The sequence below is a fragment of the Parus major genome, chromosome 3, assembly GCF_001522545.3.
Source record: "Parus major isolate Abel chromosome 3, Parus_major1.1, whole genome shotgun sequence".
NCBI classification, from domain to species: domain Eukaryota; kingdom Metazoa; phylum Chordata; class Aves; order Passeriformes; family Paridae; genus Parus; species Parus major.
The window spans coordinates 37,657,514-37,945,871 of NC_031770.1; the positions used below are offsets into that span (position 1 = coordinate 37,657,514).

Genomic DNA, 288,358 nt, shown 5'->3' on the forward strand with positions numbered 1-288,358 from the left:
CAAAGCTGGTCGATAGGGTGAGTAGCATGGAAATTGGAGTAGGCTGATACACTGCGAGGGGGGTGAGTGGAAGAAGGAATGATGGTTACGGAACCAGAGCTCTCCGTCTGATACAGCAGAAAACGGCAAGGCAGAAAGGTGTGCAAAAATGGTGTGATTATTTACATCAGAGCTCCAGGCTAGGAAGACGACAGCAGCTGTGTTTTGAGTTGACTTGAAAACAGAGCCATTTCTGTCAAGGAAACTAGAACTGAAAGGATTGGTGCCAAGATGGAAGACTCTAATGGGATTTATATGTTGCAACCATGTTGGCCAACAAGATGAAAACAGCACCATGTTTAGAAGCTTAGGGACAGTGAGATTGATTTTGTTTTCTCCCTTTTAAAATTGTATTTTCTACAATGTACCCACTCTTTTCTTTACTGACTGTGTGACCTTTAGAGGTTTTTACTCTTAATTATTTCCTTTCTTGTGGTTGCTTTTAATATGCAGTAGAATATTCAGTCAATGTAGTAAATCTATTTCCTTATGTGTTTAGAAACAATGCACATTATTTACTTTCCAAAGTACATAACAGTTTATGAGAATGAGGGCCTACTACTGTGATTGCTGCTTTTCCTGCTCCATTAACCCACAAAAAGCACAATTTCTAATGAAAACTAAATCCATTCCAAAGCCAATGAATATCTAATATTAATTCATTTTGTAACACTCTTAAATAAGATATGATATATAATCTTTGGTTAAGTATATGCATGATTTCTATGGAAGAGGACTGCAAAATCTTTCTGGGACATTATTGGGAGAGATTGTTTGTGGAATTTTTTTATTAACTAGCCCTAATCAGTTCCATTAATCTTCATCTGTAGGTGAACACTTTCATAAAATAATATGACTGGCTTATTTTTTACTGTTCAAATCATTTATGTTTTATTTCACTCTAGTCTTTTGTCAAATATTGTTTGGGTTTTTTAAATATATTTTGTTTCAAAATTCAGACATTTAACTTATGAATTAATCTTTTTGAAGAAGATGCACTCTCCTCTTGACAGTACTGCAGAGAAATAGGAACTCCTGGGCTAATGCTAACATGTGTCCTGAAACTGTTATTTGTTTAATGAGTATAGAGACTCACTAAACTCACTAAACAGACTTATCCTTTTATATTTTTGAATAAATCCTGGCTCAACCAATTTTCTGTTCTTCCATGCATAGCATTCCAATGTGAAGTTCATGAGACATTGTAGATATTGTGTGTGGAAAATTGCAAATAAGAACTTCTACACTAATACTTTTATTATCATTATTGTCTGTGGGCAATACAACATACGCATATTATTAATAGCTATCCTGTGCTCTCTTGGAAATATGATAAAGGTTTGAGTGGCATCAGCTTCAAAGGGTGCATGTTAAGTGACATACATAATAAAGTCCAAGCACAATTCCTTTTTTTTTCAAGTGAAAATTAAAATGGAAAGGGAAGTAATCTTAGAAGAACTTCTTTCTGACCTTATATCCACACTCTCTCTTAAGGTAAATTCATTCCTGAATTTACCACAAAAGATACAGGATCCAGACTGCTTCCTTCTTAAAAATAGTAAGATTCACTTTGGCCAAATCAGAGCTGATTTTTTTCTCTCTCAAAAGGGATGCAAAGCCAGTTGGTTAGTATAAGACAAGTTAGGCTTACAAATGCCAGTCATATGATGCTTTTTTTGCTTCCCCATCTGAAATTTCTACCACAGGGAATAAATGACTGACACATCACCCCCTGCCATCATAACAACTGTCACGCAGCACCATTATTTTTCAAACATTAGTGGCATCCCTCCAACTGGCCATAAGGTTGGAGACACATATTTTAATCATTACTTTGCCCATTGCAGGAAGCTAAAGTCACACCATTTAATGTGTGCTTATGATAAATTTCACTTTTTTTTATAATAAAATGGAAGTTAATGAAGCACAGCACAATTGCGGTGAATTAGACAGCAGTAGAACAAGTCAGGAGAATACCCGCTTATTGACATTATCAAAGCCATCTTAAATGCATTGACTTTTAAACCATCTCATATTCAATTATTAAAAAGGGACCATGGGAGCATACTGTTGGCTTAGTAAGAAAGAAGATTATAACAGTTCATTAGTTATTAATTGACAATCTCACTGCTTAATGTCTTTACATTTAATAAATACTTCTGTGTCTTACTTATATCCAATCTGGTTTTCATCAACATGTAGAATAGGACATTTTATTTCTTCTGTCCACACATTAAAGGGAGGGTCAGTTGGTCATGACTTATCAATTTGAATTGGGATATTTTGCAACATAAATTATTTATGGACTTAATAAATATTTTTTCTATATGAAGTCAGCCATAACAGTAACATACATCTCTGGTTTTTCACTATAGATTAAATTTAGGTGTTAATCCTGTTTTAAGCAAGCCACAGGTTTCCTGAATAGCAACTTGCGGGGAATTACTGGGGAAAATGGACCCCACAAGAAAAACAAGCGGCTGTGATGAAAGTGCCTGTAATAGAATTTGTTTGACAAGAATGATTCAGAGGCAAACCTGCTTATTCTTCCATAAATCATTGCTTTACTGTAATTTTTATTCACTGCAATTAGAAGTACATATTTTTGCTGCTGTTCCTATTCACAATCAGTATATTATTGCTCATATATTATCTTTAGAAAAGGAAGCATGAATAGCATGCATATTCAGGAATGTAATGCCTTGCTTTCATGCATCCATTTCATTACCTACTGATTTTTTTTAAGGCAGATTTTTTGGGAGGATGGGGAGGGTGCAAGAAAGACTACAGTCACTCCTATATGTGTGACCATCTAAACATCCTCAGGACAATGTGACACAGCACCAAGTATGACTGTAGACATACTTCTGCGTTTTTTACTAATAGATTTTTGTAAGATTTGCTAATACCATAGGCAGCTGTGAACAGAAGGCGGATTGTGCTGCACCAGGGTCTATATTCCTTAGTTTTCCTAGGTGGAGGTCCATCCTGGTGCCAGTATCTAGATGACTGAGAAGGAGGGAGAGAGGGAACAGCTGGAACCCAGAGCTACCAGTGATTCAGTACATACTATAAAATGGTACTTTGCTTTCAAAACCAAACAAATAGAAAACTCATTATGTTGATGACAGTAGGTGTCTCACAAAATTATTGTAATGTGCTTTCTGAATCATTGCTACCTTTATTCAGCACATAATTTGCCCTATGTATAAAAAATTAAACATGTTATATCAAAAGCTTATTCCAAAAAAGGTTTTCCTCATTATATTTTACTCCAGGTTATCTTACCAAAATTATATATGGGTGGTTAAAGAAAATATGGAGAACCTGGGAGGGTGTGGTGGAGCAACAATAAGTCTTCAGGGTCGGTAACTTTAGGTGGTAACTTCTTAAACAAAGTTACAGGGTCTGTTCCAGCAGCTGGAATAGTCTGACCACAGTCACAGAGTGACTATTGTATTTCCCACTGCTGGAAAAGGCAGTCACTTTCTCACCTTCCCTCCTGGCCAAAGTGCCCTGCTGCATCCTTTAGCTCACCCCTAATAGACCTGATTCAATTAAGTATTTTGTCTGAAAATTAATCTAGCAACAAAAAAAAGGATGGTTGGTATTTCTGCTGACTTTCTGAGCGGAATTTGCCTACAAACATGTGAGATGCATAAAAAAAATTACAGGAAGAAACATTTCCAGGACAGTGGGTAAAAAACTATCACATGTTCCTCCAAATCTAGGGCCCCAAAATATGAAATACAAACATACAAAAAATACTGGATTTTTTAACATTGCACATATACACACACACACACACACAAAAATAAATATAAAAATAATAATAAAAAATAAATAGAAGTTCTGCCTAATACAAAATTAAAATGCATCCAGAATAAGAGATAATTTAACAGGGAAAGGAGGAGAAAGGAGAATCAAAGAGTGTCAGAAGGTTAGCAGTTATGCTAAGGAGGGTTATTTCCATAGAATTACCCTCTACTCATTTGTGAGTAGAAAGTTTCTCTAGGAGTCAGTTCCAAGAATCTAATTTTAGGCACTTTGATTCACCTCAGGAGGAATCTGACCTCTTCCTCTGAAGAGTCTGAGACTAACCTTAGGCTAATGTTAGTCTTTGTGTTTGCCTTCCAGTGGCTTCAACAATGTGCAAATGAAATTCTAATGAGAAATACTAAGAAATAAACTCATTTGGCTAAAAATTCAGCTTTGATAATTTTAGGTCAATTCCAGATTTCAGAAAGTTATTCAGAAACCTAGTAATGTGGAAAATACTCATATGTGGTAGAAGAAACTTATATCCATTGGCATTGATTTCTTCCCCCCAGTATACAATAATACAAATAATTGTTTCCCTTGAGAACAATTTGGGAGTGGTTATAAGGAGGCAAAAAGATATCAGCAACTGGAGAACCAAAAGGGTAATTTCAGCCAGTAAACACAAATATGTCTAAAATTAGATCTTTTCTAGGGCTGTGACTTAAAACATCCTAAATTCTAGGAGGACTTTTTTTCCATTTTATATTCCAATTTCCTGAAATTTTACTGTTATTCTCACATGATATTATGTGGATCACTAATATAACTCCTGTACATTGATATAACCCATGTGTCTCTTTTTTCTTTACTGGCATTTTGCCTACATTTTGATACCTCAGGCCTTTGTGCTGTGATATGTCTCCTGATAATCCACTGAATATGTTTGTATAACAGTACAGCGTAATACAGTTTTATCAAAAATTGAACAGCTTGTGTACAAACTGTATAAAAAATGAATTCAGAATTGAGATATCAGCTCTCTCTGCACATTTTGAAAATTTGAAATAGTTCATGATAGAATTCTTGTCTGTGTGAGTTTTGAACATTCTTCCTCAAAAAGTGAGTATGCTGATATTTCTAGCTCAAAATAAATGTCATGCTTTATGATTTGTAACCTGTACACATCTCAAAGTTCAGAGCATCAGTATTAGTTTGATTACTAACTCTGATTTTAGGGTTTTTTATTTAGGAATCTTTACACAATTTGTAATTTACAATTGTATTTGGTAACCATGACTAGCTTTTTTGCCTAAATAGTATTCTTCTTGTACATAGGACAAGAGGAATGGCTGTAAACTGCAAGAGAGTGGGTTTAGATTGGATATTAGAAAGAAATTTTTTACTGTGGGGGTGGTAAAGCACTGGAACAAGTTGCCCAGAAAAGCTGGAATTGTTCAAGGCCAGGCTGGATGGGGTTTTGAGCAACTTGGCCTAGTGGAAATTGTCTCTGCCTATGACATGGAGGTTGGAACCAGGGTGTCTTTAAGTACCCTTCCAGCCCAAATAATTCTATGATTCTGACAAAAGCTATTTTGTAGTCAAAATTTTTAAACTTTATCTAGTTTGGCTTTTTTGGTTGGAAGAAAGTAATCAAAGATTGATTCTTTAACAGAAAACTCCTATATTTATGTTTATATTAAAAATTATGTCCTGAACTATCGATATTTTTGAATTTGTCATTCCATTTTTACTTAAATCTCAAAATATATAATTTATTTCTAAAAATCTATCTAGTTTTTTTTTTTATGTGAATATTTTCAGACGTAAGTAACTTTTCAGCCAAAATATTTTTTATCGTGTCTGAATATTTTATTCTTTCTTAATGAGAGCCAAAGCTTCTAATAATTGTTCTAATAATCAGCATTATTCCACTGTATCAGGTAAAGATCAAAAAATTTTATATGGTCTTGGGAAAAATGTCATTCCCACCGGTATGATTTAAAAGAAAAGAAAAATTACTTCAATAGCCTTTTAATTTTTTAGAAATCTTAGATTTTTAAGAAATCATAAAGTAAGAGAATAAGATAGTGGAGATTTTTTCTGGACTGTTGTAGAACAAGCCTCTCCTTACAATAATTCTTATGGAGAACTTCATACTGTAGCTTGTAGACCATAATTCTAAGCGCTTTTTATTTAGTATATTTAGTTTTCCTTGCATTTCCTTTCTTTACAAAGTGTCTTCTATAAATAGAAACCAACCTGTTTCCTTGGCTCAGTATCAGGAAAGTGATGAATCATTTCATATAGTGATGTTCTGAAGATGGTATGAATATTTAAAATCTAGATATACAGTCTAACTCTAAATAGAATATCTACGTCTGGAATTCCAAAAGTGGCTAGAGATTTGTGAGCTTTTACAAAAGTATAAGTGAAAATACATAAATTGTGAAAGAGCTAAATTCTTCCTGCCCCTTCCTGTACACTGATCCTTCTCGTTCTAACACAAGCTTTTGTCAAAACTTTGTTGTCAATTTTAAATCATAATTTATTTTTACTTGTCAGAAAAATATTAAAGTATAATAGTCTGTGAAAATGAATTCACACATCACTGTGTGTGAGTAAACTTCAATAACAAAAATTGTGCCACTTTCCAAATTTATGTTCACTTTTGTTTAAATTAATTTATATGATTTCATTTTGTTTGCCTTAGGTTAGAGCATTGCCTTGCACAAAATTAACACGTCTAATTGCATAAATATTTATTCCTGGATGATGTTCCATCTAATAATTCCATTCAATAGAATGGAATTGCTTATTTTGTGTTGTGGAGTCAATCTTGGGTCTCCTCAAAATAGAAAAATATAAATCTGATTAAAATATCTTAGAAGAAGCAAAATACATTCTAGACAGACAGAAGCACTAAAATGTCCATTTTCTTATTTTGTTTTATGTCTATAATATCGTTTCTCAATCCAAAAAAAACATTTTGAATGAAACTGCCAATGCAGAAATGTATTTCTAATTTCCCTGTGTACCTCTGAGCATGAGCAGTAGATGGGATCTGATTTTATCCCATTTCTATTTACAGCCAAGAATTGGAGACTGTTCAGATTTCCGTTTTCTTTGTTTAATTCAAAGATAAATCCAAAATTTGGAGTTACAACATACTCAAAGGTTTTGATCAAGTTAACATGGATCCTCTAGATAATACAAACAGGTTTGTTTTACCAAGAAAAGGGGAAAAACATGGGCCGTGCAGCATTTAGCACTTCCTTTTGTGTTTAGCAGAGTCATAGTTCATCCCAAAAAGTTCGTGACTAGTCAATTAGCCTTAGCAGTATCTCCTAGAAGATGCTTTAGTAGGAAGGATCACGTAACTTTGCTGTTACACGCTCTGTCAAGGCTGTGGGCCCGTGAGATTACATCCAGCTCAGTGAGGAATGTGGCAGTGCGGCATGAGAAGAATGTGGCACGTCACCCATGTGTGATAACCCAGCCCAGCACAGTCCCTGCCTGATGAACACATGGCTGGCCTGTTTACAAGATGAACCTAAATAAGCTACAGTGTCTTTGTTTACTTGGCAATTATTCACACCATTTCACTGTATTTCATATCATTCCCCACTTCAGACCACTGAGAATGAATATATTTAATTGTATATAACAGAATTGTGCCAAAGTTAGCAAATTATCCTGAATGAAAAGGAATATTTAAATCCTGTACACCTAGGTTTTGATCTGGTAATGTATTTCTGAGGTTTGGATAGAGGATCTTTCCAGCAGTGACTTGAAGAACTGTTTCTTGTGGTAATGAATTTAGGTAAACCTCACATAATAAGCATAATTATTGGGTCATAGTTAAGAATATAGTTAACTGTATTTCTTAACCTAGGATGTATTTAAGTATTTTAACTGATTTCCTGAAGTTGGAGACTAAGGTCTAAAATTAGGTTTGCTTTCTATTTTGACCCCTGGCCCTTAATTTGAGTGCAAATTTTAAGAAAGCATGACAATGCTATCTCTCATTTAGCACAAAATTACTCTCTTATCATTCCAATTGACTTCACACTGGAAAATTACAATGATGCCTCTTAGTGACAAATTGTTTAATATTTAATTGATCTAAGTGTTCCCTTAGCTTGTTATCAAACCTAGTGCTTAGATGCATTTTGTAGACTGAATTTTATAAACAGGAATGACCAGCACTTGCCTGGGTAGTCTGTGAACATTCAGAAGTTCAGAAGTTTTGTGTTACACTGGATATTTACCCAAAACCGAAGGTCAGTAAGTCTTTCTAGAATCAGAAATTGAACAGTAATTTTACAAAGTAGAAAGGAGTTCAAATCAATCTTCAGATAGTTTAGCAGCTTGGGAATGGATGGAAAAGTCCAGAGAGGAACCTTTCTGATGCTTGGCTGATTGTTCTGCAATAACTAAAGCCTATCAATTCCTACCTTTTCTTCTGGATGAAGTGGCAGAGATGAATACATGAGAAATGGAAAGATAAACTACTTGAGAGTATATTCCAGCAAGAAGATATGGGATTTTTGTTGTCCCTGGTAATTATTGGCTTAACTTGCTTACCTGCTTCTACATTTCTTCTTGTGGGAGGGTTCAGAGAGTACCTTTTTATAACTGTATATGTACCTTGTACAATTCATCCAGTGGACAGGATTCACTCTGGAAAGTGAGTCAGTGTTGTCAGAAACTAATGCATTAGAAATCTGCAATATCAGCCATCAGAAAGGCAGTTCATGTCTGCCCATATCAAGTTTATTTACATAAATGAGCCCCTTTGTTTCCTGAAAGAAATAAACTGAGAGTGAAGTTAGTAGTGGCAGAAGGCCGCTGCAAGAAACGAAAGAGATTTATCTACTGACATCATAATAATCATGTTAATTAACTGAAATGTATATCATTTGTGTTTAAATGAAATCTGATTTTTTATCCTCCTAAATGCACATAATCTTCATGCTTCCTGAAAACTTCCAGAAGACCTGTCACACAGCATTTCCTTCCAATCCTCTTTCTATTCTTTCATTTTACTGTTATTTGTGCGGAAGGAAAGACTATTTGTCCTTGTTACTTGCATTTCTTGTTTCATGTCTGATTTCTGTTCTTGGAAAGGGTAAATGCTGTTAACCATGGAAAGGAGATAAATGTAGAAGTATCATGCACCTTTACCTTTCTACAGGAGTGTTGGAACTTTCTCATTTTACAGCTTCCAGTATAGTTCTAGACTTTTTGAATACAGCTATAAATCACAATTAATTGGAGAAAAGTCCATGGTGATGTACTGTGGACAAATGGAACAGAAAACAATTGTACACTTTGACTTCCAACTCTTATGTGTTGGGGTGAAAATCCAGTTAATGTGTGTCAACTCAGCATGCTATCTATGTTTCTTCCCTTATCTTTATATTCATACCAATTTAAGTCTAAAACTTACCTGGTAATACTGTTGAAATATACTCTTTCTTCATCCAGAAGCCAATTTAACTTTTAGTGCAGGCCAATGATTTCATCATGTGGGTGACTATAGTTGTGAAATAAGCTTAGATGATCTTTGTCTTATATATTTTGGAAAACTTCAGGGTTAGTTAAGCAGTCATACTACTGACTCAATTTTATGTGTTTTATTAACCTCCAGAGCTTATGTGGAAAGAGAAAAATACTTAAAGATTATTTTTTCTCTGACTGAGTTTAGAGAAGATCCTGTGCCTTATTTGGCTTCTTGTTCGAAGGCTTTTTTCTACATCTTATTTATTTTTATTCTATTGCCAACAATCCTAGAGGCTTTATATATGTATGTAAAAGCCTGGTATTAATATCATCAAGACCTGTAAAAGTTATTATGTGTATCAGGATCTATAGCTCAACACATCAGTTTCTAAATAGCAAATCCAAAAATTTTTATAGATTACTGACTTGCAACATGTATTGTAGCCATGCTCACTTACCTTATATATTAATTAGTATTTTGTCATTTGAAATAATATTTCAAACTCTATTTCTGTGTAAGTGTAGCTCACTGAAAAACTTACATACATGCTAGTTAAGACATAAATAGGGACTAGCTACTAAATCGAGCTAGCAAGCCATAAAGTAAATGCCCACTGACATAAACATCCAAGTATATCAGCTACACACCTGAAAGACAGGAGAAATGAGAGGTTATTGTGGGCTCTTCTTTATAAATGAAGCCTGTGAGTGATAGTCAGGATATTCATCAGAAAAAGTCCCTGGTGGATTAGGGTTCTACTGAAGCCCGTGAGAGCCCATGTTAGAAATCAGGTAAGCAGCCATCATTCACTGACACCCAGGTTATGTTTTGATTTTCATCTCTTTGTATTTGATCAGTAGTTTGAAGCCAACAAAATACTTATTTGTTCAAATCCCTATTCTAATCAATCACGGGATTCAGAAATATAGAAGTTATGAAATAATATGTTAAAAATAAGACATAAAACATAAAGAAAATAAAACCAAACAAACAAAACCCCAAAACTTTCAACATCTTAGAGGACATGCTATAATGATGAAATTAGAAGAATTTACTGAGATGCAATGGTACAAAATCCAAACATTGCGTGGAAGTTATGCTCCACTTAATGCAACCTGTGATCTACACATTTAGAAGAAAATATGAGATTTCATTTCTACCATATGTGCTATATTCAGTGACATTTAACAAACATGCTGACAGTATGTTTTTCATTCATCATTCACAGAGAAACATGTATTGACCAGTTTAATTGTTCAACATGAAGCAGTGGTGTGTACCAAACTAAAAAAACCCAACCCAAACAATCCAGTTCTTCTGGACTATTTAAAATACATGCTGAAACTTATAACATTTTGTATGAAGTAGAATAATTTTAAGCGCTTTCTTCTGGTTCGTTATTTATAAGAAAATATCTCTCTGAAAAATAAAACATAGATTATTTGTTTCTTTTAATAAATAAATAAAGTGTAATGAACAAATGGTGTTAAAATTATGCAAAAGGATGGTCATAATGTATAACTGAAGTACATATGGTGATTCAAATAACTGCATTTTATATTTATATCCAAATTTGTAAACTCCACTAAGGTCAATTTGTTAAGTATTTAATATTATGTACATTCTACTACCGTTATTTCTGCTTAAAATTGCAGATGCCTTACCTTAGGTTCTGTTTGCAGATCTACTTGTACCTCAATTAAAACAGTATCTGTGTTCATGAAGGGAGTTTGACCTTACACAGTAGGAGTAGGAAATACCTCTTCTTTACTCATTTACTTCACCTTCACGGACAAAAGTGAATTAATTCTTTTGTTATTTATAGACATCTCTAATGACCATGGTCTTGCCATTTCCCCGTTTACATGAGCTGTGATGAAGTAGGTCTAATGTCAATATTGTAAGTAAAACAACTCCAAGGAATGATCTCCAGCACAGAAAGCTCATCATATCAAAAGGTGGGCTCTGCCACATGCTCCTCATTGACATCATGATCTAGAGGTCCAAGAACCTCATCTTTCACTCAGTCTATTACTCCTGTTCTCCTTTCTAAAACCAAACTCAATTCTCTGCACTAGCAGTTTTAAGATTTAAATAGCACTTGTTTCCTGCTAGGTCAATAAACCTGGAGTGAATATTGGACTTTAATGCAGACTTAAAAATTAGTTTTTATCATCATCCATGTTATATTTCCAAACATACCAAGTCTATTTTTCTAGGTGTTTTTAAGATGGTAAGATGATTTCTTGTGCTTGTTTCAGAAACTTATTAACTCATTTGTCTTTGGGAAAAACACTTCGTCTTTTGTAAATAAATGCAATTGGCCAGATCTTCAGCTCATATAAGTGCTTGTTACTCCAAAAAAGTAATCTAAGGGTAGTTGTATTTAAATTTTATGGGAAAGTAATCTAAAATTTTGTCCTAATGTTTTCTGTTCAGTTCAGAAGATGAAAACATCATGTGCATATCATGAGATAACGCCTGTTAGGGACAGATCAGTTGTGTTCATTACAGACACTGCCCTTCAACACACAGCTCCACACCCCTGGTGATACAGTTGAAGAGCAATTTCTTGATTTGCCACCAGAAGTGCACTAAAAGCAACAGTTCAATATACACCTTTACTTAATTTAAAGTTTTTTAATTGAATGTCAGTCAATTACACAGCTATAATCCATACCTTATTACAAAGTACCATACACATGCATTTTAAATAGCACATTTTCTTAACTTAAACCATTTTCCTTTCTAGAAACCATTGCAACTAAGGAATCAATTGTGATTATGGTAAAAGCCACAAAGTATTACTTAATGTGACTATTTCACTGCTAAGTAAAAAAAAAAAATAAAAAATCACCCTCCTATCTGATTTTCTATTTAGCCAACATTTCCCAACATCAAATGCTTTTCCAGGGTAAAGTATTTCTCACCTATCTTAATGTTACCTATCATATGATTTGAGTATTTTCCAAAAATTAATTAGGCTCACAACAGCTCAGCAATCTCATTTACTCTTAACCTCACTCTTTTCACCATGAGCCACGTTCTATTTTTTCTTCATAGCTGCTTTTTATAGTGAATATGAGGATATTAATTTGAAGTGAGTTTTCAGCTTTGTTCTGAAAGCTGAGAAAATTGTGGTCAATATAATGTCCTCTGACAGGGAATCTGAAATCTTTTATTTTGTTTATTGAATTAGCCTATCTTCTGCTCCCATGAGCTTTGTTTTTCAGATTGATAAATTCATGATTAATACAAAAGAGAACAACCGAGGATGGCAGTCTCCTCAAGTATAAATATATTCTGCAGCATGTGGGGAAATACATTTCCTACAGGACTTTCACAGATAGAGCCCACATCTTCAGCCTGACAATTTTAAAGGATAACAACAGCAAGTGTTTGTTGTACTTTCTGCTGAAATAATATAAATTCAGTAATTCATTCAGGCAGTTTTCAATGAAAAAGCCAGGACCTAACCATAAGACAACAGGCTCAGGTACAGCTTTGTAGTTAACTTCCAGTGGAAAAAGAGAGTTTTCAAAATTTTTTGACTATTCAGTCTTTCTATGATTGAATGCCAAGCTATTCAAATGAACTGCATTGGTGCTCTAGCTAGCATGAGACTCCATCAGTATAAGGTGATAGGCTGGAAGATGATATCTTTAGCAGAATTTAACTAAGTAGTCTCTTCTTGTCATTTTCTGTCTTGATAGAATGTGAATTTTTTACAACTTCTGTGATTTAAGACCTGATTCACATGTGTCCAGATCTGAAGAGACAGGTGTATGCTAAGGAAGGTAGGAGCTTCCCTTAAAATGGAAATATAAGCCCCTTCCCCCAAATTAGTATAATTTGAAATTAAGGGGTTTTCAGCAAAGATATGGGAATAGGAATAACAGTCCTTTACTAGGAAAATTAAAATGCAGTAGTACAAAAAAAAATCCACTGACAGAGTCAGAATACAACCTGACACCCTGTTGGTCTGAATAAATGGTGGCTGCAGTCCTCCTGCAGTGACAGATGTGGTTCTGTAGAAGCAGTGATCCTGTAGAAGAGTGTAGTTTTCCTCTGACGGTCCAGTGGTGATGTAGAACTGTCTGGTTTTCTTTGTGAATCCAGTGGAAAAAAGCTGGCCGTGGTATTTCAAGTCTCAGATCATATCCAGGTAGGAATGCTTGGCTCCTCCCCCTGGGTGGAGCATCTGACAATGGGATGATGGAATTTATCAGTCATGCAGTGAGACTCAATGGCCCATTAACAGAAAATATAACCCTGGAGTTATGAGGGATGGGATATGGAAGAGATAAAGAACACTGCCCCAGCTGCTTTTAACAGCTGGTAATAGAATACAAACTTCTGGTTACAGCTTGCATTGCAACCTAAGACAACATGAGACACTGGGACAGTTGAAAGCTGAGAACATTATTGAGATAAATAAACAACATGATGGAGCTTTTGACAAGTCAGAGATTTTGGAAAGTTACTTCCCAATGAAAATAAGCCTGCCTATAGAGGTATTTAAGTTAAAGATGTTTCTCAAAATAATTTTTGAGAAAATCCTCAGAACAGAACATTTTAAAAAGAAAGTAAAATATATATAAATATAGTATGTATTCCTTAGATTTTCCTTGTATCCATGTAAGAAGCAGGGCATTACAGTTCTCTTAGAAAATCAAATGAAAAATAAAATAAATAATAATAAATATTATAAAAACAAATAAATATATAAAAATAAATAAATTAATCTATTGATTTATTTTACTATCAGATAGGCATTATGAAGCATTAGGGAATTGATGTCCACATCACATTTTAAATCTGTTGTATAGAATATTTGAGATGTGTGCATGACATCCCTGTATTTGTTTGTAATAGCCAATTTAAACTATTTCAGGGAACATATGCATTATATATGAAATACTTAAAGCTCCAGCTGAATAAACAATCACATTTGCCATCAATTTCAAAGGTCTACAAGTAGACTTTGTGTACAATTTAAAATGAAAAATGTGTAGTACATACATCTGACCTTTTTCATTTAAAATGCTATTCTGCCTTATCTAAATTACATGTGGTTTGGATCTGTCTGTATTAAATAATTGTAGGTAGAAGGATGAAGCTTCACATGTAATATTTCTCCACAATATATATTTATTGGCATTCAAGCAGGTTTTATTGTCAATACTTATTGTACCAAGTGTGACATCATGTGTCAGGAACCCTGAAGTATTTCAGCACATATGGCTGGTAAAGCTGTGGTTAATGCCCATTAACACTTTTCAAGGAGAAGTGAAATAATATGATACATCAATGTTCTAGGGAAGAAATACAGAGTTTAATAGGTATTGGTTGGGGGTGGGGGTTTGGCTTGCAGTTTTCTGGGGTTTGTGGGGCCTTTTGGAGGAGGATTACTATTTTCAAGATAAAATCCAATTATATTCATTTAAAAAGAATTTTATTATCATGTTTTTATCAACTATGGCTCAAATGAGATCTTTAGTTGTTTAAATGGAAAACTTAAGCTGCTAAATGAAAGCACATTCACTTGCTACAAGTACTCATTTAGAAACAAAGCAGCGTGAATTAAAACTATGTAAGTAAGAAATTGTTGTCTGACATAGGAAGCTTTTAAATGTATTTCTGGAAGATATTGCTGATGATGCTGAAGTCAATAGAACGATTTTTTTCTTTTGTTAAAGCAGTGTGATTTCCTTCAAAATAAGCTGCATGGCAGTAATCCTTCTGAAAGTGGCAGATTTTAGAACTATACTCGCAAAGGGAAGAATGATTGCATTCTGATTTGCATTAATGTAAAAAAAAATCACTACACGAGGAAGAAGTTAATCCCACTCCTATTAACACATCACCCATGAAAATGAAATCATGACATTTGATCTTGCTCTCAGTGAATTCAGTGTATTGAGTTTAATAGAAAATCAACCTCATCACAGCTAAGTCCAGCACTGGCCCTGCTACTCTAATTAGACTTCAACAATATTAGTTTCTTTTTTCCCCTCATCTTTTTACTTCATTTCCCTTGACTGGAGTGCAATTTCACCAAAATGTAGTAGACTAATCATTAACTGGCAGCAGCACAGAGACTGAAACTTTAAATTGACAATCACAGCAGTAGAATACCAGAAATTTATAGAAGCATAACCATTTCTTCTGCTGGGTGTGTGATAATTGTTTTTCTACTCATTTACATCCAAAAGTAATTAAGCTCTACAACAATGTACTATAGTGTTGGTGCAAAGTCTGCTGTTCGGAGGTTATGCAGAGATTCCATGAAAATATCACAGTGGGAACTGTTGTTCATTTACATTGTCACTTCCTAAAAATTTGCAGAAACATACCCTTGAAAGAATTAGGTCACACGAAATGTGGCCTAAGGGCTTCTCCTTTCTGTTTTCTCCAGTGGAGTTCCGCAGCTGATGCGATAAAAACCATTCTACATCAATAATTTTTTTGAGTTTATGTTTCCTGAAAAATTTATTTGTCTTATGGAAATAAAACAACTTTATCATTCAGTGGGAAAATTTCCTTGTCTTTCCTTCCAGACCTGATTTCTTGATACAAATGCAGTGGTGTTACAGTGCATGTGAAGTTGTACAATGAAAGTTGGCAACTCTAATATCTTCTGAACCTTCTTCAAACAATTGTAGTTAAAACCATGCATTAAAAATTCATGTCATAGTAATATAAGAAAATGATTACAGGAAGCTTTGCTTTCCCTGCATAGTAAAACTTACATATAAACAAATACAACTTCAAAGTTGAGAGATTTTCTTTCTCATTATATTTTTTACCAAAGTCTCACAGTATTTCATGGTCACATGTGCCTTTTGCTTTTAGAGGGGTAATGGATAGCTGTTGTTTTCTGGTGCTATTGATAATGTGAAAAAAAGCTACAAGATAACAACATAGCTAGTACTTTTCTTATTGAAAGTAAGCAAATTAATCACTGTAGTGGGCAGAGAAAAGCTAACTCCCTCTCTCATTTACTTTTCTGAAACTCATTGATTTACATGGTGAGGCATGACTGTAGCTGGCAGCAGTATTGTACCCTTCATTTCTTAATACTTTATATATGCTTGTTTCTCTAGTTAGGAAATGCTTTGATATAAATAAACACACTTTAGTCCTGATTTTGCAATCACACATTTTCATGACAGTTTCCTGAGTCAGGTCCATATCTGCTTATGAAACAAAACCAGCATTTTATGTTCCATGAGCTTTATCTTATTGAGAAAATTTGCATGAATTTTATTACATTCCAATTTCCAAAGCTTCTCATACATGTACGTAAATACTTTCCTTTCTCTTCCTATATTTTCTCCTCTTTTTTTGATTTCATATATTTTGGGCATTGTTTATTTATGGCGACATCTCACAATAGTATTGATGATTCTAACATCTCATTTATGCTTGTTCATTTTGCCTTATGGTCATAGAAGTTTTTCCTTGAATATTCAGAGGGATCTCATGTAAGTACAACACCAAAAGTCCATCTTTATATAATTTGTATAAATTATGCAGTACAATAATATCTTTAACTGTTATTAAAATACAAATAAATAGACAAGGAATAGGCTTTGGATCATTTATTATGTCTGTAAAAACATAAACAGCCATAAATAAATGAAGATAGATTCAGAATAACCATCTGTTAGGAAGTTAGCTCAAGTCAAAACACTTAAAAATTGGCACTGTAGACTGTATTCATGTAAATATGTATTTAGACATTTAAATATCTGGCTTTGTGTACAGATGTTCTGATTCACTGCAGCCTTCATTTGGGAACTGCTAAGGGCTCAGGATCGACCCACTCAGGTAGCTGCTGAAAATTGGATTCAGGTGCTAAACTTTGTGTTTCTCTGAAATATTGGCACAAGTTCATAGTCTAACAATAGGTCTGTCTCCACAGCTGCTTCCTTGCCAAATCATAAGCATAGAGTGTTGCAGCAGAACTCTTGTTAGGGGGAAGAAATGAGCCAAGACACATTTAACAATGTGAAAAGGGTCCCAGTTTATTATTCTTTACAGCTGAGCCACCCTGACTGACTACAGCAAGCTCCTACTGTAGGGTCACCTGCAGCCTCTGACTGCTGGTTATTTCCTGCTGGCCTGTGACTGCAGGTATTGGTTTGCAGGCTCTGACCACAGGCTTTTACCTGGCTCAACCACGAGTGCAGGCTCCAACATCAGGCTCCAACTCCATCAGACCCAGACTGACCCCACAGCAGATCTTTTATAGCAGCAACTCTCTTCCTTGTTTTGTTCTTCTTAGCGTCTCTCTGGATCACTCCTTCTTCCTCAGGGCTCCTCTACTTCCCCAAGGTTCTCTTTCTCCAGCTCCCCTTCCTCAGGATTCCTTTCCTCCAGGTTTTTCCTGAGCAGCCAACCCATCCCTTCTATCACAGTTATCTTCATTAGTCATAGCTGCGACCCATTAAGGGCAAGGCTGTTGCTCTTCTTTGGTAATTAGTAGATCTGTGATTTACCAAGGGTGAGGTGGTTGATAATTCTACACCTACAGTAGAGGTCACAAGAGCCTTTCTCTGTGAGTAAGTGATTTGATAATTAGGTGAAATCTTCCTGGTCATGAAAGATGCAGATTTGAAAACACATAGGCTGGGCTTGTTTCCTGCTTCCTGGGAAGGTGCTTCATCACTAGGTTTTCAAACTATAAAAACTAAGACAGTCATTCCTGCCCCTGCTCATATCCTTTTTGCCTGCCTTCTTAAGAGCACCAGGCTTAATGGGCCATAAGGTTATTCTTTTCTGTAAATCTTTCCCACCCTTCAACTCACATAACTTTTAAACTCATTGTCCAAATTCAGTCAAACTGAAAACAGGGCTGAGCTTCTGGAAAAATAAGCATCTGGCTGGGAGGGAGGGATCCAAATTCATGCCCTGGTGAAAGAACTGTCAGTAGGGTATGCAAGAGATAAAAAGTTCAAAACATGCCTTAGCTCATACCCTCTATTAGTTGGTAGAACTTGTGGGAAACAAATTGTCATTGTAAAGAGGTGTAGTGCAAAATCAGCACACATCCATGGGAAACAGGCATCACTACAGTTTCGTGACACAACTTGCTTTTAAATTTAATCTCATCCAGAAGGAATGGCAATAGCTATCTACCATCAGAAAAGCTCCTGGGCTGTAGCTCCAGGCCAAATACAAATATTTAAGTCTCAAAGAAAAGCTCTTCTGCTCCCTGTTCCCCCACTGGCTACCTCTGTGAGACTCACTGATCAGCCCTTCACTCACTTCAACTGCTCTTGGGAATACAGCTCCTGCTATATGCTGAGGTAAATTTAATGCAGCCCTACTGGGTCGCCTGCAGAGCCCACAGATATTAAGTGTTGCAATTCCTAATGTTGTCTAAATTTCTGTTCTGACTGTAAAAGATTTATGCCACAGTGTTGTATCCTGCCCTGTGTCTCTAATTCTGCCTGTTTTCACAGTTGTCTTCTGTGGATGTGTGAAGTTAAGTTAGTCTGTTAGCTGAAAATTGTGAGTGCTATTATTGTTCCTCTCCTATAAAATCAAGTAATCTTCTTGTGCCATTTCCTCTATATAACTAGAACCATAACCCCAGTTAGAGCCATTCTGAGCTGCTAGATATAGATAAATTAAAAGGGCATGGATATGTAAATAAATATTAGCCTGACTTCTTCAATGTCTTCTCAGGATTCAGTGACAGTGGTTATAATCTCTGCCAGACAACTATCAGCAGTTTCAGGAACTGTTGAGGCAGATGGCTGAAGCACTAGATCTGATAACAAGCATGCCTGAACTTACTGACTTTTCTGCATTTTTTGATATTAGGTAGAGAGGAAAGCTTATGCCTCTGTAAAATGAGGATATTGCAAAACCAGCAAGAGATTTCTGGATTAGTTGTTTTGTTTTTTTTTTTTTCTTAATCCATACAATTAAAGGAAAAGAAGACAATAGAAGAGGAGAGGTCTCAAGCACTGGGAGACTGTTGGTACCTCTCTTCTCACAGACTAGCAACAGCTTCAGCTCAGCTCCTCCATCTTACAAAGTCAATTCTTTAGCTGATACACACGTTCCTGTAAGAGCCCTATGCTTGCATTAATACAGTTGACATTCCATTCTAATCATTTCCCAAGCAGACTTGGGAATAATTAAGTAGGTGAGATTTTTTACTCATAACTGTAAAGCAAAGATACTGGGTTCTAGCAACAGATGTGCTGATAAGCCTGTCTATGTTTTCACCGTGTTTTGCTACAGAATTACAGCAGAAAGTCAACAGGCCCAGATATAGCATGTGAATTGGCATCCAGTGGGATATTCTAAGTTACACTGTGGAATAGTTATGCTAAACCATAATGCATATATTCTTATAAGTTAGAACCTTTATGAAGCATACTTCAGAAAATTAACTAGCCAAAGGAATGTCCTTGGCTTCCCTTCCTCCACTTCCAGTCTTTGTTTTTCTTCTACTTCTCCCATGTCCACATTCTTCTCCCTGAGACAAGAAATGTCTATTTGACTTATCAGTCAAGCACCCAATAAACTTTGGCTGTGTTAGGACAAGTAATTCAGGAGGACCTTTCCAGATACCACACTATCCAGTGACGACATTTCTTGGTGACCCATGAATTTTCTTCACATGATTTTATTGAGATTAATGTATGTTATTATTTTCCCTTAAAATAACATCATCATTTCCTTCAAAATCATCATTCTGCTCTAGCTGCTGTTGTCCAAAAATGTGCAGGGATATTTTTCTGATGCAGAATTTTCTCTTAATCTTGAGGTAGTGCTTCCATGGTACCAGTTCAGCACTGAAGCTGCAGAGTTGGGTCAGACACCTGTAAACTCACTGCAGCCATTAGCATTAAACAACATAGGAGATGAAACAGCAGTCTGTGGTCTGTTGGAGAGAAGCGATAAAGGAATTCTGTGAGATGTTATTTCTTCCTTTCCTCTGGAGGCTGACCCTATCCACTGAGCAATAAGCATTCCAGGAAATCTTCAAGAGAATATTACTCTTGAAATATTTCCCACTTAGATATTAGTCACACTGACTTCCAAGTTATCTTTGCAAGGTGTCCCAAATTTATCTAAAAACCCCCGCATGACTTTCCTTTGTAGGAATGGACATTTCATTGTTATTAATGTAAAGCTGATTACAGTGTGTGCATGTACTCTCAGATCACTCAAGTGTGAGAAAGCATATTTAAGTTGCCAGGGAAGAAATTTCTTGACAGCTTTTTAGTTCTGCTCTTCATTATAATACATGAAAATGCAGACTTCAAACATTCAAACACGCTGCTGTGCTGTAGAACTGTTTTCTTGGTTGTTAAGAAGCTCTAGGCTGGCCCGAGCTGACCAAGAGCATTCAGCCATACCACTTGCCTCTTCTCTTGTCTCCTCCTGGCTGGCCTGACGTGCATGTGTATGTGTGTGTAAGAGCTGCTTTCCTGCGGGGGCTGAGCAGCTGTACGCTCGTCAGGCACCAGGGATGGAAGGATTGTAAGATGAGTGAATGATGAATAGGGAATTAAGATTGTGGCTGCAAAACGTAGCATGCTTTAGCAGCGTTGGAGGACAAAAATGGTCATATTTGCCAGGATTTGCTGGAGAATGATAAATGACAAAAATTCTACTCTCATGCTTTAAAGTGCTGGCATGGCAGCAAATCGGGATAGCAAAAACTCAAATGACCACTGCAGAGAAGATGAAATTACTGTGCCTGCTTCACTGCCATCAGCCCATGGAAACATGATATTTGCAGCAGTTTTAGACAAGCAACTACAAATTCACCTGAGGAGCAAAGATATATTCCTTTTTAAGCATGATTGTTCAGGTTCACTGCTTTTGTAATGAAGTAGAAGGATATTAAAAGAAGTACTACAAAGTGAACCAGGACTGCTGCATTGTTAGCAGTTGGAGGTTGTCTCTGTTATGACACCTGTATGATCAGTGCTAACCAGGTTCAGTGCTCAGCATGTCATGTGTCCCCTTTGCACACAGAAAAGCCATTTTTACTCCTGTGTGTAGCTCCAGAATAGATTTTTAATTGTCTTTTTTCCAACAGCCCTATGGCATTATATGCTTCTGGATGGTTGCAATTCTTCAGGTGTAAGCAATGCAAGTAAGAGTACCAGTTTATTCCTATATTCATACATGCCAGCAGTAAAATTGTGTCATGAACACTGAAAATCAGAAAAATATATTCTTCATTCATACTCCTATAGCTAGGACCTTTGATTGCATTTTATTTTTATCAGAAAAAAATGCTATCTGAAATGGGAAAAATAACCTTTCATTAATAATTTTTACTGGAATATTTCCGTTTTCTTAAAACAATGAAGAAAAAAGTGTAACAAATATATGGGATATATTAAAAATATTTTTCTTTTAAAATATTGTCATATATGTCAATGTATTATTGTATATAATTGTATATATACTAATTTTACCTTAAAAATCTGCTAATCTTTTCCTATCCTATTGTTTTTATACACACTCTTTGTATGCAATTACTTCCTTGTTACAAACAGCTGTCTTTAGGCCTCACTAAAATGCTTGTGTTTTAGTAACACTGTGATCCCTTTGTGAAAACATTAGGAGTGCATTTTAATAAACACAGCCCAGAGTCTGTGATATCTTTAGTGGCACAGTAAATAATGATTTCATATGAGATGGTAAAGAAAGTAATCTTATAAACATTGCATAAGTGGCAAAACAAAATGTTTTGCTATGTATTTGCAAGTGTGTGTCAGTCCACTAAATCTTAATAAGTGGTCTAAGGTTACTGACATGTAAATATCTTGTGTCACCTGGCACTGGTGTAATTTAGACAAGAAGAAGATTATGTGTTTTCCAGTTAAGAATTACTAATGAAATAGTTCTTATACCCTTATCTTTTTTCACATTTAATTCAGATTCTTAAAGCCCAAAAAAAAAAAAAAAAAAATCAGTCTGAATGTGGTGTATGTGTAGTTTCTACATTGCTTTGAAAAGCCTTCAACTTACCCAATTCAAAAGCTGTGAATCTGCAGAAATACCACACCTAAGGGACACAATTTCCTTTCTCTTTTTATCTGTTTTGCATTCCTGTAAGACTACACATTATAATACATTTTAGTTGTATAAAAACTGTCTTTTTTTGTGTTTGCTTGAAAAGTTGTTATGAATTCAAATCTATGCTTTTCCTAATGTAAAATGAATAGCTGTTAACTAGCTTTTGATAAGTATTTATTTTTATGTCCTTCATAAAAAGAAAGCAAATCCACATAAAGGGAAGGCTTTTTTTTTTAATCTATAATATTCATTAATTCAACTGCAAAAACAAAGGAACAGTAATCAGATTACCCAATTCATTTACATTTATATAAATATATTTATGTATAAAGACACACCAAAAGGAGATATCCTAATCCTTATAGTACTGATACCTGTGGAGCAGGGTGTTCCTTTACATCTGGCTTGAGGATAAGATAGCACATTCCAGTTTCAGTGCTAGCTGTCCCTTAAACTGCATAAATTCTGTCCTTGTCCAACCGCGATGAAAGAAATCTTGGCAAATCCACAGAGTCATTCATAGCTTTCATCTCCTTGTCCTTTCTCAAGTCACTGCTAAAACACCCTCTGTTGACTTCAGGCTCTTGCTTGTTTAGCTTAATTAGGGAACAGTGAAACTAGAAAACTGGCAGCTTTAGGCATATTCAGCAACCTATAGGCATATCTAACCTCTTGCTCCCATAATTTTGATGAGAAATTTTTAATGCATTGACCTATTTTTATATGGTTGTATTCCACAGAATCACAGAGTAGGTATGGTTGGAAAGGAGACCACATAATCCAACCCCACCTGCCAAGGCAGGGTCACCCAGAGCAGGTGACCCAGGAACGTGTCCAGGTGGGTTTGGGATGTCTCCAGACAGGGAGACTCTGTGGCCACCTGTGGCAGCCTCTGTTCCAGTGCTCTGCAACCCTCAAGGGAAAGGAGTTCTAATTTTTTCCTCATGTTGAGGTGAAACTTCCCTCAAAGGGTTCACCCTTCTGTCACAAAGTTAGGAAAGCAGTCATGGAAGCCATTTAGTTCTCCATGCAATTTTTGATGGGCAAGGGAGACCAAATAGACCCTTTAGATGGTAATGGCTTTGAACAGCAAAATTAGACACAACCAATTCCCTTAGTACATGGCAGATGTACAAACATAGCAGCAGTTATGAACACAAAGTATTGGATTACTGAGCTTCTTACTTGTGAAGAAAAACATAGGGTTCCCCCTTAAAAGCATTTTGGTTGCATTAATAAAAAACTTCCATTGGTGGAAGGAGGACGGATTGCTAAGCATCTTAGGTTTAAATATGTATGTAACTCAATGTCAAAAATTGGCTGGTTTAGGATTGTGTTTCATATTGAAATCAGTGATCTTTGAAGCACTTGAGGACTTTCAGGTTTGTCACTTTGAATTACATTAAAAAGTAGATAATGTTTATTCCACACACATGCAAAGATTTGTTTTTTTCATGGTTTTAATTCCTTTTGCATTAACGATGCTATATTTGGATGAGAAATTAATGGGATGAACAAACATATTTCACATCAGTCCAGCAAAGCTATGCAAATTTCGCACACACAAACATGATTTCCAACTAAAAAAATATTATTTACATTGTACTAGCTTATATACATCTAAAACAACTGGCAGAACATCAGATTCACATAAGTGGTGCAAGTCTTGTTGCATGTTAAGCATGATTTGTGACTAATATATTGTTTTGCAATAGTAAACGTTGTTCCAAGGCCAATTAGATGCCAGCCTCCAAATTCCATTCCCCTGTTGAGCATACTATTTATCTAAGATTATTTAGCTCTACTTTGTTTGATATTGATCTGTAGCACTAACATAGGCAAACTTCAAAGTCTAAATTAATTGGATAAGTTTAAGTACTTAAAAAAAGGAAAAATTATTCTCTTAATTTTTTACCACATTCATATGTTTGCTAATAAATTTTGTTACAAAACCTGTGATTTCTTTTTCCTTCTTCTATTACAAAAAAACAAACAGCAAAATACCCCAAAATCTGGGCTTAGAAAGGATTACATCTGATATTGATAACATTTCCTGGAAATGGAAAAACTGCGATAACAGCTGCTGTCTTGGCTCGTTTTCAGTTGGGTTTTTTGGTTTATTTGGTTTAGGTTTTTGTTGGTTTCGTTGTTTTGGGTTTTTTTAATTCAGCAGTTTGCAAGTAGTTGCAGCTATCTCTAGTAAGCTTACATCATTAGTAAAACCTCATTTCCATATTTCCTGTCCAATCAGAGCACTTCCTCTACTTGCTGACTTGTTGGCTTTCTGAATGGCATTTATAGTAACAGCACATAAATGCTTATTTGTGAAATAACTAAAGGTGGCTGCATATGGAAGATAACTATAGAAAGAATCTATATTTTATGCTAAAGCAAAATGCCTTCAATGAGAATTAAGAAAATCTTTTCTAAGACATGATGAGCTAAAATATCTCTATATTAGTATTCTTTTTAAATTCCAAGCATACATGCCTTGTTAGATTCAAATATTCTTCTGCAATCTCTGCAGTACTGTAGCATTGTAAAGTGATAAACACTCAGCACTAGTGATGAAAAATAGAAGAAAGAGCCAAGTAAAGCAAGAGACAAGGAACTCAAGTGTTGATAGTGTCAGGAAAAAACAGGTCTGTGCTTATTCAAGGATTTGGCCTTCTTAGATTATATTAATACTTTCAGCCTTAATGCTTTAAAGTGCTTTGGAATATATGTGTTAATTTGAGTTTTTAAAGTTATGTCTTATTATTTCAAATCAGAGTATTAATGAAATTTTATTAATTTTTCAGCCAAATTTGTGCCTCTTTCCTTGGAATAAGATTAAGCTTCCAAAAACAGTGTTATATACGTGGTAATCTGTTACTGCATCAAAAGTTTACATTTATTTTGTATCAAAACAGATAATAATTCTCCCTATGACATTTGTAACTCCAGCAAGTCTTCCTTCATGAAACACATGTTCATAATTAAGGAGTAGCACTCTTCTCCATCACATTTGAAATGGATGATAAAAATCTCTGCCAGCCCAAGGGGATCTCTGCACCCTTTCCCATTATGGGATTACTCTGTGGTGAGCAACTGCAGATATTCCACCCTGAGCAACCTGATCTAATTTAGGAAATGGAGCTGACTTAGGGCAAAGCATTTGGACCAGATGACTCCAGAGGTTCCTTCCAACATAAATTACTCCATGAGCTCTTCTTTCCAACACTCTAGCTTTGGGACCAGCCTACTTGAAGCCAGTTTGCACTTTGTGTTACATAATCTAGAAGATCCTGAAGAACATTTAATACTGATGCTCACATTGCTCTGAGTTTTTACAAAGGGAACACGGGGTTCTCTGTGTGTGTTAGTAACAACCAGAAGTCTTAAGCTCCTGGTGTCTCTTCCTTGCCCTGAGTGAAATGAACTGGAAATGTCCCACTGTTTCTTAGCAGACAGGAGGGGTTTAGACTCTCACCCTGTGACTTTTCACAGACTTTCAATTAAATGAACAGGGAGACTGCACTACCTCATCCTTCCTGGAGCTGACAAATTCAAAGCACAGTTCTGAGTCACAGCGATAGGAGTGGTGCAAAGGAGCCTTCCTCTCTCTCCCCATACTGACTCATCGGGGCTTTCATTTTCCACTCCAGTCAGGAAGCCAACACATTCTATGACAATTAAATTTTTCCTAACAAGAAGATTTTGAAAGCTTAATTAGGCTTTGAACTGTACCTGAGCAGTGAACTTCATGATGTGAACCCTGACATGGATGCTTGTCAGCCTGTAGCTGAAATCAGCTTCCATTTATTTCTTGGTATTGGTGATGACTCCTAGAAGGAAGGAATGCCCTGAATTTTTCTTCAAAATGTTTCAATGTTACCTTGTACTACCTAGCTTCGTTTTGTTATGTGCAGGCTCAATTGCATTTCCACTGGGATTTTTGTTTTGAAGTAACATTCAGGTTAACCTGTTGCATTCCTGCAGTCACTCTAATTGCTGAAAATACATGCTGGTTTGACTAGGGTGAACTGAGCCACTTAAACTGGATTTTTACCATAGTTATATTTTACCATAACTAGTACTTTCATTATCAACAATAAAAGTTGAGAATCAGGGTTTGTGACTGATACCATCCATGACTTGGAAGTTACTTTACTTTTCAGCAGTATCTTTGTTTTTCAGAACTCAAAAGGGAGGAATGATGCTTATCTTTCCAAGTAGTTTTATTGATTTGTGAAAAAAAAAAAAAGCCCACTCCAAACCATTATACCAGAGCTCTTTAACGAGTAGCACTTAAAAAAATTCAGCTAAGAATCATCTGTTCCAAGGCAAGCTGAAATACACAACAAAATATATGCACTTAAAATCAGTAAAGAAACACTTTCATCAGTAAAGTGAGTTACAATTTGAACTTTGAGTTACAATTTGATTAAAAATGTCTTCTAAACTGGGGACATAGGGCAGTCTTCACAGACACTTCAGAAATTTATTTGTTTTTCCAATACTAAGCACTCCTCAGATATTTATCATTTCTGGAAAATCTAATATCCCAAGATCTATGACATCTCCACATGAACAGGTGCATGAAAACCCTGACTTTAATTTGTGTAAAGCAGAACTTTTGGAACAATCACCATCAGGAGCAAGCTCTGGTATCTGTGAAATACTTGCAAGCAACATATTTAGGGGATTAAAAACCCTTTTTGACATTTGGCCTGCCTTGAAGTGAAATCTAATAAACTAAAAGAATGTCTGGGATACTTTCAGGTGCTAACAAATGTCTAGAGCTAAGAATAGATCTGAGTGAGTTTTAAGGGTTAGTTTACCTTTCTTGTCTTCTCCAGGATGTCAAAACTGCCATATCAGGCTTTTAGTGCATAGAGAGAAACTTGCTTGTCCTTCTTGAAAGCAATAATATTTTATATCTGTAGCACTACCCTAGTGAAATTTTAAAATTAAATGACATGGAATACAAATAACACCAGAATTTCTTTAATATCCTAAAGCATGAATAGAAGCATGTCTAGACTAAAATACAAACCACCTTTTATAGCAAAATTCAAATCCTCCTCTGTTCCCTGCCAAATGCTGAGTTCAGTCCCTGAGGGCCTGAGCTGAGTTTCCTTGGCTACAGCAGCTGGCATTGGCAGGGCAGGGAGTGCCGCTCCTGGCCTTGGTGTGCTGGGTGATTTCATCAGCTAACACAGGTCTTGACAGGTGCAAAGACTTCCACTTCACTTCAAGAACTGTAAAACCTTTGGTGCATGATTTGGGAGATTGGGAAGCTTTTTGATCCAGCTTTTTGATCCAGGAAGGGCTGGGATCAGGGATCCTGATTGTAATCCTCCAGGTCTGTCAGTAGTCTTTCAATGCATTTCTTCTAAACATAGAAATAACATTTTCTCTGAAATGAGTTCTTGGTGCATGCTGAATTTGCCAGACATTTCACTTTGAGGCAAAGATATGACAAATGTGCTTCCTAGCATTTTCATGTTGATTTATTCTTCCCCACAAAGGACAACTTCATAAAGAGTTTGAATCAGATCCATGTTCACACTTTACATATGCAACATTTTTGTGGCTGACAAAGCTGGCTTCCCAGGCAAACTAACTTGGAAATAAAGTCAAACCAGAGAAGGGTATGCTGAGACTGCTATACTTCAGTGGCTATTTTATTCCAACTAATCATCATTATTATTATGAGTAGATATTTACCCTTAGGTGCATTGGGCAGATCATTCTGACTCATCTATTTAATGGATGCTGTCCTCTTGGGTTAATGATTATCTTTTTTGTATGAAAGCTTTGTTAATCCCCATAACTACAGAGGATGGCTATTTTAGTACTTACCATGTGACATGGATGCTGACATAACCTTTCTAGTATTGTTGGTTGTAGCTTGTATCATGACACTAGTGTGAATTATGGCTGTCTTGAGGATACAAACCTTCTTATAGCACAGATGGTCTGTAGGAAAAAAAAATCCTGTAATGACGGTCTGCACATCACACATTCAGTCTTCCCTTGCAGACTCTTTCCTTTATCATTGCCTCATACTCCTAAGTACCTTTTAATCAAGCATCTAAGACATAATTTTTTGTTCTATAATAAAGATTGTAACATGCAATTCTGGAAAATACCTCTGCTACCAGCATTATCACGGCTTCTCATTGGCCTCCCCCAGATTTCCTTAGAAATGTATCACCATTACTCCCAGACAGCTGATTTTTTTTACTACTTCTTTGAAAGAACGATGAAAGCTGTGTAAGCTCATTAGCAGAGCATGTGTGTAGGCTTAAAATTACAGATAATAGACATATGGTTGGAAAATCAGTAATTCCTTTACGTATTTGCCAAGACTTAGGTCAAGGTTCAGGGTTTCCTTTGCTCAAACTGGTGAAATCAGAAATACCTCCAGGTGTTCTGGGGAGAGCTTTCAGAGCACATGCAAGACAGGTGATGGGGCACAGTTATCTCAGTTGCCTTCTGCAAGGGCAAGCCATGTTTACTCTAAATTACACACAATTGTGATGTGCTTTTTTTTGCCCTTTTTTTTTGTTTAAGCCAATTCTTTTTTTAATAGTTCTTGGTGTTTTCTATGCACTCCAATAATCCATTTTTTCTAACATTGCATTAAATTAATTGTAGTAAATTTTGATGTCACAACCCTGGCTTTTCATGTCAGTGAGATTAACAGTTAATGTATTGGAAAATATTTGTGTGCTTAAAAGTAATCATCATTTTAAAAAAAATTACCTCCTTCTCACTCAAGGACCACAGTCCTTGTATGTCACATCTGTATTTGTATAATGATTTCATAAAAAGTAAAGTGACATAAATATGTATAAGCAGTCAGATATTTTAGAGAAAAATTAATCAAAAGGATGATTTTTACCCAGGTTCACCAGCTGTTTCTTCATCATAATGGTTGTCTTGTTTTTGCTGGTAACAAAGCCACGAGCTTTAAATCCAGATCTTTTGGCTTAGATCTAAGAGAGGATGTGAGGATTGGTGCAGTTGTACATCTACATGGCATCAGCCTGGGGATCTGGATGCAATGGTGGGGGCAAAATCCACCCTTGCCTTTGTGTTTGCCCTGTTTCAAATGTGAAAGGCCAGCTCTGCTGGAGAAGTTGCATTGTCTTGACAAATGGGTCTTTCTCTGTCTGAGTGAGAGTAGCACTGATTGTTTGAGATGTTAACATGGGCACATTGTCACCACTGCCCAGAGTGAGGCCACTGGCTGCTTGCATGTGGACTACCCTAGAGCAGTGTTACAGCTCCCCACTACACCAAACCCGGTCTGAGTACATTTTGCTCCTTCCAAATTATTTTCTATACATGTCTTGGAATATATATTCAGATACTTTTAAAGATAATTTTCAGAATATTGGTTTAAAACAAAATGAAAAATATTTTCCCCCTTTAAATCTCTCAGCAACTTTGTAGGTGAAGTTATTTCTTATTGTTCTTATTTTGCTGCTGCAGTTATTCACACTGATTTTTAAAGAATTATGGTCTGTGTGTGTGAGCGTGTGTCAACCTCGCTAGTCCATGTTAGAGAAACCAAAAGTAAATGTTACTGTATCTGGGGACTGCAATGATTTGTCCTTTTGACATTGACTTAATTTTACACATTTTTCAGGAAGCCAAAATTGAATGAGCACCACGCTATACTCCAAAAATCTCTTTTAGCCAGGTTCTCTCTATCAGGAACAACAAAAGTGTGTGAATATCATGACTAACATGGAATAATCCCAAACTAATACCTGTATTAGATTTCAAACCATAACAAGTCTAGATTAAATCAATTTTTTTTAAAAAGTGCTTATGCATCTGGCAGTAGAATTTTGTCTTAAATAAGCAGTGTTAAAGATAAAAAAGTAATGGTTTTAGTGGTGAACTGTGAAAGAGAGAATCTATATTCATCTTATAAAAGAATGTGTTTATTTTCATTAGGATTTTTGCTTACATACAGAAGTAATGCATACATAAATTTTGAAAGCATATGAAGCTGGATTCTGATCAAAGCCTTAAAGAGATATCAAGCCTATCCTGTTTTCAGATTCAGCTCTGTTTCATGTCAGAGAACAAAGTTTCTAACAGAGGCTCAGTAACTGACCAGCAATTGCAATTTCTTATGTTATTGTTTCAAAGTGTAAGATGAAATTCAATATAATTGTTTTCTTCTTTTTTTTTTTTTTTTCTTTTATAAACCAGTTAATTTAGGTGATGGGATAGAATACAGCCAGCAGAAGCGTGAAAATATTGGAGTTCTCATTCAAGAGACACTGGAACTCTTTGAACGCTACGGTGGAGAAAATGCTTATATAAACATTAAATACATGATCCCCACTTATTTGTCATGCATGTAAACTGAATTATATTAAATGGAATGATTCCATCTATGCTCTAAAAAAACTGTATCTGACTCTGTATGGCATCTTGTTAGTCATGCTTTATCTTCTCTACAGCTGCTAAAATAGTGGCTTCTGGGGCATTGGAGTGTTAGCACTATTGTGAACAAGGCTTTCCAATACATAAATAGTGTCTGTTCCTTTGATTACAATGGTGTACTGTGCTTGTTTGTTCCCTGAAAGAATCCCTCCTTTATAACAGAGCTGACTCGAACAAGAATCTGAGTTAAACCTTCACTTGTGTAGACAATAAAACTATAATTTTCATACGCGATTCAGCAATCGCTGTTCTGTGTCCGCTTGCCCTGAGGGTGATGTCAGAGGCTGTAACAAGAAGAGTTTATGCTGACTGCTTAATAGGTGTTTGTCATGGAAGAGAAACACCAGTTCAGCAATGCCTCTCTAGCAGCTGTGCCGAATAATGTGCACAGACATACAATAAAACTGTTGAATGTATATACCAATTGCAGCAGGAAAATTTATATTTTCCATTATAAAGCACTGTCATTAAATTAATCCAGGCTTCTTACACACTCCTGTTCTCAGCTTCCAGGTGTTTACTCATGGAACTTGTGTTCCTCTTGGTGAACATAAGGCACAAGCACAGTTTTGAAGAAAAGAGGCCCAGAAAAAAACTTGAATAAACCAGATGGAAGATACGGCATACATAAAGTATCAGTCCCTAGCAACACTGTTAATCTGGATAAACACAGAATATATGCGTACATTTTTAAAGGGCACTTGGTATTTTTGTAACTGCAAGGTTGCTGTTGCTTTTCTGTTGTTATTTTTATGGTGTGTATGTGTGCAAAGAATGTAACTATTGTTGTAGGAATCCCTTACAATTTCCTACTCAGTTAGTTTCTCCCTGTGTACCCATAACACAGAACTGATATAATCATGGATTTAAGCAAAGCTTTTGAGATTGACTTTATTGCTTTTTAAGCATTTCTATGGAATAAACCTAAAAAAAATAAAATAAAATAAAATAAAACCAGTCTTACAATTCTCAAGGATAACCATTTAAAATTATTGAGTCAGCTCAAAACAAGCCAGAGATATGAACTTTTCCTGAAAACATGTGATTTTCAAAAGTACTTTAAAAGACTTTGGGCTCATCTGTCTTTTATTATGTTTTCTGGAGCTCTTCAAATGTATGCAAGTTGCACTTTCAAGAGTTTCACTGTAACTGTTAAGAGCCTGAAACGCACTCTTTGGTGTTAGACACATGAGACTTTTCCCAAGTGCTTATCTATACCCATATTCACACCTTACAAGGCTTGCCCAAGTGAAAGACACAGCCCTTACACTGCCCTGCTCTCTTGGATGCCTGCTGGAAGTGTGGGGAGCACCTTCCCACCTGCTGAAACTTTGTGCCATATCTATCATTAGATTGACATTAGAACTTGCCTTTTTCTGTTCTGTGGCACCTTCAGCCTGAGAATTTTCTTTTACTTTCTTCTCTTTCCTGTAAATGGGGAAAAAAAAAAAAAAAAAAAAAGGTTTTTAATCTTCTCACCTCTTTGAGGAGCTGTACCTTCAAGCGATGCCATCAGCCACAAGCACTCATCAGCCCCTGGTTTAGGCATGGCTGCTGGAGGTGTGCCTTTCCCCCAGGCCCCAAAGGCCTTCCTTTTGTGTGTGTTTTCTTTTGTTCTTCCTGAGTTTTGTTTTACCCAATTTTTCCAGGGCTACCCTCAAGTCCCTAGAGTTGAGACAAGGTCTGTCCTGTGTCCAGCATACAGCTGCGATGGATAAGTACATCAAAAACTCTGCCTCCTGTCGAGGGTATCAACAAATCTTTTACCTTTTGGGCAGAAATGGAGGTTAAACCTGGCTGTAGGCCCATATCTCTGGAAACTCAAGAGCTTTGTCTTCAAATCTTGCAGCACAGAGGCCAGCTGGATCATGCAGGGGGGCACAGGCCCTGTCCTCCCTTCCAAAAATGCTTTTCTACACAGCCACCCTGGCAGTATCCACACAGCCTTTGCTTACAGCTTCTCCCCATTTGCCTTGCATTGTCCCTGGCACCAATGAGCCATACTTTTTCATTTACTGACATCTATGGATTTGGTGTCTGTGGCACTGCAGGCTTCCCATGAGTACAGGCTGTGCTGGAAAACTGCAGCTCAGAGGGAGCTGAGTTATTCAGCTCAGAAACAAACCAAGCCCTTCATAAAAGGAGAATTCCCAGGCCACCTTTCACTCCTCAGCTATTTGTATTCTTTTCCTTAAGAGAAAGTCCAGTACTGCTCTTTGCCTGAGATCAAAAAGCTCCTCAATAGCTGGCTTCAGTTCCCCTGACGCTGGGCTCCAGCCACACAGCCACTCGCAGAAGGGACTGTGTAGGAAAGGGCTCTCAGCCCCGGGTTTTCCCCATCCCATCACCCTCTGCATTCCCAACAGCTCTGTCGAGGATGAGAAGTTTCAGGCTCCTCACCAGCCTTTGTAATTCTGTTCCCCAGCCCCTTCTTTTTGCATCCCCTCCCCTTCAGCTCAGCTAGGACAAGACTGCTGGCTGACAAAGAGACACCATGGAAAATGGGTACTTTGTGAAGCTGCAGACTTGCCTGGGCCCGATGCCCTCAGCCTTGTGCTCTTTCTTGAAGATTTCTTTCACAAGACATAGGTTCAACAAGGGGTGACCTTATGACAAACCATAAGGGCAATAGAGGTCATGCACATTCACATCAGGAAAAATAAGTTTTATAGAAAAGTGCTTTTATTTGCATGTTCAGGATGAGAACATTAGCCTCCATCAACACTATTCCTATGTCTGGTCCATTGATTTGAAAGTGAACATCCTCCCATTACTTTTTCATTTCTAGGAGCTGGACTGATAAAAAAGAAGCATGATAAAACCCATGGGTTGGTAATTTAGAAACACTGAGAATAAAACTATTTTAAGATGTCATTTTACTAAGTCAAACTGTAGGCCTTCCAACCTTGACAATGTCCCTTTGAGCATGATCAGCAGCATATTTATAGGCAATTACAGCACAGCTCAGAGCACTTTATAAAGCACAAGATCAAGGACTCAGGTGCTTAAGCATACAAGTAATACTATGTCATTCAATACACTGCTTAGCTATCTTACTATGCTGAAAAAAACCCCAGAATTATGGTTGAAAAATAATAACTGCCTCTCTTTTGACCAGATAACGTAATTGTGATCACAGATACTAGGGGCAAGCCAGTCAAACAATTTTTAATTGTAATCAATTAAAAGGTATTCTGGGTGGGTGTTTCAAGACGTATAAACCAAGTGTAGAGACACTAAGGCTAATTTGGCTTTACAGAAGTGGTGTGGTTTGTGCCTTACTCTGGGGTCTTCTGCTGCTTTCTAGCTGTCTGGTGATGGCAAGGTAAGGAGCATCAGTGAATGAATGTGTAGAAAGTTAGGTTTTAAGAGCTGGTTTTCTGAAACTACCTGTTTGAAACCTCTCCAGTTTATCTTAATAATTATGTTAGGTTGGCTGGCTATTGTTTAACATGAAGAAGAAAAAGAAAGTGATAACATTAGGGGGGGATAATGTATCTTTGGCTGCCTTTGTCATGCATGATCATGAGAACAAGCATAAAATATAGTATTTTTGATGATTCCTCTCCAAAGCTGTGCAAGGGAGCTCTGTAACAGGTGTCAGAGTTTAGGGAACTCTGGTACTTTGTGAATGCTGGCAGGTGCTGCAGGGCAGTCGCTGTGCAAGCTATTGATCCACTGAGCACTTGGAGCTGCCCACGTGCAGGTGAGCAGGGCAGGGGTGGCTGGGGCACTGCAGAGGGGCAGAGCCTGGCAGAGAGGACGGAGCAAGATGCTGCCAGCGCTGGTGGCAGGGAGTCGGAGCCAGGCTTCTCGCTGGTAGCTTTCCAGTGTTTCAAAGAGATGGAGCTGCCAAAAAAGTTTGAAAAGAGCCTCCCAGGAGTCAAACACAAAAGGGCTGTGGGAAGTTGTAAGTGGGAGGGAAGGTATGGGACCTTAGCTGGGAGGGTGTTTGTGCGTGGGGTGCAGGGAGGTGCAGCTGCAGCCAAGCAGGGCAAAAATAAAACATTAGAGCAGACACTATGTGCTTTCTTAATCCTGTCTGGAGACCCTCTGACTTCCAGAAGAGCATTCTCCAGTCTGAGGGGCTCTGCAGGCAGTGGGGCACATCACATTTTTCCACTCATCTGTAACATCCTGTGTTTTCTGCCTTAAATAAAAGCAGTGATGTTTGTGGGAACTCCATATAAAGCCTGTCTGCTTGCAACCTCTCAGAGCTGCTTTGTGCCTCCTGGAGACTGGGAGAGGAAGGTTTATGCCCTGGCAGGACAAGAAGTTCCCTGCACTGGCCCCATAATCCTTCCGGCATGTGAGGGGAGGGAAGGGGAGTGTGTGTGGTGGGGCATATCTTAGCTGTTCTTGTTCTTGCCTAGCAAATCCAGCCTGGGTATGTCTGTGGGGCTCCTTGCTGAGAGCTCTCCCCTCCTTGGACAGTGCCTGGTGGCTTCTGGTGAGGTGGGTGGAAGCCCGCTTGAGCAGAGACAGCAAACCACAGCCTCAGGGAGGAAAATGTATGTTTCTTGCAGAGTAGGGAGTCAGCTTTGTCCTTTATGTCCCATTTGTGATGCCACAAGTCAACAAATACTTTATTTTTTTTACTAATGTTACTCAGGAGTGATTTGAGCAGCCCTTATGAACTCGGTCTCACAACCCCCTGTGCTCTTGGTGTGGGCTGTGTGTGCAGCAGGACAGGGTCTGTGTGCTCAGAAGTGGGTGACTGCTCCCCTCTCTGGGCTTCCCTATTAGCAGCAGAAATACCTAATCTTGGCCACCCTGCTGAGGCACTTTCCAACCAGGAATGTGCCCTGAGTCCCCTTCCTCAAGGGGAAAGGAGAGGCTGCTCAGTTTTTTTTTTATTTTTTTTTTTTTTTGCCAACAGAGCCCCTCACATAGAGCAGAAGCCTTAAGCTACAGAAGAATGGGCACCTTCACGGAAGAGAAAGCTGAGGACACAAGCTGTTGCCAGGGGCAGTTTTGGGACCATGCCCTCTCTACTGCTGCTGTGGGTACCCATGCAAAGGAGCCCTCTGCATTTGCTATGATCTGGTGACCCTGTTTGCATGGGGTGAGAGGGGATGAAATGGGAACTAATCCTAGGGCTTTCCAAATACTGAAAGAAGTTAAATCCAAGCCTCCTTACTCTGCCTTGGTCAAGGTGGATTAATGCATTGAGGTAATAGGAAGAAAGGGAGCACCTAAACAGAGCACCATAGTGTCAGATCTTGTATGACATACCTTTAGTTTATCAAATGGTCTCAGCAGTCCAAACTTCCTCTGTTCATCTGCATAAGCATAATGCTTTAGGAAAAAAAAAATAATAAAATCAGAGGTTAAGGTTGTTGGAGGGCAGAATGGGATCAGCTATATACCAGTCTGCTGTTGTAGCTTGCTCTGCAGCAGTGGGAACATGCTGCTTGTGTTATGCTCTGCCTCTGTAGAGCTGTGATGCACAACTCGGCAGAAATTAATTTAGCCTGCCATACTTCATGTGACTGCAAATAAGTGCATGGATGCTTTTGGTAGCATACCCTCTCTGCAATGAGTGCTGCAGCCACTGCAGCTCTGTAGCTGCCACAGAGTCGTTCTGATCTTGCATGAAATCACATTGCTCTCTGATATGGGAATAGTGATCGAAGAAACCCTGTGTACAAACTCCTCAAAACACAAAAGATTAAAAGAAATCTCAAGGAGGTCTCCACATCACAAGTACAGCCTGTCAACAACATGTGTAGCAGCGTTGGATGATGAAGCCCACTGGGTATAGGCAGGAAAAATTAATGTCTGACATAAAGCACCTACCTCGTGTTGCACATTATTGCGTTAATCAGGGGCCTGGCTTTAAATGTGTGGTCCATCCAGTTTTGTATCAAATTTCAATTTCTGTTTTCTGGGTGTAATTCCTAAGCCCTTCCCTAAGGAGCAATTACCGAAAAGCAGCTTGGCTTACCCAATTCTCGCCCTAGAAGCAAGGAATGATATCCCCGCATCTGGCCATCTCCATCTCATGCATTAGTCTCATTACTTCATTTTCATGTGTTTTTGCTTCCCGCTTCTCCTGGGTCCCTGTGGTGCTGTGCCGAGCTGGAAGAGATGCTGAGGGATCTGTGTGGGTAGGGGGGAAGCTGATGAGAAGAGACCAGGAGTGAGAAGCTATTCCGGCAAAGGCTTTTCCTTGACGGTTTATGTTTTGGAAAATGTGAGTTTTGGGGAACTTGCGTCTCTTTCTCCCAGCACATTGCAGCATTATGAAGGAAGGGAATGGAGGAGGCCTTATTGCAGAGATGTTTTGCCTCAGCTACTGCCCAGACAGCAGCTCTGGGGTGGGAAACATTAGCTCTGCTGCAGGTGGGTGACAGGAACGAGAGCAAATGGTGGGAAGCTCTTGGCTTCCCACAATTTGCTGTCATTGTGAGCACTTAGAGGCTGCATATGTTGACCTTTTGGGGCCCCTGACGCTGCATATCACCATCCCCTGCCTCTCTGGGCCACCATTTGCTCCCCTGCTACAACCTGCGTTCCTCCTGTGACTGAGAGTTCTCTGGGTTTTCTTTGGCAGAGCCTTCCTAGGCTCTGCTCCTGAGGAATGCCACACTGCTCTGACAAGAGGCAGCCTGGGACTTCTCCCCTCACTTTCCATGAGACTTCCAAGGCCTACTTGGGTCTGCTGATGTTGTTGGGAGGGAAGCACACGTTCAACAGCCGTCTTCTCCTCCCAGCACTGCCCTCTCTGCCCCAGTGTGCTCATGGCAACATCCTGCCTTGATTGATGGGATGTTGTCGCCATCAAAGCTAGGGGGTATCACCAGGCATCATGGAGCTGAGCTTTGCTCCTCCTAGCCAGTGGCACAACCTGCTGAGCCTCTTTTCCCTTTTCCTGCATGGGCTGTTGGTGGTGTTTTCCCAGGCTGGAGCAAACCTCTTCTCCAGCACTTGCTGAGCAAGAGGCTCTGAGGTGGGTGGTCTGCAATTCCCCACCTCTTTGGAAAGCAGCTAAATTCTTCCAGGGGTAAGGAGTGGAGGGTGGGGGAAGAATAGAATCTATCAGAAATAGTACTTTAAACCACTACTGTAAACCCAAAGATAAGCCCCAGGTCTCTTTCAAAATGCTCTTAGTACAGGGAGAGGAAATACCTGGAAGCCCTTGTTCAGCCCCACATTTTACAGTGTGAATTATTCCTCAGCTATTAACTGGAAGAACTTCATGCCTGACACTCTTTTTTTACTAACACTGAATCATCTGTCTCTTACAAAGGAAGAAATTGCTACTGCACTGCCTCAAGAATCAAAGTAAAGGGAACATCTGCTCTAAACTTCTTGCATCTGATTATTGCTTGCAATGCATTATTACTTACAGTAGTAATGTGACTAAATTAAAGCTTTCTTCTCTTGTGTGTGCTTTTATGCATTGCTTTGCTATAAAATGTGTGGCTTGCTTCAAATCGACCTACAGCTAAAACTATGTCCACACAGAGCTGAGCCCACGTGTACTTAGATGCAATTAAGGGCACAATTGGAGCATTCTGAAAGATTGCCTTTAAAAGGCCTTTTGTTCACTCCCCCAGAGGGGCTGGGTGTTATAAGCACGTTAAAATGCAACTTTAAGGAGGGGGGGAAAACCCCTCTGTGAAGAGCTCTGTAGAGGCACAGCTATGTTTTCTGTAGCTTGGCAGCTGTCTGTATTCAAAGGCTGGGGAATGACTCGCGTTATGAGGGTGATGATAGTTTTGATAGGAATCCCCCGCATCACAAGAATGTTCCTAATGAAGGAGGAAAAGCCCACCAGAAACATTCCAGGGCTGTGAACCTGCAGGCAGCCAAAGCCAGCATCCGAGCTACTCTGCACAGACAACAGCAGCAAGTCCAGCTGCTTCTGCAGAAGGATGAGTTAGTGGTTATTTTTCTTTTCCTGCCTTTCTGAAGTGCATCCAGTCTTACCAATGAGCTTAATTGATTGAAAAAAGATATCTGGAAAATAAAGCTCTTGAACTTGCATGCCTAGAAACCTACCAGCGTCACGTGCACAGCAAAGGCCACGTATCTCACAAAATACCACAACATTTCACAAAGGAGGTTTAAGAGCTCCAGCTGAATAAAGCTTTCTCTGTGAAATATTGTTATGCATCTACAAAGCAGTTAAACCCTCCTCGGGAAAAAAAAAAGTGTACCTCTCTCACAGCGTAGTGGCAGCAGTGTAACTACCACTGAGGCCTCATTAATAAGGTTTTTCTTCTTTATCAGTAGAAGGGAAAAAAATAAATTCTCATCACAGAAAAGAAATTTAAGATAGCAAATTCTGACAGTTTGCTTTTAAATTCTACATACATGTGTCCATATATATGTGTATATATATATAAAAATCTACATAACAGCGCTGTGGCCTTAAGGGATGAATCCTCTTACTTAATTTCAGTAATGAAAATAAGAGGGCCTAAATTAACTTGATAAGACTGTTTTCTATTGATAATTTTGCTACTGACAGTGCAGAATTGATTTTTGTGGTCTGTGTTATAGCAGCTTTTAATTATAAGACAGCCTTGGTACCACATGAAGTAGGAAAAATGGGAAGTTGCAAACTCTACAGTGTTTTTTCATACATATTATCATGGTGTGTTTTTCTTTTCAAAGAAAAAAAATAATATTCCTCTGTTTTCAGTGCGGTTTTTTTAAACCTTTTACTCCTTGAGCATTTTTTGTCTCCTTGAGAAGATGGTTGCATTGCCTTTGTTCAACAGCTTCCCTTCAAACCCATGAATGTTTTCAGCTTTTTATTACTGTTATGTAGGATTGCATTGTATTTTCATGTCTCCCATATTGCTATAATTATGTTTGGGGAATGGAGATGGATGGTCTGCTGAGTGTATGGTTTCTCCACGGCCCTCACTCAGGGCTGTTTTCTATAATTTCTAATCAATAGAAGGCAGTTGTACAAAGAGAGTTTTTAATTTCCAATTTCTGTTTCAAGTTTCTCATGAAAACTTAGTTTTTTAATTTTTTTATTTTTTTTTTTTAATATACAAAGCAATTTCATTTGCTTTGCCTGAGACATTTTGTTGCAATTATTTCCCACTCCCTCCTGTGAAACCATGGCACTGACCCTCCTGGGCAGTGTGGTCCATGCAGACACATGTACCTGCCATCCTGAAGGCTTGGGGAAGCTACTCTTCCCTCATAAACATGCCAAAATAAACCTTGAAGGGCAGGTGCTGCCCCTGAGGTGCAGAAATGTCTGAAAACTTGGTTTTGTAGTAGGGTGAAACAAGCTGTGTGCTGGTCCCAACTTGGAGCTCGGCTTATGAACCAAGGATGGGAGATGACCTCAAAGCTGTGGCCTCCAAGGAGGTCAGTGAAAGGACCTTTCCCAGAGCCATAGGGTGTGTTTAGGGCCACCTTACCCAGCTGTGTGTGGCCCTGGTGCTGGTCAGGCACCTGTCAAGCCCAGCCCTGCAGCACCCACCAGCCTGCTCCTGGCAAAAGCAGATGCTTGCTGTGCCCAGTGTGCACCGAGCTGCCAAAGTCTGCACATCTGCTTCCTTCCTGCCACAACAGATGGTTCCTACAGCCAGGAAAAGCAGCTGGTAATTGGCATCAGCCAGGCCTGGTGGTTGGGAGGAGGAGGATGAAGCAGCAGCAGGGCAAGGGGTTGAACACAGTGATATTTTTTTACAAGGGAGATGCCTGTGCTGCTTCTTTGCACTAGCTTTGCTCCAGGCAAGAACAGGAATGATGTATGTGCTGCAAATATAGGGAGACCAGGAAAGAGCTGTGGCTGCTCACTTCTAATGCTCAGCAAAGGGCCACTCTCTCTGTTATTCCTCAGTGGATGTGGTGGAGCGTTATGGTGGGCAGGGCAGGCCACCACGAGCCCCCTTCGTAGGGGTTGGTGGCTCCCCAGGGTCAGCCAGCCGAAACCCAAAGTGCTGCCGTGCAGTCGAAAGTGCTGCTATTTCTGCTTTTAGCTGAGCAAACTGCAGTCACACAGAAAATGTGTGCTGGAGCAGAGGGTGAAACCCAGTCACTTGCTCTAACAACTGCTGATGCCCTGCTGGTGCCAGACCTCCTCCTTGCCTCGGTCTCAATGAGAGTGAAATGGGGAAGCAGGGCCGTGTGACTGCTCTGGTTTCAGTTCAGCACGGACAGAACTGGCTGTAGCTGCACAGAGCCACAATTGCTGCTAAATATTGCCCATTTTAGCCTTCAGATCTGCCTTAATAAAATCAAAGGGACTATTCACAGGAAAAAAGAAGAGCAAGGAGCTGGCAGGAGCTTACTTTAAACTCATGTTGTTGCTGTATGGTGGGTTGCATGGGGGTTTTCTCCGGCACGTATTTTTCTTCTCCCCCAAGCCGTGCTTTAGAAGGACCATATTTGCATGTAACCATATTTCCTATAGCTGTGGGGTCTTTTCAATTGTATTCTCTGTGTCGCTTTGGTTCATGCAATTTTAATCTGTTGTACTCATTAGTTCTTAACCTGCAATTTTCTGTTTAAATTGCATTCTACAGAAAATGTCAGGAATCTGGGGAGCTCTGTCTCTTACATGTTGTTGTGATTTGATAAAAAAGTAGTGTCCACATTTCTTTAAACACTGGCTAAGGTTAAAATCTGTGATTCTTATCTATTTGTTTAAGAACTCACACAAAACTGCTGCTATCAGACAATAATAAGAATCATGAAATTTCTATGAAAGGAATTTCTTTTTTATTGTGAACTTTACACCTCTTCACTTATTTCAGTAAATGCCCAATAAAAGTGCAATAAATCCAATACTGTAAATGCCCATATAGAGGGTTTGTACTTCAGGCTTTGCAGCTGCCTGGCTTTCCTGCTGCATGCAGTACCCAGCCTCCTGTCATGCCATGGGCTGCCTTTTGGGACCTTCCCAACACAGGCTTGGAAAAACCCACCTTGCCTGCAGCACGTGCTGCCCACCTGATGCCATGCTTGAGAGAGGGAGGAAAATACCCGAACCACAAAAACCAGTGGTGGCTGATGCCCAAAGCCATATGGGGTCTGCACCCCTGGGAAGGGAGAGAGGAGGAAGGGGGTGAGGGCTGTGCTGCCTTTCCTACAGGAAGTGGCCAAGAGCTTTGGTGGGTGGTACTCTGGTACCACAGGTAAATGTAGAATCTGTGAAAGAAATTAAATTGGAAGGGAAACAAGACCAAGCTCTGTGTCAACAGCTGCTTGTACTGAAATAGGTATTAGCCTTTAAGCTTGAATTTAACAGGGAAAAATTGAACTGGTTTTTTTTATGCCTTGTTCATTTTCCCCTATAAAACCCAATACAAATAGTAAAAATGGGAAGGAAAAAAAACCTCCAAACAAGACAACAGGTAAATAAAGGTTGAACCAAGCTGAAAATAACTCTCCTGTAAGACTGACTGCAACCCTGCATCTGTGATAACCCCATTAGTGAGGGGAAAGATGTAATTGTGCAGGCAGGGAAATGGTAGGAGCCACCACATCAGCCTCTGTTTCTGCAAGAGCAAATTTGTGTCAGTACTTTCCAACTGGCCCAACTGCTTGTGCCAAAATTTCCTGGGTACAGAGACAGTTTTCCCTCCAGTCCCAGCTGGAAGAGTAGACTCTCCTGAACAAGATTAATAGGTCAACCCCCAAATTTGAAATTTCATACTGGCACCCAAATGTGACTGCTTGCAGGCTTTGCTCTCTGAGCTGAGAGTGTGATGCAGAGTGGGATGCAATGGAGCAATGTCCTGTTTGGAGGTGGACATCCTGTGGCAAGCAAATGAGAGCTCAGCACACAGTGCCATAATATTTGCCTTTATAGCCAGAGACTGAGTCCCAGGCTGTTTTCTGAGATTTGTGTCCCTGGCTTCTCTTCCAGAAAAATGAAACCTACCCCTTAAGGTCAAAAGGGAGAGTCCTCTTCTCTTTCCCATCTTCTCTTGTGTTCTCCACTGCCTCACTCACCCTGATTTATAGCTGTGTAGTGGAGATCAAAATCAGCCTTCCTGGCTGGTAACATTATTTTTTAATTTTTTTTTTTTTTTTAGCTCAGTCCTATATTTGTTTGAATTTTGTTCATATTCTCCTTGAGCCCAACAATGACCTACTGCTGCTGGCTGAGTCAATAATTACACCAGCATTTTGGATACCAGAGAATCAGTAGTATGTGCTGCTGAAAAGGTGGCTGGTACATAGACCCCATATATTGGGCTTTGTCCCTCCACCTAATGGCCTGTTTGGACTCCAGGTGGAAAGTTCTCCTGTGGACAATTTCATGGTGCCAAAAAGAGAAATATACAGCTGTTGTTTCAAGGGATGGATCCAAGCTGACCTGCAGCTGGGCAAAAATGTCTCAACAAATTATGCCTCAATGAATGGTCTCCCTGCCAGGCCACTGAGAGGCAGCAGCAATAAACTGCTCTCCCAGCAAGTGTTTCCTTAGATCTGGCCACCTGTCCCAGCCTGTCTCTTCCTCTTCTCTCTGTGATTTTTAGCTCAGCACAGCAGCACATGCCCAGTAATCCCTCTGGGCAGGGACAGAGCCCTCTACAAGCAGGAGCAATTGAGCTGAGGTTCTCAGAAATTAAGGTTTGCAGGCAACATGAGCATAGGAAGAAGTGCTCAACATCAAAGGGCTGATGGAGTGAGAGGAGGAAGGTGAAAAAAAACTAATGAGAAAAGGAGAAAATGTTTTAGAGGACCTGTAGTGTATGGGAGGCAAGAGGCAGCAGAGGAAGAAGGTCAAGGCAGGGAAGACTGGTGGTGGGGAAAAAGAAGTAAAATAAGGAGTAAGATGCAAATTAACTAAAGAACAGAAAAAAATACATATCCCTGTAGTAGGTGGACATGAGTGACCGAGGAGGAGGAAAAATTTGTGTGCTTTCATTGCTCTAATGGGAGGGTGAGGCTGCTAGATCTGCTCAAACCATACTTGGGAGCTGCCCACATGCTTCTCCAGGAGGCACTGATCCTGAGTATGTGCTGTGGGACACCACAATGCTGAAAAGACACTAAGTGCTTCCAACTGTGATACAAGACAAATAGATACTTATTCCTGTGTAGTAAAGAGAATACTGCTTAAATATTTAATTGTGTTTCAGTTTACAGTAGTTTACTGGTGTTGAAGCATCCAAAACATGCTCACAAAATATCAGCATTTTAAAGCTATAAATTATTCTGGTTGATTTTCTTTTTCCCCCTCTAGACAAAAGCAATCATTTGACAACAGGCTCCCTCAAACAATGCAGCCTGTGATAGTCTCATTACAAACTAACATCTTCTCTCACAACATATTCTCTCACATGTTGAACCAAACTACTGAGAACGTAGTAATTGATCATTCATAGATGCAGACTGGTAGCTAATAGCATCCTCACTTAACTTCTAAACACTGAGCACATTTAAAATAAATTCAGGATGTATGCATGTGGAAAACTCAATTGCAGCCGCATCGGAGATGAACCAAAAATGGAAGCATTCAGAAGCACTAGTGAAAAATCCAAATAATGACCCATAGTAGATGCCAGCCTGAGAGGATAACACATGCCCAGTAGTTACCTTAAAGGGACTCTGTCTGTAAATACATGTAATTCTGTCCAAGTAGATGTACCATGCAGCTGGGTGCTGAAGCCAGTGTGGCCTCATGATCTGTGTGATGTTTCCTTTTCTAGACACATCTGGACTTCAGTCTCCACTGCGTTACTGGTAAAGCCAATGCAGCTACTGGATAGGATGAGTATGGAAAGACAGATGAAGGTGGATGTGACACTGTTTATCTCCTGAGGCTGTCGAGGCTTCCAGGGCCCACTTCAACAGAGGAATATTTTAAAAGTCCATGTTTTAAAAGTATTTAAATAATGAACAGGTAAAAAAGTCTATTTACACTTTGTGGATACCTTAGGGCATGCTGGATGCTTCAAGTCACTGACATTTTGGAAACTAGCCCTTTGAATTTGTAATGCTTGACCTGTGATTGCTGCTTTGCGTGGGACAGCAGCATGTACACGGTGCTGGTGTGTTACATGTTCACAGCCCCAGGTGGCCAGGCAAAACAGGAGAGCTATTACAAGCACTGCAGTGCATGGAAATGGCAATTTTATGGATAATACTATGTGGTGATTTATTAAAAGCTGTGATTCTCCAGCAGCTTTTATTGTATCGTCGTAAACCAGCACTCTTGCACAGTGCATTAAGCTGGGTAATTCTGTTGGTTCTTCACCAGGACTGACAAAACTATATGTAAGATTGCATAGGGTGGGCTGGCGAGCTGAAAGTGCCATCACTCTAAATGGATCACCAGGAGAGGAGAGAAAGCCACGTGGTCAGCACAGTGTGGGTGTTTTTCAGGGCAAGGACACCCACGGAACGGAAGGGTAAATCCCACTGTTTGCTCCATCAGTCAGTGCCGGTGACTTGCAGGCCTGGAGTGACTCTCCTTCAGCACCAGTGAAAATGGTGGCAGAACTTCCCTCTTGGGCTTTGCGGCAGGTAATTGGGGCTCATTGGCTCCTGCCCCTGCTACCTTGCTGCAGGGCATTTGGGTTGTAACTTGACCTCTTTATGCTCTGATTTTCCCTTCAATAGCAAGTGAATATTAGATGTTTTGTTGAGGTGCTGTGATGCTCTGTTAAATGAAGGAACATACATTAGACCCGGTGGGAATGGGGTGTGCAGCATTATTAGGATGTATACAACTCTGTGTTTTCAGAAACGTTTATATTCCACCTCTTAAATATCTTTTTCAAATGGAACTTGCAAAAAAGCAGGGCGAGCACTGCTAACACAGCTTTGCCACACACTGTCAAGTGCTTATAAACTCTATTTATAGCTACAGTTAAAGATTCAGACATGCAAGCACTCCATTAAAAGACCACATTAATGAGCCCTTAGAGAAAATATCTCACAAAGCCTTTTGAGCTTGTAACTGCTCAGTTGTTCAGGGCTTCTTGCTTGTTAACATTCATAAAATATAAATACCATATACTAAACACCAGCACTTTGTGGATCACAATGACTTATCTCCCCAGCAGCACGGCAAGGTGCGAAGGGAGAGGCAGGGGTGGCCGAGCTCGGCCGCGGGCTGCCGGGCTGCACATGCCGCTCGCCCTTCCACCGCCTTATCTGGGGTCTGTCCTCGCTCTGCAAAGCTGCCTGGCAGATTGACTCGCAGGTCAGCATCTGTGAGTATAATTTCAGAGGGAACAATCAAACCTATTAGCTGAGAGTGGCAGAGCTCCAGAGCGTAGCAAGTATTTGGAGCAAAATCTAATAGATAAAAATCACCGGAGATTTTTTTCCTTTTTCCTTCGACATAAGCTAGCTGATGAGAAGTGTCGTTTGAAAGAGAAAAAAGTAGCTGTATTTGATTTGTCATTATTTCCCCATTGTCCCTTCCTGCCTGTGATTACACAGTTCCCATTTTCTCTTCTTCACATCTCACAGAATTCCGTATTTTAGGTTTTGACAGATGCTCTTGCTTAAATGTTTTTGATATATGTTTTATCCGAAATTGTTTTATCAAGTCTGCATTGTGTAAACAAAAATCGCTGGAGCCCATTTAAGAATAATTGTCTGTAACCTTTAATATTGCATTTCCATCCATCCACAAGTGACAAAGCACTTGAGCAATAGAGAAGGCCATTTCTGTGTTTATATCTGGCTCTCAGCAAGCTGCAGAAGCTGAGGTAAGGCAAGATCGAGTAACTTCTTGGATGCTATTTTCTGGCACATGTTAGCAACCAATCTATGTCCTTGTCTTTGTGCTTTTGGTTCTGTAGCCGTTCAAACAGAAGGTGCTCTCCTGGAAGGAATAATTCTGTTCACAAAATGAAAAATAAGGACAGCAGGCTTTAAAAAGCTTCAGGGCAGTTCTTACTGCTCAAATGTGCCATTGATTTCAATAGTGCACTAGCAGGCTTGTTAACCAGGATCTTAAGTGCTTAGCTTTATTTTATAGTAGCGAGTACCTGATTGTTCAAAATATTTGCATCTTATTGTAACAGCAAACTGGCTCGTGCCATAAACTGCCCAATGTGGAGACTGCTGTGCCATTACTGAGTGCCTAATAAAACAGGGTCATTTGTAATCAATTGGTGATGTAGGAAGGCAGGGCTGTGACACTTCCTGCTGCTCTCCTCATTAATTTCCCTTTATGTGCCTCAGTCTGTCTGTTGACAGAGCATTGCTGTCTGTCCCGTGTCCTGTGCACAGGCTCCTGCTGAGTTCCTCCCCTTGAGCTGTTGTATTAATACTACTACTACTTCTACTACTTGTTGGTGTTGTTGCATTGCTTGATTACTTGTTGCTGTGGTATTTCAGTTTCTTCAGGGCTGTGCTCCTCTGGGATGCTTCTTCAAAGGGGAGTTTCTCTTATCTCAGTTCTGTTTCAGGAAGGATACTCTAAAAGGTTCATTAGCTTCTTGTTTCTCGTGTTTATTAATACAACCTACTATAGCATGGCTCAAGTTGGCTTTAATAGCACAAAATGGCCCTAAACTATGCAGTCTCTTTATACTTATTTTCACCCAATTAACGATAGACACAATATTATTTTTCTTAGTGACCTAATGACTCATCACTTGTGTGTTGCACTGACGTATTTTCTATCCAATCACTTACTATTACCCAAAACTTCTAAAAGAAGATAAAGAAGAAAGAAGAAGGAAAAGAGACAAGACCTTAAATCTTCTATCTTGTCTTTTGCTTTCCAAACTAGTTTAAACTCTAAACTTTAACTTTTTCACCCAGTGACTTAAGAAAACTCTCTAATCTACACACTCGCACTTCCAGTTTTTCTATTTAACAATTGTTTTCATGACATTATATGAAATTCAGTGTTTTCTTGGTTGTCAGAGCCTGGTGTCAGAGACAAGGGCACACACTCTGTGTCTCAGATTCTGACATGAGCCCCACTGCATTTCTGTCCATCTGTGCATGAGACTCACACTGGCTGTGCCAATAACCTGGGAGACGGCAAGAAAGATTCTGTAGCCCAAGGGGTGAATTGCTGTACTGGGAGATCTGGGCAGACCAACCAAGTCAGTACGACAGCAGCCACTCAGGTGGACATTTTCATGTCAGGCAAAACTTTTCTTTGACTCCACTGACCATGCTGACTGACCTGCACTAACTAAAAGGGGAGCATGATCAGATCCCCGGTTCCCATGGTCCTGCTCAAACATGTGACAAATCCTTGTGGTACGCAACAACTTTATCGGCAAGGTTCAAAATTCAGTCCAGAGCACCTGTCTCACGTGCTGTCCCATGTGTTGTTAGATATATCCTTCAGGGAGCTGTGGATAAGAAAGCCACTGGGAACAGGCTGTGCCCTGACTTCAGGGTTTTGGTCAGCGAGCATAGCCTGCAGCCCTGACCCTTATCACCTGCAGGCATAGCCAGGGTAGGCTTCTCCTTCCAGCTGTTTTGGCAGAGATAACATGCAGGGAGAAAGCAGGAGATCAAAGGCCGGGGAAAGGGTGGAGGGTTGTGGGGGACACTGGTTTTGTAACCCACCATCATTTTGTATCTGGCTGTGCAGAAGTGGTCCTGTGGGGTTTCAGCAGGGGAAGTATGAGGGTCTGCAGTTCTTATGGACTTCCAGGAGCAGCTGGCAATGGAGCTGGGGCCTGAGAACTTGGGCTTACAACACTGACTACCTCTCGCCTCCTCTGAGGACTGAGTGTTCAAGAGGTTCATCTCTTCATTTTTTTCACTGTGCAGGAAGCAAATTCCCACCACTGAGAAATTAAATACTTGAAACCACTACAAAGCAGATGGGTCATATCCGTGTTATCCATGCTCTCAGTGGGAAAACAAAGCAAGCTGAATAACCCTTGCTATCAGAGTCCAGAGGCTGCCTTGCGGGAAGTGATGTTGGCTGCAGGCTGGACTGGGCTTTAGATGTGTTAAGTACATATATGTTAAGCTTCTGTGTGAAAGCAAAAGGGAAAATGAGAAGAATTATGTGGGCAGGTGGAATGAACAAATCGGTGTTGGTGGAGGCAGGACTTGTGTGTGGGACAAAGGGGCTGGAAAATGTTAAAAATTTTCCTCTCAGCGGAAAGCAGCTGGGCTTCTGAGAACAGAAAAAAGTAATAACTTAAAGAATTAAGAAAATGTTTTTATTTTTAACTGAATTAGAGTAAAGCACTTAAGTTCATTCACAAATACAAATCTTAATTTCTGTACCCTCGTTTCCTTCTCCATAAAATATAAGTAATAGCACTTTTGTTACTCACAGGGTGGTGTGAAATCAAGTTCATTCATTTCTGAGGAGCATTTGTGCTATATGGGAAGTGTAGCAAAGACTATGAATATACAGCTAAAGCTGTGGGCTGGCATTGAGGCACTTGGCATCTCCCCAGACATGCCATGTATCATGCAAAAGAGCCAAAAGAAGAGGGTATGAAAAAAAAAACACAGGACAAACTTAATGAGTTCTGAAATCAGGAACATGTGACTCCCCAAAATTAGAAGTGCAAAAGCTTTGAACTCTTGGAAAACACTGAGAGTTCTCCACACTTCTCAGAACACTGAGAGGGGCATATGTTTCCTAAAAAAAAACCAGCAAAGGCAATGAAGAGGTAGGATGAAGTGGGGAAATACTCAAAGATACAGTCCATGGAAATCAAGAAATCTATATGCCATTGAGAAATAGTTCTACTTGGAGTAGGGATGACCACTGTAATTGACTGGGGGAAACGGAATGGGCAATAAAGAGAAAAGAATATGAGACTTATAAATCAGCAGGGTCAGTGTTGCAGGAACAGGTAAAAAAGCTGATTGTGAAAGAATGCAAGAAAATGATCCAAAAAGCTGAGACAGGAAAATAAGAAGGGAAAAGATGTGAACATGATAAAAGTTTTTATAAATCTGGTGTGTAAGAAGCTGCAGGTCAGCTGAGGATACAGCCATCATCTTCCTGAGCAACAGGGTGGCTACCTTGACTAAAAGGGGGATATTGCCTGGAAAGTGAATTACTACTTGTACCTAGGTCTTCACCAGGGAGAGATGTGAAGTCTGTCACAGTTTCTAGACATTTTCCAATGAGAGAAAAAAAAAAAAATCATTAACTCTAAAGGCTACCAGGGAATCAAACCATTGACTAAACCCGCCTAGATAAAGAACTATTGAAAAAGTGGGCTGCTTACACCACAGATTTATCCTAAAAAAATAAATGTTAAAGGAATTAAATCATCCAGAAGACATAAGCTGGCTATGGGAGGGGTATCAGAGGAGTTAAGAGGAGACATTGCTGCACCCCAGACTTTTAAAAGGAAATAATAGAGGAAGAAGTGACTGTCAGCTCCAGAAAGTACTTAAGACAGCTGATTATCATTACTAGACAGATAAAACTGGACACGAATTCTTTACTTCATTAAATAAAAGAAGAAAAACAGGGTAAAGAGGAATAAAAGATTTATTTTAGCATCCCCAGATTTCAAGAGTACAAGGATTCAGTGCTCTTTGGGACACTATGAGTAAAATGGGAGATATGGGATGGAGTTTCTTTATGCTGGGCTTGATTGCCTAATCCAGGTGATAAATATGGAGCAATTATTTAGGGTAGGGGTGGATAACTGAGTGACATGCTTATATATTGCACTCTGTTAGCACTGTACATCTGTCACTAGGGAGAAAGAGCACAAGGAAACAAAGACATCAAAGAAGCATCAGTGAGAGAAAAGAGGAAGGCTTTTGGAAGCAGAGAATGTTTGCACTGGTATATGGAATTTAACCTGAAAAAAATGTCAGGCTGGGAAAAGGAAACTCAAGGTAAAGGTGCCTTAAGGAGATAGCTGGGGCAAGTCAGCATAGGAAAAATGTCTGAGGATAGCAGCCAAGTTTCTGTTTGTGTTCCTTTTTAAGGTTCAGGGAATGAAAGAACTAGCTGTGAATGTTGCAACATCTAATTTTTATTGCTTTGATGGAGTTCATAACCTTAATGCTTGCATTTGCAGTGCATGAGGAGACAGAGCTACCCAGCAATGGGACCCAAAGCTTGTTTCATACTAAGCTGGTGATTGCCCTACAAGAAGTGCTGCAGATCCCCAGTGACACAGGGTGGTTCAGTGGCTCTTTCCATGCAGTGTTTGCTGTGGAACAGGAGCACAGCTGGAGCTGGGCTGCAGGCACACCTTTCAGCTGACTTGTTGCAACCTCCTGTCAAGAAGGTGATCAGAGCATGCGGCTGGGATGTGAGGACACTGAGTTCAAAGCTTGCCCTCCCTTCCTGGAGGTGTCTCAGCCCATAGGTCTCCTCTGTGACACCTTCTTGAATTAGGTCTTTTGGATTCCTCCTAAGGAAAGCTTTTCTAATTTTTGTGTTGCAATTGGTCCACAGAGAGAACAAGAGCTGGGCCCAGCAAGTCTGTCCTACATGGCCCAGGTTCCCTCCTGCTGATGTTCATATTTCAGCATGACGTGGAAAGTGTGTAAGATTGAACATGTTAATATTGAAGTTTTGGGTTCCAGCATTCATCTGCAGAAGGAGAGGGGCAGAAGGGCAGTAAGTAATGGAAAATGGGCAGCCTTCAGGGCATGTAGATCTCTAGAAGAAATTTTGAAGGGAATAATATTCAGATACATGGAGGTAGGAGAAATTGGAAGAAAATGCTAGATTTCAGCTTACCACAGTAGATTAAGCCAGATTGACTGATATCTTTCTTTGATTAAATTGAATTTTAGTCCTAGATAAAGGAAATGCTTAGTTCTCCTGCTTAGGAAATGTAGATGTCTGGTGAAACTGGATGACCTGAGAATGAAAAAGGGAACTCTGAGACAGAAAATTATTTGGCTGATGGGGAAATGACAGTGGGTAAGTTTCAGAGGGGAGTAATGGAGTGCAGTTAACAGAGGAGTTTCTGAAGAATCATCTTCAGGACCTTGGTACAAAAAGGAGGCAATGACATTTTCTGCACCCCCTTTATGAACAGAGAGGAAAGGCTGATACCCCTGAGCTGATCACAGAATGCTGCTGTGTTGATGGAGGCAATCCCAGTTAGACACTGCAGAGAGATGCTTATAGTGAGCTGCTGGGAATAGCTTGTTACTGTAAATGATATGTAGACCAGGGTACAAGGGAGACCATCAGCTGCCAACTGCATTCTCATGCCTGTTTTCATAAATCTAGCCCCCAAAACATTGGCAAAATCCATACTACCTCCCAACTGTGACAAAGCAAATAAGGGATCCTAACTTCTAACCTAACTGCTGTTGGCTTTTACCTATCTTCAAAGCAATTTTTTTTGTATTTCAGTGTGTAGGTAGTAAGAAATGAAGGAATACCAGAGCTGCTTTTCTGCAAAGCCTCTTTGAGCATTAAACTCTTCCACGCTGTCTAAACCTTCACAGTAACAACCTTATACTTTCATCAGAAGATGTGGGCTGCTCTTGTAGGAGATCTTTACCCCTAGTGAACTCGGGCAATAACACGCTGTGTGTCAACATGAGGCCAGTCCTACAATTAAGTATTGCACAAATCTCATTTTGAAATAAGGTTTACTCCTGATGGACTGACATGGACAAAACTGGACCAAATTTCTTAGTACTGAGGCAATTTTTACCTCTGAGGGGCTGGGCTTTGTTAAGACAGTCATGCATCTCCAAGTTATAGATCAAAATACATCATAAAGCACTGCTCCACACCATCTTCCTTTCTTCCCCTTCTTTTTTTCCTCTTTTCTCATTAATTTCAATCATGTGAAAAGAAAAGCCCAGTTATGCTAATTGGTATGACTTCTCCTCAAGGGTATTGTGAAGCATGAAATAATTCCATTCATTACTGACAATGCAGGGACATGAGTTTTCCCTGGAGGATCTGTTTCATCTTGTGATTTGGTGACCATACAGAACAGTGATTGGATTAGGGACATATTGTTTTAAAATTAATTGTTTGTCAGGGAGAAGCTGGAAGATGGTGGGGAAAGAGGAAGCTTAAAATTCCAGAGGTTGTTTGACTTAGAGGTTTTTGGAGGCTGATGCATCTAATGGGTATTTATCAGGCAAACCCAGCTGCTGAGCCATCATTTGCCCCAGCTCTAATTTTCTTTTTAAAAGGCAGCTGAGCTGGTGTTTGAAACATGCCACAGACCGGCAGAGAGCTAAATCAATGTAAAGCTGGTCAGATTCATTTCTCCTTTTTTATTTTTGGGAGTCAGAATTTCATTTCCTTAAAACACAGTAAGTGTTTGGGCATGAGCTCCCAAGCTCTCCAAAGATCATTTTGGAAACAGAGCCACCTTGTTGGGGCTTGTCCTCCCCTCTAACAGGTAGCCCATAGCCTGTCAAGCAAACACTGCAGTCCTAGAACACAAACACTGGTGATTCTAGCTGAGAAAAAAACAAAAAAAAACAACAAAACAACTATCTTTTCTTTTCTTCCTGTCTTTTTTTTTTTCTTTTTGCTGAGCTGACAAAAAAAGCATCTATTTGTACTTTTGCTGCATTTGCAGCATTTTCACTAGCAAAGGGCTGGGGTGTTTTTGGAAATCAGGCTGCTTTTGTGTGAGGAAGTGAACCTCCTGACACTATGTCATTTCCCTTGTTTCCAAACAGCTTCTTGTCTGAGCACACAGCCTCCACTTAACATCTGGCTGTAAAAGAGCAGGGAACTTTCTGCCAGCCATTCCTCTGCTCTTTCCCTTGCTGTTCTCAGATGCTGTTATCAAATCTTTACTGCAGCTTTAATTTTGTTGGACTAACGTGCATACTTTTGGTTATTGTTCCTTCCATGCCCTGGATAGATTTACTGGTTTGGCTACAGCCTTCCTTAGCACTGAAGAGTAGGTCCAAGGCAGCAGGCCCCGCGTTGCATGGGTGTGTTCATTAGCTAAGTGCAAAATACCAAAGAGCGTCAGACACGTATATTGTTCCATCTCTTAGGCAGCCTCTGCTGAGGATTACTCATGAAAAATAATCAGTAAAATACGTTGCAGACGAAGGCTATGACAGGAGAGATAACCCTGCCAATAAAGGACCCATAATGCAAGCATGTCTCCCTCACAGAAATGGAAACATGGATAAGGTCTTTTAACTGAGTCAATAGAGATCAATGCAAAGGCAATAACTCAAGAAATGGATGCATTAACCAGAGAGCAAGAACCGGGGTACTCCGAAGTTGAACCATGGCTCTGGAATTAGATGTACTGAGGGGATATACACACCAGGTTACTAAAAGCAATTGAAATCATAAACAAAACACTGAAACAAAAATAATTACAAGTTTTTATTTTAATCATGTTGTATGATAGAAACTGAGATTTGTGAGAGGCATGGGAGTAAATTAGCTTTATGATCAGGAGTGAATGACCTATTTTCTCTTTAGATTATCTACAAACCAGCCATCTGTAACAGAGGATGTGACTGACTTGATGGAAAAGGAGCAGCAACAACCAGGGATCATGTAGTCACCTTCTCCAGGCTACCCTGTGCTGAGAAGAGCACAGGCTTTCCTGTTGCACTTGAGTAAAGGCTGGGAATACATGTTTTGTACTTCTACCCACATGTTTTCAGAAAGAACAACCCCAAACCAAAACAAAAAATGACAAAACACTGTAACACTTGCAGGTTTGATCAGCATTTTGGAAAGGTTTGTGCAACTAGAAGAACATAATACCAAGCTAATGCATGTGGGAGAGCCAAAATCCCCACTGGAAAAACTGTGGAAAAAAAGCACAAAGGGAAGGGGAAATACCCATAAATATGGCATCTGACAAGTGTAGCTCCTGCCACTGTAGGTATCCTGTGCCTACAACAGAACTGCTAAAAATAGTGTTTGATACGAGTCTAGCCCAGGATTTGGAGTCAGATGCTGGTTCTATGCAGCTCCCACTTGCTGGTGTTTTCGTTTGAAACACAGGTGTCTGCTAAGGAAGGCAGGAGCTTCCCTTGAAATGGAAAATGTAAACCCCCTCCATCTGAATTATTATAATTTTGAAATTAAGGGGCTCTCAGGCAAAGATATGGGAGTAGGAATAACAGTTCTTTACTAGGAAAATAAAAATGCAGTACTACAAAAAAAAAAAAACCACTGACAGAGTCAGAATACAACCCGACACCCTGTTGGTCAGGCTGTTGGTAGCAGTCTGAATAAATGGTGGCTGCAGTGCTCCTGCAGTGACAGATGTGGTTCTGTGGAAGCAGTGATCCTGTAGAAGAGTGTAGTTTTCCTCTGAAGGTCCAGTGGTGATGTAGAACTGTCTGGTTTTCTTTTGGGAATCTAGTGGAAAAAAGATGGCCAAGGTGTTCCAAGTCTCAGATTATATCCAGGTAGGAATGCTTGGCTCCTCCCCCTGGGTGGAGCACCTGACAATGGGATGATGGAATTTATCAGTCATGCAATGAGACTCAGTGGCCCATTAACAGAAGATATCCCCCTGGAGTTTTGAGGGATGGGGTGTGGAAGAGATAAAGAACACTGCTGACTGAACCTGTTTTTAGCAGCTGGTAATGGAATACATACTTCTGATTACATCTTTCATTGTAACCTAAGACAGCTGGGAATGTCAGTGTTTAGCTATGCTGGAAAAACCCCCAGCAGGCTATAATCGTGTCAAAATACACTCAGTGCGTGATCTTTTTTTGGTTTTTTACCTTGTCAAAGAATAGACTGAAATCCAAACTTACCTGGAGTGTATGTTTGCATTCCTCAGCCTCATTATCACAGCCACGACAGCTCTTTCCATTGCACTGCACTTCCCCATTGTTTGGCAAGGTGGTGGTGAGCAGGGCAGTGGTGCCACTACGCACACTGCCCACCTGCTCCAGGGAACATGGGGCGCAGAAGGCTGGCAGATGCATGCTGCAAAAAGGAGGAGGATCCAAGACATTTCCCTAACTCTCCAGCTGGCTTCTGCTGTGCCTAAAAGCAAAGGCTGTGGAGTGTGTTTGTTCCACCTGTCTGCTGGCAGGAGTTGCTGTTCCTAGGGATTGATAGAGATCCCAGCTAGGCCCCTGGAGCAGCTAAACCCTAAGATGTACTTCCATCCCTGTAATTTTCCAGCCCACTGTTGGGGGTATCTGGGGTGTATGTTTGATCACTGGGAGACCCTGCAAGAAAACAGAAGGGGTAGAAATAAAAAACACTGAAATCAGATTCTAGAGATGCAACTACACCTTTGAATACTCACTTCACTGCCATAGAACAAGGAGGAAAGTCTTAGTAAGAGACACTTGAACTTCTTAAGAATCATCTCTTGGCAATAATGACCTCTCATGCATATTTATGTACAGCACTTAGCTTTATAATGGACACTTGAAAGACATTTAATCCATTTTTTTGCCTAGGAATGAAGCTATGTGAAGTGTAGCAAAAGTATTCCAAGGTCTAAGTATTAAAATACAGAAATGGTCCTGGTATTTCCTGCATGCCAGCCCAAAACTACATCCTGGGAATATACTGCCTAAGAATTCACGTACTTGATGAAATGTGTATGTGTTTGCAAGCATATATACATACCCCTAAGAGTTAGTAAGAGCAGGTAGTTGCTACAGGACTTCAATCACACTTTCCTGGAAGAATTTCAGACAGGTCCTAGGGCTTGGTTAGGTCTGTAAAACCTTTTTGTTGCACAGAACTTAATGTTATTCATTATGCACTGAAAGCAAAATCATATGACTACCATTTCCTAAGTAACATAATTATCTTATTGATTCTTATGGGGCAAAACACTACTTTTATTGTTAATTAATACTGCCAAATCTGGTTATGCAATTCTGGATATAGGAAGTTCAGTTTAATGTGTGTTTATGGGGAAAAGTCTAAAAATAAATACTTTAACTTTTTTTTTCCTTTCAGAATGTGAGTATAGATATTGCTTTGTGTGGTCCCTGTTCTTAACACTACAGGAAATACAACCTATTATCATTTTTCATCAGAGAAAAACAAACATAGGTAATGAAACAAAAAATACCCTGTGAAAACATATTTAATAAGTTTTAAGTAGCTGAACCAAAACGCACAAGGCAAAGAGATGTGATGCTGCTGTTACAGAACTAAAGCTATTTTATGGGAAATGAATACTTGTAGAATTTCAAGGGCTTATACTTTGATTCTTATTTAAGTGAAAATGTATCAGGAAATTCTTATGCAGGGGGCACACAAGTAGTATTTTGTCTGTCCCATGGAAAAGACGGAAAGAAAGATTCACTACACTCTAGGACATATAATGACTTCATGATTCTTTCAGTTCTCAGCCAGTGCTCTAATGAAATTCTAGCCTGCTACATCTGCCATACTACACTGTTAATTAGTTTTCTATTTATTTAGCAGATCTAGAAGTGGAAAGCAATCTATTGCCAGTGAATTGTTTGACTTCTATGCTAAGTAGGCTGCATTCCAATCCTCTGATGTTGAAACTAGCATGAATCCAACTTTCATCTCATTGCCATGTCAAATTAGCACCCAGCAGATTCTACATACAAAGACTTTTTTTTTTTTCCCTCATTCATTTGTAAAAGACCTTGGAAGATCTTGGAAGTCAAGAAACAGAAGCTGAGCAAATTTTCTCCAATCTCTCTCCATCCTCCTTACATGTTACAATGCATTAAACGTAGAAGCTATAGAGGCTGTGCTTTGTTTATATTGAAATAGGAACATTATTTTTAGCAGACCATGTTCATTATCTGAAACAAAAAAATACTGATGCATATTCTGCAACAGTTTAAGTAAAATACTGTCCAGCTTAGGAGAAACCCAGAGTGCCTTGGCAAAGTTATGAGATGACTTTTGCACATGCTTTGCCATTTTCTATTTCTGTCTGAATTCTGTAATATATTGCAGCATCCAAACACAACATTGTGTATGTGACTTACTCCTGTCTTGCAGTGTCAACAAAGTCACTGGATTGTGAAAGTATAAAATGAAGCCAGATGGAATTAGAAAATAAATTGGCTAGAAATGAAGCCATTAATCCTGTTGTATTGTATTGTAGGAGCTACAGTGTGCTGGGGGGAGTGTGAAAATACAGATGTACACCCTGACTTTGGAGGCTGCCTTGAACTTTAGGGTTTTCTAAAATCTAGATACAAACTCTGAATGTGCTTTTTTGGATCAAGCTGGTCCTAAATAAGCCATTATTTCACAATTGATAAGCAAAATGCTGTACCAAATTTTAGCAAAACATTGACAAAACTGATGTCCTGCAGCACTGTTATTTGAGGAGCATTCTTGAAAAAATTCTTATAATAGTCAAGGTGTTGGTTTTGAGTAATATACAATGTATATTAGAGAAATACAATATATAGCACAGGACAGCAACAGAAAATCTGGGTCCAAGACATACTGGTGGTAGTGTTCACCAAAAGAAGAGAATAACTCATAAGAGTATTGCTCTTATACTCTTATAAAAGAATAGCTCCTTTCAAGAGAGAGGAAATAAATCTCTTTTACTAGACCAAATGATATTTTTGGAAAAATGTTTTTGAATTTCAGGTCTGAAACAGAAATAGTGAACTTTAAGTGCTGGTTGAAAACCAGTCCATGTGAGTTTAACATCATTGTGTTGATTAGATGGCTTGAAATTCATATAAGAAAAACTTTCTAAAAAGAAAGATGGGATACTTAGAAAGTTTGAAGCCAGGACTAGGCTCAGACAAGAGTAGAAATGAGAAGATATCTGAAGTAGGCAGCATAGATGAGAAAGGGAAAAATGTGCCAAGTTTTGAACTGCAGGAATGTGCTCTCAGCTCAGGACATAAAATCAGAAAGTGTGAAGACAAGTGAATGCAGCTCTTTTACAGATTTAAATTAATGTCTGTCTGTCTGTCTTTCTGCTGTTTGGATTAGTGGGATTTAATTTTTTTTTCAGTGACAGATATTTTCTTGACTTTGCTATTATTTCTTTAGCATGCTCCTCCCTTCCACCTTTAGGGAAAGCAACCTAAAAGACTAGTGATTCTAAACCTGGGGGAAAAAAATAGCCCAACGTAGTTATATATTTAATGGTGGCAAGAATACCCTAGTGCTTCCTGGAAGCCTCCATTCCTACAGCCCAGTGTCTCATCACAGTAGGAAAAAAGGAAACAAACTGAATGAGTCAGAGTAATTTTCCTAAATTTTTTAAAGTTGTTTTCCTGTGTTTTTGGCATATTCAAAAGGACTGAACAGTTCTCCTTAACAAAGCATGCCATTAAGTAAATGTTGCATGTTCAATGGTTGGATTTGAACTTTTGATAGTCAGGAAAAGGAAAGAATATAAGCCAGGATTTATTCATCTTTTCCAGTGCTCACAGAGCTGAATGGACTGAAGCAAGTAGCTGAGGCTGAAGGCAGAAATCTGAGAGCTAAAACTCTGCTAATGAAGATCTGTGATGTATAAACATGTCTTCCAATGATTAGGAATAAATCCATGAGTTTCAGGAGCTTTAAATATACCTGGTCTGCAGTTTTTCCAAATGGGTAGATTATCTGCATAAACATACAAAACAGTTGCCAGAAAAACTTCTGCTTATTATGAACTGCTCATAATCTTCCTGTAAGTTGCCAGAGCTGAATCTCAGCCATAACTCCCCTTGTTTCTGCCCAGATGGGAAAATTTGGCTTTATCATATCTGTCCCTGATTTCTTGGTGTGCATGATATGGTACTTACTCTCTTACTAGTTGCTTCTGCCCCAGTTCAGAGGGGGGCAGAGAGCTCATCCTGCAAACAGCTGCTGCAGCATTTCTTTTTTGATCAAGTTGTGTTTCATTTTCCGGAGTAGTATAAGAAAAGGAGTTTGTCTAAACTCGCATATGCAACCAACAGATGCTTGTGAGCATGGATGTTGTATAATCAATGAATGATAACTTATAAAAACTTTAAACTTGCAGAAAGAATTCAGAATTTCAGCAAATTTCTGTCTTGTCTGGCTGCTCGTTTCGATTCGTTATGGGAAAAAAAAGCCAGTTGTGCATAAACTCCATCTGTTCTTATGGAGTAATATGTATGCGGTTGGGAGGGATACTGGAGCAATGCTGTTGGAAAACCAGAGAAACTGAATATGGGATTGGGATTCCATTTTATGCACATTTGATGCTGTAATAATAAGCAATTCAACTTTTTGCAAAAATATTGGCAGAAAAAATTGTTTAAGTGTAATGTATGCCTTGAAAGAAATGTTCTAAGTTATTTAAATTATGCCTTCATTTTGCACTGCTGTGTAATACGTTTATACAAACTACAGCTCTAATCCTTGCTTATGTAGATGCTGCACTGAATTCCTTCTCTCAGTATTCAGTAGAGCAAGACACAGACTTTCCTGAATAGTGGAATGGAAGACTGAGAGTGAAAGTGCCATTTCATAACATGACTGACAACCCAGTTTAATTGTTCTTCTGGTCTGTGATACAAAGACACAGAATTTTGTAACAAGATTTAGTTGAGAAACACCCAACATATGAGTCAAGACAGTAAAATGTAATTTTAATTGTAGGAAAGATCAAAAAGCATTTGTAGAAGGATAACATGAGGCATATATTCCCCCTAAATTGTACTCCTTACTTTTCCACTAACTGTACTCTGTAGTAGAGGTAGCTGGGGTAAGATAGGGACTTAAATTTTGGTGCACTACAGCACAGCAGCCAGCAGGATGTGTTACTGCAACAGGCAGAAACAGTCACCCCAAAAACCTCTACATTTCTTTGGGTCTGATGCAATTTTAGAGAGCTGCAAAACAACTCTGGTGAAACTGTGTTTATGCCTGGAGATCCAAATGGATCGGAGGGACAGCAGAGAGAAGATGGGGGAGGAGAGGAAGCACTGAGCTCTACTTTCCACAAAATAAGGCCTCTGGAAGTAAGATGGTGCCAAAATCTCTGCATTTGTGTTTAAAAGGTCCGTTCTAGGTTAGGCAAGAAAGATCCTTGTCCTGACAAGCTTACAGGCTAATTGAAACCTTCGTGTGTCTGCACAACACAACAAAATAGGCAATACTTTTTGATATTTTGATGCAAACAATGTTATCATTGTTTGCATCAAAATATACACTTTGGTTGTACCAGCCAGAGAAAAAGGTGGATATTAACACAGGATAAGGGGACATGTGGTGCATGGAAGCTGACTGAACCAATGGCTCAAGGAGAGCAGCTCCATAGGACAAGCCTGGGTAATTAGGCAGGAAAGAAATGATGCAGAAAGCTTAGAAAGTCAGAGCTTGTGAGACATATGGAAAGAACAGCAAACTGAGTAGATTTGCCTGTGTTACATGTTTGGAGTAGCAGGTGAAAGGAACAAGGAAGATGTTTAAGCCACACAAGAGGCTTTAAAGACATCACCTGGAACTTAAAGGCAGAAGGAAGGTGAACTGTGAAGAAGCAGTAAGTTCAAATTAAGAAAAGCTAAGGATATCCATTTTTGAAGTAAGCGTGGCAGTGGAAGATTAAAGTAAGGGGAAAAATGGAACTTGAGTATGAAAAGTGTATTGCGGGGACAGAAGAAGGAACAGAAGCAATGGAAAAGCAAGGAAATATTATCCCACTTTATAGGTGGGAGAATGCTAAGTCTAGTAATCAATGCAATATTATAAGCAAACCAGTAGCAGAGGATAGAGGGTTACCATTTCTCTTAGTGACCTACTTGAATCTATATGCAGTATCCAGTCTCAAGAACTTTATTTACAGATTTGCTAGTAATAGAAGCACAGGTGAAAAATATCATTTGGAAAGTTATAGAATTTTTCTAGTCAGCACAACAGTATTAAAACAGAGAGAAAGTTTCAGTATCTGAGCCCAACACAAAAACACAAAGTAACTTTTAAAGAAAAAGTGGGTTAACTTTTCAGGGAGGAGCAGTTCTCTGGCCCTCCAGACATTGTGTGCTTGTGTGCCTTGCACTCTATTCAGTGAATGAATGCATTCTTAAAATGTCTGCAGTTACAAACTTTATTTTCCACAGCACATGCCGTCATGCCTTTGGCACTCTGTTTATCACCTCCTTACTGTAGCTGCTCTGTCCCATCCAGGACAAGTGCCCTTTGCCACCACCCTCTGAATTCCTCTTGGGTTCATTTTGTTCTTTGCTTCAGTTCTTTGTGTTTTTCTACTCTCATGTTACATTTTTTCTGCTGCCGATGTTGAGAGGCACCAAAGCTATCTGCTAAGTCATTTCCTTCTCTCTATAGCTCCTGAATCCCACAGGCACTACTGAATGTTTCCCTCCTTGTTTTGGGAAAGGCTTTCTTCTGCAGGTGATCTGGCATACACAGCATTAGTTTGCTCTTTTCTTTCTGTTGCAGTTCACTCTATTTCCTTAAATGGATCACTAGATACCAATGAATACTTAGGTTTTTCTGGCAGTAAATGAAAAAAAAAATTTTTTTTTTTTGAGGTTTTCTCTGAGAAATGGTAAAGTCATTTCAGTGTTTTTTAAATTTTGGAAGACTCGACCTGTTTGGGGTGGTGGCAAGGGAAGATGCAGAAGAAAGCTTTGTACATTCTGGTCCTGGGGGATGTCTTCTCTGCATGTTCCTTTTTTTCATTTACCTTTGAGAAAACAAATGTTCCATCAACAGAGCCTTCTCCCTCCAATATTTATGAGGAATAGAGATCAGGAGTAAGTACCTGAGACAGAGCATCTTTCTCCCACTATCCTTCTTCATCATCAAAGACCCTCTTATGAATTGGCCACTTCAGCATTCTAGTGGATTGGAGGGAATTATGCACATAGTCCAGCACCATGTACAAATTATTTAAAAGAGTCTACCTGCTAGGACATTGTGTAGTATCCTGCCTCTTTCACTGAGCACACTGTGACAGCCTGGTGGGCACTTCCAGTGACTTACTGCAGCAAAAACCAGTGCTAAATTGCAGAGGGTTTTGATGTGCTATAATCAGTAATATAGCAGTATATATAAAAAAAAATTGATTATCTTCTTTGAGAATATGTTTGAATGCCCCAGTTCATATTTACATGTTTGTTAACTTTTTAAAAAGTGTTTTATATTTTTACATCTGTTTATAAAAGGTAGTCATATCATGAAAAAATACAAAATGCTGACTTTGAGACTCAGTTTACTTGCAATTAATGATATTGTGAAGATTTCTGGTGTTTTAAGATCTGTGGTTTCTGCTGTTGCTTATTCTGGGGTCTTTTATTTCATCATGTTTAAATAGCTGATGTAACAGAAACAGTAATACAGATGAAATCTTTCCTTTTGATGGTACATGTCAGACACTGTTTATAAGACAATTTTAAAACCTTCCAAATACAATCTTTGGAATGCAAAATATTTTCTACCTTTGTTTTTTTTGTTTTGTTTTGGTTTTTTTTTTTTTTTTGTTTTTTTTCTTAAGGAAAGCTCCTTTCAAGGGGATATTGTAACTTTAATCATTGTTTTGGAAAATCAGGGATGAAATCCTGGCATCACTGAATCAAGTTATTCATTGATGTCAGGTGGATCTTCTCTCTAGTGTAAAGAACAAAAATGTTACCTGGTTTCATGAACTCACTGCATTAAAAATCCACTACTGCATTGATGCTCAAATATTCTTACTTCTGAATTACAAGAGCCTGAACAAAGGTAATTATTTGCTTCACATCCCATGGCAGCAGAATAACTGAGCCCATTTGTTTTCACAGAGGAAAGCTGAGCCCACTGATACTTAGGAAATCATTCTGAGAAATTCGAGTAATATCAGTACAGTAAAGATGCAGGTGAACGTTCTCACAGGTTTCACCCATGTAGAAATACTCATTCCTCTCTTCCTTGCTGGCAAGAAAATAATTTTAGAGTAAGGAGATTTCCTTATTCTGCAGCCCTGGGCTTCTTCACAGAACAGCTGTGGTATGATGTGAGATTCAAAGTCTCTATTTCACACCTGTTACTGGCTCTGGACACAAAACTTCCCCCCAGCCCTGTCATGTGCTTGGAGACACGGTGGGTCCTCATTTCTTCCTGCAAGTCTATCTTTGTGAGAGATTTTCTTTCTGTCATCACCTCTGAAATACAACCAGCAAGCAGCATTCAACACAGATCAAACACTCTGTGTCTGAATTAGAGAAGAAACCTTTTGTGAGAAAGGATATTGGAGTATTGTTCTTGGAGTTTTAAGCAATTTGCACCACTTTTCCGTGGTGTAGATGGCCAAAAGGGAGTGCAAGTGCTTCTGTGAATTTGCTGTGCTTGAAAATGCTATAAACATATGTGCTGTGCATTTCTTGTTTCAAGGTTCCCTAAGGTATGAAACCCAAGTGAAAACTCACATGGTCAAGCTGAACATGGTGCTGTCACCAGGCAGCTGAAAAAGACAAGATCACATTTCTGACCTCTCAGTTTCTCTTTCATGCCAAAGGTAAGGAGAAACACACACAAAACCTCTCAAGGTGGGGAGATTGTCTTTACATTTATTTTCTAATTCACTGCTAAAACTTAAAGCACCCAATACATTTTGCTGCTAATGTAGCCTTCTGTGAATGAAGATACCAACATCCAGAAGCTGTTTCTCAAGTCTCAAAACAAATTATTCTAAAAACAAAGCCTTTATTGTGTTTGACTAAAGCTGAATAAACTTGAAATTCAGATTTATTTTGAAAAGAATGGTCTGCTAATTGGTGTTGAGTTTTAAATGTTTGAGCTTGTTTATTTCTCTCACTTCCTTGAATGATGTTTCAGAAACATTCCTGCTATTACAGTCTATTAAATCAGACTTATCAAAAAGGAAACATTTATTGATATCTTGAGAGATGCGAGTGTCTAATTAAGGTTGTGTTGCTGTGCATATTTTATATTAAATGTTTCCTGCAATTTGACTTTAATGAGGTCTGAAGGGCCTTAGTAAGTGTTTGGCTCCATCACTTATATTTTGCTCCTTTCCCTGGACCAAGGGAGGAGGTTCTGTATCAGTTTGCAAAGTCACATAATTTACCATCAGCTGAGGAAATTCTGCCACACTGTAATATCTATTTAATACATTTGTTCCTGGAAATGTTGACAGCTGGTACTAAATGCACACTCTTGATGGAGCTAGTAAATCCAAAAGAAGCCTGGAGTATTTGTAGATTGCCATTTTGATGTGTGATTAGACAGCTACTTTGCATATTTCATGGCTATTTCACCCAGTTTTACTTGGAACCGTGATTATTAAAATAAATGAAAACCACATTTTTAGGTTTCTGAATTCCTGGTTTCCAATTTACAAGGCTGGCTTTCTTTGTCTTGCAGTGTTGTGCAAGGTTCCTTTTTGTGCATGTACTCTTATCCTCTGCTGTTTCTTTAACTACCTTCTTGCTTCATGTGTAGCTACCAGCGTTAGAGGGAAATTCACTGCCAAGATGTAGCCAGTAAAACACCTGTCTCAGGCATGGGTTCTATTTTTCTTGTGCTATCCCTCATCTCTATTCCTAAACTTCACCCTTCATTAAGCAGGGTTTTTTGGTGCTATCACTTAAATGATATGGCATGTAATGATCTTGAAATATAATTTAAAATATTATCAGACAGTAGCTATCTTTGTTTCCTCTGTGAAATACTGTCAATTTTGAGTGAAATATCACATGATATGCCTATGCCCAGGTTTTTGGAGGAGCCATTCATAATGCAAGAATAAGCTTATGTAACTAGCTATAATGTATCTGTCAAAAACTGTGTAATAGATTGTTATCTTAATTCTGCTGGCAGAGAGACACAGTAATGCAGAACTCTTTTACACAGTATATTTAAAAATATATATACATGCATCTACTGTATGTTAGTATACTGACAGATTTACACTTACAGAAATTGATGTATATTTGTGTGGGGAGAAAGATTTTCTTTTATCAGACTTTTCTAAATTTCGGCAATCTCTTTGTTGCTACTCTAATTAATATACTATGTAATAACTTCAAATTAAAGTTGTGAGCTGCCTGTAATAGCTGGTTTACACATAATAGGGAGAGATTACTTTTTCCAGTGATATCATGGCCCAAGCAGATGTAGCAGATAAGGAGAGGAAGAAAGAAAAAAATAGTTATTCCCCACTAAAGGGGCACTTACTGATAGAACTGTCCCATGCTCTGATCAACTTCCTGGGAATTACAGGTGCACTGGGAAATTCAGAAGTGCCGGGGAGTGCATCCCAGTGGCACTGCTGTTCAGAAGAGCTCTGGGACAGTTTTCCCCCAAGGCTAAGTAACACTTTCCCAAAGACTTGCCAGGCACGGTTTGATAAGCTGCCACGGCTGTGTTGGATGAGATATCAACAGTGTAAACATGGCCAGCCCAGAGTGAGCAGCACTATGGTCACAGCTTGATCCTGATTCTGTTTATTAAACTTTTTAGATGAGAGGCAGAAAAAAATCCATATCAAAAGCTGACATTAAATTCAAATTGCTTTTGTCTCATTTCAGTGTCTTTCTAGATCATTACCCTTATTCAGATGACATTATTCTTAAAAATCACTCTAGTAAAGTGACTAAGGCAGTGTTTAAAGAACAAAACAAGCCCCTTTATCTTCCTCAGACAAATATCACAAAATGTTAATTGATTAGTTTGCAGCTATAACATGTTTTTTTTTGACAAATGAAAAAAGCTAAAGATAGCTGATTCAATTATAAACTTCTAGAATGCTCCCAAAATATATCATGCAATTAATACTCAATTTTTGAGCATTTATATTTGCAAACATGATAACAAATTCATTCCATACAGTTTAGGAACAGTAAATGATCTTTAGGAAGAAATTATGCTTGAGGTTTCTGTAAACTTCATTTATTTAATTCCTGATATTCGATAGTTTTTAAAAGAACAATTCTCACACTTTTACAAAGAAATCCTTGACAAATTAGCAATGGTTCTTGCTTTAAAAATGTCAGAAATGTAATGGAGGCAAATTATTATGATCTGAAATGGAATATTAATTATTAAAATAACAGTATAGGCTCTTCGGTTTACTCTGTTCTTCAAATAAGTCTGCAACTTTTGCCTGTATCATCTTTTGCCTTTCAAAAAATCCCTCTGTATCTATAAAGTGTGAAGATTTGGCTGGCAAAAGTAACAGGTTGGAAAGCAGCCTCTTCTTCTGCCCTTCCCCCTTTGCATGGAGAAATTCAAACAGGAGAAAGCAGGATAAGAACAATACTGTGCTTGGAGAATAAAACTCTCCCAAACCCACTTTCCTCTTTCCTAGATCAGCACTGTTGATATTGGAAGCTGTTTGCCTGAAGAGCAACCACCAACCTGTTGATGATTTGTGAAGCAAGCTGGAGTTGATTTGTGTAAGAGGAAGGAATTATGTTCTGTTTTATTCTACCAGCATCTCAAAGCCTTTCTGCTATGACACTTAAGCCCTACAGGAGTTCTGTGCCCAAGGTAGCAAATCTTTGTGTCTAGAGGTAGGCTCAGGCTCCCTCATCAATTAATTAATGAAGATTAAGTGTCTGAAGGATATTTCTGGAAAATAAATTGGCTGGGGAGTCCTAATAGAACTGTGCTTATGAATCTGAACTATGAATTTGAACACTGCTTCTGTATCTGAGAAGAATAAAGCATCACCCATAGCTTGAGAAAATTTGCAGACCTGTTTTGTTGGGGTTTTTGGTAGACCTGCCATTGAGAAACTTGTCTAAGGACATCTGCTAGATCTCAAAGCACTTTGGTAGTTGTGGCTTCAGCATTTGTACCTTTCTGTCTGCTATGAGCTTTAGGTCTAGCTCTCAGCAGAATTTCAGGCATCTGTGAGTACAGAGAGAGAATTTTTGTTTTTCACACTTAATTCAGTTGTTTAGGCAAGCTGTAATGAGAAGTATGTCTTCTATTACCATCTGTTAAAACCAGCTGGGGCAGTGTTTCTTATCTCTTCCATACCCCATCCCTCAAAACTCCAGGGGGATATCTTCTGTTAATGGGCCACTGAGTCTCATTGCATGACTGATAAATTCCATCATCCCACTGTCAGATGCTCCACCCAGGGGGAGGAGCCAAGCATTCCTACCTGGATATGATCTGAGACTTGGAACACCTTGGCCATCTTTTTTCCACTGGATTCCCAAAAGAAAACCAGACAGTTCTACATCACCACTGGACCTTCAGAGGAAAACTACACTCTTCTACAGGATCACTGCTTCAACAGAACCACATCTGTCACTGCAGGAGCACTGCAGCCACCATTTAATCAGAGTGCTACCAACAGCCTGACCAACAGGGTGTCAGGTTGTATTCTGACTCTGTCAGTGGATTTTTTTTTGTACTACTGTATTTTATTTTGATTTTCCTATTAAGCTTTTTTTTATTTATACATACTAATAAAGAACTGTTATTCCTACTTCCACATCTTTGCCTGAAAGCCCCTTAATTTCAAAATCATAATTCAGAAATTTTCCATTTCAAGAAAGGCTCCTGCCTTCCTTAGCAAAGACCTGTCTTTTCAAATCAAGACATATACTGTAATCCTGTACATCAAACTCACAAAAAAACAAACAAAAAAATGTTTCTCAGATTTCCTTTTCCTTCAGTGCCACCCATGGGGACACACCTCCCATCTGTGAGATGACTCTGTCACACTAGTATGGAGACAGCTAGACTTCTCTTAGCTTAGGCAGGTGGCAGACTCCATTTAGAATGCTATGATTTAGCAATTTATTTTTGGGAAGGAAAAAAAAAGGGAAATTTATGCAGGATGCCATTTGGAAAGATCTCAGCCTCAAGATTAGGTGAACCCATGAAAGAACTTTCTTGAAAACACATGGCTACACCCCACAGCCTTCAGATATGTGACAATGCTTCAGAATCAGCCTCAGGAAAAAGGAATATTGCTCATTTTTGGAGTTCACCACAAAAGTTGAGTATTAAAAGAACTTACCTACAATTTCCAGCAGTGTGTGTTGTGGATTTCTTAGTTTTTTTTCTTTTTTTTAATCCTTACCTATTTTGTGATTGTTGAATTTAAAGAAATTCAGAGGAAAAATAGTAAAGAATGTAGAGTGTACAAACAAATAAAAGGGAGCTTCTATTGTTGGAAATCTTAACCTATTTGGTAATCCTGATGATGCTGTAATTTGAGTCCTTATAACCAGTTCCATTACTTTTTTTTTTTTTTCCCTTCCATGAGTAGGGATTTTGCATTGGGACCAAAAGCCTGTATCTGTTGTGGGACTCTGATCAAGAAATTGAATTGAAGAATTGAGAAACGGCTGAAGCAAAAGGCACAATATCACTAGGTAGGCCTTTAAGAATGCACTGAAAGCATCAGTGTTGTATTTTCACAGCTGAATTTGTGTGTTTTCACTTTCTGGAAGCAGAGATTGCTCTAATAGGCTACAAATCTGTGGATGCAGATTGGTTTGAGACGAAGAAGCAAAGGTAATTTGTAATTACATATTACAAATATCACAGCATAGGTAACTAGTTTATATCCAATATTCTATTTAACGAATGAGCTAGCTAGTGCACAGGCCACAAGTCCCCTTGCTCTAGACTTTCTGGCTCCTCACATAAGCCCTTCACATGAGCCTCTGGGCCTGGAGAAGGCAGCTTGTCTTCACCATCAGCGTGCTGGCTGGAGGTGCAGCTGACAGGCACATATGGATGATGCCCAGCTCAAGCTTATGATCTTTGTCCATTCTTAAGATTTCCTGTTACATTTCCTTTTGGGAAAAGCAGAGATAGTTGCTTTCCTCAGCATTAACATGGCACTCCTGGGCACTACAACCTCTTTGGCTTTAGGGATTTTTCTTTTCTTTTCTTTGTGTATGTGTGTGTATTTAGTTGGTTTTGTAAATAAAGCCTTTTACAGGACTCTGATGTGCCTGCTGCCTGGATTAGGCCTATAGTTCATCCCAAAAAGGACCTTAGCTGTGCTAAGTAGCTAAAATAGTGCGCTATTTTTAAATTTTCTCTCTTTGGGAATGTTAATAGCCTAAAGGGAACCCCCAAAATCCTTGCTCAAGCCAAGGACTCTCTAAACTTTTGGGTTTTTTTGTTACAGTCCTCCATATAAAAACTTTTTGCTATGCCTGTCTCTACCCCTTCTCCTTCTTCAAAGTTTAGTCAAGTACGTCATCTCCCTGATGCTCTTTTCTTCCAACATTTTCCAGCTTGATGCATTTTTTTCCACTTGCCTATTAGTCCACTGTGTGCTGTACATAAAAGGAAGTCCTGCTTCCCCTTCCTGCAAATCCACCCCCAGAGAAAAAAAAGGCACATCGTTATACAGGTGTACAAGTACGTTTACCTAAGGTCATGTGTAAGTGCTTCAATTTGCCCAGGATTGAGAAATTCAGGTATATCTGAAATCTCACCAGTTGACAGACAAAACTGAGATTTATTTATTTTAAATTCACATTCAAGGAGTTTAAGTACTTCAGCAATATTTAATATTTTATCTGTGGTCACAACTAGCTATGTAGACTTAAGAGAAAAAAAAAGTAAGAGGCAAAAGATTTAGGCTAAGGGATAACCAATTAAACAGAAGTAATGTAATTTCAATTGTTAAATACTATTTTTTTATTAGGTCATATACAGCTTTACTGTTTTGGGATCCGCTAAACAAAGTTGTTTCACTTAACCCTTGGGTAACACAGGCAAAATCATTGAAAATAGCAAAATCAGTGTTTTAAGATAAAACCAGTAAGTTTAGAACTTTATTTGATTTAATTACATATGAAACTGAATACCTAGAACACAAAGTACCATAAAAAATAAACATATTTATTAGGCCAATGTTTTATGAACTTCAAATATACATATTGTTAATATGGAAAACTGAGTCTAGACAGAGAAATACTATTGCACTTGAAGAGCTACTATTTTGCAATTGCTTCGGTACATTTTTAAATGATAGCACAAAAGCACATTTTAAAATCTCTTGTTTTGCTTCCTGAATGCAGAAGAATTTACTGTCCCACTTGTGTGTGCTGTCTGGCACAGCCATGTGTGTACTGGAGAATAAAAAGGGGTGGATGGAAGGCAGAGCTAATTATAAGTTGAAGAGGCAACTCTTTTTGACAATGCAGTATTAAAATAATTAATATGCCCATATTTCAGTACTAGAATTTTAATGACATTTACTCTGCCATTTATGCAAAAAATGTTCTGTGTTAGTTTTGAACTAACCATTTGGAAAATAGATTAATATTCTAGTATATCTTGCTATAATCTCATTATATTCTGTTTATTAAAAAAAAAGTTCAGTTTTCATAAAAATCCTGTCTCATAAAAACTAAGTCTTCTGAATAAGTGTACTGAACTCAGCAAAATCATGGCAAAACCAATGTCATTTAATTATCTGACTTGGAAGTCTAATTAAAGTATACTTAATTGCACCTTGTATCATACTAAAAAATACCATGTTTATTACCACTGGTGTTAAAGGAAATTTGTACAGGACTGAAGCTCGGTCTTTTAGTACTGAAAACACAAATCTAGTTAAGACTTCAGACAAGCTCTCATTAACATGTTTTATTTCAATTTTATTCAGAGCTGAAACAAGAGTTTCATTTACAGCTGAGAAAAGCAAAGATGAAACTTTGTTCTTTCTTTTGTGCTCAGCCATACAATTTATTTTTCTCCTGGCAATGGATTTTAAATCTCTTTCCCTTTTTTTTTTTTAATGGGAACTGTTTTAGTAAGCACTGACATTAGAGCTGACAATGCTTTGTGTGTTTTTTTTCCTTTTGCCTGGTTTCTGTGTCTGTGTGTGCAGGCATGCATTCATTAACGTAATTCCTCAACGTTCAACAAGAGTGCATCATAAACCAGAGAAAAAAAGCCTCATAAATATTTAGATCCTCCACCTACCTTCCAAAACCAAAGTGAAAAAGAGTATTTAGCGTGGACTTGGTTTGAGTTAATCTGCATATGAACTGAAAGGGGGTACAAAAGGATGAAAAGGTGGTGGAAACGAGCAGACAAACCCCATAGTCTCCAGGGGGCCATTCATCTTGTTCTTGTCAATACAATCCCAGCCTCACTGCTTGGCTTTGCTCTGCGCATGACCCAGCCTGGCTTTGCAAAGGATGTGCAAGCTTTAGCCTGGTTTGCTTCTATCGGGTAATTTTGCCAGAGAAGAAAATACTTCACCTTTAGGAAGATGGAGATATTTTTTTACCTGTTTGTGGTACACACACTGACATACAAACTTAAATCATTTACATAAAAGGACAAATAGGTTAAATGAAAAGCAATTTTAGGCAATTTGACAATTAATGGGAGGTAATGACATCACAATGTAGCTTAAATCATGCAAGAAACCCATACAAGTTGGACCAAGGGTTGTATATATTTACATATAAAACTCCATTATTTCTAACAAATAACATTGTCAAAAATCGCAGATGAAAAACTAGACCACTGATAAAATTCAGGACTTAGTGTACTCTCACAATTGAGCAGTCACAGAATAGTTTAGGATTCTGTAAATTGCTTTTTTATAATTTTAATTTAATTTTAGTAATTAAAGTTTGATTTCTAAAAACGAGGGAATGTGTAATACATTATTTTTTATGACTTGCGATAAATTAATTTTGAGTGATTACATCATGCTATCTACATACAAGGACTTCTGATCTACAACTGCTGTTTTCAGGTATTCTTTTCTTGGTTTTTGTTACCAGACCTCCTCAAAACCCTGTCAGTGGCCACACCAATGTGATACCAGGTACAAGCAGGAGCATGCAAGCTGCTGTGACTTCCCCATTCATCAGCTGGTGGTGCCACTCTGACACGCAGGACTCCGCCTGCACAGACAAACTCCTAATGAAGCACCAGGATGTATCTGTAGCCAGAAGGATAATTGATTTTGCTATGAAGCTGTAAGACAGGTGCATACAAGCTTCAAAATGGGACAAAAGATCAATTATGCCTCTAGTAATGAATAGATGGATAGGTATAAATAGACTCCATGGAAGGAAAACCAAGATAGGGATGTGTATTTTAATTGACTTGCTAAAGGGAAGACCACCTTCTGGCCTGAAAATTGCCCATCTGATTGGCTAAGTCATGCCATCTTGAAACCAAGTGGAAAAATTCTAGAGATGTGGAAATGCTTTAGTTCAAGCAGTGCCTTCCTTCCACCTCTAGCAGAGAAATGGTTTGCCAGCCTCCCAAAACACAGGAACTTTACAGACCTTTCTACAGTGGGAAGAAGGGAGGCTCTCTAATTTGGGTTACTTTATACCCGTTTTCATGTTGAGCTTGTTCAATCAAAACATAACAACAAAAATTATCAGTACCTTTTTTTCCTGTATAGCTCCTGCCACAACCTGTTGCTCTTTGAGCATGTGGTCAGACCAAGTATTTACTTGTTAATACACATACAAACAGTATTGTCATGAAAACTGAACAGCAGGGTATACTCTCTGGGAAACTGATTTTTGCATTTCTCTGCTCTGCTGACAGGGTAACAGTTTTTTAGCCCTATCAGGATTTGAGATGTGTAGGGTATGCACATGATGAAACCAGACAGTTGTACCTGTTCTGTCAAAACAAAAACCTCCAATCAAAGAAGTGTAATCACCTTTCTTTAACAATTTAACAAGTTACTTAAATACCTAAAAGGTGAAGAGATGTCTATGAAACTTTCATATACTCATTTTTAATCAAATACAATACCGTAAGAAATAATGTTAGTATTTCAGTGAGCACCCTAATTTATGAACTGTACAATAACTTTCATAATAAAAAGTTACCTGTTAGAGAAGGGTCCTTAAATGCTTCTGCAAATTATAGGAAAAGTTCTAAAATATTCAAAACTTCTCATGTTCTAAACAAAAAGGAATATCTAGACTCACATGAATGGATCTGTACAGAAGTAATCTGAATCTACAAGAAATGCATTGTATTTCCTTTCCCTTTATTTCAGTCAATCTAAGACCAAGCACAAAACATTTCACACTAAGAATAGTAACAAAAAATTTTAAGAATTTGAGAATGGCCAGCGGTGTAAAGTGTAATTACCCGATACTGCAAATTTAGCTGCAGTAATTTTTGCATGTATTTTGTCTCTACACCACGGAGAACTTTTCAGCTTATTCCCCTGTGCCTCTACTCTGTGGTCTGGCCAAAACAATGGTTAGATGAATGTAAAATATTAATACACTTCTGAAAGTTAAAGCTAGGGAATGACTCCATTACCTTCAATAGACTCATTTTGTTCTTGTCAAAATCCTGAACCCAAGTTGTTCAAACTATGCCAAGAGTGTAAGTGGTTAGCAGAAAAAGTTTCTGTATGTTTACAGTGAGATGCAGCTGATGGCTCAACAGCTTGCAATGGCCACTCCAGACATCCAAAAGGCGTAGAACAGATCTGCACAGAGCAGGCAAATGCCATGCAAGGCCTATGAGACTAAAGTGAACTTCTGGAGATTCAAGTGGAACACCACAAGGCAAGCGAATCCTATCTTTTATTGTGCTTAAAAACTCATAACAGTGACTTACTAGGATCAAGCAATGAATTTGTTTTAAACAATAATCAGATCCAGCATTAGCTATATAGGATGATACCATCTTCTATAAAACGACTGCAGCTGAAAATGAGCCAGATCTCCTAGATAAGCAAACAACCTAGTAATGTCCACTTTTTGGCTCTGAGCCTAAGAGTCATGTTTTACTGATTGTTATGATTTGGCCTTTAAGCTCTGGTGACAGTCAGATAGGGACTTATGATGCACCAGCCTACAAATTCCAACAAAGATGGCATGAGAATTGGGATGCTTCCTGTTTCTGTGAGGAAATTCTGAATTTATCTGAGTGCTTAAGCAACAAACACTCTCTGCACTTTGATGTCTTTCATCCAAGCAAATTGAAGTATTTGACTACAAAGTGTTTCATAGCTTCTGAAGAGTAAAATACAGTGAAACAGGTTCCGGGGCATATGATAATTCAAATACATGTGGCTACTATATTCCAGGAAAAAATCTCCCACACTCAACAGAAAAACTGTGGGTAGGAGGAACAAATGGGAGACAATGAGTCATCCACAATCAAAACAAGTTTAAGCTTCCTAAAGTGAAAAAGGACCATTAGAAAATATTAAGAAACTGAACGCTGTTGTTTCTTTTTAGAGAAAAGGCACAAATAGCAATGAACAGACAAAAAAAAAAAGAGCCTCTGAGAATACTATACCATGGAAGCACAATAGTCTTTGTGTGGGTAATCAACAACCACTGTAGCACTGCTCTGTCCTTTGCTTTGGATGAACACTGCTGAGCAACTCTGTCTCATCTCCAGAAGCTTTCAACATTTGTACCACTTAGTCCCTTTCTTTTCTCACAGCTTTGTAGCTCCACATATTTCTCTTCACCATTAAAACAAGGATTCACATATATGAAAGGCTTGGAAAATATAAAGTATTTTGAGCAGGTAGAAAAAGAAGACTTCTAGTAAAAAATAAGTAAAAACTCTGGCCTTTTCAGACTGATTAATTACATTTTCTTACAAGGCCGAGCAATACAAATGTTTTTTGCTCATTACTGCAGTTTTAAAAAAGGCTGAGGTTTTCTTTTAATTTGTTTAGATGTTTTCTGTCCAGTTAAATATATGCTCCTTTTGTAAGAAGTGCTACTCTTTAAGTACTGAACATTAAGAACCATATGCAACACATCACTAGTAATCCCACAGTGTAAGTCAATATACATATGCATTCACATTTCACACATTAAAAGGAAAAGTTAAATTAATGCTTCAGCTGAATTTTAAATTCTATTTTGTTTTAGTCATAATTGAGAAGAATGGCTAATTTAAATGTATTTACAAAGATAGAAAACATTCATATTTCACAGTAACCAATACACTCTGGTATTTTACCAAAACATGGTGAATCTGAACAACAAAACTTACCTGTTTCTTTAGCTGTCAGCTCTTTGCCACTGTGATGGCCAAAATAAATGCAAATTTTCCAGATACAAACTATTATTTTTATTTTTTTAATCCTAAAGTTTAGGTGAAAACACTTCTCACTATTGTGAAAAGTAAAAATACTGGTTATGTATCTTACACATCTTTCAACATTGTATTTTTAGCTACATGTAGCAAACTTTAAAAAGCTGCTGAGGGTACTGCTGTAGTTGAGATAACTGCATCAATTATGATGCAGAATGTTATTCTGGATAGTTTTCAACTCAGACATCTAGTTCAAAACAAACAGAAGGTACAAAACCCCAAATACATCTGAAATAATGGCCAAGATCTCAATATTCTTAATTTCCAGATATGGTAATACTGTAGTGTTTTAAATTTGAATGTGCATTAGCTGTACTTCCACTGACAGGTATTATATTTAGCAATGGTCAGCTCAGTGCCACACACATCTGGGCAGCATTTACAGTAATACACACTCACTGCTATTTACACTTTGCAACATGGGGCACAGACTGGCTACCAAAAGGGACAGACCAGAAGCCATTTGCAATTCCTTCCTGCATGAGCACAGAGCTACACAGCTAAGGTAGTAATTTTGTGACTACACAAATGGAAAAGTGTCATATCCTAGCACACTGACTGAAGCCATGGGGCTAGAAACACTGCGAAAACTCTGCATGGTGTGTTTTCAAGAAATTAGTTGGCTTCTTTTATTGACCCAGGAAGAGGATCAATTACTGATAATCCACCTGTAAAATGCACTAAAACAATGCAAGTGTTTGTAAATTATAAGGTGTAAGAATGTTATGAACTTAGAGGCAAAACATACCTTCAAAATACAGGATTCAAATATGTTCTGTAAATAGTGTTTCCCCCCCTTTAAATTTAAATGCTATTATGAAGATGATAAAGTGGATAAAGTTTGTGTTTACAATGCAGTACGTCAGTTTAGTTTTCTCTCTGTAACTGCTAGCGTTTTTTCTTTTCTATGCCCTGTTAGATTGCTTTTCTATTCCTCCTTCTAACCATTTTCTGCCTTTCTCAACAAGGCTGAAATAAAACCGACATATCTGAGACTTCATCTCCTACTGGACAGCGAGAAATAAAAGTGATCTAAACTTTGTTTTTAACGTACAGAGATTTCTCAAGAGCAAAGCAGAAGCACCAACCTCTCTAGACAGACACACCTTTTCTTGTCGCTAGAAAGCTATCTTTTATAGAAAAAAGTCTGCCTAGCACTTAAAGAAACTGCATGTACAGCCATTGTAAACTCATAGAAATTATCTACTCAAACGTGCACTCTCAAAGGCAATTGTTCTATGATAATCTTTAACACAGCTGTAATACATTCTACTATACATTGATTTACATCTTTTGTGTGCATAACTCTCTGGCAGGTAGGTAAGGTGAAGCCCAATACAGAGATACCCCTGCCCTCCCTAACCACTTAAGAGTTACACAAAATGCTTAGTATTTTATCAAGCAGAATTCAGTCCCCTCCATCCTATCCATTTAACAGTGTTCTGTAACAGTGAATTAAGGTATATGAAATAAACACCTTATCAAGAAAGCTAACAGGTACAATATTTAGGTCAAAAGTGGAAAAATACTTTTTTTTGTTTTACTTAGCGTTGTCTTTTCTCCCCAGCTTAATGGTTGCATAATTAATATACAACCACAGGAACAATGAGAATGTAACTCTTCCTACTCTTGTGTAAGTGGATGAATCACGAAGGTATCTCTTCTTCTAGCTCCTTTGTTCTAGACTGAGGAAGAGCCAGTTCCACCAGAAGAGATACTGTAGGTTTCTACACCCTTCTTCACAGTTGTACAGCTCAAAGTAACTTAAGTATAAGAGATACAAATCTGAATCCTTCTGGACTAAGGTAGGTGCTTAAAACCTTCATCTTTCAGTTATTCAGGAATCACATAACATCCCTACTGTAAAAATATAGGCATTATCTCTTCCAGGATTATACAGAATACTCGGGCATGTCCCTGTTGAACACTACCTCATCTGCTTATTACTTTGAATGACACACTACTATAGTTTTTGCTTGAAAAGTTACCTGTCAGTTTGCCTTAATGTCAAGGGAAATATGTTTTTGTTGTCAAACACAACACAGAGTTTTCATGTAATTGGTCCCTGAGATTTTGGCTCTAGAGCTTATTCTGTAAAGGCATTCATCACTTTGCAGAGATAAATGTATTTCAGATGTTCATCTGTTTTTGGGCTTGTTTGATTACGGTAGCTATACTCTTGTACATCAAGAATGATTCTATACTGTATCACACACACACAATATATTTTTTTCAAGCAACTGTAATGGGTGAGTGAAGAATGGCTTCTTTCCCTAAAAGAGTGTAGTACAGCACATTGGTACCTTCCTGCTGCAGACAGCATCACAGAAGGCTGATGACATCCAACAGCCTATGCCTATGATTTGGTGCTCAACAGAGACACTGGAAGTGATAGCCAACACTTTTGAAAGAGCATGCTTCCCAGTAGTCATTAGCCTTTGCCTCTATTTCCAGAGGTGTTATCAGCTATGAACATTATAGCAGTAATTGAATTTGCTTTTTATGATCATCGCAGGCCTTTACTGTAATATACAGAGGCTGCTGCTGGCATTATCATAATTCTTCTAAGTTTGAGATTAGATTAATGCAATAAAACTTCACCTTAAAAGAGAAACTGTTGGAGAATACTACTGCTTCCATGATACCGGAAGGGCTACCTAGATAAAAACACAGCTGAAGATAAGGAATTCTGCTTGTGTCTAGATAGAACTTAAGACATTGGGTAATTACCTGAAGACCCTTACAAGACCACAGGACCTGGGTATCTTAAAACAGACTAAGCAACCTCTATATCTCTACCCCCTTCCCTGATATCAGCACCATACAACCTCTCCCCCATATCCACAGAAACTGTTTACCCAGCCCTGTGCCATGCTCTCCCTCCAGCCTTCTTCCCCCATAGGAAAGCTGTAAAATTAAGACAGTGCAAAATTATTTCTGCTGTCTTAATAGATCAGGCTGTAGCCATGTCAGTCTTGATGGGAGCTATGCCTTCTCACAGGTCTTTAATCTGAATTAATTCAACTTTATTCTCCAAGGAACTCTTAAAACACCCTGTTTTTACAATGTGGGAGTGTAGGAAGCTAAAGAGAAAGAGCAGAACATGAGGTATGCTGAGAGGGGCTTTCAGGTAGCTTTTTTGGTTTTTACTGCACACTTGCTAAAGAGAGGTACCATGCTGATTTGCCCGTTTGAAACCAATGATGAGCTTTTTGCATTTTACAAGGGCTTTTTTTCTAAAGACTTAAATTCAGAGTTTTGAAATATTTATGGAAAAAATCAAGGATGAGAACTCTTTCCTGTCATATGCCTTGTTAAATGGGCAGCTTCATCCCGTAGCTTTGCCTCAATTTCTGTACTATTCTGACTGAGAAAATAATTCAGATTAACAACTGAGCAAACTAGAGCTTGAATTTGGCATTGCACTAGCATGAGTGATTCCACAAGTGCTGGTTTGCACCATCTCATTCTCCACTAAATAAGCACAAAATACTTTAGGACAAACTATATTGTTCCTATTAGTAGGTTACTGGTGTTACTGCACAATAACCTGTGCTGGTATTCCTTACCTTGTATTGTCTGCTTATATTCGAGCACTGGAAACTCTGTATGTGCAGGAAACAATAATGTATTGGTATGGGAACAGCTGCACCATATCTGCTGAAAAAAAAGTCTCCACATGCTATTTTTACTGTGAGAATCATCAGTCCAGAACAATTATTCTAACATCATCTATGTTCATCTAATTTTAACAGGAAAGCTTGCTGTTCAGCAAATGCTCTTAATCAAATGGAAGGATTCAACAGCACAGTTTCTCAGGGTTAAAAAGAGACTTCACTCACCAGTTAAAAATTAGCAAGCAAAGGGCTACAAAAATGCATCATTGTCCAGAACTGCTCTACAAGAGGCAAAAGGATGGCAATTTTGTAAGCACGTAAAGTTGTACTTTAGCTTGTCACAATCTTAAAACAAGGTTGGAATAGAGCAAACACCATCATGTTACTAAATAGAAACTGCACTGTTTTGTCATCCATAACCATACTGCGGTGTGCTGTGGGCATGCTACTGATGAACCAGGAATCTATATTTAAAATAATGGTTTGTAACACTGCTATTCTTTGGTAACAAAGGTAATCTTTTCCTGCTGAATATACAGTTTTTTAAGGATCGAAGCAGTACGACTGACTTACCTTACATAATCCATTAATTTCTACTAATGTAAACAAAACCCTGAAATGAAATAAAAACTCCAGCATCCAAATAATGAGTTCCATCTACCTGTTTAAAGGGGGATTATACAATAAATTATACAATGACATATAATAATCCAAGGCATTTCTATTGTTATGAGAAGCACACGTTCTCTACATTTTTGTGAATGCACATCTTTCAGGAAAAGCAGAGTTAAGGCTGCTTGACAATACGCAATGACACCGTACACCTGTCAAGATGACGTGTCCCTGTTTCTTTTCAGTTTAGGAAGCATTGTTCTTTGCCATTAACCTAACATTGAAAGTATCTTCAAATACTGTGCGAATTTGAAATTTTTACAGAACTTCACTCACTAGCTAGACTTTATACCTAGTCCTATGAAATACGACTGTTTCCACCGAGCTACGTGGAGGATGCAGGGATTTTTATCCAGCTTTGTAACAAAAGCTTTCCCAAGCTACCGCGAACTGCCTCAAAGCTTCCCGACAGCCTCTTAAGTGCGAAACACCAAGTAAGAAGCACCGAGTAGCTGCGTGGGGAAGGAGCAATACGTACAAGCTACCGCGTCGCGCTGCTTTGCCTCTGCGGCTACAGTGGATGGAGCACATTAATTTTGGTTCTGGCTGCCGGACACCGCTGCTCCCGTCACGTCTCCCATCCAAACCCGTCAAGCAAGCCACGGCTGATGCCAAAACGCAGCGCTGCCCTAAAAGCAACAAGGGCGACGCGCGGCCTTGCCCGGGAGGCTCGGGCGGAAAGGAGCTCGGCGGGCCGGGATCCGGTCCGGGATGCCGGCAGTGACAGGCGCTGCGCAGCCGGAGGAAAGGGCCGGTCGTGCCCGCCCGGGGCAGCAGCGCCAGCGCGGACGGACCCCGACCCTCTCCGCGCTCCGCGGGGCCCACCCGCGGCCACCCGCCGCTCCTGGGGCCCCGCAGCCGGGGAGAGCGGCTCCCGGCAGCCCCGCTTCTCCCTCCTCGCCCCTCCCCCGCGGAGCCGGTCAGCGGCTGGCTGCCGGGACGCACCAGCTGCTTTCCCCGCTGTTCCGCGCTCCCCGCCCGGCCCCGGGACCGACCGGGAATCGCTCCTCGCGCCGCCCACCGCCGGCGCGCGCAAGCGCGGCCGCAGCCCCCGCGCACACCTGCCCCCTCCCCCCCCCGCCACCGCCACGCGACACCGGGGCCGCGCGGAGCGGCGGGAGCGCGCGCGCCCCGGCGGGGCTCTCCCCGCCCCCGGGGCCACAGCGCACGTGACGCGTCCCCGCCCCGGAGGTGCCGCGACGCGACTTTGTTTGGGAGAGTTCCGTGCGCGCGCGCGTGTTTCCGCACGGCGGGGCCGGGCGGGAGCCGCACGGGAAGCCGGCTGTCCCCCCGCCGCCGCCCCGGGCCCCCGGAGCGGAAGGGAGGGAAGGAGGGACGGACAGCTGTGGCTCCGCCAAGCGGCGCTGCCGCCGCCGCCGGGCAGCGGCCGCCCCGCCCCTGGTCCCGCCCCCGGCGTGTCCCACCCCCGCGGGCCCTGCCCCCTCCACTCCTGCCGCCGCCGCCGCTGCTGCCAGCGCAGCCTGAACTGAAGCGAACTCCGGAGCGAACTGAGGAGAAGTGAGGAGGCGGCGGCGGGGCTGAGACTCGGCAGCCACAGGCGGCGGCGGCGGCAGCAGCAGCGGCGGCGGGAGGGCGGGCGGGCGGGAGGCGGAGAGGAGGAGGAGGAGGACACACGCCAGGCGCAGCGCGGCGGCAACAACAGCAGCAGCGGCGGCAACAGCGGGGAGACACCGGCGGCGGCTCCTCGGAAGCGGCAGCCGCGCCAACAGCGCCCGCCCGCCCCGCGCGTCCCCTCCCTCCCTCCCCCGCCGCGGAGACAGGGGGCAGCGCCGAGAGGAGAACCGGGCTCAGCGTGTGTGTGCGCGGGAGGAGGAGGAGGAGGAGGGGGGGACACACCGAGGACTGCGCCGGCCGAGGGCGCACGGAGCAGGGAAGCGGCGGCGGCACCGAGAGGCGGCGGCGGGTCCTTGTGGCCGGAGAGGAGGGCGCAGCCCGCACGGGGGTTTCTACCGAGTTTCCTCTTTTTTTTTTTTTTTTTTTTTTTTTTTTCCTTCGGTCTCTGGGACTCAGCGGCGGGTCTGCGTTTGTCTCCGGATTTGAATCCTCCTCCTTCTCCTCCTTCCTCGGGGAAGCTCCCCTCCCCGCCCCCTCCCCTCCCCCACTGCCTCCCTGCCCGCCCGGATCCAGCCGGGCGCCCCGTGCCGCGGTCGCGTTGCTCGGCAGAGCTGCTGCGGGCGCTCGCCGTCTCTGCGCGGGCTTGGAATATGGTTGGGGAAATGGAAACCAGGGAGAAGCCGAAGCCGAGCCCCGATTACCTGATGCAGCTGATGAACGACAAGAAGCTGATGAGCAGCCTCCCCAACTTCTGCGGGATCTTCAACCACCTCGAGAGGCTGCTGGACGAAGGTAAAAGCGCTCTCCCGGCCGCCCCCTCCCCCGCTCCGCCGCCCTGCCCTGCCTCACCCGGCCCGGGGATCCCGCTCGGCCCCCCGGCCCGGCCGGGCGGCGGGGGCGGCCCGGGGCCTGTTCCGCTCTCCCCGCTGCTCCCCGCACGCTCCCGGCCCCGGCTGGGGAGCCGAAAACAAAGGGGAAGTGCGGGCTCTCCCCGCCCTGGCCGCCGTCGCGCGGTGCCGGGGGACTCGGGGAGCTAGTGGGAGGGGAGAGGCAGCCCTGGCCGCGCGGGTCCCCGTGCCCCCCGGAGGGTTTACCCCCTTATTTTTTCCTTTTTTTCTTTTTACTCTTTTCCGCACTATCTCCTTAAACCGGGGGAAGGGTAACTACAGCACGGAGGGGAGGGAGCGAGGAGAGGAGCTCAGGAATGCGCTCTGGGGGAAGGCAGGGAGGAGGGGAAAGGCTGGCTGGCGGCTGGCGCTCCCCTCCCTCCATCCCTCCCTCCCGCGGCGGCGGGGGACGCAGGGGTCCTGCCGGCGCCCCCGGAGCGCTCCGCCGCCCGGCCCCGGGGCCCCCGCCGGGGGGGGCGGGGGGTGTTTGGTTTCGAGATTTGCCTGTTCTGGAAGCTGCTTGGGCTTGAATGACTAAGGCAGAGGGGGGCTGAGCTCTTTCTTCAGCTCCAGATCCTACCCCACCCCGAACTAGCCACAAACTAATTACGATTTTCCTATATCGCAAGGGGAAGCGAGCAAATTCTTCTCTCAGCTCTTCTTACCTTTTAAAGAAACTGAACTTGAAGGACTCCTACGTGTGACTTTAGTGAAGGGGGAGAAGCAAAAAGGATTACGAAATTGCCTGGTCTGCTCCTGCCGAACGTCCACCCTAGCCCCGCACCCGCTCCTGGCACGGGGCGAGGTTCCCCCCGATATACCCCCAATTGTTCTCCTAGTAACTTTTTTTAAGGTTAAGACTTCAAAAATAAGTAATCACGCTTTAGAAATTGAAAAGAAAAAAGTGCGAGGTGGGAACTTCCTGTGTCCCAAACGCTTTCCCACTACAGTAACAGACCCGCTGGGTATCAAAAATTAGGCGAAACACTTGTTCTTGGTATTTTAAATTCGCCTTGTACCTGGGTTCACGGATTTGTTTTTCTTGTCAAAGGCATTTCCTTTCCTATAACTTAAAAGCTAGGCTTTCAGGAGAGTTAGACCAGTTTGTTTAATCGTAGTTGATAGCTTTGTAGAAATATGATATGACCATAAATTATTTATACAGTTGCAACTTGTTGGGATTCTTGGTATGCAGTACTGATTTTCGAGATTTTGAGTTAGGGTTTTTGTTTGCGGATGTATTCCTCCTCGCTGGAAGAAGTTTGGGAAGTTGTTGACCTCGGAAGATGAAAGAACTGGTTATATTTGGTAGAACAACTCCCCGCCCTCTGCCAAGACTGTAAAAATGAGATAGCGACTGTAGTACGACACAAAAATAGCGTGTCGAGAAAATGCTACCTTCTGAAATAAGTGATAGAGGAGTTTAAAAAAACCCAAACGTACTGAAGTATGGATTGTGGGAAGCATTATAATGGGAGAGTCTATTTTTATTTTCAAGAAACTTGGAGGAGTTTGAATTTATATTGGAGCAAATGTGGACGTGAGAAGCAAAACTATTTAGAACTTGTGCTCTTGGTCACCACAGTGAACACCCTCTTCAGAATAGTTAGATTTACATTAAACATCAAGGAGAAACTTCACCGAGAAGATTCCTTCATAGCACAAATGAGCCTTCCAGAAGCTTGATAACGGATTTTTAAATTCCTGAATCTCCTCAACTTTATGTATTCGGCCAGAGGAGGCCTGAAGCTGGCTTTTTATTTTCAGAGAACAAAAGGAAGAAAAACATTTTCCGATGCGAAAAGGACACTGAAAAAGGAATTCCCGAAATACTTATATCTTGTCATATATTTTGAAATATTCAAAACTCTGGAAGTCTGTTTTCGAAGTACTGGAGTTCCAAAACGAGGGCTCCCGAGACTTGCTGAGAAAGTTTATGGACTGTGTTGGAACTATTCTTCAGTCTCTTCTTCAAAATAAAAGCAAATAAAATGCAGTCTGTGTTCCTGAAGGGTCTCTAGAAGAAGCCTGCTATCCCTTTAAGCTTTTCTGCTTTTCCTGTTTACGTTGGCAATTGAGTGGAAGTATTGTGGAGGCAGAAAACTTTTTGGAATGTTGAAAAAAAAAGTTTCATGCAAATCTAGTAAATTGCTTCAAGACTTCAGAATTTGAACACTAAGGGGCGCCAGTTATTTTTTTTTCTGAGGCCTGAGTCCGCGAGCACCACTATTGACTCGGGTAGTAAAATTATCAAATCTGTTAGAAGACGCCAAAGAAGGACAAAATGCTTATGGATTTGTGCAGGTATCTGTATTTGCATGGGCCTCCACGTATTGTCTGCTTACAGGCAGTATTCCATAGGTGGAATAGGCAGTAGCAGTGAACAGCTGAGGAATTGTTCCAACTCTTTCCCTGTAAAACACCTACCCTGGTTACCGGTGGGGGGCTGTGTTAAATATCTTGAACTGTATGCTCCGCTGACATCCTCCAGCAGAAGGGTTTAGTAATAGCGAACTACAGGTTTGCTGGAAAGGTCTGCAGGATTTAATGTGCTTATTGAAAAGTGTATTATTTTGTGGTTTCATCAGTTGTTTCCTGGCACCCTTGAGAATACCGAGTATTTGGGACAAGTGCATGTATATATAGGCGTATATAGTCTAAAAATAAAGTTGCAGGGTTCACATTCCCTCTTTGTCCCCTCCACCCTGTAATTTGATTTGCTTCTTCTAGTTTGCTGTTGTGTGCTTTAGATAGGTGGGTTTTTGTTTTTTTTTTAAAGTTATAATACAACCATTTTCCTGAAGGCTTTGTTTATGCTTGAGAAGAATAATATTATGATCAGCCATTGTCTTTTATTTTGTGTGCCGATCAAAATGAAGAAATAAAGTCACAACCCTAAGAATTCAAACAAATAAAAGGTGGGATTGCTTTCCCTACTGGAATGCTAGGGTAGTTTTTTTTTTTTAATTATTATTTATTTATTGTTGCATTCCAGTATTTAAAAACAGAACTCAAATTCAAATTCAGTTCTGCTGTGGATACTTCTTGTAATTGTATGCAGTAAGAGATAGAAAGAGACCTGTGGGTTAAGGTGAACAGTACATCTAATCTGCTTAGGCTACTGAATATACACCTGTGCTTTTTTTGAGGTGGGCAGGGGGCATTTCTATGCTTTGTGTATTATTCAAAGCATGTTTTCCTTTCTGCACTCTATCCTACTTTTTGATCTTGGAAAATTTTAGTGCATAACTTACTAGATAGTCTCTGTCTTGCAGCATTTTGGTTTTAAAGATTAGCTTAAATGTAAGAAGTGTATTGAGGAAACCTTTTTTTTTTTTTTTTTAAGAACTACTTTCATAAAATGTGAAAGTTAAAGTTTTTTTAGCTTACAGTTACTTTTCCATATGTGTGCTTTAAACTTACGTGTAAATAAGGCTTCTGTGGATTAGCAAGGATGTTTAAAGAGCACATCATAATAACTAGGAAGCTGAATTGTTTTTATCAGACTGGTGCAAACCTGTGGGAAGAGAGGGCTTTTCCTGAATGTGGAATAGGCTGTATTTCCTGTAATTGTTTGCACCATCAAATGTGACCTGATTTTTTTTTTTTTTTGCTTAAGCTTTTGAGATACTAACTTTTATGATGTTAACCTAGATATTTTATTTTTTTTTTCCTGTCAACTTGTATATTTTAATGCTCCCCTTTGCGGACAGTGCATAGATTGTACCTGTTTTCTTGCACTGTTTTTAAAAAATGAATTGGACATTTCAAACTCCTCAGTAGCGTGCTGACAGATTGAAATTAATGAGGTACTTCAGTTGTATTCTTTCAGCAGACTATCAACAAAGGTGCCTGAACTATTAACTGAGATCTGAGTAGTCTAATTTTAAAATTTACATTTTGTTTTCTTGGGCCTGTAAGTGCTTAGACTCTTGCACCTGATCGGAATATACACAGATCAGACCTGTGATCTGAACTGTTTTCAAAATGATATTGAAGAGGGGCTTTATCGAGAATTCATTTTTCCTCTGTAACTTATACCTCAAAAACTTACATCTTCCCTTCAAAACTGTGTTGAAGGTGACTTAAAAGCATGTCTACCTTTAAATGTAAATTAAACCATGCATCTGGCTATTGGAGATAAATTTAATTTTGTGTCAGAAGCTGCTTCTTCCTGTCTACCAGGTATAACAAAGCTAGTGTAAAAACATCCAAGTAGACAGTGTGAGGATAATTTTTTGTGAATGTTGCTTTCATTGTTTAGTTGTCTCACTGAAAAAAGTGCATTTGTTGAGCTTAGTCTCCAAGAGTGCAGTTTTTGCGTCAGTCTAGTTGTATTAACCAAAACATCTGCGTGAAGCAGGGCTGAAGGACTGTGTCCTGGTGTTGTAAATGAGTTCTCCCTGGGAAGTTATCTAGTTACTTTTGTACATGACCTTATTGTTAGTGGTTATGTAAATGTCGCCTGTGCTTAGCTAGGCTTTTGCTGACTTGTCAGATTTGATGGAGGGGCACTGGGCACATTAGCATGTCAGTTTTTTCAGTTGTATAACGTCTTGCAATAGACCCCCATTAATTCATTAAAAATGTGCTTTTTAATGCAATGTTCAGGGATGAGTATTCTTTGGGATAAAGGCCTTACGAAAGGTGTTTGCCCGGAGAGGCTCAGACTAATTTTTCAACTCGGTGTATTAAAATTGTCAAAGCAGCATGCCACAAGAGAATTGAGTATTGTTTGTGTGCTGTTTATCATTAGTACTCTTTTGAATTTGATTCTTTAATTGTCTCTTAAAACTTAATGGTCTGAGGTGTTTTTCTGATTTATGAATGTGTTGTAATGCTTCTAGAACTTGTATTCAGAAACCTTGTAAGAGCCGTTTTGAGGTGTTTGGTTATTTTTTGGCAGTGGGGAGGGAGAGGCTTTAATACCTTGGCACAGCCTCTCATAACACCAAACCAAAAGCTCCACTGCACTTAAGAAACAGTGTGGCAGTTTTTTTGGCTTGTGGAAAACTATTTGAAACAGCAACAGTTCAGTTCTTTTTAAAATATGTTATTTTTGGAGCTGTATCTGCAGCATTTATAGGATTGCAGTCACCTGGCATATAACTGCAAAAAAAATAAATTGTATGAGTTAAAAAATACGCTAAGTTAATAAAACAGTTATTTTAAGCTCATGCTTTGAAAGTGCTTTGTTCCCTCTTGCTTACCATTAATTGATTATTAAAATATCTATCTTTGGATTTTATTTATTTTAAATAAGAGTAACCACAATAGACTTAGTTCTGTACAGGAGAGGCTGACTTGCTAAACTTGGAGAGGCTTGTTGGGATTTATTGTTCTTGTTTAGTGCAACTTGTTCACTTAGAATTGAGTTGCATTTTCATCTTCTGAAATTAAATGCAGACATTTCTAAAATAACTGTTGTCGCATAAAAAAATCCCTTGCTCTGGTTAGAAACAACTGACCAAGTGCAGATTAGATTGGGGAGTGGCATACAGCACTTTTGTGACGTACAAGGGGAAGAACTGGAGGTGTGTTGGTTAATACTGTAGTAAAATGGGAAAAAAAACCCCATAAAGCAGCAACCACCAACTGAGAAAAACTCTGTAAATTTTAAGAGAGCACTTAGAATGTCCTGATTATGAAAATGAAGTTTACACACATCAGCAGATAGAAGGAGGTTACTGATGTTCGATGAGTGCTGTGGGTGTGAAGAGAAGTCTAGTCATGAAATGGATAATCACTTTTGTGGGTTAGTAATGTGTTTGTCCAGGTTACCTGTTTCAGTCATTCTTAGATTAAAACTCTTTTACTTCTTGAGTACCCTGTACAATGCCAAGTGAGGAATGGGATGCTTATGATGATTTGAATTATGTATACTTTGTTAGGAGAGCAAGTATGTTTGAATTGCCATTAATTACTGAATGTAACCATAAAGTGTTCTCCATTTTTGAGACTGCACACTGATACAGTGATCTTACTAATTAGATGTATTATTAGATGCTGATCTGGTGTATTTCTGTGGCTGACAGGATAGACCTGTGTTAATGTTAATTACCAGACCGTCCTGACAGTTCAGGCTGATTGAAATACAGCAGGAGTCTGCCAGGGAAACTGATGGTTTATATTTGACTGCCTATATGGAATCTTGAGGGGGTGTCGGAGGGGCAGGTGGGCAAAATGCCTTGCCAGGAAAGCTGTGAACTAATGAAATTCCCTCATTCACTGACCCATGTCTTTATTGAAACATAACTCACAACTTAACATTTCAGCTGTGTGAAATTTTCTGTATTGATTTTAGAATGTGGACTATGAAAATCTTCTGTTGATTTTGACATTTCATTGAAATTTAATAACCCAGTGCTAAGAAAACTAGTAGAAACGGTAAACCTGCTAAGTGTTTTTACTCTCACTATGCAGTTGGTTAGGTCAGTGAAAGTACCATACAAGCTACATCTGGTGCTTGCTAGCAGGAGGATCTGTGTCTGTGAGGGACATTGAAATTACTATTTGAATCCTGAAACAGATAATAAGTGTAATGTTTACAGTCTGAATTATGTACCTTTGCTTTGCTAAGACAAAGAAGTGGGGTTGCTGGAAGGCAATGTTACATTTTTACTTTTGACTTCAGAAAATAACCCTGTATAACCCTGTACAATGCAGTTAAAGTAATGACTAGGTTTGTGTTTCTTTTAGTTGTTTTTCTTGGAAATGTTTAATAGAAGTGGAGTTATCTTTTTGATAGCAGAGCTTAAATTTTCTGAGACAATTTATGCATGAATGAACAGAACAGCTGTGACAACACGAAAGAGAAATCATACCTGCTTTCATTAGCAGGACTGCCCCTCCACTGTGTTATTCTTGCTTTGATTAGAAAGTGTCTTTTGCAGCTTCATGTCTGAGAACAGCAAGACAGTGCAAGTTGAAGTGGAGTTGTGTTACTTAAACCTCTGTTTTCTGAGTTTGGCACTGGAAGTTGCAGCGTTTTTCATCTCTGCAGTTACTTCAGCAGTGTTAGTGGTTGGAATGAGTGTGGTAATGCTAGCAGGGTTTTTATTTATTTTATTCTTGTGGTTTGAAATAGTGAGTAGAAATTGAAAGTACATTTTCAGTTACTTTTCATTTGAGAATTGATTTTTTTTTTTTTAATACTTGGTGTCAAATAGTAAATTTTGTTTTTCAGTTCAGTGCAAAAAATCGTTCTCTCGAAGGGAAATGGCAGTAGGTAGCTATTGATGTTTTAATGTTTTTGGTGGTGCATAGTTGAGTAGCACCCTGAAGTCAATTTCTTTAATTGCTTTTAGAAATACTTTTGACTGTTTTGCAGCTGCACTTGAATAGTTTTACTTTCCTCCCTCCTGTAGTTGGAGGGGTTTTCTGTGTTTCCAACACAGTCTGTACCAGGGCAAGGTTTTGATACTTTGTACTATAATTGCGGTGCGCCCGGAAGTGTCCATGCGGGAAGGTCCTCAGGATACCCTGTTTTAGAAGGGATAAAGCATGAAGCAATTTGGGTGGTAACTCACTGAAATCTGAGGGTATTAATAGTTGGAGCAGTTAACAGTTCGGTGGTGTATTACCTTACAAGTGTTGATGTTTCTTTAAGACTTGATTTCGAAAGTAAAAACATCCCGGCATGACAAACAATTAAAATCTTGTTACTTTGCTTTATTTCTAGGCAGTCTAGGGAGTAATGCATCAGAGTGGCTGCTGAGGTCAGAGCAGAGGCAGGGAAAGATAATACAGTATTTTATGCTCTTATCTGGTAGATCAGTTTCTGGCTTAAAAGGTCAGCTGATATTCTGTACCGGTCAGGGGTTTTTTGAGTTTGTTTTTGCGTGGTGCTGGCTTTCTTTTCAGATGGATCAGAGCTGTGATCTCACTCGCCGTGTGTGATCTCAGAGCAGCTGTGTTGGCACGGTGGCTGAGGTGGCTCGATACTGAAGATGTAGAGCAGTGCCTTGGGGAGGGAAGTGCATTTGCTTAAACATTTACTTAAAAGTCTGAAGCTCCTAATTGATGTCAACCGATTGTGCATCTGGTCCATTCAGAATTTTAAGAATGTGCTTATTTGCAGACTAGCTGACACTAGATGGAAGTCAGACTTTGCTGAATTCTTTAAACCCTTTAGCTGTTGAAATAATGAACCTTTATGGGTTTTTATCTAATTCTGATTAAAGAACTGAGCTAGAAATCTCTGTACCCATTAGTTGGTCAAAATGTCCTTTCCTAGCTATCATATATGTTTCATGCACGTGTAGGAGAAGGCAGGTGCCTGAAATTTTAAAAAATAAGCAACAGATCTGCTAGCACAAGTATTAATACAACCCTAATGTTCTGGTTCATAGGTTTAAATGGCAGCTGAACTAAAACATTCAGCTCATGTTGCATAATGCTTCCATTTATTTATCAGACTTCGAAGCAGTAGCAAATCAGTTAATATTCTTCTCGATGCAGTGTAATCTAATAACCTGCAAATAATTATATTAAAAGTTGATGTGCAAATGTAAATTTTTAGATTTAGAGCAGGCCAAATCCAGTTCTCTTTGCTGTGAATATCTTAGGTTTCTTTGCTGGAACAGGGAGAAACAAGAAAAAACAGAAGAAAAAAAAAAATTCTCTGACCTGATGCCGTTTGCTTTTGAGCAGTGTTGCTGATCATACTCCTTTTAGTTACTTTCTGTTTGTCTCAATTTGAAGGATCACGAGCTGCACCCCTCCAGCATAAAGCAACATGGACAATTTCTCAGAAAGTTGTCGCAGTCGTCAACCCCCGCCCAAACTTACAAAATAGCTTTGCTTAAATACTACATGTACAATCTGTTGTCAGGCGTGTTCCCGTAACAGTTGGTTTGTGTGTTAAAGTTGAAGGTTAAAATGCTGTAATAGGCCCAGCTGTCGTGTTTAAAGTGTGATGTTTTTGCTGTGAAGATTGGCTGTGCAGTGAGAACGTGGTGTGTGTTAGACACTGGTAGAGACAAGTTGTTGATAGTTCTCTAATTGCTTAAGTATCTTATCATCTATAAAGATAAGTATAGTCAGAGAGGCTCATATACAGTCAGTTTACGAGGGAATTACTGCTGCTTTAAATCACTTGAGGCTTTTATGGAAATCTGATACTGCCTCTGAATCAACCTGAAGCAAGACTTGTTATGCACGTTCTTTTGTTCCCACTTTCCATGTAGTTATGTCAACTTTGTGCGCAAATAGACTTGAACAGAATCTGAGCACAGATGATGTGGTAGGGATCAGAAATGAGTTCTAACGAAGATTCTGTCAGGAAGATTGATTATATGTGTATTAAAACATCTTCAGAGGAAGAGTGATACTTCAGTATCTCAGATATAAAATCAGTGACTGTAATTTGTGTTTAGAAGGGGAATTATATTTGGCTGTTCTAATAACATGTTTACAGAGATTTGAGTCGTATTTTGAAGTTTCTTGTAGCGATTCATCCTCTGGAAAAAATATATTTTTCTGACAAGACTAGTATAATCCTTTATGAAAAAACCCAAACCACCAGAAAAAAAACATTAGCTAAAGATCAAATGCATCTTAGAAGGGAGAAAAGGTATAACTTGCTTTCTTGAGAAAAGCTTATAAAAGTTATGAACTTAAAAAAAAATTTTTAAAGACCTGTGGCATTTAAGACATATACTGACATTTTGAGGGGGAGGAGGGGGAAAGCTTCTCTATATCATCTTAATTATAGGGTTAATTGAGGTTAAATTCTATATGGATCAAAGTATTTCCAACTTCTCCTAATTCGGGTGTAGCTTTCGGGCAGCAAGGGACTGTGTGGAAGCTTCGTCTATAGGTGATGGGGTGCATAAACTTAGTGCCTATTGATTTAGTAGCTGTATGTTATTCATAACTATTCATGAGGAATCACGATGGTTCCAAATGGGAGGTTTAATGCACACTGGGGGCACTTGGTAGTGCTGAGTTTTAATACTGTTAAGTGTCTTCAGCAAGGTATTCTTGCCTCAGCCTCGGATTAACATAGGATGAATAACAGAGCAATTCATCAGCTAGGCAGCTCTGAAGAGTGTCAGCAAGAAAGCTGACGATGATGAATTGGGGGGAGATGGATGCTGCAGTAGATGGCTGCTCCAGCCAGCGCTGGGGTGTTGAGGGATGGCAGCTGGTATTTAGGTGTACGCTGAGTAATTAAGTGAGGAGGGACCTCACGCTTGTGCTCGGCTGAATAGAAAAGAAATGCACCCCTTCTACAATCCAAAAATACTACCAAATTCAGCTGCTTAAAATGGCAGATGGACAACTGGATTTTCATGCACTGAAAAAGACATACATCAGTCTTTAGTACTGATAAATGTGAGTTATATTTTGAAGACAGACTTGTGGACTTACCTTGATCTTTGCAGTCTCAGCAACCTTATTTAGCTTCAAAAATTCAGATAAATTAACTTTTAGGCAGATTTAGTTTATTCTGGACTTAATTTTCTTTCAAGTTCTGTGTTAGCCTTTCCTAGATCTCACACCTTTCAGTTACTTTGTTACTTCAATTACTGATTACTTTCAGTTTTAATTTACAATTTTTTCCCCTCCAGGATAAAGAAAATAGTTGTGAATTTGAGGGGGGATTTTCTTCTATCAGCTTAATAGCATAACTAAGTGGTTTTTGTCATGTGCACAGGTCTTTCTAATCCCATTTAGTATGGTTTGTACTAGAATTGTTTTTGACTGCTTTTTTGTTATATCAAATTGTTGAACACTTGATACATGGAGAACAGTTTAAAGTAATAATATTCAATTTTTTTACTTTGTTGAGGCTCTTATTATGGAATTTTTTCTGCCTGCTGACGGACTGTAGATTACTGAATCTGTATGTACAGTCTTTCTGAGCCCTGAGCAGAATTCAGTACTGAAATCTGTATCAAACATTTTAGTATGTTGTATAGCAGTCAGTCATAACTAGTATGGTGTAATGGGATATTATAGCATAAATTGCTGCACAGATTAAACTACATTTCTAGTACATTTTTCTAGATGGAGCATCTGGGCTGCTGAAAGTTTTAAGCGGTCATTAATAACTAAAATGTGTTCGTAAATAATTGGAGGAGTAATGTCCCCTTCAAACTTTGTATGCACTTAGTCTTAAATTTCAGATAAAAGATGGGATATTAATAAAGCACTAATATTTAAGAAGCTTTTTTCTTAGTCTAGTCATGAGGTGAGTAGTTTCTCATAGGATATGATAGAGTTGAAACACAACTTATGCTGCTATAGACTTCCATCTTTTCCCACACCTTTCCCTGCCATGGGGCTTTTTTTCCTCTCCTTGGAAAGGAATAAATCTTGCTAGGAATGAAATCTGGGTAATTTCCAGGCTGTTGAGCTAATTAATGAAACTTTATGCCCCAGATATGGGTGCAATAGTATGCACCTATAAATATTGATACAATGAAAAAATGTATAGAAAGAATACAGTACGCTTTAAAAACATATTACTGTGTAAGTAACTGCAAGAATTCTATTACATGTTGGTTTTGAAACTGCTAAATTGAACAGCTCATTATAGGAAAGAAACAGAAAAATCATAATATATTTCCTTGAGCTCTGAGGTATCTTTTTGCTCAGAAAATGTTACCAATTAAAAAAAAACCCCACAATTTACTTAGCCTTCAAATATTACGAGATTATACATTACCCCTAAGAGAGATGGAGGTATTTATATTGAAGTTAATCTTTGAACAATCTAATCAAGATTTTTTCTGCATGTAGTGTTTTTCCAATGCAATCTGTGCTATTTTTTCTCATGCTTGTCACACTGAACCACTGTAGCCATTCCTTGCCCATACCTTTTCTGTCATAGCAAGGAAACTACCAAGCAGGCATATTTCATTTTGCAGCACCATCAGTGAAACTGTGCAGTCACTGGCACAAAAAGTAACATCAAAGAGATTTTTTTTTCCTAAACTGAAGGGGTTGTATTTGGAAATTGCATGAAAACAAAATAGTCTTTGACATGAGACCTTTGATACCACTTTCTCTCTAAAGTAGACAGCATCTTTTTTGTTAGCAAAGTTAATGGAGCTAAGTGAAAAGCAATATGAGTTACCAGAATTGTGTTTTTCAATCTACTGTTTGCAGACTCACTGAATATGTGGAGTTGCTGTTCATAACAAAGAAAAAGGAAATCTGTTATTGGGTAATTTAAATAGGCTACACTGAGCCTTCACATTTTTCTGGGAACCTTTTGTTATGTAAGTGAAGGAGGTTGAAGACCACTGATTTAAGGGCATTTGCATTATAGTAATTGTCCTTGGCAATAGGTTGAAGTAAAAATTTGAAACAAGAAACTTCAGTGAGATCACAAAATAAAATTGTGTTCATTATGTGAACTGAAACTTGTTTCACTTCTCTGCATTTATTCGTTTTTTGGGACTTCCTGATGTTATATATTTACTGAACTAGTGAGTATGATTGTTTTCCCCAGTAGAGATAGAGAATCTAATTCTAGTAATGCATAGAGTCCAGTAATGCATAGCTCCAGTTTGCAACACTGGAGCTCCAAAATGTTAAGATATTAATTACCAAAAGTAGGTGTGTTTTTAAGAGATGTAACCTACTAAATTCAAATTGGTATGCTATTATTATAGAATAATTTCAGTAGTAAACTGTCTTTAAGGCATCTGAACCTTTTAATTTAAATTCCTGTTAAATTACACTGTTGTTATTCGTGAACAAGGATATTAAAGCAAATTCCAGATACTCAAGTACCTTTAGCTGTAAATATGTCAAGAAATGTTACAGGTTGTTTCCTGTCCCCTCCCACCCTCCCACTTTTTCCCCACCATAGACAGCTTTATTAACTGATAGAAACCTGTTGTTCAGTGTTAGTGATAAATGAATTTGAGAAAAAAAGAACTTAAAAAAGAACTTTTAACATGTTTAATACATAGTAATCAAGTAATGTAGTGCTAATGTAGTAAGTCTGTTCTTTAAATCAATCCTGAATATAAACTCTTAATTTTTAAGAACTTTTCTGGTGGATTTAAGAGATAAATGGAACTAGTGTAAAGGAAATCTGTGCTGTGTTAGAAGCCTGCCAAATTCTGCTAAAAAGTTACTTGAGTTAAACTTGGCATTCAGTTCAAATATTGGATGTTTAGTTTCTATGGCGGGTTGCACTTTTTTTGACTTTTTTTTGACTTTGTTCCTGAAAGAGGCTATTCTTCAGTGAATTTGTTCGTCAGCTGAAGAGAGGATTGATGATCCTGTAGCTACTCCATAAAAAACTTATATTATCCTCAACATTTTAATTATGCAAGTAGCAGAGATCTTGGCTACCAGACTGTTAAAATAAATATTAGTTTTGTTTTAATATTCTCTGTCTGTTTCTACCATGTGTGTATATAGACATGAGTACACTCGATCTCCTGTGCTCTCTCCCTTCCCCCCCTCCCTTTTGTGGGGAATTGTACTTGTCAATACCTCTCACTTATAGTAGTAGGGAAGAGCTTAGTGAGTTATAAATGTTGTCTCTGTGGGCAAGATTTAATATTACTATAATTACTTATTTTTCTAATGGAATTAAAGGTTGTACACCAGGTTTCTGAAGTGTAAAGCCAGAGGGGTGGAGGAGAGAATCTACTGTACTTCAGTGAATTAAAATGTTCTCGTTATGAATGAAGAACATGTACATTAGAAACTACAGCATACAGGTTTATATATAAACCTTTACTTCTAAGTGTTTTTTTTTTAAAAAATAAAGCCATTTAATTGTAATTAGTAATGTAAATAGATTTTTATTTTCAACGGGAAGCAAAATTTGTATTTGCATTTCTTAAAATGCAACTTTGAAATTTGCTTATGGAACATGGTGCATGTAGTAATGCAAACTTGCATGTGGATTTTTTTTTTTTTTAATTTTTTTTTTCCTGCTGGTTGTTGCCCGTTGTCTGATTGGTGTCTTGCAGAGGCACCTTCCTTTACAATAAAACATGTTTTAGTTAATTGTACAGATTATGATAAAACAGTAATCATTTCATCATTGTTCCAGTTAAAAAAGCTCTAATCTCAACTTTTGCTGTAATGGCAAGAGGTAAACACTGATGCTGCATTATCTTATCTAGTTGATAATTTCATCTAATAGTCCCGGAACTTGCTGTGCCAACTGTTGAATGCACTGGGCTGTGAAATAATCAGAACATTAGCTTGCAAATACAAAGCTATTGTTTTCAGTAAGTTTGAGTTGAAATCTGCTTTCTATGGTGCACTGCAGTAGAAACTAATTAGTTACAGTGTGACAAGATACCATTTTTTTATTATCAGAAGAAAGCTTCTGAGGTATTATTTTGAAATGTGAAGAAATGTTTGCCAGTTTTTGTTGCAATTTAAGTTAATTTTGTAGACAAATAGGACTAAAGGGCCTTTGGTTGTTTAATTTTGAATTTTAGACTCTGTGTTCAACAAATTGCTTCTCAGGTGATTTCTCTAATTTAAGTGATGCTAATACCATGCAATATGTAATTTTTATTAGTCCCTGAAGTCTAGATGGCACTTTCTTTTGATTTTATGGGACCCATCTGGTACAGTGCAAAACATCTCAGTTGTGCCAGGTTTAATAATTTTTTGCATATTCTCATATTTTACTTAAGTTTTAAATTTCTGACAGCTAGGTATCAGAGATTTATGGTTTAACATATTTTTCTTGCATTTTCCAAGGGCATTGAAGAGTTGACTAGGAAAACATTCTTTCCTCATTAACATGGCCACATAAAGTGCAGCGACTTAAGAAGATAGATTGACTATTGAGATGCATCAGCTTTGTATGAAATACTGTTTGCTTCTGATACAAAGCAGTTTTGAAAACTGATGCACATGGTAAAAATTGCACCATTTGAAGTACACCATCACTTAAGATAACAGTTAAACGTAAATAAACGTGTGAAATTGTCATGCTGTGCATATAGATTGGTTACCTCTAACACAATTTGATTACCTTTCAGTGTGACCAATACAGCTGTTTCACATGCTAAAATTACATTATTTTGCCTCTTTTTTTGTTGAATACTAAAGGGTGATAGTTTTAATTGCGTATTGCAAAGTGTCTTTCATTGTTTAACTGTAAAATAAAGTCCTTTATTCAATGAAGTCCAAACCAATATGAATTTAACTCCCATGCTTTGTAAAGATTTGGCGTGTTGCTTTTACTTAGGTCTTACTCCTAATGGTAGCTATCACTTTGCTGTTCTGTCTAAGTAGTATATATTTTTTTTAAGGTACAAATTTTGTATTGCATCCCACTTAGCTCAGGTAGCATTTATAAAAAGGGAGGAAAGTGAAGAATGGGCCTTTCATTTTAATTATCAAAATTGAAATGTGTAGCATAGCAAGTGTTAAGTATTTTTTTATTATTTTCTGAGTATTTTTCTGGTTTGTCCAAAAACTTTTAAGAAAAAATGTATCATATGAAGGTGGGAAAAAGCAGTGGAGATTTCTGAAGAAAGTTTGTGGGAGAGAAAGGGACACTTACTATGAAAATAAAATCTATGTAACTAAAATTCATATAGAGTGCTTGCTCAAAAATGTGTTTTAGTAAGGAGTGCAAGGTGTATATAAAGGTGTAGTCAGTATGAGGACAGATTTTATTCTTAGAAATGTTTTGATTAATGCAAGTAGGCAAGTTTGTCGACACTTGTTTTTAAACTGCTGACTTCTAGAAGCATTTAGCACAGGAGGTGTAATGCTGGCTTTTACTGACAAAGTTGAACTAAAGGTACCACCTGTGAGGAAGTTAGTCTGAGATATACCTGCTGCTAGGGCTTTTCCAGGTGAGCGATAGGTCCTTGCATTACATTGGAGATGCTAATGTCTGAATGGATGTGATGGCTGCCTTGGAATGATGCTGCTGTTAGCAGTGAAAAATGTCTTCCTTACGATTCTTGTGCAGCAGGCCGTGGAGTGCAGCACATTTTTATAATAAAGGTGATGAATTTAATCGCAAACTGGCAGCCAAATGGAAATTGCAGACCTTGATACTGGGAGAAAATTGCCTATAAAGCAACTCCTGAGAGAGCAGCCTTTAAATTTATCCACCCATTTCGACATTGAGGAGAACACGGGAATTGTAGGGTATTTTGCTTGGGCTGTTTAGTTCAGATGGATGACACTTTAGTCTTCCTTTATTTAAGAACTACTAACAGTGTTGCATTGTTTTTTTAAAAATAATAAAAAAAATTGACCTTTCTGCTTAAAGTTTACACAGCAAGTATTTTGGAATATTCTGTTCCTTTATTTGCTTGATACTTGCTCCTATTAGAAAGTAGGACCTAATATGCGTAATTAATTGAAACTTAGCAGCTGCTTCACAGATTTCTCCTTATGCCAGATTTAACCCTAATGTGATAGATTTAAAAACCACATAGCCTTGTATTTGAAGACTGACTGCACTGAAGCAGTTCCATAAATAATTGAACTGGTCTTGAAGTCCCACTGGAAGTCTCCAGCAGTATGTTAACATAATTTCTGATAGCAGCACAGCATTTTTCAAACTTGTTGGTACTGATACATTTCAGCAGATCTTAACCCCTTATGTTTAGTAGTGCTAAATGATGATGCTCTTCCTGTATGATAACTAGGAGCTGAATGTACAAGTATCATTCCCGTGTATGGTGAGCACTATATTAAAAGGAGAAGACAAAAATGTTGTTTAAGAAGCATAGTAAAAAGCTGGCATGCTTATCATCTGTTCATAGAAAGAATTGCAGATAATTAATTCAGAGATGGATGAATTGGACTGAATGTCCTCACTACAACACTTTTGGACTACCCTTTTGAGTGCTCTGAGAGATGATCATTCAGCTGGGAGTAAGAATGAGCAGCATTGGATTTTGACACAGACTTCAATATGAAGAGAATAGGAACACTTCAGACCTCAAGTGTGGCAGCTGTTAAGGTTATTCCTTCACATGTTTCACTGGTCCAGTTTCTCCTCTTAAGTGACATCAGAAAGTCAGTGTTAGAATGACTCTCTGGGATATATGATCCCTAAGGTAAAATATGACCAAATTTCTTGGCTAACATGAAGAATTTTTATAGCAAGTATATGAAATAGGAGCTGCTAATTTCTTGTTTGTGATTTAATTTAGTTATGCCCTTTAGAAAATCACACCTGTTACCAATTTCTGATAGATTTTTCTTTACTTTTTAAATTATTTTTTTCTTTTGTAAAGTAAAGCTTCCTGAGAGGTAATACTCTTATTAACAGAAGACATAAGGCTTATTAAATCACTGTGATGGAAACAGTTGAGCCTTCCAGTTACTGCAAGTCTGTCCCACACTGTATCTGTAGTTAATGAGTAATTCATCCACATTTCTTTGCTGAAAGTGTAGATTTGTAACAAAATAAAATGAACGATTGCCAAATTCTTGACTGTCTGTTACCATATTGGATTATTTTTATATAGAAAATACAGAATAAAGTTCCTATAGAGTATATTTTCAGTATACATTTCTATATTTTTTGATCATGGAAAATTGTGGCCTAACTTGAGAAATGTGCAATAGCATTTATAATCTTTATATGTTAATGTTCTAAGACTGCAGTATATTCAAATGAACATATAAACAAGTTCAGGTACAGGCATCCAGAGTTAGCTGGTACAACTTTTACCCTGTTCCTTTGCTTTTTATTGCCTTCTGTCTGGAAGCATTCAGAGGCACCTATTGAACTAGGAAGGACTAAGTACAGGTGTAGAATAGAGATGAAAGTGGAATGTGTTTACTGAATTAATAGAAAAAGATAATGTCCAACTTGTTTACTGCAAGATAGCTTTAATACCTGTTTTTGTTTTAATTACTGGAATGACCTTGGAGAAAAGTTATGGAAGATAGTTTTGAAGTAGTTTAGCAGCTTGATGATGCAAAAACTAGATTCTTGTTGGAGGTGGTGTCCTTGTTTCTTTTTGCTAATTCTGTGAGTAATTAGTGGGTTCTTCAATGATCTGTTTCACCTTAGTAACCTGGAGGAAAGCTAATCAAGCAAACTAGAAAATGACTAAGAATAGTCTTTTGCTCAGTTAGTGAGCTGAATTGGCCTACAAAGACAGAGGTGGTGTGAGTGGTGTTAAGAAACTTCATTTTTCAGCAGCAGTGTGTTGTTGTGATTAGTAACACTTCTTACCCTTCAAAGGAAGGAGAATTGGTGTAACAAACCTGACTTTTGGTTTAGTGGTAAATAGTTTGGGATATGTAGTCTCCTTCTAGAGTAGTGAACTTATATTGTAATTTTTTCATCTATTTTTTACAACTTTCTCAAGATATGAATTCTTTTCTGGGATAAGTGATGTGTTGCCTTCTTAACTATGCAATTTTTTTTCCTTTTATAAAAAGAACAGTAATAATTTCATGCATCTCACTATTACTGTTCTTTGCATCTTCCATTTGGTTGTCATTAACCCTTTTTTTCCAATGTTCTTTCTTCCTGTTCGTTAAATGTCTGTGTACATGTAGGCATTCTGTAATGCCATTTACCTTTTTGAAGTTTCAGATTAAAATCAAACAAACATAAAACCTAAAAACCAAAATAATTCAGTATCCTCTTCAAAATGAGTTGTAATGTTGTTACAACTAAGGTAAAGTGTAACAAAACTACATTTAGTATTTTACTTTCAGTGCACTGTATGATTAATGCTCTGTTATCTTCAAACACTGGTGTAGATTGATTTTCCAGTTAATTTTTTCCTACTGTTTTTGTTTTGTTTTCTGCATGTATCAACATGGAGAAAATGTGTGTTCTAACTTTTTTCACTATTTCTGTCCGTGTGTGGTGCACTTATGCACCTCTTGGCCTATTTCTAATAACGGTGATTACATTGGTGTTTAGCCTCTGTCATTGCATAAAGTTGTGTTCGCAGTTTGGCTGTGTTGTGTATAGTATTTCAAAATGGGTTTCCTTTTGCAGCCTTCGTTTGATCCACTGTGATTTTCACCTTGAGTTTTAACAAGGGTTAAAACTTGGCTCTTGGGTTGCTTTCTTTATGCCATTTATCTGCTCTTGTCTTCTTTATCTTTTCACTAAACTGTTTTTTTTTTAGGTCTGTGCTTGTAACCAGATATACTGTGCTGTCTACTTCCACCTAATTTTTCTACTTCCACTTACTGATACCTACATTTCAAGCTTTCAGAAAGCTTTTCCTTGAGGTGGAGAAGGATATTCTCTCAGTGCACAGTACAAAAAGTCTTGATACTATCATAAACTGTGATGAAGACAGTCTGTCTTTTGACTTTCTTATTTATTTAAACTTGTGTGTTCCCTGCTGCTCACCTACTTAGTAATGATAACCACTGTTTTATTTTAAGCATACTCTGTTTCTTATTTTCAGTTCTGTTTCTTTAGGGGTCCTAATACTAATTGTTTCTTAAGTGTCTTTGTTATCTTAGTCAGAATGATGTGCACTTTAATTTGAATTGTTACTGTTGAACCTTAGCACTTTGTATAAGAGCACTTTTTTTTCCCCACTGATATTTACTTTTATGTAGCATTGGATTTAATCCGCTACATATTTTATTCCAGTCATTCTGTAGAGTCTCAATCTATACGAACATTTCATAGTTTTCATAAGTATTGTTTACTGCAGCCTTACTGTTCATAGTTAATTTCTCTTTTGCTTTGTTGACTGAATTTGTAAAGCTGTTTTTAGTTTGTTTCTAGTAAATAACATACCTTAACATTTGTGATTAACAAAGACTGTTAGGTAGTGCATCTAATCATTCCCAAGTGAAGGAATTGATCTGTGCATTTGATTGTGGGCTAAAATCAGTTAAAATGAGGGGTGAGGTCTTTTGAGAACTTAGTGAACATCTTGAGGTCTAGTTTTGTTCTTGTTCTTGGTATTTCATTGAGATTTTTTAAAAACAAAAACCAAAAATATCTTCTCCCCTGAACTTTTTACCTTTTATGTTCTTAACCAGATGTAGAATAGTGTTAGAAGCAGATTATTTAATAAAGATTGTCTACTTAGCACTGTTTGTTAAGGTCAGGGTGTGAATGTGTAAAATTAGAGTTGTCTTTTGATTACATTTTTTTGCAAGAATGGAAAAGGAATGGAAGGATGTAAGAAACTGAATTTACTTCCTAGTTTTACCAATTACTGCCACTTCTCTGAGAGAACAAAAGTCAATTCACTGACTTTTGGCATAAACAAAGTAAATTTTAGTAGGTTTCTCCAATGCAAACTGTCTAGTTTAAATTTTGAAATAATTCAGTGAAGTCATAGTAAATAAGAGAAGTAGGTTGCTTAAATACATTGGTCTCTTAATTTAATTGCAGAATGTTTTTCTATCATCTGAAATATTTAATTCAGGATTTCCTCCTGCTATAGGAAGTTGTGAGGAGGTGACGAGATGGTTCATCATGCAGTCAGCAGTATCTTCATATTTCACTTTAATTTCAGTACTGACCTACAGGAGAGATGTTGCAGGTGACCAAGATTATTCCCAAAAATGTTGTGGTGGTTTTATTTATGATTTTTTTTTAAAATTTTCTCCTTGAGGAGAAGTTGGGGGATCATGGGAGGCACCTTATTGGAGTGCAAAGCTCCCGGTGTTCAGTCTCCTTTTGAAGTGCACAGCTGTCATTTGAAGTTCAGTGTTAAACTATTTTTTTCAGAGTTTTTGGAGAAATCATGAGAGTTGATACCAAGGCTGCTGCTTCTCAAAGCTGGGAAAATGTACCAGCTAAGACGTTTCATTTGATACTGGCCACAGTAATCAGGAAAACTAATAGAATATTACTCATATGAACTTTGCCTGTCAAACTGAAATGTATCTAGCATGCATCCGGGCTGTTTTGAATAGTAATTATAACTAGTGTTACTGGTTGTATTTCTAGTTCTTCACTACATTGTATGTAGCTTTATAGACTTCCCCTAGGGTGGTTTTTGGTGCTTCCAAGAACACTTTATGGTGTGAGAGTGTGGTTCCATGCTCTGGAGGAAAATCACATTGAAATGAGTTCTGAAAGTGTCAGAGGACCCCAAAAAGTTCTTCTATGGGCTTTTTTTCCTGTGTTTTGGTTTCATTTTGTTTAGTTTTCTTTTTCTTCTTTTCCACAGTGCAGTGTAATTGAAAGCAGTCAAGCTCTTTACCAGATGTTCTGCCGGTCTAGTGGCAGAAGGGGATTGCCTATTTACCTTTTGCTTTTTTCATTATCCTTCAAAGATGATTTAAAAAAAAAAAAAAAAGTTTCCCCCTGAAGCCAGTATGTGGGAACAGGTGAAAGAGAAGAGTTAAAGAGACAGAAAGTAGAAGAAAATAGAAGCCTTAAAGGCTGTTTCAGGTTTTGGCTGCTTTTGTACTAAGAGCTTATAAAAACAAGTCTGGAATGTTAAATGCAGGGAAAAAATGGAACTTTTCTATTCCTGCTCAACACAGTATGTGTTAAAATTTTATTTCCCTTCTGGTAATGTAGCCTCAGCTATATGCCATTACTAGTCGTGCATGGCTGGGATTTAATGAGTGATGGCTCATCTGCTTGGGTGGAATACAGGTCTGGCAATTAATGTTGGAAGCAGTAGTATAAGCTGGTGTGTAGTTGAGGCCTCATCTCAGTTCCATTTTGATACCCTGTATTTAAAGCTGAAATACATCTTAGGATAGTGGGGGCATAGTTAGCAGGGGTGCAGAGAGAGGGGGAAGGGCAGGGAGGGATGTTTCTGTGGGATGTTTGGTGTTAGGAGGTGGTTGTCCTTAAGATATGTAAGATAAACCATGAAACAAAATTAAAATAGTTTCCTTATAGGCAGACTGGCAGAGGTGATGTAATCTTTCACTGTAGTATCTGGTACCACATGTAATGACACTGAAAAGGACACTATCATCATGGTACCAGAAATCCTTGTATTTCTAGTACATAAATTGAAATGCTTTTTCAGTCATTCAGAGTATGGGTGTGTTTCTGAAGAAACAGATGAATTATGTAAAGTAAAGCTGCAGATATGATCTCTGGAATGTGCTGTATTATCATTTATATTTTAAATAGCTCTGATACAACTTGTGATCAAGTTTGCATTATACATTCCGCTAAATGGCCTCTTCTGCTGTTTTAACTTTGCAGAACTACCTGAAGCTTCTCATGCCAAATGTGTGGTTTAGGCTTCAGTTAAAGTAGTGAAAAACTTTGCAAGAATGAACATGAGCAAAAAAGTACTAGTATTTTAAAACAAAATGCACTTAAGAATTTTTCTGTGAGAATTTGCTGAAGTAAGTACTTTTGTCATTTTGTCTGGAAGTCTGCCTGGATTTAAATGAGATAGATCATGTTTGGATTTGAGCACTTAAGTTTGAGCACAAAAAGGTTATCCTGCCTTATGTGCTCTCAGTAAAAGACTCCATGCAGTCTCCCTTACTGAGCTGTCTTACAGGACCGGAATGCTTTACTCCAACCTGAGAAAGCCATGTAATTGTTGTTGCAAATTTCTGTGGTTTGGGAAACGGACTTGGGAGAACAGACTGAGTTTCCTGTGTTGTAAGCAAATGCATGGCTTTCTTCTGAAATCTCAACTTGTATGAAATAATTGATTTTCAGACAGGAAGATATGGTGTTGGAGAACAATAGTCTGGTAGTGTAGCCATCCTTCATGGCATGTGGACTCTGAAAAAAGTGAGAGCGAGGTTGAGTGAAAACTGGGACTAACTGAAGAAATGAAGAATTGTATCTTCCCTAGGTGGAAAATGGGACTTAAGTATAGAAAAAAGACAGTTTGGGAGTAGGAGAAGGTTTGGAATGAGGAAATCAAAATGTATGTGTCTGCTAGAGGAAACTGCTTTCCAGAGTCTGGAGTAAACCCAAAGTTTTGGAGTCTTGCCATGTCTTTGCTGTCAGGAAATATTTGTGAAACCCAGAGGCAAATTGTCTCGTTCCTCCTATGCTGCGGGACATCATCTTCTTCTGCTGTCAGTTAATACCTTATTTCATGTGGCAGAGGTCTTTGGATGGAAAAATGCCAGCCTAGCTGACTGGCTGAATTTAACAAGTTACCAGATAGGAGCACAGTTGTTTTGTGGCAGTAAAAGTGATCCATAAGATGCACGCAGATGAGAACTTTCAGGCATGCTTGTTTTGGAAGAGTGATGTTTCTGATACTGGGGGAGTCTCAGGCAGCAGTTCTCTGAAACTTTTTGTTTGGACAGATCTTGAATATCGTGGGGAAAAGATGACATCTTTCATTTCTTTATACTATTCCATGAGATTATTCATAAAGTCTTCCTGGCAGAGTGCGATTCAGACTTTTTAGAAAATACCTCTTGGTGTTGAGCAAGTGAATGTTAACTTGGGCAGTAAGATATAAACCAAGACAGTGTATATTTATTTACATGAAAAGAGTCATGGGGCTCGTTGTTGAGGGTGATACTTTTATTGATGTGGTGTCACAAGGCAGGCCTAAATACGCAGTAATAGTAATAATAGTTACTGATTAGTAATAGTAATTGAGGATTAGAAGTCTGAAGAATTATTTCAGTTAATAATGGCATTCTTCACTATTTTGGAACCAAGAGTATATGGTAATATTGTCATAGTTCCCAGGATAATTGCATTGTGCAACTCTAAAAATATTTGTAGTAGTTTATCAGGAAGAGGTGACTACCTCTTCACATTCCTGAAGTGTGCAATCGTTGTGTTTTTGAGGAAAAGCTGTGGTTTTGTTTTATTAGATTTTAGTGGATTGCTATTGTGACAGTGTACCTAACCATGCCACTTGGAATCTCCTGTCAAACAGCCTAAGTCACCCATGTACCTTTACAAGGATATCTCTAAAGTAGTTTGGATTTGCACTGACTCAGATACTCTGAGGGCCATTTTGACTCTGGCTGCCTCACCTGTCAAGGTAGACCTGCCTAATGGGGGAGTGATGTCACATGCAAATCAAATTCTGTGTGTTACATGAAAAAGAAGGATATTTAGAAGTCTGTTTTTATTCTGTTTATTCTAGGAGTAGTACTTCTAGAGTAGTACCACTGACTTAATACTTCTGTTTACATAGTAGGCAGGCCAGCTATATTCTCATTATTGTGAGTGAAAGCTCTGTTATGGTTGAGGGGCTGAACTAGTTCTGTGTTGGTTGAAATGAGAATCCACCTAATAGAGCAGGTAGCACTGTAGTTTTTGAAAAGCAGGTATCTTTGTCATGTAAAAGAACAAAAAGAATGTGACTCTGCTTAGACCTTTGACAGACAGTGGGATTTTGTTATCGTATAAAAATACTCTTAAAGGTTTTTTTTTTGAAGAGTTTCGTTTTTTTTTGACAGAAACAAAACTTGGTAAGATGATCTAAGTTGGTTTTAACATACTCATAATAGTTTTTAACATACTTTAAGTTCAACATTCCATTCACTATGTGGAATAAAAAGAAATAAAACAGGACAAATAGCAGTTAATACCTTTCACTGCAGTAAAAGAAATGTAAGTAGGAATGCTCTTATTTCTCACTTTGTCAGAGGGTGATGGTGGTAGCTGTAGTTGATTCTCTAAGGTTTTGCTGGCTCTGCATGTTTTGAAAGTGTTAGTTGCCTTGCTGATTTCCTGCTGGTTGGTAATGTGTTGAGTCAGATGGCTGAACTAATGTGTAGCACAAAAGGATGGATAACAGTTAGATTAGTATACTAATATGTCACTTCATTTTAACTTATGTTCAAGTCTGAAAAAATACTCCGCTTTAGTGAAAATTACAATTGCCAGTAGCCTATTTTTTTAACCTTGAATTTAGGTCTCAGTCATGTGAGGTTTAGTTTGATTGTTGCCAGGTTTCACTTCCCCGTAGAACCATTATTACATAGGTGTATTTATATTTTAGAAGATTATTGAGGTGTAGGTATTTGCAGTGAATTCAAGCACACTGTTTTGTTTTGGTTTCTTTTCCTCTACGTTGATGAAAAATGGTCAATTTTTTAAAGCTGACTGGTTATCTTAATCACTTCAACATGATGTTGAAGTTGTTTAACAGTTGTAATAGTGGAACTCAGTGACAATATTTAAGTATTTTTTTTCTGTATGTGCCACCTAGCATAAATACAAGTAATTTTAAACTACTTTCAGTACCTTTTTAAAGTATTTATTGACATAGCTAAAATTTTTTACTAGTTATATTTCTCATATATAAATTTTTGTCACTGGTTGTGTTTATATAATAAATTACAATTTGCAGTAAGGTAAAAACTTTTCCTATTACCATATGTATTTTCTTGATAGATTTTTTAAATCATGCTTTGACAACCTCCTTTTACTCAGTTCTACTTTTGTCACTTTTTGTCACTTTTTTTAAACTTATACCTTGAAAAGCTTTTCTAGCATTACCCATTTCATAGAGTTGTAGAATGCTCTTTGGTTGGAGGGACCTTAAAGATGATCTAATTCCAACTTCCCTGCCATGTTTTAAACAAATTTCTTTAGTTAAATTTTATGCAGAATATTCCATGGGAACAGTTCTCTTTCTTGAGCGCTCTTATAATTATTGTGTTAGTCTAGTGCTGTCTGTGGTAAACTTGTCATATGTCTTACAGACTTTCATTCGGTTTTTTAAAAGTTCTTCAATGTGTTTGAAACATGGCATATTAATAAAAATGGGATTTATGTGTCTGGATGGAATGTTTACTGTAGAACTAAATTTTGGAGTGTTTTCCTGCATGAGTACATGTTCGGTCATTCTACGTCCAACTCAAGAGTTTTCAGATGTATTGGATGTGCATAATTTTCTAACACAGATGGGTAATGCTTAATTTAGGGTTGTAGTTTGGTTAGCTGTGTTGTCAAATTTCTTAAGCTATGGCAATGGTTATGTATTTGGTTAAGTAGAGATTGGGATTAAGTAGAGACCTTGTTTATGTATGACTCTGGGAAGTCTTCCAATACTTAAAATTTAATTTGAAGTTGCACAATTCATCTTCATAATGTAGTTTATATCAGAGGAGTGCAATAGTTAATGTATTTAATGTTGTGTCCGACTAACTTGTCAGTGCTGGTACTCGTCAACCAAAAATGGTTACTTTCTTAGTCTTGTGAATAAAATGCTGAAAGAGCTAGGTATGGCAGCATTTACAACAATTCTGTGTGATGGGGAGCAGTGTGTATAAAAGTGGGATTGTGTTACTGTTGTATGTGATCAGCTAAGAAAGAGTAGATTTGGAGTGAGAGGCACTAGTCAGTCCTATTCAGATGGATTAGGTTCCAGTTGAAGTGATGAAAGCCGTCAGGTTGGCCTCTTATGAAATTGTACTTCAGAAATACATAAAGATATTTTTTACAAGTACTGGGATAGCTTTGACATGCTAGCAGGTTAGAATTGGAAATGTTCACTTCATTAACTAGGTCAGTTATCTCTAGGTATGTTTGTTTCCTCACATTTTGGTGTTTCTTAGAGTTACTAGGTAAATTCTTCAGCTGATAACCAGCAATCAGTTTGTTTAGATGTCACAGATACAAAACCTATAGTGCCTAAATACAAGTTTTTATGATTATAAAGTATTTTCATCAGTGTCTCAGTAGCAATATAGTTTTTATATATTCTTTTAATAAAGAATGCATAATGTTAATGCTTCACAACTGATCAGGTAATAATGATTAATTTTTTTTCTCCCCTTGATCTCATGAAGCAGGCTGGGTATGGTCCAGACATCTAGTGGCTTTCAATGTATCAAGTGATCACTATGTGCATAAACTGTAGAAGATTCAGTTTTGTGATGCAGAAATACAAGACTGTGAAAAATGGACAGAACACAGTAGGATATGCATCTTCACTTCCCAACGTTTTCTGAAATACTTTATATAAGTGAACAAGTTTTGCATTTCTTCAGATTGCCTTGATATGTTAAAATGTATGAAATTTACTTTGGCATTAAAACAATTAGTAAAAGAGAGAAGGCTGACATAACATGACTATGTTAGTGAATAGATAATTACTTTTGAGTGGTCATGGAAGTAAAAAAAAAAAAAATCCCTCACTCTTGTCATACAAAAGAAGAGTACATTAACCAATGGAATGCTTTCTTGTAATTACTGACTGTGAAGGATCATTTTGGATGGTTCCCAAAGACTGAGAAAATAACTCTGCATGTGCTCTAGGTTGCTCTTTGAAATTGGTGAGTCTTAAGGTGCACCCTTAAATACAGGAAAGAAAATGGTGCTGCTGTTTAGTTTTCAAGTGGGTTTCTTAAAGTAGTTTTTACTCCTCAGTCCTAAGAATAAGCAATTCTAAAGTTTTAATTTTACAGTAGGCTTCAAAACTCAGTATTTAAAAGCGTCTATGCCACAAATTTGTTTAAATTAGTTTGTTTTGTTTTAAAGGTGGTGAAATAGTGTCTAGCCCTTTTATGCACTTGTTGCTCTTATTGGCAGAATAGCATAGTGTGGGATTTTGATGCTGATATCCAGGTGATTCTGATATTAATTAGGCTGTTCTGTTCCAAAGTGCTCAGGATACATTTTGAGAGAATGCCCTTTTGGCTTTACTGGAGAGCTTCCCATTATATAACTTCATAGTTGTTGTACGTAAATACACTTTATTTCATGTGCAGAAGATACCTGTGCAAAGTGGACAGCAGTTGATTATGGTGTGGAGGGAGAATGGAATTGTGTGTGGGTAGAGAAAGGTCCATTGCAGACCAGTCAATCTACATTGCTCACAGGGATCAATTTTTAAAAAAAGACAGTAAACTGAGGGGTATTTTTTGTAATAAAATACCCACCTGAGGAACTAAAACCATGGAAGTTCTGTCTGAGCTGACAGAAGTTCCATATCAATCTGATGTTTTTAAAGCATGCCAAACAGCATTGTTGTTTAAATCTCTCAGAATGGATGGCTCCTTGATTTAATCTTTCTGGTGAATAGGAGTTGACACAGGTATTACTGCAGATTCTCCCACATCTAAGATATTCAAGTTGTTTATACTTTTGGTTACCTGACAAACACTTGGATTATGCTGCTTAATGTGGAAGATAAAACAAACAGTCGAGAACTTTGAATAGCTCTGGAAGCTTAATGTACATTTGGCTGTGGTACTTGTAACTAAGGAAGAACTTGAGGAGCTGGAGCAAGTCCAGAGGGCAGCAGAGCCGGTGAAGGGTCTGGGGCAGAAGTCCTCCAGAGGAGGATCAGCTGAAGGAGCTAGGGGTGTTTAGCCTCAAGAAAAGGAGGCTCAGGCAGACCTTTTCACTCTATAGCTCCCCGAAAGCAGAGTGTAGCCAGGTGGGGCTTGGCCTCTTCTCCCAGGCAACCAGGGACAGGACAAAAGGACATAGTTTAAGGAAAGACTGGACAAGGCATTTAGTACTGTGGTCTAGTTGATATCTTGGTGTGTTTGGTCACAGATTGGACTGGATCTCAGAGGGCTTTTCCAACCTAATTGATTCTCTTATTCTCTAAGTATTTAGGGGAAACTTGCTGCTGAAGGGAACTAGAGTGGATTTTTGAGAGGGTGGTAGTTAAGCCTGATGCAGATATGAGACACCAAATCTGCTTCAGCAGTCGTGCTGTACTGACAGACTTTCATGTTACTGTTTTCTCTTTATCAGCTAATTACTCACCTCAAGAAGCTTTCCATTTTCCAGTCCTGCTCATTTGGGTGTGGATGGATAGTGTATGACAATTGCGGTATTATGTTAGTTGAATACGCCAAGTAGACTGCTGAGCAGTTCTTTAAAGTATCCTCTTGGGAACATATAAACTTATTTTTATGTTCAAGATATTTAGGTTTTTGGAGCACAGTGCTGGGGTATGATGAAACAAATACAAGAACTTCATCTCAAATATGCAGCTTTTGTAGCTTACCAAGAAAATGTGGAGACTACTTAATTTTCTTTGTATTATTTTTTTTAAACAAATGCAGATTGCCATTGGCAGCTGTAATGTAGGATTGATGGACTTGTTCAGACCTGACCTGACCTTTCTGACATATCATAATGTCAAATAACATATATGCAAGTTTTAATAAGTGGAAACAAATGCATGACTTAAATTTACCAGTTTATTGTCCGAGTTCAGTGTCTTGCTTTAGACCAAAATTGCTGATACTTGAAAATTTGTCACAGTTTTTATCTGTGTATCAGCTGTGCTTGATCCTAAGGTTGTTTTTTGTTTGTTTTTGTTTGTTTTTGGTTTTTTTTTTTTTTTTTTTTTTTTTTTTTTTTTTTTTTTTTTTTTTTTTTTTTTTTTTTTTTTTTTTGGTTTTTTTTTTACTGTGTTGGTTTCTGAAGGACAGATACTATGAATCTTGTTTGCCTGATGCGTAGGCATTTCATGGCTTTAATATCGGGGTGGGAAGTGTAAATGCTTGCCAGCATTTTAAGTCGTGTACTGATGATGCATGCAGGGTACAAGTCCATGTGGCACAATATTAAAAATTACTTGGTTTTTTGCTAGCATTGCTATTTCTGCTGCATCAGCAGTAGTAGCAAACAGCACTGGTGTTAACAGTGAAGACTGATAAAATTGTGATGAATAAAACCAGCTATTTCTTTGCCAAGTAAGCATACTAAAGCTGCTAGATTAGAAAACACATGAGTTGCAATGTTCCACCAATAATAAAGCACGTTAAAGCTTTCTGTTGACATTTATACAAAGCGAACAGATGAGTATGCTCTATTTGGTTTTGAAGTCAGTTTGATACAAAACTTAGAACTGCCCGAAAAAGGAGTTTGTAGGCTCTTCTTGCAAAAAGAAATGACTGAATTTTGACATCAAGAGTGCTGACAAATTGCTGAAAGCGCTGCCCACTTATCATTAGACTGACAGTTTAATCATCAAAAGTGTAACTGCTAGATTGGGCTCCGAGGAGCAAAAGAGAAGAACCTGTAGTTCTTCCAAAGCATTAGAAGATGAACTGAAATTTGAAATGCAAACACTTTTTTTTTTTTTTTTTGGTGATACTCATGAATGACTTGTGTGCCCTATTCTCAGTGGTGGCGCTGAGTACTTCCAGTACTTCCACATACTACTTCATTTCTTCTGAGAGGCTGTCTATTGATCTAGTGCATTAATGGTGTGATGCCACTTTGGATTTTCTTTTAATTCTTTTATAAGAAATGTTGTATTTAAATTTGGTACATGCTGTGTCAACAAGATTATTTTTGTGAAGGTGATGAGTTTGGCATGCTACTCATGTTGTTGTTTAAGTACATGCTCTGTGTTAGTCTTCAGAACCCATTCAAGAGAGATTATAATTCACTGGTCTTCAGAGATGAAAAGTAAGAGCAGAATATATCAATTTCCTACTTTTTGTGCTTTTTTCTCTCTATTATTGTATTTTCCATGTTTTTTGCAATATTATTGGATGCTGTTTGGCACACTGTTGTATTATATAAAATTAACTGGTATCTAGTTGCAGTTGTCTAATTAATGGGTAATGCTTTAATGGTACATGGAATTGGTTGCCTGCCTGTATAAATCGTGGACCCCTATTCAGTGTATTTGGATCCTACAAAGTGGTAATTTTATGTCTGTTATGTTAGTGCCTGTAAGTGTTAGTGACTCTATTAGTGTGTTCTTTTTATAGTTTAGGGACTTACCTGATTGCAGAAGAACTAGAAAAAATATTTTGTTGCTTAAAAGTAACTCTAAAATGCCTGAAGTGATGATCTAGCAGCAATTGTGTGCAACAAAAACACTTTGTAAAAATATTAACTTATTGCACACATTTTGTTGCAGTTAAAAAAATTGCTCTGCATAGGAGTGAAGAATGAGAAGGTACTTGATTCAGTTAGTTCCTCACTTGGCCCCTCAGTGCAATGCATGCTAATCGCATGCCTTCGAGTGGACTCGCTAAAGTGGTCTCTGATAGATAGTTGTTAGAATTTTTCACTTTTTGCAAAAAGCTATTGTAGAAATGCTGAAGGTGTTATTCATGCTTCAGTTTAGTGTCATAGTCTGTAAGAAAAAAATTATAAGACTTACTTTTGCCTGTCAAAATACGTAAAATTATGCTGCCTGTAAAAAATCTGGTGTCATTCATATTTTGGGCATAACTTGATTTCTCTGAGAAAGTAAAAAACTGAAACTGATGTTCTATGCATCAATGAGATCCAAGTACCATGTAGATTTTTAGCTATATGAACATAACAGTTTTTCTTACCATAACTCTTAAACGTTTAGCTTTAAACATTTGCTCCTAACTTAACTATTTTTTCATATGGAAACCAGCTTGTTCTTGAGAATCTTGGAAAGCCTGGTGCTCCACTTGGTTAAGGAAGCATGCCTGCTGGTGTTAGAAGATGATTAGTGTTTTGATGAATTGTGTGTCTCTTGATGATTTTGACTACTGGCTTGTTCCACCTCCACTTGCTGTGTATTGAAAAACAATGGATAAAGTTAAGGTGCTCTTCTGTTAGTTTCAAGAAAGGAATTCTGTTTGCATTGATGACTTAACATGGTCTTAGGAAAGCAACATAAGCTGAAAGTTGCATCAGTTTAACTCTGTTTAAAAGGATGTGGCTAAATTGAAGTATCAGAAGATTTGTTTCAGTTCTTCAAATTCTTAGTTCTAGTTTAAACAACAGTGAGGAATGTATCAATTTAAAAACAGTAAGTCTAATATCCTTCCAAAAGATAAAACTTCACAATTTAGAGGAAGCTTTTGTTGTGAGAAATAGTAAAGATGTGGCCACTGGTGATGAAAGTGGTTTGCAAAGTGGTGTGACAGGAAGGATTTGAATCTTTTTTCAGTGATTTCCTACTTTGAATATTCTTGCAGAATAGTTTATGTAAACCCATTTTACACTGCAACCCAGAAGTCTTAAACACATATGCAGAATCTTACTTCTTCTGAAGGAACAACTGACAACTGAAAATTAGTAACTTCTTGATGGTGTTATATGCGATGACAAACACTCACATGAACGTTGTTCTTTGTGTGTTCAAGGGGGAAGAATACTTTAATGAAGGAATCAAACCAGTACATATCTGTAGACAGATGGAAGCAGTATAAAGAGTATATCCTGCTTCAAAACATACCTTAGAAAGGAATTAGATTGAAAAATATGTTCTGTAGATAAAGGAAACAAAAGATTGTTACTTGTGTAGTTTTAGGGACAGAGGAAGAAAAATGTCCCCTGGACCAGAATGCATGTCATTGCTACCATGGCTAACTAGGTCATGCTGTGTTAAGGTGGAACAAGATAAAGATATTGAAACCAGTTTGTCTTTTCTTTTGAATTTATTTTTCCACTACCCTGCTGTAAGCAAGACACATTTGTCATTTACTTCTAAACTTACTACTTAGAATGGTATAGACCAGGGTATTGTTAAAGGTGAATATTTTAGATTTTGAAATTATTTATGAGTTTCTGCTTTTACCTACAGTAGAGATAGGTACTTATATCCTTTCAGAAACCTATTAATTCACTAGCAGAACTCACAGGTTTTAGAGATATGGGGAAGCTGCTGTATGCTTTTCTTTTTTTTTTTTTTCCAGTCATATCTACTATTATAATTAAGTATCTCTACTTACTAACACTCTTTTAAGTCCCTAGAGTGTTATACAACATAATTACCACTGCAGCATTAAGGTAGAGGTAAAGTACCTAGAATTGTACTTAGATGTTCACTTTGAAAATGAAGCTTTCCTTATTTTTGAATCAGTTGACTTTCTGTGAGAGGGAAGAATCTGTAACGAATTCTAAATGTGAAGGAGCTAAAGCTTTACAAATGAACTTGAAAAGTGGGATTTCATGAGAGACTTACCAAATAAGCTTTTAGGCAAGGGAAGACCTACTTGGTAGTGAGTAAGAAATGTGAAATAAATCTAAATAGAAGACTGTTTACTTGACTTTTTTTTTTTTTTTTTAAGATATGTGAATTCAATCCTAAGAAATAAAAAGGTGTGCTTGGAGGATTTAACTATCCTACTTGTGCACCGCTCCTCAGATTTTTAGGTATTTTAATGTATTTCAGAACAGAATAAAATGGTACTTGCTAGGGCTTGAGAGACCAGAACTTTTATCTCCTCTAACATGCTGCAGGTGATGTTTTCTGAAACCTTATTAACTCCTGGTAAACTTGAGGGAGGTGCTGAAAATACAGTACCACATAATTCTGTTGATACATGTAACTGCCTTAAGTGAGTGGCAAAGATGCAAGATACTCAATAGACTAGAATCTTGAATTGGGTGTGACGGAAAAGACCATAAAAGAAAAGGTGTTGCCATCAAAATTCAGTACTTTGTATGAAGTCTTGTTGAGGCACCAGAGGTGAGATTAAGCAAGAGGCAGGTATGTCAGAAAAGTGCTATTAATCATAAAATAAAAAAAGTAATCTTGCAGATGTGTAGAAGGATTCAGCAGAATCTGAAAAAAACTAGGAGGCATATCAAGCAGATAACTTCATGATTGTGCATTTGAGAGAATGCTTGTTGTCGGCTGCACTAATACCTTAGGATGGTTGTACTCCATCTAACTACATTTAGGAGTGAGAGACAACGGGTGAAATAGAGACTTGATCTAATAATTTTATAATTTAAGCTGTAGTCTTTCAGTTTTGTCAAGAAAAGTGGAAAGAGAGTATCATAATATGTTGAAGTGGAGTTTGGAGACTGGAACAGCAGCTAAAGACAGCGGGGAATACAAGTCTGTTATTCCATCTGTTGCTTCTGAATGTTTCTTCTGAGGTCTTGGAGAAAGTCTCTTTGACTAGAGAGAGGGTAAAATGCCAAGAAACAGAAGAAATGGTAGCACTTGAGGAGCGATTCTGCTGATAGCTATAGCTGTCTGTCCCTGTACTGATGCTTGTTACCGTTGCTGCTGGTTTGAATGTAGAGAGAGAAAATACAAACTTAGAAATGCAAAGAAAACTAGAGTTCAGGTGTCTTGTCCCATAGTGAAGTTTTCTACTCACTGAGTTGGTAGATGTCTTCATTCTCTATAAAGTTTGAGGTGCGATAGATAGCTTAGGTTTCACACAAGCTGAAGTTGAGGGGTAGTCCTGAAGAAGCTCTCATACTGTCTTTGTGTGTTCTGAGTGTTTGGTTTCCAAGTGTCATGAATGAGGCATAGGATTATTTGCAAAGAAAAGGTTAAAATAAGTGTTTGTTTTCTTCTGTGAAGACTATGATATCCAATGTTAGTGATTATATTCTGCATGAAAGATAGATTTTAAAAGGAGAATTTAGGTGTGGCTACTCTGTAGCTGCCAGCTATAAATAAAAATGACTCTGTTGCTGCTTAGGCTTCAATACTTCTGCAGACTGCCTAGCTTGTCTCAGTGTAGTGTAAATTAATGGAAAGTCTGAAGAGAATGAAAAGGAAACAAAGTGTGCCAAAAGATAGTAGTATTTGTTCAAAGAGATGTGCTAAAGAATTTCTTCATATACTGGAGCCAGTATAAATACTGCTTGAAGTTCCGAGGAATTTGTGCTCGTTGCCAAAATTGTGTGTAGAAGGAGATGAGTATTTTTTCCTTCAGCTGTGATTATATGGTGACAAAATTTGTGTTCCCCATTATAAACAGGTGTTTTTTACTAAATCATGGTACAGTACACATGACTGTGTCAGTTTCCAGCAGCGAAACAACTTGTTCCTGAATATGTGTTTCAGAGAGGTCTCCTGATGCCTTCCCCCACCCCACAGCTTTTCAGGTGGTGGAATCTCAGCTATTAATCATTTGCCAGAGAAGAAACTGATTATGAAACAGAGGTTACATTAATCTCTTGCCTGCTGCTATAGTTTCAAGTGATGACTTCTTTCTGTGGCTTCTTGTATTTAGATGAAAGCATAAGATTTCTGTTTTCAGTGTCATGTTTAATTCTGAAGGTTTTGAAAGCAGTTGTTGCAATTCTAAGTAAAAGACTGGAATTACTGATAACTGGCTTTGTTACAGCCCATGCTATTGTAAGTCTTTAATGCTTTGGGAACAGTCCTGTTGCAATGTTAGTTTTTGGTTTGAAACTTGGTTAATACATTCATTTTAAGTAATTCTTCAGTGATACTGAAATAATCTCATTGATTTAGTAGTTGATATGTTAGTTTAGTTAGTTATCAATCTAATTGATTGATAGTGATGCTAATGTAGATTTGAATAAAATTATCCATTTTTAACTACCTTGTTTATTACTTCTAAACTACATCTTCCAAGTAAATACTGCAAGATGTGAGTAACACAGGTGTAAATGGTAGAAACAGTACTTTGAAGTTCACCCTTGACATTCCCTGGTGTTGTTGAGGAGCTTTTCATTACTTTGATTTGAAGTAGTAGGGCTTCTGGGTGCACAGAGAGAGCTTGCCCAGGTCTCTAATACCACATTGCACTTTGTTTTTTTCATTATCTCTTTGGGGGTAGTCAGTAGAACAATATCTACCGGTTTGTTGTCATACCATGTGCTCATGAACTGTGCTATTAAGTTGTCCTATTTCCCATTGCTGAAAGATGCTCCATTTAATTTCCCAGTGCTGTAGTTAATCCCATAACTAGCAAAAGTACTGTATAGATGCATTTTTCTATTTTTTATGTTAGGTACAGATTTCTAATTTTTTTTTTCTTTCTAGCTGCTTTATTATTTAGAAAAACATTAAAGAACTGTTTTACACACCTTTAAAATGAAGTGAGCAATCTTGTAAGTGTTCTGAGAAGGTGCACATAATTTTTGCTTCAGTAGCTGAATTCCATAAACAGGATGAGTAGGTAGCAAATTTACAGACATGAGAGACATTTAAGGATGGGTGCTGCAATTTAAAAAAAAACCAACAAAACAAAACACACTGAAAACCCTCAAACAAAACAGAAGAAAAATAAACAAAACCAGAGTAGATCTTTCAGCTGCTATGATCTTCATGAGAAGAGGAAGAAAATGGCATTAAGATTTGGGAAATAGTAGAAAGAGAAAATTAACATGTTAGATTGTAATCTGTTACTGTATTTAACGCCTAATATACGTTTTTCCCCCACAGAAATTAGCAGAGTACGGAAAGACATGTATAACGACACATTAAATGGTAGTACGGAGAAGAGAAGTGCAGAATTACCAGATGCTGTGGGACCTATTGTACAGTTACAAGAGAAACTATATGTGCCTGTAAAAGAATATCCAGATGTAAGTATATCTTTTTAGTCCCTAAATTATTTTTTGATCTTTGTGATCGTCTTTAAATATAAATTTCATGTGATGCTACCCTTGGATCATGATGAGTTGCTTTGGATACTAGGGAATCAGTGTATGTTCCACTTAGCTTGATTTGCAGTGAGTGTGAGTGGAAGAAGGTTGTGTTAAATGTCAAACAAGCATGGATTGCTAAACCACAGATGTAAGATCCTAATTATCTCGTTCGTTCGGTATTGTCTGTCCTGAGACACTTGTGAAGTGAATTTGAGGAGGAAAGTAGTTCTTGGGATAGTGTTTTTTTTCCTCTTGGTGTGTCTCTAAAAGTCAGCTGCAGAATGCTTAGCAGCCCTTCAGAAACATTTTGGAGACTGAACTTAATCTCAATTACTGTTTGTCCCATACCTGTGTAACCAGTTCTGTTGCTTATAGAAGTGTCTTTATCTCAGGGTTGGTTGTTCTGTCATCTCCTCTTTCCTCACCCTGCTTAAGCAAAACTCTTTGCTTTCCTGTCAATATTGTGGTCTCCATGGGGTGTTCACTGTACACTTACCTTCTGAAGGAGAATGGTTTCATTTAACTGGAACTGTTTTGAATTCATCTGCTCTGAAGCGTTTCTAAAAACTACCTAGGAAAAACAGTCCTTTCAAAATCTATCCTGACTACCCCAACTGCTTTCATTGATCAGTGACAAAATAAGAAACTGTGTTACTCTTCCCTTACAGAATTTGCAGGTTCTGTTTCAGTAGAGGAGTGCAGGGTGCAATTAAGGGATTTGTACATTAAAGTGATATAAAGTGGAAGAAAGTACAGAACAGCAAAAATGGAAGTAACACTTGTGTATTTTTGTGGCTTTCCTTTGTATGCTTAATTTAATTAAGCTCTCCAAATGAGGTTTTATTATTTCAATGCTGCTTAGAACATACAGGCCTCTAAGTAAACCTCTCTGTGCCATGCTCCATTAAGAAACTTAAGTGCAAGTCCTTATTTTCAGAACAGAATACTTAGACAAATGCCTTCTCTCCCATTTCAACTTTTCAGGTTTTTTACTTTGGGATTAAAATATGTCTACTGGGAAAAGTGTTCAAGGAATTTGCACTGGCACTAAGGACATCTCTTTTCCCTTGTATTGCATTTTTCTTCCACATTAAACATATATGTGTCTGTATACATTTGTGTACATTCATACATGTCCCCACACCAAAAACAGTAATTCTTTTGAAACTCCTCAGAGTTACAGATTTTTTAGAGGAATTTTCCAATGCAGTTGTTACACAAAGCCATGGAAGTAGTTCTGGACTTAATACCTCCATATATCTTAGAATTATATTGCTTAGTGGCTTTTAAAAACGTTTCTTAGTTACTGAAATCTCAGTTTCATAACTTGACAATGTATTCTTTGTGAAGAGTTATTTCACTTCTTTGTGAAGTAGTTATTTTGTTGTAGTTTTTACAGAACTCGATGCTTGCTGTATAAGGATTGAGTAAGAAAAAATGTGTTGGAATTCCCTTAACTATTAAGCTGCCATTCTAGAAATCAGTGCTTTAGTAGCTTAGCTCTTCACTGCCAGTTAATTATCAAATATAATGTAAATAAGCAGGAGTTTCTCTCTAGTTACTGACAAAGTAATGATTTCACTAGCTACTGCCAGCTCTTTGCTTTGAGAAGAACCGCCTTGCAGTGGTCACTAATTTGTTTTAATAAACTCTTAGGCATTCAGAAGTTGGAGAAGCTTGTGATTTGTATACACGTGACCCATAATAAAAAGGCTGTTGGTTCTTGTGAGATGATGGATGTGAAGTGTGTGCCAGAAAATGTGATGCTTTTGCTGCTGTGGTGGGACCTGGCAGTTCAAGCTTCACTGGGGAGCCAAGCCCGGTGTTCTCAGTGTTCATTGCTGCTTGGAATGGGAGCTGCACAACCTCAATAACTGGTTAATCAACTAGAATATACCACTACATACAAATAAAAATATGTGATTTGGTGTGTGGGCCATTTCTAAAATCTTTCTGCAAGTTAGAAACTAAGTAATGTGCTTTGAATTCAGGCTAACACAGTGTTCAAAAGGTCTGGAGCACAATGATTCCAACCTGTTAAAAAAAAGAAGTAAGTAATACTTGTAAGTATTAATTTCACCCGTAAAGGTAAATTTGTGTGTAAGGATAGAAATTGTTACCTGTGAGAATTTTCACAACAGTATATGAAATTTCTTACTCATATTCAGCAGTTAATTTAGTTGTTACTAGATTTAGGAGAGACATGCTGTATAGACTATGAGAGTGAATTTCCCAGATAAATCTAGTTGATTCTTCTGTTGCCATAATTTTCTTCCAACTGACAGTCTTGTATACATTACAAAGATATAAAGTTGGATAAACCTGAAATTGCTCAGAGAAGAGTGACCAGAAACTGGCTTTCTGAATTATACTTAATAATATTTTTAGAAATTAAAAAATAATCAGCAAAATGTTAGGGTGTTTTAATAAACTTCTGTTATGGTAAATATTTTTGACTTAGAATTTTGAACATATTGGTTAGCTGATTGTAATAATACTGGATAGTATTACAGTGCTATTTTGTGCACAGTTACTCAGTTACTTGTGAGGCATAAAAATAGTGGTTTACCATAATTTTAAACAAACATGCTTTATATAGGTGTATATATAAACATACACAAAAGATGAAACAGTAAATTTTCGTAGGCCACATCACTTTGATATTGCTGTTTTACTATCCTTTGGTTAGCCACAGAAAGCGGAGTATATAAAGTTAAAGGCTAAAATAAATATATAAAATCCCCTGAAGGCTTCTCATTTGTTTTTCTAATACTTGTACATATTGAGTATTTTTAATCTAATATTTATTTGAAGGCCCTAGTTGATGTAAGGTTTAGCTTGCCAAAAAATTAATTGACCGAAACAGCCTGTAGTTTTTAAATGCTGACTGTGCAGAGTCTGAATTTCTACTTCTGTACTAGTAAGTAAGTGGAAGATATGCAAAAATCTTGCTAAGGAAGAATTAATTTTCTTTGGTGTGTTGTATTAATAAGGAGAAATTTTCTATTATGTAGTCACAGTCTGATAAATTGTGTTAACTTTGGGATGGTCTCCTTTGTGGCGCGCTTTTTTTATAGTAAGTTACTGTTTTGCAATTGGGTCTATTTGTATATGTATTTTTTCATATATTTGTCTATGTATTTTTTTTCTTCTAGCACCCTTGAAAAGGTGTTTAATCTTTATAGAAATTTTAGTATTAAAAGTGAGATTTGAGATACTTAACTTTTTGAGCCATGTGTATATGTGCCTGAAACTTGAGAGAGAACTTGTGCAAAAGGCAGCCAAGAAATGAAATTCCGTTAATTGTCTGTATTTGGCCCTTAAGTTAAAAGTGAGTTCTCTACAGTGTAATATTTATAATCTCATATAAGTCTTTACATTTGTCTATATGTTTTGAAGCCATTTCCAATTCATGGTGAAATAACTTGCATCTGAATTTTTAAAAGTAAGAAGGAAAGATGTCAGAAAAAATTGTTGATCTCCTCTTAAGAAGCAGAAGAATGGAGGATAAGCTGTTGTTTGTGAGTGAATAGTTAATAGTCTTTAGCACTTCTTATGCTTCAGATAAATGATTAATTTTCTCAAATTTCCCTAAAGAGCTGAGACTAATTTTTCTGCCTGATATCAATTTAAACAGTTTTTGGAATTAGTACCTATAAATGTTGAACTGAATAAATGTTTTTTCTATTATAATAATGGCTTTATTATTAATAAGTAGCCTGTTATCTCTGATTAATGTGAAATTCTCTGTTGGAGCTCTTCTGTGCCTCTTCAGTAAAAATGTAAGAACTCAGTAATTATCGCATCTAAAGTAGCATGTCCTTTGAGTATACTGAAGCTCAAAGGCCAGCAGTGATAAACAGCTTGTGCGTACTTTCTGACCATTTTAGTTAAAACTGTTTAATTAGTACAACACAATGATGAACACAGGGACTCATTTTACTATGGGGAACTTACTTACAAAGTGTTTAAATCCTTTTTCAATTTGTAATATCAGAGTTTAATAGCATCCCTAATATGGATTAGGAAAATGATAACATCTTCTTTTTATTGTTCTGATTCTTTTACTTAAGCTTTTCATTCCCTAATGGTAAACAGGGTAGGAGGCTAGAAGACTTAGCCTTGTTTACCTTTGCAGTTTGAAGGAAAGAGAGACTATAACTCGTCTCTGTACATAAGCTTGGGATAGAGAATGATGGCAGGGCTGCAGGAAGATTTGGAAAATGGTCAGCTACTGATGGAAGTACAAATGTATATGAAATAACGAAAGTAGTTTGATTACTAATTTTCAGTCTTAATGGGGTCATTGGAAAAGCATTCTAGTAGAAGTAACGGGAACAAAAAATTTAATTTTGATTTTGAACTCTGTATATATTCATAAGAGGCATTATGTGCTTTGGTTGCACATGGTAAGGGAATGGATTGAGAAAGGGCCCCTTTGTTTAGGTGCTGTTAAAATGGAGACTTACCCTAATATCTGTATGAAGATTTTTTTTTTACCCTTCTTATCTAATGTTTTATTAGATATTCTTCTACTACTGACCATCTGAATCACCTTTTGATTTTCTTATTTTTAGGGTTATTTTTAGGTTTTGGTTTTGTTTTTTGTTTGTTTTTTTTTTTGTTTGTTGGTGTTTTTGTTTTTGTGTGTTTTTTTTTTGTGGTTTTTTGGGTGAGTGTTTTGGTTTGGGGTTTTTTTTGGTGCAGTATGGCAGACTTTGTCATAATTTTATAAATAAGTTGGTTAAGCCTCCAGACCATGTTTGTACTTGGAGGCAAAAGGATGAAAGACAGTCTAGAATACACTGGAATTAAAAACCCTGTCCTTTAGTCCCTTACAGTAATCTTGCAGGCTGAGCATCATCTCAGCATTACCAATTAACTTGGTCCATATCTCAATTATTTTTTCTCTTTTAAACTCTTCAAGAATTTAGTGCAATTAAGTTAGGTGATTACCGTGTCATTTATCTGTTAATGATGTTCTTCCAATTTTATTCTTATTAATTTTGCTCTTTGCAGATCCTGTGGTCTTTCTGTGTGTGTAAATAAAAAGGAAGGTAGGGTGGAAATAAGACAAGTAAAGTAAGAGCTTAGTTAGTTGCATTTGCTTTGGCAATGTTCCCCTTCATATTTTTCAAAGTAAATTGGGAAATCTGGGAGAAGAAATGAGTTGCATCTGGTAGTACTAGGAAAGTTAAGCATATTTGTTAGGACATCATGTTTTTATGTTGATGCTTGGTACTTGATTAGTAACTTCTTCAAATTAGCATCATAATATTAAGCTCCTAGTTTTTAAGCATGTTTTGTATGCATGTTTACATGCCATGTCCAGCATGTATATGACACTCCATGCAGCAAGCAGTGGAATTTTTTTATTCTTTAATCAGAATACAAGTCCAGCTTGTAGGGGTAGGAATCCCTTAATCTGACATCAACAGCCAGTGCTAGACATTTGGGTGCCTCTCTTCACCATGCATTAAGAGGACTGTGCTCTATAATATAAAGTGCTAAAGAAGAATTGTAGTCTAGAAAATTAGTCTAAATAGTTAGTTTGAAGATACCTGTTACTTTTCTTTAGATGAAACAACTAAAATTATTCTAATACATTAATTTTATGAAAAATGTTTAACTGTGGGAATTACAAAATTTGAGGTTGGAAAGGAAGGGAAAGTTTTTTGGAATAGGTCTAGCATCATTGTTGAGTTCTGCAGCTCCGGGATCATGTCCAGGGAAGCTACAGTTACCAATGACTGACATGGAACACCAACGAGGTGGGCTTCTGTTCATGAAACCATTTATTCAGCACAGGAACAAACTCAGATCCAGAGACAGAGAGCCCCAACAGAGGCAGGGTGATGGGTTTAGAGGGACAGAACCAGGGTGGAGTTCAGGGTCAGGGACCACTAGGAACAGAGCAAGGGAGAAACTCCAGGGGCTCAAACCTGACCAGAAGACCCTGGGCTGCTGCCCCACCAGGGTCCGGGATGGGGTAACTCTTCCCAGGCTCACAGGGCCCATCCCCTGAGGCAGAGGGTGGAATTCCCTCTTGCCCACGCCTCTCCCTCTAACAATGCTTATCTGAAACTAAATCTTCCCCTCTCCAGGCGGGGGCACCTCACACATCGTGATTGGTTTTGCTCCTGTAGTGCCTTTCATTATGGCTCATCTCATTTTCTATGCAGAGTCAGGCTTTCAGTGGGCAATCTGATCAGAGCTGCTTCTTAGAACACTCTTCCATTTTGAATTCCGCACTTTATGTGCATGTTTCTTTCTTTCTTTCTTTCGTTACAGAAATATTTGGGTGCATGGTTTCAGTTGATTATGTACTACAACTCTCTGGTGTCAGCTTGTGCTTGCTCTTGCTGAACTGTTTTTCCTCAGAACTTTGTGTAGCAGCTCTTGCAAGACTTAAGTCTAGGAGAGCTGGGTGCAAATACAGGTAATGAAAGGTCAGCTGTGCGGCAGAGATTTGTGGCATACTGGTTTTGTTTTACACCGGTTTTTTTTTTTCAGTCTCTTCTTTGTAATGTTTATTTTGGGAAAGAAGGGTTTTATACAGAGACGAGGAACTGCTTCAGCATGATATTTTTACTTGCTTTTGTGAGGTCAGGTATGCTTGGGTACACCTGCTGAGCTTGTTGGTAGTTTTTTGTGAATTAATGTCTTGTACTTTAACTAGGATTGGGGTCTGCAGTAAACATAGAAACACATTGTGTAAATGCTGAGACAATACTTAACAGTAAGATAGAACTTACGTTTAAAACACATAGGTGAATTTGCAAATCACTCTTTAGACATCAGAATCCTTAATAGTTATACTTTATTACTCAAAATCAGGAACAGATCTTCCTTTTGCTTTAGAGAGTGGAAACAGACTCCTGAAGGATATGGGATTTGAAAAGCACAGTGTTTTAAGCAAGGAGGAAATACAGAGAGAAAAACCCTTTATTGAGGATTATGTTTTTTTTCCCCTCTGATTAGATGACAAAAGGAAACTATAGCACTAAACTGTAGTACTTTTCACAGAAACTTAACCTGGTAGCTATAATACCATGTCTTCACCCTCTCCCTCTGCAGTGGTCAGTCAGCTTTTGTCACATATATTAGATTTTTTTTCCTTTTTAGTAGCTCTGTAGTTTAGGTACTACTTATAGTCATATTTTTTATGGAGTTGCTCTTGCAAAAGTAATTTGATGCTTTCCAGTCAAAGAACAGCAGGAGTTTGGTAACTTCATAGGGGTAGATCAGTGAAATGCGAGTCTTAGGTAATTGCGCTTGCTCTGTGTTTTGCCAGGATAAAATGGCACCAAGACCCATCTAGAATTGCTATTTAATGTAGTTTTGAGTTCCAGTCAGAATATCAGCTTTTTTTGTATCTCTCCTAAATCATATGCTTAGGTAAAAATCAATTTACATGCCCTCAGTGGTAGAAGGTCTGTTGTTTGTTACTAGAGTAAGTCTGCCCACAAACCTTAAAGGTACATATTAATTAAAAAAAAAAAAAAAGAAGAAAAAAAGAAAAAGTTGCCTTTTAGCAACATAATTGAGTTTTTTGAAACAGGTGTGCTGTTTTGAGATTATGCTATTTTTGAAGTTACTAACACATTTTAAAATGTACATCACTTGTCAAGGAAAAGTTTTCAGTGTAATGCATAGCATTCGTTTGGGGTCTGAATTTTTTCCATATTTCAAAAGAACAGATTATTTTGCTCCTTGTACGTGTCTCATTGGTGTTGGTCAATTGGTTCTCTTATGTCTAAGTTTCCTTGAGAGGAAGATTGTACACAAATCCACCTTTGGGAATAAACTTTACTTTTAGGCATTTCCTTCCATTTTCCATTTTTTGTTTCACTACTTGAGAACTGTCATTTATGTATGTGTCCTGGTTTGGAATGTTGGATTTAAAAAGCACAAAATCTGTGTCAATAGGTATCTCTGCATAGGAGATTTTAGGTTTCTGTAGCTAATAGATAATTTCATCAATTGTAGTATGGATCTACTCGGTTTATGAAATTAGTCTCTGCTGTATTTTAATGCTAGTAGGTAAACTAGTTGGACCCTGTTGTTTAATTTCAGTCACTTTGGCAAAATATTAATTCATAGTTCTAAGCTTTTATGTTTCTTTTCTCTTTAAGAGCAGTGTGTAGTAGTGAAGACGCTGATTCCTTTTGAAATTTGCTGCACTACTTTGAGTGAATTCTTCTTTCCAATGCATTTAGTACTTTAAGAATAATAATTTTGCTTGATGAGCAGCCAGTTATTTTTTACACTTTATTTGTACTCTGTTGTCTCTTATTTTATAGTATAGCATTTCCCCTCTTCAGGAAGGCTCATGCACCTGTCTTAATCGTGTACATTCATCCACCCAACACTTCAGTTGCTGAGGTTGATTAATGCTTTTTCAGAAGGTTTCTGTCTCTTTAGAGTATTGATGTAAGCCTGATCAGTCTCTCTCAGCTGTGTGGTTTATAAACACTCAGAGCATACTGACCAAAAAATTCGAGTTTGTTCTAGTTGCAGATGTGATCTCTGGTGTCAGAGGATGCTGAAGGCTCTGCCCTGTGTTCAGTGGTACAGGGACTGCTTGTTTTGGGAAGATTATTAATTAAATTGTGATTTAAAGTTGTCTTAAATATGCAACAGTTTGCAGATTATTTTTTTTCTCTGTGAAGTACAGATTGTCTAAAGATGTGAATGGTGCATTAAATACATATCTCGGTACTGCTGTTCCATCTGGAAATGACCCATTGTTATATTGCTGATGTATTTAAGTACTGATGATAATGAATATATTATTCAAATCAACATCTTAATTGTCTGGGTCTCGCTATTTAACCTAGTTGTTTGAATTTTATAATTTGAACTTGTTAATTTGATCACCATTTTTTAAAAACTGAGTGTCACTTGCATTAAAAGTAGAGGAAAGTTGATGTCTTTCAACACAAATACTCAAATAGTGCCTCTTGGGCTTCAATCTCACTAGATTCTTTCAAATTATTCTAGCCACAATAATATTTTGCATATCTTTTTTTCTTCTGCAAGTGCAAATGTTGTCCTTAAGACTTGAGAAGTTGTAAACAGTGGCCTTTGAGTCTTTGTGAAGGACTCCACTTTTTTCTGTGAGTCAGCTGATGGACAAGCTAAAACAAGAGAGACCTGAAACTCTGGTTTTGTAACATAGATAGGGCTGGAACGTATATATCTCTAAATCTCAAGTCACTACAGACAGGTAGGCTGACACGTAAACCTGAAGTACATTTCAAAGCCTCATGTTATAACTTTCTTCTGCTGTTTCTCCTGTGATAAGTAAGAGGTAATTCCTCTTCTGTTGCAGTGTCTGCAGTGATGTTGGTCATCACAGAGCTGTAAGAAGTGGTAGTACCCCATCTCCTTACTTTCAAATCCCAGAGTAAAAGGCAAAAGTTAGTAGAAATGAAGCCTGACTGTAGCAGTTGTTGATAAGCTGCTCTTTCAGTAGTGTTGTAATTGTTGATATTCAGGATAATAGATTCAGTATGATTTGATACCCAAAGGTGCTACTATTACTGTATTACTGGGCTGTAATACTGCTGCTCTTAGTGCTTGATGCTGGCTGAAGCACATAACTCTGTAGTGCTTATGTTGTGGGGCATGTACCCTTAAATGCTCACAACAAGGTGAGCTTTTGAAGGTGTTTCAGGTGCTTTTCAGTTTTCACTCATTTGTCTTTTTATGTGTTGCCTTCTTACAGTTAGAACATAGACTTAAGGTTTGCTAAGAGGTTTCAGCAGAAGTCATTTACAGCAAACAAGGCAGATTAGACTGTAAAACACTAAAGGAAATATTAGGTACTACACTTAGACTGTCTTCTGTGTTTCTGACCTGTTCTGTGGATTTAGGTTTGAAATTTGCAAGTTTGCCTATTATGGAAGCTGTAAATACATAGAGAAATGTTCTTGTAACAATGTTTCCAGAAGGTGAATGGAATTACTAGTTTAATTTTTCATTTCATTATGGTCAACACTGAGAAATCTCTTTCTTTAGAAAAGAAATTTCTTTTTTTTTTTTTTTAAGAAAAAAATATTTGTACAACAGCAAATAGGCATTAAGAGTTTCTAATCTTACTTTCTTTTACATTTGAAGTATATCACTTAGTCTGTAGTAGAATGAGAAATTATACCAGTTAGATAATTCTACTGGGTTTTGTTCTAAATTTTGGAAGGGGAATTGCCTTTGTTTTGATGAAACAATTTAAAATTACTTTCTCTGATATGTCTCAGTATTTTCATGAAATTCTAGACCTGGTTTGGTAAATAAACCCCTAATGAATGTGAAGTAGGATAAACTGTGTACAAAGCTATGACTAAGCATGATGTTTATTTAGAAAGTGAGGTTTTTTAGTTCTGCGTGTGAAGTACTGCAAGTATTTTCAATATATTTAAGGATAGAAATAAGTACTTCAGAATTTGATGTGTCTTAGATGAGGTAAGAATTCTGATTCACCTTCCCCTAAGAATTCATAAAATTCAGTTCATTTTACTATAGAGCTCCTAGTCTATGAATGAAACTGCAGTTGTGTTACCAATTCTCAAGTGTGTGTTAAAGGAGCAAAGCAAAAATTATCTACATATTGGTTCTGATTAGAAGTTACAATTTAGTCAGCTAAATTAAGCAATTAAAATCAGCCACATGAATGAAAAGCAAGTTTGTTTAGGAATGGTGAACACCTTACTTTCTTACTCACTTCAGAAGCTTGATAAAATGCATTTTTTCCAAAAATACCTTGCTTGAATATGGAAACTTTCATCACAGCTGTAATTAGTAAGGCCTATCTTTATCCACAAAACAATACTATGCATCTTTATCGTGGGGTTTAGTTACTTGGTGAGATGTTTTACTTCTCTATTTTTAACTTTGCTTATGAAAGAGTGCTATTATGGAGGAAAAAATAGTAATTGCTATTTATATAGTACTGTGTTGAGGTCTTCTGATTTGGAAGTGTGCAATTTCTGTGTTTCCTCCCTTCCCATCTTTCAAGGTGGCAAATAAAAATATTTTGTAGCTTAGAATTATAAAAGGCTGAATAATTCAGCATAAAATCTGTTGCCTTAAAGGGATGAAGAACTTTGTCTAAAGTTCCAGTAACTAATAAAATAAAATTAAGTGGTTACTGAGAACCTCTTCTTTGCATAAACAAGTATAACCTCAAAGCCTGTTTCTACAAAGTCTGTTTTTCCTTTTGAGGACAGGAAAAGTGACTGCATTTATCTTGTAAATTAAAAAAAGAGAATAATGTCCCTTAAGTACAAGAATTCTATTTCTGCTTAGTATTTTTTACTATAGTATCGCTACTTGCAATGGTGTGCTCCAACTTAAATGTATCTTTCTCGCTTCTAATTACTGAGAAATGGAGGCAGTCTACAGCTAAATTGCCAACTTAAAGTGCCTTGGGTAATGTCATATGTAGTCACATCTAATTAAAAGGTATTATTATGGAAATTAGTTGTTGGACTGTATATCCTGAGGATCCTTTGTTGCTGGAATATGAGTTTAATGATGTAAACTGTGAGGCTTAGAGGGCACTGCTGGATCCTACAGTTAGGTTTTGGAGACCAATCTACACACAGCACAACTTGTTAATTCTCTAGATAAATGTGTCATGATTCCCAAATAGAGCATGGAATTGAACAATTTTTACTCATCTCCTGGTGTTATTGAAACTGATGTCTTGTCAGTGTTCTGAAAACCGCATCTTAGTGAATAGGATGAAACAGATTTTTCACTATCTCGCTTAAGCATGCCTACTATTAGATTGTTCGCAGGATCTGATTTCCTGAGAGAGTTTCTGTTAACAATCTTTCAATTACTGTTTAAAGGTTTTTATGACCACTTAAAGGAGGGAACTACCAAACGGTTCTGTGGGCCTTTAAATAATTGCAAATGGGAATCTAATGATAACAGAGATTCCCATTTTAAAACCATGAAATTGTTAATTTGTCTATCTTTACAGCTTTCTCACTTATGTTGATAATTCTAAGCAATTTAAAATCCAATTATTTCCAAAATACGACAGTAATTAGATTAGTGTTTTTACATGAACAGAACATGTAGCATAAAAAAAAATATTTTTGAGGGATATTATTTTAGTTATTTGAAGTGGAATTGAAACTACCCAATTAAGATTCTCTTTAAACTTGTGCAATGAGGAAAAGGGTTAATGTTAAAAACAATATTAGATGGAAAGAAAATGTGACTTTAGTTTATATTATAATGTGCAAAAAGTAATGAGGAAGCAGAGGTGAAGCAGATAGTGTACAAACAGGAGGGGATTTTTTTTTTCCTGTTAGAATAAACAGTGTTGCTAATTAAACATGCTAAAAGAACAAATTGGTTATTTCACTAAAGATCTAAACGTAATATTTATGCAAACAACTACACAATTTATAAACAGTAAAAATGAGTCCAGAAGTGGTGGGAGGGAAGCAAAACCCAAAATGCTTTTTGCTTGAGTGTGTATGACAAGGCATGGCTTCTGTCTCTGGTAAGTGATAAGGTCTCTGCTTTGTTCTTGTGTGTTCTTGTATCTTCTTGTCCGCTGATCCAGCCCGCAGTGTTGTCAGCTCTGTGAGGAATGTCAGGAGGCTGGAGCAAAAGGGACATTAGATGGTTGACACTGAGGGATGGCAGTAAATGAGATGGGAGCTAAATATATAGGTTTGTGACATTCTAGCAGCTGGCTAAAGTCCTGCTGTTTGTTGCTTGGGTATACTAGCCTTAAAAAGGAAGAGAATGCATTGTAGCGCGGAGAAGAAAAAAAACAGCTGGTGGCTTATCAGTCAGCGCTAGTGACAGAGAAGGTTAAAGAGTTTGAAAGGACAAATCTTGAAAGAGTGCTTTTATTAGTAACATTACATTTTTAATTTCGTTTGAGTAGTTTTATAAAAGTACTCCAGAACTTGGCTTGTTCAGCTTAAAAAAAAGACGTGAATCCTTTGTTTGTTGTCCAAATAAAATTACTTGAAAAATTTGCATATTTACTTTTGATTCAAGCCGTTTGTTAGGTGATTTTTACAGTAACTTACTTTTTGATGTTTTCTTGTTCCATAATGGGACTCTTGGAAACAGTTTGATTCTTAATAAAGTATCTTGGAGTTAATGCCTAGTTTAGGAGAAAAAAAGGCTTATTTTTCTAATAAATGAAAGCATTAATGCCCTCAAATGGTATAAACTTGATGTATCTTAATCCCCATCTTTATTAGAGATAGAAAAGTGCCATGTGATTTAAATATGATTTTATGTTTGATGCCCTTTCAAAGTGAAACTGAATGTTTAGAAGAATCTGTGTCTAATTGCTTAAAACCTTCATATTTGATGTGTAACTTACAACTCCATCTAGTTCTTGCAGTGAGGGCTGTTTGAATGTAGGCTTGAAATAAGTACAGCACCTTAGTTGAAAGGTTAGTCAGGTTTGATACTTTTTGCTGCTTCTTCATGTCTGAAATTTTCAGTTTCTTCTCAAGGATCTGTTCAGGTTCTTCAACCCAGACTTGATTGTTACCACAGTCTCATAGCTGACTCAAAGAGAAATGAAGAGCAGGACATCATCTATGGCTCCTCATCAAGTAAGGCAGTACTGAAGAAGCCTTTCTGTCGTCTTTTGTACGCACAGGGAGTGTCTGTGTTGGGGGTACTCTGATGCAGGCTTGACAAAGGTCCCTGAAAGAGGCCATGGGCTAAAGACGTGAAACTGTACAATTCAGCTTAAAGCCTTCAGTGGAGAGGACTTTCCCTTCTTGTTTTTAGTGTTCCTTGTGCTGTGGCATACTCTTGATAGGATGGGAAGAGATCAGGAAATTCCAGATCTCCTGCTCTTGGCAGGAATTGGTCTTCCAGTTGGTCCCCTTCCTTAGAGTTTGTTGGAGTGTTTGTGGAAGCGAGGTGTAACCCAGCAGCTTAGTGCCAGCTTTCACAAGACTGCAACAGTGATAGCTGGATCTTATTTGTTTTTCTGGTTTTCTTCCTATTATAGGAGCAGCTTCTGCTTGTGAGAGTGGTACTATAGTAGGTTTTTTATAATTTTGAGATGTCTTGCATTAATTTATATTTGTATATTTTTTTCTTTGCTATGGTATGCAAAAGTTCAGGTGGTTTGTACGTAGTGGGATGTACCAGATAAGGTTTTCAGGCCTTTTTTTCAAGTTTCAGTTGAATAAAAGAAATTAAAGAGATTTGAGCTGCTTTGCTCAGGGAGTTCCATGTATTGTGTTCAGGCAGATTGACTTTTTTTTAATGTACCTTTGTATAGAGATTTATGGCTGTGGAGCTGTATTTGAAAGTCTTCTCTTGTGTTTAGTACACGATGCCATTTCTGAAAAACTGGTTCCTTTTTTAATTAGCACAGCAACTCTTTGTGAATCTTCATTTTGAATTCTGTAACTTGTTTAGTCCAATGCCAATATTACCTACATTTTACATTATACAAAAATACCAGAATAAATATCAACAGAACTCAGCTAATCTAATAAACTTGCCTTTATTACTTCTGTGTACCTAATGCAGTTTATTTATAGTATTAGCTTTTTCCCAAGTGATTGTTTAATTCTGCACAGTAAAAAACAAAAACACACGGCTTTTGCAGCTTAATGTTAGAGGTCAGTGATTTGAGAGTTATTCTTAAATTCTCTCTACCTTTGTAGTCTGTTATCTGACTTCCGCTGCTTCTCTTGAAAGGAACTTGGGGAGTGCAACATCTTCAATGTTTTGAAATTCCTTGATTCTTTGACAATATAATTTAAGGTCTTATGGTTGCATTTGTTTTTACAAAAAACATCTCCCTTTAGATTTGGATTACTTTCTACCTTCCATCTGAAGGTTCTATTATCATAATGGCAGAACTATATGGTGGAGGTGTAATTTTTCTACAGGAAAATAGATTTATTACTCAATCCTAGGACAGTAAAGCTTCTTAGTATTCACTTAATTTTGAACGAAATGGTAAATCTCTTGGCATAAATGTTTATATCTTGGATTAGTTTTTAGAAAATGCAATTGGAAAGAATATTGATTAGAGGTGGTAATTTGCCAAATCAAGAAGATTAGGATATCTATTTTTTTGGTATGCTGTTAGATAGACTGATCTTCAAATTGGTCAAAGAATTGAAGAAATTACATTAGCTATTTAGCAATTAATCTGGGAAAACAATGCCTTTGATATTAAAGATGCTACTGTTGTGTTAACATAGAAATTGATTTTTTTATTTTTCCACATATGATACCCCATGTATATATGGTGTTTAAAAAATAAAGTGGAATCTTCTGCCCAGAGGAGCTGAAAATACATTTTCTGGGAAGACTGTGTTAGTGGTTCAGTGTTGTTCAATGGATGAAAAGTAAGTTGGCATCCTAGATAACATTTTGAAGATACTGAGTTTTGTATATACAGGAAGTACTACATCGTGAATTCTTACAACTGTATTTTGGTGATGAGTTCTGACAGATATGTATTTGAAACAGATGACAAAGGAAAACTGCAGGTTGGCTTCTCTGATTAGCTGTAATGCATTCAGCCAACTAGGTGTAGCTACTCAGATGTCACATTAATTAGAATTAGAATTTCAGTGCTAGAAATTAAGTTTATTTAGATAAATATCTAGCTACATTTCATTAAAAATTTTCAATACCTAACAGAAACAACACCAGATATTTAATTTTAATTTGCTCAGGTCCTCCTTTAAACTACAAGTTTAGAATTTGGAGAAAAAAGTTGTGTCCTTCAGTGTATTATTTTTTATTTGTTTTTATCTTTCAGTCTGTGCTTTGAGATTTCTTTGTTCTTTAATCAAGAAAGCTGTATTGCCAGTTATTAAAATGACCTGGAAAGCTAGCCTGATTTTTATTTTATTTCATTTTTTTTACAGATCTGGTCTAACGTATTTACATGAGGTTTGTAAAGCTGTTTGTCAGTTAAACATGCTCTCAAAGCCTTCAGCAGAGGTTATTAGAGGTGAACGATGTGGATTTAAAGGATTTTGTAATTCATTCTAAATCCCAGATATACTTTTAAATGCATTTTTTTTCTTTTTTTTTTTTTTTTAAGGAGCATTTTAAGCATTAGGATGTGGTCTGCTGGGTAAAAATGATAGTTTACTGACATCACATGGATAATCTGGTTTGTCTGTTTTACAGCTGCAGTGTTCAGAAAGATTCTGAGCTTTTTGAATGATCACTGTATCAGTGGCTGATACTCTGCTCAGTCAGGAGCAAATGCGAATAATCTGTAATAATCTGTAGTGGGCAAGTCACCTCTACCAACAAAACTAACATTGCAGAATTACGGCATGTAAATTGTAGCACCCTTACAGGACCTGAAGGGAACCTACAAGAGAGCTGGAGAGGGTCTTTTAGGATAGGTCAAGGGGGAGTGGATTTAAACTGAAAGAGGGTAAGAGGGTAGAATTAAATTAGATGTTAGGAAGAAATTCCTCACCCTTAGGGTGTTGAGACAGTGGAAGAGGTTTCCCAGAGAAGCTGTGGATGCTCCATCCCTGGAAGTGTTCAAGGCGAGGTTGGATGGATCTCTGAGCAACCTGGTCTGGTGGCAGGTGTCCCTGCCTCTGGCAGGAGTTTGGAATTATACTTCAAGTTCCCTTCCAACCCTAACTATTCTATAATATTATGAAATGCAATAAGTTGATATATTTATTTTAAGATGGTTGTGTTGCCATTGCATTGGGGCTTTAATTGTATGGTGGTGCTTCATAAAAACAATTTAATTTTTATTGTTGCAAGCAATATTTCTATTAAAATTAATCACCCAGTTAATGTAACCTCTGTTTTCTATCTGAAATTATATGGTGTGCTGTTTATTTTGGCACATTCCAGAACACAACTGAATGTAGTATTTCATTTGTTAAGTAATGTTACAGTGCCAGAATACAGGTACTAGCAAAGAGAACTTAATAGTGGAATAGGACTCAGGGTTGTCCTTTGAGAATTTAGTACTTGTGATTCTAGTAAAGACAGACATAGTTGAAGTGGCAAAATCTTAAATTGCAACAAATCATGATTTGTCATATTAAAAAATCCTAAAAGTTCTAATTTATTGTGCCACCTGTTTTAATGTTATTTAGAGAATATCACCAGTAAGAAATAATAGACGAGTAATTTTTAAGGTAGACCAAACTGCTTGTTACGGTAATCCATCCTTTAAACCACTAAATGCATATTGCTGACGTCTGAGAAGGGAAGGCAGCAGTTTTAATCCTATAGCGAGAACAAGCTGCTACTGTTCATCACTGATGGTTTACTGTCTTCTTAATAAAGTTTTACTGGAAAACATAGATAAATTTGTATCAGCATTTCTTATTAAAGATCATTAAGATTATTAAAGAGTAGTATGTAGGCAAGGTCTGTTTAGTGACTGCAACAAATGCTAAATACTATGCTCGGTTTTTGTGAGCCAACTGACTTGCAGCATGTGTGTGTTCATTCAGGAGATTTTATTTGGTTCTGAATATAATGTGAACAATTCAGTGTTTGAGTTGTGCTGATGGTGCCAGTGTTCTAGATGAGGTGAATTAGAGGTTAAACAACGTTGAGGTGGTCTGACTCATGCATGCCATGAAACATAAATACCCCAGTACTTAGAAGACAGACTTAAGTTGTTCTCTCCTGCTCCTCATAGTGCTAACTAATAAGTTTGATAAAGCTACTGGAGATCTTTCTCCTTTCTGGACATCCCATAGAATCTGTACTGTTCTAATTGACTTCAGAAGCTGTGCTTAAAAACCCAGCTGAATAGAATGTAATTTAAAGGAATTTAACATGTTACCAAAATTACTCCTACACTAACTGCATTATGCAATTCTTAAATGTAGTACTGGGAAAGAGTAATAGATACAGATATTTGTAGGCAGAGAACTCATTTCCTCTGTTACTAGCTGAATTTTTCATTGGAACCTCTGCAGTGAGTAATAGGCAAAACCTTTGCCCTAATGTGTTACTTTCCTCCAGATGTTGATATTTCTTGTCTAGTATATCAAACTTCAAAACACTGAATGTTAACATTCAGTTAAGAACACTTTGTTCTTCTGTTGCACAAATACTATGTTTTAGTAATGTATGACAGTTATGTTCATGTCCTTTGTTTTTGCATTAATACATGTTTTACTGGTGTTTTTGAACTAGACCAAGCTGGTTTTACTCCCACAATAATTATAAGCTCTTTCCCATAACAAGACAAGTTGTTATCTGGCTTTGATGTTGAAAAGCGATTATGGTAACTCAACTAAACTAAAAAAACCTAAAGAACTAAAAAAAAACCACCCCAAAATGCCCCCAACCCTATAATCTTTGTTAAAAATGTATGCAGTGTACTAAATAAAGATGGAACCAGTCTGAGTGCATTACATATGTACTGAAAATTATGCTTCAGCCATTTAATACACTAAGGAAAAGAAAAAAATCTTTTCATTATCTTCTTTTGAAGATGTTGTTATCCTCTTCGTGTCCACTCAAATTTTGGAGAATTACAACTACTTTAAATATTTCAGCTGTAGTGACCCTTTTATTGAATGTTGGGATTAAATTGCTTACACTTGAAGTAATCTCAGAGGTAGTTCAACAGATGTGCTAGAAGTTTTGATTTTGTTTATCTAGCACAAAAGTACCTAATTGAAAATATGACAGATCCTAATTTTCTGATGGTTGATGCTCTGTATTTTATTCTCCAGTACCTTAATCATTTTATTTTTGTGTTTAAGTGATGAAGAGATTATTTAATGATAATTTGTATGTATAAGTTGCTTACAGCACAGCATTTCTAATTTACTACTTCATCACTTAAATGCTTCAAAAATTCTAATTTAGGTTTGATTATAGTATTAGAATGGTATATATCAGATACACACAGTAATGTAAGTAAATGTATTTTACACACAGTAAATGTAAGTGGATATATTTGACATAAACAGATTATATGTGTCATGATGATATTTACTACATGTGTACTTTGGCCTTTACTTGGTTATTTTGCTTAGAAAACATGCCAAATTGAGGGATAGAGAGAATGTTTCTCATGCATTGTTGTCTGCAGGAGCTCTTCTGTTAGGTGGGTTTGGTAGAGACTTGGGAAAACAACTTCACGTGTTGTCACTAGCAGTCTTAACAACTACCTAAGGTTAGTTTGTATGCAAAAACTAACTTCTAAATGTGGTTACTATTGTCTGTGTACACTGTATTGACAATGATAATACCATCTGCTTTGTCAGCTTCTCCTCCCCTTAAAATCTCATCAGATAATTTGTTTTTCTTAACTATATTACAAACTTGCCAAATCCGCCACAGCACATTTAATCCTCAGACTACATGTTAATGCAGTTAATGAAAGATTTCACAATTTCATCATTACTACTGAAACATTATACTTTTCCCTCTTGATTTCTGAAATATATACAAGTGACTGTTTATGTAAATTTGGCCTTTGTTTTTAGTTAATCTATAATGTGGTCACTGAGTAAGTTGTGTATGGGAGGCACTTGTTTTTATTTGGTAGTAATTCATACTGCTTCAACAAAATCCATGTAGCCATTTTCTCTTGAGATAAGTGTGGTGTTGAATCTCTGAAAATACTTTAAAAGACATGAAATATATCTGAGGTTTTGGCTTCATGGAAAAAAAAACTTTCTGTTCTGTTAATCCCAACCTACCAAAAAATGTAGTGGTATCATCTTCTGTATGGGAGGAGATAGTGGCAATACTTTCAAATATTTAAAGAAAATACTTTGACTGAAAGAAGGTGGGGGCTGTAAATGTTAACTGGAAGGTTATGTATTTAATCCATAACTGCTACTTTACTGACAAATTACATGTGTACAGGTGTAAATGCTAGTTCCCTTAACAATATGTGCTTGTGTTTGTACATTTACATGTACAGAAATGCACATCACTACAGCTGTAGTGTTTTTGTGCTTGTAAAAAACCCAACTAACCAAACATCTCCCTCCCCACAAAAAAAAAAACCCAAAACAAGAAAAAAACCCAAAGCAACAACCAAAAGTCAATTTTTTTGACAAAGTTGTTATTGTGGAAATGGTTATATGGTCATGATATACTAATGGAATAAATACTGGAAAGTGTTACTGCTAGATAGGATAAGCAGTATCCTGTAGTAGGGTAAATTACCTATTTGCCATTTCTTTTTTCCTACAAAATGTTTGAGATGGCTTTCTCAGAAATTCATTCTTAAAGGTACCTATCTATAATTTTATGCTACAAGCTTTGTTTTCTTTATTAAACACTAAACTGCCTAACTGAAAGCATAAAATCTTAGGGTTTAATATGCAGTATTTTGTTTTCTAATACTTCAAGTGGTTTTATACTTGTTTCAAGTTAGAGGCTTTCAGAAAATCAAATCAACCATGCGTATCTGATTTTTTTTTAATGATTGTCTAAGACGTGGCTGAGAGCAGTGCAAGATTTTCTAAGAAATGCAAAAAAATAACTGCATTACCAGTGTCATAAAACAATATTTCTTTGAAAATAAGACAATGGGAAAAAAAAAACACCTAAATTTGCTAATTTTGATGGGCGAGTGAAATCTTCATTGGGTTCAGAGTCCATTCTTGTATTTTTGTGAGCATAGAGCTATTTTTTATCTTCTGCTTTAGTATTTCCAGTTTGCATATAAATATAATTGAATGGATTAGATGATTTTCTTTGTATAAAGCATGCTTGGAAATATATACTTGAATTTAATTGTATTTTTAAGAAATTTATTAATCCTTGGAGTAAATGTTGATCTTGCTCCCAAAGAGTACTCGCATTAAACAAACACCATTGTGCATGTCATAAAAATTCATCATGCTTTGTTTTGAATGCCTTCGTTGTCTTGCAGTTCCCTTGTATCTCTTCCATTTGTGTACTCCATTTCTGTGGTTGGCAATTTAGCCTGTGACTCTGTCAGATTAAGTTATCTCCTAAATGGTCTTGGAGTATGACTACTGCAGTCTGAAGACATAGAATGTTTGTTTTGAAGTGGCTAAACTGACTTGCTAGCCTTGCTGCTTAAGATAAAACGACCAGATGTTCTACATTGTAATATCCAGTTTTCAGTTGCTTTCTAACCATGACATATTTTAACCACCGAACTATGCAGAGTCCTGGTCTTCAGATGCTTTTTATTTGGTGTGGAAAATCATATGAAAGGGAAATGAGCAGGAAAAGCTACTCTCAATGTCTTCAAAAAGCAAACTAACCACCAGGACATTTTAAACAACATTTTTTGGATTCTTTAGTTTGTTTAATGTATCAGCATGCAGACTGAAAACTGATTTGACCAAGGAGAAGGCTGAATGTGAGATACAGTTTTCTCTTCTTATGAAAATCCACTTTCAGCTGGCAGTTATGTCTAACATAACTAGGCTGTAAGATAAAACTGGGGAAAATACAGACAAGGGAAGGAAAGGCTGCTCATGAATTGAGAAGTGAAGTTTTTGTCCCATTATGATTTAAAAAAAAGAAAAGGAATTATATGTAAAAGTGGTCTCAAAACGGAGAACTTGTTTTCACATATGAGATAACTATACTGAAGCTGCTTTGTACATGAGGTTAAGAATTGAATAAAATCATCAGGAGTGGACATTTATGGTTAGAAGTACTCAGCTGTAATTACAGTGAAAGTTTTTGTAAAGGAAATAATAGAATTTGTTATTTTTCTAAGCTGGGGATCAGAAGGTGAAAACAAATGCTGGATTACCAGAAACATAGATACATTGCAAAGCATTTGTTATGAATCATTAGGAAAGAAAGCTCTCCTTTATTGTGTGTTCATAATATTTTTATGAATTTGGCTGCTTATTTTATCTAAAAATTATGCTTAAGGTCAGCATGAAGGGTAGAGCATCTTTTGGTTTTTTATAACTTCTGATCTTTTCTTGAGACTTTCTTTAAAATAATATTTAGGCTGTTTATGAAAAATACTCAAATACACATTGTACCTAAGGAAAAGCGTTTTAAAAAACTTCTAAAAACTTTTTTTTGGTTTCTTAAAGTTGAAATAGACTTGAGGAATAGCTTGGAATAGCTAAATAGTTTTGGCTTTTTTCCAGTGATAAGTAACTGACTCTGCAAAATCAATGTTTAGTAAGTCACTGGAACATTTGCTAATAAGATGGTAGAATAAATGAGTTTTTAATTGAGTTAAATAATTGTTTGATCAAATGCATGTGTTTATGTTCTTTCTTCCTAGATTTGGATATTTTAATCAAATTGGATTTTTTCAAATTCATTTCCCTTAATGAAGTAAAGAATATTTTTTGTAAGTTAAATTAGTTCTTGCCACATCTTATTTTCATATTTCAAAGGAAAACACAAAATACAAAAGTTACAATAGTAGTATGAAATTTAGTAGTACTTTGCTGCCTGAAGTTCTTCAGATTTTAACATGCATGAAAAGATCCTTAAACACTGCATTTCCCATACTGTAAAAGCCAGACACACTTCTTTGTAGTCTCTTATTAATCAGAAGCTCTGAGTCATGGCCTGGTTCATTCTTACTTTTCTTTACTGCTTTTGTTCTGGGTGTGGGGACTGGTGAGAACTATAAAAGCACCTGTTCTGCTTAGGAAATAGTTGTTCTGGGAATACAAGGTGTTTTTATCAGGGGGTTTCTTATGCAGCAGACTTGTTAGGAAGGTCACCACATGGAAATTTTGCTGACTCTTGGGAGTGTCAATTGCTACAGAATTATCATTAATATCCCAGAGTAAGTGGAAACATTTAAGATTTGGAGAGCTTCTTTTTCCCAGTACTTTTGTTTCCGCTTAAACACTTTGAGTCTTGGGTTGAAAAGACAGGTGTCTGCTAAGGAAGGCATAAGCCTCTCTTGAAATAAAAAACATAAACCCTCTCCCTCTGAATTATTAATTTTGAAATTAAAGGGCTCACAGGTAAAGACATGGGGGTAGGAATAACAATTCTTTACTAGTATGTATAAATAATAAAAAAAAAACCTTACAACTTAATAGAAATGTTAAAATACAGTAGTGCAAAAAACATTGACAGAGTCAGAATACAACCTCACCCTGTTGGTCAGGCTGTTGGTAGCAGTCTGATTAAATGGTGGCTGCAGTGCTCCTGCAGATGTGGTTACAGATGTGGTTCTGTTGAAGCAGTGATCCTGTAGAAGGGTGTAGTTTTCCTCTGGAGGTCCGATTGTTGCGTAGATGGCTTCGGTCTTTTCTCTGGGAATCCCGTGGAGAAAGGCTGACTGTGGTGTTCCAAGTCTCAGATCCTATCCAGGTAGGAATGCTTGGCTCCTCCCCCTGGGTGGAACATCTGACAATGGGATGATGGAATTTATCAGTCATGCAGTGAGACTCAATGGCCCATTTACAGAAGGTATCGCCCTGGAGGGAGGATGGGTCCTGGAAGAGATAAAGAACACTGCCCCAGCTGGTTTTAACAGCTGGTAATAGAATACATACTTCTGGTTACAGCTTGCATTGCAACCCAAGACAGTAACAAAGATCCTCATGTGAAGTCTCCTGAGACAGGTGGTTTGTCTCTTTTCTTTAAGGGTGTGTGTTTTTGACATCTTCTCAAAAAAAGGCAACAACTATCTTACAGGCAAGATCCAGTAGTGTTTCGTACATGCTGAAAACTTCAAACAAAAAGTTAGCAAACTAAGGGAACGGGAGGGTGATTGATGCAGAGAAAGAGGGAGAACAACAAGGGTGTAACTGGTTGGAATGTCAGCACCTGGCTTCCACTAAACATTTGTAATTCTTGACTTTTAGGATGCTCTTGGGTTTCTGTGTCACCTTCTTCTGGAGGCTGTTTCTTTAGTTCTGATTTTGAGTTGAGGAAAATTTGATCACATGAAAATAAAACTCAGGAAAACAGTTGTGAAATACCACCAGTGAAATTTTTACATGCATAAAATACATTGAGTGTAGAGAGATATTAATTGTTGTGGAAGGAGAGACTGACTTCATTGGATAGCTTTTTCTGTGTTGTTAATGCAAAAGCAGTTAATCGTAGCCTGAGACACTTCTGCTTAATTTTTAAAATAATCTCACTTTTCAATGTGTGTGAGGTTAGGTATATTCAAAGTAGTGCAGCCTTAAATTGATCGAATTGATTTCTGAGCCTCTGCTGTTTCTATACCAGCAATTCTCCGGGGGTGAGGTGAATCCTACAAATGCCAAGCGAGAAACACTTCCAGAAATTAAAGGCAAATATTCTTAGCTTTGTCTCTGTCCAAATGTTAGAATAAACAGTATTCCTGAATACAGGTGTATTATTTATAGAGAAACACAATGCAGTGATGATTGGGTGACAACATGAGACAAAGAGCACGAGAAATAGAGTTAAATGTTAAGAATGGTCTTCTGAATTTGTCGGATGTCTCGTTCTGATAGTTCTGTTTGATAGTCTAGCTGGCCTGACAGGTATGACAAGCACTAGGTGCAGATACGTGTTAATACAGACGTTTTGGAAAGAAAAGGCAGGGTCGAGCTGCCTTGGAACAGTTTATGAAGGCTCATTATAAGGAGCATTTCCTGAGCGTAACTGGTAGTGGAACTGGTTTAACATTTGACAGATTGTGTTGCAGTTTTAAGTCTGATTTCTCAACTAGAAACTCTAAATAATATTCAGACAACATGAATAAATTTGCAAACTTGAGGGTAATACAGATTCCTCCCTTTGTTTTCTTCTTATCCTGTATAGTTCTATTTAATTTATTTTTTATCCAAAGTATGTTATTATTGGCTTATTCTTCTACTCATGATCCAAATTAACAAAACTTTAGAGACTGCTGTTTTCCTTGGAAGATAAAGAATATAACAATAGTCATCTTGTGTGTTGGTTAAAATCCTGATTTAAAGTCAGCTTCTCAATATTATTTTAGCATTATTGGTGGAATGGCATAGATATCTAAAGTTTTAGTGTGCAGAAGTGTGTTTGTGGAGAAAAGCAAGTAAGATACTGTTCCTGTAAGACAGTGGTACAATTTTGGTATTTAAACATGAAATGTGTGACATGTAAGGTTTTATTCACAGCTTGTACTACTACTTGTAACTAGTTCATTGCTTTTTCAAGGCTTAGTGAATGTTTCTTTAATTTCTTTTGATTCACAGTTTTCTGTGTGTGTTCACAAGTTCCTTTTGTCTTTACTCCACACCCCCTCACCTCCCTGTAGTTAATTCAGACTTCATAATATGTTTTTGTTTTCTAAGCTTGCAGTACAAAATAACTTTGGGAGTATATATTCCCAGAATAGTTTAGCTGCTATGAAACACTGTTAATTTTCTTAAAGAACTTTAATTTGCTGGCATTCATAATTTTTGCTTACTCTTAAATCATTTCTGGTCTTTGCAGTTTCATAAGGATTTCAAATACGTTGAGTTTTAGTACTCAAGCCCAATTTTAATTAGCTGAGGAAATGAAAGCCAACAACTGCTTCACAATTCCATTGAATAACTTTGTTTACCGGGATCTAAAATATCCAGAGCAGAGTGCTACAGCAAGTTTCTGTTCTTTTAATTTCTTCTTAGAATTTAATGTTCAGTGTGAAATTTCTTAGTTTATCTGTCGTTTAAACTGGTGCTTCATCTTTGTGCTGCAGTTGTCACAGAGTACTGTTCTGTGTTCTCAGTGCTACCATCACTTAGTGCCTTTTTAATTTATGTCTTGCTTTTCAGAATGCGTGGTTGAAATTAATGAAAGGGAAAAAGCTCATGAAAATAACTGAAATAATGTTATGTATGGTTAAATGGTGGTATTACTGTGTTGAGTGTATGTGGGGGTCTGTCTGCTGAAGTCAGCCAGTTAAACATGGAATGCTTGCTTTATTTGTTTGTACAACTGAGTAAATGATACAGCTTACAAAAAAAAGTGATGTGCTTTTGTTGTGTCTGCATATACACATAAAGTTTTATATATGCAAATATTTTATATATATGTGTATGTTTGACAATTTTTAAAGAAATGTTGCCTAAGAAGCCTAAATAAACGTGTAAGAGCCCTCATTTGTTTTTTCTGAAGGGAATGACATGGCATGAGTAGATAGAGAGGAGTTATTTTCCCTGTCCTTCCCAGATTGAGCCCAGCAGAACTACATGGGCTGAGGAAGGAGAATGCTGTCTCCAGGCTCCTTAGCAGGGAGCAGCTGAGCAGTGAGCGTGGTGGCCTTTCCCGAAGGTCCCGTGCCGTTGTGGGACCGGAGCATTCCCACCACATGGAATCTGTGTGCATGTCTGGTCATGCACCCAGCCCCTGTGGGTTTCCTTGCCATGGCAGGTGCACCGTGTTGGCCTGCATGGCTGGACACGTTTGTGGTGAGGGAAAGCAGCTCAGAGTTTCTCTAAGAGCTTGTACAATTTCATGAGGAGGAATAAGGACTGCAGCTGATGTGGACTACCTGATGTTGCATCTGAAAGACATAGTTTCACCTGAAATTTGTATCCCCAAAGGTGGGGTCACGTGGGTCCTTAATGTATGAAAACAGCACCTAACTTCTTCAGCCTCAGGCATTTAGTGTGGTGTCCTAAGCCATTAAACACTGGATATTTTTAGACCTAGAAATACATCTTGTGAAATTTTAAATTAATTTTCTTTACTCGATTTTATAGAAATTTTTTTTTTTCTTTCAGTTTAACTTTGTTGGAAGAATCCTTGGGCCCAGAGGACTAACAGCTAAACAGCTTGAGGCAGAAACAGGATGCAAGATAATGGTCCGAGGGAAGGGCTCAATGAGGGACAAAAAGAAGGTAAGGTCTTGAAGGGCAGTGTAGTTTCAGATGCGTAATTTTGTTTTCTAATAGGAGATAAAATCATGTCTCTCATTCTTACTTGTTGTGTTCTTACTGTTACGCTTTATTTTTATCTAGTGTCTTACACAGACTTAGTAAATAATGCAGGCTGTCCTGAAGAAGTAAAATGTACCATAATTCTGCAACTGGGAGTCTAACTAGCAATTAATTATAAAGTATTTTTAATACTTTATAAGTAATTAAGTAACTTTAAATTGTGTCACATTTTACAAGGTAAAGGTAAAAATGGAAGTTAAACATATTTTTCTAGGAAAGACTTGTTAACCTCAAAGGTCTTACTAATAGCTTTCTTATATTGAATTGCCGAAGTAATGATTTGTGCATGGAGTGTGGACTGGGGTGGAGGGAGGGGGGAAATAAAATTAAATGTATTTCTGGCAGTCACTTCTATCTGAGTGAACCAAAAAGCACAGTGTTTCTGGTTTTGTTTAGTGTTTAGGTGGAGTTGCAAAGTAATTAGGGCTGTTCTTGCCTTGTCTTGTAATATGCATGCTCTGCCCATATGAGTAGGGAAACTGCATGATAGAGCCTTCCTGAATGTCAGGTTGCTCTCATGGTAACTCTGTTTTTCTAGGTTTATTTTCTAGCTATTTCCCTCTACCTCTGCCTACTGCTGCTGTAGTTACACCAATATCTCCATGGTAGTTTTGAATGTTTCCTCTTCATTCCCAGAAATATAGTTCCTTCTCTTTTGGGATAACTCTTTTCTTTACATGATCAGCCACATAATGCATTCTATTGATACATATGTAGTACATAACAATTATAATAGAAAGTTAATGTCTACCCAGTTAAACATCTTTTCCCTCGCAGAGCTTATAAATGTGTTACTTCCAAATTTCATTTAATGTCTCTTGTTTTCATAATCTGCTGTAATACTGTCACTGTCCTTTGCCTTATTGCTGTAGGTTTTGGAGTTTGTAAAATGTCTGTTTGAGAATCGGAGTGGTGGAGGTTCACTCCTCAGGCAGAGTTACCGTGTCCATCTTTCCTAGGACCATGTCCAGGTGGCTGCTAGGTGTAGTGTCCTCCTACCACCATGCTTCAAAACCTGTCCTGTCCTGTGGGGAGTCATTTCTCTAGACAGCTTGGGCAGGTTTATTCTGGGGATATATTTTTGGATTGATTTCCCCTCTTCTCCATGCCTTATTTTTTTTTTTTTTTAATTTTTTTTTTCTAATATATTTTTTGACGATTCACATAAGAATAGGCAGTGGGAGTTACTGGAGTTTTGTATTTAAGAAAAAGATTAGAAGGACTGAGATCACCTGAGTGAGTCACCTGTTTTTTTGAGTTTAGTAAGAAAAGAAAACTACCTTCAACAAGGACAAGTATGGCAGATCAGATAAAGCCTCGTGCACATTAAAAAGTAGAAATCGATCCAGTCAGCACTTAAATGCCCATCACAACTTCGAAGTTGGTTCTCTCATAATTTTTAAACATAAAGTACTTGACCATTGAGAATTTAATGGGATAATACTGCAGTTAGTGTGAAATGTATTTGAATGTTATCGTATTATAATGTATTTGTGTACGAAACAATATGATAGAGGTTGTAAACCAGTGTTGAGTGACAAGTAATTTTCTACAGAAAAATAATTTTCATGCCATCCATTCTTAATATTTTCACCTCAGTTGCTTTCCTGCGGTGATTTGTATTGGTCATTAGTTTAAATTTTTCAGACTTTGGTGTTAACCACTGTTGATGAAGTAGGAATAATTTCATAATCCTTGATTATGATGCACACCAATAAGATCTTTCTTGTAAAAATAATGATTTGGAAGCTGGTTGAAGGCATGGCGATTGCAGACAAAAGAAGGAATGAATGAGATCCGTTAGTCTGGGGCACAAGTACGCTTCTTGCTGTTGACTGTTGCCTCTTTTTCCTGATGAATTATACTTACAGATGAACTCCCTAGTCTTGCAGTGCATTTAATGATAACCACCTTTTTTCATTTTCTCAAATGGCTTCTCTCTTTGCAGGTTGTACTTCAAAATGCTAATGAACATGAAAGTATAAAATACAGAACTAATACTATTTTTTTCACGGCAGGTTAGGATACGCTAATTCTTTTTTGAAAACCCTTTCCTTTCTCTAGAGTCAGTGTTGTTTAGAAAAGTCAATATTTGAGATTTTTTTTCACAAAATTTGGAGGAGATAAGAGATGCAGGTTAATTTTTTATGTGTATTTTGTGAGCATAATTTGTACCTGCGAACTTGATTTACCCATGCTAATTATCAAAGAAAGCTTATTGGTTGTGGGAAGGAAAAATTACTAAAGCAGTGTCAATCTTGCATGAAAGCTGCATGGTACTAAATACTTGAATAAACTGTCCATGTATTTTTCCTGCCTCTCTAGTGGTTGCAGAATCAGAGAGAAAATAGAAACACTGACATGCTGGAAAATAAACCATCCAGATATACTCTGCAGAGAATTTTGCTTTGCTGTGTTATCCTGTGAAAGAAGTAATGAATTTGGAATCCTTGTCATGTGGCCAAAACACTTGAACTGGCATCACATCTTACAACTTGCTGACAGATTCCCCTCAGAAACCAGGGGAAATCCTCAAATCATTTGTATTTTAGGCTCAGCTGGTAATCAGAACATCTCTCTAGGCAGCTTTCAACAAATTTAAAATCAAAACCTTAATTACTGAGAATACTGTGATTAGAGCCTAGGGGTACTTGAAGGAGATTATTGGGGAGGGGAAAGGGGTTGCAGGCATTCATCAAAAGCTAATGAATGTGTAACTTTATTAAGACCAAGGCATTTTTTTGCTTAGTCTGAATACACCTTTCATTAGGTAGAGAAAAAACTACTAACTTGCACACCAGTTAAAAGAAGGCTTATAGTGATGGTTGTCCAATGATGGATAAGCAAAACATTTTTTTACATTTCCCTTGTCTGAAATTAATTCCATAAAATAGGCATTGATGTGCCCATAGGGAGTCAGCCCTGTGCTCTTTAACACACTGCCATTATCTCATTTTGGAGAGGGGTATGAAGCCCAACAGCATCAGACTGCTGACTTGTGGCAGCCTTGGTCAGCTCTGTTGATTTTTTTTTTCCATTTCCTTCTACTTTTAGACAAGAATCTCCCCTAGAACAGTGTGATGAGAGAGCATCATTTGTTTTTACTTCATGGGGAAGCCATCTCATTATGATGCACAGAATTTTTTTCTTACAATTGGTAGTTTCAAATAGAGCAAGCAGCTATGCAGTTCTAAATTTGAAGAACTCTGTGCCTTCATCCTCTGTACCAGCTTTAAGTCTGTTGCACTTCACTCTGCATTAGATGATTTGAACTGATTTATGGTTTCTGACCTACTTGTTCCAGCTTACTTGTTCCTAGAATCCTGTTCACCTTGCAAGCAGAAACATAAGGTTTCATGAAAGACATGCTTTCAGTTAGTACCAGTCTTGACCTTTGACTTGTGCAGAGTTGTTACAATAAATAGATAATTCCATTTCTTCAACTCTCAATTTTTCGGTTTTTATAGTATAGCTATAAAGGAATTAGAAAAACCCTGTTCTTGGTTCCTGCACAAAGTTTGAGGAAAATATCAGATGGGAAAAAATTTGTCTTGTGATCAGGATATTTTTTTAAATTTACATGCTGTATAATATTACATATTTGTAATTTTTTTTTACCTTTTAGGCTTTGAAATATTGTCTGATAAGCTTTGTTTTCCAATAGAAAAGCTTAAATGTTCTGTTTCACTAATAAAGTGATGTTAATGACATTGGATAATACACTGTACTGTCTTGTTGAGTAAGCCCTGTTATTATTGCCACCTTAATTATAAGATGCTTAACTTTTATATTCTATTAAAAGCACTGTGTTGAACAAATGTAAAGTTCTGGTGCTGACACGCATGTTGAAATGGAATGTATTTAGCATATGTGAGGAAATGAAGTTGCTCTGCCTTTCAAAATAGAAGGCTGACCAGCCATCTTTGTTTTTGTATTCTGGGAGTAAATTCCTTGGCTGAGTCCTGTTTCCTCTAAAACGTGCCTCTACACAAAAACATGCCAGTGGTGTTTGATGATCACATCTGTCTGTGCTGGCAAACAGTGGTTTGGAATCGCAGCTGTAAAAAAAATTTGTTACAGTACCTGTAGGAATATTAGGGGAAAAAATACTTTAAATGGCTGGGGACAGAGACATGTGAAAGTGAAAACAGTTCCATATTCATAATACATGACTAGAATGACTGTTCTTTTATTTTTTTTAAAAAAAACAACGCTTTTTGACAATGCTGGTGAAGTTTCTGGAGGTAAGTCAGATGCTTACTTTTACACTTAGAACTATAACTAGCAAAATCCCTTGTCAATGTCCATCCTTAAGGATACTGTTTATTAAAACTGACCTCTAGTTACTGAAAACTGAGACAGTCGGAGCAGCAGGTCAGAATGTTTGAGATGCTGAGTTCTGCTTTGTTAGTTTCTGTTGCAAATCAAAGTTGTGTTTGACTGTTACATTCATTTGAATTGCCACCAACTTCTGTGACTATCCATTAAATGCCATTGTATGGGCAGGCTCCTTAGTGTGTCCTGAATCTACTGCATTCAGGTTATAAACTCAGAATAGAAAATCTAAGCATTCAGAATTAAATGTTTAGGATTCTACCCTGAGAACAATAAACTTCAGTGTCTTCTATAGTGACATTTCCTCTGGACATTCTTTTTCATAAGCATGTATGTCTTAATTAGGTTTGATTTATCAAACTGATCAGGCTTGGGAGACTCTTTTCATTCAGATTCAATTTTTGGCTACTACAATTACTGGCCTTTTATTTTTAAACTAACTCTAAAAAAAAAGAAGTATTCATGTAAACTTACATATTCGCTGTATCACAACTGCTGTTTTAATACAGATGTTTAAGAATATACTTGGTGGTTGATACTGCTTTGTCTCCCTAGAGGTTCATTGCAAAACGTAAGGTATACTGAAAAGATTTTTGGTTGCTTGTAAGCTAATATTTTATTTTTTTTTTCAGTAGTGAGTACTTCAGAAAACAGACTTTTCTGTTCTAATTTCAAAATGTTCATATCATTTGTAACTAACTATTTTGAATACAGGGGGAATTGTAAAGCTGGGTTTTATTATTTTTATTAAAGAATTGTTAAAGCACGGCCTTTTTTCCTTTTCGCAGACAAAACAGAGGTCTCTCAAGTTACATCTCTGGTAATATTTGAGCCAGTGACCCTTTCAGGAGTTTACACTTTCAGCTGATAGCATAAACAAAAAAGAAGTCCTCTTATCAAGCTACTGATTGAATTATATAATTCAGTGCTAAAGATTAGTGAATTTTTAATTCTTTTAAATAGAGATTTTACTAGACAGTGATGAAAGTAATAGATGTTATTTCTCACTGACAGCAGACTCCTTTTAAGCCTGTTCATGGGAGTTCTGTACTCCAGAGTTTCTAGAGTATTATCTTTGGAATCTTACCCTCATACATCTTTTCTTTAAGTAATAAATGTTCAGTTTGTGATGACAGTAGTGAAGAACTGGCACAACTAGCATAGTTATGTATGGGAATGCAAATTTTACAAGAAGAGAACATTTTCCTGAAGTTTTATATAAGGTTTGACAAATGCTTTTTATTTGAAGTAATTTATTTCAAGAGTATTTTCATAGAAGCCAGGGGAACACTCTTACTTTCAACGGTTTTATTTTGAAGGGAAAAAAATTAGGTGCCTGAGGACCTTAAAAATTATTAGAAGGCAATATTTAGTCTTTCAGAAAAAATTACTGGCACATATCTGATGTAATGCATCTGTTAGATGGTTTATTTCATACATATTTTTGCCCTTTATTGGCTTCATACTGAATATATCCAGTGTATATTGGATATATTTCTACATGAGCTCAATACAAAGTTGCAGCTTCGAGCAGATTTTAACACTAAGACATGGGTTTTCCTATGTAATGTGGAAAGTAGCTGAAGCCTTTGGCTATGATTAACTTTGCTACCAAAAATTCATTATATGTAATTTTGTTCTGAGAGCAGTTAAATTGGTTATTGAGCTAATTAAATATGAAAATAACTTAGTTTAACCAAATACTTCTTTTTAATACCTCTGAGTACACTGGAAAGTGTAGACTGTGTAATCAAAGCCCTGCTAGTTGAAATCAGCTTATATTACGCTTTTTTTACATTTGTTTTTCTGTCAGCTCCCTGTGAAGAAGAAAAACGTTATGAGCAAGCAGTGAGAGAATCTAGATTATTTTGAAATTGGAGAAAAGTAGCATAAAGTGTAGTGGAAGAAAGTATATCAAGGGAAGCCTGAATCATTGCCTGAACATCTGTGTGTAAACAAGTCTGGTTTATAAATTAAAATGCTCTGTCTATTGAGCGGGAATTGACTCATCCTGTAGCATGGCAGAAGCTCTCTTTCTGCAGAATTACTCCTAAGCTTTTGTGAGGTGGGAAGCACAGGGAGTGTTAATTGTGTTCTAAAAGGTTGACCAGGTTTCAGCTCCCAGCAGTTTGTATCTGGCATTTGAATAGAAGTTTTGAAAGGCTTGGGAGACTCTGCATACAGAATTGATTTGAGATTCTGACGAAATTGTCTGCAAACATCTATCTGCATTTTACTTCGCCTAGCAAAGTAGTGAAGCAAGGTTTAAATAATGAAAATCTACTGTAACCTGAAACTTTTTTCATGCTAACATTTCTAACTTTCTTGAGAATTAATGCTGTGATAATATTGCTTGCCAGAAGCAATTTGTATTCAGGTTTGCTTTTTCAGTGTGTTTGTTCAGTACTAATCAACTGTGCTTGCAATTCTGTGTGGGAAAGGCCGTACTGATTTGGAGGCTTGTGGGAATTCTCTTGTGCCTGCATGAAGATTGAGCCTGCTTAAATGTGGGAATGGAGTTAGAGCTTGTTGTTCCAGGGGGGAAGGCAAGCATGCCTGTGTGATTCCTGAGGAGCTGGCAGTACCTGGCAGTTATTGGTTTGCCTGATTTTTTAGGTGGCTTCTGCCAGGCAGAATACAGGCAGGTTGTTACTTACCATAGTGGATATGGCTCCTCTGGGTCTTATGTAGCAATTTTATTGAGACTGATGGGGGAAGGCTCTTTAGCATGGGGTAAAAGAGTAAGCCCAAAATAGGATACCACTATTGCTGAAACCAAATACTTAAATTACTAATTGAATATTTAGAAGTTGGAGATATTTGACTTCGTGGTATTTTATTGTTTTCCAAATAGAGACAAGTAATCTGTTTCATTGCAGCAAGACACTGGATTCCTTGCCAACAGTATGACAACAATCACAAAGTGTAATTCCTAAAATGAGTAATCAGTTTGCCATTTAAATGTGTTTATAGATGGTGACTTTCCTTAGGTTTTCTGGCTTAGTATTAGACTTTGTCATGCCTAGACTTGGATTGAAATGGATATTGTTAATCACAGGCTACACTTCCACTGTGAGCATCCTACAGTACCGTACATTAAGCATATGAATGAAATTCAGGTAGCTGTGTAGATAATAAGGATGTGACAATATCATCATTTTAGAGTTTATCCAGCTATTGCAATATTATATCTAGAATGAAATATTATTAATATAATAATATCTACTTTTAAGGTAGAGGGAGGCATTTATTGACAGATGGTTTTGACATTTTTTGTTAACCTTTCATGACAGAACGTAGCAGCTTCTGTCTTCTAATTTTTATATTTTTTCACATCTTTTTGGGCAGTAAATGAGGAATGTTTTCATAAATACAGGACTCACTGAAGAGCATGCACACTGAATATATCTTAAAAAATTTGCTTTCTATTCAAAACAGTTCTGTTTAAAGTGTGTGTTAAGTATATGCATGAAAGGATGAAAGCTTATTTAAATGTTTAGTAAAGCCAAATACACAAATCTGTTCTTCTGTTAGAGAGAACTTGTTACTCTCACTGTAGAACACTCCAAGCAATGCTTGGAGACTGTTTAACTTAGTAGAATCTGATATTCTGTTTAAATTATGATTTAAGTACCACAGTCTTACTGTGGAACAAACACAAAACACGGAATTCGTGCTTTCTTGATGCATTTGTTGATGTTAGTGATTCCTGAATGTAATTTGATTCATAAATCAATTCAGCACTATATTCCTACATGACAAAAAAAATCTTGCCCTAACCTTAATAGCTTGAAATGAAGAAAACATTAGGCTGGTTTTGGGTGTTGAAAGATCTGCTAAACAGTAATTGCCTTCAGACAGCAGCTTTCATGGGCCTTGACAGAATGGTTTAATTGGCAGCTGAAGTAACAGGAAAAATCTGGGTGTAGGAAAAAATGGAAATTCCAGATTATTGATTGGTTTCATAAGAAGATGTTACAGAATTATGTACAAAATTTGATAAGAATGGATGGAATCAGTACAGGGAGAGATGTCTAGTCAGTGTAAAAATGTCAAGAGTTTGACACAGTTGCTGGGAAACACCAGGATGTTTTGATGTGTGAAAAACTGGAGTTTGTGGGAAGTGAATGTATGTATAGTACTGTGGAAAGTAACCCAAAATAATTCACAGACCAGTTACATTTTCACAGCGAAAGCTACGGGAATTTTTTTTCTTATTGAGTCTTACATAGAATCATGGAATCTACTGAATTGTAAGGGACCTTTCAGGATCATTGAGTCCAACTCCTGGCCCTGCACAGGACACCCCAAGAGTCACACCTTGTGCCCAGGAGTATTGTCCAAACACTTGCTGAACTCTGTCAGGCTTGATGCTGTGGCCACTTCCCTGGGGAGCCTGAGTATCCCTATTTTCCTTTCTTCCTCCTCTTAATGTTTCTGATACTTTGAACCTAGATCAACTTTGCTGGGTTTTTTTTCCTTCCCTCTTTCATTAATTTTTCCCTTTTTTCATAAATTATATTAATTTTCCTTGATTTGACATAAGGCTCCTCTCAGTTCTCTCTAGAAATCTTCTCTGGCTATCTTTTTCCATCTTGGTCCTCGACTACCTCCTTCTCATTGGTCATGTGCTTTATAAATTATTGTAATAAAAGGAAGGTTAATTTCTATGATGCTTCATTTATTTTCTGAAAATACAATTAGATGACACAAAAGTGCATGAAACTGACTTTTGGTTTCTAGCAACTCTTTATATAGTTTCATGATGGTAGCAAATGATATAAACACTGGTGTTTAAAAACGAGAGTTGTAACTGGGGAATCTGAGTAATGCAGGCAGGAAAGATTACACAAGGCAAAAGGAAATAATGACACACGCTACTAATTAGCAGTTTAAATTATTTAGCATGCATAAGACTATCTGAATGAGAAGAAAAAAATCCAACAGCAAAAATACTGAAGAAAATTATTTCCTGAGAGTCAGGGTGATAATGCTAATTCATCAGTTTGCTTGCGTTGAAGTTACTGGAATGTGAACTCTGAATGCAGTAGCTTTTGAAGACATGTGGAGAGTAGATAGTGAAGTTGCTCTCACACTTTTGGCTAGAGGTCTCTGTAGGTAAGTTGTAGGTGTCACATGAGGAATGAGTAGAAATAAAAGGTTAAGATTAATTAGTATCTCAACAGGAATTCCTGAAACCTTTTTGATTCCTGACACAACTAAAAATAGATGGGGTAATTACGAGCCAAACTGTCCTTTCATTTATGCATCCTTTTACAAGCATCCTAGTGATATTTTTGTATGCACAAATGGAAGGGATTTTTCTTCAAGAGCAAAGAACAGCCTGTTAATTGAGTGCCTTTATCTGGCGTGTGGGCAGTGAGTGGATGTAACTTATTGGATTGGATTGTAACATTGGTTTGGGTGTAAATACTTATGTAAATTGTTATACCTTTTTTTTTTATTTTTTTTTTTCTGTCTGGTTAATCTGATGTAGGTGTTACTTTCTTCTGATATTTCTGTTGTGTTCTATGATCATATGCTGTGGCACAAGATTGATATGATTGTTTCTAGTGAGGTCAGTGTGGAATTGGATGTTCTGATATGTGGTTGTTTAACTATCTGGAGGGGTTTTTTAAAATTAGTTTCTTTGATATTGATTTGATATTGGTATTGTGGTGATTTCTTTGTTGGATTTTTTTTAACACTATGATAGGTAAGCAGTGACAGCACTGGGTCCATTCTGTGGTAAAGTTGCTGTGAACTTCAGCAACTGCGTGTTTCTCTTGAATAAGAAAAAAATAGTTTTCTGGAAGATGGAACCCATAATATAATTAATAACAGCTCTGCCACTGCTTTGGGCTCTTTGGAGTATTTTTATAAATGTTTATCTGGACTGTTCAGACCTGCAGCCACACAGAAACAATTAATGCTTTTGTGGCAATCAGGGTATAAATACGATAAAGAATGAAAACCATGTTTAGCTGACTGAATTCACCTGAAGTACCTGACTGTTTTAATTGATCCACTTCACTGAATTATTTTGGAGCCACTTAAGATTGTGAGCTATTGTTTTCAAATATTCCCATATTTACAACCATATGTATTCAAGGGAATTTAATTTTTGGCTATTGGGGGTCTGAGAAGATATTTTAACTGGCTTGCTTAACTTGTGAAATATACTATTACTAATACATAGTTTGAAGAACTAAAAAGCTAGTAGTTGACAAATTTTGGATTTAAAATTAAATTTTATAGAGGGAAACGGAGGGGTTTTTTTGTGTTGGTAAAGTGTGTTGTAGTCATCTTTCATCTAGTAAGTGGTCAATAAATGACCAAGCAGTCTTTGAGGTGGCTGAGATACTCCTATGTTTCAAGTTGACAATGCTGAAATTGAATGTTCGCTTAAATTTTGACTGACAAAAAGACCTAGAACTTAAATGTATTAGCTCACATTGATTCACAACAGCATGAATCAGAAAAGATCTTAAGATAGTCTGTATTACAAACCAAAATAAGCAATAAATTTTAAAGTTACCAGATAGAATAAGGTGCAATGATTTTAAGTAAGTCATACTTGGCATATTACATGTGTTCCTGTTAAACTCACTTGTAACTGGCTGTTTCTGGAAGTCAGAGTATTAAGTATTGCAAATTTGACTGGAAAGTGCTGTATCACCAATCTTGCCAGATACAGAAATTGGCGGGAATGTGGCATTTTGAGTATGCTTTTTACATCCTGGTGTTTCACAGTACTAGATACAGGATTTTCTCAGTGTCTTCTTGGAGAACTATGTAATAGATGAGGGAGTGTTTGCAGGGACACCGCTGGGAAGGAATTATTCAGGTTCCCCCGTCAGCTGTATAATTTTTTACGTTAGGCTGTAGTGGGTAGGAGTTCAAATTACACAGGTTATGTTTGCTGCTCTAACAGTTGTTTATAGTGACCCTTAGAGAAGAAGCAACAGAAGGAATATAAACATTGCATGGGCAACAACAGCAAGCTGACAGGCAATGAGTTTTACCTCACTGACTGGTTAAATTAGGCTCCTATATTGCAAGGGGAGGGAGGGAAGGAAAATCACATTGAGTATTTAAAGGCAGGAAAGAAAAAAATTTGAAGACCCTCAGAATGTCAAAGAATTTGTCACATACATATTAATATGTTCACTCTTAAATGTCAGTTCTTGTAAAAAGTTTTTCCACCTTTCTCTTGGATCTGACTTTGCAGAACGTTTTGGGGCCTACAGCTGGGCTGCAGAGCTAAACTGATTTTTTTCAGGTTTTTAAACAGACTTCTGAATCAGGCATCTCTTGTAATTTTTGCTGCTCTCCTGACTTTGAAAAAGGATCTGTGCTCCTGTGAGAGACGTCTTGAGGCGTGGTTGGTGATCATGGAATCAGCTAGGAAAATATATATTTTTTTACTTCAGTTACATAGCTTGAAAGCTCAGCCTGAGGAAACAACTGTTTCAGCTTCTGCTGTTAAGTGTACATTTCTGCACAGCTGAGTCACTGGACACATCTTTTTTCCCTCTCCTGTTAGCTTGGAGGTGATTTTGTGATATTTTAGAGAAATAACTAACCAACCCCTGCCCCCATCCCATTGTATTCTTTTGTTTTAGAGTTTTGCCAAGAGCAAGTTTTCAAACTGTCGGTGGTTGTCCATAGCTGTGGGTAAGAATATCTTATAGACCACTCCATGTACTTTAGCAGTAGTTGCTCTTTCCTGATCTCTTCAGAGATGTTGCCAAACATCCTTTCCCACCTTTTAAACAAGCATCAGTGGATATCAAGCTGTGGTCTGCTTCCAAGTGGAATGTGTCACAAAGAACTAAGACCCTGTATGTGGTCTACATGCATGGGAAGTTCTAAGTATGTGCTTGTAATAGAAAAAGTATCTGTGGGCCTTTAGGGGAGAAAAAAGACAGGTGTCAGAATGGCTGTTCCTGCCAAGACCATACTAACCACATCATTTCATAGTGACTTCCTTTATATGAGTGTATTTGTAAGATAGAATGAAAAAATAATTGATGATAATTCAGATTCGATTTTCTATGTAGGATGAAAAAATATTGATATTAACAATTCAGTGATTTTAGCTGTAACATTCATTACTAACACATTTGTCATTAAATATATAAACAAATGAGTTTTGGTTAATTTGATGATGCAGTGAGTTTCGCTATTGATAACAACATATCATCTATATATACATATGATAAATGGTGGGGAAAATGCCCAAAGAAGACGGTACTTAGTTTCAACTTAGTTAACCACTATCATGAATATATTAAAGTAATTGTAAGATCCATTTCGCTCCCTGATGAGCGGTGTTCTGCGTAATGTGTACTCCCCTTGCTTCTAAAACACTGATAAATGAAATCTCTTGGAATGTTTTTAAGACAATAGCTATTTAATGAATAGCTTGTGTGTACAGGAGAAAAGAATAAGCTTGATTGCTTACAATCTGACATTTGAAAAAGCATTTTTTTAGATCTCTTGTATTTGCATATCTAATTGCTATGTAATCAAAACTAAGTGAACTGTAGCTGCTTGAAACTAAAAAATGAAAGGCAATCATCTTTAAAGGAGGAGATATCCCACTCATATGCAAGCCTGTCTGAATATTAGAATTATATTCTTCTTGTGTTTAATTATAGGTGTCTGACTGAGCAGTAAATTTATGCCTGTGTATTAAAGGAGTGAATGTGACCCTGAAACATCAACTTTCCTTTGTTGAAGCAAAGCATTCGCATTGAGAGAACTTAACAGTGTTGTGTATTTTGGTGATAAGGGATTGTGCCAGAGTAGCTGTTAATTACCTGCTTTGTTTGATATGGAAAGTAGTGGTTCCACACTTTCCTTCCCACCAGTGACAGTACTCAATTAAAACTTGTATTAAACAGTGATAATGCCCTCGTTTATCTGGTGGAGAAGATGTGAGGTGAAGAAAATTAACAGGGTATTTTCATCTGTTTGGAGACAGCTTTGTTTTTTTCATAAACCTAGTGACGAGTTTTGTCTTTTTTGGTGTAGTAGTGTATGGTGAGCTTTGGTTATTTTATTTATTTTTTAAATCTTTGTGACTCTTGAATCCTGCTGTTTAATAACAGTGGCTGCAGTAGAAGCAGAAAAAAAGAAACCTCAACTGCAGTGTTAGAATTGTAAATTTGAAAGATGCTTGTTTTATCTTATTCCTTCTCGTTCCTCTGTGTGAAGCATCTGGTACCATTGGTCAGTATTTTAGTTGTTTTTGAAAATCTGTTGTATCATAACATGGTATCTTACATTGCAGATTTTTTTTTTGTAGTTAAAGTTTTTGACTGAGTTTTTCTATTCCAAGTATCTGAAGCATGTTTCCTAATGCAGTCTGAGATGGACTTCTCTAAGTAGCAGCTCTTCTTTGTATATCTGAACAGAAGTAACAAGGAGGAGTAAAGCAAAGAAGTTAACATGGAAGATTTGGTGTCTTTGTTTATTTCAGATACCAATGCTGAAGAATATTCTAATAGTGAAATATACAAACAGTATCAGTAGGCAGTAGGAAAGGGTATAAAATGGTTATAGTAACACTTAAATGTTTTGTATTTCATTCTTCCAAAGAAATTAAGGAATGGGTTGGTTGCTTTCCTTGTGAAATTTGGAAGGTCTGTGTTCAGCAAGCTTGAACAGCTTTATTCTGGAGTGAAAACTGAATGTTTGATGCTAGACTAATTTGGCCAAAAATGTGAAACAGTAAGTGAAAAGGAGTAATTACTGTAGCAGCTTTAATGCGTGTACCCAAAATTCTTTTGAGGAGCTCAGTGGATGTGGCAGTGCATGGTAACTCAAGTAGAACTTCAGAGCTTCAGCTGTTAGGTAAATAGAGGTCACATGCAGAGTAAGGGTGGTTGCCTGCAGTAATTAGGCACAATTAGTAAAGTTTGCTCAGAAGGCATATTGCACATACTGAATGGTTAGCAGTAATGACTGGTCTTAGAGATAACCATACACAAACAAAAAAATCATTACAGATAAAACAGTTTGTTAAAAAAAAAAAGGTGTGGAAACTTGAAAGATTTTCTTGTTTTGTTGAAAACCTAAGCAGTCATTGTTAAAAAGAAGAAAGCTAGCTTTTATTTTGTAGTGGGACATTCTAATCTCACAGGATGCAAGCAAAGTGTGTGAAAAATCAGGCTTAGGGAAAAAAAGTTGTAATAGTGTGAATTGATCATGGTATACAGAAAGAATACTAGATCATAACTAGGATGTTTTTTAAGTAGTCTGCTTTTCTTTTAAAGTAAATGTTCTTCTGGGCATATTAAAAAAAATTTCATTAAATTATTCTATTTAATGATGAATTGCTACATGATGATTGGTTATGTTTTATGTAGGTAATTCATAAAGTCAATAAATGTAGATTCATTCCTACTTGCTACACAATTGCCCTTTCATGCCAAGTAAACAGTGATAAGCATTAAATAAGAGCTTGATAAGGTGTTTTATGATCTGGCATTTTGAAGTGCAATTATCTCTGTTTCTTTAACAGTTTTTTCCTAGTTCTCTTTTTTCTGCACTGTAAAAATAACCCATGGAAGGCGAGTTTGATGTGCATTCAGATGAGCAGACCTACCTCATGGCACAGCAGTGCTGCAGCATAACAAGTATAACTGTGTTAGCTCATCCATTTAGGATTAGGTTCTGCGGTGATTAGATGGCTTCCTCTGCTCAAACATTGAATAGTCATTTCACTTTGTAGGTGAGTACTGCAGCCCACACTGTCTAGCCACAGATGGTTTTTGTAATACCAAAGACACTCTGTTAAGGTTTCCTCAGACTATCATGCATTCAGTATAAATTCCCAGCCTCAAATAAAGTCGAGGACTGTTCTTCCAGAATGGTGTTAAATGGACATACCATACTTTTTATTCCCTGTAAAGAAAATGCAACAAGGCTGTCATATTTTTCTGCTTATGTTGTTCTGATTATGATTCATTAACTTTGCTCATGTGAAAAATACTTGTCAGAATTTTTTGAGTATTTTCTTTATGTAGTTCAGTTAAAACTTTGAGGAACTCTTTCTTGTATTCACTTTCAGAGAATTTTCTGTCCATATACAAAATTTTGAAATAACGTAATATCCAATTTTGAATAGATACTAATTTGCTATGTTTTCACATAGTCTCTATATGCAGATCTTCTTGAAGAGAGGAAAATTTCTGTATTGAAATTATATGCTGTGTCAAGATGTGTTAAAGAACAGAACTTTGCAATTCCTTTTTCTGTAACTTTTTTGCCACAAGGATGCTTTCCCTTAATGTCCTTTACTATTTTTATAGGACTTGCAGTCCCTTTTGGGAGGAATTGCTGTATGTCTGATTGTGGTCCAGAGTGAGTTTCCTAAGTCTAAGACTGAATGGGAATTCTCTTTTCCAGTCTAAGGTTTTGGGGAGTTTTTCCCTTCAGGGATATGCCATCTACATTGCACAAATGTGGTAATTTTCTGCGCTCACCCCATGGACAATTTTCACAAATTTCATTAAAAAGTTGGACAGAAATGCTTATGTTAAGTTATTCGCTTGGTCAAATAGGAGAAGCTCACTGTCTTGGTAACTCTGAAAAAAAAGGTAAACTTTTTTCTATCACTAAGCTTTAGGACATGAAAAAGCTAGAAGCTGAGAGCTTGCAGCTCTCCAAATAGTCATCCAGAAGAACACTGCTAAGCATCCTTTTGACAAGGTTTATGTACCACTGTGGAAAATTCAGACCCTCTGTCTCCCTCTATAATCTGAGTTGATGGTACTTGTCATTTGAAATATATATACACCTGCTAAACATGCTTTTTTTCTTTCTGATGAAAACAGTCCTGCTGAAAGCATGTCATAAAACTTGGTTTTATTGCAGAGGTACACAATGAATCATAATTTCCTGCAGGCTCAGATCCTGCCTATGTAGGATCAACAACTAAAAAACTGAAAATGTGAATGATATTTTATTTATGGTTAGGACTTATAGAGTATGTCTCGCATTTGTACTTCCAGTTTTTGGCTGCTTAACAATGTACTTGGTGCATCTGGTGTTTGAAATATTCTCTCTAGCGAGGTCACTTTGAGCACAACTACCTAAGATTTTTTTAAAGTAGATAGCAATGATATTGATGTTCTTTATCCCTTCTGTCCATTTTTTTTTAGCCATTTGGGCAGCTGAGAATGAGGTTAAGGTGTAAAATTTGGAAATTTACTGTGAAAGAAAGTAAGGAGAATTTACCAGTTAGCCCTTGGTATATCTGTGCCTCAAAGCTAAGAATTTTTGTTAAATCAGATTTTGAGTGATAGAGATTTCTCTTAGAGAAAATGTGAAGAATCCATCTAGAAACAAACTTTAATTCCATGTATTAGCGGAGTCAAGTTATGATGACCTTGGATACACTCTAAACCAATTTTTAATGATTACTGTCAGAGCAGTTCTTTTTCTATTGAAAAGTAATGGCCTATGATATATTGAAGACCAGATTAAATCATCCTGACTATTCCTTCTGGTCAAAATCTCTAAAACTGTGAAAAAATTACTTGGAGTTAAGCTGAAGTATAAAAAGAGGCATAATGGATAAGATGTATAGAATAAAATTTCAGTGTAGTATAATGTACCATCTAATTTATCAAAATCTTACACAGATCACAAAAACATTTTGATACCTGTACACATGTATATACAGTGTGTTTGTGTGTGTGTCTGTGATGCTGAATAGATCACAATTCTGTAATTAAGTTGCATTTTATGTGTTTAGGGTCTTTTTCACTCTATGTGCATCACAGACTTTGTACATTCCTATATGCTAAAATGAAAATGGGTTATTGGTAAAGATCAAGTTAAAATTTTGGTACTCCAATATGGTTTGCTTACATCTAATCTCAGAGAACTAAAATCTTAATCATGTAGAATTTTTGAGCAACATTCAGCAACAAATTTTAATGATTAGAGTTTTTTAATGATTAGACACTTTTGTTGTGTGTCTTGTTACTGGCCTTAAATCAGAAAAACTAATAAGCTAAACTCACTTCAGACAGGGAGGGGTTTTGGAGATTTTTTTGCTTGTTTCAAGAAATGAAGTAAAGGATGCTCACCTGTGTGACCAATTTGAAACTATTCAAGAGGGGTTATTGAAAAGGAAGTGAGGCAACACAGCCAACAGGAAATGCACCAAGTTTCAGGAGGGATCAAGAGGAAACTCAGAATAAGGTGTTAAGTCTCCACAAAATTGTGACAATAGTCGCAAAAGGGTTTTTTTTTTCCCCTAATGCTTTTTTTTTTTCCTAATGTGATTTTTGCAAGTACATTTTCTGAGATGATAAACAGTTTCATACTTTCTGCAGCTGAGATTTTTCATATGTATCAAACTAGATGTTTGAATTCTAGTCTGTTAGTTCAGTTCTTCATGCTAGCATTAAAAGTGGTTAATAGTGTTAAGGGCCACGTAATTACTTGGAGGATGGGGTGAACATTGGAACAGACAGAACTTTCAGAATGCATGTAATTCAATGTCCTGGGACTGTGTGTGGTTGGTGACATACCACAAAAAAACCCCCAAGCTTATTCCCATATGTAAGGGAAATATTTGAAATGTACAAAGTGAAAAGCTCAGTGTAGAGCTTTCTGCTAATAATTTCTGTACCTGGAGTTTCCGGTGTTGCATGCTTATTTAGAGGTAATTTAGCTCTTCTTCAGACTCTGGGTGAACATATACAGTGCAAACTTTCTCTTTGGTGTAATTCTTAATTTTCTTAGTGCCTTTTCTTATATAGGTATATTAAAAAAAACTGTTGCATGTCTGTGTTTTTGAATATTTGTGTTCTGTTTCATCATCAGATTTGAGAGGTTATTTGTTGGTATCTTCAGAGTAATGAAGAATGAGACTGTAATCTCTTGCCTAATATGGGCCAGTGTTTTAAAGCTCCAAAAGCTATGTTATCCTGCATGTTGTATCATGTTAGAGTAAGCTATTAAAACAATTTATATGTATTTAAGTGCCCAAATAAAACCATCCCATCTTGCTTTGAGACACCTCATGTTTTTTTTGAAGTTCTTTCTTTTCATCCATTGATTTGTCTGTGTATTTCATGCTGTTTGTCTCCTTTAACATTTTTATAGATGATGAGCTGTGCCTACTTTTTACTTTGCATACACTGCAGCTGCAAAGTACACCTTCCTTGCCTTGTGAAGCTTGAGAGAGTGTTGGTGTGCTAAATAGTTGTGTGTTAGGTACTAAGTCAGGCAATAAAGTTTTAGTGCAGGTGGTTTCCAGCTTTTTGTCCCCATCACAAGAATGTGACATCTCACAAAAGTGGAAAAAATCATGATAACTCTGCATGCAGGGGTAAGGGTTGGGGACAGAACAGGGAAGATAAGATATGGAGGTTACACTGTGTATGCTTAGCTGAGCATGACTTGTTTTGGAAACTTCAGTTTTGTTGAATATTAGAGTAGTTTGTTGAATAATTAAAAAGTGCTTCACTATCAGAGGGAAAAAATCCTATCAACAAGTTCCACTGATGATTTTTCTGACTTAGGCAAGCACTTTTTTGTGAAGGTGTTTTTCCCTGTGAGACCGTGTGGTTTTGCAGCAAGAAGTTTGAGTATATAGTCTAAGCATTGTTTGTAAATTACAGCAGAACATTAATTTCTTTCAAATTCCTGTGGAGAATAACATTGAAACTGATAGTTGAGGTACTTACTTGATTACTTAGATATTCCCCCTGCCCCCCCACTCCCCTAAGTCAGTCAGGCACTTGAGTTTCGTAACATTTAAATGGGATTTAATACTTCGTATGAAGTAATTGCATAGGCAGGAGGGGCATTAAGGTAAATGGTTGCATATGTACTACGTGTTGCATAGCAAAAAGGGTATTAAAAGCATAATTTTTTAAAAAAAAGTAATATGTTTGTATCATTCATATGCTTGGTAATCTTAAAGTGATTTTTTTGCTATATAAATACACTTAAAAAGGTGATATAATGGATATTGAAGTAACCACAGATATCCTTAAATTAGAACTTAATTCAAAGCGTCTTTACTTAAATTTGCATCAAATTACGTAGGATTGAGGAGGCTCACACACTCTTAAGCGGAGTAATGCCTGAGCTCTAATCATATTAGTAGTCCTCAGAGGACAAAAATCTTCTCTCTATTGCAAGTTATTGAAGGTTTTCTGTGAGTGGTATGGCACTATGTTTGGATTGATCTGATGCTTGGCTCCCTTGACTCACTTGAGTTTGTGAGTTTCCTAAATTGGCCCCTGCACCATTGTCTAAGCAGCAGGGGCAGCTCAATGGAAGTAACAGAGCCAGGGCTGCTATTTTCAGTGACAGCTGGTTGTTAAATAGACTCAACCTGCAAAGTTAAACTTCACATTCCATGATATGAGATACACGAGTGTCTTCATTAAAATATTTTTGCTTTAACTTCTAGCTTGCTATGTCACCATATAGTTCACCCCGAAAAGTAGGGGTGAAAGTAATTCTTGTTCAACAGAAGGGAGAAAAAAACCCTATAATTTTGTTATTTTTTTCCATAGCTTTCAAAGAGTTTTTTGTGTGATCTTGAAATCTGATTCTTTATAAGCCTCTAAGTCACTTCTAAATGAAACATTATTTTCTTAATTGTGGTCCATTTTTAAAGACTTCTTCTCAATATTTTAAAGAAACATGATATTTGTTGCCTTTTTTTCTGGTTTTATTTAGTTCCATTCTCTGTTTCTAATAATATGTGTGGGGAAAAGAAACCCCTACCAAACATGCCCCCTCCACCAATCAAAAAAACCACAAAAGCAAAATACACAAAAAAAAAACCCCCAACGCAAACCAACAGAACCCACAAACCAAAATAACCCCTTTTTGAATTATGCCACTGGAGCATTTAATTAAGTGCCAGTATTGTTTGAGTTGGTGCCTTTTGCATGTTGCAACTGGAGAAGTAATGTCAGTTATAATTGTTGATAGTAGAGAGCTGAGTTGAGTAACAGGCCTGTGGTAAAGGTGCTCAGGTCTTTGGCCTAACGGTGGTTTAGCATTTCAGGACGATCACATTCCATGTGTAATGATGAGAACCTTCAGCCACTTCACTGATTTGGCTTAAATAGTGACTGCAACCCTGTACTGGTTGAGTGTAGTTTTTCAATGATATATAATTTAGGAGAATCTGTTGTCTTAACAGTTTTCTAAGGATGTACTTTTCCTTATTTTTAGGCATTGTGCTTTCATTTTTCTTGATGATTGCATGTTTTTCACAAGCAGCATTTCAAATTTACCTTTTTTAAAAAAAATAATTGAATTAGCCTTTCCTTTTTCATGTATGGTAATTACATAGTTGAAGTGTGGGTGGAAGGAATAGGAAGGGGTTTTGAACAATTTTTTTGAATGGAAACATATGGTGCCATCCCATCTCACTTAATACTAATGAGCTATTCTAGTTGCCCCAGCAGTAATGGACATTAATTAAAATAAACTATACTCTTTGCTCATTTGCATCTAGTATAAATTTTATTCCCAATTTATTTTACTAGTGCTGTAAGATGAAATACTCTAAGTTTTAGAAAATGCATTGCATTGCTGTTCTGATAACTGGATCACTACGGCATACACAGGAAGTGTCTCACAGGCTGTATTAGTAGTGGAAGAGAAACTCATGTTTGTCTCCCTTTTATAGCCAGCTAGTTTGTGGATTTTTCACTCTTTTCCATTTGCAGAGAACTCTAACAATTATTTTTCCACTTATTTTCTTATTTTGAACCATAAAGAGTCCCTGAAAAGTGGGCTTTTAAGTGTGCTTTCCCCAACTGTTTTTCATCTTAAAATTTTAAAATACAACCTCAGTCAAATTTCTGGGGTTTTTCTCCATTTTTTTTTCTTTAGCATGCACAATGTTAAAACATAAATTTGTGTGCAAATCACAAATACTGATAGTGCAAGAATGCTTAACTCTGGAAAAGGTTTTTGTGTTACTCATCACTCAGATGGAGGAGAACTTGAAGAAGTAGGGGTGAGGGGGAAAGAAAAGAAGTTTGTTCTTTCTTCTGTGACTAAGCTTCTGTTGATTATTGGGCTGTTTTTCCTTCACTAGGTTGTCTTGCATTATGGCTTCTTGAAATCTCAGTCTCAAGTGTAAACAAGAAGTAATAATTTATGTCCATCACAGGGTAAAAAATGAAGCCATAATTCCAACTCTCTAACGCCTCTCAAACATCTAAAGAAACAAAATAGGGCACAAGCCCAATGGTTTTTTTGCTATTCAGTTATGCTTTAAGAACACTGACAGCCATGATGCAGCAATTTTGGAGGTACAGGCAAGTAAATGTTTTACTTCTTGTAAACATTCCAGTGGTTTTTTTTAAATCACCTATTATTTGAGGAGATTCTGGTTGAAAAAGAACCTCAGCCTCTCTCCCTTTCCTAAATCTGCCTTGTATGATTCTGTGTGAGGAAGAATATATTTAAGCTTTTTTTGATAATTATTGACGGGTTTCACATCAGGTACACACTTTTGCAGTACCCAGTTGGTGTAAAAATATGTAGCTCTAATATTAGGAAAGTTTTTGTGATAACAGTTTTTGAAGTTTTTTCTTTTGAACTGATCTACAAAATGAAAATTTGTTGGGTGGGTCATAAGTGATTTTCTTCTTAGAAAAATTAAAAAAGTGTTGATTGTTTCTTACCTTCAGCTGCTGATGTTCAGATCAGTTCTTTGGCATTCTCACTGTGGACAGTTGATCAACCTTTAATGCATTGGCATGAAACCTGTAACTATTTCTGTGCTAGGGACATTCCTGAAAGCTCTCGTTCAGTTTCTCCTGATGGCATCACATCATCTTGAAGGCTGTATTAGAGGAACAGCAAAGAACTATCCATCTGTTCTGCTGAAGTTTTTTGGACCTGACTAATCCTTAATGTGAACAAAACCAACAGTTTTGGTTTATTGTTGCATGAGAATACAGGATTACAAGTTTGGGAAAGTTTTGCTTAACTTCTGTTTTGGGAGGTGGGAACAAGTTAGAGGGTTACAATGGGAACAGCAAAGAAGCTAGATTTTGGTCAGGACATAAAAAGAAAATTAAATTGCTAGTTAATAAGCTGTATTGATCCAAAGTAATACCTGTGCCAGTTTGAGAAGGGAGAGGATGGAAAAAAGGAGGTGGGAGGTCAGGACCTGTCAGTGGGCTTGTAAATTCTTGTCATCTCTTGGAAATGCGTTTTGGAAAAAACTGTCATGCTTATGCTTTTCTGAAGAAGAGGAAATGTTTAGGATGAAGAAATTGGCCTTCCTTCTACCTATCTCTCCAGGATGTGAACAAAGCGTACAATTATTTTTGTCCTCAATTCATGTACAATGCTGTCTTATTTTCTAAAGTGGATTAAACCACTGTAAAATGTAAGAAAAGCTTCCACACAATGACCTTTTCTACCTGGTCTTACCTCCTTCAACTTTTGTAATTCAGAAGTGTATTAAGTTAAACTGTATAGCTTTCATTTGATTTTTTGTGGGGGCAGATAAGCTTGCAGTCTGAAAATGTGTATAATGGATATTTTAATGAAAGAAGTTCGGAGCTTGTCTTTTGAAGAGCAGAAACAGTTTTTTTAATAACTTTTTGCATGTTTCTGATATCATACTGGAATTTGTTTAAAAATAGCTTATTTTAAAGTAGTGACTTGGATAGCACATCCAAGGATTTACTTTGCACTTCTGTAGCTTCGTACTGTAATGACATTGTTTGCCTCTTAATCTGTCCTGTATTTATTAATGATATTCCTCTCTGCATTAATATCTTTGGTAGCTGAGGGGGAATGTGTTGAAGAAAACAGAACTTGAAATTTTTCGTAATAAGCCTTAATTTTGCATATTACAGTGACTTGCAGTGGAGCTTTGATAATTTAGTTAGTTACAGATCTTAGTTTGCACACTCTGTTTTACTCAAAATGATGCAAGTGAAGATGTCAGCAAATTCATTATTTATTGAGTTTTTTAAAAAATTACGTTTCTTTGCTGAATGTTTTGTACATTTTACCAGAATTTGTGGGATTCAGAAAGTTCTCATGAAACCAGGTGTCTTTTTGTAAGGATGATGAGGTCTCCTAAACCGCTAACTGAATGGGATCTTGAAGGATGTACATCTACACATTCTCTCCTGAAACCAGTATACATGTAAATATTGTGATATTTATCTTCAAATCAAAATTATGACCAGCTTTCACTTTCTTTTGTGCTTATGTAATGAGCAAGTTTATTAAACACTGTTTTCCAATTTAAAAAGTGGGCATAATTTTCATAATTACTCCTTTACAGAAATTATTAATTTCATTAATTTCACAAGAATTATTTTGGATGTGTTGCACAGATGCTATATAGAGTTGATGCTAGTGTACAGTATTGTAAATGAACTAAAAGCTTGGTGCTTTTCAGCTTATTAAGTGTAGGAAGTGTGAATAAAGACTTCCAAACCCAGACATATAGGACAGATTCATTGAAGGACTAGGGAACTCTCTGAAAACCATCAGAGAGAGTATGAGGAGTTGCAATGTTAAAGTCATATTTGTATGTGCTGCTTTTTTTTTTTTTTCTTCTTCTTTTGGTGGTCCTTGTTTGTTGGAGGGGTCTATTTAATTTTTGAGGTTTTTGTTTGTTTTATTTTGGTGGTTGTGTTGGGCTCGTTTGTTTGTTTTAAAATCACTGTATTGACGCTATGTGAGCAGTGAAGGGGGATCCTGATCATCCGTCTTTTCTGAGCTGTAGCAAAGGTTTGCCTAATATATTATCAGTGGTATCCTCAAAAGCCATTTAATATTAGTGCTAAGCTGGCACTCAGCTATACAGTCTTTAACTGGCATCATGACTATTGTTTTAATATGTTTATTTTGTGTTTTAATCCAGCCCTGAGAACATGTGGCACGTGAAGGAATGTTCCTCATTCTGTAGTCATTATAATCAGTAGAGTAGTTGCATGAAATTGGTTGTAAAGAAGGTCTGGAACAGTGGTCATACTTTGAGTTATCTAGCTGGTAGCTTGGTTGTGTCAAATCCCATGTAATTGTAGCAAGGATTTGAGGCAACTGCAGCAATAAATCTGTAATTACAGAGTGTATGCAAGGTTTCATGCTTAAATACAGGGAAAACTTGTGTGCTGAAATTATTTGAGGCAGGAGTTCTGAATGCTTTCAAGGACTCAACTTCAGTTTGTTAGCCAGTGTTTACTGTGAGTTCTGTACTCAGTGGAAAATTTCGATTTTTCTGTATTTTTGTAACAGAATTTATTTAAAAAAAACCAATTTAGTTTATTTAATTTGAATTAATATATCCTGTGAAATTACACGTTTTTAAGAAGATTCAAAACCTTTATGTCTAAGTGAATTTATTTTAGAGGTAATCCCTGTGCTGTGAATGACAAGGTTTTTTTTCTTTGACACACCCTTGCTTAAATACATGGGACATAGTGTGCTAGTTTCTCAGGTAAGCAACTGAGATGCAGAATTTGAAGTGGAAGGAAGCTGATTGCTCTGCAGGCGTAACTTGGAGTGGAAACAGTTTTCAGAATACTTAAGTTTTAATAGTAATTTATGTATTGAGGTAAGATTACATTTGACGTACGTGGCACTTAGGAATGCCAGCATGTCCCCTGGGCAGCGAGAGCGAGGGGCTCCCCACCCTCAGCACCTTTTGGGGAGCGGCTGGGCTGCTGTGTGTCCTGCCAGAGGTGTGACTGACAGCTGGCAGCTTCCTGCAGAGGGAGATGTGCCTGTGCCCTCCTCTGTGCTCAGCCTGCTGCTTGTGGGATGTGTCACTGAGCCAGTTCAGCTTGCTAAACAGGCAAAACCCAGTCTGACAGCGGCACTTTGCTGCTGTGTTAACTGGCTCTGGAAGGCCACAGCAAGAGCTGCTGCTGGTACCAAGAAGCGGGAAGGAGAAAGGGATGGATCCACTTGTCTTGTGGGAGTGAGCAGTTAGCCCTGCAGCTGTGTTAAACTGAAGTCTGTGCAGGGAAGCCTTCTGTACAAGAAAACTCAGAATGGTTCTGTTTTGGGATTCGGTTTCTTTCTCTGAAGTGACTGTGCCAGATTAGTGTTCTAATTGTAAGCACAGACATTGTGTCTAAAGTTGTCAATATTCGTTTAAGCAACTACTTATGGAAAAGTTTGGTTTATTTTTAGGATTCTGCTTTCTTGTTGGCATAAGAGGTGTTCTTAATCCAAATGCACTGGGTAGCATTTAGCCGCCTAGACACTTGAGTCTTGTTATCTTAGCACACCTAGAGGAAGCAGGAGTACATCTTTGAGGAAATCTCCAATGAAGATTCATCCCCAGAATTGAAACAAGAAAGGGGAAATAAGAGGAAAAAAATACTAGGTGTTATCATGTAAGCACTTGATACACTGTTTTTTGCTAAGGCCAGGATTCCACAAAGCACTTCAGTTTATGTAAGCGAGCTGTTGTAACATTGATTACACCCCTCCCCCTTGCCCTGTTTTTGCCAGTCTGATTCTGCCTGCTCGTGTCAAAACTTGGTTATTGTTTATTTACACATCCAAATCACAAAGAGCCATTCTCAAGAATTGCAAGATACAGATTTTGAGCTATAACTCTAGTATTTGCAACCATGTCAGCCTGGTCCTAGTAATAAAAACAGCTTTGCTTTCCTGCATGTGGCCTCTTTCTTGTATTTGGCTGAATTCTTGTAGCTCACAAGTAAAGTTCTATATGCAAAGTGTCACAGGTTAAAGTATTAAAGTTATATACTGTAGCCTTTCCCTTCCCCAACCTGTCTCTGAACCATTCTGAAAAAAAATCCGTGCTGTTGAATGTTTATTTCAGCTCTTTTAATTTTTTTTCTGTTTCACTGAGCAAAATAGTTTCTTTATGGCTTGGGAAGCTATTTGAGTTTTTTTGAAGTTACTTAAGTACTACCTAGGTATGTTTGGTTTGAGTCATGAGTCTTTTTTTTAATTGCTTTGACAAACAGTAAAAACCTAAAGATCACAATGTCCTAAAATAAAGCTAACAACATATTACTATAACAATAATTTCATTTTACAAGTCTCATTTGAGTTTATAGAAACAGTAGTAACTTCAGGTTTTTAAACTGAGGTCACATTTTTGTACATACAAAAAGTAAAACATTTAAACTTGTTACTTATTTCATTTTTTGGGGGAAGGGGAGGAAATAGGGAAGAATTTTCAGTTTTATTTTCTCAAATTGTCTTCTGTGCATAGTTTTATAAGGTATCTGAAACTTGTCTATTGTGGCTAAGAGGGTGGTGCTTTTTAATTTTCATGGAACACTGAGGTTATGTTAATGTGTTCAGTCGAAGTTTCTGTTAAAAATATTCTGTAGTTAACATCTTTGTATACTTCCATGCGGAGCTTTGAGTTAGTGAAATTTCGCTTTACTTTTCTAAATGCTAAGCAGTCTCAGGCAAGATATCAATGTTAGTAATGGTGTATTATAAATGTTAGCTTGGGAAAATGGGGAAGAAAAATTATCTCCTAAAAAGTTTACAGTTACTTTGTAACAAAAAAAGCGAAGGCTTGGCAGGAATATATTGCAATTTTGCAAAGTTATCTTCAATATACTCGCTTAAAACCTTCACTAAGATTTATGCAGAGGAACCCCTTTTGATATATCTTGTATTTTTTATCTATATGAGAGGCATGTGCAGCTTCTCCTTGAGGAAATTCTAACAGCAGAATGTTTGGATTTTCAAGCAAAGGCTGAGTCACGGGACTCTGGAAGCAATAGGCAAATTGAGAGGAAGGAAGTAGAAGTATGGATGTGTTGGCATTAAAATGCAAAGTATTAGCAGCTGTTTATTCTGATACTTCCAAAAGGTCACTTAGATGTTACATTTTTTTCTCCTCTTGGTATTTCTTTCTGCTCCTTTTCTTTAAGAGGTTTGTAAATTCAGTTCAGAAAAATACCCCAGTCACTTATTCCAAATCACAAAAAAAAAAAAAAAAAAAAAATCAATTCTAGAATTGTTTTCTATTACATAACTAAATATATATAAATTTAACATCCTCTTAATTAATTTCAAAATAAAAGTCACAAAATGTTTGAAGTAAATTGAATAATTTACTATGTGTGCATGGTACATAGGTGCTGTTTGATAATAAGGGATGTAAAATAGCACTTACTTTTGTCATCCTTTCTCCAGCTAAAGCTGACTAGTGGAATCAGCTTTATATTGCTTAATAATGCTCATAAACTCAGTGGCAAATAGGTTTATGCAGAAGTGATTTTAGAACAGTTGCAGGTTATCTGGAAGTTAATTTCATTAGTGACTGCTGGTGAATGGACTTGAGTCATGAGTTAAAATACACTTACTGCCTGTATTTCCTGATTAGAGAATGCTCTGAGGAATGTGTCCACTCTCACAGATAAGGTTTTGTTGGTCGAAGCCTGCACTTAAAAATGTCTTTTGTACCTTGCAATTCAAAATATGGAGGTATTTCCCTTCAAAAAGCCGTCTAAAGCTAACTCTGATCCCAGACTTGCATTCAGGATTTATTGGTATTTCATTTTCTTTCAAAGGAATTTGATGTTTGTTCAGTGGGGGGGGGTTAGTGTGTAAAAAGAATCACAATATTGTGAAATGTTTCATACTGCTTTTTCCCTTTTATTTAGGGGAATAAAACCATTCTTGGATATCAGTGTAACTGTATCCATATAAAATTTACTATGCCAGGAATTCCGATAAAGCGTTTAAACTCTCACCTGTAGTCCCAAATCAGAGAAATAATCTCACTCCTCTGCCTCTGGGTAAAGTTTGTAACTTCATAGTAATTTTAAGTATCAATGTTAAAAAGAGCATTCATCTCTAATGACTATATCCAGATACTGAGTTTACGCTGTGCATTTCATGTGCTAAATTCTCATTTATTTCCCTGTGGATACCGATGCATGCAAAACTTTTTTACTTTTATCCCACAACAGTGAAATACTCCGTCTTAACAGATTCCTGGGCTTTGACAGCCCTGGACAACCCAGCTCGTTCCACAGCCCTTCTATTTCCCACGGGCACAACTTGAGGGAAACATGCGAGGAGAAAGACGTGTGGGTGGAGCTGCGGTCCCGTTGCCATTTCCCGGGCAGTTCCCGTTTCGGGCCGGGCCCTGCGCGGGGAGCGGCCCGAGCGCTCCGGCCGGGCTGGGCCAGCGGCTCCGGCACTGTCCGCAGCCCCCAGGGCTCCCCGCACCCCTGCTGGAAACAGCGGCTCCAGAAACTCCAGGGAACGCTCGGAGCCTTCGGGATCCATTTTGACTGCAGGGCGGATCCCAGCTTGGGGCGGTGCCTGGTTTGAAGTGTCCGGGGCACAGTCTGTGTTGAGGCTTTGAGACAGAGAGCAGAGTCCTCTTGTGTCATTTAGGTTGTTTCATGCCGCCAGTTTTTTTTTTTTTTTTTTTGAACGGTTTTTAAGAGATTGTCCTTTGACAATGTTTGACAGTTCAGTGTGTGCTGAAAGACACCCACTTTCTCAATCCAAAATCGTCTCGGTGTGGGGGCTTGGTATACAACAATAATTTATAATTAAACACTCGATAAGCAGCACTAACTTGTTGGACAGTCAAAACAACAAGTATGTGACTGTTAATTTAAGCAATTGGTCAGTTGTTACTGTAGGTGAAAACTTTGATCCTGTAGAAATTCTGAATGTGGAGTAAGCTGCCATGTTCTCCCGTCAGGGAACAGGTGCTGTTCCCTCAGCATAGTTTTGTAACCTTAGTTTTTTTTTACCAGCTTTCTGCTTGTGAGCTGCTGCCATTAGAAACTCAGTAGGAGCAAAAGTCTCTGTTAATTTGCCTGACTGTAACTGCACAATTAAAGCAGTTTATCAGCAGGGGTTAGGACAATCAGTGTGTTCTGATGCTTCATGTTATAAAATTGCTTCTGTTGTTCAAACAGATACTGTAATTAGTGCATCATTTTAAACTGGTTTTCTGTAGGGCTGGCTTGGAGTTTCATCTGATCAAAAAACCCTCTATTTTTGATACCTACCTAAGCATTTATTTTGTTTTCAGGCCTCATTTGGATTAACAACTTATATTGAAATGTTAATATCAGGACTGTATTGTTCAAATATAGGTTTGGGGATGAATTGGCTGTTTTTCAGGATTTTTTTTCTTTGCTTTTTACCAGTCAGTCCTGTCAAGACCTAAGATTCAGTCACAAAAATGGAAGGAGGAAGCCCTAGTTTGCAGTTGTTACTGTCACACTAGCATTTAATACACAAATGAGCAGGGTGTTTCATACCAGGTAATAAAGACGACTGTGTTCTGCCTCTGGCACGTGCATAATTAGATTTCACTTAGGATAGTTTCATGAGGCATGGCAAGACAGTCTTTTAGGGGGCTGTTACGTGTTAAAATATGATCCCTCACCTTCTCCTTTTCCCCAGCTACAGAACTGACCTTGTTTTGGCACTCTGTAGCCCTTTATGGTTGTAAACTCCCTTGTCCAGCAGAAAATGAGGTGGGGAGGCATCTGCTGCATCAGCATGTGGTCTGAAAGGCTGGTGTGGTGCTTGGGGCCAGTGCCAGTGGGAGCAGTAAGGGCTGCCTGGCAGGGCAGTGAACCTTAGGGAGTTGTTACACTGCTCAGGAAAGAATGCAGTAATACAACAGTAAGAGATTATCCAACTGGTTTTTTGCTTCACAATGTCTCGACTTCTCATGAATACGGGTTAGCTGATGTGGAATTACTTGTAGACGGAGTGGTTTATTCCTTGCACAACGTTACAGAAATCTTCTGGATGTTTGTTTTGAACTATCTGCAGCAGAGAAGCCAAAAGCTTTAAAATACAATTTAAAATACAATTCTGTAGCCCAGGTTGGCAGAACAGTTGCAAGAATGGAAGTTTCATTAAATGACACAAGACAGACAACTCTTGAAAGGTTGGCAGTATATGACTTTAGGGCAAAGTGCATTCTTCTAAAATTCCTCTGACTTGGTTTTACCAGTTCAGCTGTGTCAACAAAAGGTTGTAAAGTAAGATGTAAGCTGTATTGAATAGCTGAATGATGTTTTTCCTGGCCTTAGTAATTCAGATATTGTTGCGTGGCTGCAACACATACCATGTCTTACTTAAAAATAGTAAAATTAGAGCAGGACTGCAATTTATGTATAATGACCTTATTTGTGACTTTTTATTTAAATTTACCTACTGTTTCAAAAGTCTTTAAAATCAACATGTTAGCTTTAATTTTTTAAATTCACATAGCTTCTTTTAAATTGCTCTTTTAATTATTTTTGAAACTTTAATATGTGTGTGTGAATGTTTTCATTATGGAAAAGACATATTCACCTAGAGCTACTGTTAATTTCAATGTAGCTGTAGCACAATTTATTAGACAAAATATATTGTGAGATTTTTACTAAATAGCTGAATTTTTTCTCTCCACATCTTACCTCCTCCATTTGACTGTGAGAAGTGGCGGTGAGTGATTATACTGGTTTTTATATCTTAGGATAATTTTAATTAAAGTTCTTAGAGTGTACTTGAATTAAACCTTTGTATGGCTTGAAGGACTAAAGCTATTCTAATGCCTTTTAATTTTAGTGTTCAATTTGACATTATATGAAAACATTCTTCCATTTTGCTCTGTCTTTTCTGTGGTTTTTGTCATTCAGCAGGGAGACCAGCTTGTTTAATAGGTTGGTGAAAACAGAATTAATAGCCTATCACTTCCAAGATGAGTGAGAATGCTGAGGTTAATTTTCAACACTTGCTTGAGCTGGTGACTTTAATTCTTTAAAAGATCCCTGCTGTTGGTACTGTGCTGGTTTTGTATCTTTTTAGTGGCCTACATTACAGGAAATTGTATGAGATGGAGTGGAAAAAAGTGCATAGAATGGAAGCTGCACTTTTTTTATTACTACAGAATAGTCCACAGCTTTCTGAAAAAAGTGCTGTGTCAGAAAGTTGCTTCCACTAACCACATTGCATTCATTCTTTCACTCTTTCTTATTGTCTAACTAATATTTCTCTGGCTGCCTATAAACAGCGTAGCATTTTCTCAGTGTTTGTTTCATTTTTCTTTAATGGTATTCTGACATTTGGAGGTGATTGGATCCTACTTCACCAGTTTTTAATTTGTCAAGTTATTTTTCATGAGTTGGCCATACTGGGGAGGTCTTTGGGGTGAGAAATAAGGTTTGAGGTTTTTTTTTTTTTAGGTTGATGATGAAATATTTTTGACAGCTTTCTTAGTGTTGATATTTTCCTTTTTTTAACATTTGAATAATTTTAACAATTTCAGTCAACCTTGACACTTATCTGGGTTTGAGGTTCTTTGAAACATACTGGCTAGATAGAGAAGAGACCTAACTTCATACTCTATTCTAGAGGAGTTTTCAGTCATCTGCTTTGTTTATCTTGCAAAAAATTAGGTAAGCTGCTGTCTCATTCTTGTTCAGTCAGAGATTGAGGAATTAAGAAGAAAGCTTTGGCATGGGATATGAAGATACAAACAGGAATGGCCATTTAGGCCCAAGATGAAGGAGGTGCAGGACCACAACTTGAAGTTACTGTGGTGTATGGTAGGATGTGTGGAAAATATGAGATGCAGTTCTACAGTAAGCTGTACTACTGTTGTTCCCCTCATGGAACAACCTTTGTAATATTTAAGTTTGATTTTGTGGATTCAATTCAGTTGCACCTTTTACCTGCTTTTCTGCTTCCCCCTAAATCCCTCCTCAAGAAAATTCCTGTAGCTGCACCACTTTTTTTTGTGCAGCTAAATTTTGAGGACTTGAAGCAATATTTTTTTTTAACTACCTAATACATTGACCCTAATAGCAAGATAAATATTGAGTAGTCCATTATTGTGCACAGGTACTTTGAGGATTAATGAGTGTATATGCACAGGCAACAGAATGAAAGCAAATCTGTCTGCAGAATTAGGCTATATTTAAGGATACTGAAATTTCTGCCAAACAAGGAACACAGTGAAATTTCATCTGCCATTTATGTTGTCCTTAATGTTCTTTAATTTAGCAGACAAGATAGTTTGCTTATAATTAAGCTTTTCTAATACTGTTGTTCCCCAAGGTTGTGGCATAAATCACTTTACTTTGTGGTTTTCTACATCTTCAGTCTCCATTTTTCATGTATAATTCTTCCATAAACAATCTCCGGGATGCAGCAAGACTTCATGCTGCCAATTGCTTCTTGTGTATGTAATATGATTTTGAATATATGCAGTTGAATTTCCTTTTCCCCAATCTTAGGTTTTCTGATTTTCCTGGTGCTGTTTCTTCCTTCACTGTGCATGCCCTTCCTGCTGTGTTAGCAAATGTTTCTTTCCCAAAATAATTCTCATGGCAATTTCTATTACTACTGACTGCTTTTTCAATAGGTAGACCTAGCAACTAGGCTGAATGGTTCAACAGTTGCTACTGAAGGACAAGGGGCAGTGGGCACACTGAAAGAAAAGGAATAATTTTTAAACCTAAGAAAAAGGTGTTTTTTTGTTGTTGACTGAACAGTGGTTGAACACTGAGCAGGTGTCTTGGGGGAGGGGATGAAGTCTCCGTCCTTGGAGATGTTTAAAACCTGCCTGTAGCAACATACTTGAGTTGACCCTGCCCTGAGCAGGGGGTTTGGATTGGATGATGTTCAGGGTTCCTTCCCAGCCCAGACATTTTTTGAATCTATGAAGTGAACTGGTTTGTCTTATCTGCAGTTCACTTCAAGACAGCCACATCTTGTAGGTTTTTTGTACCAACTTACGCAGTGAGGCAAGTTGCAGTAATTCTCTCCTGCCCATCTTTTCACTGTTTTCTCCCCTGGAAAATTGAAAAGAAAACTCTAATCAACCTTTAAAATCTTGGACCATATTTCATGAGTCTTCAGAAGGATACTTTCCTACTTGTGTTTAAGATATAGTCAACTTTGCTGTTCACTATACTATAGCAGAACATGTTTGAGAAAAGATGTATTCAAGACTTGTTGCACAGAGGATTAGTTTAATACAAATAAAGATTTTACTTGGGGGAAAATATGTTTCTCCAAACCATCCTTTTAGGGTTTAAAAGGAAAATGAGGTAGCAAAAAAAAGGTAGCTCTTAAGCACAAGAGGTTTGCAGATTACCTCTCTTTTGTGAGTGTAAATTCTGTGTTTTGCAGCTGACTTTCTGTTGGAATGAATGAGCTAGTAAAGACCTGAATTTGCCATTTTGGGTAAAACCAAACACGTAAATAATCAAATATATATACTGATATAACATTCAACTAGCATTTCAATCAATTAGGAAACTGTTAACCCACTATGAAAGCCATCTTGTGAGACAGAATGGGAGCACTGGATGAAATCATAACTCCAGTGTATTGAGACAGAACATAAATTGGAAGCCAATTCCAAACTCTGTTTTTTCTCTTTTATTTTTTAAACGGTGTGAAATTTTGTTCTTCTTAGCTTTTCTTTCAGTTTTACCATTTGACTTAATAAATAGCACTCTCAACAACGCTTTTATTACTGTATTTTATGGCCATAGAAGAGCTTATCATAGTCATACACTACTTCATTTATCTTACTGATAAGTAGTTTGTATGATTTCTTGTGCTGTAAGGTCTCACCCTAATAATACCTGTGATTATAAACCTTACACACATGTTCCACTTCAAAGTAAGTAGTAAGGGGATAAAAAGATCTTCAGTATCATTTGTTTGTCCTATATGCAGCTTTTTGTTCTCTTTTAAACTGAACAAAAAATTCTTACGCTGCAACAGAGTATTTTGGAGTACAGTGCCAGTACTTGATGTAGCATTAATCTGAAGCAAGTTTTGGAGACTTTGCACCATATTATTTTCATTATGAGAGAAAAGGATACAACACCATAAAGCCCCTTTATGTTTGCCCACACTGTGTATAAACGTGATGCATGGTGTTTAATGGCGTGGTGGCTAATAATTCATTTAGTCATTCCTTGTCTTTCAGGAACAGAACTTGATGCTTTACTTGGGGACACCTTTCCTTGTCATTTGTTCCTCTTTGCCTTATTAAATACGTTATATTTGTTTTGCCTCCTGTGCTACTATAGTTGTGCAGATTTCTTGCATCTGGTGTAGCAAGGGACGTTTCCCATTCCAACATGGTGTTAATGCAAGAACAGGTAGTTGCACATTTCTTCCTCTGCCCTCTGCTGGTTTAGGAACCTTCTCTCATTCTTCATACCTGTAATGTATTATTTTGTACGTTACCTCATATTAGTGTAACTTGTAACCATCTTAAAAGAAAACAGCTCACTTGTGCTTTGGATTAAAAAAAAAAGAAAGGAATAGTTTAAAAAGTCATAGTGGAGTTTTGATCATGATTGAATAAATAGGTTGCAAATACCTTGCCATAGACAGTTCTTTCAAGGATTATATTTCAACAGAGAGCATGTTATAACTTGGCTGTACTTTGCGTCACATTCTGTATTATATCATACGCAAGAGTTATTTTTCACTTTTGTTTCCAGCTTCTAAAATTGCCAGACCTATTTTCACAGCCCCCTTTGTTAAAAAGGTTGGGGAAGATAACATTAAAAACAGCAAAACACACCAGTATCTGATAGTATGGAGTAATGGATATGTGGATATTACATACAAAGTGAAAAGTAGTTTCAAAGCACAGATTCTTTTACATACGTATTTTATACATCTCTTATGGTTCAGTTTTTTCCCCCTTGTTTTTGTCTTTGTCTATTCCACAAAGCATTTCAGACTTATCTGAATTAAAAATAAAACACTACTGCAAGCATTGGTTGGTATTAAATCTTAGAACATTTCCTCAATGTGTCTTATTTCGTAGACAAATTTTTCTTGAAATCTGGGGGAAAAGATACATTTGGAATAATAAAAATAAAAATGAAGTTAGTGTGAATTGTGTTTAAGCCACAAGGGTTTATCTTACAAATAGGAAGCTCTTCTATTATACCCAGATTTTTAAGTTTTAAATAAGTAGGGTTTGTCTATGTAGGCCTTTGTATAAATTCAGAGTTGTAATAAACTTTTTTTTGAGGCTCTGTTTGGTTTTTTTAACTTGTTATATTTAAAATATTGTCAAATTTAAATGAGGTTTCATAAAAAAAATTAGCTAGGTTTATTCACTGTCTAATAAAAAAGGCATTGGGAAGTTTCTTTTGTGCTGTGTTTCATTATCTTTTTTTTTTTTTTGGAAGACTGGATAATTGAATGTGTTACTTTGTTGTTTTCTGTCGTTTAAAATTGAAATGTTTTATTTAGCATGCTTTCCCTTTCTGAAAAGTTTATTTTATCTTTGGGATTACTAATACCATGGATGTGATGAGTAGCTATGTAATGGTGACCATCTTGTCACTTGTCCTTCTGTAACTTGAGTATTAAAGCCTTGTCATCTCCTCCTCTCTTTTCTTCATCCACTACATGCAGTTCTCCTTTGAAAATGGCAACTTCTCTTCCTTTTGTTGTGTTTGATTCTTTGAATCTTGTCTTCATGAGTATTTGAAAGTGATTCTTAACACTGGAGAATTGCTTTCCTGTTCTCTGTAGTGATTCAGATGGAGTTTCTATGTCTGGTGTCTGTTTCACTTTTCTTCAAAAGATTGGTTGCTTAACCAGTAGTATGTCTTATCTGTTTAACTCTTGAAAGGCTCTAAATAGTACTGAAAGTAATACTGTGTTTGTATTCTTATTTTTGTTCCTTTATTCAGCTGGGGAAGGTACTCTTCAGAAACAGCATATGTGCTGTAAACAAATATGTACTGTAATCTTTAAAAAAGTATAATATAGAGTAGGAGGTTCCAAAACACAAACAAAACCCCAAAAATTATATTTTGAAGGCTGAGTTCATATGATAAGAAAGTCTCCAAAGTATGAAGAAACATTGCTGAAAATAAAATTCATGCTATTTACAGAATTGATTTTGTCTCCTGTTGCGATTGTTTTATACAGAATGTGCTTCATAGCTTCCATGTTTTAATTTTTTTTAGGAAGAACAGAATCGAGGCAAGGCCAACTGGGAACACCTGAATGAAGATTTACATGTACTTATCACTGTGGAGGATGCCCAAAACAGAGCAGAAATAAAGCTGAAGAGGGCTGTTGAAGAAGTAAGAAAGTTACTGATACCTGCAGTAAGTATTTATATGCAACCCTTTGATTTCCGTTTTCAGAAGGTACTTTTGAAATACAGCTAACTTACTACAGGTGTAAGAGTAAGCCTGCAGAGTGGCATCGTAAAATAAAGATACAACTTTGTAATACTCTAGTGATCTTTAAACTGCTTCATCTGAGACTGAATTATTCCTTGGAAGAGAATAGTATTTTAAAGAGACTATTTTTTGTCCAAGACACAGATACAGGAAATAGTTACCACCTTCAAAAGGTAATGCTGAACTGTTGCAAACACTAGTTTTCTCTCTTTCCTTCAGTATTAGTATTCTTCCCTTTAAGGCTGGGGAAGTATTAACAGGCTTTTTTGTTTCACTGTGAGATGATTCTGATACTTAAGAAATGAAGACATGTTTTTTTTTAGATGATCACCTTAAACATTTTGCAAAAAGAACAAAACCCTTTAGTATCAAAAAACTTTGCTGTCAGTATATGGGGGAGAAACAAAATTAGTGAAACTGGAAAATGATAATTTCTCATTTCCTGATAGTATAAACTGGCTTCTGCACAGCTAGATGACTTAAATCCTTTTTCAGAGACCAGAATTACCCTCTGAGAGCCCTTCTCTTAGATCTTCAATGTATTCTCACTCAAATCAGTGTGACTGTATAGTGCATCCCATGCTATTAACTTGTATCTTGTGCTCATCTTTGCCACCACTTTTGTGTCCCTGTAAAATGACAAGAATAAATTAGATCTTTCTCAGTGGTGGAAAAATTTTCAGTCTTATAAGGAAAATTGAGACTATCTTGTGCAAGTAAGTAGTAGGGGGTATTAAAATGACCTTCTAATTTTGGGTACTTAGTGAATTCTAGTAGATGCTGGCTGTGAGGAAACTTGTGGTGACACATGCTGTCTCTATAAGCAGATTTATTCAGAAGACATTTTTAGAAATTACTAAAGATAGGGAGAAAGTCTTAAATTCTGAATTTCCAAAAAATGGTAGAATATTAAGCAAGAGGTATGAAAACTAATTTAGACCTCTTGACATTGTGCATTGGCAATTTCTGAAAGCAGAAGACAGCTAGAGAAAGTAGAGCTGCAGAATTTACTTGGTTATTAAAGAGACCTTGAGCACATTAGGATTGAGTTCATAGCCAGGATTTTTATACAGGCAAAGTTTTGAAATGCTTATGTTCATTCTTAACCTACTACAGAGCAAAACAGTTTAAAAACCAAACTTCCTTGTGAATTAATTTTGTCAGATGTCTGTTCATTCTTCTGCCTCCCCCTGAATGCTGAACAGTATGACTGAAGGGTCAACTTCAGGATGAAAGGTTACAAAACCCCCAGTATGTGTGAAGTACTGATGTGTGTACTCCGTGTTATGTTTGTGTTATGCTTGTTTCGTGGAGCTGTTGGATGGGTGTGTTCTGGGCCTCAAAAAGAGTGTAATACATTCGTAAGTAGTTCTTTCATTGTGAAGGTGACAACCAGCTCTTTGTCTTGAAAGCACTCTGCCTCCTGTAGTAGCTTTAATCAATTGGGGAAGTGCTGTAATCCTGATTGTAGGAATAATTGTTTTTCCCCTTTAATGAAAAGGAACAACACAGGGCTAACTATTGTTTGAATAGAAAATAACTTGAAATACGCTTTGTCAGTTCACTTCATTATCATCTTTATATATTATGCATAGGCATAAGAGATTTGGGTGGTACATATTACTTGCACAAGAGTTAAAGGTCTGTTGGCTGTAATTTCTCAAAATTATGCCTTGCTGAAACAAGTATGTGTAGTACATACTAATGGATTAGTGTATGGGTGAACTTGGGTTTTACTACCTATTGTATCTGTTCAATTAGTATAAAAAAATGAAATTGTGGCTTCAGGCAGTTTGAGAGCTGAAAAAATTCAGTTTAGCATTAAAAGATAGGAATTGAAAACCTCTATGAGGGAAGTCCTAAACCTTCAAATAATCAGGATAAGCATAAGGAAAGAAGGGAAATCCTAGTGAATTACAACAATGTGAGTGAAACTGTGGATGTTGGAAGACGCCAAAGATAGGCTAAAATGTAAGAATGGAAAAAATAAAATTCCCTTTCATGTGGTAGAATACCTGCAGCTATTAATGTTTTTCAGATAAATGTCAAAGGATTAAAATGGAAAAAAAGATTATGTATGTCTGTTCTGTCACTGTCCAACTTGATTAAAATTTGAGGCTGTGTAGGAGAGAAGACTCATTTTCATTCTTGCCATACAGTGTGACAATGGTTTGGGTTTATGAAATAAATTTTAGAAATGTGTTAAGTGTTATAGTGTTCAGAGATGGAAATTAGTTCCTAATGTTTTGGAATGATCAGTTATTTTTGTACTCAAGATGTTAAAAATCCTAATTACATTTTCTAGCATCAGTGCAGAAATAGGCATATTTCTTAAAGTGGATTTCTATTTGAATGTACTTGGGTGAACAGAGACTATTTCAGTACTAAAGTGTGTTTCTTACATTTCTGAATCTGGATCATTAGTGATTTTTTTTTTTCTCCATTCTGGATGTGAATTAATATTTTCTCTTTTCACTTGCTCTTGCATTTTACCAAGATAGTGATACAGTCAAGTAGTTTATCTTTAGAAATGAAAAGCACAACTTGAGGAAGACTGGCTGAATAAGCCATTTTTTTTCTCCTTGAGGAGAAAGGCCAACTTTTTTTTTTTTTTTCTTTTTTTTTTTTCATTATTATTCATTTGTATTTAATTTACATTTCTTTAGTATGAAGCAATTTTTAGAAATTTTTGGCTGTACTTCAAGTTCCATAGGATTAATTCTTTTCCTCTTCCCATAGTTCTGTGAGATACTGGTCTTTTATCTACACCTGCAAAATCATACAGTATTACTTCCTTCATGTTTTTCTCAAAAAAAAGCAGAATTAATAAAGCAGTCTGCAGATTTTTGGGATCACATCAAGTTGTCCTCTCCTTATGCCTCTTTCTGGAGTGAATCCTCCAGACCATTGGTCTCTGTTGTGAGAGCTTTGAGAGTTGTTTGTTATTTGCATGAGTTAAGTGAGGATGGGTGGTTCTCTTGCAAAGGAGAGGCAAAAGGTGCTCTGGTTTGATAACTGCAGAATAGAAGAAAAAAATCAGAACCTGGTTGGGGGCATACATAGTAATGAAATACAGCACCAAACCAGAGCATCATTAAAGGTTTGAAGTTGTTCTTGGAGCTCCTGGGCTGTAGGGCTGAACTCCTCTGCCAGAAATGTTTGGCCTTCTGTGTATTTTAAGAAGCGTTAAATAAATGTTTCTACCTGAATGAGTTTATCTAGATATTCCTTATATTTTACAGATGACCAAGTCTCATTTAATTACTAATTCACCTTTACTAGCTGCCTTTATAAAGGATGAGGCACACATGATACAATTCAAATTAGAGACAGATGATTTTTACTGCTTTCTTCTTTAGATTCCATGTTGCCTTTCCAAGGAAAAGATTGTATTTCTGGTTTCCACTTAGCTATTCTAAATCGGTCTGGAATCAGTGATTTTTTTTTCCAGTTTTTTTAATTGATTTCTAATGTTGGGGCAGCTGTAATTTTACTTGGTTGCTGCTGTTCCATCTTCTTGGAAGACCAGCTACAACACAGAATTATTCAGGGATGCTCCGTGACAAACTTTGTATATAATTTGCCACTATTATGCAGAATTTTACAGTTGTCATGATAGGAGATAACGTTTCAGTAGAAGCTTTTTTGATTTTGCTCCTACATTTGGATCTTGCCTGTAATAGTGATTTTAGACTTTTCAGTTTTGAATATCTTCAAATTTAGCTGTATGGGAAAGTAAATGTGCTGTATACGGCATAATTTTTACAAATTGGAGCATTTTTTATAGTGGTGCTTGGTATGTAGTCATTCACTAATTGTCCTCCTTCTGTTAAGGCCCAGTTACTAGAGAAGTTGTTTTGATGGTATTTCTGTTTTTACTCACACTTACATACAACACTTTTTCTTTTATATAACCGGAGAGAATATTATGAAGGAGTGATAGTATTGGTAGAGTGGTTTATTTTTCACTTGAATAAGCTAAAAGCATTTCTTTCTAAAAGACTGCTTTCAGTATGTGTGATGAGGTGGGGCTTGTTTATTAATTAAAGTGAATTTCTAATACTTTCTTTATAAGCGTGGTTGTAAATTTTCCTTATGGTTTATTTTCAGCTACTTAGAGTAAACTGAAGGATGTCTTAATTTTTACCCTGGGAACTTGGTGTGCTGTGAATTCCATCTCAGAATACAGAGAGAAAAAATTAATTTAAGACTGTTTAAACGTGCTTTAGTTAAGAAAAAGAATGTAGTTATTATAGTAATGCTATAATAACTGTACATAATTTGTTGCTCTGTAATTAAGACTAGCAAAAGCTTGACATTTAGAAGATATTAACAGAAGATTTCATTTTTTTTATTAGCTATCTAAAAAGTCACAATAAATTCTGCATGCAAGTTAGACTTCCTTGAATAGCTCTTTCTAATTCATTCCTGCATGGTGTGTTGATTTTACATTTTTGCTTTCACAAGTGAGAATATAGTGCTGTCTTGTATAGTTTCCCCGTTGAACTGTTGGTCATGCTGTGCAATCCATTGTTTGCTGCTTACTCAGTTCAAGTCATGAAATTAGTAAGTGATACAGTAGCAGGAAAAGGATACTGCTGTCCTTAAGAGCATTTTAGGAAATTCCTACGTTTTGTCTGATTTGTCAGTTCCGATACAAGTCTCTCAGGGCGGGTGATCAGACAGGAAGCTCTGTACGAAGGGCAGCGAGACAGCCAAACGCCTTGGCAGTGACTGCTGGATAACGTGTGGTAAACTTTTTGATGTGGGGGAGAGGTGACAGTGCGTTATTTTTAGTAGTGTGAAGCGGGCTTAATGTTTCCATGGCTGTATGGACTGAGGGCTGCTGCAGTCCTGCCATTCCTTCATGATTTGCTGTTCCTGCTTCCTGTTTTGCATTGGAAAGCCCTGGCATTCATCGGGCGAGTCCATTTGGTGGAGAGCTGAACCTCATGGAATGATTTGTTGAGGAGTCAGGCCTGGTCAGGTTTAGGCCTGACAGAATTGATGGCATGAGAACAGGCAGACAGGGAAAAACGGTACTGCAGCAGACCACCCTTAAATAAACATACATTTCTGTAGAACTGCAAGTGAATATGTTCACGTGCAAATAGCATGAGAGTAAAATACCCTGCTACAGTGAATTTCTGATTAGGACAGTGAAAAACAAAGGAGGACTGTAAGTGTTCATCTTTGTGTTCCACTGTCTAGTATGTCTAATACTGGTAATTTCAGTTTTATTCACAAATTGAGTAAAGAATTGTGAGGGTTTTGTTGAGCAGTCCTTAAGTAAATTCTGTTATTAATTTTAACAGTCTGACTTCCCCGAAAATACTTACTGTCATGCAAGTCTAAGTTTTAAAAATGAGAGCAAGAATTTCTTACACCAGTTCACAAAGGAAACGTTTGCATATTGCACTTGATACGTGACTGCAGTGTTAAATTTTTGTGTTTACATTAGTATTAACAAAATTATTTTGGGCCAGCTGCAAGTGAGAAGTAACTCTCTCTATCATTGTGTCCTGTGGTGGAAACTCTAGACCAGTGGTTCATTACCACCAAAATAATATCTGTTGAATGCAGATGTTTATTAGAGACCATACTTACTACAGTATGTCTTGATGATTTTTAGCTAGATTGAGGTAAATCTAGTTTAAATTTTGTTACATTTGTCAGCTCTCCTGAAGCGATCATCTTAGTACAAAGGAGAAAATTAGAATTGTTCATCAGAATATTGTTCAGTGATAGAGCACTGGAACAGGCTGGCCAGAGAGGTTGTAGAGTCTCCTTCTCTGGAGGTATCTAAAACCCACCTGGAACCTACTCTGGGTGAGGATTCGATGGTCTCCTGAGGTCCCTTCCAATCCAGATAATTCTGTGATTCCGTGACGAAAATGTTGAAGAGATACAAAATGTGCTATTTATATTACGGTTATAAATATGTTTTCAGCTTCCATTTTCAGAAAGTTGACAAATAATTAAATGGCAAGTACAAATTTATGATGAGCTTTGCCTTCACATATTTCAGTTGATTGTTTTACAAATTCGGATGTATAGTCAAGATCAAATATAACTATATAAATATGTCTAGTTTTATTAGCTTACAACTTAGTTAGCAGTTAGTGGGGATTCTTATTTCATCTAGGTTTTTCTTATTGTTATTCAATTTCATATATTGATGGGGAAAAGAAGTTTCTCTAGCAGTTATTTCTAAGCACCTTAATCCAGGTGTTTACTCTGAATTTTCTGGACATCTTTGCTGGCTTCTAGAACCCAAGGAAATTAGTTGTGCCTAATTACAGTTGCCATTGAATACCCTCTCTTTTCCCCTTTTTCTTCTTCTCCACCATCCTCTATATTTGTTTATTTAAGGTGTTACAAATGTATAACTTGAGAAAGGAGATCTAGTTTTTGGAAAAGAACTTGGGAAATTTAGAAAATAGTCTCTTCTCCAAGAGAAGCAAAGACACTCTGTTGCCTGAAACTCAGTAGGGACGTGCCCTTCCAAAACAGGATTACGCATTGATTAGGAGCTCTGATTAGGTTCTGCATGGGTTTTGTCTCTCTTCCAGAAATGTGCCTAATCTGTTTGGTTTTTTGGTAGACATACTTGTGGGAGAAAAAATGTATAGATCTATACCATTTTTTGGGGTTTTTTTTTGTTTTTTTGTTTTGTGGTACGTGTAATTTTTTAAGTTTTCATCTCATTTTTATAATTTGCTTCTTTAGTCTTGGCTATCTTCCCAGTGCTTCCTCTAGTCGTTTGTTCTTCTTTCTATTTCATCTTCCATACTTTTGGTTTTTTTTCTGTTGATGGTCCTGGAAGAGAACATGTAAGTTGGGATCTTTATGTGAAATCTTGTTAAAGCATTTCTCCACTTATTCAAAAAGCAGATGATTAAGCTACAGTTCTTCTTGTCTGACCATGTTAATGAAGATGATGACAAAACTGCAATGAATTACCCATGTGTTATTTATCTTATCCTTCATTTCTAGTTACATTTGGGTTTTGGTTGGTTGATTTTCTTTTTTGAAATCTCAGCTTTATACTTGAGTGACAGAAAAATGGTAATTGTAGAATTGTGATTCCTAGGGAGATGTAGTATAAAGAGTAGGAATTTGTTACCCTGCACTTTTAACACATTTTAATGCTTAACACTAACCACATTATATTAAGGAGGTGAGCTCAGATCACTTGATGTATGAGTCGACTTGGAATGGTTTCTAGAAGGATCTTGGCAATTTCAAAGATTTTTTTGTGTGAAACAATAGTAAAGTAACTAGTAAACATTTCCCTTTTCCAGGCAGTTGAAGCATTCTTTATTGCCAATGTTAGTTTTGAAATCTAGATTTCTAATTATACAAAAGTAAAGTTTGTCATACAGACATCTGTAGTTTAACACTGACTGATGATTTACAGCCATCTTGTTGTTCTACATTGTGCTATTTTGACATCAGACAGAAAATTCTAACCTGTGGAAAAGTGCCAAGGGTTTTTCACCTACTGTTCAATAGAAAACTTAAGTGCTTCTATTTTAACACAGTACAGAAATACCTGGGCTTTCAGTGGAGGAATAATTTGGTTTCTTTTTCTTTCATAAATTGTTTATAGGCTAAGACTTTAATACAGGAATGTTATGGATACTGTTAGCAGGATAAACATAGGTGGGCATGATCATGTTAAATAAGAGATTGGAGCTGATCATGTTAAATAGCTTATATGATTTTGGACTAGGCTATTTGTAACATACTTTATATTAAATTGGAGAGTGGTAAAACATCCTGGAAAGTGATTAGATGAGATCTTACTGGAAAGTTGTATTGCTTGGAAAACAGTTAATAAGGAAAAACATTTAAGATTCCATCAAATAGTATGTTATATTTCTCATGTGTTGTTGGAAATGGTATAGGTTTTTATAATTCTTCCATATTTCAATAAGTATTTTAAAAGCTTTGCCTTATTTTCAGACTTACTTTATTCATAGGGATAGCTTAATAAAAACAGCACTGCCTTCTACATTTTCAGTGTTAGCACTGTTAGCTAATTTTTAATGTTTTCACAACATCTATGTATGTAGTAAATTATGTTCATCAGTTTCAACTTCCATTGTAAAGTGAAACGTGTTTTATGTTCCAAATCACTTGGAAATACAGGATAGAAGGAAATTTCAACACCAGCAAATCTAATGAAGTCAGAAGTCTCTAGCATTATATCCAGTTCTTTGATATTGCAGCTTTTTATAAATGGATTGGAAGATGTGAATTTTTTTTATTTGGCCAAACACAGCTGTAGATACTTAGAATTTCAGCTGCTTTATTTATAAATAAATAATTCCAGCCTTTGATATATACTTTGCTACAGCCTCCAAAATCCTACATTACACTACAAATCCTTTTTCATGAGACTAAAAAAACCAAAGCCCCAAAACAACTTCGAGTTAGCTGTCTTAGAATCATTTGAAGCAGATTTCATGAAGACAAAATTTTCAGTCATGTAATTGCATGCATTGCTATGCCCTCATCTTAGAACCTTTATGATTCCTTCATTCTCTAGCTTGTGTCCTAGTTTGAAAACAGAACTTTAACTTAGGCTACCTGACTTTCTTGGTGGCTGTACTAACTGTATTGATACAGTTTGCTAAAGCAAGCAAATGATACAGCAGGTGTAATGGAACTAGAATAGGTGGAGTTTGGGATTTGTCAGGTGTACACACGGGTACTTGAGTGCTGTAGTGAAGGAAGGGGATAATTCCATTTCCTTGGTCAGCCTTTTGGCTATGTTTGGTGGCCTTATTTTTCTGTCTGTTAGTCTGAGGTTTGAGTTTTTAATGAGCAGGCCTGTAGCTTCAAGGGTCTTAATGAAAAGTTTCAAAGTTTTAAAATAGTTGGCTTACTTAGATTGTTAGAATTAACAGCCAAAATCATTACAGTCAACAGATATCAGGTGTTTTGAATAATAAAATCTTCACGTATTGTGCAGAAAAGCTGTTTGCAGGAGTATAATCACTTGTTTTATCTTGGAAGATAAGTTCTGAAAGACCAGGGGAGCTAAGAGGTGTGTTTGGATTTCTCCTTGCTTAAACCTACTGTGGTATATATGGTAATACTTGTGCTAATCTGATTTGCCAGTTAATGGTATCCTGGCATTTGGAACAGATAGACTATTGATACAGTGTTGGGAAGAATGCTGTTTGTTCTTAATGCCTGCAAGAGCAAAGCCTGTATTTGCCTTTCTGTAATCATTTCTGAAATTATTGGTTCATTTCCAATGAGGGTGGTTGGGCTGTGGAGGGGTACTCCCTTAGTGATCCTTGCAATAACAGTTCCTCACCTTGTGGATGGCAGAGAACTCTTCAGAGATACTTTATTACTCAGTGAGCTGCCAGGACAGCTTCAGGGAAATCTTACTTTTAAAGATCCAAAGGTCAATCAGGTTCAAGAAAGATAAACAGAAAAATATCAGGCTTTTAAACTACATCAGATCATAGAAACACTTGTTTCTTCCTTTGATAGCAAGAATACTTTAAATAAACTTAACTTTTTCAGCTGTAAAATGTGATTGAGAGCACCTTACTTTTTTTTTAAATACGCTGAGAGGTAAGTGTTCACTTAATAAATATGTGAGAGGTCATTCCTGGAATACACTTTCTTTTGTAGCAATCTGTAGTTTTACAGGTGATTCTTGGAGACAGAAGGATGAGCAAAGTTTTTATTATCCTATTATGTAGGACTGGAGGTTGCAGGGGAGAGTCTGAAGGTTCTTAGTGTTCCAAAAAATTGTGCTAGTAAGTGGTTTCATTGATTTCAGTTTAGAATTAATTAAAAATAATTTTTTGTGTGTGTTGCATAAGCCTAAATCCTGTGTATTGCCAAAATATTTTTATGGTGGCAGTTTTTAACATTTATATATATATATATATTTGTATCTTCAGGTATGTTGCCTTTGTGCTACAGGTAAATTGGGCATTAAATTATATGTTTTGTCTTCCTTACAAAGTAAATGGGAAGATTAGCAGTTGTGCAGAATCAAATAGGAGTCCTGCTCAGCTGGACAGCCTTAAAGGAACTCTACCAGTGTCATATGAGAAGATGTCATCCCTGTTTCCATGTAAATCATTCTGCAGTGCTTGGAAAATATAGTGAAGCATGTAAGACACTAAAGCTGACAAATACCACAATTTATTCTTACTATGTTATGCTTTATATTTGATACATTTTACAGTGTTTAAAAGTAATCTGTTCGTAGCAGTTTCAACATACACAGTTAATAGTTTATAAATAATACTTTCTCTCACTACTGGCTATAGGATTTTTTTGAAAGATCCTATGTGGCTTCAGTAACAAGATCTCATTAAAATTAATAGGATTTCATACATCTGAATTGTACAGACTCTTCTAAGAATCTTGCTCTGGGTTACTTCTAAGAACTTGAAAGATGCACAGTTCTGTGAATCAGTGGTTTATGTTTGAATTGATTTTTACTAAAAGTCTCAAATTGGCTTGGAAACTTTAGAAATCTTTGCTAAGACAACTTACATGATGATGTAGTTGGGACATAATCCCCAACTTACTTGAGGGGTTGGTTTTATTTATTTCAGTTTAGTCAATGCTCTCAAATGTCAGTCACACATAGGCTTTCAGATGAATACTTAGGTTCAGGAGAACTTAGGAAACTAGATTTATGATTCCATATTAGTTAATGTAAAGCGCCTGTAATGTAAGGCATGGCTTCTCTTTCTAGATTCAGCAAACTCTTTCTCTGATGGAAGTGTGTGTAGTAGAATCATGAGGAAGAAAAGGAAAACAATTAAAAAAAACTTTTGGTGTTTTCATATCAATCACTTCGGTTGTTTTGGTTTTTTTTTTAACAAGCTTTGCTTTTTACTTTAATTTCTTTCACAGAAATGTCCAAGTTGAATCCTGTTTAATTAAAACAATTCATTAGCAGGGAACCTTAACTGGCATAAGAACAGTAAACTTGTGATGTTTTGGCTTCTCCAAACAGCTTGTATTTCTAGGCAAGCTTATGTAAAGAGTAGAAAAATTTAGTTTTTTCTGTAGAGTATCAGCCTGTTATTTATGATTAAAAAAAAAAAGTAATTTCAGGAAAAATTAATTTGATACTTGTATTTATAGAAATTAAACATGTCCATAATGTTCTAAAAGATTAGTATTAATAGCATATGTTACCAGTCTAGAAAAGTAAATATTACAGTTACCAATCCAAACAAGTAAATATTGCAGTTAAAAGCATAGAAATAAGGGTTTAGTGTGGATATTTGGGGGAAAAAAGTTAGGTTTTTTTTGTTTTTTTTTTAAATTTTCTTTTCAGTGCTTCTCTGTACAGTTACCTTCTCGGTTTACTGTTGTGGCATCCTTTAGATGTCTGATGAATCAGACCAGTTCTTTTTCTGGATTTGACCTCAGCCTTGTGGCTATACTCCCTTAACTTTATCAGGATTATTTTTGTGTTTCTGGTGATTAAAGTTTCTTTTTCTCAAAAGCATGTGGATGTGTTGCATTTATGGCAGAGAACAGTATCTGTCCTATCTGCCACATAACCCAGATTTAAGAGAGACAAAAAGAGGCAACATCTAAAAAGCGGGGTTTAAAAGTTTTTCCACGTAGTTTCTTGGAAAAGGGAGGTTTTTACATGTGTCTGTGCCTTCACTTGTGTCAGTGTTTGTTGATTCAGAAGTATAAATAGATCTGATGATGATTTAAGTCTCAGTTCTGCTTCTTATGAGAAGTACTTGGAACAGTGCAAAGCTCTTCTCTCGATACCCGAAGTGCAGCATCTTAGGGGTGCTAGTCAGAGCAGGGTTCTCCTGTCCTTTTTTTTGAGTTCTGAAAAAGGGAGAAAAACATATTAAACCCAGAGTGTCATCCTGCTTGGAGAGACTCTTGAAATTCTGAAGGATCTGCTGCAAGTGAAATTGCTTCTTATCTCAGTAGTGATGACCTTAATCTGGAGCAGTTCTCTGCTTCATTAATCTATCCACACCTGCTTTCAGAAGTATAGGAAGCTACCTCCAAAACTGCTTCTGTAAACTCTCCACCACCTTCCAGAATGTTTGTTCTGTGTTGCCTGGTTTAAAATACATTGCTTTCAGCAAAATGTAGTAACTGGTATTTCTGAATCCTTGCTGAGTCCTGCAGCCTCATCCAAAAGATGTTTTGGCAAAAGAATTCATAAAATCCCACACAAACCAGTCTGTCACTTAGGCCTCTGTAGTTAACATACAGACCTCACTCAACTGTTTTATGTGCTGACTTGGCACAAAACCTTCTGCTGTGCTATTTACAGGTTATCTTGAGGTAAACTAGTTGGGTTTTCTTACTTTTTGAGACACCCCTTCCTCTTCCCAGTAAGACTGAAAGTATGTTGTGTCTGAGATGGTTGTAATAAGAGATTCCAACAGGCTTAAAACTGGGCGTACAGTTGATAATAAGGGTGACTTGAACCTTTTTACTGAATAATTTCATAATCAAAACCAAAGAAAAAACAATTTTTTTGTTGTTTTCTAGTGGCTCATGGGGTAGTAAAAAAGCAAAAGAGCGAACTTTCTGCAGTCCAAAATGTGAAGCCATACAGAGATTTCAGACGCTCTCCAGCTGGGCTGATGAACTGTTTTCAAATGGCAAAGCAAGGAAAAAAGTGTGGGTGGTAGTCTATGTTTTTACCATCATAGTAAGGCCAAGGAGCTTATTTCTATTTGTAAACTGCCAAGTACAAGTGTATAGTATGGTCTTAAACCTGAAAAAATTAGCAGAAACCCCAAAACAAAAATTGTATTTTATCCTTATTTAAGTATTAATAATAGCACCAGGCACTAATTCTTATTTAAGTGAAGATGAGTGATATTTCTGTAGTTGAAATTTGATGATGAAATTCGGGGTAGGATAGGAGTGGCACTGATTTTTCTGTAGAATTTGTATGGAGTATTTGGGACCATACTTCATTTAATGTGTGTTGGTGGTGATGAACATGTAATACACTAATATATTTGCACTGTATGTGCAGTGTAAGATGCTGCAGTGTAGGTATGCCTTGAATGTTCTACAGGCATATGAAGAGCTCATCTAGAACACCAATAGGCACTTAATTAAAAAAATTAATAGAATTGGCAAGTATAATATATGGGTAGGCATAATTAATGCATCAGTATGGTTTTAGCTCAAATGCTCCTGACATCTCAGATTAAAGTACATTGTTAGATTGTTTGTACCTGTTGTTTGGTCCTGACTTCACCAGCATCCTTATAAACCTTATAAAGGGGATTTTTGGATTGTTTTGTTTGAGGGTGGGGGTTTTTTTGGGTTGTTTGGGTGTGGGTTTTTTTTGTTTTGTTTTGTTTGTTTTTGGTTTTTGGGTTTTTTTTTGGTGCTGGTGGTGTTGGTTGTTTGGATGTTGTTTTGCAGTGGGGCTTTTTGTTTGGGTTTTTTTAGGTTGGTTTTTTTTTTGACTTTTGTGTTGGTAGAAGTTGTAGACTGCTTCACTAATTGGGCCAGATGGATCTAACTGCTTTGTTAGATGAGTCAGCCTACACGTTAATGATGTTATTAACAGTATGACTACATTTCATTAGAAATGTTTCATGATAAAATTGTCTTCGGATTTCTTGTTTGCCATTGCATATTGGATTTTAGAACTAAATCTGTTCTTAAATATGCAGTTGGTTTAGAATATCTCATCTAATTTTTTAAGTGAAAGCTTAACTTTCTCAAATGTTAAGAATCTATCTAATGCACAATTTAAAGTCATACTTTGAAAAAACAAGTATGAGATGTTACCTTGAATTCACTTTAGACTAAAAAGATATCAGATGATGTGTTTTGAAATTAAATGCATTACTTGATCTCTAACATTTTAAGAGTTGACTTACTTCCCTTTAAAGTAACTTTCTAAGAATGTGTCTTTTGCACATTTAGTGTTTTACTAGTTTTGGTAAGTTTTCGTGTGGAGAAAGGGAGAAAAGATGTTGTAATGTTACAATGGGTGTTCTTGCTCCAAAAAAAAGTGGTGGTATGACCAAAACAGGCTAAAATTAACTTTCGGGGAGGACAGACCACCATCTTCATTTGCTGTAGAAGAATGGGTCAAGACAGGGTTTAGGCTTTCCCAATTCACTAGGAGTTAGTCCAGAGACAGCAAAATTTTTATTCTCTTCAGCACTGAGCTGCAGTTTACATTTCAATGACAGAGGGAACAGCTAGGGCAAAAGAGCAAGGGTGCAGTCATTAATTTCCTTCACGTTTTCTCAGTTAAAAATGACCGGGGGTGGGGGGGGCGGGGAAGCTTTACTACAAAATCCGAATGTCCCCTTCTCAAATAATGCTCTAAAAGGGCCTGGGTAGCTTTTTAAAAATTGAGGCATTCTCATGATGGGCAGGCAGTGGGCTCTTGCACAATATAATATAATGACACAATACTCAGTAGCATTTTATGTAGTTCCTTGATCTGTAATTTAGACTATTACATGCGGTATATAAGCGCAATAAGAAGATTAATTAATTCATTCGAGAGGTGACTAGGTATCTTCAGTAGTCAACACACTGAAGTTAGTGGTTCGGTCGTCTCCTTCGCTGTCATTCCGCTGGCATTTTGCCTCCCTCAGTGTTTGTTCTGCATGACTTAGTGGATAGGAGATGCTTTGTCTTTGCAGCCTTGGAGCCTCTGGTAATGTGAGAGTACATCCCTTCCTGTGCACGAAGGTGTTGCCGCTGTTCTCTGCCGTGCACTGCCATTTTAACCTGAATGGGGAATCTGTCTGGGGACCCGAGTGCGGTAATTAGCAGTCTCTTCAGAGTGTCAGAGCAGAATTGCCATTGTAATGGTTTAGCAGGAGGATAAAAGGATTGAATTTGGGTCTGCCTTCCTGCCAAACTAAATGAGTTGCCATGGGAATTTTCAAATATAAGAGGCGTTTACTTTAAGCAATTTGGCGAGTTTGAATAAACTCATAAATTACGGGGTTTAGAGGAGAGATCCCTGCTTTCTCTGGCATGGGCTGAACAGCAAAGAAGGCTGTTAGAAAGCTGCTTACATTCTTAATGAGAATAAGTTGATCCATGCTCCCTTGCAGACTATCAGCTTATTAAGGCTAAACTGTTTCTGCTAAATACAGTACAGTAAGCACATTTTGAGAGACATAGTTTGCAACAAATCCCCGGAGTAAAAAGCAACATCTGATTGCTCTAAACATAAATTGAATTTCCTTTGCTAGATTAGATCTGTTTTCAAGTAATGCTATTAAAAATGGTTCGCTGTATTGTTTCAATAAACATTAACCTGCTATTGATTTCAACTCTCCTCTGTGCATATAATATTTATTACAACACTTGTCAGATCTGCTTCTGAAAGGTGAGGGAGGGCATTGAGGTTTTTTTTTTGAAAACAAATAAGGTCCTGTGGCCCTTAAAACTGTTTTTTTCCCTCGGGTCACATGTAAATGTTTTCCCAGCTCAGGCCTGCCTGCCTTCTCTCTAAAGGGAGTTGGGCTTTGACCTGCTGACTTCTTTGTCAGCACCGATGCTATTGAAATGTGAGAAGATGGACTTGGTGCTTTCACAAGTGCCTCAAGTGATGAACATCACTTATGCTTGTTTAACCTTCAGTTGTGCTCAAGAAGTCAGCTGTAGTAGGCTGTGGAAGAACTGATGGCCGGCGTTGGAAGCATGTGTTAGTGTTCTCCCAGCCACTTTGATCGGGTAACTTAAAGAAATAGGAAAGATTACGCGTGCTTGAATACTTTGATGCTAGCTTTAAAAGTGTATATTCAACGACGTGTCATACTTGAAACAGTATGCAGTATTTCCCCCCAAAATAGTTTATGTCGGTTATATAGCTTAAGGCTTAAATGTTGCCTTGTGAGCCTTTCTAGTACGTATCTAGAATCTTTCCTCATCATAAGTATTAGGATATGGAGGTGGAACTAATTAAAAAGAGAGCAGTACTGCCATAATGGCAGTAATTTTAACTTTAGCTTAAAGCCATAAAAATATAGTTAGAACTCCTTGATATAATCTTACATCACTAGCAGGAATCCTGTAAATTACCAAAGGAAAATAGTAAATTTGTGCTGGTGATTCAGTGGTTGAACAGCTGCTCATTTCTAACAGATTCCTGAACAGTTACTAATGATGCAGCTGAAGCTGTTTGGTGGCCTCAGGGTAGTGTTTCTGTGAAACTTTAGAAATATCTCCAAAGAAATTAGAAGACAACAAGAGAAGCATTTATTCTTACTAATACTCAAAATTTTAACTGTTCATTTAAAGTTACTTTGAGAAGTGTTGTCAGGGAATTGATTCCATCTAACTTGATCCTCACCCCTATGCTTTCTTATTCATTGAGTTATGAGTTTATTGAATTAGGAGTTAGTGAGTTACTAGAAGGCAAAATTTTATAATAAAATATTTATAAATAAATATTTAAAATAAAAATATTATCTAAGTGTGTTAATATTATCTAAGTGTCGAGAAATTGAAACTAGGAAAACTTCTACACTTATTATAAGAGGGCTGCTAAATGATTAGAGGACATTATCAACATTAAAAAATATGTAGAAAAGGCAATGCTACTGAGGACTTACTGGGATGCTGGTTTGAACTGAGTTCATCACTTAGGTCCTTAGTTCCAATACCTTACAGCACCTGTGCAAATTGATGCTATTTACAGAAATCAGGCAGTAAAAAAATCTGAAAAAATAAAAAGCTATTTATTGGTATTACAGGTTTCAGATTTCACACTCTGGGATTTTTTTCTGCTTTTCAGAATTTTAGCTCCACAGGTTGTGGGGCTTGATTGGGACCTATATTGTATCACATCTTGTGTGTTCTTTCTCTTCTGTCTGCTTGACTTGCAAAACTGAGGTGAAAATAAGTGGCAATAGGAGTGCAGGAAAAGCTTAAACTGGTGGGATTTTTTGGCAAGGTCAGATGTTGAGATAGGGATATTTAAAAAATACTGGTAACTGAATCTGGGCTACACAGTATGAATTTAGTTTTGCAGTACCTGTGAAAGAGGAAGGTGGGAATTGTTGCCTAGTATTTCACTTAATTATTTTTTTAATGCAGGATTTTCATAATCTAAAACATATTGCTTGGTCACATCAGAAACATCCTTCTCCAGAGTACATGAAAACATCTAGCAGGCAAGTTACCTGATAAAAGACAGTTATTTCATCTGAGGGATATTCTGTCCATTACCTCATGAGCAGTGTCAGAGAAACCTTATCCTTTTACCATCCAAAAGTATGGCATACAGAAAAAAAGTCTGGTTTCAGGTAAAATTGAGATGGGCCTGCTTAGATCTGAATCTGATTCCAGTTTAAGTATGTTCTCATGAGTTGTGATAAGCCTGTTGTTCCGTATTGAAAGCAAAAGTCCCCTTTCTGCTTCACTCCCGAATGAAGCCACAGGCTGATTAATTTGTGGTGGATATAATAAAATACCACCTACCAGATTTTCTGTGAGCTGATTTTATTTTCTAAGTGCTAGAAAAGTAACTCACAGATATTCTGGGGGTTTTGGGAGAGGTAAATCACCTTCTTGAATGTCTCACCCAGCAGAGAGCATAGAGGAAGTTTCAGGGATATGCACAGAGAAAAGGTGGGAATACCATAATGAGGAAGAAGTGGGAAGCTATGCAGAGTGCTTGTTCTCTTGCTTAATTTGTTATATTTTGAGGGTTCTTGGCTCCTGCTGGTCCAGGAATCCAGAGAATCAAAGAAATGTGCATGCTGCTAGACCAGTAGGGATAGCAGCTGTTTCTTCTCTGGGCACTCCCTCTTTTCTAATAACCTCTCTTGCAAGTATTTTTATCCAGGCTCCATTTAATTCTGCTTCTGCTGGAGCATTGTTACTTTTGCCTTTGATCTTTAGATTCCAACAATCTGTTTTCTTCTCTAATTTTTTCACTTACTAAATTGTAAAACTTTTGAGAGCAGGTTGTTTGCATGTGTATTGCAGGTATCTGAACTCCAGGTCAGAAGTGTTTATATACTGTTATGGTAAATTTAACATTGTATGCAGATACATGAAAACAAAATACATAATCTAAGTCATACAATTCTTGGCTAAAGAAAATCTGCATCTCTCACTTGGGGTAGTTCTGTAGAAGATTGTAATGCACAAAAAGGAAAAAAAAATATCAATAAGGAATTTTTTTAGAGTAGTCACACTATCAAACCAAGCATTATTTTCAGTTTCTTAACATGGAGCTTTATAAGTTCTGGATGCACTATTTAACTGCTACTGATTTCAGGTTGCTGGTATGAGGTATAAGAATTGCAAATTTAGGATGATGATGTTTTTAGAGGTTTGAAATTGGGTTTTTTCAGTGCTTTTAGAACATGTAGTGCAAGTACCAAAGGGTTTCAAAGATCTCTGCAAAATATTAATGTGTGTACTTAGAATAGTGGTAAATAGTTAAGACTGTAGCTATTGCTCCTGATGAGCAAATCTATAAATGGAGGAATTCACTTCTTACAGTTGAAGGTAACCTAGAGGAGTGTGATGAGTACAGTTGGTTAAGAGAAGCTGTAAGAGTATTTCTCCACTGGAGGTTGGTACCAAGAGAGAAAAAGAAAGAAAGGAGAATGATTGTAAGTAAAGAAACAGGCAAAAAAAACATTAAAAAAAGAATTGTAAGAGAATGCAGAATAAGAAAAACTAAATGGAATATTTTAATATGAAAAAACCCCAAAATTTCATTGTCAGGTGGTGGTTTCCAGTTAGAAAAGAAGATTAAACTGCTGGGCTTCAGAATTAGCAAGACTAAGACTCCTGATTCCACATGGAACTGAGACAGTTGGCACACTGAAGTGTCAGATCCTGTCAGTCTCTCCTCCCTCACTGGTGAATCTGCAGCGAGCTCTTTGAGTTTTGTAATCTGGCAGAAAAATATACAGGTTTAAAAAAAAAAAAATAAAGTGTTGCCAGATGAGCAGGTTGGCATGATTCAGTCCTGGATGCAGTGGTAGATACAGGAGAGCAGCAGTGAGGAAAGAGTAGGACTGTGACCACCACTAGCTAAATTGGCTTAAAGTACCACAGGAGTGCCAGTTGAGAGGCTTTTTACATCTTGAAAAATAATTTTTGACTCCTTTGACAGCAATGTAAAACCTCAGCCTAATCATCCTGAACTAATTTGTAGCCTGGGAAAAAGTCTTAAGGATGGCATTTTAATTTTTTAACATTCTGGAGTTGACTGTTGTATTTGCTAGGTAAACTTGTCTGAACTTGTTTCCTCTGAAATTATTCTCCCTAAGTTTTCTGTCTGATTGATTCCCATTCCATCCTCTGTTTTTCAAACTCTTAGTTTTCTGAACTCAATCATGCACAGATGCACAGCAACTTACTTTTACACATTCTGGAAACAAATTTCCATTAATTTATCCGTTCATTTGAATCGCTTCAGAGTTACATGCCTTGCTTTTCACACCTTTTGTACCTTTGTTATCCTTATTTCCCTTGGCTTAAGGAAAAGAACTTTATTTGCCTCTTCCCATTAATGCTGAGTAAATAAATATTCTTCAGTTACTCCGAGTGTCCAAAAATTTGTATCAATTTTTAGGTCTACTTCTTAATTTTTCAGCCTGTAACTGAATGCTTAAAATACACTTTTTCTGGTTTTGGATAATTTTTTTTTTGCTATGTATTAATTTCTACACACATTAAGGGTGGTTTTTACTGCAAAGTGCTATGTATAAGAATATAGTCCATAAAATTAGAGACTGTGTGAATTTAGGTATTATTTTGAAATATTCATGAGATTCTGAGGCTCAGGAGATTAAGAGGCACTAAGGTGATTTGTCTTGTAGTAGAAAATGTATTTTAAGCTGCTTTTGCTTATGGTTGTGCACCTTGTCTACTACAATACAAAAGTATAATTCTACAGTCTCTGAAAGACAATTCTACATATTTCTAACATCTAAGTTTAAATTTGTTTTTCCTAAAAATTGGATTAGAAGAATAAATGTTTAGAGAACCCAGAGTGTCTTAACAATATTCAAACAGAAAGATGTGAAGAATCGAGTCAGAAATCTAGAAATGGGACAGTGTTAGTTGTTTAACAGGACTCCAGGATAATTCAGAAAACAGGTGGAAATCTCATATCAATACAATACCGAGAGCGAAGAGCCAGGCACTGCTAGGGAACATGTAGGAAGAAATTAAGTTTTCACTGGAACAGTTTGGTGTTATTAGGTTGGATTAATATTTTTAATGCCAACATTGCTTGTTCTCTGCAAAGGTCCTTACAGCATGCATCTGGCATTTAAGGTTAATTAGAAGCTACAGGGGAGATGCTACATAATAGAAATATTGCAGGACTGTTCTCTCAGGAATGGTTTCCTGAGCATGACATGGCAGCATTGATCTAGGATGGCTCAGTGGCTGCAGTTTGTTTCAGCCACAGTTCAGGTACCCAGCTACTTAGAAAATGGAAAAGGAAAACCATTAAATGAAGTTTTGGTGCAATATCTGATCTGGAGTCTGTAGCAAGCTGTTCAGATGGAATACTATAAAACATGTAGTGATCAGCAACAAAGAGAAGCACAGAGTCTTTAATATTTCTGTCCCAATATACCCTTTAACTTACAGTGAAATTTGATCAAATTTATATACTGTGAGTCCTGCTAAGTGGTTACTTTAGTGTCTGTGTCTGCTGAGAAGGCAGATTTTTAAATTAGTGTGTAGAACAGCAGGGAAGAAGGTTCAAATTAATTATTTAAGATTGGCCTGATGCATACTTCTCTCATTCTAGGACAGAAGATTACACTTAAAGAACTTAATAGATAAGATTACAGTTAACTTATCATATAGGCTCAATTCTTATATAGAAAACAAATTATAATTACTTGATTCTAGTACTGTAGGATTTTAGGAAAAAAAAGAGATGAAAAAATTCTGGTCAGTAATTTCTACGGGGATTTTTCAGACAGGCTAAACAGTCCTTTATTTTGGCAAGTCTCTAGTCAGGTACCTCATGATCCCAGTACCTTCTGGACAGAAGATATTTGCTATACCATGGTCTTATTTCTATATGTGAGCTGTCATAACCTATACTTGCTTGCGAGAGAGTTCTCAAACATGGCCCACATACAAAACTGGTAGAGTTTGTTATTTATGCATAGGATCTGAATAGTCTTGGGGGCAGGGGGGAAAAAATGTGTAGGTTTCACTGCAGATTCCAGAAAACACTTTTTATAAAAACAGTTGTTTTATTTGGTGGGGAAGGGAAGAGAAGCAGGAGGAGGGTGTTGGTTTGGTGTGGTTGTTATTCTTTGGGGTTTTTCATTTGGTTGTTTTGTCTTTTTTAAGTAAGAAGTTTTAGGAAAGTTCTCTAACTATGTTACAAAAATAGATTGTTGAAATACAAATTCCTTCTGCAAACTGGTGGATAACAGAAAGGTATTTTAATTGCAGTTTGGTACTTTTTTTTCAGAATGTAAGGGGCATTTTTTTAAAGCACTAGGAACACTTTCAAAGTTAAATTTTTATTACTGCTGGTGTCCTCTGTTTTCAGTAATAAGTATTTGTAACCTGGTCTTAAAAACTAGCAGAACAAAATCTCATATACAAAGTAGAATATAATAAGAAACTGACTTCATATTAATACATTATGAAAAATAGGTGGTTCTTATTTGTCAAAATCTGGATGGGAAATACTGATCTTAAGGTACGTGATGAATTCCCAAAGCCCAAAAGGTGAATATCATCAAACGTGGAGTTGGTTTAATTTTCTTTGACACCTACTTCAGCTTCAGGTTCCATTTTTTTTTTCCCTCCCCCCGAGAACTATGATGAATAATTAAAATAGGACTTGTGTATGTTTGAATTATTCTGGGTGATTACACTGGAAAATTACGTGACTACATTTAAAAAAAAAGTCAAATTATCATCACTTCTGTTATTCTGGAGTGGGTACAAGAAACTGAAGTACGTTGCACGATTTTTATGATTTACTGAGAATCTACTGATCTTTTGTAACTGAAGTTGCTAAGATTGCTAAGATTAAAGGAATGGATGAAAAAATTTAAATCTGTTGCATGTGTATTTTTACATAATATTTGCAGATGTCAGAGGTATTTTGGTGAATTGAGACTATCTTAAGCTTTCAAAAATGTTTTCAATGCTAAATTTGTTATGTAGAAACAAAATAATGATACAAACATATAGGCGGAACTTCCATGCATTCCCTGAGCTCCTAAGTGACAGCACGAATAAATTTTGCGGGCTGTCAGGAGTCAAAAAGCTGCCTTTTGTCAGTTTGTGATCAAGCCTGTGCTTTGGTGCCGGATGCTCTAAAGTGAGGGACACCTCCCAGCACATCACAGCACGCACACCTGTGGCTGCCGTGCGTGGCTCAGGCTCCTTGGGCAGCCTGCAGCAGCCAGAATGGCTCTGCCTTCTCTCCTGGAAGCAGGGAAGGTCGCTCGCCATCCAGCCACCTCGGTAGCCACAGGTCAGGACAGTGTCTGAAGGAGGGGAGGGAACGCGGTGAGTGGGTCTGGTGTGGCTCCCTGGGGAAGAGGTGCTCCTCAAAGGGCCTTTGTGCCCGTCCCTGCCAGGCAGCGCCGGTTCCTGCTCCTGTCTGTGGAAAACAAGGGTTGGCTGGTCTCTGAAAGCTGAAAAGAAGGCTCAGTAAATAGCAGAGAAAGCCCTTTCCCTAGCAACACGCTGCCTCGAGCAGCCCGAGCCTTCGAACGGAAGGTCGTATGATTGACATATTTGTCCCCTAAAGAGAATGCACACAATTAGTTTTTTCACTTCTCTCTATTTTTAAGCTGTGTGAAAGTGGGTTTTAGCAGCCATGCAAGAGGAGACTGGCCAGTTGGAATACTGTCACCCCCTTCTTCTGGACTTCATCAGCTCTGAGAGTTCAAGAGCTGGAGAGGCATCTGTGGTGTTTATGGAAGAGCTCATTTTGATTTTTAAACAGCATTTAAGCATTGGTATTAGAGTACCAGTAAAGTGCACATGAGACACACATGTGGTGTTAGATTCAACACAGCTAGGGGCTGCTTGTAGACAAGTAAGCAGTTGGAAGTAATCCCGACCTTTTAGTACTCATTTACTTTTTATCAGTTGTTGAAAATTACTGCAAGTCTGTGCCGAGTGTGTATCTCCTTTTAAACTTCCAATTTTCTGTTTCGTTAGTTGGATTAGAAATGTAAAACTTAAATTGGTTGAATTTTTTGGCATCTTAGGTTTAATACAATACTGTTTCTCTAGATGGTAGCTTTATATAAAGTTCTGAACGAAACAGTCTTTACTTGCCTCGACCTTAGAGATTGTGTGTGTGCAGAAAACAGTAATTTTGAAACTAAAACCATTTATGCAAGTATTTTACAAAAGGACATGTAGGTGAAATGCAGAAACAAATTTTAATACCACATTTAGCTGTCATGATTTCTCGTGAAAATACAGGTAGAGCAGTAAGTGTGAGAGTTGAAGAAGCTATTGGAAGGCCACTGCTCTCTGAATACTATCATTTTAAAACTGGAAAAGCCTAAACATTCGTGGGTTTAGTCCACATTGTAATAAAGTAGTTCATTTTAATTAGGCAGTATTACATTTTCGGGACATCTCATGCTGAATATAAAAATGTCTTAGAAGTTGCTGCTGCAGCTTGAATTCCCATGTGGAAGTGTGCAGCCCTGAACCCTGTGTTTAATGAAACACATGAGAGAAGATACACTTGAAAGACATGCACTAATTCACAGCAGCAGTCTTTGTGCTCTCTGTCACCAGCAGTTAGTTTTCTTCTGTTTCTCTGAGAGAGACTCCTCACGTTCTTTCTTGGTTACTAAATTTGATATGAAATGTTGTTTTTCATGCCTTTTTTTTTTTTCCTTAATTATTTCTGGGAGGGAACAGATTCAAAACATACTGGACATGTTTTCCATATGAAAACATGCAGTCATATCTCAGTGCCATTTTGAAAATGAAAGACTTTGTTTATGTATTAAACCATTATCATAGCTGGAAAGAAAACTATGTAGCATTGGGATCTCTTGAGTTTTCAACAAAAGACCGGTTTTGAAACCCTTAAATGGGGTTCTCCAAGTCTCCAGTCCCATCTTGTCCCCCATGTCCCCACCCACTCCCAATATTTTGAGTTAGGTGAATTTCCAGTTTGGGGGAATTTACAGCTATTTGGAGTGTATAAACTCAAACTTTGAATAGAGACCACCTAGGATGACAGAGGGAAAATAAACGTTGCAGGTCAGGCCTCACTTAACTGTAAATATTTTAATTAATCATTCCGTAGTTATATTTCTAACAACTGTGTCTAATTTGTACCTGTTAGGACAGCCACCTTGATCACAGGTCATTTTGTAGCATATGTTAGTTAAATTGTTTTTATTATTTACTTAAAACTCAGGATGGGTTAATGAATTTGTCCTGAGAAAAGTGGAATGTGTCAACACTGAGTGTTCTGGCACTGTTCAGTCTGTTCCAAAGGCTACAGCTGGAATAAAGACCTGCATAATATAGGTTGTGTTTGCATTCTGCTCTCTTCAGATTCCTAGGATGCTCCTGGAGCTCAGGATGTGGCTGGTAGAGCCATATGTGGGAAATTTGTACGAGGGGCTTGCCTGATACACTATCTCATTCAGTGTGCTTGTAGTTTAACTGCTGTTTTCAGAACTGAACTAGCCAGTGAGGAGGAATTTTGGATATCCAGCATTCCAAAACTAGAAATACCAAAAGTAAAGTGTTCGGCTCTGAAAGTTTTTAAGCTGGGTTTGCACATTGCTAAAAATAAGTCTAACGCTGTAGATTGCATAGATGGCTTTAGATTGATAGGTATTTCGTTTGAATCTTAACACAAATATCAGCAGATGTCTATTCTAGCAAATAAATCTGAATGCATCTCAGTATTATTTTTCCTTTTAAAAACATTTTAGAATGTACTGTGATTTTTATTTGCCTTTAGAATTTTTTGGGGTTTAGTGTGTATACGTGTGTCATAAAAGATACATTCCTGCTATGGAGCTTTATGTATTGCTGAAGTTGTCCAGTGTGGTGTATAGAGATTCTTGTCACTGATTTTATTAAAAACATTAAAACAGACATACAAGGAAAATAGAAATGATAATTTAAAAAAAAAAAAAAGAAAAAAGCAAAGCAAAAAGCAAGTTATGAAATTAAGTATTGTTCAGAGTCTGATTTAACCTATCCAGGTAACTTCTTTTTTTTTAATCTTCAAACCCCAAAACCCTGTGATTTAAATATGAGCCTATCACATCTGTCCTAAAGAAATGTTGACCTGTTCAGGTCAAGCAAAATTCTCCCACCCCAGTGTGCTACCAGTTAGCATCTAGTGAGTGTATAGGGTGAAACAAACTTGTAAGTTCCACTGGTGCTGTATTTCATTCTGGCTTGTAAAATACGCTGTGTGCCGATTTCCTGTACCTTATCTGTATTTTTTTTGTGCACAAATGGAAAGTGGAGGAGGGAGGGCATCAGGACTCTCAGAAGTATTGCTGGTAAGCCAAGTATCATGATTAAACAGGGATGTGTCAGATAAGGTGATGGGAAGTGTAAAAAGATAGGCTGCCTTTTCCCCCTAGTGTATCTTTAACATTATGACCAATGAATTTGTCAAGTGAAACAGCACAAGTCTTCTTTGCATATCATTTGAACTGAGAGCTTGCTTTGAAGAAGATAAGCAGACTGTGTTGCCCAGAAAAAATAATGATGCTAATTTATCTTTGCCTGTCCTCATAGCCATAGCAGTGTGTGTCAGTGTTGTAAAGGAAATAGAGAAATAACTGAGCTATAGTTTTACCACCTGTTCAGTGCCACAGGATTGTTGATGACATACAGGACTCTGAGAAATATAGCTGGTCTGGAAATGTTTGTCATAAAAGTATTTGGGAAAGTTTCTTTCCTCTAATATAAGAATAGCTGCAAAACTGTGACAGAAAAGACCTCTTTGACCAATTCTTCTCAGAACAAACAAAGCTATGGTGTAGGATTTCTGCTCCATCACCCTCAGAAGTGTATAATCAAGGATGAGAAAGTCTGTTACATTTGTTTACTAGCAACTTCTAACTATCAATATTTACATTCTGGGCATGGGAAACTTGAAGGTCTCTGCCAGATTTTTTGAGGGAAAGGGAGGATGAGATGTTTTCTTTAATACTGAATAATGGAGTAATTTACCAGAACTAAAAGCCTTTACAGAAGCAAAATCTAATCTCTTGCAGGAGGTAATTGTTTAGTAGTTGAGGTACTCCCATTCAGAGTCTTATAAAAAAGCTCTTTTCTTTGTCTTTTACATCTAGTTACCTGTCATCTTGTCTAGGATTTTGTTGCTATAGATACATCACTTTCAACAACTTAGATATGAAAAAAAAAAGACCTTCCAAACATGGATTTTAAGCGTATATACTTCGGCATCAAAATTCCAATGTAGTAGTATATTTTAGTAGTAGTAGTATATTTGTAAAATATACTTTGTAGTATATTTTACAATATATTAATGCCTGAGATACGGGTTTTTGTGGTGTGTTTTTGTTTTGTTTTTTTTTTTTTTTTAATACATGAAGGTCTAGGAATTTGTAGTATGTCTGTAAAGTTTTTTTTGTTTATAAATTATGAATGGAAGGTTTTTGTTCCTGAATGGAGACATTCATGTGTAAAGGCTGTTTGACTGGTGCATGGTATGTTAGGAATACTTACTGATCTACAAGTGAATTGCAATGGAAGATTTTTCTTTGTCAGGGAGATAAAAGCATTCTAGAGCCCGAGAGTCCAGCCAGTGTCACAGTGCAAGCCTCCAAGCTGCAGCTGTTGGGCTGTGGAGCAGCTGGGGACTGCAAGAAGGCAGGGTGACAGACCCCTGAGGCACTGCCTCCTGGATGAGTAGGATAAGATCAATGACAGTAAAATATTTCAGTGGTGATACTACGTTTTACCAAAACTGCTATTAAATTAGTAAATAGTAGATGGCTTATACTGTGCAGCTAGGCAGTCTAAAGAATAATTAAGGTCTTCATATTTAATGTGTTAATTTCCAGGTGGTAGAAAAGTTATGCTTATTTTATGTGGCAATTTTAAATTACTTTCCTATTTGAGGAAGAGTGTTAAGTATTTATTCTTGTTCGTTAGTAGAGTGTTTTTCCATAACTGCCAATTCCTCTGTCCTTCTCCTTGGAGTAATGTAAAATTTATTGCTTTACCTGCATTCTGAAAAATATGGTGTGTTCTTAGAAGAATTCTCTACTTGAAACAAATGTGTAGAAGGGTGCATGGAGTTGGACAAAATGTTAGGTAGCTGTAAGAGTTCTCTCCAAGGGTGGCAGGAGAGCTGCTGCTGAGAGCTGCTGTTGAACCAGCAGTGCTGTGGAGCAGGCAGGGAGGCAGCTCTGCAGGAGAGGTTGCTGAGGTGCTTGGGAGGCAAGTGCTCTTTGGTGCTGTCACACTGCTGAGGCCCCTGGTCATTTTTTCCATGAGCCTGGTGGGACAGGCCTGTTGCAGTTGGCAGGGGAAGCTGGTTTTTGGCCTTTGTGTTCCTGGCTGACGCGTCCGTCGTTTTGCTTCACCATTTTCTGAGGCTCTGAGCCTGAAAGGACAGCCCTGGAACAGCTTATAAAGAGCTGGTCCCCAACGCCAGACTTTGTTGTATTTTGTGCAAAATAATAAAAACTGTCTGCTGCCTTTCCTAGGTCTGGGCTCACTTCAGTTCATGAGAATTCAGCTGAAGTACAGGGATGTAACAGGATTGCAAAAATGTCATCCAAAATGCATGACATTTGGAAGCTGGACTGTCAGTGAAACTGACTAACATCACCTAAATAAGAGGATCTATTTGTTATGAATGTAGGGAGAAAAAAAAAAGTGTATCTGTTATATTTTCTAAAGCAGTTACTTTAAAAGAAAATGGAGCATTGTATGGGGAAAGCACCTATGTTTGTAGAGATATGCTGAAAGCCTTCCCTTCCAGCCCTAGTAATAATGAAAATCAGAGAACATTTTGAGACTCATGTAAGGCTCAAGAAGCTCTGTCAGATAAGGAATCCTAGCTATGACACAAGTGAGTGGGATTGTTTGGTTTCTGTATTACCTGAGCTGCAGTGATGTTCCTTTTGGGCCTGGCAGCAGTATGGCAGGGGAGCATGGCCACTGGCTGTCTCCACAGGTCTAGCTTACGGATATCTGCTCTACCCTAAACACTGCTACATGATCCTGCTTTTAAATAGTTCTTTCTTTCCTTCTCTGCCGTAATTTGTTACAGGCTTCTCAGAGCTGACAGAATCTAACAGTCCACCTTTCACCTCTGAAAACTGTTGTCATCTGCTGAAGTCCTTCATTGACAGTGCACAATGAAGGCATTTACCTTTAAAGTCTGCATGCCTGTCTGTCTTCCACCTGGATAACAAATGTATCTAGTGTATGTATGTTTTGTGTATAAATAAGAAGATAAACTGTATGATACTCCTCAGGGTACACTGTGTGCACATGAGAATCAGAGGCATTTCAGTGCAATAAAGGATTTTCTGATGATTTTGGAATATCTGAGATTGAAGTATAGCTTGGCAATTGATAATGAAAAGAATTCATTGAAGTGTTTCATCTAATCTCCCCATTTCATGACATGAAACAAGCTCTTACTAATAGTACTTATCTAATAAACTGCACTCTTTTTCTGTGAAACTCTGTATTGTCCAAAGTAGGGGAGACAGTTGTGGTTTTAACTGGGCATCTGTATGGTCAGCACTGTTTGTGTAGTTTGAAATTGTGTGTTTTTTTAGGAAGTGTTTCCCAGAGACTTCATGTGGGTGGCACTTGTTGTGTTTTGAGCCTTGCATCTATTAATCATACACTGATAAAGACTAGAAAGCAAGTTATTTAAAATGATAGTCCTCACTGGCATTTGGTCTCCTTTAGGTCTATTTATTGCTAGCTCGGGTAGAGTTGAGCTACTGTGAGGAGTTGAAGGCTGTGTGTTCACAGAAGAGCACAGAGTGGTGTCTGTGCAGAGTTGGCTTTGTTAGGATTTACTGCTTCTATCTCTTCTGTATTTGTATTCATTGAGCATTTGCAAGTAGTTGCTTACATTTAAAGAATTACATTTCAAGATACCATTTAAGGCTTTTTTTTTTTTTTTTTTTAATCTGCACACTATATTGTACATGATAAATACAAGGAAAGCACTGGAGATTTAAGAGGATGATAGGTTTGAGTCAATCACTTGAGCTTCAACTTAGTAATGCAAATCTGGTTTTAAGTGACCTTATTGATGTTTGCTCAAAGTAGCTTCCTTTTGGTACAAATGACTGAGCTTTGTTGCAGCGATTGTACAGGTAATGTACTGTCCCTTTAGGGATTGCCTTTGTATCCCTGATGCAACCTCTTTTTGCTTTAACAGAGAGCGCCTGCAGGAATGCCTAGAGCTAAGATAGATCTCCTGTGCCTCATTTGATCATCTGTCAGCAAAGAAGCCAGAGGATAGGGCAGGGAAAAACGTGTGCCCCTTGCTCTGACGCAGCCCATGGAAACTTGAAGGGTTGGCTCTTGGTGAAGGGTGTTCAAGTGGAGAGCTTGGTACCAGAGAGTGAGGGACACCACAGTGTGTCCCAAAGGTGACTTCACCATGAGGAGAGGTGGCTGTGCCAAGTGTAGGGTGCGAGGGGCGGGCATTGTGCAACAAACAGTGCCATCTCCTGGGAGGAGCCGGAAAGATGACCTTGTGGTCAGCGCTAAGACACCTGGTTTTTAAAGTGGTGGGGTTGGTTTTCCCTTGGGGCTGGGTGGGGGTTTTTGTATCTAATCAATGCTTTAAAAATTAAAGCACCAGAAGTCGAAAGTCAGTGTTAATGTCTGGAAATGCAAGTTCACATCTTGCGTCTCTGATTTTTTTTTGCTAATACAGTTTTTAATGGAAAAAATTAAGCTGTATTTTAGGTTTTGTTTAAAAGAAGAAAAGTTTATCAACTACTAGAGAGTAGTCTAGAGAAGTAAATCTTAAAAATAAGAGTTAAGGACTTGGTCTTCTTTGTTTGATTAAGTCCACTGTTATTTCCATAAACATACTTCATAAAGCCAAGTAATTGCAACATCTTTTCTAATAGAAAGCAGTAGTGAGCTATAGGAAAATGTTAAAGTAAGAATGATTACTTGGACTCGTATCTCCTTTTCTTGACCATGTCATAAGAGTAAAAATATTTTCCATCTTAAAATTATTATCCTATAAATAGTTATATTGGGAAATATTCACTGTGGTGCAAAATCTGGGATTAGGGTTACTAAAATTATCCTAGCAAGTGGAGTGTAATATTCAGCATTTACTGAAAGTCATTAATGGTGCAGATCAATCACCTGACAGTTTTATTTGGAGGAACTGAGCAATTTTAGTAACATTAATGGAACTATATGGGAGATGCAGCTGACATTGTGAGGTTTTCTTGTTACACACTTCCAAATAAATACATGAATGCAAACAAAAAGCAAATAACAAAGTACAACTTACAAGGCGGGGGAAGAGACTAATCAATGTGCTAAAAAAAATCTTTATTGCTAAAATAATTTTGATGAGGTATATCCAGAATGGTGAGAATTTGTGAGCTCCGGATAGAGAAATAGATTTGGAATTGGTTTTATTGTGTCATGATTGCTTAGGTAATTTACCGGCAAAGATGCAATTTAAAAATAGTTTATTAAAAAAAGATGATAAAATTATTTTGCATGTAAATTATAAATCTGTTCTGTGTCATGTTAAGATTGCTTGAATTGGCACATTTTGTATTCCAAAGGGTCTATGGGACTGTGGTGTCTGACATTTCTGGATGGTACAGTACTTAACTGTACAATGAATTTCTAGTTAGGATGGTAATTGAATGTGTATTTCCTTTTTCAGTATTAGTGCCAGCTTTCCCTGTCATACAGTATTTAACATATAATGAAAAGGTCTAACTTTCAGTATATTCTGAATGTTTACCGTGTGATAATCTTGGTGTTTATGCAAGTCCTCAGTATTACAGTTGTGACTTTCAATTTCTGACATTTGAAAGGAATTCAGTGTTGACTCATCTGACTATGTTGATTTTGAGTTGCTGATAAAAATCAGCTGGTAAAGGTTCCCTTTGCAAGGGGCCATGACCCTTGAGCATACCACACAATAAGTACTGTATTTGCTTAGATGAAATTTGTAAACTATTTTTGTCTTGGACTTTAGTAAATTACTAAAGTTTTAATTACATAGTTTGGGAGTAAAGTATGTATAACAAGCTCATTAACTTGGAAAATACTGTTCCAAATACCTGGAAAATACTGTGTGATTAGATAAGTAAAAATGTAAGAAATCCAGTTTAGCAGAGGAAGAATGCATTGCGCTCACAGAAAAGCTGCCCTTCTATGCATCTGACTTAGGAATCTCAGCAGTGGCATTCCATACAGGAGGCAAGGAGGTAACCTAACATTAAAGCAGACCATCCCTCTTGGATTTCCTATATTATAATCCCGTTTTCTGCTTGATAGAGTATACACTAAACAAATGGTAGTATTTTTGGAAAGACAGACGAGAAAATCTCTGGTCTTAAAAATGAAATTATATTGTTAGAAATGTTTTCATTATTAACTGAAAAAGTGAGCATTTTTCTACTGAACACTATTTAATATTTATGCAACCTGAATGATACCAATGGAGTAGGTAACTTCAGGGGGAAGTAGTTTTTATTGAAGCAAAACCAAGAGTAATATATGCTGTGTAAATAGTAGTTATATCCTCATCAGAATACATCTAAGTATGCCAGAATTAGGAATTCAGCCTCAGGGCAGTTGTCAATATCCTGTCTGGAAAGCAAAGATTGTTGTTTATTTTTTTGTTTGCCTCACCCCCCCAGTCGTCAGTATCGACTACAGTGGAGCAAATTACAATAAATTGCAGTGCTTAGTATTTGTGATGTCTAATCTTCCTCTGGCCCAATAATTTCTCCCAAACACAACTTACATTTCAGCCTTAATTTTTATAATTTACTTAATGAACCTTTTCCAAAACTCTTCTAAGATATTTGTCAACGAGACTTAATGATAGTCAACAGGCAATTTCCACTTAATTTTATGGAAAAATTGACAAAGCTCGCTGCTTTTGTGACAAATGGTAAGCAGGTACTTTGCTTGGTTAGAACTTGAAAATTTTATTCTAGGTCACTTAGATCTTGTGCACTAGTGAGTTCATAATCCTGACTTCCTTCCCATTTTTTCATATGCAGGCAGAAGGAGAAGACAGCCTTAAAAAGATGCAGCTGATGGAGCTTGCAATTCTGAATGGCACCTACAGAGATGCCAACATCAAATCACGTAAGCATGTCATGAGCTCAAGGGTCAATGCCATAGAAGTGTGTGCAGGTTTTGAATCTTAAAGCTACCTTTGGAAAATGTACAGTGGCAATTTATTTGGAGAATGGAAGGCAGTAAGAGCCCAACAAAACTGTAGGTAGCTGTCGCAAAAGATTTTGGGGGATAAGTTATGTCATTTTGCGGGGTTTCTTAATCTTGTTTCTTGTCCCCGTTACTTTTTTAACAGTATTTATGGGTTGGAATATTTACAAATATCTATTATAAAAAACCTCAACCCTCTAGCCAGATTTTTCTATTTTAAGTTCCTTTTTTCCTTAAAGCATATAAAGGACAGTAGACTCCTTTTCATTTTTTAGAGATGTAATTTTAAAATGTTACAGATGCTCAGGATACTGTGAATACATTTTTCTGTATTATATTCCTTCCTTTCATCTTGCTTGCATGTGTACCCCCAATGTTGTGTTTTACCAACAATTCATCAACTGATTTCACAGCTGAGTTCACACGGATCAGTGATGTAATGAGCCGTTTTTACAATTACTTCCATTACATTTGTGTGAAAATGCTTTTGCAAACGCATGTGTGCACAAGTTTACACTTGAAAATTAATTATATGCACCTACTAATGAAAGCATATACCTATTATGTGTGATACAAATTATTTTCTTCAGTTGAAAACCTAATTTCTCCTCCTGAAAATACAGTTGCTGATGCTGTTCAAAAGTACATTTTTTGCTGTAGCTGTGATACAGATGTCAAATGTAAGCACAGATAAATCAGTCTTTTCACCAAGGACCTACTGATATTTGCAAATTTGTTTCTCCACACAGTCCCCATTTCAATGTTGAATATGTTTAAAGGTTGAAATGCAGTTAGGTCAAATTGAGAGTGCTTACACCAGTGTAATTATTCTGATTTGAAAAGAGACATAAGCAAGGGCTTTTACCACTACAATGGTAATAGTAAATCTTTAAGCCCTAATGAACACTATGATATTTAAAGCTAGATGAGTTTTAACTATATGGTAGTCTCTAAATTATTGCAAATTTATGAGTAAAATAGCTTTCAGAATAGCTTAAATTGATGGAAACTTTTGCACAGGAATTTTTTTTATTAATTTGAGGAATTTCTTTGTCTGGTCTGTTCCCATTGGTGTGGTTATCAGTGTAAGTGGGAAGATGGAAATCTTTATTCATTTTCTGACTAGAGATTGCCACGCTGATATGTATTATTTGATAACACAATTTCAGTCTTTGTTTTTTGATTTTCCTGGAAATTGGAAGATGTAGAAGCTGTACTGGTTTATTTCTCTTTAGGAAAGGAAGTAAAAATATTTGTTTAAAAAACTAAAAATAATTTTTAAAATGTTCCAATTCTGAAATTGAATCAAATCTGAAAAACTTCAATCCATTTATCTTCCCAGGTGACCTGAAAGTAAATTATATCAATGTAGATTTCAGCAGTACATAGAAATACATAAATTATAACCCTTTAAGATTGACTGTTACCAGCAGATGTGCTAGTGTTTAAGTTGTTCATCTGGTGTGCCAACTGGCTTCAAATAACACTAATGAAATATGCTAGCACCACTTCAGAAAACAAACAAAACCACCACAAACAAACAAAAAACCAAACCAAAACAGAAAAACCACCTATTTTCTTTAACTTAACCAAGGCCATGGTGAACTTCTAATACGAAGGAAGTACGTTATTTGGTGAAATTTTATATGGAAATAAAATTTGAGCCTGTTTTATTCGTGTTAGGGTAGGACAGGACCGATTCATGTTTCTACATCATCTTCAACTTCACTGATCCTGGAAATGGGAGTTGTGTATATGTTTAAATACAATTTTAAGATACAGAAAAACTCTAGACTCATACAGCAGCTCTGCATAACTGAGTGTCTGTGGACTCTATAGATGCACTAAATTTTGTACTCTGTATTTGATTGTGACAGTATTTTCCTCGTATTTCCTGCATGCATCTCAGTCTCATGCAGTCTTGATAGCGTAAATGAAGAAATATGGTCTAAATTGAGCTTTTGTGCTGTGTAACCTGTTTGAGAAATCTACCTCACTGTTTTACAATGGCTTTTTTTATTTTGCATGTTCATACTTAATCACACTGGAAAATGGAAAGCTGTTTGCATTTGAATGGTGTGCTTGGGCACTGTGTGATCAGCGCATGTACTAATGATTTCCTTTTATTTTTCTTCTTTCCTACTTTTTCCCTTTTTTCCCATTCTTTCCACGTTTTGTACTGCTATCTCCATACTTTCCTCTGAATTTCTTTGCTTACTGTAGCAGCCCTTGCCTTTTCTCTTGCAGCAACAGCCCAGGCTCCAAGGATTATTACTGGGCCTGCGCCTGTTCTCCCACCAGCTGCCCTGCGTACTCCTACGCCAGCTGGCCCTACCATAATGCCTTTGATCAGACAAATACAAACCGCTGTCATGCCAAACGGAACTCCTCATCCCACCGCTGCAATAGTTCCACCCGGACCCGAGGCCGGTTTAATTTACACACCATATGAATACCCCTACACGCTGGCACCAGCTACATCAATCCTTGAGTACCCTATTGAACCTAGTGGTGTATTAGGTAAGACCTTTGTACGTGGATGACTGGGGAATGTATTGCTTGTGCTTCTGTTGTGTTTGCAAGGTAGAGGTTCTTGGAGCTCAAAGAAAGAGGTCTGAAGCAACAAACTTACTTCAGGAATATCAAAACTGCCTAGGAGATCTGCTCAAATGGTTCAGCTCCTAGACATTTCAAGTGTATTTGGTGTTCTTGAATGTGTGTGCTTAGGTTATAGTAATAAATTTACCAAAAAGATAAAGTCTTCATGTTTGTATGATACTAGATGGTACATACATAGGCAAGGGAAAAAAATAAATACAAGTTGACATCCTATTACATGTCATCTGGGCTCCTGTGAATAACAGATTAGTTTGTATCCTCTTTAACATAAATTAACATCCAGCAATTTTTGGAAGAGAGGGAGTGGAAAAGCCTTTGTACAGTTGGAGTTTTATTTAGTATGCAACTGATAGATCTCTACTCATTGTCAGAAAGCTCTGAGTTATATTGTGAGCAGTAAATTATTTCAGTGAATGAATATAAAGCAAGCCAAGTTCCAACCAAAGGATGATAAAATTAGCAACTTTACCGATGGCTTTTTTAATATACGGTACACTGAAATGTCCATCATTCCTAATATTTCAGACCACTGACTTAGTGTTTGAAGGCAAGAATGATAAAGCAGCCGTGACAATTCAGTTAACTGGCCAATATGGAACAAGCAGCTCCAATAGTTTCTTCCTTCCCTATCCTCTACAGAATCTAAATAATCTTTTCTCTTCAGTTTGTTCTGAATTGCATATGACCTTGGTGCTGCATAATGTTGATTTTATAGGACTTTGGTCTCAGTTTGTTCAGTGGCAGTTATTGATTTACACAAATTCTAAACATCGCTAATGAACACTGGACAATAAGGTTCAAAGTCAATATTTTGTCGAAAGTATTGCAAAAAATCAGTGTTTCACGTGAAAAATACTTGGTGAGTTATCTGTATTTGTGCATGTTTCCATATTATGTACAGTAAAAAAGAAAATGTATTTCAGACTTCTGTCTTACAGGATTAGTCAATCAGTAACAAAAATTCTAGTAGGACAAAAGTATGCAGTATGTCTGTCAGCTTATGGCTGTTATCAGTTAGCCCATAGCCAAAATTCTGTGAGCATATGATGACGTTATCATTTAATAATTTCCCACAAATAATGTAAATATTCTCCCTAGCTCCTCTCTACCCCCAGTCTGTGAATCCAGTTGTGGTACATCCTGGGCTAAAGTCACAGTTAGAGAGTTCATCAAAGTAGCCGTTAGTGGTTAGTGGCAAGCCCCTCTCCTGAATTCAGTTAATAGCAAGTAAAGAAGTACAGCATTCCAGAGTAAAGTTTATTACAAGTCAGGGAACTTGGATTTCTCACAGGATTTTCTGTAAAGAGATAGGAGGGAAAAATTAAAATTACTTCTGAAATGGCATCTGAAACCGTTGTACGCTCTTGGGCTTAACTGTGTGAGGTGTATTGCCCAAAGCAGACCTCATCAAAAAAATGTTATTTAAAGTAGGAACGGGGAGCGGGGAAAAAACCCCACACTCCTGCTTTAGCTGCCTAGAATCAATGACTCTTAATACTTTTGCTCTATTATCTGAGCAATTGTATGGAGTTAATGGCATTAATCTGTGTTTCATTGAGTTTTATTTTGTTCTGTGCTCATTCGCATTAATAGTACTTTGTCCATTTTTGTGGTGGACCTTTAAGATACTTCAAAATAATTCTGTTAAAAATGGCAGAGAAATGCATCCCTATCAGTATTTTTGGGGATGTTGGTGTTGAGATCCAATTTTAGTTGGTGACTAACTTTCAATTCCCTTCCTTTTATCTTCAGGTATGGCTTTCCCAACGAAAGGCTAAGAATTCAAGAACGGTCTTAACTGATCCTTCATCAGATCTGAATTTTAACAAATGCTTAGTTTTCAGCAGCCTTGAAAAAAGCTTGGCCTAGCAGTCAGTGACTTACTTGCACTTTTTTGCACATAGATTTAAAATAAAATAGTGCTATTAATTTGGATTAGGTCCTGTTATTACAGAGTAGCTGTAATTTATGAGTGTATAGTAGTATACTGACTGCTAAGTGTTCTATATAGTGTTTGCTTTACTAATCACCTAATTCATTGCAGTTCATACTTATTGACTTAAAGTTTAAAATCACAATCTGTAGGCTTGAAGAATTGCTTTAAAACTTTTTTTTTTGTGGTAGAACTGGAAGTGATCTTACGGTTAGCAAATAATTGTCAGTATTAAAGATGGCATTATTTAAAATAGTCCTGCTGCAAGAAAGGCACTTCAGTGAATATGTGACTAGTAAAGCTTAAATGTGCTTGGGTCTAATAGATTTCATGAAATACTGTAATTTTGGGATTGTAAATGAATGGATTAAACAGGTTAAGGCCAGGATGTTTAAAATAAATGCAATATTAATCTGCACAGATAAACTTCTTTTTAAGATTAAGATTTGAAACTACTGTGCCTTAACTTGTTGCTTTTCTTAAAATGAACTTTTGTAGTTAATGATCATTTAAATCCATTTTGATAAACCTGCTGTTAATGTTTTCTGTGAATGTTTTCTAACTTTGTCTTGGTAATTGCAATTTGACTAGGTGCGGTGGCTACTAAAGTTCGAAGGCACGATATGCGTGTCCATCCTTACCAAAGGATTGTGACCGCAGACCGAGGTTAGTTTAGTTCTGCAGTTCTTGTTTGTAAGAAGTGCTTTGAGTGTACATGGGATTTGCAACACCACAGCTGGTTAACCAAATACCCTGTCTTGACCCATTCATGATTTTTATAAAAAATCTGGACAGCTTTGGGAATGCTTGCAGTTTTAAAAAAAAAAATTCTAAACTTGGCTTTCCCAGCTCAATTAAATATATATACTTTGATATATTTAACAGAAATTCTATAACTGATTCAGTTTTAAAAATGAAACATCTCTCTGTATCAGGAAACGCTATGAAATCAGTGCTGCAATAATTAATTTGGTCGTGTTCCCCTCTTTCCCCCCGGTTCATTCTTTTAATTGGTGTGGAAGTATCAGATTGGTGTTGCAAAATAAAATGAATGGATGGTTGCTTAATGAGAAAGAAGTAAAGGAATAAATGCCTCCTGTCTGTGTTTGGAGAAATCTGAAGATTTAGATTCCTTTTTTTCCAATAAACTTTAGAGCCACTGTACTATATATTATGAGGAGGATGCACGTTCTCAGATACCTAACTGAATTCAGAAAGGTAAGGGCTGTGAAGATAACTTCAGAAGTTGTTTGAGTTTGGATTAGTATGGGTAGGGGAAGGGAGGGTGTTTTTGTTTTTTGTTTGGTTTTGGTTTTTTTTCCAAAATCCATTTCTTGATATTTGCCTTTTGCTGCTAAAATGTGTAACCTGAAGGAGAAACAACTTTTTTAAGACCTGTTGGTGAGATGACATCCAATATTTGGGCATCTCTTTTTAACCCTTGAATGGAAAGTAAATCTTCATTTTTCTCCTGTTCCTCAAGTGTCATGCCTTTGGACCCCTGAATGAAGTGTTTAAGCTTATTGAAAAAACTGTTATTTTCAGTTTATTGACATCAGCTAGGAAGCAGTGTGGGGGATGAATTCTTTTCCCTTCTCTGCTGCTGACTCACTGTGGTTTTCAGCAAGTCATTTAATCTCTCTGTGTATGGTTTCCCATTGGTCAAATAAGGATAATAATACTTCCCTACCTCACAGGGGTGTTGTGGGGGTTCTTGTTTTGTACAGGGCTTTGAGGATGCAAAGCATTATGTGCCAAGTATTATTATTCTGCTCTCATCCAAATCAATGTTGTGCAGGTTTCCATGATATTGTAATATTCAAAAGCCAAATTCCAGTGGCAGATCTGACATCTCCTAACATTGACTACACTTCTCACAACCTTCCATAAATTAACTACAAGAGAGAATACAGATTCTGTCCCATACAGTAAAACGGGCCCTCCTGGATATTTGGTATATTTATGTAACATTTTAATCTTTGATATGATCTTAGGCTTTACAGAAAGTGTAAGGCTGATACAGGACACTACTTGAGTTTTCTGTAAGATTGTTTTATATCACTGCACACTATTTGCAGCCCATTAGCTCATTCTCATTTCGTGAGAACTCTTCAGTGGGGCAATAGGATATAATCAGTTGAAGGTCATAGTCCATGTCTACAAAGAAAAAAAAAAAGAGAGCAAAAAGGAAATTTGTTTTATTTTTTTTTTTTTTAAACCTCAGTCAAGAGAAATTGGTGATAAGGATTTGGTTGTCCTTGAAAATTTGACCTGATGTTGCAAAAATCAGTTTTTTGCTAATGGTCCTCCATGATCTGCAGTGATAGTTTCAGGTGACAGATGTGGCTACCTTTTTGTGTAATTAGATATTTACCTGAGACAACTAGTAAACACACTGATAATGTGGGGATAGGGGTGTTTTCATGGAGAAAATACCATTTTGTAGCTTATCATTGTAAAGCTTGCTCAACATAGATTTTAAATATTTTTGAAGGGCCTAGATGTTTCAACTGGGTCACTTAAAAGTAAATTAAATTAATTATTGGCATAATTTCACCTTCTTTTAAAATACATTTTCTGATAAAACAACATTCATCTCTAGCAGTATTGGAAACCCACTTCTTAAGTAGATAAATAAATAAATACACTTATTCCTGTGGAATAAGTTATGCATACCTCTCTCAGGAAAACCATGCTGATATTTCAGGAGAACATTAAAGTCTTATTCAAATAATCCCCGTTTGTATTAAGAAACTTACACAAAGTTAGTTTGACAACTGAACTTCATTGTATTTCAAATTTTAAATCGTAGGTTATCACTGCACATATCTAAAAGTTTCACACAAAAGGTTTTGGAAACAACTTTGTTCAGCAATAAAATTTCTTTTAATGTACTGAAATTATATTGTAGAGTTGAAACACCATCAGTATTTGCCATATTCACCTACTTGGTTATTCTGTCACCAGGAAACTTCCATAGCTATGGTCATAAAAAGCAGTGTCAACAAACGGATACTTCTTTTTTCAAAGCAGAAAATTTTTTTTTTGACATAGTTAAGTGTCACTAAATCTGTCTTTGCATTCATTGGGTCTAAATTAGGTTGGTGGAGCTTTCTTGGGTTTTTTTGTTTGTTTGTTTTGTTTAGTTTTTTGGTTTTTTTAGATTTTAAATTGACTCACAGATGACTTTGTAGTACTACTGCATTCACTTTCTAAGTAATTTTTATTCTTTGCATAGTTTTGTTTTTTTGTCGCAGTTTGGGTTTTTTCCCTGAGATAAGCACTGCATTTAAAGCAAGAATCCCCAAATGTGTAAATGTTTTACAACTAAGCATGTAGAATTGGTGAAGGGTTGGAAAATATAGCTCATTTTAACTCAGAATAAACCCCCAGTTTATAAATAATACAAAATCAAATTTGATTTATATAACAGAGAGACTGACTGATTTAATTGTAATGAACTGTATATGGTGTTGCACAGTTGACAAACCTGTGTGTACTGTAGAAGGCCAGAGACTTGGCAGAGGATGTATCACAGGTGTACTGGTATCTTTTAAAGGTAGCTTGCTTTGATTTTAAACTCCACAAGAAATATTAATGCTGAGAATTTTCTCAAATGTTTTATCCAAGCCAATTTTCACATAATTTATATATAAATTTTAATACCTTTTAATCAAAATTGTAATGCGTATCAAAATGCTTTAAAAGTCTGTTTCTAGTATACCTGTAAAGTGGTAAGATTGTGCCACATAAAATATTTATTTTTTTTCTTCTTTTTGAAACAGCTGTTGTAATTTAAACAAATCCCACTTAACATTATTCTGAAAAAAAAAATTCAGGGAGCGTTTGGTCTCTTTTATGTTACAGTAGTAATTTTTTGTAGTGTTATGAACTGTATCCTAAATTATAGGCCACTTTTATTATGTGAAAGTAAATGAACCCACAAGAAAGATTGTTAAATCGATGGTATCTGTGAATATTACACCTACTGGACTTCATTTTATGTAATGGCACAAATCTGACTTTGCACTGAATACCTTTCTCATTTTCATCTCCTCTGCCTTAGTCAAAATGGCAACAGTACAGAAACTTTTATCAACCTCAGAATATATTAGCTCTAATTAAGCTGTTGAATGAGTCTTAAAAAAAAAATAAAAAAATCATACTACTGTTAAGTGGACCAAGTTTGGTGAAGGAGAATGTGAGAGAATGATTAAAGAAGGAATAGCTCAAGAACTTTGGGAATGATAACTTTCCACTTGAGAACTTTTTTATGTTTTACTGTAATTTGTTTGTGGTTTTGGGTTTTATTTCTTTTTTTTTTGTTTGTTTGGTTTGTTTTGTTTCATTGTTTTTTCTTTTTTCCTTTTATTGCAAAAGAAAATAGTATTTACAGGTGGCTTCTTTTAAAATATAAAAATATAAAGCAGGAATGTATATGAAATGTCAGATTTTATTGTATTTGCAGAGTATTAGCTTTGAAAATGAATAAAGAGAGCTGTTTGTAGTTTTAAAATGCCTTATTAGTATCAATTAGATATTTTCTCTATTTTTTCATGTACTTAGAGCTTTTTAAGTATAGACTTTAAAATGGCAGGACTTTTACAGTGTTTACATGCAAGTGCATTTTATAAGTGTCCTACATGTGTAAAATAGTATTTCGAATGGGAAAATGCTGGCTATAGTAGCAGGCTGAGCGTTTTCCTGGTTTCCACGATGATGCCTACGTTGCTAGACTACAGTTTAGTACTGCTTTGTATCATGAGGCCAAGAAATTCCATGTTGTTTGTAAATAGAATAAATGAAAGGCAATAAAAAATTTATTGAACAAAAACCCTTTGTTTGGCCCATAGTTTGTTGAACCAAATTGTTTCTCTGGGTCCAGAATTCCTTAGATGACTCCATTCTTTTAACAACCAGTTATTAATAATCACATCCATCATTAATAGTTGCTTTAATGCTTGCACCTGGGGAGGTACTAATGCTTAATAGCAGTCAGATACTGATGCTGTGCACTGACTGTTGTTCCAGAAATCTTCTACCCAGTTCAGAAAACTGTTCATTGTTTTTTGTTTTCCAATTTCTTTCATCGACTGCTACTAACCATTAGTCGTTAGTCATATTTTATCTCTATTTCTCCTGTTAACCGGTTTTGTGGGAGTGGGCTTCTCCTTCACGTGTCCAAATCATGATGGAGGGCTGTCATGATTTTATTGCATTCTGTAGATGGTGTCGATCAGTATGTCAGAAATAAACATGCTTGTTTTTTTTATTAGTTGTGATTAGTTTTCATGTTGTCATTAAGCCGTCACTAGCTGGAACTAATCTCTTCTCTATCTTTTCTTTCTTTTTTTTTTTTTTATTTTTTTTTGTTTTGTTTTGTTTTTTTTGTTTTTTTATTTTATTTTTTTTTTGTTTCTAACCACCCAGCCGCCACCGGCAACTAACCTATGACCTTCTGACCTCTGAACTCTTCACCCAATGATGACCTGACCATGCCTGCCTGCTGATCAGTTAACTGGTAAACGCCTTTGCTTGCCTGTCTTCAGTGCAGCGAGCTGGGGCACTTGTCCGTTCGTCTTACCATCTAACAAAACAGACAAAGAAATTGTTGTCCTCCAACTCCGCTTTTTGTTGTTCTCCTGTTTGGGTGAAAGTGGTTCTAGAACCTGCACTGAATAGTAGTAAAGCAATAAGGTCCAACTCATCCCTCCGCACTGATCATCCTCTAGTGTCCTGCCCCAAGCGAACGGTAAGGAGGCCTCGCACGAGATGGAGACAGATGTCCCTTAACTACCCGATGACAGAGGCAGTTACTGTGAGAGACTTCTAGGAATATTTTTCTTCTCAGAAAAAAAAAAAAAAGAAAAAAAAAGAAAAAAAAAAAAAGTCAAAGCTCTCTCTGAATGTACTGTGTGATGATGCATCATGCATGAACCTTTGGTCAGGGATGTCATTGGGGAAGGGATTCCAAAAAGTATTCAAAATTTGATACGCTGTTTAGTCACTACCAGAGCCCTCAAAGGGCAGATGTTGCAGCCTTTTTTCTATTGCCTGCCAAATTGGACGTTTTAAAGGAAGTGTGCCGTGAAATGCAGATTACGATGACTTTTCAGAACTACATTAATGCAGAGAACAAAACAGAAACACTATTAAAGTGAAATACAAGTTTAAATTGTTTTAATCATATTTTAATCTCCTTGGAAGATTACATGAGAACAAGGTACATGCATTATGTGTCACATTACTGGGCAAACTGTTCAAATATTTTTTTTAAACCTCCCTGTATAGAAAAATTTCATTAAGGATGTAAAAGCCATGCTTGCCTATTTGCTGTATACATGTAATGAAAATGTAGATAAAGTGTAGTGCATTGAAACAAAATGAACAAAAAAGTAGATACTTTTACTATACAAGGGTGCTGGTGCAGAAAAAAAAAATATATTTTTGGAAATGTAGCATTTTATACTTTCAAGTGTTATAAAAAAAGAAAAAAAGAACAAAGAAACCCTTTATTTCATTAAATGATTTTTTCTGGTGGTTGTCAAGAAACAAAAGACCAAAAGAGCCTTTTAGTCTTTCTTTTTTATTTTCTAAGTATTGGAATAAGTCTAAAGAAAAGGAAGTGCCTTATTTTCTTCATGGTCATTTAGTCAAATGTCTCGTATAATCAGCTTCTCCCTCAGACAAGTTACTGCATGCCACTCAGTCGCCCAGTATGTGAAAGAAGCTGTGAGGGAAGACAAATGATGAGTTGACCATATTAATTACCTGATTTTTGCCATACTAGTGTGATGTGACTTTGCCAAAATCTCATTAAGTGAAGTATTTGCTAAGTTTTCATCAAACCAGCCCATTATTATTTCAACCACTCTACTTTTTAAATCATAGCAAATGCCGTACTTGTGCAACGTAAACCAAAGGGTTCTGTGATACAGACTGTCTCATGCTAAAGGAGATTATTAGCTGACAAATGTTTGTAGAGCTGGAAGGTATGTCATTTTTGTTCAGGGATGGAGAGGAGTTTTCTTGATCTCGCTTGAAATAAATATTACATCAGCTGTAGTAGGCTTCGGCATCACCCAGAAAATGGATGCTCTGCGGATAATGAAACTGAAAGTGCTTAGCGAGTTTTCAGTCAGTGACTGAGCACGTCCCCAGTTTCCAGGAACAGCTCCTGCAGTGGAAAAAAGCATGGAAGCTACTTACTTTTCAGCTCGTCTTTGATTATTGTTAGGTCTGGCCCATTGGCTTTTCTTCAAAAGATAAGCAGGAGAGGGACTTCAGCCATTTGAAGTCCAGCTATACCTTATTTTTAACCCTTGTTTCCACATGAGGTTCAAATAGCTGGGCAATTGCAAGAGCTGAAGCTGTGGAACGCACAGTATTTAATTCTGAAAACATTAAGTATTACTTTGTGGGGCTCAGTACTAAACTTGGCAAATATCAGGTGATAATTTTATTCCCCTCTTGTCAACTTATTCTCCTCCTGCAAATCTTCACAGCTTCCAAATGAAAGGTCAATAGTAAGCTAAGAGGGCTTACATTTTTAAGCACCTGCATGGTGACCTCATCTAACATCTTGTCTCACCTGGAAATAATTATCAGTTTATTTACTATGCAATAGACATTCATCCTTTCGTATTCAGCTAGAATTTTGTTTATTGTGCCACCGGCTTTGTCTTCCTGTTACACATACAGTTGTGTTGATTTTATTTACAGTATATGCTGTGCCATTTTGATTTTATTTTGGTTGGTTGGTTGAATAAACTTGCGACACTCGAACATTTGAAGAGAGATTTGCTAAAACAATACCAGTATTTGATCCAGTTTCATCTCAACTATGATAAAACCTGGACATTTTAGACATTTATCAAAGGTCTTTTACTGGGGGGGAGGGGAAGTGTATGGAATAGATGTGTGACATGTGAAAGTAATGTTTGCTCTGAACAAACTTCTGAAAACTTAGTTGACAAAATTTTGGATCAACTTAAAAAAAAAGCATGACTTTTGAAATCTCTGAATGCCTTGGTTCTCAGTATTATCATTCTTTAATGACTTTTTCTTTATTAAAATAAGTAGTTTTAAGACTTCTTTCTGACAGTATTATGTAATTTTTTTAGAGTGGGTAGATGGGAGTGTCGCTTGTATGTAACCGTACAGATGACATGTATTTGTCTATTCTTTATTATCTTAGTAGTTTCATGCTATGTATGTACCATAACCAACCTATTGCCTATGAGAAACATGTAAGATAATGTATTTACAGCCATTGTTACAAGTTTATAATGTATTTTTCTATCTTGTTTTATATGTATGTTATATAACATTCAAAAGAATTTTTTTCCTGATTGAGAAAAAAGGATACAAAATGCAAAACCCACAATTTTGATAACTGAAAAATTGCCAATTGTTTTGCAGTACTTTATTATATTGGGAGTGTTGTCTTTCTTGGGCTTTTAGTTAGCTACTGGATGAATACATTAGACATATTTGGGTTTTAGTTGGGTTTTTACATAGCTTGCATTTTAATTCTTTGGTTCTTTGCTGTTTCTATTAACCCATAGCATTATTTTAATAAATGTTATAATACCAACCTACTAACTCTGGACTATGTCTGTTTATTAACCATTACATGTTTAATTAAAATAAACAAATAAAGACGGAAGAATGTAAAGTCTTGAGTTACTGGACTAACCCTGAAGAACGTGACCACAGATAACACAACGTGACTTGTTTTTATGTTGTTTGTCAGCTGACATTCTGCACACTACTGTTAAGTTGGCTTTGGTCATTCTGGCCTTTTACCTTGGCGAATGGGTGCCAGTAGAAATGGGAACAAAGTAGCATTTTTTGAGGCATTCTTCTTGTAGAGTCTTGCCACTTGCCTTTCAGCATCTGCATTACTAATTCCACACTTTCTTTTTCTTTCTCTAAAATAATTACTGTTGGCTCACAGCAAAAGAGCAAAAGATGCCAGTGTATTGGTAAATTGTGACGGTGTACAGAAACCAGTTTGATTCTTTGTTGAACCATTCAGAGGTTGCAGTTAATGGCACGGTAATTTGTGATTTGTTGGTTTTGGCACCTGATTCACTGTTGCATCATGTGACATTTCTAAGCACAGAATATTTCTGGATAGAATTGCTGTATATTGAAACACAAAACCTGGGGGTTTCCTTTGGCTAAAGTGCCTTATTTATGCCACGCTATTTCAAGTAACTTTTTTTTTTTTTTGGTACTTCTGCTGTAGTCTGTCAGTATTGCCTAGCTCAGGGGAGTACAACTTCTGTAAGCCAAAGGTCAAACTGGATCTTTTCCTAATGACTGCAGAAAGTACAAAAATACACTTTTCACTAAATTACCAAGCAACATCCATTTCAAATTCCAGAGCTGCCTTTTTGTCATCTTTATCCCTGTAGATGACTGGAGCAACATGAATGCAGGGAATTGAGATGGTGAAAATGCTGTTTTGAGTGTACATCTATGCAAGTATTTTTACAGATACGTTTCCCCTTTCTTAGAACTACACTGTCTGAGGCTGCTTTACATTTCCCAGGTAGTTCTAGATTTGTAACCTTGAGTCGGCAGTAATTACCGCTAACGTCGAGGGAGACCCATAGTGTAGATAACTTTTCAGGTGTCAACCGTTTTCTTCCTGAAAGTCCATTTTTTTCCTGTAGATAGTAAAAATCCAGATGAGGAATCGGAATCTGTTCAAATTCCTCCTTTAATTTATGACTTTCAAACTATTTATCTTGAAATACATGCAATATAAATAGAGTTCTCACAGTATTGCTAGTAATTAAAATATTATGCATCTTTATTTTATGGAGAAAAATAGTCTAGCTTTGATGATGTTTGTTAATTTTCTAATGGCATGTAGGTCTTTGTTTTACAAAAATTTTAGGTAGAGCTGAAATGCCAATTTAATTTGAATAGTTTCACTTGTGCAGAATTTTCTTTTTAATTTAACAGATTATGTTGCTATCCTAAAACTCAGCCACAGGCAGATGATAAGAATATTAAATATTTACAACAGATAATATCAGGACCTTTTGGCTGGGTAATGGAACAAGTGTCTTTATAGAGCAAATAATTTATATTCTTAAAGAATTTTATCAGAGGTGCACATGTAGTTTGGTGAAGTACTCTGTCCAGTATAGGTGAAACTGTTCATATGGAACAAAACTTTAATGTTTTACATTAAAGAACACTTCTGTTACCAGAACTACTGCTTTTCTGTAATATTTTTATTATTTTGTATTTTTATCAATAGATATTAAACTACTGTTATACTTTGTCCACAGTGCATTTTCATCTCATTCTCCAGTATATGCAGTAGTTGAAGTTGCTGTAAATTTTGTAGTACTTTAAAACTGAAGGACAGAAAAAAATAGGAAAACTCTAAAATCAAAATAATATATTCATTACTGTTGTCCACCAAAGGCATTTCTCAATTTATCTGAGTGCCTGTCTGAAAATTTAACTGTTTTATTCTTTGCCCACTTAGAGGAAAGGATATGAACTCCTAGAACCGAATTTGAGGATGACTTCAGTATAGCTAAATCACTGAAGTTAGTTTCTTTTTCTTTCTTATTCTGAGGTTAAATTGTCTTAACATTTGAAAGATCATACATTCAAGACAATTAGATAATTGCTCTTTGATCCAGTAAAGTGGGATTTATCTTATGATACTTTTTTTTTTTTTTTGGTAGATCAGAATATAAGCAAAAATATAATCTAGCCTTTCACAGCAAATGCTGAGCAATGCTATTCACATCTTAAGTGCTGTACCAAAGTACAATAAATTTGGTTTCTCCAAGAGTATTTTTGTGCACATTATAAAGTGCCTTCAAGAACATCCTTCAGATATTTTTAATGAGCATATGTTCAGTGTACTGACAATACTGATCTTTTATTTGAACATACCTCTTAAAAGTGTGTCAAAAATTTACATGTAGCAAAAGGTTTATTGCCAGATTATACTCCATGAGGGGGACCACTAAAAGGTTTTCTGCCCTGAAAATATAGGGAAACATTGAAGTGTGTTTTAAGAAATTAACTTGGAGGAAACATGAGTATATGAAACAGTTCTTTGTGTCTGGATAAAAATACCAGTTATCAGAAATAGCACATTCAACAGAACAGAATAACACATTCCTAGGGCTGGAAGTATATAATTGTTCCTGGAATTTCTGTTTTGTTTTAATACGTTTGATACACTTTTCTTAAACACTGTTAATGGAATACTGTCCCAATAACACATGACCCATAACATTAACACGTGGTAATCAATGTTGAATCAAACTGGTTAACGAAAGTACAGTGCTCTTCCTTCTCTGTGCCTGCGCACTAATTGCAGGTGGTGCATAGGGGCTGGGGCTTAGGCACAGCAGGCTGCAGTCCTAATTTCTTGGTGCCTGCAGTTCGGGTGTCCGTCTTTGACAACAGACTAACTGGGAGGAGTCTGCCTCCCAAGGCAAAGTTTAACAGATCTGAAACTTAGAATTAATTGAAAATACAGCAACAATAAAGCGACATATATGCTTTGACTTGTATTATGGCAGTTTGTGTGAAACATTTAAGGTTTTGTTTGTGCAAAATAATGTATTCTGAGGGGAAAAGCAAACATGGACGTTGCCAAAACACATGTAAATAAACACCATTTATGACTGTACATTATGTGCAATAAAGTAACTGGAAAAAGTGCATGTACTTTATCCTCAAAAGAAAACTGACAGCTCTCAAAGCTGTAGCTATAGTTTTATTTTCTGAAAAGTTAAATTTTATTCTGTATCTAAGCAGCAGAATAAAGAATGTACATTTTTCACACTTAAATTTTCATTAATGCTTCTAGCAGGGTTATAAAAGATGTTAATTGTTGGAGAGGCTTAAACTTTCATGGTCGTCCGATTATCAGGGTGTATTTTGCTTAAGGTTTTCTTACTGCATATGCTGTTTGTAAATGAAGGAAGTACGCATTATATATCGTAAACATACAGTACATTTTTTGCATATGGGTTTGTGGATGCACAAACTATAAATTCCACAGAGATAACCACATGATTCTGGTGATAATGTACTTTTGTAGGGATAACTGTTACAATTGTTCAGAGCAAATAAGAAAGAGAGGTACTACTTTACTGTAACTTTAACACACTGGTTAGGGGTTTCTGGTTATAGTTTCTGGTTACTGTAGAAAATGAAGATATCTGCCACCCCACCTAGTGTGAACCTAGCAAGAAACACACTTTTGGAGAAGCACTAGAAGATGGTGTTCTACATTTTCCTTAATATTTATGTCATGATGCCTAGTTTTAGTTAAAAGGACAATTTCTTTGCCAAGGTGTTCTTTGATAAAAATTCCTTCTACTTCACATTGCTTAAATAAAAAACTCTTTGCTTCAGAAGTAAGTGAAGGAAGGTTAGTGAAGAAGTAAGAGAAGGTTAAGTGTGACATCTTTAGAAGTCTGGTAGAGTAGGGGAGAGGAGGCTAAACACCAGTGTTCAGGTACACTTCTGCACACCTGGCAAGGATGAAAAGTTTGGCATAGTCAGTCTTTGAAGACGCCTTTCCTGATGAGTCTCACCAAAGCAGTGGCATACAGTTGTATGTGAGCTAGCTGTAGTTTTAGAAGTTTACAGAATGTAGGAATGCTGTTTGGCATGTGCCACGTGAGCAGGTAAAGCAGCCGTTGTCATATTTGCTGTTGAGTGCCAGCTACCTGTACCCTGCAGTCCTGGCCTGGAGTGTGGGCACAGCCTTGCTTCTGTGCTGTCTCTGGCTGCACTGTGCAATCCCCCTCCTTCATCCATCCGGATCCCCGGAGAGCAGAATTGTATTTGTTCCTTACCTCTTGAACCAAGTCAGTAATACCTGTTTGTAGTCACGTTCATGTTAGGAATTGTGTTTATAGGTCTACAAGTTAAAGCTAGATGTGGAGTTTAAAGACTACAAATATTTTATCAGTGGACTTTTAACACCATTCTACCAACACTGTCTGTGTGTTTTGGTATGTTTACAAGGGATGGCCAGGCATCTCTAGATTGCTCTTCGTTGTGTTACTACAGTTACTGTAGTTCCCTTGAGGCAACACAAACTTGACCATTATCAGTGTCAAAATAACGAGAGACATTCATAGCAAAGAGTACAAAGTGCAGTGTCAGAAATTACTTTCATGCTGGCATTCAGGTCTACCAGCAAAAATAAAAAGAGACTTTATCCTACTGTTTTCTTGGTGACCCTGTGAAGTTCTCAAACAGTTAAAAGTAGACAATTGACAGGCAGTTCCTGTTGAGTTGAACTCAAAAAATTAGCAATCACAAATAATCAGTAACTCCCTAAAAAGTTTGGCGTTTTTTGGTTTTTTTTTTTCCACGAAGTAGCATAGCATGTATTTGTCCTTTTTAATTTCTGTCACAGTATTTTCAAAGTGTTTTCATCTTCAGCAGTAAATAAGATTACTACTTTGAAGAACAAGCTGGATAAACTGAGAGGTGAGGTTCAAGGAAAAAAACCATCAAATAGTGTCACACCTCAAAACTGCATCATTTCAGCAACTTATCAGAAAATGAAGGTGTTTTCTCTAAAGTTCATGTGTTTGTAAGCACCTTATATGTACCAGATGCTATGCAGAGTAATTCTTTTTGCTTGTGGGACTTTTTTAGAATGAACTCTATAGATTTTCAGTTCACTGAGAGTGACCTTGCCATAGGTCAGTCATTGAGCAAACAAGTGTTAAGTGTTGATTCTGGCTTGCTTTCATACTCTTGTGAAAATGAAGCCCCATCTTTTATATCCAAGTCTTTTTACTACCATGACAGTCTCTGCCTCCCAAAGCAGTGTTTTAAAGGGGGGTTGGTTTTTTTTAACATTGAAGTTATTTCAGTAAAAAGGCAGGTTAGAGTGAGCAAGACTGTTATCAGAAATGTGTTAATATACGATAAAGATACTGGGATCACTGTTTTAGTGTCTGTATTGTGTGTATTAGAAACCCACAGTGAAATGTTAGTGTAATATTTATCTTGTTAGTTGTCTACACCTTTCCAGTTATGGTTTCCAGAGAAGGTGGAATGACAAGGTAACTGCAGATCACTCCTGTGTATGTGCTTTTTCATAGAGCCCAGCCTTTTTAAGATGTTGACCTCAGATATTGGGTAAAACATTGTAAATGTGTGATGAAGTTTATTTGTGTGCACAGTTTATTTGTTAGCCTATCTGCTAACCATTGAAAGTTCAAACATCACTACCAGTTCAGAAATGTTACTGCATGTTAATTGCTGTGGCAAATTCCATGTCTTGTTTTTAACATGGGTGCAATCTGGAGGCCTTCACATGCATACTACTCTAGTTAATCTGGATCATTTTCATGATCTTTCGTGAAGAGTGGATCCAGTACTGCTGAGGGGGCCACAAGGCCATTACGTGCATGCCCTTGTGTGACTTTCCCATATAACCTTAGTGATGAGACCGTTTTGATTCTTTCCCTGAAAGGCAATGAATGAAGCAGATCTTCAGCTTTGTTTCTGAGAGAAAATAGGACCTGTATACCAATGTGGACTGAAAGAAGATAAAGAATAACAGTAATATCAGAGCTTTGAACCCTGTCTTGAACAGATGACTGAAAATTACTCTGGACTTTATAGGAACCAAGAAGAGGAGACAACCCTAAACAAGAGCAGCAGTGTCAAGTCTGTATCATGTTGACAAGAAGTTCATCGGAGACTGCAGGCTGGAATTTTAAGTGAAGAAAATTGAAATTATCTCGGTCCTTGAAGAACTGGCTTACCATATCTCCTGTTATCTTAAACAAGCTTGTTAATTCCTCTGTTGGAAATTTTTCCCTTCTTCAGCCTAATTTGAATTTCTTGTTCTTTTATTCTAAGGTTCTGCCCTGCCCCCTTCTGTGCTGTCTTGCATTTCATAGACAAATTCTCCCTTCATTAGGATGGTGAGGTGGCACAGGTTTTTCTTGGTACAGAAAGACAACAAGCAAGACGTCAGGTCTAGATCAGGATGTTCAGGTGTGACATTATGTAGAAAGCCTGTTTTACATACATGTGACTCCAAGCAGATGGAAGAGAACTATTTTGATACAGAGGGCACAGATTTAATGTTTGGAACACCTGGGTTTCAGATGCTTCTTTCATTGCTGATTTGTGCAGTTTTGGGCAAGACCCCTGCAGCCAAATCCACAAAATACCACCATCACCTTAAGTGATATGTCAAGATATGGAGTGTGGTCACCAAGGTTTTCATCAAAATAATCTTTTTCATGGTCTTTCAGAAAAGAAAACACCATTGCCTTATCTTCTTTTGTCAGTTTCTAGCAACAACATCATCCAAAAAGATAACTCCTTGTACCCAAAGGCAATATACCTGCCTGAGTGCAGAAGGGAAAGCACTGTTTGATAAATCCCCATCTTTCCACCACACCCACAGGAACCAGCTGGGCAGCTTGGCTCCATCTCTCTCAGGCACGTTTCTCCCCATTTTGACATGCATAGCACATATGTCTGTAACTTTGCCTTTTGCATTCCCCAGCTATCCATGAAGAAAGCTACTCTTTTACTCAAGTAGCTTTGGTGCTCTTGTTCTGAATCTTTGTCCCTCAGTTTCCTGTCGGTGAAATGAGGTCAACAGGAGAAACCCAGTAGAGTTTAAGTGGTGGATGGCCACATCTGAGATCGTAGAGTGCTCAAGCTGTATAATGCTGAATGCACTCCAGTATCATCACAATGTCCAAGTGTCTCACGATTTTGAATGTGCTTAAGAATAAAGCATGAAAACAAAACAAAATACCTTTGGCTTCTTACTTAGTCAAGCCCATGATACAGTTTCCAGAATCTCATAGCCCAGCTGAGTCCTAGTCTCAAACCAGATCACTGAGTGGATACCTTCCAATAGAGCTGTCTCATGGGATAGCCATCCCAAGAAATGATTGGTACAAGTTACTGCTGGGAAGATTCTGGTTGGGCACAAGAGGAAATTTTTTTACAAGGAGATCAGCAGCCATTGGAATAATCTCTCCAGAGTAATGGTAGATTCTCTCTCCAGTTTAGGACACCTTTAAGGTTCAGCTGGACAGTATACTACCCTATGTCTAGACCTTGCTCTTACCAAAAAAGGTTGGACTAGATGGTCCTTGCAATCCCTTTCAACCTGGTATTCTCTCATTGTGTTCATAGCAGTCTGAGTCCTGCAGACTCACTGGGGATAGATGGAGCTGCATTCATGTTTTTCATGGTTGGCAAGTCCAAGGAGAAGCAAAGGGACAGAGATGCAGGAAGCAGCACTGCTTTGTCTCTTCTCCAGTGAAATGTAAGAAGTGAGGAGCACTGAGAGCACTTGAGACCTGGGAGGACCAAGAAAAAAAGGGGATTATATTGAAAACCTGGTTGGCAGAAGTGAGATTTGCTCTGCAATTATGTGAGGTTCTCATTGTTCATAACTCTCAGCATAACATAAAACTTTTGGAACTGACATGCCTTAGAATAATTAACTTTGAAGGAAGAACAACAGTTTTTTACAGCTTCAGGCCTGTAGCTGTGAATGGTTACATTTGGGATGCAGGTTTTTCAGTGAGCTTTCAATTTGCTGGGGAAGGAGAGAGATAAATGCCACTTGTGAGAGATAACTTTGGGTTTCTCAAGTAAGAACCAGGGTTATCAGGTAGATATAAAATAAAATCACCTCATCAGCCACATCACTAACCTCAGCAAAATCCAACAATAACCATTTTATACCTGGTCACACTCAACCACAAGACAGCTGGCAACCAAACACTTTTGGCCAACAGCAGTATAGTGGAAGGTGGAAAAGTGGGAATTTACCTCCTCAGTCAAGACTCTTCCAAAGCTTTATCTTGGTGAAGTAAACAACTGCGTTTTACTAGTTGTCATGTACATCACAATGAGGTACACAATTTATAATAATAAATTATATTTATGAAGTAGGATCTTATTAAATTATGTTTAGGAAGCAGGACCTGCTCTGGATTTGTCTTCAGACTTCCCTGTGTGAAGGAACCTTGAAATAAATAATTTCCACTCTGGCAAGCACCTGGTTTAAAACAGAGGTGAAGCCAATGAATGAAATAGTCAAAACACCTGATTCCTTTTAGGAGGGAGGGAAGCAGTAAATAATGTTGCCTTAGAGCAATTTCTCCCTTGTCATGCCTTTCCCCTTGCAGTTTGCTGTCACTAATCACTGTGAGCCAGACTGTGCATGTGGAAGAATCCTTCAGACAGAGTCAGTGGGGCTACTCATGTGAGTAATTTGGAAAGCACTCAATCAGGGCAATCAAGCCCTGTGGTATTAGACTCATTTTGGCTATAAATTCCCCAAGCAAGGACTTTTATTCTTGTCAGTAAAACAGTGGCTGCAATTCTGGTGCAGTGCCTTTTTTATTTAGTTCTTTTTTCCTCCCCACAACTTCTCATTTCCTCTCACCTTTTTCTTCACATACACACACACACACAGAGTGAGACTCAGAGAAGCAGCAGCTTTGACAAGCAGTGCTAACATGCCTCCCTGCTCTGAGCAATTCCTTTGGGCGATTTAGCAATGTCATTCTGGCTCTCAGCATTTCTTTCAAGTCAGGAGCCTCACTGCTTATAGCAGCTTGGGAAAGGGAGAGCCCAGGTGCAAAGGCAGGAAAAAAGTTCCATCGGTGGCTGGCAGCAACAGGAGAGTCTGGTTGTGCTGGTGAGTCAGCTCCACTCGCTCCACTTGCTTATTCCAGCCACATACAGGCAAGTGCAGGCAGGGAAAATTCCTAGCTTTGATTGTGAGGAAAGGGCTTGCTTATGCCACCACAATAAACTCTGTTTTCCCAGAATGAAATCTCACAAGGCGTAATTGCCAAAATCCTAGGACGAAATACTTGTGCTTAACCCCTGACACATCTTGTTCTTTTCACTGGGAGAAAAGTAGTCATTTATGGTTTGGTGTTTTGGTTTTTTTGAATTTTGTTTTGTTTTTTAAACTCAGTTACCAGCCTTGATGTGCCTAAAATGGGAATAATGACAGAGAATACAATATCTCCTGTCTGCACTGCTAGCTGTACACTTGCATATAAATAGCACTTTTGTTTCATGGGTTGGAGTAGAGGCTGAAGAGACATACTGACAGTGCAGCAGCTCTTTTCCTTTGTAGCGAATCTAATAGGCCTGCAGTATGAAAAATGCTACTTATGCTTTGCTTTTAGGCTGAAACTCACTCTGTGCAGAGGTCTAGTGGAGGGCAGAGGCCCCACTTTATATCCTGCTGAGCCTTCAGAGAGGCTTTCCATGTTCCCCTACGGGAACAGACAGTTTTGTATTCTGTTCGTGGGTAAAGGCATGTAAATAATACCTTTATGACTCAGGTATGTCTTGAAATATGCAACCCAATGGCAGACAGTTCTACTTTATTGTGCAGATATTTGTTCTGAACCACATGGCTTGTAAGTCATGAAATATTAATGGCCATGCAAATCTTCTCTTCTGTATCACAAGCTTTTCTGTGTTCCTGACCCTTGACTTCCTTTAATCATCTCCTGGGTGTGTGGTCTGTTACTATTCTGAGATATCTTGTGAACAGGGGCAAAGTAATTACTTGATCCTTGCCTGCTGCAAGAATCTTTTTGAAAAGAAAATTGATAACTTCAGACACGCTTCCTCCTTGCATTAAGATCAGCCCCACCTGCTTGCTTCACAAGATTTCTCTTTTGGTGGCCTGAATGCAGACCTGCAGTGTTCAGTGCTATTGTTATGAGTGTGAAATGAGCATTCTCGGATCTCCTAAGTTGTCATCTTCTCCTCCACAGATTAATTATAATTTTTGGTCAGATGTTTTATCCCCTTCACTCTCACTCTCTTCCCCCTTACTGGTTTGTCCGAAAGCATCCTTATAAATATGCTGTTTTATTGTGACTTGTTACAGGAAAGCCAGATGATCTTTCAATGATCAGCTGTAGTGCCTTTTAGGTACAGGGTTATCTTAGCCATCTCCCTAATAATTAGAGGCTGAATTAATGCCTGAAACACAATATTTTTTTATTTTTTATTTTTTTTAAGAACACAGGCATGTATTTTTGGTAGAAATCTCTTTCTCCACCTGTTTTCTAACATCCCAAACACTAAGAATAAGGATGTTACCAATGTGGAGAAATATGGAAATGCTCCTTAGCTCCCTGCCAAACGTAGGAGAGGTCGGTGGGTTGGTGCCATGCAGGTCTGACAACCAAAGGAGAAGGAGATGTGCAAGCAATGCAGCTGGGGAAAGAGAAGACTAACCATGAAAATGCATTTCCCATATGGGAGCTATTTCAGTAAACCAGTGTGATGAAAGTACAGACATGGGTCAGTATTTGTACAAATGAGCTCGTAGTAACTGCCAAGAGCGTGGTGAAACACAAGGGCAATAATGACTGCACAGTTTAATACAAAGTTAATAAATGTTGACCTACAAGTTTTTGATTCCTGGAGCAATTTTGCCCAAGTTGCAGGAGTCAGTAATGCAGCACCAAAAATGCTGCCTCTGAAATGGTGGGTTTATACAGATTAGGAGGTGGGGAAGACTAGCTAAGGTCAAAACATTCATTACCAGAGCAGAGATAAAGGAACTGGGATACCCAGGTGTTTGTAACATGCCACTTTGCAAGACCTGGGATGACACATAAGAGCCTTCCTGGGGCTCTGCTGTTCAGTCCTCAGTGTGTGCTATTTCTGAGGGTCAGGTGCCAGCCTGGGAGGAATCCACAAAACAAAGCAACCCACCTCACCTTTGATTTCATTCAGCAGCAGGTGTCTATGTGTCTTTGAGGACATAGACGTCTTTCTTTCACACTTAGAACTTTCTTTCCCTTGAAATGACTGTGGTGACTTCTGGGGCAGACCCACGGCTTGGCTCACACAAATGGCTGTTTTGAAGCAAAGTTATGCAGTGGCTTAAAGCCTGGCAGACTCCAGCTTGGGGACCACCCACACAGTGATTGTTCCCTGTGCAGGGAGCTGCAGTTCTCCCACAGGGTGGTGGAAAGCTGATGTGCCACCAGCTGGTGGGTGCTGTGGGAGTCATAGAGAAAGCAGATGGAGCAGAGAAGCCAGAGCATCCCTCCTGGCCCATCTGCAGCACCGTGGTGTTCCACCACAGGATGATTTATGAGCCTAAATGATGGTAATGAGCCCTGCTGCAGGTCTGGTTACCCTGTAGTCTGCAAAGGTGACAGTTGCTAACTCAGGTTTTGGAAGGAGGTGAGCTCTGATCAGCTGAAAGGAGCAGTGAGTAATCCTGGTCTACCTGGCTTTGTATCCAAGCTGTGAGTCATTCTAATGAGCAATACTGAAAGTGCTGACCTGCCCATCTCATGCTTCCTCACTGAGACTCCAAGCTAACCTGCAGCCTTGGCGTGCCTCAGGGCTGCCTTTTGGGCAGAGGAGAACCTGGGACGCTGGTTTTACTGCAGACCTTACCAGTGGAATAAATGCTGTTGTGGATGTGTGGTGTGCCCAAACAATTGGTGCAAGTAATTAGGAAGCTTTCAGTGGGTTTTCCGTATTTGGCATTCCCTGCCAAAACTGCATAATTGTTTTTGATTTAAAAAACATTTTCTTACCCCTTGCCATGAAGATTTCTGTCACACATCACTCTCTCGTGCACAACAGCCTGGCCAGCTACAGCAGGGCCGGTGTGCAGCGACTGGGCAGAGCAGCACGTGGGATTATTGCTGGTTTAGCCCAGCCCATGTGTCTCTGTTCCTGGGGACAGCACAAGCAGCCTCTCCTCTCCTCCCTGCTCTACACTGTGCCCACACTGCAGGGTGGGATGGTGCCCGTCCTCTCTCTTCAAAAGGCTGCTCCTTTGAGTGCAAAGTCCTCAGTGACCTTGCTTGGCTTTGAGCTCCATGTGTGGTTGGGGATGACAAGACCTGTTTGCCTCTGGTTTGAATGCAGGGCATGGTCTAGCTTGGCTGCATGTAGAAAACTGTACTGATGGATGTTTCCAGCAGCTTCCCCTGAGTGCATGGCACTATTTAAAGTGAAAGCACTTTGATTTGGAAGAGGCAAGGATGAAGGTGAAGGCTAATAATGGAAGTTTATAAATGCAGCTGACATCCTAGCACCTTGTGTCTTTCATGTTGTCCTTCATTTACTTTCCTCTTTTGGTGCTCTGTTTTTCCCCCTGTGGGCAAAGTGTTGCTGAGAGTAACTGGGGTAGCTGAGTTTGATCCCTTTTTGTGCCTATGGATATAGAGATTCACTGTTATTTAACACTGAAATGTGTGAAATTATCCATGAGACCTCCAGGGTGAACTATGCTAAGGGGCAGACTTTCATAATCTGTGGATTATGCTCCATAATACATACATATTTTATAGAGTGTATATATGTATATATAGTTCATGACTAATATGGAAACCCCTCTTAGTTAATAGCTTCTAGGAGAGACACAGCCACATAACATTCCTGTGTGGGTGGGTGGCTGTTGGCACCAGCAGTGGGATGCCTGACTCTAGTTCTGATCTGGGCTTCTCAGCTAGGCTCCTGCTCCTCGTCAGCTGCAGGACGTGGGCAGCAATAAGGGCAGTTCAGCCTGTAAGAGAAGTCTGATACAAACAAGAACTTTTCTCCTCCTCTGTTATCTGCCTGGGCTCTCCATGTAGGTGGCTTGGTTGGATGTGAGCTCTTCAGACAGCAAAACTTGTGTGAGGTGAATGTGACTCATGCTGAATGTCTCTTAAAGCCCACGACGGGTAAAGGTAGATGGTGAGATCCTGAGTCCTTTTCCACAGCCTTGAAATGGGACTGTCTCTCCTTTTTGTCTCTGAAGCTCCTCTATCCCTCGTCCCTCTGCTTTGCCAAGTTCATCTGGAAGGTGTACAACAATGTGCACACACAGCCAGCTGGTTTATGCTGAAACCTCATGTATTTCACAGATAGGCTGAGCTTCACCCATGCAGCTCACTCATCGCTCTGCAGATCCCTAGGGCCTTCCTATTTCACAAGAACAGGAGGAGCTCCTCTGCCCCAAAATCCTCATCAAAAGGCACTTGCTTAGCGGTAGCGGAAGGCAAAACAGATTCTGCAGCTGAACTCATATTCAAGGAATTATTTCAAGCAGTCTGTACATTCCTTCTACTTATAATTTATTATTAGCAGTCTGAGAGGAAGAAAAATAATTCATTAAACAATCAGCAAGGCATTCATAAGACATTATTGAGATCAAGTCTTGGGGAAACACATGAGCCTTCACAAATATTAAGTTTTATCTACTCTGTTAAGTCATTTTACATAGGAAAGTGAAACTTAATCCAGCTGCTCTGTCTCTGTAGCTGCTGCTCAAGGGGAAACAAATTCAGATCCACCATAATCTGACTAATAGGTTCAATATCGGCTCACTCTTATCAGAGGGAAAGGAGCAGTTTCATCTCAGCTTCTGCAGTCTGCCCCATGCTTATCTATTTCCTGGTGGTCAGATATCAGAGCGGACCTGTGGAGGAGTGCCCTTCTGGGGGCTGGAAATTAAAATGCCTTTCTGTGAGACCCTTCTCCCTTACTGCAGGCAGTTAGCAGGTGCTTTCTTTTCCAGATGGGAGTGTCTCGTACTTAAGAGAAAAAGTTTGAAAAAGTGCAATTTCTCCCATAGCTCAAATCTGTATTCTTGTTTTAGCCAGCATGGAAGCAGTAAGGCACTGCTCAGTCAAACAGCTGCTCAGGAAATCCCTGCTCTCCCTCCACTCTGGGACATCTGGTACCCTTGCCTCTAACCAATGCTACTACACTGTGGTAGGATGATTTGGTTTTGTTGAGAAGCTGAAGCTTGCCCACACCCTCAGTTGTCAGCCCCATACGTTTCTTTCTGAGCCTCTACCATTTGCTTGTGCTGTGCAGTGATGATCCTGTATGGGAAATGACTTAAAAAACATCATAAAGACATTTCTGGGAGCAGTGGAGCCTTCAAAGGAAAATTCTTGGGAAGCTGGAAATATGGTGGGAGGGACAATATAATCTTTCTCTCATTTCAGATGAACTTCTGCCTTCCTTGAAATTCCTGTGAATTTCAAAGCCTTTGATAGTCATGAAACATCAGAGGAGCCTTTATGCTAAGCAAAACGTGTGTGAAAGCAGTGCTGCTTCTGATCCCGCCAGGAGCTGCTGCATGCCCCGTTCCTCTTCCTTATGTTTGTCTTCCCCCAGCTGATGCAGTCGATTTGCATTTGTTTGGGTGGTCGTGGCTTTTCTCTGCTCTGCTGGATGACACCAGAGCACAACCCACTACAGGACTTGCCTGCATGGCCAGTGGCCATCCCCGCTGCTGCCCTGTGGGAGAGCCTGGCTGATCCACAGGGATGGCTGCAGAGCCCTGGGGTGCCCTGCCTGCAGCAGAGTGCACGACTCAGTTTGGTTTGTCCCAGCCTCCCTTTACAGGGTCAGCATCGGGCAGTGAGACCATGGCACGGGGCTTTCCTGGAAGAGCTCTGATGGCACCAGGCACAGGTGGCAGATTTACAGGCAGACACAAATCACTGTGAATGCAGGTCACTGAAAAGGACAGCACAACCACCCGAGCTGGGACAGCCTATCCTTGGAACAGGTACAGCCGGTGGAGTGGGGTGGGGAATTTCTTCCATGTAGCACATCCAGCCACAGGAGACTATGCAGGGGATGCCACAGAAGTTGTAAGAGCTTCACAGCTGGAATATGATCCCCACAAGCTTCTGAAGAAGAGCACAGATCTCTGCGAGTAGGTACAGGCCTCCCACTTCCCACACCTCTCTTCCCAGCAGCTTCCAGCAGCACCAGTGGCTGTTCTATCATGGGCTGCTTCTGGAAATGAGGCTGGCAGAGAACAGCATCTGGTCAAGCAAAGGGGAAGAGAAACAACCAGAGAGCAGAAGTCCTGAGGGTAATGGGACTTACCTGTTTTTCTACCTGGGTAATGGTTATCCTGTGAAGACTGATGCATTCATGTATTTATTCAGTGAGAGGGAAGAGACTGTCAGTGTCAGTGGCATGTCCAGGTTGGTCCTGTGGGGCAGCCCCTGCTCCAGCCAGCTGTGATATGCCCCTGCCTCGTGCTTCCCTTCCCTAGGTTACAGCTAAGTGCAGAAGCTGTGGCCTAAAGGGGCAGGACATGGCATGGGCACCCCCAGGGAAAAAGTCTAGGGAAGCTATTTGGGAGAAGACAGTGAGATCACTGAGGAGCCTTCCTGCCACCACAAACAGGCTACAGGTGAACCATGGTGTGCAATGTAAGAGCTGCAGGTCTGCAGCAGTTGTTTAATCATTGTGGAGACATTGCAAGGTGAGATTTACTTCATTCCTTACAACCGAGGGCTTATTTGTGTTTGACCTGCCCCAGTTAACTTCACCTCCTGATATATCTGATCCATGTGGGTTTGGGAGCCCACACAAAAGGGCTGTCTGTGCTTCTCTCCTGTCTGTCACTGTATCTGTTTCCCAGCATTCCCAAGACTTCCCATCCTAATTTACTTCCCCTGCCCCTTTTTGCTGCTGCTTTGCACCATGTTGGTTTTCAGGATCCTGTTTGTCCTCTCCCTTGCTCCAGCATGTTCCCTGTCTGTAGCTGATGGTTTTCTCTCCAACATGTAACTTGGTTACTCTCAAGCTGAAGAAGTAGTGGACTATTTTTGGAGTAATATCATATGTTCCACAGCACTGGGTGAAGCTTATACTTTCTGCTGGAGCAATGTTGAGAAGAAAATCCCTCTTGATGTGAACCAAATGTAGTTATTGAACACGTGTTTGGCACAAAGTACAGGCAGTAACTTTCTACAAGAATAAGCTGAACTAAGGAGAAGAACAAGTTGAACCTTTTTATTTTTTTTTAAGCTCCTTTGGCTGAGTTGCTGCCTTTGAACAAGGGTGGTCAGGTCCCAAGGCGTGGGACACAGCTATGTATGCATGCAGACACAGGTGTGTAGGCAGAGCTGTGAAGCATGTCATGAATAGTCAAAGGACAGTGTTATGGCTGGAGTTACGTGGACCAAGGTCAGCATATAACTGAGGCAGAAGGCTGCAAATAAAGCAACAGTGTTGTTCGGTTCTTCACGTGGCTAATGAAGTATCACTTGATAATGCTGATTGTCACTGCAAAACACAAATTTAAGCACAGTTCCTGTTCCCACCCTGCAGCATTTTTCATGCTGGTCCCCTTCAAAACGGACTCACTTCTGCAAAGCCTGCAGACGTGATTTAAAGATTAGCCAAGGGCCATGCTGAGGACAAAAGAAGCTATCACCTCAGATCTCTCCCCACCCCTTCTGTGGACAACATGCAACAATTTTTGACTGAACTCTGTTTGAAAGCCAGAGAAGAGAAATAGTACAGCTACCTAACACATGTGCAGCTACAGCAGTAGAGCTGCCTTGACATCATGCTGCTTGTTACTGAAAGTTTTACCAAATATGATATTTTAGTCTAATTGCCTCTATAAAGCAAGCACACAGGTGTGGCAAGAGGAAGAAAAATTATCTTGAGACCTGGCAGTATGGCAGGGTGGTCTGGAAGACAAATCCTCTAGAAGGGGAACAATTCAGGAAAGCTTAACTATAAATGAAGAAATGAAAAACTGTGGGCTAGCCAGAAAGTCTCCAAGAAAAATTAGAGAGCTATGTCATCACCAACGGTATGAAGTTTAACAAAGATAAGTGATGGATTCTTTATCTGGGATGGGGCAAACTTGGATGCATGCACAGAATGGGAAAAGTGAGTCTGGAGAGCAGTGCTGTGGAAAGAGACCTGGGAATCCTGGTCAATGGAAAGTTGAACAAGAGCCAGCAGTGCCCTGGCAGCCAGGAGGAACAACCCTGTCCTGGGGGGCATCAGGCACAGCATGGCCAGCTGGGCAAGGGAGGGGATTGTCCTGCTCTGCTCTGAGCTGGGGCAGCCTCAGCTCAAGTGCTGGGGGCAGTTTTGGGTGACACAAAGTAAGGAGGACATAAAGCTCTTACAGAGTGTCCAAACAAGGACAAGGAGGATGGTGAAGGGCCTTGAGGAGAAGACATGCGAGGAGCAGCTGAGATCACTTGGTCGGTTCAACCTGAGGGAGACTGAGGACAGACCTCACTGCAGTGACAACTTCCTCATGAGGGGAAGAGGAGGAGCAGGCATTGATCTCTTCTCTGTGGTGATCAATGACAGGACCTGAGGGAATGGCCTGAAGTTGTGTCAGGGGAGGTTTAGGCTGTATATTAGGAAAAGATTCTTCACCCAAAGGGTGGATGGGCACTGGAACAGCTCCCCAGGGAAGAGGTCACAGCACCAGCCTGACAGAGCTCAAGAAGTGTTTCAACAACACCACTAGGTATATGGTGGCATTTTTGGGGTTGTCCTGTGCAGGGCCAGAAGTTGCACTTTGGTAATCCTTGTGAGTAACTTCCAACCCAGGATATTCTATGTTTCAAGGAAAAGTCTTCCAAAGAATCTGAATGATTTTGGGACATTGGTCTAACTGCAGACTAAGACACAGGTAGAGCTGCAACCCCAAGCTACTATTCTTAAGCAGTAAAAACCAAGGAATTATCGGCTTTGTGGTACCCAGGCAACCACCGAGCACCTGACTGCTGTCAGCTTCCCTACATGCAAGATCGTTGCCTTTTCACAAAAACCTCTTCTGGGGCTTCTCATTTTTTTCCTGACTCTCAAGTGGAACTTGATTGTCTGATCTGTGTGGTTGCTTTCAAATGTTTTGGAACAGAGGTGTAAGTGAAATGCCAAATATTTAGCAGATCTCTCTACGGAGATGGCTGGACTTGACACCTCTTGCAGAGCTCTGGGAAAGGGGAGGAACAGCCCCAGTACAGATGGGCAGGCAGCTCCTCCAGGACTGGAAATAGGGAAAATCACAGAATGGCATTTCAGTTGCAAGAAAAAATGAAGTATGTTTTATTTTTTTAAATCTAATGTGGTTAGTTTCCTTCTTCTGCCACACAAGAATGGTATTTCAAAAGCACATGGAGCTAACGTGTGGACACCCATTAAACTGGTAGAAATAATTTCTACACTTTTGTAGGGCAAAGTAAAGCACGACTGCTGGAAAGAAGAGCTGGTTGAAGATTGCACCCATCACCCATCCTGCAGTAAGTTTTAGGGGGATTTTTTTCCTTGCTAGACCAAATACAGGTTTTCAAGTCTTTTTACAGGAGAGAGATGCACATTGTCCAAGTCAAGTTTATTTTGATTTGCACTTTTTTCTCTACAGTTGCAACAGAGGAAACATCATCTGATTATTAGGCCCCATGCATATCTTTCAGCTCTGACAAGGGAGTGGATGCAGGTGATCTGCTCCCTTCCATTCCCCTCCCCCCAAATAAAATTTAATCAGAAATAATCTGTGATTTCTAGTGCAGCCAGAAAAGATCAGATGAGGGAAAAGCATTCCCTTCACTGAAAACTTCAGTAACTTCTATTCAGCCAGTAAAAAAAAAGTGATTCCAGCTCTAGATTTCCAGGAAATGACCAAATCTGGTAAGTGGTATTTCAAGTATATTTTAGGGTTTGCCTATTTTTAAAACCCCTGTATAATATTTATTATGTACATGCTTCATAATCCCATAGTAAATAACCATAAATTCCCCATTTCACAAAATTAACAGCCCATGTGCTCACTTTCACACAGGAAAATTGATCAAGGTGCAGCCTGAGGAGTTTAGAAAGGTCATTTTCAAGACTAGAGAGAGGCTGAAAATGTTGCTGCTAATCGAAGAAGGGATATTTAATATCTTTTTGACAAGAAATGCAAATAACATTAGTTCCACTACCGTCCCTCTGGCCTGAGGAGTGCTGTTAGGACAGTTCTTGTACTTAATATAACTATTATCCACTGCAGTGTCCTCTGTTGTCCTGGCTGGGTTGTCCTGGCTGTTTTTAGTGGTGCAAAGTTCCCACTAGTGCTGGGGATCACATCACCACTGCAGGTGTTGCCTTTTTTTGCACTCGTGTTTCTTTCCTGGGAAGCCAGATGTAGTGACAGCAGGCACGAGTTCCACCTTCTCCTTGCTCCACCCTGTGATTTTAGCAAGCCCACGTTACCTGCAGTCTCTGGATATATCTCCCTTCCTGCTGTTCTGTAAAATGAAGAGACATCCCAGTCTCCTTCCTCTGAATGCTTAAAGACCTGGGAGCTCAGCACTGCTGGTAGGATTTCAAAACCCAGCCCAGGCTCAAGTGCCAGATTTGGGCTAAACAGCTGCTATGTACTATCAGATCTACACATGACAATGATTTGTGCAGCCCATTGCTGAGCCAGTTAGAGCCATTTGTTTAAAAAATAAAGAGACAGATAAATTCAACTCTTCCCCTTCTCCTAGCAAGCTGATATCGTGTGCCTATCTTAAAAATGGCTTGCTCCAGAATGCATTAGAGCTAAATTATCATTTATGTTTGTCACAGGGATTGCTAATGTGTAATGAGATTTTAGAGTTAATGTTTTGTACAAAGCACTTAGCGGGGCTGGGATGAAATTGGTTCAGGATTCTGATGTGGTGTTTTAATTAAAGATATTTTCCAATCAGGACCAAGCAAACGACTTGTCAGAAGATTTTGTACCCATCAGCCAATATACCAGTGCAATGTTGGTCTCGCTTTCTGCTTTTGGATTTTCTTCAGGGAATTAGAGGAGAGAGCCTCTCCAAATCTCATGCAGAAGAGCCTTTCTTAGCTCCAACCCTTATAGGTGAAGAAATATATATTTGAATCTCTGAAATCTTTCACCTGGGTGTCAGTGGTCTGGTTCATTGCAGTGTGACACCAGCCTTAGGCTGCCTTGATTTTGTTGAACTTGCAGCTGTAGGCTGGTGCAACGCACTCACACAGACTGAAAGCAATGGGAAGCCAGTGCTGTGGGGTGAATCCTGAGGTTTTGTCTGCTGTAGAAGCATCTGGAGTGCTGACTGCAGTTCCTCATCTCTCTCCTTCTCTGCTGTTGGGCACGGTAGCCAGGGAAGAGGCAGGAAAATAGGTAATGCAGATCCAAAAAAAGAAGGATTTCCAAAAACTGTGCCTGGTAAAACCAGCATAATAATGACTGTGATGTCTCTGGCTTAAGCAGGCTTCAGAAGTATGATTCAATACAATGATCAAATGTGTGTTAGTGGGCATAACTTTTATTAATTTCTGGATAATAAAGGTCATTATTACCAAATTAACAGATGATTTTTTTTCTTAGCTACCTTTGGTCCATGCAGGGGGCTTCAACCACCATCAGGTTTTAGGCTGGGATATCTGTTTGAAACAAAATCACAAAATAATAACTAGACACAAAGTGCAGCTCTCAGGGCTGGTGTCGGACACAGGCAATGCAAACCTCTGGCAGAAAACCAGCTGCCATCAGCAGCATTTGCTTTACCCATCCTCCAGCCATGAGAAACTCATCTGGGTAGAGCTGTGGAGGGAGGCTGAGGGGATGCAGGGAAGTGGCTCCTGCTGGGAAGGGGTAAGAGGGAGGAATTTCCCTATTCAGTGCTCCTCACTCTTAAACTTTCTTCCTTTCTCTTCCACACCAACAGCTGTGACAAAGATTCCCCTTTTCCCGCACTCCCTGTTTTTTGCCCCACTCCCCCCTCCACAGGGGTGAGGAAGGACCCTGGCCCCACAGCCTGGGGCTGCTCCTCTGGAGGCTGTGTCAGCTCCATGGATACAGGAGAGCCCTGCTGGAGACCCACCCCGTGGGGGTGTGCAGCTGTGACACCACAGCATCATTAACTTGGATAATAGGACTGAGCCACAGCAAACCACCCTGGATTTGCATAGCTCCATGCCGTGTTTGTTTTTGCAGTGTTTCTGACAGAAACCCCTTTAGAGCTGCATAGCTGAGAACCTTTTGGTAGTATGCATTGCATCCTGCTTGCTATGATAATAGGAAAAAAAACCTTCTTTATACGCTCATGATTTCAAGTACATTTGGTTGGTCGGTTTGTTTGCTTGTTTTTCTAAGAAGAGCAAGGAGAAAGCTTTCATTTTATAGACAGCTCTGATGTTTTAGCATATAAATGGATGAGGTTTTTTGTATTTTTTCTTTTTCAGGTTTGCCCATCTACAGGTTCCATGACTATTTGGAAACAGATGAGCAGTAAGTGGGGATTTCAGTCCCAAAAGCAAATTGTAACATAATCTGTTCATTAGGTGAATTCTTTAGCTGACTATGGAAATTCACCTGAGTGGTGTAAAAGGGTGCTATTGACTAGATAGAGTGATGACAGTGAATTTTGCAGAAAAAAATCTCATATCTTTACCTCTACTGCACATACATGAATATGCTGGATATTCTAACATTTTATTGTTACATTTTTTTATTATAACATTTTCTTTGCGTAAGCCTTACATCACAGGATGGCAGAAGATTACAAAGACAGAAGGAGACCAAGCTGCATACTTGGGTCAGCCCCTCCTCAGTGAATTAGCATCCTGCTCCATAAGACATAATACACACTGCAGCTTCACTCTGCACCTCTTGGCCAGCTGTGTGGGTGCTTTATCCCCGAGAACACTGACACCCACTTAATGAGTGCTGTTGACCTTTTCAGACACAGCGAGGTACAAGCATGTATGGGGCATCTTTTCCTGCCAGCCCCAAATGTTCCAAAGGCATGAGTCAGATCTCCCTGTCTCGTAAATTATAAGACTAGATGAGAAAAATGGTAATGAAAACACCAAATAAATGTGTTGGTGTCCTTCTCTGCCATGAATTTTATTGTGTCTATGGATCTGAGCCCTCAGAGGTCACTCAGGTTAAATTTTAAGTCTTTTGTTCTCTATAAGTGATAGAAAATTCTGCTGATTCATTCAATTACAGGACTAAGTTACAGACACTGGGGAATTACGGTGAACTCTCTAGGAGAGGCACCTTTGTGGTGAACCGTCTGTTGCAAATCTCTGCCAGCATGTGCTGAACTGTATGAATTAAATTCTGTAAAATGTGTTAGGAGATACAGAGAGCTGGACTCATGTCCACAGGATCCACAAGCTTCTGAGTTTCCTGCTCACTGCTGCCAAGACACTGAACCACTTCATAGGTGTAAGTCCCTGTTGTCAGAGATCCCCTATCCAGATTTGTGGGGTAGAGAGGAAGAAGAGTTCTGTGTTGGTGGAGAGCAAGGATAATGAGCCATGGAGGGTCTCCCCATTCTTCTTAGCATCTGGGAAGAAAGAGAATTTCTGTAGGAACCTACAGAGGTTTGGACTACTCCAAAGGAAAGGCTGAGGTAGTATTTAGAGGAATGTTTTGGTAATGCATGAGAAAGACCCATGCCTCCTTCACTTCGGAAAAAGAGTGAGTTTTCTGGTGAAAAGTCCAGATTTTAGCACCAGGCAATGGCACCATCAGGTGCACTGTGGTGTTGAGCAACAGAGCAGGGGCTTAGGCACATCTCTGTGTTGCAAGCACTGCCTTCACCATGGCTTTAGGCTCCAGCACTACCATAACAGATTGAAGTCTTCTGCAGCAGTCCCAGCACTTGGCTGATCAGGCTGGGTGTTTTTGGGAGGAACGATTTCACAGCAATGTGTGGCTGGTGTGTGTCTTATTTTACAGTCATGCTTTCATCCAGCCTCTGTTACTGGAAGGTCAGTTCTCCTCTCCTCCTGCTGTCTGCTCCTGAGTGACCTGTCCCTGCCAACACCCTGCCAACACGCCTTTGACACAGCTGGTAGCCCTGGTGTGAGTGAGGCACCAGCAGAAGCAGGGAGGTGAGGTAAAGCAGCGGGTGTAGAGATGCTCAGGAGCACCTCTGAGTGCTCTGAGCATGGCCTCCCACTATCTTCAGTGGTGTGTCCCCATACTTCCTGTGGTGTTGAAGCAGGAGAGGTTGAGAGGATGTATCAGGGACAGCTGAATGCAGGGATTGTCCTTCCCTGGCAGAGGAGAGGCTGAACATGAGGATGCACTCCAGTCACATGTGTGCACATGAACCTTGAGCTGACTCCTGAGGAGGTGATTTCAGAGTACAGCTTAAGGTGGGGATATTAGGCACTTACTAAGTCTGAAATATGGATTAAATTTTCATTGAGAACCTGCTGCATACTCGGGACTACTTGAAATCAGGCCATTTTTTAAGCTGTGGGGTAGCCAGTATAATCCACATTGCTGAGTCGTGGCTCCGCTGGAGCCATTCAGGCTGGGAAGTTTGATCATGTGCCCTCTTTTGAGCTCCCATACCTCATGATCCCTCTGTTCCCAAGGGCTTGTGTCTATTTTGACTTAATATTCAGAGTATTCATTTGCTGCTCACTCCTATAAAGTGATGTTTTTCTCTCCTCTGCACTGTTTTGTTTGTTCCAAAAGGCTTTGATAGCCTGACTTTGAGATGTCTCTCTTCCCTCTGCAGAGACAGGCCCTTTCGACCCTCCAGGTGTCTGGCCTTGAATCCTGCCACATGTTGGGGTGCCAGTGCTGTTCTGGAGGCTGCTGCCATCAATTCCTCCATGTCTCACTGCACTTTTGGCTGTGCCCACTGTCAGCCTTCACTTGGTGCCTTGACACCACAGTTTTGATACTGAAAGTGGTGTTATCTGAAAGCACCACTTTCATTCTTCTCTCACTTGTACAAAACTTATTTTATAAAGTGGTGCATTTCCCAAGCCTCTGTAGAAGGACTTATCTTGCTCCAGCCATGGATTCCTGGGAAGAAGATGCCAGTGGGATGCCCTGGTTCAGCAGCTGCTTGTGCCAGTGTGCCTGTTTAGCAAGTTCAGATGGAAAATGCTGTTGTTTTCCTCTCATTGATCACTGTCCAAAGTATCTGAGACTCCAACAGGACAGCCAGAAGAGAGAAAAGCTTCTGTTCCCACAGCAATGTTACTTTCTACCACATCTCAATTTGTTTAAAATTGACCATGCTGTACTTAGGCTTGGCACAGTAGCTGTGTTGGCCCCTCATGACAGGTCTGTTTTGGCACAGGGAGGGCTGCAGGGACCTGCAGCAAGCAGTTGAGCTCAGGTGTGGAGGGACACAGATTTCTCCAAGCCGAGAGGTTTGTTCATCTTTAAATTATGCCCTTTTTTACTTTTCTGTCTTTCGTTGTTGCTGGTGCAGGTGACTGGAGTACACTGTGCAGTTCTTCTGTTTCAAGCAGACAAAGACATCTGTAACTGTCCGTATCTAGCAGCCCTGTCCCTCTGCCATTTTTCTTTTGTTGTTTTAACACTTTTACAAGTGGTTTCCCTCTTAAATTTCCAGTGAAATTAATAATATCAACTGAGCTTGTAAATCTTTCCCTCTGAAGAGGGAGGAAGATACTATAGACAGGAGAATGCTGTAGGAGGGGCTGAGGAAGACACAGTTGCAATTATGATGAACAAGTACAACAACTTCCCTCTGTTCCTCTTTTCCTCCCCCAGCAAGGTGCTCCTCTGCTGCCCACGCAGGATTTCTGCTCCCTAATGTGGTTTCCTTCCACACTCTGCTCCTTCCAAAAGCAGTTGAACCCATAATGGGGTGTGATCCACAGCTTGAGGGCCCCCATCAGTCCCCTGGCACCTCATCAATCCAGGGTCTCATTGCTGCATTACTTTATTTCACTGTCTACCCAGGTAAGGTTCCTTGGCTGGTTTTGCCACACTCAAGCATTCCTGGCAGAAGTCATGCCATGGTGTCACTTGCTCCACCATCACTTCAGCTGCCATGGTTGAAGGGGGCATTGCTGCCATCCAGGTCCCTCCCCCGTCAGTCACAGCCCTGCATGCTGGAGACAGGTGGTGCTCCTCTGGAGACCTTCTGGACCCCAACCCTGTGCTGGGATCAACACCACATCTCTGAGATGCTAAGGGCAGAGAGGTGGCAGGGTCGGCCCCCCTGCTGCTGCTGGCTTCTGTGTAGGAAACAATCACCTCCTGTGGGACACCTGCCCATGGATGCTGCCTCTGAAACCTGTGCCGGCATCTGCCACTGCCCCGACAGGCCCATTCCTTCCTTCCTTCTCTTCTTCCCTCCCTCATGATGTCTGCGGACAGAAGCACTGAACAGAAGGATGTGCTGGCACAGCTAGAGCACACTCCCAGGAGGCTCCTTAAATTGCTGTTTTGGTCACTATCATTCCCCAGAAACCTTCTCTTTGTTTAAAGGCCGCTAAACTTTGCTAAGTAATTGCAGCAGGGGCCCTGCCCTTCCTTGCTGCCCATCAATAAGTGGCTTTTCTTTTCTCTGCTCGCCCTGGGCTCACTGCTGCACACTCATCATGTGGGATGCCATAGAGGGCTGTACCATAGCCCCCTGTCCTTGCTGACCTCCTCCTCCAGCCCTCTGTGCTTGCCCTGGCACTGGCTTTTCTTACAGGAGATGTAGGGATTTTTTTCTGGATTGCAAAGCTGTTTCTTTTGAAAACCCGTGAGTTCCTGGCTGCTCACGTGGCAGGGCCCAGCCTGGCTGTGCAGCCAGGAGTGGTTTATTATGAGAAATGGTCTGTCTGCTGCTGCAGGCTCGCAGCAGCATAAATGTGTTGTCTGCAGAAACAACAGAATAGTGGGGAGAGGCAGGGAGAGATTAGCTGTGAGTGGGAGGGTGAAGATATGGGGAGTGGAGGTCACAGGAAGTGTGGGTTTGGAAACAAGACCAGAATGTAATGCCAATTGCCTTGTGATTTTTTTTAAGTAAAAAGGCAGATATCACTGGCAGGTTTTAACATTGGCAGGTGTCCAGGAACTCTTTCCAGTATTATTAACTTATCTGTATCAGTTCTGCTGCCCACCTCCTGTCAGCACTGCTCATGGGGCCACTGGGAGAGTACTGCAGTGGTGTTGGGTCACTTGCTTCTCAGCCATCACATCACAAAAAGAAGTTGCTATTTTTTGAGACTGAGAGTAAATTGGAGAAAAATCAGTGGGTCCATGTCTGACCGCTGACCAAATCAAAGTCTCGCTTCAGAGTGGGAAGCATCAAAGAGGGTTTTAAGTACTGAATATTTGTCACTGACTTTGCAGGCTCCATTGCTTTTACCCCTAATCTTCCTCACTTGCTCATGCTGTGCATGCAGAGGCAGGGAAGGATGATAATGGACTTGCAGTTGTACTTGCTGTTCCCATAACAAATGGCAGGATCTTCACATAAATTGTTTGAACATGTAACACTGCTCTTATTTCTTAACGATAAGGGCTTAGGAGCTGCCCTTTTCCAAAATGAAAGAAATGAACCAAACGTTATCTCTTTGTTTTAAAAAATGATCCCTGCAACTACAACAACAGAAAGCCATTATGATGAACCGTAAAGGTCTTGCAAGCTTTTACAGGAGAGATTTTCTGCTCTCCTGGTCTGGCTTCACTCCCATTCCCTCTTCCTATTCCCAACCCACGTGGTTCAAGCTTTCTAGGGCAGTTTAAGCTCCTAGATACTGCTGAGCTGAATGAGGACATGTCAGAGGTCAGACCTGGGGGGAGAAGTATTTCCTCTGGATACTGTTCCTAAAACCAAGTTCTCTATCTAGATCTTGCTCTGGTCCCAGGTGCGTCCATAATCAATTATATATCTATACACATTGTTTACTCAGGTTTCTTGTTTATCATGAAATATTTGCTTCAAGGCTCTGCATCTGTTGTTAAGTCAAATAGCAGTGTCTATTGCTTATGCCAAGTCAAAAAATGTCTCCATAACTTTCCAGTACTATGGCACAGATCTACCAGGTAGCTGGTGTTGAACCTCTGGCAGGCCATGGTGAGATGCTTGCTGACTCTGTCCTGGACCAGTGGACAGATTAGGGGTGAGCTTAAACTTGAAAATTTCTGAGTTTAAAGAAATAACCGCCTCCTTTATCTTGCATGTAATAGAGCTATGTTTCTGGGGGTAGTGGGGAGAAGTTTAAAAAATTACTTTGAGCAGCATATACAGAGACACCCATTTATGCACATACACATTAGAGTTTGCACTGATGAGTGAGGTAAAAAACCATGATGATGTGAAGTCTCTTTGTGATAGTTTCATGATCTCTGGAACAGGAGGTTTAGAAATTTAACCCATTTGATTTCTGCAGAGCCCTCCTAGTTTAAACATGCTTATGTAGACTAATGCACATACCCATTAACTCTCCCACTGTCAGCTGCTGTTAGTGTAGCTGCTTAGCGCCCTGCTGGGAGAGAGATGGATGGACTCCTCCAGACGCCTTCTCGCTGCTGCTTCTTTTAGATCAGTCCCAGGGGATGCAGATCCTCTATGGCTCTCCTTGAGCTGTGTGTGGCCAAGCAAAGCAGTCCATACACATGCTCTCTCACATTAGGTTTCCTATTTAACAACACCCCAGGCTATTCTTAGGTATGTTAAGTGGAAATAGCATTTTGTCCGAAGTGGATAAGCATAACTGCTTCCCAGGTGGAGAAAAAAGAGCCACTGAGGGCTTCAGAGATCTGGGCTGAGCCAGCTGCAAAAGTGTGAATTAGCTCCCCAGCTGTAAGGGCTGCCAGTCAGCCTTGTACCTAATCCACAGGCTGAAACCTGTAGTCAGCATGGGTAGGTGCTGGGAGTGGAGGGGGAGACAAAGGAAAAAGAGAGAGGGTGATACATGAATGATAAAAATGAGACATATAAAGGCAAAATCCTCATCTGTCTGCAGAGGCCTTATGAACTGAAAAGCTGGTGATAAGAGTGATTTCCTTTCATTCACTCTGTGTCATGTATTTAGCATGACTGTTCCTCAGTAATGCGCTCCCCTGCACAAGGCTGTAAGGAGATGGTCAGCATCAGTTTGCTGCATGTAGTAGAAGGCAGGTGGATTTTCTTAGCTCTATGGGTGGCAAAGAATTAGGAGCATTTTTTCTTGTCCAGGCAGAAGTTAACTGTCTTAATGTCTTTTTCACTGTCTTCCCTTGGATGTGTCACAAAATGTCTATGCAAGGAGAAGCCAGGGGAGGAGAGGGGAGGGAGAGACATCTAGAGCCAGTGCAGATGGGAGGCATGGCTGAGTGATGAAGAGTGAAAGATGCTAACCAGGCTCAGGCCACACACGAAGGGCTGGCTGCCCTTCCTGACCCTCCCTAACCGTGGAGAAAGACCTTGAAGGGCTGTGGCTGGAAGGGAGCACGCTCTTCTCTGCTCACATCCGCATGTGAGTACCGTGACACTGTGGGGTCAGTGTCATCTTCCAGAAGAAATCCCATATTGGCAAGGAAGAGAAATGGGTCTTCTTCGTCCCCATACAGAGCGGTATGTCCCATACATGATGGGAGTGCTGTTCTCACAACTGAGCTAAACCGTTGTGTGGAAAGTCTTCCAGCTGCTGGACACCTGCTGCTGGAACAGCTCCACCTCCACTGCTTCAGGAACCAGCCTGTCTTGGAGGCAGAACCCATGGGTGGAGACAGGAGAAAGTATATCCAAATCCTAAGTAACTTCTGCTTTCCTGAGGTGTTGCTGCTTTATACAATTAATTTCTGATCTCTTGTTGACAATGACCCTAAATCACAATGAATAGTGAGCTGGCTGCAGTGCAGGGGCGTGGGGTACAGCCAAGGGTGTTTTGGCAGTGGATGGAGGGGAGGAAGGGAGAGAGCTGCTGCATTCTGATCCAGACCTCATTGCTGCTGCCTAACCTGGGTCTGTAGCAGGGAGAGAGGAGAGCAGAGCTGCCCACCAGTTCCAGGTTCCAGGGTCTCAGTGCAGTCCGTCCCTCTACCCAGCTCCTACACAGCCCAGGAGAATGCCAAAGCGTGGGGCATCCACCTGTGCTGGCCACAGCAGGCGGAGTGGCTTCTCAAGGTGCACAGAGTGGATTTGAACTCCCCCAAGGACCTACGTCAGGGTGGAAGGTTTGACTGTACTTCTCTGGCCCTGGGGTGATGCTGGGCTGCTGTGTCTGATTTTCACACACACAGCCTTGGCTGTGCCTTGGGGCTGGCTGGCTTTGGCAGCCAGGTACCACAGGGATGAGAGAAGGGCAGGGGGTCTGCCCCTGGCTCTCTCTCACCTGTGCTGGCTCACAGGGCTCTGTGCTGATGTCTGTCAGAAGGGCTCTGTCTGCTGTTGTTTAGGAGAGAAGTCATCATCCTCATACACCCACAGCTCCCCTGTATTTGCCCAACCACCTCTTCCCCAGGCTGGGGAAAGCAACAACTGGACAAATGTGCCTGCTGGACAAATGCCAGTGACCTGTGGCATCCCAAATCTTGGGCTGTGCTCCGTGGGGAGAGAAGTTCCATGCTGTCCTATTTAGGCACATTATATTGCTTAATTGGAATTGCTAGGGATTACATACATCGATCAGTGGAGCACAAAGTGACATGACAACAGCTGTCATGTGCCTCTGATTTTCCCTCTCCTCCCTGAAAGAAGTCTGGACAGAAGACCACATGTGCTTGTTGGCCCACAGAAAAGCACACGTAGATGTGTGTTTGTGTGCCCTTGTGGCACATCCTTAGAGGAGACACAGCTGGAGCCGTGCCCTTTGCGGGCAGCAGGAAAAGGGGCAAACCTGCAGCAGCCTCTTTCTACAGGCTGAGCTCTGGCTCTGAGGCAGCTCTGACCCCATCTCGTGCCCCTGTGCTCTGAAGCCAGTGAGCACAAACACGGGGGTGGGAGGACAGTCCAGCTTTTATTTGTTTTGAACGGTGGATTTTGCTGTTTTCTGAGCTCAGGAATGCCTCCTGCTCCTCCGCCTCCTCTAGTGCAGCTGCACCTCTCTGTCCCAGCCCCAGCTGCCACAGCTTAGTTTTGCCTCCAAACACATTCTTTTGCAGGGTGCAGTGCCTCTGTGCTCTCAGATGGAGATTGGCTTCTAGCTGTCTCTGCCTGCATGGCATCTGCTTCCCTCTGCCTTTTTAATCCTCTGCATTTTCCATAACCTAACATAAACGAGTAACAAATCTGGGATGCACTGCTCCAGCCAAGGGGACAGATTTGGGGCTGTGGCATTTTACACCTACTGTGATTTCTGCAGCAGTCCCTCTTTCTTTTCCTTTTCTCTTTTTTTTTCAATACACATCAGCCTTGTGAGAAATATATTCTTATGTCAGTAATGTTCAAAGGCAAAAAGAAAAGCTGCCAGAAGAGAGCTTTAAAAGTCTGACATATTATCATTCAGAGAAGAATTTTCAGTACAATTATTCTGGAATTTTTCCAATAAATAAATTGTACAGACTTTTAAGGGAGAGCTTTTAGGTTAATGGAAATATTACTTAAATTAAAATACATCCCATTCAGCCATCAATTCCGCTGTCATTGCAGCATGTGTTTAATGCTAATGACGTGCACAAGTGAAAAGGAAGAAACTGATTTGTTTTATTGTATCCAAAGCTGAGTATGATCTGTTGTGGAAAGTTAAACACAAGCCAGAGGGGGCGCAAGGCAGAGGCATGGTTAAAATGTACTTGCAAAAGGTATATTGTACAGTGCTGTGCATGGGAATGCTAAGAAACACGTTTGGTCTTGTATTTTCAAGGAATTAATTTTTACTTTCTATTTTTTTTTCTCTTGGCAGCTTTATGAGGAGGCCTTCTACAGCTTACAGGCTCTGTCCCTTTTTTGGAGCCTCACACAGGGGAGAGTGGAACCCAGATTCCAGCTGGGGCAGGTCCCAAGTTCACTCTTGCTCCAAGGAAATGGTGGGTAGCTTGGAGGGGAGCTGCCAAACTCAAATGATGTCTTGAACTCTGTAGTTCCCAGATGAGGTCTCACCAGACTAGGTTTCATGCCACCTGCATTAGGCCCTTCTGCTTCCATCTGAGCTGGTCAAAATGAGAGACAACTTCCTGTGCATTCGGAACCTGTGCTTTCCATTCTGGCAAGGGAACAAGGGACAGGTGAGTGAGCAAAGAGGAAAAGCTAACTGGCTTCTACCTCTTCTGATTTATGATTTATACTGGATTTGGAGGGGAAAAGGCAGCAGAGAAGGTTTCTACTTTTTCTAGTGTGTCACTTGACAGCAGGTGACAGGACTCTTGCTTGGATGGACGTGAGTTTGGCTTCCCAGCCATGTGTCCTCAGCTTGGTCACCCAGGTGTCAGGGCTGCTGCCCAGGAGAGAGCAGGTGCAGAAGAAGCCTAGGAAGGAGATCACCCTCCAGCATCCCTCTTGGAAAGGGTGACTCTTGGTTGCAGGGCCACAGGGAGCAAGAATGGATTAGGCTGGCCCAGGAGAGAGCTGTTACATCACAGCCACTGGTGCTGTGTTGCATCCCCACCCCGAGAGTCCTCAAGCCTGTCTGCCCTTCTGGTATCCAGGTGCAGATATACCAGGGATTTTCTCTGAATCCTGGCTGGAAAGCAGGTGGGCTGCCCAGCCAGGGCACAGAGTTATAAACATAGTGCCCACAAAGTTCTGGCCTGAGGTCTTTAAACAGGCTTGAGAAGGGTTTCAAGACAGCATCTACATGAGTCCAACTGTAGTGAAGATACTTAATGACTCAGTTCAGGCTTGAGTCCACAGACAGAAGCATTTTCTTCAACAGAATAAGCCAGCAGAGGGATTGAAAGGTGAGAGGGATCATTGCTCATTGATGTCTTTCATACTCATGAGAACATCTGATATCCATGTTGGGATAACTCCAGTAACAGCAGCCTAGGTGATGGCTACTTCCCACCTTTCAGATGACAAACTGGCCACTGTTATCAAGGACACAGTATTGCATCTTCAGAAACACTTCATCCTGTGGAAAGGAGTGAGCAGGTTTATTTAGCTCCAAGGGCAAGTTCGCCTTGCTGCATTTGTCCTTCACTGAAGGTGTTAGGGCAGGAGAGCCACTTCTAAGTGGAAGGCACTACAAGACCAAACCTTAGACTTTCCTGAATATGTGAAGTTTTTACATAGAGCTTGTTCTCCAAACATTCCAGAATTCTCTGTCCATTCAGCAACGTGTTGGGAGAAGTACTGGATCTGATCTCATGCCTCTGTGAGGCTTGGGAATTGCTTGTAGCAAAGGCAGAAATTACTCAATTTGAATCTTGAAGTGGCTTTAAGAGAACAGAACTCCCAAGCAATAGCTTGGATCACCAGCATGCAGCATGTCCCTGGGTTTCTCATGCTCACTTATCAGGCTTTGCAATGCAACATGAACAGTGTTTTTCTTGTGGAGACTAAGAATAACTTCCAGGCCAAGTTCCAAGGTCAATCCATCCATCTGACTTTTCCCATCTATATAAATTAACTGTCTTCAGCACAAACTTGAACAGTACAAATGCATCACTGCTGGGGCATGTTTAAAGAACAGCTTCAGGATCACCGAGCACATGGTTACTTGCACAGAGGCAGGATTCCCAGACATTACAATGCAATTGCTATTTGGGCTCGGTTACCACTGTGGCTTCCCACCCTCTTTTTTCCTTTTGAGGTTGCTCCTTTGCCACAGAAAAAAAAATAAATTATTTTTCACCAGTGGCACAAGGTGTGTTTTCCTGGGATTCCCTTGAACATTCCTTGCTCATGACCAATTGAAGAGATGTTAGTGAATCCGACTGTTGCGTGTTGTCACAGCTACTTTTCTGTCCTCCTGGAGTAGGGGTAGGCTTTCACCTCGGGGTACTGTATCTCATATCAAGTGGGTTTTGTTCCTTTTTGGTCCTTCTCCACATTCACATGAAATTGTTCTTGCTTTCATCTTTCTAGCCTGCTCCTTCCTCTCAGATCCTCTTTCTTGGTTCAAAGGGTCCTTGTGCCAGCAGACTAATGCACACCTGGTGCAACCTAGGGACAATTCACTCCCAGGGAAACAATGGGCAGTTTGTGTATTCTCATCATCACCAGGGGCTTCCTGCAATGGAAAATAGCTTAAGGTTTCTAAGGCTCTCTTCTCCCACAACAAAATAAGCCTGTGGGCAGATGTAAAATCAATACATCTCTATTTGTTTTGGCCTTGAGCCCACCACTGCCAATATTGTCTTCTTTGGGAAGTAAATTCCTTTGTATTACCCTCTGCTTCCCTGTGCTTGGCCTGTCTGCTTTGCAGAACCCTGTCTGCTTAGTGCAGTCCCAGGGTGAAATTAGTGCTTTCCTTCTTAGCAAAGTGTTTTCTTCATATGACACTGCTTCTTTGGCTGTGGTTGCCATTCATCACACTTGCAGTAAAAGACCTCCTTGGTATTGGTCCATACTGACTGCCTCCCATTTGGGAAAGGGGCGTGGCAATTCTTCTGTCTTTCCTAGGGGCATTCTGAAGAAGCTGTGTTAAATTATCCTAGTCTCTGGTCTGTATTATTAAGTATATGTGATTACTGCCTGTCATCCAGGTAGATTTAGCTAGACAACATAGGCTGTAAGATGGACCCTCTAAAAATGCGACAGCTCATTGTTAACAAATGCTTGGTGGTCACTTTGACCTGAGAGCAGGGGCAGACCTTGTGCTTTCCTGGTTTACCAGGAACACCCATACTGCCTGGGAGCAGGAAAATATCTCTTGGGGCATTCTGCAGTGGTGGGAGGCATACATGCCATGGGGAAAGAGTTTGGACTTCATCCAGTGTATCTATGGAGCAGTCACTTATAATTGTTGCTGATCCAATGAGAGTAGTAAGTAGTTATGGAGTCCTGCATAGATTTATTGGTATGAGGTGATACCAGCTGGCAGAGATAAAGCAAGAGACAATATTTACCAGAAATAAATGTCAGCATTTATGGAAAAACTAGAGTGTGTGTTCACATCTATTTTGAATGTTTTTGTGACAGATACCTGAGAAGTCTCCATTATGGGCGTATATCTTCCAAGGGATAATAAGTTTTTCTCTTAAGCTAATATTCTAAAGGGATAGATTAAATTAAATGTTCATTTAAAACTATTTTTTTTTCTTTTAGAAGGTAAATAATGTTTTTCACTTCCACTGGTGCAGTCCATCATAATGTTTTTATTTGCATGTGTAATTTGTTTATCTAGTGCTACTTCAAGCTCAGTATTATTCATTTCTGATGAGTAAAGAACAATTTGAGCTCTGGCCCTTTACTTTAAATTAGAAATTAAACCCATCAAATAAAATCTTTCCCCCATTAATTCTGACATTAAAAATGCCATGAATGGCCTTGGGGAGAGGGTTCTACCCAATACTCTTAAACTTTACTCACCTAAATGTTTGCAGAGTCCACATACTACTGGCCATTTATGTGCCAGAGGCTCTCCTTGTGTTTAACAATCATGAGTTACTCCAGTGAAGACCGTAGTCTTCAAAGTTCTGTTGCAAAAATGCTGACTTGCTTTTCATATTCCAAGAGCAGCACTGGTTAAAGGAGAGAAATCTGGGCTGTCCACACTGTTTGTTTGTGCTTGTTACTCAGGGTCAATGTTTCCCTGTGCAGTCAGGCAGGGATAGATTTTTATTTGCCCAGGTCTATCTCACAGCAACAGAGAAAGACCTTATAAACATGGAAAATCTGACATGATACGGCTAGCAAGGGAAACTATCCAGACTTTTTTAACTTATATATATGCATGCATTTAAAGAATCGAATGAAGCATATCAGAATTGTGAAGTGAAACATTGGGTTATGGATGGATGCTGTTTCCTGACTAAATAAACATTCTTTGTGGTTGGCTTTGTTTTATTTAATCTCTTTATTTTTCACTCTCTCTATTCAGTAGGGGGCTTTGGGTTCCTTGGACACTGCAGAGGATCAGTCATTTTCTCCCTGTGGCATTCTCAGCAGAGCACCTTCATCCTTTGTTCACAGCTGACTGGGTGCACTGAAGTGTTCTTATTCTTTTTGTTTCCTAAAATCTTAGTTGTAGAGAGAAAAATCAAAAAAGAGTGTCAACTAACTGGGCAGGTCCCTGTAGGGAACTCAAGGACCTTGCTTTTGTTGAAATTGCTTGGAGCTCCATGATGTTAATATTTTCCATCTGATAAGTTAGCCAGACACAAGAGGTCATGGTTAGTTTTTACTGAAATGATAGAAAGCGTTTCTCTGGGGCTTGTTTGGTTTTGTGTTTTGTTTGTTTTAATTCAAATCCTGACCAGAGCCAGAACCAAATGACAGTGTCTGCATCCAGCTTTCTGCCAGCACTAACACAAAATTATAAAATGGCTGTTTTGTTTGTTTCTTTGGGTTTTGGTGCCTTTTTTTTAATTTTTTTTTCCTGGGCATAAATTCCCAGTTCTTGGGTTTGTTTTTTTTTTTTTTTGGTTTTTTGGTTTTGTTTTTTTTTTTTTTTTAATATTCTCTGCTTCCCTGGAGTATTGCCACTCTGCTGCAGACACAAGGCCATAACCAGATAAGCTCTCCCCTTTTTTACTTGCCTGCACTTAGGGTGGAAGCACTGAAGAATCCTTCACAAGGGCTGTAAGTGTAGGACAGCAGCTGCATCCAAACAGCAAGAGTCTCTGCTCGTGAAACATCTTCCCTGTTTCCAATAGCACCTGCCTACCCTGCAAATTAATCTCTGGGAGCCTGAAGATGGGCACCCAGAAAATGAGGTACAGACAGTGGCAGTGTGCGACAAATTTAGATTAGGAGTGATCTTTCACACCCAGAGTTGGTACTCATTTCTGAACTCATGGGCAGAAAACACTCATTGACATCAGTGGGAGCACAATGGGGGCTCACCTTGCCCACAGTTACTATATTAAATGACCTGTAACTCAAAAGGTCTTGGATGAAATTTATTATTCTACACCAAACACATCAGTTTACAGTGATGCTTTGCTCAAGACAAGCCCTGAAGAAGTGATAAGATAGTGGAAATCAGGAGAGGGAGAAAGAATAAATTAAATCTAGGTTATTTTATTATTGATTTTTTTAGTCTAAATACCTGTGGATAATTTTGTTCCAGTTCCACAGAAACAATCACTCTTTGCAAAACAAACTTCAGATCCCACTATTTCCAGAATAAACCATGCACCTGGAAGATTTTATCACAGAAACTATGCTCACATTTGAGTAAAGAGAAATTCCTTCTTATTTCCTATCATTAATACAGGTCCTTAGCTGACCTCTGGAGTTTCCTGGTAGTCTGTTGATGGTGCTAGTCAAGAATATTGTGACTTCTGCTGTCTCCAGGTACATGCCTCAACTGACATGTTTCTGAAATGGCTTCTTCAAACACTGTTCCATTGCTTTTTCAGTTTGAGGATTAAAATGGAAAGTACATTCACTTCTTAATATAGAAAGAAAAATGGAAATTATATATTAAAATATTTAAAGTGGTTAAATTAGCAATCAGCACAAAGTGAGTTTGGTCCATTTTTTAAAAGCAGCCCCCCAATAGCAGGCAAATTACAGGTCATCAGACTCAGATCCACTCTCCCTTCTCAGTTTGATGAGATTTTGTGGCTCTTTCATTCATTTATGGTAATGCATCAAATTATGCTTTAAGAAAGTTAGAAATGAAGACAAGAGATGCTGCTTGTTTGAAAGTATTTTGCATAATGCAATGACTTTTAAGTTTGAGTAATGCCAAAGATTGATAATGCAGTCTAGAAGCAAATAAAATGCTGACATATCCTCTGCAAGCTTTTCATCTGTAGATAAATATCTTTGCTGCCACTGATATATGCATCTTTGTCCAGCTTTGTCCAGCTGTGTGCTGTAGTACAAAGCCATCATTTTATTCTTTAGACAGCTGAAATTCTGAAATGTATAGGCCAGCAATTTGTTATACTTAGTGGCCTGACAGAGATTTCTGAATGTTATGTGGACATATCAGAGCAAAGAGATAATGTGATGATCAAAATCAACATGTATAGGAGTACTTACCATGCAGTATTTGGTGTTTTTTTGGTTTTTTGTTTTTTTTTTCTATCCTGAAACTAGCTAACCCTTGAGGCTTGTATAATGGCAATAACAGATATGCTTTCATAACTGCAAATGGCAACCCTGCAAGGGTTGTATTGCACCTTGGCAAATGATATTTTCTCGAAAACCAGTTGTTTAGAAAAATCATTAATTAATTAACTTGTGCTTCCATGAACAAAAGCACTTCAATTATTATTTTCCCTTGTCTTTCTGATGTTTGGTTTAGAGGCCTGCTTTTTGTGATATTCATTCTTTTAACTCTATTTGGTAAATATATTGCCATACCCTTTACCTGACAAGTCATCTGTAATACCATTCAGAGAAATGGTGGCTAAAGGAGTCTGGGAAAGTGTGTTTCTCTTACTTGCTGGGCCTGCTAGTCACAAGGTGTCAGTACAAAAGGAAGATTTCACTTCCCTGGTTCCTGCCTGCTTGTATTTTGAAAGCACAGGCAGAAGTCTCACTGAGCCAGTGCAAAATCCTGCGAGGGCACTAGGACTGAACCCATCCATCCCCATGTAAAGATACGGCCCCAAATGCCTCGGGTCAGCTTTTCATGGTAGCAGGGAGCTATCAGCTCAGCAGGATCAATGGTCCATAGCAGTCTCACACTCTCCAGGTATGGTCTGTGAGGCACAAATTCTGTGGCACCCCACCCCTCCCACCCCACAAAACAAGAGACACAGCTAAGTGGGTTTGGAAGGCTGGTGATCAGCATCTATGGAGGTTGGGTGACCAACATTCAAGTGCTGCTGGTGGAGAAATGCTGCAGTATCCTGAGGTCATGCACTGACCTAGAATAAGCTGGAGGTCTTGATGTGCCATGGTAGGAGGCCAAAGCACATGCCGGTGTTCAAAAGCAAGCTTTGCTTGCTGTAGCTCATAATATTATACTTGTCATCTTTCCCCCTCCTGGTAGATCTAGATACTAGGCAGGTTTAACTCCATTTTAAATCTGCTATGTCTATGACTGAAATCATAATATTTATGCAGGGTGGTTTTTCAAGAAGCTTAGTGAATGTGAAAACAAGTTCCTGGTTTTTCCCCTTTCATGGAAGCAAGCTGAAGGTCAGATTTACAACATCTCAAGCTACATTCTGTGCTCATTTACACAGCTGTAATCTTGAGTTATGCCACCGAGGACAAGCAATTGCTCCAGACTTACAGGATATAACTGACAGCAGAATTTAGTTCGGGATTGCCAAAGCTTGACAGAAAAGGAGCTGTGAGGGTGGATTTTGGTGCTTGTGAAAGTAGCTTGTATATATTCAAGGAATGTATGAGCCCAAAGATTTATTAGTAGTGTTTCAGAGCATTATTGAAATTAGACTTAATTATCTGTGTAATTTGCTGGAACCAGCATTTTAGCATTTTTGATCAAGTATATGCCATTAATTTTAAAAAGAGATGTACCAAGCTGCTCTCAAAAAGAGAAATAGGAAAAAATTTAAAAAGAAAGCCCATAATTTCTAAATAGTGGGTTTCAAAAATTTCAAAGGTTGTTGTTGGTTGATTTGTTCTCCCCCCACTTTGCAAAACAGTCCATGTGCAGTCTAATTGTATGGGAAAAAGTTCATGTCACCCCCGAAGGTTATTCCAGCAAGCAGAGAAAAGAATTGTTTCCTTGTTCACAGACTTGCCTAGCACTGCCATCCCTCTCCCTCTTGTCCTTGCTCCAGCCCCATTATGCCACTTGGAAATGGTGCTGACTGCCTTTGGATAAAGGAGCAGAAGACAAAGCTGTGAGCAGTAACCAACCTGCTCCTTTGCAATGAAGAAAGTGCAAGGCTCCTGTTCAGACCTGTACCCTGTTCTCTCTGTTCAGACATGCTCCACACTTACTGCTTGGTTTGAAGGCATCATCCCCATGCCTAGGCCTCTGTTTCTGCAGTGGCTTCTTGCCAGCCTTCTGGTGCCCATGGTCACCTGAGCTCCTGGCAAAGAGGAATGTTCTTGTGCTGCAGCCATGCAAACATGCAGTGCACCTTGCTTTTCTGCTGGTTTCTCTGGAAACTTTGGAGAAGATCCTTTGCTAGTCTCTTTGTTGTGCATTTAATAGCAATAATGATGCTTACCTCTTTCTGAAAGTGTGCTTCGAGGATACAACCATTATTATGTACAAATAGCTTGAAGCTTACATGAACACTAAAGCTGAAGGTGAGAGGAACGACAACACAGCCAGGTTATTAGCTGTCATTCTGCCAAACCTCTGCTCAAAGAAGCCTTTGGCTGGGGACAGATGCTGTGTGGTGGGTTTTTTTATGGTCAGCATTTCTCTAGTTCAGATTTTAATTTCCTTTTTTTTTTTTTTTTCTTTTCTTTATACCTTCTTAACCCCTGCCTCCATGTAGATCTCCAGGAGCATAAACCATGGTCAGCACATCATTTTGGGAAGCAAGCAGTAAATATGAAGTGGGGGATAGCCATACTGAAATGTTCTACACACTGGCTCAAACGGTGGAGAAGCATAAGCTCAGACTCTCCCAGTAAATGATTAACTTTTGTTTGCACAGAGGAGAGAGCCACAGTAAGAATGCCATTAATTACACTGGCAGCCCAGCCAGGCCAGCAGTACTCTTGCTTGCAGCTCCTGGCTCTGCAGGTCTGATTTGAGTAACTAATTAAATGCAGGTGCAGGCTAGCAGACTTGTTGAATTAATGCAGTGTCTTCTTTTTGGTGTTCCCAGGCATTTGTAGCTCACAAAAATAGAGCATGCACTTGGTGCTACAAATAATAATAGAGTGCTGATGACTGAGGTAATTAATCCTTTATTATTGTGGTGTGATAGGCTGCTGCTAGGGCTGTCATTCAAGTACTTCTTATGCAAAAACATGTCTCCGAGGTGAAAGAACATGGAGAAGGAGAAAGACAGAGGAGCATTCTAATGGACTTGCTTGTGTTATGGGCACAGATACTCTTCAGGGTTTTGGCAAGATTGTCAAAATCTGGTAGTCAAAACTCAAGACCAGAAATTCACTGCACTATATTCTGGGTTCTACCTTTGACTCACCAGGGCACTTTTAGCAGGCAGCAGCTTAAAATAAAAATCCAGTCTCATTCAAAAGATATACAACCATGAAAGAGAAATGCAAGGCCATAACTATAGCTCAGTGTGGCCTTTCTTTTCTCTTTTATTGCTTCCAGAACATCCTCTGCTGACCATTGTCATTAAAAGGCTCCTGACTCCAGCGGACCCACGTTAATACCAGCGTTGTTCTTTGTGATAGTGCAGGGGGTGATTGTCTTACTTTAGGGGAGACTGGCTTTGAGTGGAGGTAATGCAGATGTCCAAGGAGCTGCAAAAAGAGCAGAGTTATTTATTACTGTTTAGGGTTGTTTATTTCCAATAACAAATGCTGTTCCCCTTACTGGTTCAAATCAAACTGCAGGACTCAAATATCTTTTCCAGCTAAAATTAAGGGTAAACCATGAAAATGTTATTAGCCTTCTGTCTCTGTTGTCATTTACTTGCTTGTAATACCCCTTCTTCCCAGACACGGGATTTTTGGGATTTTATGAGAGATCAAGGAGGAGACAACCTTCAGTGGTAGTAGCCCCAAGGAGTCCCAAATATTAAGATACTTCAGTCTCAACACAAGGGAAAACCCCAAAACAGATTGTATGTGTTTACTTTAAAGACAAGGAGTGATTTCATGTTCTTCTTGTTACTTCATGATGAAAATGGTCCAATGCTATTAGGAATGTTTATAGTGGGAAAATAATGCCAAGTCTAATAAAGGATCAGATAGGACAGACCATGTTTTATTCAGTGTGGGAACCAAACACTGCCATATTGTACAGATTTGCTGATCTGGAAGAATCGTTCTTGCCTTACAGAATGCAGCTCAAAAGCCGAGTGTATGAATATGACAGTTTTCTCTTTTTTAATGCAGAGAATTTTAAGACAGAAACATTGCTTGGAGAGTTTTCTAAGGGATTCTGATCAACTTATGTAAGTCCAGGAAATCAGCAATAATTCGTTATCCTTCCATATTTTCCAATGACTTTGGTTTTTCTTGCATCATAATTCTTATCCCATTAGAGACAAATAGTATTCAAGTATTTGGATGAGGACTAGTATCCTACTACAAATTTTAATGGTAACTCTGTGGTAGGAAAACAGCTGAGAGCAGCTCTTAGAGCAAGGATATTTTCTGTTTCTTTTCTTCCTCTTTGCCTGTTACCTGTGGCCCTGTGGGAAATTTACATGGTGGAGTGTTTCCCCTCACAGGGTGCATAAAATGTTTGTAAAAACACTCTTCTATAGCCATGTGTATTTTACAACAGCAAGAAACATTGCTGACCTTCTCCTGGCTGTGGGTCCTCTCTCCTGGTGGGAGAGAGCTGGGGAGAGTGAGGCCCTAAATTACTACTCAGCTCATAGAAAACTGGAGTGTGTGTATGTGTGTGTGTGCATAACCATGTGTTGTGCCTGCAATAAGCATGATTTTTTGTTTTCTGAACTCCATGCCTCAGAAATTTCCAGGAAGCTGCTCTTTGCTGCTGACAGTTGCTATAGGAGTGAAGGCAGCAGTGAGGTGGTTTTTGTTCATGTCTTCTGGTCTTCATTAATTTCCAGTGTGTCATTTCAGCTGAAAATACGCAATTGCTGTTAATGTCTTCAAAAACACCATGTTGGCTAGGTGGTTATGTCACAGTAAATATTTGATGAGGAGGTGTGTTATTTTTAGCTACAATTGCAGCATATTATTGAAATTTATAGGCCTGAAATAGGTCATCTAACGCATGATCGTTTGTTGCCTTTACAGTTTCCTGAGGGTTTTTTCCATTTTCCTTCACAATTTGAACTGAAAAGGTGGTGATTCACAGTGTTGGTATAGATTGCTGCACATAAGCTGCATAGTGGGGGCAAACACCAAGCCTCAAATCGCAGGACCCATGCTGATGGGGGATGCTGCAGCCACTGAAGCAATAAACCCATAAAGGCTGTGCAAATATGGGAATGTACAAATGGATCTCAAAGCTGTGATTTTCATATTCCAGCAATCACTGCCGTAGGAGTGCATGACTGACAGCACAAAGGACTTAGATTTACTGTAGAGAGATGTAAATTGATAAGCCAGTAGACAGCCATCATTCTTCCTTTATTCTCTCTCTGTATCCCATGTCTTTCTTTGCTGGCATAATCAAAGCTGACACAGTGCATTCTATACCAAGTTATATTTTTCGTAATTATAAGACAGTACATGAGATCTGAAGTTGTTATTCAGGAAATGGCACAAAGCTCACTGAAATACAGGTTTTCAGATTGATCCTCTGATAATATTGTTTTTCACATAGATTCTGGATACTCAGACTCTACATCTACGTCTTTAAGCTGTCTGGGTGCTTTAAGAAGGGATAAGTACAGGAGGAAAAAACAGAGGGAGTTTTTCCTTTTGTGCAGAGGAAAAAATATACAAAGCATGAGATACTGCCTTTCTTTCTCCTTACCAGCAGCTGAAACTGAAGCATTTTGCCACACTGTTTCTAAAAAAGTTTGTAGGGAGATGGTTTGGGGGAAAGAGTTACAGGAATTCAAGGAACAAAAATAGAGAGATCACCCATGAAGACCTAGATGAGCAATCAGCCTTCCCCTCAGCTGACTGACTGGTGTGGCACACCTCTCAAGTCTTGAGGCCAAAGGGTCCTTTTCCACTGATTCATCTCATTAGGCTCAGCTGCCTCTGACTTGAATTGCAATGTTTTTAGATCTAAAAAGAACAGATATATAATGGAGCTGTTATAATACAGATGCATTTGGAAATCTCATTTTTCCTCAGGTCTGAAAAAGTGTGGTAAAATCTGAACACTAATATTGCAGCCCTTTGACCTCAAATGTGTATGCTGAAAATTCAGATCCCATCTGGACCCAGTGAATGTGCGACTTGAAAGAAGGCAAATGAATGAAGACTTCCATGCTCTGGAGCTTCAACAGAGAGGTGCTGCAGATCACCTGGGAAAATTCCAGTACTGTGAGAAATTTTCCATCTAGTTTAATTTTTAAATTCTCTGGTATTTTAATTGAATTAATAAAAACAGGAAGAAGAGAGAAAAATTATATTTGGATTTTTTACTTAGATTGAAACTAGCAGGAGAAAGGGGATTATCTCACTTGATGAAGTAGAGATCATTACTTTTCATCAAAAAACTGTTGTCTTTTTCAATGTCAGATGCTTTTGCTCTTTGAGGAATAAACTGAGAAGGCTACAGCTATACTTCATGGATGTTTATGTGCAGGCCTTGTCTCCTCACTGGGCTCCAGAATCACAGGTATCTCATGTCTTGCTTTGCCTCACTGACCTACAAGCACAATGACCATAAGGCAGAAAGCAAGATCTTTCTCTCCCTTTCATCTTTAATACAGGAAACCTCTTACATCCAGTTGCTCCTCTGCTTAAATATAGTTAATAGGTAGTTTCAAACAGGCTGAATTTACTTTTTCTTTGGGCAATTAACTCATCTGCCAGAATTGGGAGCCATTTTATGTTAATTTCTTCTGTAGTTGAAGGAGAAAGAAAGATGCTTCTGATGGGAGATGAAGATCTTAGCTGTCCTTTGGAAGTACCCAGTCCTTGATGCAGATGGTCCCTGATTTCAGCATCTCAATTTTAAACACTTCCAATAAAGCAGGATGGACCTAGTGTTCTCCATGCTGCTGGGAGCTTGCTGGGGACATGTGAGAAAAAGCACTGCTGGTCATGCACTCCTATCAAAAGGCAGTTCCCTGTCTTAGAGCAGCTCTGGGAATTACAAAAGAAGGAAAAAAATCCAAATACTTCTGGCCATAACTAGTGAATAAGGCAGCTTATTCTAACTACTAATAAGTGAGAGTGGTTGTCTGAAGTACTCTTAAAGATGAACCCTGGGTTACTCCCATCAGTCCAACTACTGTTTAAACCTTTCGCTTGCATGTGTTGATTGGTGCATTACTGCTCATGTCAGTGAAGGACTTTTCAACAGAAACCATCTTTTTTGGGAGGGGGGGATTATAAGGAATATATTGGAAAAGAATTTAAATGTCTCTGCAATTTGTACAGTGGATACACAGCTCTGTAAGAGCTGCCCAATTGGACACTGCCAAATGATTTTACATAGGTCACTGAAAAACTCCCTGGAATTGCTGTGCCAAATTGCTACGAGCACAGATTAGTTTCAAACACAGAAAGAAAAATGCAAAATCTTATTACTAATTTCCTAGGCCATCCAATTCACAGAACATCCATGCCAAAAATGTTTTTACTGGACTATTTTCTTAACAGGGTCATTATGTTCCCTTCAAGATAATTCTTAAAGAAAGGGTTTACTTCTCACTTTTTCATGTCTCTGTCTCTGTCAGGAATAGGTCTTTGGGAGGATCTTAAGAGTGAAAGTGTAAGAAACCAGAATGTGTGCTGCATGTTTGTTGCTGCATATTCCTTCAGAATTTGCTTTTAAAATGCATATTGGTTACAAAATAAACCCGAATGAGCCATTATACTCTGGTGTGTAATTATGTATTTAGGACACATGCTACACACAGCTTTAAAATAAATCTGTATGGAAACAAATTGCATTACATTTGCAAGTAGCTGAAGGTAGTTGAGCAGCAACACCTCAAGCCTTTCAAAATACTGAAGTAATTTACACTATTTTCTGAAGTAATTATCTCCCAAGCGTCAGATTCCAGTTGTTTCAATGCCTTTGCTGCAGAGGTCTCAGTATAGCATAAAAGACCTGGGCTTGTCTAACAGCCCTGATGTAGATTCAGTGCTTCTGCTGACGTTCCATGGCAGAGCAGAGCTGCTGGCCTTCGGGAGGGAGCGCTGCTTGGGGCGAGCTCCCCACGCCAAGAGGGGAGACCTGTGCCAAGGAGAGAGGCATCCCTGGGGTAAGGGTGAAACCCAGCTTCTTGCCTCCCCAAAGATTAGTGAGGAGCAGAGATTGAAGTCTTGGTTGAACAGTTCTGTGATTCAGTGGAGTGATGGATTTACTTATGTGGCCAGCCTAGAGAACCCTCTGGCTTCTTATTTCAGGGTTTTGAACTGCCACCAGAGCAAGACAGTGCATCTCCTCAGCTTTGACAGTGCTGTACCAGTTATTTTTCCTCTTTAACTGGTGCTTGGCAAAGTACCTGCCGCTCAGGGGGCTAATCCTTGGAAATAGCTGTGTGTAACAGAAATGGCAGCAGGCACCCGTAAGGAAGCTGTGTGCCTGCCTGGGCCGATGATATGGAACAACATCAAGCGTGCTTCCCTGCCTTGAGACAGCAGTTCCCGCATTAAATCTACAAAATGCCTTTCTGCGCACAGTGCAGCTGGAAATGTTAAGAGTCACGCTTATTAGCACTGGCACATATAAAGCAGAGCTGCAGTAAATGAGTTAAGTGTCCTGAGGATTTGAGGACTGGGGTGTTGCTTTTCCTTTTCTGGAGCTGAGCACTCGAGAGACTTTCATTAAACCTGGGACTTGGCAGATCCTCATGCTGATTCTGCCACTTATTTGTTGTTCGGCCTCAGGCTAGTCACTTAACCTCTTGCCGCCCTAATTTCCCCATCTGGAAAATTATATTTACTTACCTCTCCTGGGGATTGCACGGGGCTTAATGAATGCCTGTAAGGGATTTGAAGATCCTCATATCTGAGATGATACAGGACTGCAAAAGATTCACCGCATGTGCAAGGAGGAGGGGATGTGTGCCCAAGCGGGAGAGCCTGCCTGCGCTCCTGGCCTGGAACCAACTCTGAAAATCTAATCAGCAGGGGAGGATCATACTCTCTGTTTTAGATTAAATCCTCTTCCTTGTGGCCTTTTCAGATTTCCTGGTGGAAAAAGGAGGCAAGTGACTGAACGGGGAGGAGGGCAGCTGAGGTTAACTGCTATCTCCTGTTGGTCCCCTGGATCTTTTTGTCAGTGCAATAGCAGCTGGATCTCCCAGGAAGGTAATGATCTTCCTGGTTACTCCATCTTGCTGCAGGCTATTAGAGAAGCCAGGCAGCCCCGCTGCTGCCCATTTCTTTAGCAGGAAAAAATGAACCTCTGACCAAAAAAAAAGTTCCTCCATATAATTAAGCAGCATTAGAATGAGGCCTGTGCCTTTGCTGATGAACTTCAGTGAAAGCAGATGGTCACAATGGTATTAAAAACTAAAGACTTCAGTCAAGCTTTTAATTGAAAACAATTGGACCCTGCTGGATGGTAATTACCTTGGCTGCTTGCAAATAATATCACAGCACTGCTACCTATGAAGGAAGAATGAAGACTGAGTTAATAAGAACTGCTTAATCTGCATATAATAAACAAGGAGCATCCAAAACTATTTTCTCTGGTAGCTTCTCCCCTGCAAGAGGCTTTTAAGTGGTTAGCAGTGTGAAAAGGAACACAAGAGTGGTAGAAATTGAAATGTGTGAAATGTTTTCTGGCTTTTTAAAATAACTTGAAGAGCCCATCTTCCCTCATCTCCCTCCTTTTTTTAACAGCTGAAATTCCAGATGCATCTGAGAAAAACAGCAAAATATAATAAAGTGGAAAATCTCTAGTTTATCCAGCATTCCTCCTCTTCTGAATGGCAACTGTAATGACAGACTGTGTTTATCTTGTTTTATCCTCCTTCTTCCTTTGCCTGATTGACTGGAAGGCTGGGGCCTTCTAAACACCCAGAGGTTTTTTCACCATGCTCTTAATTGGATTTTAATGATCATTAACCTAATATGCCTCAGTGTCTAACAAAGCAAATATAGTAGTATGCGGCATATTTTTCCTGACAATTTTCTCATTTTTCTGCCTTGTGCTGGGATCAGATGAGGGTTAGAGGGCTAGGCCACCCAAAAGGGTCCTAAGTCCTGGTGTGCTATGTATTTGTTCATGCAACAAGACATTAATACTGCTTTATGGTGTCTTCTCTGCTGTGGAAAAGGACCTGTATTGCTGTGGATGTGGGGGTGGAAGAAACAGTCCCAGTGTTGTCTCTTTTAAACACAGGTCCCAGATGTGTATAGAATGAACCAAATCTTGTCACCTTCCATCTAAACACTATTTTTCATGTGGCAGTTCTCTTGGGCATTGCTTTTGATTCCCCTATGAGGAGGCAAGATGCCTTGCTGCCCCAGTAGACCTCAGAAAGCAGCGGCTACTGCAATTTTGCAAAATTAATGAGAAGCTGTGAACTGCTAGTAAAAGTGATGCAATGATTTTCCATAACATATCATTTTAGAAGCAGTAACTTGAACTGCTTTTTCTTTTCCTATCCAAATATTTGTCTTTTCAAGGCACCAGCCAAGAGTTTGTCTTGTCTTGTCTGGCAGTATGATGAAATGAACTTTTCCAGTGTTTTTCGTCTGGATTTGATGATTGTATGCCTGGAGTTCAACTTTCATTCATTTAATGTGCCACAATTAACACAGAGAGTGAGGTCCTGAACCCATGAGAGTCAGTAGAAATTTTCACACTGTCTTTGGTATGATTTTGCTTATTTTTATGTAACCAAAATATGTTTAAAGCTTTATTGCTGTAATGCTTTGGAAGCTGCTTGCTGACAGTCACAAGACATCGTGACATTTCACAGAATCATTAAAACGGATGGTTTTAGCTCCTTTACTGCCATTTAAATTGAGGTGCTCTCATTTGTGCTTAGGACTTTGGTCTTGGTCTTTCCTGTGCTGCTGGACTCCTGGAGAACAGGTCTGTGGCTGATGAGGCTGGTGTCCTGCTCTGTCTCCTGGCTCTTTTGTTTGAGCTGGTGGCAAGGTCTGAGCAGAATTTTGCTCACAACATTTCCAGGCCCTCCTTTATCAAAGAACTTGAGACAAATTCAAAATTAGGAAAGGCCATATTTCAAAAGTGTCTTATGCTAGTGGCTGTGGTGATTTTACCAGTTTTATAACATCTACTTTTAACTTTACAGAGTACGATCTTATTGTAATTACTGCTTGCAGCTTTAAGGGAGCTGCTGTGGACCATACTATTTTAAAGGTATAAGCTCTATTGATCTAAAGTATTCTGAGTGATAAACAGCTGCTCAGGTTGATTAAAGCTGAAGGGAAGCTGAAGCATTTAATCAATCTCCAAAGCTGCTCCAAGTATATTACAAAGCAATTGTGATTATTGCTATTATATGACAAGCTATATCATAATAAAGAAAGAGGGATCATTTTTCTTAGAAACATTTAGAGGTATTGTGGTGCTTCTTCTCAGCCTGCCTCATGCTGTCACCTCTGAAGCTTGATCAAGTGACAGAGCATGCCACTCAAGCAGACTAATCTTGAAGGGAAGATACAAGAGCAGGGCCTTTCAGCTCCCCAGAGCCTTCTCTTCCTTGTGTCTATCTGTGGCCGACAGCAAGTGCTTGGGGAAGAAAAACAAGAAAGCAAGCAAGTGCACAGTAATGTTGGCCACATTGTAACTGGCTTTGATCCTTGCATCCTGCATAGCTTGGGATGTTCTGTGCGACGGGATATGTTTGTGCCTGTCCAAAAGTCCTGAGGGCACCTTTCTTTTATTACTTTTTTTAATCACTTCTTGAACCTTTCTTTGGACAGCCTTGGGCTTCACACCATCCCATGGTGGTGCCTCGCACAGTGCTCTCACATGGGTTTGTAAAACAGTACTTTTTTGTTCTCTTGCTTATCAGCTTTCAGCCTGATGTTTTCTTTTAGTGCCTTCTTACTCTTGCGTTAAGAAAAGCAATGGATAATAGTTAACCTTTTCTATTCTATACACACAGAGCTGTCTGCCTTATCCTCCTCTGTTGTCTTCCTCTTTTCCAAGGCTTATTTAGTCTCCTGTTTTTGGAAGGTGACCCGTTCCTCTGACCATCCCTTTCACGTTTGCATCTGCCACCTTTCTCATTTTTCTGCATGCTTTTCTAAAGGGTGTAACCAGAATTTAATGTATTACTTGAAGATGTGGGCTTTTCTAAGTTTATTATTCCTTTCTTTTTCAGGTGTTCAGTGATCTGTACTTATTACATAAAACATACATATGTCATGCAATATTGAAGACATGGATATAAGATTTCTGAAAACTGGTGCTGCATGAAATAATCTTAGGTTTAAAATTCATCTTATGTTGCATTTAAAATGTAAAAATGGTTAGCACAGGAACAGAGTAGAACTTTTTGTCCCCGTAGAAAATATAATATGAAAATAAATTAATGGATAAATTTATTGAACAAAGACTAATAAATAAAAAAATTGACAAATTAATAGACAAGTTGGTTAAACTTTGCTGTAATTGCAACCAAGATATTATAGTACTTTAGCCTGGAGAGGCTAATATTTACAAAGGCTAACTTTTGTGGAGTGTGTCAGTCCTCTCAGTGCTTTCTTTAGTCTTTGTCCACCAAAAAGAGTTGAATTGTCTCTCAAAACCAGGAAGTCCATGCTGTCTGAAGGGACCTCCAAAGGTATGCTGTAGGGAGCTTTTGCTTTTGCTGAGTGCACCCCATACAGGCAAGTCAGACCCTCCCTGGGTTAGCAGGCAGACACAAGATGTCCTTTCTTTTGTTTCTCTATTATGATATCTCTTTTGAAACTTTGAAACATTTGAAGCCTCTCATGACCTTCATGTGGAACCTTATGCATGGTCCTAGTGTGCTGGAGGCTGAGCCTGGTGCAGTTATCTTTGTTGCATGAGATTTTTATTGCAACAACTGTTAAATCTTCTTTATGGTGGTTTCACATGAGAGTCACAAGTCCTCTGGGAAACTTCTCCTGAGTTTTACTTTACAGTGGTATGAGTGTCTTGTGAGTCTTGTGAATGCAGGTTTTTAAGTGAGAGTTTAGACCAGTAAATAAAATTTTAATTGGGAAATCTTGAGGTTCTCCACGAGTGGATTGTTTGCCCTGTGAGAGGAGGTGGTGGGTCCTGGGCCTGTTCAGCTGGGGGAAGAGGGAGATACAGGTAAGCCTAAGGGCAGCTCAGGTCCTTGACTTAGCTTGGCTAGGACTAGTTTCAGTGTGCTGAATGGGTTGGACAGCTGAAACTACAGACTTAGCTATCAGAGGTTTCTTATTGGAAGGTGTGCCATAGCAGTCTGCTGGCAGTAGCCTTCCTTTCCTTAGGATGCAATTTGAGTGTTAATTTTGTACTGTGGTGTTATTTCATTGGTGCCAGCAAAGGTCTGGTACAGCTACATGGCAAACCATCAGGGGATCTAGTTTGGGTTAAAAGTAATCCTTTTTTTTGCTCATTTGCTTTAACCAGTTTTAAAATTGATTCCTCCCACAGCTCCATGAAAATTCGTCTTTGTGCCACTGAGGCACAGGGCAACAGTAAGAACAGCCTTCAGGGAGTGCTTCACCTGGTACTGGGTTTCAAAGAGACATTTTTCAGACTGTGGCTTTACAGTCAGTTTTTAAGAGTCCCTGGAAATATCTCCCAATCCCATGGCTCCACAGATTGCCAGCTGAAGATGACCATTTGTGAAACTGGACTTCAAGCCAAGTCTGTGGCAAAAATAAGCTGCAAAAATGATGTATCACAACTAAACACTGCTGAACAATGCTACCCTGATGCTGTTCTGCCATTTTTCAGGTTGCAACCTAACCATCTGTTAATTTTCCCCATCACACATTGCTATGGGGTGCTGAGATTCATTGCAGGCCTACAGGATGATTGGTGTCTCCTGAGTCATTCAGGATGGGGCCTCGCAGCTTTTCAGGTCCTGCTGCTGTTTACATCAAGTGCACTAAGGCTGGCTATCCCAGCTGCCATCCTCTGTCTGATTGCCTCAGCCTCATTGCTATTTTATGACCAGAGATTGTGTCTGAGCAGAGTGATGTGAATGCATCACCTGCCTTCAAGAAAATCAGTTTGTGCCAAGGAGGACAGGATTTTTAGGCATTGTGACTGTCAGCTAACCTCACCTGGAAACAAAGTGTGGTGCTTTGCGTGCGGTGGGACTGATCCTGCACCCCAGCACTCAACCTTGGCATTGCTTTCACAGGGATCAGAATAATTCCTGGTCAAGCTAAGACCCGCTTCTGTTTATGTTCCTTTCTAAAACTTTCTAAAACTAATCTCTCTTTTCTCCACTGCACATATTTTCACATTTGTGCTAATGAAAGCGCTGGATTGTTCCAGGGGATCACATGGAAAATATCTGTGAGCTTTGGCCATCTCTCTGAAATACTACAGTCAATTTGGTGTTTGCTTTGGCATGTTGCTGTGAAAGATTGTAGAGTGCTTGTGTTTGTACGCACACAGGGAAAGAGGGCTCCTGCTCATTGTGCCTTTGTGAGGCTGCCAGACTGTCTGGCCCCATCTATTCTACTGTAAGTGAAAAGAGCCTCACGAGTGCTCACTGCATGCTTGGTCCAGGCTCTGCTAGGTACTACCCTTGGAAGCCCTTCTGTCAGCTTGAAAAATACCTTTCTGTCTGAATAGTGTTTACTCTCTGTTGTTACAAGTAACATGTTAAGATTGCTTGTCTGTGAATAAATTTTTCCTTCTTCCCTTTGTTTCTTCCATGTACTGGGCAGCTTTGCATACGGTGCATTTTGATGGCCCCCCTGTACTAGGGCAGCCAGCTGCCCTTTGAGAACAAGAGAGGATTTTCCATACAGAAGAATGAGAAGTAATGTGTGAAAATTGATGGTACAATGCAGCACTGGCTGAAAGACTTGGACACTGCCCTTGGCAAAGGACTTACCTTCCTCCTGTAGCCCACTGCCTTCTGAAGTAAGATAAGACAGAGGTTTTTCAGGTAGAAGGCTTTTCTTTCCAAAGTAGAATTTCTCTGCTCTGTGTAGAGAGATATAGTTCAGCTGAAAGCTCCTACAACACCCTTTGAGAAGATGAAGAATGACTCCAGCAACCCCCCTGTTAATTTTCCTGTCTACAAGAAAGCTAAAATTTAATGATATCTGTGAGTTCCTGCTGAAAAGTCATGGGCCACAGGACCTGCACTTGACTAGTAACTATAAAGTGCTTTGATATTGAACTTGGAGTCTGAATAGCAGTTTGTAGAACTCAGGTCTCCTTTCATTTTTCAAGTGACAACAAATATTTATCTCAGGTTTCCTCTTCGGGAAGGAAGAGCTGGAAAACAAATGTGCATTGATGGGAATTGCGAGGTTCCTGGACACAACCTGTAGCCCAGCTATCCTTGGGTCCTGTCTGTAGCTGCACTAAGTGTTTGGAGGAAGATGCAAATACTGCTGGAATGGGTGATTTCAACTAAACTGCAAACAAACCTGCCCACTGTTTCCCAGAGCTCTGTCAGCTTTTGTTTCAAGCAGTGGCTCTGTTAATTTCATCAGGGGAGGTAGCTGATGCTTAACAATTAGTATTTTTTGTTTTCTTTCAACTGCCAAGCTTTGCCAGCCAGTTTTGCTTTACAAAATCTCTAAGTGGAGAAGATAGGTGTTTTCTTTTGTACAATGGACATGAAGGAATTAAAGGATTCAGGACTGTAAAACCTTCATGAATAATTTAGTTTGTTTTTCCAACAAATATTCACTCTGCTACATACACACTGACACTGGGCTCAGACATTTTGGTATCAGCAACAGAGGAGCCGAACCCCCACGAGCTAAAAGTAAATACGCTTCTATTTAGTGTCAGCCATCAATCTCTTTCCAACTTTCAGGACATACTTTTGTCAATTAAAGGCTTCTGTTTGAGAAAACTGGCTTGTTATCTTGCAGAGAAAATAGATAGGACCAGGCACATTATCTGCACAAAGCTCCCCTGTGAGTCTCTGTGCAGCCCAGCCAGCCTCGTTCCTCCTACTGCTCTGTTTCACATTGCTGCTGTGAATAAACTGCTGCACATGCTTAGACCAATATACTCAGACACTTGGCTTCTCACTAAAGCAGATGAACAACCTGAGGCAGGTAGAGCAGGAGCCTTTGCAAGAAAACCAGTCAGTGAGCTTCTCTGTGTCTTGGCCTGATGGTTTTGAGGGATATTCATGGTATTATGGAGATGGAGAAAACCTAGAAATTTGCAGTTCATTGGTAGCCTATGTCAGATTCTCATAGTCCTGCCAGTGTGAGACCTTTAGGGAAGGACTTTCCCTATTGTAGCCTTTTAGTTTTTCGGTTGAGGGGTTTTGCCTAATATTCGTAAATACTGAAAGCAATCTCTAAGAAGGCTTGCTTTGTCAAGAAAGCACCTTACCAAATACAAGTGGATCAATCCTCCAGCTCAATGGCTGCTTCATACTCTGTGCCTCAAAGCATTGACCACCCTAGCACCAACAACCAGCAGGGTGAGGAAGGACCAGCAGATTTCACTAGTGCCAGGATTAAACGTTTGTTTCCACTTCTCAAACCACCCACCATGTCTGAGAGTTCAAAACACTGCTGTGCCTGCTTGCATCCCCCCTGCCAGGGTACATGCTTCTGCAAAACCTGTCAGAGGTAAGCTGCTGCTGAGAGCTGTACAGCACTGGGTGCAGCCCGGTGCGTTCGAGGAGATAAATGAATCCAGAAGAAGAGGCTTTTCCTGTCCTGCTGCTATTTCAATGGGGAAGTGAGACCCTGAAATGCTCTGTCCTACTTCAGTAGCTCTAAGAGGAACCTTTCTCCAGAGGTCTCTGGCACCCAGACTAATTGAAATAAATCCAAAGGGCTCTACTAAACCTAATTCTTCCCCCATGTTTTTAGTTTTTTTGTTTTGTTTTGTTTTGTTTTTCTTTCCCTCCTGTCTACACCCTCTCTTGAGCACAAAGCTTTAAAATGCTTTTTTTTAGAAAGGAGTCAAATGTAATTTGGATGAAGCTAATGTGAAGTCAAGGCTGATTGCTCATCCCCCTGAATCCACCAGCAGTGTCTGAGTGCTTGTGAGTGTGAGGCGGGAGTTCAAACATAGCTGGGAAACTTGTGAGCAAGCTGAACAAAGGGTGGGCTGGAGGCTGGGGATCACTGCTCCCCCTCCCCCCGTGGGACTTTCTCAGCTCAGGATGAACCCTTTGATCACTGTCCAGCATGGAATTATGTGGCAGCCTGGGCTGTGGCCAGGGATGTATACATGGGTGGAGGCTGCTGTAATCTTCATATGCCCTTGATCCACCCTGTACCCTTATTTCCACAAACACTGTTGCATATCACAGTGGGGTGCATCACTGCCGGTGCTCCTTCAGATGAAACATGGGACTATCCCTGCCAAGCACAGCTCCCTTTTCCAGGAATCTCTCTGATAGCAACATTTTGAACAGTGTGCCTGTATTTTGTAACCATTACTCTATTTCTGCCAAGCACATTTGTATTTGACACTGAAATACAACACTGTGAGTACAATAGTGCTATTCAGCACTCGGAGTTTGTGTCTTTAGAAGTGGCTGTTCTGGGAGAGCTGCACGGGCAAGCATGGCTATCTGGGGAGGGTGCTGCTCATGAAGAGAGCACTGCCAGAATCTTACCTCTGGAAGCACATTCTCCAGACCACCTGCTTTAGGGCAGTATTTTAGCTCCATATTACTCTAATAAGGATTTTAGTACTGGGGTTAGTGGCTATTAAGAACTCTTGAGTCCAAGATAATTTCTTACAGATGTGCTACCATTATCATTCATACTTAAATGTTGACATAGTAATCTGCAAAATGAGCTGAAACTCTTGAAGAAAAATCTAATTGTGTCTAAGGTAAAGTAGATGAGAATCAGCAGTGGAGAGCTGGTCCCTTGTGCTTTTCAGTTGCATTTGTCTGTGGCCATTCACCATCAGAAAGTGGGAAGAGGGGTCTGGTTTCTCCTGTCTGCCTCTGCCACTGTGTCTTTGGATAGGATGCCTTCAGCACAGTGGCACAAATAGACTTTAGATGTTTGAAGACTTCCAGCAACATGTGGCATGTCAGATCTTATAAAAACCTCTATTTTCTATTAAAACCTACAGCAAAACAGCTATGGGTTCCACTCTTCTGTATTATTTCCTATTTATTTTGGGATGGCCAGAAGACCCTAAAGGAATTGTACTGTTCCCCATCAAAATCTCTTTGGCTAATTCTTATAGTACTGTCATGTATGGCCCTCTTTAAAGTGACACCAGCTTTTCTCGGGTGGTAGATCCACTACTCCTAGCAGCTCACACAAGGGATGTTGCAACCCTGCAATTATTTTTCTAGTGCAAATGCTGAAACCGGTTGTAGACAATGTAGAAATCTAGCCCATCTCTCGTCAGCTCCCCCCTCCCCACAAATTATTTCAAAGGTCAATGAAATGCAGTTTTGCCTAGAGGAAAAGCAGTGTTGTAGAGTCTCCTCATTCTTCCACATTTCACCACAACAGGACCAAAACAATACACAGGCAAGTGCATGGAGCATGAGGCTCTAAAATCACCACGAGCCTGCCTGAGGTGCAGCTCAGAGGATGCAGCTCCATCTGGAGCCATGAAGAGGGGCCAAGATATGTAGGGGCAATTGCCCAGGGCTTGGGCATGGCTAGCAGTCCATGCTATGAGATGGTGATGCAGAAAAGCAGGTCTGACTTGCTGCTGCTTCTGCTGCTGCTGCTGTCTGGGGACCCATGGGACTTCTGCCCCTCGTGTCCACTGCTTACAGAGAAGCTGTAGCCAAGGGAGCTCAGTCCCTGCTCTGGGACAGTAGTGCTTTCTGCTCTGCTATATAAGAGCATCCCATATCCTGTTAGTCTGGTGTAGTTACAGAGGTAAAAATCCTGTGTTGTAGATAGACCATTTGATGCTCCACCAAGGAATAATCCATCTCTTTGTATGGGGCAGAAGATTAAGCTGAAGGAGCCTGGGGTACCTTTATGCCTATTTACTTGTCCATGCTGGGAGCTGTGGTGTTACATTAGGACAGAGGACAAATGCCCAGGACTGCTCCCTCCAGAGTGCCCTGGAGCTTGATGTCACCCCCAGAGCATCCTCCAGATTGCTCTGCAGCATCCATCAGCCCCAAAGATATGGATGAGGATGTGGCCCTTACCCTGGGCCTGAACTACAAGTCAGTCCTGAGGTAAGATGCTGTGGTGAACAATGATTGAAGGAAAAATGAATCTGGTTTAGGAAAGTTACCTGTCTTTAAGATTATTTTGAATGTTCACATTTTTTATGCAGCATTTTAGAACATTTCAGCTGCTCCCATTTGGAATTCAATTTCTCTCCCTTTTAATCAATAGCAGGCCTTAACAAAACAATATCTCACAGGAGACACAAGCACACGGTGCTGAACAATGCAAAAGAGCCACTGGCTTACAGCAACAATTGCTGCTACACAATGGGTTTTCAAAGCTCAGTATATATTTTGTCCCTACTGGGAAAACTATAACAAGACTGAATTAGTGGCTAGGCTTGCCAAAGGGAGAAATTAAAGTGTGACGACTTGTCTGACACCTTGAAGTACCTTTATTTATTCTGGGGGAGAGGACAGCATGGGGAAATAAGATGCCTATTAGGGAAAATTATTTTCTGTTGCTTTCCAAAGTGTACAGCAGATCTGCATGCCTTAGGGCTTATCCAGGTCAGGGATCAGGAGTACCTTCTGGTGGCTCTTGAGAGGAGCAGACAAGTGTGGGGATGCTGCCCACAGATCTGGGGAAGCACAGGGGTGGATGTTAGGAGTGTGGCTTTCAAAGGCAGGATGATCTAGGAGTTCCTTGTCCTCGCCAAAGGAGGCTTGGGGGTTGGTTTGCAGGTGGCTGTTTGGTGAGGGAGAGAGAAGACGGAGATACTATGTGAGAGCAAAGCAAATTCCCTTCCCTTCATGTGGCTGGTCACCCCTGAGCTTGCAAACTTGGCTTCTCATCTGTGGATCTTGACAGCTCCTTGCTCTGGCACTAATGGGTTTCAAGAGCTCCCAGTGAGCTGTAATCACCTTGGTTCAGGGCTCAGCTTGCACCTTTACAAGCACCTTCACCCCTTGCTGTTAACCTGTGGTGTCCTCTATTCGGCAGCTAAGCTTGTAAATTCATGTAACCAAATAGCTGTGCTGTTAACTGCCTGCATGGAAGTGAACAACACATCCATCTTCCAGTGCCCAGCCAGCAGCCTAATGACACTGCTCACCGTGCTTGTGGGCAGCCTTTCAGATGTAACTAACTCCAGCACTGTAAAAACAATTGTTTCAGTGCTCACACAGGCCACATGGCTCATCTGGGCAGAGGAGGGAGGTTGTGCAGGCAGAAGCCTTCCCACGGACTGTCCCTGTGCCCCGGTGCCCCGTGCCATCGTCATCACATTCCACGGTCTGATGGCTGGCTAGGGAGAACTTCACCCTGCTGGTAAATTGTGCCTCACACCCAGAGCAGCAGCCTGCTTGCAGTGGTTTTATTTTCCGGTGGTGATTGATGTTTGACGAGTCTTTTTAAAACACAGACCTCAGTTTTGCTGTCTGTAACCTGAGTGTAATTTTCTAAAGTAAAGTGCCACCAGGAGGACAGCTGCTAATGAAACACTAAACGGTGCTGAGGTTTTCTGGCCTCTCTGGTTCTTGCTAAAGTCTGTGGCTTGAATCCTCCAGTCTTGATCTTGTCACAAAGATTGTCAGAATGAAGACCTGGCTTCCTATGACCAAGTGTGGAGGAGGCTGTACTGCAAGTTCACCCTTTATTAGAGACCCTACAAAGGAGCTCAGCTGGGACAGCACTGAAGGAAGCAAGGCATGGCTGCTTCCACTGTTGCTGGCATTACTACTTTTGTTATTGAAGGGGAAAAAGCGCAGCTTTCTGTCTGCGTGTAACTTAGACCTGCCATTGGCAGAGATGTGATATGCTACCTTCCTTGCCCCAAAGCAATCACAAGCAATCAAAGTCAGGAGCACACGAGCTGACAGGGGTTGAATGGTCATTGCTTTTCTTTATTTGCTGTCTGCTTACCTGATGCAACAGGCGCTACAAGAGAATTTCTTAATTAACCGGGCTCTGTCCTGGGTGGCACATGTACACTGCCGACGGGCATTATAAAAGCACAGTTATTGCACTTTGGCTTGGGAAATGCCCCGGTGCAGTTGTATTGCTAAGGAAACAGTCTTGGAGGAAGGGAGAGAAGGAGACTGGTTTCCACTCCAAAGGCTGTTTGTTGTCTTAAACACGGCTGGAGCTAACCTCGGGGGAGGTGGAGGGTTAATTTGAGCTGCCTTTGAAAACAAATTTGAGCAGTGCACAGCAAGATCTCAGGGAAACAATGTTTATAATCCGTATCCTGCTTCAAATTGTATCGGCACCGCACTTCTGCCCCACTGCCAAAATTAGCTGCAGCCACCCGGAAGCAGCTGGTGTCCCAAGCATGAGACCTCGCACTCAGACATCACTCCATAGCTTTTACACAGTTACGGAGAGAGCTTTTCCTGGCTATTGAGCATCACCTACTCTTTGCCTTTGCAGCAGCAGCAGGAAACTCCTCATATGTGGATGCTGATCCACTGTTCTTAATCATGCACTCTTCCTGCTGATTTTAGCAGGAGAATTGTTTTACAGTGCATAGTTGAAACGTGTTGCTCGAGAAGTGGACTGTCTTCTGTCCTCTCTGAAGGAGGGTGGGGAATGCTTTGCTCTGCCAGCTGCCTGCCTGTGCGTCATTAGTACGGGCTCTGATACACAGTCCTTAAATTTAAACAACAATATCAGGGGTTTTGTCAAGCTAGGTTATATTGAATCCAGAGTGGTAGTCGATTAGCTTTGCCGTCCATTAAATCCAGGGTGCTTTCAGCTTTTAATTCACTATGCATAAATTAGTGTACTCCTTTCCTTCATCCTTTCGAAAATGCATAGCTGCTTCTCCCTCCTGTCTGGACTATGGAATATTTGAAAAGTGGCAGTATATTAATTTCTGCCCCAGCAGAGCTTTGCAGGAGAAACAGCTCTTTAGGTTGTTCTGTGGCCACAATACATTTGAGAGAGTTGTTGTCAGAGATTTTTTGTAATTATTTAAAATATTGAGTAATGCAAACAAACAGAAACAAAGGAAAAAAAAAAACTGGGGAGGGAAGGAATTCCTCTGCTCTCTGTCTGCTGTTGCAGGTTTTACTCTGACAGGCCAGCTTTGCACTCCCCAAGGTAGAGACTTTTATCCTGTCTTTGTGACTGTTTTACTTCCCTTTTCTCCTGGGAGAGGGGGAAATGAATAATTTCTGCCTTCCTTCTGTTTCTTCACCTTCATCAGGAAAGAGGAGATGAACAATGCCAGGACCCTACTCCTTCGTTACTCTTTTCCCTTTTCCTTCCCCATCACCAAAAGACGGAAGAGGGAAATGACGGCAGGCAGTCAATACCCTCTCATCAATCCAGCTCTTTAACTGCTTTTGTTATTCAGTGGCATGATGGGCTTTGGCTTGTTCTTTACCAGCTGTTTAATTTAAATATATCCCCACCAGGGAGCCAAAAGATTCAATCTTAGAGCTCCTTCGCAGGATTTGTCTAACCACTCTCTAAGTTATTTAACATGGTTCTGAACTGTTTGGAGTTTATTTATTTTTTTTTTTCCTTTTAAGAACTATGATTTGATTCAAAACATCTGTAAAAAGTTACAAATGACCTTACATCTGGGCAACAGCTCAGCTCTTTCTTGAACCTGGGTAGGGTCAATTGTGCAAGCTGTTTGAAAAGCCTAAAATTCCTGACATGGTGAAATTCTTTTCCTACTTGTTTGTTGACAGAAGATGGGCAGGGAAGGCAAGGCAAGGCAAAGCAAGATCAAGATGCTGTGCTGCTGGGCCAGAAGTGAGTAGAACATCTTGTTACGGAAATAGCCACAAAAACGCTCCTCCCTGCATTAGAAAAGCAGCTATTTAGAGCAGGATCAATTGCCAGTCCTCTTTGCCGCTGTTGTCATTTGGATGTGGCATGTGCAAATAATATTTCCTCCTGAAAGAAAACTTCCAGCAATGACAGCAGTGCTCTGGCATATCCTCTCCCAAAGGGGAGAAATCAGCTCATCCATAGAAACGGCATCTCCCTCTGGAAAGAATCCCCAGGATCTGGGTTTTGTTTTTCCTCTAAGACTTTAGGCAAGTGGATTTTGATCTGCTAATGACATCAGGGTGGTGCAATTTCTAAGACGCGTTTTGACATTGGAGTTGTATAGGACAGTGCTCTTGTTAAAGTAAAAATACACAGAGAAAACAAACAAACCTGTGTGACGTAGAGCAAAGCCCACTTTCCCCTAAGATATGCGTAATAGAACTGGCAGTACATGCCTTCAAAAGAGATTGCTTTAACTTTAATGATGTCAGTGAGCAAAAATACTTTTATTCTTGGCAAATCACAGTTGGGTGGTATCTTTCAAAAAACTGGAGTTATCAAACATAGCTTTTCCAGGGAGGTGAACCCATGCTTGGCTTAAGCATCCTCAAACTTTCCTCTAGTTGAGATTCACATCTGTATCCCTGCTCTACAGCTCAAGCCTGTTGCTGTTTGTTATTGTTTGCATTACTTCAGGGCCCACTTAGGGATTGTACAAAATGTTCTTGTAAAAAAAATAAATATTGAAGTGTCCGTACAGAATTTGAGAGAACACACTCCTTTTGTAAGGTGCTGCAGTCTGATCATTGCAGAAGCACAGAAGAGCAACCTTGGGGGCATGCAGGATGATGAGGCTTTGGGGATAAATGTTTTCATAGTATTAGGGACTAGGAGTCATCCTCATTTCCATGTAAGCCCCTATACCAAGTGAAGGGAGAGCATGAGACCTTAGAGGAGCATTTATATGTCTTATGTAAGCAAACTTAAAGAACTCACTGGGCACAGGGATTGGAAGAGATTTAGACCACCTAAGCCTGGATTTTAGAGCTAAGGATCTCTTCTTGTTCTAGCAAGTCTTATCTGAGAAAAAATTGTTGAGAAACCCTGTTGCTGAGTCCTGAAGGCTGTGAAGATACAACAGAGTTGATGGAGATGCCAGAGATACAGATCATCCTCTTGTCTCTTCTATATTTATCTCATTTCCTCCAAACTCCTTGTTTTATTTTTATTGGGATTTTCTTTGGATTAACCCTATTAAACGCATCACTAGCACTGAAATTTGCCGATGCCAATAAACCCATCTGTTTTAT

The 288,358-nt window shown here is 38.5% G+C and overlaps 2 protein-coding genes and 4 long non-coding RNA genes across 16 annotated transcripts in view; 2 read left to right on the forward strand and 4 right to left on the reverse strand.

Annotated features, from left to right (window-relative positions):
* Positions 1–30,929, forward strand: part of PACRG (parkin coregulated) — a 215,193-nt gene extending 184,264 nt beyond the window's left edge. Inside the window, exon 6 of the mRNA XM_015621001.3 lies at positions 30,584–30,929. Coding sequence (XP_015476487.1) covers positions 30,584–30,738 — 155 coding nt within the window. The 3' untranslated portion in view covers positions 30,739–30,929. The remainder of the gene's footprint in view (positions 1–30,583) is intronic.
* Positions 19,918–28,715, reverse strand: LOC117244023. Its single transcript, XR_004496326.1, has 3 exons — positions 28,214–28,715; positions 22,319–27,743; positions 19,918–20,210 (listed from the first exon to the last, which is right to left on the reverse strand). It is a non-coding gene; the product is annotated as an uncharacterized LOC117244023 (long non-coding RNA).
* Positions 30,930–32,207: 1,278 nt separating the features above from the next.
* Positions 32,208–39,082, reverse strand: LOC107201569. The gene is made up of 3 exons (XR_001520255.1): positions 36,768–39,082; positions 36,056–36,118; positions 32,208–32,248 (listed from the first exon to the last, which is right to left on the reverse strand). It is a non-coding gene; the product is annotated as an uncharacterized LOC107201569 (long non-coding RNA).
* A 15,837-nt stretch (positions 39,083–54,919) lies between these two features.
* LOC107201568 lies at positions 54,920–67,699 on the reverse strand. Its single transcript, XR_001520254.2, has 3 exons — positions 65,739–67,699; positions 55,415–55,837; positions 54,920–55,093 (listed from the first exon to the last, which is right to left on the reverse strand). It is a non-coding gene; the product is annotated as an uncharacterized LOC107201568 (long non-coding RNA).
* Positions 67,700–81,535: 13,836 nt separating this feature from the next.
* On the forward strand, positions 81,536–229,293 carry QKI (QKI, KH domain containing RNA binding). Of its 11 annotated transcripts, none has more exons than XM_033512643.1 (9): positions 81,536–82,273; positions 118,266–118,408; positions 145,105–145,221; positions 181,626–181,769; positions 214,076–214,163; positions 216,471–216,764; positions 219,388–219,462; positions 219,951–220,014; positions 224,227–229,293. In XM_033512643.1, exons 1-8 carry the CDS (start codon positions 82,132–82,134, stop codon positions 219,971–219,973), a joined length of 1,026 nt encoding a protein of 341 aa, XP_033368534.1. In that variant the 5' UTR covers positions 81,536–82,131; the 3' UTR covers positions 219,974–220,014; positions 224,227–229,293. The 11 variants fall into 11 exon arrangements, 10 of the variants coding, with proteins under 10 accessions (XP_033368534.1, XP_033368536.1, XP_015476567.1 ...); XM_033512645.1 differs by having other exon boundaries at positions 81,537–82,273; positions 216,492–216,764; XM_015621073.3 differs by having other exon boundaries at positions 81,539–82,273; positions 216,468–216,764.
* LOC107201596 lies at positions 90,019–91,178 on the reverse strand. The gene is made up of 2 exons (XR_001520276.3): positions 90,997–91,178; positions 90,019–90,331 (listed from the first exon to the last, which is right to left on the reverse strand). It is a non-coding gene; the product is annotated as an uncharacterized LOC107201596 (long non-coding RNA).
* Positions 229,294–288,358: the final 59,065 nt, after the last annotated feature.

Coding starts and splice junctions, on each gene's coding strand:
- QKI (XM_015621073.3), top strand. CDS start 82,132: ATGGTTGGGGAAATGGAAACCAGGGAGAAGCCGAAGCCGAGCCCCGAT. Junction 118,409..145,104: donor CTGTAAAAGAATATCCAGAT/GTAAGTATATCT, acceptor TTTTTCTTTCAG/TTTAACTTTGTTGGAAGAAT. Junction 216,765..219,387: donor TGAACCTAGTGGTGTATTAG/GTAAGACCTTTG, acceptor CAATTTGACTAG/GTGCGGTGGCTACTAAAGTT.